The sequence below is a fragment of the Rhinopithecus roxellana genome, chromosome 10 (assembly GCF_007565055.1).
Source record: "Rhinopithecus roxellana isolate Shanxi Qingling chromosome 10, ASM756505v1, whole genome shotgun sequence".
NCBI lineage: Eukaryota > Metazoa > Chordata > Mammalia > Primates > Cercopithecidae > Rhinopithecus > Rhinopithecus roxellana.
This window is the reverse complement of record NC_044558.1, coordinates 45,864,325-46,100,577: the sequence shown is the minus strand read 5'-3', so window position 1 is coordinate 46,100,577 and position 236,253 is coordinate 45,864,325. Positions and strand designations below refer to the sequence as shown.

Here is a 236,253-nt window from a genome sequence, read left to right as displayed (position 1 = left end):
ATTGTAAAATTGTTTCTTTTCTTTTCTTTTTTTTTTTTTTTCAAGGTTAGATTATAAACTGTTTGAGGCCAGAAATTGTGTAATTAGTTGACCGCTTTGTTCAGGATGCTGCTGTCAGAGGCTATTGAACCAGAGCAATTCCATCTTGAATAGGGGCTGGGTAAAATAAAGTTGAGGCCTGCTGTGCTGCGTTGCCAGATGGTTATGCATTCTAAGTCACAAGATGAGATATGAGGTCATAAAGATACAAGATACAGGATGCAGGTCATAAAGATCTTACTGATGAAACAGGTAGCAGTAAAGAAGCAGGATAAAACCCACCAAAACCAAGAGGGTGATGAAAGTGACCTCTGGCCATCCTCACTGCTAAACTCCCACCAGCACCATGACAGTTTACAAATGCCATGGGAATGTCAGGATGGTACCCTCTATGGTCTAAAAAGGGGAGGCATGAATAATCCATCCCTTGTTTAGCATATCATCAAGAAATAACCATAAAAATGGGCAACCAGGAGCCTCGGGCTGCTCTGCCTATGGAGTAGGCATTCTTTTATTCCTCTACTTTCTTAATAAACTTGCTTTCACTTTACTCTATGGTCTTGTCCTGAATTCTTCCTTGCCTGAGATCCAAGAGCCCTTTCTTGGTGTCTGGATCAGGACCCCTTTCTGGTAACACTGCTACACTAGTGCCGAAGAGACATTGTCCCTCGTTCATCGAATTTGCAGTCTAATGGCAGAGAGATTGACAATCTAATCTTGTATCTTGTATATGATTACAAATAGACATGCTATGAAGGAAAAGTAAAGGGTGCAGTGAGCATTTAAGGTGATAGGAGGCTCACTTAGTCTAAGGTGCCCTGAGGAAGTGATCTTTGAGTGAAATCTGAAGTTTGAGTAGGAGATAATTTGTTAATGGAGTATTGGGTGGAATGTCTCCTAGGCACAGAGTACAGCATATGCAAAGGTCCTGAGCTGGTGCATTGCAATAACTAGAAGAAGCCAGTGTGGTTAGAGCAGAGGGAGAGAGGTGGTGAGGACCCAGATCCTATTTAAGGACTTGGGTTTTTATAGTAAGGCTAATTGGAAATTACTGAAAGAATATAAGAGAAATATAATCATACATGAACTTTTAGAAGATCCTTTAGACTGTGGCATGAAGAACAGATTGGAAGAGGACAAGTATGGGTAAGGGTAGACCAATTAGGTGGAGAGAAAAGTAGCTAACAGGGGCAGATTCAAATTTTTGGGGGCCTGAAGTTTATGTGCATTTGGCGAGTGGGGCTCCTTAAGAAAAAGAATAATAATTTTAGATACAAAAGTAGGTACACAACTGAATATGTATTTAGACTAAAACAAAATACAATGTTATACATTTTTAAAAATTGAAAAATATTACAAATAATGCAAAAATTTAAAGGAACATATTTTTGTTAAGTATCCGCCAGGCATACTTCTTCATACTTTTTTCCGCTTACATTATATGGCTATGTACTCTTTAATCATCTCTTCATATGATGATAGTTTATCATATTTTCTAAAGAGAATAGAAAGATAATTTAGTTTTTTTGCTAGTGTGTTTGATCAGTATTTGCTTTTTATTAGTGATAATTCAGAAAAGTTATTTTTCACCTGCACAGTTCATTATTGGTTTTATATATATATGTTTAGTATTTTTGTCAAATTTCAGAAAACTCTATCAAATATCCTCTTAACATAGGCATTTCGTGACATTCTGTATTTTATTTTATTTTATTTTATGAGATGGAGTCTTGCTGTGTCTGCACTCTTGGCTCACTGCAACCTCCACCTCCTAGGTTCAAGTGATTCTCCTGCCTCAGCCTCCTGAGTAGCTGGGATTACAGGCATGCGTCCCTATGCCCGTCTAATTTTTGTATTTTTAATAGAGATGGGGTTTCGCCATGTTGGCCAGGCCGGTCTCGAACTCCTGACTTCAGGTGATCCACCAGCCTCAGCCTCCCAAAGTGCTGGGATTATAGGCGTTGAGTCACCACACCTGGCCTTTTCTTACACAGTTATTAATCTTATGTAGTTTTTGAATTGAAGTCACTCATTTGTCATCAATGTACTCATTGTAATCATGTATTGTGAGTTTTATGTCATCTTCCTCAATGCTAGTGTGAGATCAAATCAGAAAGAAATTTGAATATTTTTCAATGAGTTTATATAATTCACAAATTATCAGTTTAATAGCCTATTTATTACTTTAATTTGCAATTTATCTCTTCCTCTTTCCAGCTTTATTGAGATATAATTGACAAAATTATGTATATTTAAGGTGTACATGTTTTCATATATGTATACAGTGTGAAATGATTATTCTCTTCCTCTTAATGAATTACTGTTCTTCATATGATTGAAACTTTTTTTGTTACTCTTTACTTCTCAATGTCAGGATAATTTCTCTTTACTTTCTCATTCATCTTTATCACTTTGGTTTCGTATCCTATTAATTTTTTTTTTTCTTTTTTGAGATAGAGTCTTCCTCTGTCACCAGGCTAGAGTGCAGTGGCACGATCTCAGCTCACTACAACCTCCACCTCCCAGGTTCAAGCGATTCTCCTGCCTCAGCCTCCCAAGTAGCTGGGGTTACAGGTGTGCACCACCACACCCAGCTAATTTTTGTATTTTTAGTAGAGACAGGGTTTTGCCATATTGGTCTGGTCTCAAACTCCTGACCTCAGGTGATCCACCCACCTTGGCCTCCCAAAGTGCTGGGATTATAGGCATGAGCCACCGTGCCCAGTATAGCCAAGTTGTTTTTTAAAGACCATGCAGCCCTTTTTCCTAATCATTATAATAGCTGTGTTAACAGATGACTGATTGTAAATGCTGTTTAACCACAGGTTAAAATAACAATCTTGTTTTACTTTGTTGAATAATGTCTCAGATGTTTTCAGTTGGCTAAAAATGTTTAAAAATTGCCCATAGGGTTTCCTGTTAGAAAGTAGTGCCTAATAATTGCCAACTAATCAGTGGTTGTCGTATCCAGAATAGAATATATAATATTATTTGGTGTTTGGTTATGTGTTTGACTTACCACTTTTTTTTTTTTTGAGACGGAGTTTCACTTTTGTTGCCCAGGCTGGAGTGCAATGGTGCGATCTCGGCTCACTGCAACCTCGCCTCCTAGGTTCAGGCGATTCTCCTGCCTCAGCCTCCTGAGTAGCTGGAATTACTGCACACGCCACCACGCCCAGCTAATTTTGTAGTTTTAGTAGAGACGGGGTTTCTCCATGTCGGTCAGGCTGGTCTCGAACTCCTGACCTCAGGTGATCTGCCTGCCTCGGCCTCCCAAAGTGCTGGGATTACAGGCGTGAGCTACCGTGCCCAGCCATTGACTTACCACTTTTTAAACATATATTTTCATTATTTCAATTTTTTCCATAAATCTTTTCAGTAAAATAAGTAATTTTTTCATTTTGACATGTTTTTCCAAGAGCTTAAGCAAAAATGAATCCAATTCAGCTATTAGTTGGAAAATTCCTGTGGAATTTTCATTATAGGAACAATAGTACTTTTCATCATGACCTCTGAAGTGTAACTTTCACTTAACATTTAATAACCTCAAAACTTCTATCTCTGGCCATGATGGAGTAACAGTGCCAGACTAATTCTCTTGCTAAAAACAACTAGAAAACAGGGCAATATAGATGCTTTTATACAAGGGACAATAGTGAAGGACTGTGATCCATGTGTAAAGAGAAGCAAACAATTACTCCAACTTTTTGCCTGATGGAGGGACATTCTGAACCAGAGAGCAGGAAAGAGTATCTCATGCCTGACAAAGTTGACTTGCTAACTTTGGGTGGAGAGAGATCAAGGTTGAGGGAGATCGAAGCAGCTGGAAGTTTGCAGGAAAGAATTCCAAAGAGAAGGATGCTGTATAGATTTAAAAGCTCCATAAGTTTACACAGATGTCTTTCTGAAACTTTGCTGAACACTGAGATGTGCATTCACAGGGTGCAACACCACCAGAAGGCAAGGCAAAGAATGACCAAGGAAATGTAAAATAAATAATTCTCAGAGAGGTTGGAATGTTTGAGATCCAACCAGCCATAGGGGAAAGTCCTCCTTGATCATCAGGAGCATTCCTTAAGAACCTGGAAAGGTCATGCCCTAATAGTGGAGCTAAACTATCATGAGTAAAAAGTACTCTGCACCCACAGAAACAAAGCTTGGGTACAGTCCTCAAAAGATCAGACTAACCTGCAAGGAAAGTAACTTGCCTTCCAGAATAAGGCTCAACGCTCTTCAAGGGAAGACTACGAAACCTAGATATTCAACAGTATGAAATTCACAATGTCCTGCGTCCAGTAAGAAAATTACTACACAGGGCTCGGGCGCGGTGGCTCACGCCTGTAATCCCAGCACTTTGGGGGCTGAGGTGGGCAGATCATAAGGTCAGGAGATCCAGACCATCCTGGCTAATGACGTGAAACCCCGTCTCTACTAAACATACAAAAAATTAGCCGAGCCTGGTGGCAGGCACTTGTAGTCCTAGCTACTCCGGAGGCTGAGGCAGGAGAATGGCGTGAACCCGGGAGGCAGAGCTTACAGTGAGCCGAGATGGTGCCACTGTACTCCAGCCTGGGCAACAGAGCAAGACTCCGTCTCAAAAAAAAAAAAAAAAAAAATTACTATACAGGCTCCCAAATAGGAAAACGTGACCCCATACAGGCTCCCAAATAGGAAAATGTAACCCCCTGACCAGAAGAAAAAATTGTCAATAGAAACATAATAAATGATAGGGATGAAGAAGTTAACATAGATTAGTGCGTTAAAACTCCTATTATAACTTGTTCAAGTGTTTAAAGAAAATCATGAGCCAGTTGAGAAGAGAGGTAGATGATATATAACTGGGCCAGGCTCAGTGGCACACACTTGTAATCCCAGCACTTTGGGAGGCCTAGGTGGGCAGATGGCTTGAGCCCAGGAGTTTGAGACCAGCCTGGGCAACTTGACAAAACCCCACCTCTACAAAACAAACAAGCAAACAAACAAAATACACAAAATTAGCTGGGCTTGGTGGTATGCTTCTCTAGTCCCAGCTAGTTAGGAGGCTGAGATGGGAGGATCACTTGAGCCTGGGAGGTCCAGGCTGCAGTGAGCCATGATCATGCCACTGCACTCCAACCTGGGTGACAGAGGGAGACCCTGTCTTAAAAATAAATAAATACAAATAAAATCTATAACTGTATAGTCCTATATCTGAAAATTCACTACATGGATTAACAGATGATTAAACAATATGCAGTGGAGAGATAAGTCAACTTGAAGATATAGCAAGAGACAAATATCCAAAATAAAGCAAAGAGAGAAAAAAGTGAAAACAAAAATGAGCAGGGCCCCTGTGACCTGTGAAACAAAATCATGGGGTCTACTATTTACGTAATTGGAATTCCAGAAGGAAGAAATAATTTTTTGAAGAAATAATAGTTGCTGTCTACTTATAGAGAAAACTCTGATATCAGATTCAAGAAATTCAATAAACCCCATACAGAAAAAACAAAGAAAATCATACTGGGAAACATCACAATCAAAATTCTGGAAACTAGTAATAAAGGAAAGTAGACTTTATGACAAAAATATGAATAGAGATAAAACAGGGCATTTTGTAATAAAAGGTTTAATCTATCAGGGAGATATAACAATTATATATGAACCTAACAAAGTGCCAAAATTCTTGAAGCAAAAACTGATAGAAATAAAGGAAAAAATGGACAACCCAGTAATAGTTGGAAACTTCAACACCCCACTTTCAATAATGGATAGAGTAGCTAGGCAGAAGATGAACAAGGAAATAGAATACATGAACAACATTATAAAATAGGTAGACCTAACAGAGATCTACAGAACTCTCCACCCAAAAAGAGCAGAATACATACTCTTCTCAAGTGCCTGTGGAATGTTCTCCAGGATAGACCATGTACTAGGCCATAAAACAAACCTCGATAAATCCAAAAGGATAAAAATAATACAAGTATATTCTCTCACCATAATGAAATAAAATTAGAACATGATAAGATTTCTAGAGAAATTTGGGTAGCTCACAAATATTTGGAAATGAAGCAACATACTCCTAAATAATAAGTGGATTAAAACAGAAATCAAAAGGGAAATTAGAAAATACTTTGAGATGAATGAATATGAATACACAACATACTAAAACTTGGGATACAGCTAAGATAGAGCTTGAAGAGTAACTGGCAACTGTAAATGCCTATATTTAAAAAAAAAGAAGAATGATCTCATATCATTAATTTAACCTTCTACCTTAAGACACCAAAGAAAGCAAAATAAACCTAAACTAAGCAGAAGGAAGGAAATAATAAAAAATAGAGCAGAAATTAATGAAACAGAGGATAGAAAAAAATAGAGAAAAATCAATGGAAACAAAAGCTGATCCTTTGGAAAGATTAACAAAATTGCCAAATCTTGGTGGTCCCTATCATATCTCCATTTAAGTAACCAGTCTGGCCCCTGCAGAAAGGATCATGGGAAATGATCATGGCCTGCCACAAGCTCAACCAAGTATTAGTCCTGATGCTGTGGCCATGCTGGATTTGATACCTTTCCTAGACAAGATCAATACGACCACAGGTAAATTGTAAGCAGCCACCAATTTGGTGAATGCGTTCTTTTCTGTCCCAATCGGAAAAGAGGCTCAGAAAAACTTCACATTCATACAGAATGAACAAAAGACAGCTACAGTTTTGCCCGAAGGTTATGTTAACTCATCTCTGTGTCACAATATGTACTATGTGACTATGTGTTATAATACAGCCCTGACAAATCCAGAAACTGCCCGGGCATCCTGCAGAACATCTTATTCATCCAATACATCGATGACATCATGCTGATCAGGCATGATGAAAAAAAGGTGACTAGCATCTGGACACCTTGATAAGATATGCGTGCTCCAGGGGGTGGGAGACAGGCTCTGTGAAAATTTAGAAACTTGGTACTTCAGTAAAGATTTTTAGGGGTCCTGGGGTGTGTCATGGCATTGCCTCCAAAGTAAAAACAAACTGCTGCATTTTGCATTTCTTTTTTTTTTTTTTTTTTTTGAGACAGAGTCTCGCTCTGTTGCCCAGGCTGGAGTGCAGTGGCCGGATCTCAGCTCACTGCAAGCTCCGCCTCCCGGGTTTATGCCATTCTCCTGCCTCAGCCTCCTGAGTAACTGGGACTACAGGCGCCTGCCACCGCGCCCGGCTAGTTTTTTGTATTTTTTAGTAGAGACGGGGTTTCACCATGTTAGCCAGGATGGTCTTGATCTCCCGACCTCGTGATCCACCCGTCTCGGCCTCCCAAAGTGCCGGGATTACAGGCTTGAGCCACCGTGCCCGTCCTGCATTTCTTACTAGTGAGAAAGAAGCACAGTGCCTGGTAGAACTCTTTGGATTCTGGGTGCAATACATTGTATGCTTAGGGACATTGACCCAGCCCATATATGAAAGGCTGCCAGCTTTGATGGGGACTGGAGCATAAAAGTGCTCTGTAACAGGCAAGGCTGACTACATAATCTGTGGGGTCCAGTGTGAAACAAAAATATGGGGTCCTTTGTTCAAAAAGCAGAAAAAATGTGCCACTTAAGTTACTAAAATATAAAACTTTTTCTTTAAAAGTATCTTATTACTTACAAAATATATAGGGGTTATAATAATATATAAGTAACATAATCTTAAATTTATATGATATAAATAATGAGACTTTATTATGTGATATCTTGATTGCAAGTTTCTTCTGACTTGCTTTTCTGCAAATTCAATGGTTTTTTCTTTTAAACAGGGTCCCACTCTGTCACCTAGGCTGGAGTGCAGTGGTGTAATCATAGCTGACCACAGCTTCAACCTCCTGGGCTCAAGTAATCCTCCTGCCTCAGCCTCCTGAGTAGCTGGACTACTGGTGCATGCTACCGCACCCAGCTAATTTTTACATATTTTTGTAGAGATGAGCTCTCCCTACCTTGCCTAAGCTAATCTCAAACTGCTGGCCTCAAGTGATTCTCCCACTTTGGCCTCCACAAAGTGGGATTATAGGTGTGAGCCACTATGCCTGGCCTGCAAATTCATTTCCTAGACCATCATATGTTTTCAGCAAATTCATTTTCAATTGATATAATTGAAAGCAATGTCAGTGACTCTTGCAAATGCAAGACTGCAATTTTTTTTTTTTTTTTTTTTTTTTTTTTTTGAGACAGTCTCACTCTGTCGTCCAGGCTGGAGTGCAGTGGCACAATCTTGGCTCACTGCAAGCTCCGCCTCCCAGGTTCACGCCATTCTCCTGCCTCAGCCTCCCCAGTAGCTGGGACTACAAGCACCCGCCACCACGCCCGGCTAATTTTTTGTATTTTTAGTAGAGACAGGGTTTCACCGTGTTAGCCAGGATGGTCTTCAGCTCCTGAACTCGTGATCTGCTTGCCTCAGCCTCCCAAAGTGCTGAGATTACAGGCGTGAGCCACTGCGCCTGGCCTGCAAATATTTTTTGATAACATTAATTTTGAGAAGGATCTTTCTTCCGATGTAACTGTCACTATTGCTGTTAAGACTATTTTATAGGCTGTATAGCAAAGGAATAAATTTCTGACAACTTATTTCAAAATAGAAATTTTAGCACATGGGCCAATCGTGGTGGCTCATGACTGTAATCCCAGCACTTGGGTAGGCTGAGGTAGGTGGATCGCCTGAGCTCAGGAGTTTGAGACCAGCCTGGGCAACGTGGCAAAATCCCATCACTACACTAAAATACGAAAATTAGTTGGGCGTGGTTATGTGCACCTGTAGTCCCAGCTACTCAGGAGGCTGAGATGAGAGGGTCACTTGTGCCCAGGAGGTTGAGGCTTCAGTGAGCAGTAATTGTACCACTGCACTCCATCCTGGGTGACAAAGCTGGACCCTGTCTCAGAAAACATTAGAAATAAGGAAATTTCAGTACATGTAGAACTGACGATTCCGTAGAATTTTTTTTTTTTTTTTTTTGAGACGGAGTCTCACTCTATTGCCCAGGCTGGAGTGTAATGGCACAGTCTTGGCTCACCGCAACCTCCGCCTCCCAGGTTCAAGTGATTCTCCTGCTTCAGCCTCCTAAGTAGCTGGGATTACAGGCATGCGCCACCACGCTTGGCTAATTTGTGTAATTTTTTTTTTTTTTTGAGACAGGGTCTTGCTTTGTTGCCCAGGCTGGAGTGCAGTAGTGTGATCTCGGCTCACTGCAACCTCCACCTCCCAGATTCAAGCAAGTCTCTGCCTTTGCCTCCCAAGTAGCTGGGATTACAGGCGCGTGCTACCATGCCAGGCTATTTTATTTTATTTTATTTTTTTGTATTTTTAGTAGAGACAGGTTTCACCATCTTGGCCAGGCTGGTCTTGAACTCCTGACCTTGCGATCTGCCTGCCTCAGCCTCCCAAAGTGCTGGGATTACAGGCGTGAGCCACCATGCCACCACGCCTGGACTACTTTTTGTATTTGGGTAGACCCAAATACAAACCCAGAGATGGGGTTTTACCATGTTGGCCAGGCTGGTCTCGAACTCCTGACCTTATGATCCACCTGCCTTGGCCTCCCAAAGTACTGGGATTACAGGTGTGAGTCACTGGACTTGGCTGAAAAATTTTTTTGAAAAGTGTTTAACTCTTCCTATGAATCAGTTTTAAGTTGAATTTAATTTTTAATGTAAAGTATAAATTATTGTAATTTTGCAATTGTAAAATTGTAACTGGCATAACAATTACATTGTAACATTTCCTTTGACATTTCCAGTAACTTTTGAAGGTCATTTGAAAAACTCCATGGCTTCAAACTTTTATACAATTCAAAGTGCTTATTTATACATTCTATCACCGTATCTCTAATTACAAGGAAAAAGTAATTTTAATTAATAATTGGCTCATCCGAAACTTCCTATGAAAATAGCGTTCTTTTTTGTCAAATGCAAACATCTTTAAATTTATATTTCTAAAACTGGGGATATTTGATTTGCCACGTTGCATAAGTTTTCAAAAGTAGAGACTCTAAACTCTGAAGAATTGTAATAGTTCCCTGATATGGTTTATTACAATGTCTGAGTATGCTTTTTTTTTTTAGTAATAATTTAATAACAGTGTGTACTACCTGAACTGGCAATTTCTGTCCCGTCTCTCAAGCCTGAAAATTAAGATTCGTGCAAATGCCACAAAGATGGGATTTGGGAAGTAGCCAGGCAAGCTAGGCTTCCACAGCAGGTCCTAGGGCTGGCTTTATGCAGAATCCCTTTACTTTCCTACTGCTTCCACCACTGCTGCTTCTCAGCTATTGCTGCTGTCAGCCAGCACTGGTTCCTACCTAGCTACTTTGGGGCCCTTAAGTGCCCATGACTGCCCTCAGGTGTGCATGTGTGACAATCGCATGGTGCCTGGTGCTGCCTGCTGGACCTCCTAGCTTGGCATAACTCCACTTCTCATGCACGTGGCTATTGTCCCATATGACTGCACTTATAAAACACCAATTTCTTCCTCCTCTTCTTTCTTCTCTTCTTCCTTCTTGAGGATGTCTTTCTGATGGCGGAGGAGGGGAGGCGCTTCTTCTTTTTTCTCTTCTTCTTCTTCTCTTCTCCCGCTCATCTCCTCCTCTTCGTTCTCCTTCTCCTCCTTTCCTCCTCTTCTCCCCATCACTCCTCCTCTCCTCCCTCTCCTCTTACTCTTCCTCCTCTTTCTTCTTCTTCTTCTTTTCCTTCTTCTTCTTCTTCTTCTTCTTCTTCTTCTTCTTCTTCTTCTTCTTCTTCTTCTTCTTTGAGACGGAGTCTTGCTTTGTCACCAGGCTGGAGTGCAGTGGTGCGATCTCAGCTCACTGCAACCTCGCCTTCTGGGTTCAAGCGACTCCCCTGCCTCAGCCTCCCATGTAGCTGGGACTACAGGCGAATGCCACCATGGCCAGCTAATTTTTTTTGTGTGTGTGTGTTTTAGTGGAGATGGGGTTTCACCATGTTGGCCAAGATGGTCTCAATCTCCTGACCTCGTGATCTGCCCACCTCGGCAGATCCCAAAGTGCTGGGATTACAGCTGTGAGCCACCGTGCCCAGCCAAAACACCAAATTTAAAAACAAAATTATTCACCATTTCAAGATAGTGATAATACAGCACTAAACCAGGAGTGAAGACCTTCTGAGAGTGGGGTTCTGTACAACGTATCCATGAAGCCCATCCTGGTAGCAGGTCCTAGCTGTGGTTTAAGTTGCCCTTCTGCTTGGGCCATATACTCCAGCGGAGCCTAAGGTATTCCATGTGTAAGATGCAATGTGGTGCAAACCCCAGTAGGAAAATCACAAGGCAGGCCCAAGGGTTTTGGGGCAAGGTCATGACATCTATAGCAGGAATTATACACCATTTGAAAAATAGCTCCTAGTGTACTGAGCCCAGATAGAGATGGAACTCTTAACCACGAGGCACCAAATGACCATGCTTTCTGAGTTGGGTTCTCCTGGATCTACCAAGTCATTAAGTTGGTCAGGACCAGCATTAATCCTTTGTAAGCTAAAACACTACATTTGGGAACAAGCACAAACAGGACCAGAGGGCAACAAACAAGTGCATGAATAGGTAGCCCAGACTCCCATATCACTTGTCATAGTTACACCACTGCTCCTCTCTCAGCTTATGCCCAAGTGCCTGTATGACCAGCTGAAGGAGGAGAAAAAAGCCCCAACTTGGTTTATAGACAAAACAGCATGGTGTATAGGTGCAAGGTAGAAATGGATGATAGCTGCAATCACTCAGCATTGGCCTTGAATCACAGTAGTTAACAACAACAACAACCACAACAACATAGTAACAGGAGGAGCTTTGGGTGGTGCACCTGACCATTCAGTTCGTGTGGAAGGAAAAGTGGTCTGAGGTTAGAATATATATGGATTCGGGCCGGGCGCGGTGGCTCAAGCCTGTAATCCCAGCACTTTGGGAGGCTGAGACGGGTGGATCACGAGGTCAGGAGATGGAGACCATCCTGGCTAACACGGTGAAACCCTGTCTCTACTAAAAAATACAAAAAACTAGCCGGGCGAGGTGGCGGGCGCCTGTAGTCCCAGCTACTCCAGAGGCTGAGGCAGGAGAATGGCGTAAACCCGAGAGGAGGAGCTTGCAGTGAGCTGAGATCCGGCCACTGCACTCCAGCCTGGGTGACAGAGCCAGACTCCATCTCAAAAAAAAAAAAAAAGAATATATATGGATTCATTGGCAGTGGTGAATGGTGTCGGCTGGCTGGTCATGAGCCTGGAAGGAAAATCAGAAGACTGGAGAAAGAGAGGTCTGGAGTTGTGGCACGTGGATGAACATGTAGGAATAGGCACAAAATGGCCAGGTGCGGTGGCTCACGCCTGTAATCCCAGCACTTTGGGAGGCTCAGGCGGGCGGATCACCTGAGGTCAAGAGTTCTAGACCAGCCTGACCAACATGGAGAAACCCTGTCTCTACTGAAAATACAAAAATTAGCTGGGAGTGGTGGCACATGCCTGAGGCTGAGGCAGGAGAATCACTTGAACCTGGGAGGCGGAGGTTGCAGTGAGTGGAGATTGTGCCATTGCATTCCAGCCTGGGCAACAAGAGTGAAACTCCACCTCAGAAGAAAAAAAAAAAGGAATAGGCACAAAGTGTGAAGATCTTTGTATCACATGCTTATGCCCAGCAGAAAGCATTCATGATGGAAGAGGCACTAGACAACCAATTAGACAAAATGGCTTAGCCAATTGATATTAACCAGACTTTGCTGGTGGCCACTGAAGTGCTGGTACAATAGGCACATCATTTCCTTTTTTTTTTTTTTTTGAGATGGAGTCTCGCTCTGTCGCCCAGGCTGGAGTGCAATGGCCGGATCTCAGCTCACTGCAAGCTCCGCCTCCCGGGTTTACGCCATTCTCCCGCCTCAGCCTCCCGAGTAACTGGGACTACAGGCGCCCGCCACCTCGCCCGGCTAGTTTTTTGTATTTTTTAGTAGAGACGGGGTTTCACCGTGTTAGCCAGGATGGTCTCGATCTCCTGACCTCGTGATCCGCCCATCTCGGCCTCCCAAAGTGCTGGGATTACAGGCTTGGGCCACTGCACCTGGCCCATTTCCTTTATTTATGCTTTTTGAGACAGAGTCTCACTCTGTTGCCCAGGCTAGAGTACAGTGGCACAATCTTGGCTCACTGCAACCTCTGCCTCCCAGGTTCAAGCAATTCTCCTGCCTCAGCCTCCCGAGTAGCTGGGATTACAGGCGCCTGCCACCATGCCTAGCTCATTTTTGTATTTTTAGTAGAGATGGGGTTTCACCATGTTGGCCAGGCTGGTCTTGAACTCCTGACTTCATGATCCACCCACCTTGGCCTCCCAAAGTGCTGGGATCACAGGCATGAGGCACTGTGCCCAGCCTACATCACTTCTTTTAAAACAATGTCACTTTCCCAGGAGTTTTAGATCAGCCTGGGCAACAGGGCAAGACTCTGTCTCTAGAAAAAGAAAATCACTTTAATACAGGTGATAGACAGAGGCTTAATTTTTAGCTGATATGTATTGAGCTTTCTTTCTACTACTGCAAAGGAAAGGTTATATTCTGTCACTTTGAAATCTTGTGTAATAATAATTAAGTAGGAAATTAGATACCCAAAATTCCTGTAAGCCTCATGACTTGAATATCATTCTGCATTAATAGCTCTTATTTACTCACGGTATACTATGTATTAATATGCATTTCCTAAATTCTGTCTAAGGTTTGATGGCTTTAAAAAATGCTAAAATTGGGGACGCATCTTTGCTGTTTGCAAAACTCAGCCATTCCACCCTGTGGGCTTTCAAGAGTCCAAACCAACTGAGGGTGGAAGGGATCCCCCAGCACACACAGCTGCTCTACCAAAACATGGTCAGACTGCTTCTTTAAATGAGTTGCTGAACTGTTCCTCCTCACTGGGCAGGACCTCCCAACTGGGGCCTCCAGCCACCCTGCCAGTGTTCTCTGGCTAACAGAGATTTGAAAACTTCCTAAGACAAAGCTCCTAAAGGGAGGGGTGAGTTACCATCTTTGCTATTTGGGAGACCTAACCATTCCAGCCTCTAGGCGTTGAAGAGCCCAAGCCAACTGGGAGTGGAAGTATATCCCAGCATGGCTGCTCTACAAAAGCGTGGCCAGACTGCTTCTTTAAGTGGGTCCCTGATCCCCTTCCTTCTGACTGAGTGAGATCTACCCAACCGGGGTCTTCATCCACCTTCTACAGGTGTGTTTGAGCCGGCAACAGGTGTGCACCTCCATGGGATGGAGTTCTTAGAGGAAGGGACAGGCTGCCCTCTTTGCTGTTTCACAGCCTTCACTGGTGATACTTCCAGGTACTGGGAAACCCAAGGTGACTAGGACCAGCCTGCCAGCAAACCACAGCAGCCCTACAGAAAAGTTGTCAGGTTGTTAAAAGAAAAACAAAAATAAAAACAAAAACCATCCAAAGGTCAGCAACCTCAAAGATTGAAAATAAATAATCCCACAAGGATGAGAAAGAAGCAGCACAAGAATGCTGAAAACTCAAAAAGCCAAAATGCCCTCTTTCCTCCAAATGACCACATCACCTCTCCAGCAAGGGTTCGGAACCAGGCCAAGGCTGTGATGGCTGAAATGACAGAAGTAGAATTCAGAATATGGATAGGAACAAACTTCACTGAATTAAAGGAGGATGTTGTAACCCAATGGAAGGAAGCTAAAAATCATGATAAAACATCACAGGAGCTGACAGACAAAATAGCCAGAATAGAGAAGAATGTAACCAACCTGATAGAGCTGAAAGGCACACTACAAGAATTTCATAATGCAATCACAAGTATTAATAGTATAATAGACCAAGCAGAGAAAAGAATCTCAGAGCTTGAAGACTCTCTTTCTGAAATAAGACAGGCAGTCAAGAATAAAGAAGAAAGAATGAAAATGAATGAACAAAACCTCTGAGAAATATGAGATTACGTAAAGAGACTGAATCTTTGATTGGTAAAGAGATGGGGAGAATGGAACTAATTTGGAAAACACACTTCAGGATATCATCCATGAGAACTTCCCCAACCTAGCTAGACAGGCCAACATTTAAATTCAGGAAATGCAGAGAACCCCAGGAAGATACTTCATGGGAAGATCATCCCCAAGACACATAATTATCACATTCCCCAAGGTCAAAATGAAAGAAAAAATGTTAAAGGGACCTAGAGAGAAAAGCCAGGTCACTTACAAAGGGAAGCCCATCAGACTAACAATAGACCTCTCAGAGGAAAACCTATAAGCCAGAAGAGATTGGGGACCAATACTCAACATTATTAAAGAAAATAATTTTCAACCCAGAATTTCATATCTGGCCAACTAAGCTTCATAAGCAAAGGAGAAATAAGATCCTTTTCAGACAAGCAAATGCTAAGGGAATTCATTACTACCAGACCTGACTTACAAGAGCTCCTGAAGGAAGCACTAAATATGGAAAGAAGGCCGCGTGTGGTGGCTCACGTCTGTAATCCCAGCACTTTGGGAGGCCAAGGTGGGCACATTACTTGAGACCAAGAGTTTGAAACCAGTCTGGGCAACATGGTGAAACCCCGTCTCTACTGAAAGTACAAAAATTAGCTGGGTGTTATGTTGCACACCTGTAATCCCAACTACCTCAGAGGCTGAGGCATGAGAATTGGTTGAACCCAGGAGGCAGAGGTTGCAGTGAGCTGAGATTGCGCCACTGCACTCCAGCCTGGGCAACAGAGTGAGACTCTGTCTCAAAAAAAAATGATATATATATATGGAAGGAGAAGACCGTTACTAGCTACTGCAAAACACACTGTAGTACACAAAGCAGTGACACTATAAAACAACCACATAAACAAGCCTGCAAAATAACCAGTTAACAACATCATCATGACAGGATCAAATTTATACATATCAATAATAACCTTAAATGTAAATGGGCTAAATGACCAATTAAAAGACACAGAATGGCAAGCTGGATAAAGAACCATGACCTATTGGTATGCTGTCTTCAAGAGACCCATCTCACATGCAATGACGCACATAGGCTCAAAATAAAGGAATGGAAGAAAATTTACCAAGCAAATGGAAAACAGAAAAAAGCAGGGGTTGCAATCCTAGTTTCTAACAAAACAAACTTTAAGCCAACAAAGATAAAAAAAGACAAAGGGGGCATTATATAATGGTAAAGAGTTCAATTCAACAAGAAGACCTAACTATTCCAAATGTATATGCACCCAACACAGGAACACATAGATTCATAAAGCACATTCTTAGAGACCGTCAAAGAGACTTAGAGTTTCACACAATAATAGTGAGAGACTTTAACACCCTGCTGACAATATTAGACAGATCATCAAGAAAGAAAATTAACAAAGATATTCATGACCTGAACTCAGCACTGGATCAAATGGGTGTGATTGATATCTACAGAACTCTCCACACAAAAACAACAGAAAATACATTCTTCTCATTGCCACATGCCACTTACTATAAAATCAATGACATAATCAGAAGTAAAACACCTCTCAGCAAATACAAAAGAACTGAAATCATAACAATCTTTCAGACCACAGTGCAATCACATTAGAACTCAAGACTAGGAAATTCATTCAAAACTGTACAATTACATGGAAATTGAATAACCTGCTCCTGAATGATTTGAGTAAATAAATGAAATTAAGGCAGAACTCAAGAAGCTCTTCGAAATTAAAGAGAAAAAAGATACAACATACCAGAATCTCTGGGACACAGCTAAACACCCTCATCAGAAAGTTAGAAAGATCTCAAGTTAACAACCTAACATCACAGTTAAAAGAAATAGAGAAGCGGCCGGGCGCGGTGGCTCAAGCCTGTAATCCCAGCACTTTGGGAGGCCGAGACGGGCAGATCACGAGGTCAGGAGATCGAGACCATCCTGGCGAACACGGTGAAACCCCGTCTCTACTAAAAAAATACAAAAAACTAGCCGGGCGAGGTGGCAGGCGCCTGTAATCCCAGCTACTCGGGAGGCTGAGGCAGGAGAATGGCATAAACCCGGGAGGCGGAGCTGGCAGTGAGCTGAGATCCGGCCACTGCACTCCAGCCTGGGCGACAGAGCGAGACTCCGTCTCAAAAAAAAAAAAAAAAAAAAAAAAAGAGAAATAGAGAAGCAAGAGAAAACAAATCCAAAAGCTAGCAGAAGACAATAAATAACCAAAATCAGAGGTGAACGAAGGAGATAGAGACATGAAAAATCATTCAAAAGATAAGTGAATCCAGGAGGTAGTTTTTTTTTTTGAAAAAATTAATAAAATAGACCATTAGACTAACAAGAAAAGAGAGAAGATTCAAATAAACACAATGAGAAATGATAAGGGGAATACTACCACTGAACCCACAGCAATACAAGCAACCATCATAGAACAGTATGAATACATCTACACACATAAACTAGAAAATCTAGAAGAAATGGATAAATTTATGGACACATACACCCTTTTAAGACTGAGCCAGGAAGAAATTCAGTACCTGAACAGACCAATAATGAGTTCTGAAATTGAGGCAGTAATAAATAGCCTAACAACCAAAAAAAACCCAGAACCAGATGGATTTACAGCTGAATTCTAGCAGATGTACAAAGAAGAGCTGATATCATTCCCACTGCAACTATTTCAAAAGATTGAAAAGAAGGGACTCCTTTCTAGCTCATTCTATGAGGCCAGCATCATCCTGAAACCAAAACCTGGCAGAGATACAACAACTACAAAAAAAATTCAGGCCAATATCCTTGATGAAAATTGATGCAAAAATCCTCAACAGAATACTGGCAAACTGTATCCAGTAGTATATCAAAAAACTCATTCACCAGGATCAAGCAGGCTTCATCCCTGGGATGCAAGGTTAATTCAACAGACACAAATCAATAAATGTGATTCATCACATAAACAGAACTAAAGGCAAAAACCACATGATTATCTCAACAGATGCAGAAAAAGCTTTCGATAAAATTCAACATCCATTCATGTTAAAAACTCTCAATAAACTAGGTATTGAAGTGACATACCTCAAAAAAGTAAAAGCCATATATGACAAACCCACTGCTAACATCATACTGAAAGGGCAAAAGTTGGAAGCATTCCCCTTGAAAGCAGGCACAATACAAGGATGCCCTCTCCCACTGCTCCTATTCAACGTAGTATTGGAAGTTCTGGCCAGGGCAATCAGGCAAGAGAAAGAAATAAAGGGCATTCAAATAGGAAGAGAGGAAGTCAAACAATCCATGTTTGCAGATGACATGGATCCTATAGCTAGAAAACCCCATCATCTCAGCCCAAAAGCTTCTTAAGCTGATAAACAACTTTAGCAAAGTCTCAAGATACAAAATCAATGTGCAAAAATCACTAGCATTCCTAAACACCAACAACAGTCATGCCAAGGGCCAAATCAGGAATGAGCTCCCATTCACAATTGCCAGAAAAAGAATAAAATACCCAATAATACAGCTAACTAGGGAGGTAAAAGATCTCTACAAGGAAAATTACAAACCACTGCTCAAAGAAATCAGAGATGACACAAACAAATGGAAAAACATTCCATGCTCATGGAAGAATCAATATCATTAAATTGGCTATACTGCCCAAAGCAATTTATAAATTCAGTGCTATTCCCACTTAACTATCATTGATATTCTCCACATAACTAGAAAAAACTATTTTAAAATTCATGTGGTACCAGAAAAGAGTCTTGCTCTGTTGCCCAGGCTGGAGTGCAGTAATGCAGTCTCAGCTCTCTGCAACCTCTGCCTCCCAGGTTCAAGTGATTCTCACGCCTCATCCTTTCAAGTTGCTGGGATTACAGGTGTGTGCCACCACATCCGGCTAATTTTTGTACTTTTAAAGTAGAGATGGGGTTTCACCATGTTGGCCAGGCTGTTCTGAAACTTCTGGTCTTGAGAGATCTGCCTGCCTTGGCCTCCCGAAGTGCTGGTATTACATGTGTGAGCCACTGCACCCAGCCATCAGTGGTTCTCTCTTATATCCAGAGCTTCAGGGAACTTGCGTGGGGCCTGCCAGTCTGCTGGTGGCCGTAATGTAGGGTGAGAAAAGCAGCTGTCCTTTGCCAATACCACTTCTAGGATTATATTTACTAAAGTTAACTTTTCTTAGGAAAGTAGGTAATTGGTTGTTTTTTCCCTCTGGTTTTCATGGTATTCATTCAATTAGTTAATTAAACAAATATTTATTGAGCAGTTACAATGTGCCAGGGATTGTTCTAAGTCATGGGCATATATCAATGAACAAAATAGACAAAATTCCTGCGCTCAGAAGCTTACATTTTAGTGGCAAAAGACAGATAACAGAATAAATCAGTAGATTATACACTGTAGTATGTTGGAAGAGGGTATTATGGAAAAAAAGAACAAAGAAGAGAACTAAGGAAAAGCTGGGGGATGGGGAGCTGCAATGTCAAATAGGGTGGTCATGGAGGGATTCACAGAGAAGCCTTTTTTTTTTTTTTTTTTTTTTTTTTAGACAGAGTCTCACTCTGTCACCCAGGCTGGAGTGCAGTGGTGTGATCTCGGCTCACTGCAACCTCTGCCTCCTGGGTTCAAGTGATTCTCAGGTGCGGGCCATCACGTCCAGCTAATTTTTGTATTTTTAGTAGAGTCAAGGTTCCACCATGTTGGCCAGGATGGTCTCGATCTCTTGACCTCGTGATCTGCCCACCTTAGCCTCCCAAAGTGCTGGGATTACAGGCATGAGCCACCATGCCTGGCTCACAGAGAAAACATTTAAGCAGAGACGAGACTCTGGTGAGAGAAAAGTCGTGCCAATATCTAGGGGAAGATCATTCCAATAAGTACAATGATCTTAAGTGTGCTTTCCTTGTTAGTTTTTAGTTTGCCATTTTCCTCTCTTTAGATTTGGTAATGATGGGGAATGGGAAATAATTTTGAAGTACTTATTAATTTAGAAATGTTGAATGTCAATAACCTATTGTTTTCTTGGTCTCTTTTTTCCCTTCAGCTCACTTTGAGTTTCTTTATCTGTAATTCCTGATAGAGATTCCCTAAATGAGAATGGTGCTGAAGACTAATAGTTAATCACATCTCTTCTTAGGGGGCAGAGATAAAAAGGGCTGGGAAGCCAACTAAAAAAAGAGATCCAATTTCAGTGTTTACTCCTCTGAAAATCCTGCTTGTTGCAAAGTTTGGCATATGAAGAAGGACTCAGAACTCATTGAATGCCAGGGACAATAGGGAAAAAGACCTCAAAAAACAAAACAACAGCAATATAATAATAAATTCTACTCTCATTTCATACATTTAAACATTAAATGGTAACAGTAGTCATTAATATAGTTATAAACTCATAAAATAATATTTCCAGTATAATTTAAAATTCTGAATACCTAAGTGAAAAATACAACTTCTGCTTATCTCATGTTAACTCCAGTTTCAAAAAGGGCCCTTTTATTGCTGTGCTGGTGTCAAGGTACACCAGATTTCTACCTGTAGGGTCAGGCTCTGTTATGAAAGTGCCTTGGAAAACAAAACTGTGCTAAACAAACACAAAACACCGCTGTTGTTCACCAGGTGTGTTGTTACTCCTTTTGGAAGTGTGGTCAAGTATTTAATAGCGTTTCACTAATATATATTCATCCATAATGAAAGCCAGACACTTTATGAAAAGTTCACTTTATTCTTTGTGAATGGACACGTTATTTAGCCTCTCCGTGCCTCAGCTTCCTCAGCTGAAAAGTGAGAATAACGCCACACTTATCTGCTTTATTGCGTTAAAGTGAGGATTAAGTGGGATAATTCATGCAAATCTCTAAGAACAGTGCCTGACATACTAAAAGCGCTAAAACATGTTGCCAATTATTAACTTTACAAAAATATCTACAGTGGAGCGGCAGCTCCAAGTTCTATTGAGGTCTGGTGTAAGATACATCTCTCACGGTCTCTTGTAAATTTTTGATTCTACCATCATCAAAACTAGCTCAATTAACGTATTAGTTCGGTCATCTCAAGAACATTTATTAAACACTCATTCTGGTTACATCTTGTATCAGAGAACTCGTTGATTTTGATCCAGTGCTTTGTTTTTCACTGGAGGAAAGAAGTTCACAGCGTTATTAAGTCCTAAATATTTGCCAGGTGTTGAGAGTTTTAGAAAGCTTATTGTCAGAGACTAAACTAAGAAGGCTTTTGAAGGCGCTCAGATCAGGTGGGAAAGTGAGAAGGGCTGGTATTGTGTTCCAAGTATGTCAAGAAGGAGAGCTCCTGGCCTGGGCCTATTGATGGGCATTTAGAACCCTCCCGGGCATTATTTCTAGCTGGCGGCTGAATAAGAGGCAAGAGTCACCCTCTTTTTGAGTTAAATCACGTGCTTAATTAAAAGTGAAGGTGGCGGCGGCCGCAGCGCCCTCCCCCTTCAGGCTGCTGGCTTCTTCTCGACGGTGTACTGGCCACGTCCTGCGCCTTCTCGCGCACCGGAGAGCGCTCTGGGTAGAGGCCGGGCCCCGGCAGCAGGTGGCTCCAGGTAGCGCAGTGGCGTGGCCGTCTCCTCGCCGGGTCCGGAGCGGAGGGGAGGGGTTCAGGTGCAGGCTCGGGGGACGCCCGGGCACCTCGGGGATCCAGAGCCCGCTGGCGCCGCGCCCGGGAGGACACCCCTGGCGAGGACGAGGCCGCGCCTCCTCCCGGAACTGGCCGGCGCCGCGAGGCGGGAGGAGCAGCGGGAGCCGGGTGGCCGCGCCTCGGGGACCATGGACGTCCTTCCCACCGGCGGGGGCCGCCCGGGGCTCCGGACGGAGCTGGAATTCCACGGCGGCGGTGGCGAGGCGAGGCTGGAGAGCCAGGAGGAAGAAGCGATTCCTGCAGCACCCCCAGCCCCGCCCCTCCAGGGAGCGGCGGAGCGGCTGCTGGGCTCCCGGGACTCGTGGGACGGCGACGAGGACACAGAGCCCGGTGAGGCGCGCGGCGTCCGTACTAGCCGCACGGCGTCCCTGGTGAGCGGGCTGCTCAACGAGCTGTACAGCTGCACAGAGGAGGAGGAGGCGGCGGGCGGGGGCCGCGGGGCTGAGGGCCGTCGGCGGCGCCGCGACAGCCTCGACAGCTCCACCGAGGCCTCGGGCTCAGACGTGGTCCTGGGCGGCCGCAGCGGCGCCGGCGACTCCCGCGTGCTACAGGAGCTGCAGGAGCGACCTAGCCAGCGGCATCAGATGCTGTACCTGCGGCAGAAAGGTGAGGGCCGGGCGCAGCGGGGTCTGGGGGGCTTCCTGTAGCCGGACTGTCCTCGCCCTCTCTGCCCGCGCTCCAGCACGCACCTGGGCTGCTCGGCGGAGCGCTCAGATACTGTCTCTTTGGATCTGACGCTGGTACCCACCGTGGCACAGATTTATGTCCACATTTAGTTCTTAAGTTCTCCGGAGTAATTGAATCAAGCATCAGTTGATGGAGTGGGCAGTTTCCCCCCTTTTCCCTTCTCCCATCTCCCCTCTCCCCGTGTGTTCGCGGAGGCCCCAGGGGAGAGGCAGCCCAGATTCTAATTTCACCTGAACAGCTGTTAGGACAGAGTTGGAGGTTCTGATACGTATACCCGACCTACCTAGAGGGCGCTGCCAGAATCTAGCCGAGTCCTGGGGGTGTTCTTGTCCTTTTCTTTTTTTTTAAGTCCGCCTTCCCTGGTCACACCACTTAGATAGTGTTTAACTAGTGAGGCAGAATAATTCGATAATGCGGGTTCGAAGCAGAGCATGTGAATTCTTTTTCTGCCAGAACGTACGGTTCCAGGCACTCACTAGGATTTTTGTTTGTTTGTTTTCTTTTTTTCCTTCTCGGTGGCAGGTTAGTGGAGGGCCCTAGAGTGTTGAGGTTTATTACAGAATTTAACTGCTGGTAACCTTCAGTTGGCATGGAGAGGTCAGCCTGAGAAAATGGCCTTGGCTTTCAGGGAGAGAGGCTAATTTGGTGTTTCTTTTGTTATGAGACTCTGATGCTCCTGCCTTCGTGTCGAGTCACACTTTTTTTTTTTTTCGTCTGGTCATAATAGCTTGCCTTTCAGGCAGTAACACAGTTATTACAGGTGTCTTTTTTTGTATAGAATATCAACACCTCCATTTACAAAATGAGGTGAGGTATGGAAAACAGATGTCGAGCCACCATAACATTTCTTGACAGTAACGTCCTTGTGCTAGGTTACCAGGGGAGGAAGGCAAGAGAGTCTCCCAGCTCCCACTGTAAAATTAAAAAAAAAAAAAAAAAAAAAAAAAAAAAACTAGGAAAAGAATAAATCTGTCTGCTTTCTCAGACCTACGTAAACAGCTTTTAGCTTCCCCTTTTGACTTCCTAGTGAAGATTTTTTTTTTCCCCAGCTGATTGTTACAAATGGCTTCCAGGTTCCTCCCCCTGCCTGGGACTTTAGCTGTAGCTGTGCCGTTTCATTTTATAGAATTATTTGGTTGTTCTCAGAGTGTCTGTGTATGCCACAAGTCCCATAGGGCAATAGTTCTTTCAGACTCCAACAGAATCAGTTTTGAAGAATTATGATTTATCTTTTTACAAGATTTTACATTTTTCATCACCGAGGGAATTCTGGGAATTAGTAATTTCCTTTTTGAAGAGGAAAATTGGCAAGCTAAAGTTTAAAGAAGTAGTAACGGTACAGCTAACCATGCAAGTGGATTTCGTATGAGTGGCCACACAACACTAATCATCCACAAGCCCTATAATAGTTCGTTTTGCCTGTTTCAGTCTTATTGCATGGCTAGCTGCCTGTTAAACCTTTCTTCCCTTGTAGTCAACCCTATTAAGATAAACAAAATGCCATATCATAATAGTCCTATATACACATACGCGTGCTTACGTGTGCACATACACACACACACTACCTCTCCCCTTTATTGATAACATCATTCGTGTGCTAAGATTAAAGTATCAGGTGATGATACAGCTGTCTGCGTAAAGAATGCTGCTTTTTAGGTTATTTGATCTTTTTCTCAGGCTCAAAAAATGTTCCCCTCAATATAACTACTCTGCATTCAGTAAGAATCTCATACAATACTAATAGCCTGTGTATTGTCTCCTGTCACTGCTAGGGATTTTGCTGTAGCACTTATTTAGCTATATATTTAACATGTGTAGGTCCTTTAGGTGAGGCACCAGAATGGTTTCTCAGGACATCTGGAATCTCTTCAGTATTTCCATGGTTAAGGGAATGAATTTTGGAGTCAGACTCCTGGGTTGATATCCGGCCACGGTTGCTTACCAGCTGTGTGACCTTGGACAAGCTATTTAACCTCTCTGTGTCTCATTTTTCTTATAAATAGGGATAATAATAATATCTCAGAGGGCTGTGGTGAGAATTACATAAGTCAGAATGTGTGACGTGCTCAACAGATGTTAGATACAACTTTTTATCATATACCCTGGAATTCCTTAGGACACTGAGCACAGGTTGGGAGTTGACAATGTCTTTATTTTTCCTGTTATTTAACACCGTGTAAGAGGCTGTGGCTGATGCCATGGAGCATTTGAAGATGAAAGAGACCTGTTTTCATCCCCAGGAGGCTTCTATATCAGCAGATATTGCTATAAAAGACATTTTCACCCTCATCTCTGAAAAAATTTTCCCATATTGAACAATAAATGTAATTCAGAGAATTGGAGTTGTAGGCACCTTAGGGATCACTGGAAATGAGATAATGTAAGAACCCTTTTTTAGAGGAAAAGTATAATTTAAATGTTTTGTGATTATATTCCTACCACTTTTATTTCTAGAAGGAAAATATGGATTTGGTTCTTTGTTTTTTGGTTTTGTTTTGTTTTTGTTTTGACAGAGTTTTGCTCTTGTTGCCCAGGCTGGAGTGCAATGGCAAGATCTTGGCTCACTGCAACTTTCTCCTAGTTTCAAGCGATGCTCGTGCCTCAGCCTCCCAAGTACCTGGGATTACAGGCATGTGCCACCACGCCTGGCTAATTTTGTATTTTTAGTAGAGACGGGGTTTCACCATATTTGTGAGGCTGGTCTCAAACTCCTGACCTCAGGGGTTCTGTCTGCCTCGGCCCTCCGAAGTGCTGGGATTATAGGCGTGAGCCACTGTGCCTGACCCAAAATATTGAAATATTCAAAGAAAGATATTTCTTCTATCTGAAGGCATCTAGGAATGAAGAGCCTCTGGTCGCCTCCTGTAGGCTTTTTCTCATATTTAGTCATATTTTCATTTAAATGTTCTCTTTTTATTATTTCCTACTATGTTTAAAATTATGGGGAGAGGAAGAACTAGCCTTTGCCTTTTTCTTCATGGTAATTCCTTATTCTTACTTAAAGCGTTATTTATATTAGTGTTTATAAAGACCATTCCCATTTGTTTCTCAGCATAATCTTTATGCTAGGCGTAATTTGAGACTTGGAGCACACTTCCTTGCCTAAAATCACTCAGAGAGTTGGCTGATCCAAAAGCAATCCTTTTTAACTCAAGGCCAAATGCATTTTCCATGGTGAGGTCAGGTTTGAGAGCCCTGCATTTCTTTGTTACAGACCCCAAAAGTTGACTTTGACTTCTAGAGTACATTTCTACTTTTGAGCATTTCTTTTCTTCCCTTCTGATTCTCTTTAGTTTCTCCAAATCCCTTTAAAAACGAGTAGATCCAAACCCCACAGAGAACCTCTAATGAGGGGCTAGCTAAGGTTAAGTTGAGTGGAAGGCTTCACCTGCCTACCAGATCTTGCTCTAGTGACTAATGATATCAAATGTGACCAAAAGAAACCTCCTCCCACATTGTAATGATCATTATATAAAGACAGTAGACAATTCTGGTTCCCAAATTTGTTTTTACCTGTAGAAAAACTGCTGTTAAGGGGAGGGAGAGCATTAGGACAAATACCTAATGCATGCAGGGCTTAAAACCTAGATGATGGGTTGATGGGTGCAGCAAACCACCATGGCACACGTATACCTATGTAACAAACCTGCACACTCTGCACATGTATCCTGGAACTTAAAGTAAAATAAAGTAAAAAACCCCTGCTGTTGTGAATATTAATTTTATGAATGTAGAATTATTATAATTTATCTGTTTAAAGGAAATTTATTTTCTACCGTATTTGAAAAATTGCTGAGGCTCTAAGATGAAATATTGTACCTCTAAGACGAAATGTTTTTAGGCTATTGGAAGACTGGATATTTAAAACGAAACCAGTATTGCCACATTCATCTACTTTACAAAATGTGGTAAAATTATTTACTTTTAGCTCATCATTTATAAACATAGATGAGTACTTTAAAGACTTTTTTTTTTTTGAGATGGAGGTTCACTCTTGTTGCTGAGGCTGGAGTGCAATGGCGTGATCTCGGCTCACTGCAACCTCCTCCTCCTGGGTTCAAGCAATTCTCCTGCCTCAGCCTCCCGAGTAGCTGGTGTCATGCGCGTCTGTGTGAAGAGACCACCAAACAGGCTTTGTGTGAGCAACATGGCTGTTTATTTCACCTGGGTGCAGGCGGGCTGAGTCCTAAAAGAGAGTCAGCGAAGGGAGATAAGGGTGGGGCCATTTTATAGGATTTGGGTAAGTAAAGGAAAATTACAGTCAAAGGGGGGTTGTTCTCTGGCAGGCAGGAGTGGAGGTCACAAGGTGCTCAGTGAGGGAGCTTTATGAGCCAGGATGAGCCAGGAAAAGGAATTTCACAAGATAATATCATCATTTAAGCCAAGGACCGGCCATTTTCACTTCTTTTGTGGTGGAATGTCATCGGTTAAGGCGAGGCAGGGCATTTGCACTTCTTTTGTGATTCTTCAGTTACTTCAGGTCATCTGGGCGGATACGTGCAAGTCACAGGGGATGCAATGGCTTGGCGTGGGCTCAGAGGCCTGACATTCCTGCCTTGTTATATTAATAAGAAAAATAAAACAAAATAGCGTGAAATGTTGGGGCGGTGAAAATTTTTGGGGGGTGGTATGGAGAGAGAATAGGCGATGTTTCTCAGGGCTGCTTCAAGTGGGATTAGGGGTGGCGTGGGAACCTAGAGTAGGAGAGATTAAGCTGAAGGAAGATTTTGTGGTAAGGGGTGATATTGTGGGGTTGTTAGAAGAAGCATTTGTCGTATAGAATGATTGGTGATGGTCTGGGTGCGGTTTTGTACGAATTGAAAAACTAAATGGAAGACACAAGGTCTGAATAAGAGGAGGAGAGAAAACAGGTATTAAAGGACTAAGAATTGGGAGGACCTAGGACATCTAATTAGAGAGTGCTTAAGGAGGCTCAGCATAGCCTTGCTAGCAAAGATCATTTATTTACTTTAAGAGGGAATTTAGAGTGGCGGTTTGGGATAGCACTAGGAGATATCAGCTGTGATGGCTGTCTTAATTTAATTTAATGTAACTTAATTTAGGAGAGCTAAGTAATTAAACATGAGGCCAAAGTACATAAGAAAGCGGCAGCCCTTTATTGCAAATATGCACACACTCTCGGGCGAGGTTCTCTGGTCCTCAGGTGTGGGGCCAGGGAAGTCGCGCCTGCGCTCTCGGGTGAGGTTCTCTGGTCCATGAATGCGGGGGCCGAAGAAGTCACCCCGACTCCTGCCCATGGTGGACTTTTATGCATTGGTACTGGAAGGGGGAGGTTAGTGGGCGGGATAAGGGCATGATAGGGGCGTCTCCATAGGCGTGGCTGGGTAAGTTTCAATCTCTTCAGATTGACATCACCTGGCCCATGCTCCGTTGCTCTGCATCTTCACAGGTGCGGGCTGCATTTTCCCACGCATGGGAAAGTTGGTGAGGAAGAACCCAGAAGCAACATGGATTGTGCCTTCTTGTTCACCTTCCTCCATCTTGTCCTTTCTCCCTCACCCAAACAATGGCTTGGAGAAACAGTGTAAACTACCAGTGTAAACACGAGCAGGACATTTATGAGTAGTTGAGAACGGTGAATAGGAGTATGATTAGACAGACGACAGTAGGGATGACAAGTTTTTTGGGGTGCAGTCCAAGTTGGTCTGGTGTCTGGAATGAGACTGGGACTTAATAAAAAGGAGTGTCCACACAGGAACTCAAATGGGCTGGAACCTGCAGCATTCCGAGGACAGGCCTGAATTCTGAGAAAGGAAAGTGGTAAAAGTATTGTCTAGTCCTTTTTAAGTTGGTGATTGAGCTTGGTGAAGTGTGTTTTTAAAAGACCGTTAGTCCATTCTACCTTTCCTGAAGATTGAGGACGGTAAAGGATATAAAGGTTTCACTGAATAACCAAGAGCCTGAGAAACTTCTTGGGTGATTTGACTGGTAAAGGCTGGTCTGTTACCAGACTGTATAGAGTTAGGAAGGCCAAACCGAGGAATTATGTCTGACAGAAGGGAAGAAATGACTACAGTGGCCTTCTCAGACCCCGTGGGAAAGGTCTCTACCCATCCAGTGAAAGTAGCTATCCAGACTAAGAGATATTTTAGTTTTCTAACTAGGGGCATGTGAGTAAAGTCAATTTGCCAGTCCTGGGCAGGGGCAAATCCCCGAGCTTGATGTTTAGGAAAGGGAAGGGGCCTGCACAATCCCTGAGGGGCAGTAGAATAGCAGATGGAACACTGAGAAGTGATCTCCTTGAGGACAGATTTCCATGATGGAAAGGAAATGAGAGGTTCTAAGAGACGGGCTACCGGCTTGTAACCTACATGGAAGAGGTTATGAAATGATGACACTAGAACGGGCCTGTGAGGCTAGAAGGAGATAATTTCCTTGGTCTAAGAACCATTTGCCTTGTGTGGGAAGAGATTGATAGGTGGAAGTTTCAACGGGGGGGTAGGTGGGAGTGGCCGATGTGAAGGAGGAAAACTGCCATGAGTGATAGAAGTTGGAAGCTAGCCGCTTTTTTAGCTAACTTATCAGTGTAAGCATTGTCCTGAGAGATGGGATCTGATGCCTTTTGATGGCTGCTTTTTTAGGTACCTTATCAGCATAAGCGTTGTCTTGAGCAAAGGTTGGGGGAAGAAAATAGATTTTGGAAGTTATGAGAACTGTAGAGAGTCAAGCAGTTTGTGATTTTTAGGGCCTTTAACAGTATTAAAGCGGTGGCAGCCGCTGCACGCAGGCATGAAGGCTAGGCTAAAACAGCAAGTTTGTTTGGACAGAAAGGCTATAGGATGCGGTCCTCGCTCTTGTGTAAGAATTCTGACTGCATTAACCATGCCTAGGAAGGAAAGGAGTTGTTGTTTTGTAGAAGGGATTGGGGTTTGGGAGATTAGCCGGACACGATCAGCAGGGAGAGTGTGTATTTATGATAATTATGTCGAGATAGGTAACAGATGAGGAAAAAATTTGGGCTTGACTGAAGTAATGGGGGCTGTCCGTGAGGCCTTGCAGCAGTACAGCCTAGGTAATTTGCTGAGCCTGATGGGTGTCAGGGTCAGTCCAAGTGAAAGCGAAGAGAGGCTGGGATGAAGGGTGTAAAGGAATAGTAAAGAAAGTACGTTTGAGATCCAGAACAGAATAATGGGTTATGGAGAGAGGTATTGAGGATAGGAGAGGATATGGGTTTGGCACCACGGAGTGGATAGGCAAAACAATTTGGATGATAAGGCGCAGATCCTGAACTAACCTATAAGCCTTGCCTGGTTTTAGGACAGGTAAAATGGGGGAATTGTAAGGGGAGTTTACAGGCTTTAAAAGGCCATGCTATAACACGCGAGTGATAACAGGCTTTAATCCTTTTAAAGCGTGCTGTGGGATGGGATATTGGCATTGAGCGGGGTAAGGGTGATTAGGTTTTAATGAGATGGTAAGGGGTGCATGATCAGTCACCAAGGAGGGAGTAGAGGTATCCTATACTTGTGGGTTAAGGTGGGGAGATACAAGGGGAGGATGTGAAGGAGGCTTTGAACTGGGGGAAAAGGCAGCAATGAGGTGTGGCTGTAGCCTAGGAATAGTCAGGGAAGCAGATAATTTAGTTAAAATGTCTCAACCTAATAAGGGAGCTGGGCAGGTGGGGATAACTAAAAAGGAATGCATAAAAGAATGTTGTCCAAATTGGCACCAGAGTTGGGGAATTTTAAGAGGTTTAGAAGCCTGGCCGTCAATACCCACAACAGTTATGGAGGCAAGGGGCACAGGCCCTTGAAAAGAAGGTAATGTGGAGTGAGTAGCCTCTGTATTGACTAAGAAGGGGACGGACTTACCCTCCACTGTAAGAGTTACCCAAAGCGTCTGTGATGGTCCAGGAGGCTTCCGAGGCGATGGGGCAGTGTCAGTGTTCAGCCACTAAGCCGAGAAGATCTGGGAAAGAGTCAGTCGGAGAGGCTTGGGCCAGAGCTCCAGGGGCTCTGGGAGTGGCTGCCGGGCGAGTTGAACAGTCCGATTTCCAGTGGGGTCCCGCACAGATGGGACACGGCTTAGGAGGAATCCCGGGCTGTGGGCATTCCTTGGCCCAGTGGCCAGATTTCCAGCACTTGTAGCAAGCTCCTTGGGGGAGGAGGTTCTGGAGGAACCCCTGGCAGCTGCCGTGCAGGTGTTTGGAGTTGTGTGCTGGAGATGTGGCTGGGGTTTGTCTCATAGTGGAGGCAAGGAATTGCAACTCAGAAGTAAGTTGCTACTTGGCTGCCTTTATTCTATTATTGTACACCTTGAAGGCGACATTCATTAAGTCCTGTTGTGGGATTTGAGGGCCGGAATTTAATTTTTGGAGCTTTATTTAATGTCGGGAGCAGATTGGGTAATAAAATAAAATGCATATTAAGAATAAGACAGGCTTCTGACCTTTCAGGGTCTAGGGCTGAAAAGCGTCTCGGGGTTGCTGCTAAACAGGCCATGAACTGGGCTAAGTTTTTCATATTTGATGAAAAATAGCCTGAATGCTAACTGATTTGGGAGAGGTTGGATAAAGAGAAAGGAACGTTAACCTTGACTATGCCTTTAGCTCTAGCCACTTTTTAAAGAGGAAATTGCTGGGCAGGTGGCAGAGGGCTAGTCGAGGAACGAAACTGTAAGCTGGACTGGGTGTGAGGAGGGGAGGTGATAAAAGGATTATAGAGTGGGGGAGCAGAGACTGAGGAAAGTTGGGACCTAGCTAGGCCTGGCAACGAGGGGAGAGGTCAGGCATGTGCTACCACGGCCAGCTCATTTTGTATTTTTAGTAGAGATGGGGTTTCTCCATGTTGGACAGGCTGGTCTCCAACTCCTGACCTCAAGTAATCTGTCCACCTTGGCCTCCCAAAGTGCTGGGATTACAGGTGTGAGCCACTGCGCCTAGCCTCTAAAGACATTTAAAAAAAAAAAAAAATCAGCTGTTAGGTTTATTATTAATGTTACAGACTAAATAAGATTCTTTTCTAACAAGCTTACCATCTGAACACTTCAGTGGTACAAAATATACATGCCAGTTTTCAGGCAATGAAAGGTAAATTTGCAGCCAGAGCTAGATATGGTAAAAGCAGGAGTCTTTGCTTACATGTTACAGATAGGCTTAAGGATAAATTTACCTTACAGTATCTGTCTCATGGACAGGGCAGATAAATGAGTGACTTATTTGATCAGAATGTCCTAGCTGAATACATACATGCAGTCTTGAGTGAAAACCTAGAATTAGTTGGTTTAAATGGGTGTTCTATTTATTTTTGGACTAATATCACATTGGAATTTGTATTCCTCTCAAGGTATTAATCATTATTCTTATTTTTCTTTACTGATAGACACTAATGAACTGAAGACGATCCTTCGAGAGCTAAAGTACAGAATTGGCATCCAGTCGGCCAAGTTACTTCGGCATCTGAAGCAGAAAGATAGGCTTCTGCACAAAGTACAGAGGAACTGTGATATTGTGACTGCCTGCTTGCAGGCTGTGTCACAGAAGAGAAGTAAGTATTGGAATAGGGTTACTTCTTTGGCCACATGCGACTAGAATGTTAGGAAAGCTGAGCCAACAGTCTGTGTTTTTTAATATATTGAAAACTTTTAAATGCGAGCTTATGCCCTCAGAACTAAGAACAAGGAACAACTCAGACAGCTTCCTGTTTTTCAGTTAAAATGTATACTTCATGTCTAATGTTACAACCTTAGATTTAGTATTCTAGATTTGAGGTAGTACTTTACTTTGACAATATTTTTACCTCATGCTGAATAATGATTAAAATTTTATTTTATTTATTTATTTTTTGAGACGGAGTCTCGCTCCGTTGCCCAGGCTGGAGTGCAGTGGCGTGATCTTGGCTCACTGCAAACTCTGCCTCCCGGGTTCAAACAATTCTCCTGTCTAAGCTTCCCGAGTAGCTGGAACTACAGGTGCCCACCACCAGGCCTGGCTAATTTTTGTATTTTTAGTAGAGACGGGGTTTCACCTTGTTGGTCAGGCTGGTCAGGCTGGTCTCGAACTCCTGACCTCAGGTGATTTACCCTTGGCCTCCCAAAGTGCTAGGATTACAGGCATGAGCCCCTGTGCCCAGATAAATTTTTATTTTTAAAACAGCATCACTGGCTGGGTGCGGTGGCTCACACCTATAATCCCAGGACTTTGGGAGGCTGAGGCTGGTGGATCACCTGAGATCAGGTGTTTGAGACCAGCCTGGCTAACATGGTGAAACCCCATCTCTACTAAAAATTAGCTGGGCATGGTGGCTGGCACCTGTAGTCCCAGCTACTCAGGAGATTGAGGCAGGAGAATCCCTTTAACCCGGGAAGCAGAGGTTGCAGTGAACCGAGATCACACCATTGTACTCCAGCCTGGTGACAAGAGTGAAACTCCATCTCAAAATAAAAATAAAAATAAATAAATAAAACAGCATCACACAGACATAGCCTAAAAGGCATGTCCTTGTTCTCTTATTCTGTGTGTTGCTACAGTAAGTGAATTAAATAATTGATTTAAATAAATAGATTCTTGTAACAGGACCTTAACAACTTGCTCTGAAATCTGAAGATGGCAAAATATTTTAGCAAATGTAACCTATTTCTTGCATAATCATAACTAAGAGCTGTGTGGGAGCTGTGTGGTTTGTTAATCAATTAAAAATAAATTGCTAAATTGCTGATCCATATTAAACACTAGGTATAAAACCTCGTGAATTAATTTTAAAATTCTCCATGCAATAGCCTTATGTTTTATTCTGCTAACATTTACCTATTTTTGTTTTGCATTCTTTATTAACATGCAGCATGGCAGAACAGTATGCTAAGGTATGGTAAATATAGGCACAATGATGTTTTTGATAAAATGCCTGTGACAGCTTTTCAGGCGATTGTGGAAGTTGCCTTTTGTTGCTCTTTTACTCTGTCACATTTTATATGTAAATTGACACCTCCTAGAGTGCTTTTTTTCAGAATTGCAAATTAAGATGTGTTTGTTTTCATGAAACAATTTTTGGGGTTTGATTAGTTTCTGGTAATGAAATTAATCACTTAAATTTCATTCTTATGTTTATTATTAAAAATCCTGTATTTTCTTCTATTACATTTCTGTTTGTTATCGCTAAAGTATTATTTATGCTGTTTATTAAAGAAGGTTTTACCTAATGGATATTAACAGATTGCTGCAGGCCAGGCATGTTGGCTCACGCCTATAATCCCAGCACTTTGGGAAGCTGAGGCGGGCAGATAACCTGAGGTTAGGAGTTCAAGACCAGCCTCGCCAACACGGTGAAATCCCATCTCTACTAAAAATATAAAAATTAGCTGGGTGTGGTGACACATCTGTAATCCCAGCTACTCAGGAGCCTGAGGCAGGAGAATCATTTGAATCCCGGAGGCGGGGGTTGCAGCAAGCCAAGATTGCGCCACTGTACTCCAGCCTGGGCAACAGAGTGAGGCTCTGTCTCAAAAAAAAAAAAAAAAAGAGTGCTGCTTGATTATCATAATATCACTATAGTCCATACCAAACAGGAATGCGATTGAGTAGACTGACTTTGAATAGGCTTTTCTCCAGAGTCAAGCACTTGTCTGCCATAGCTAGAGAAGGAAGAAGGGTGTGTGTGTGTGTGTGATTTGTGTGTAGCTATTGAAAGTTGGCATGTGTTATAAGTATTTGATAGTTTTCCATTAATTCTGATTGATTTACACGTCAAGTTAAAAAATGTTTTCCCCTTCTATTATGAGATACCTTGGTTTTGATTTTTCTCCTTTCAACTATGTTTATATCCTACTCATTGTTATTGTTTGTAGCAGCAGCTAAAAGCACAGAATGGTAAATGCATGGGTTTTTGATGTGTGGGAAAGTATAAGGGAGGGTGGAGCAAGTTCAGGAGACAGAGAGGAATGTCAGGCTAGTGCAGGGCCATAGATTGGTGGATTCTATTGGTAGTTACTAGGGACTGATTATCATTTGGAATTTAAATTTACTTGATTTATAAAAGGGCTGGCATTTGTGTTATTTTAGAAAAATGTGCCCACAAGCTCTCAGCGTAATTCACGAATTTGTCAATGCATCCTTCCTATGTATTTTAGAGTTTGTCTCTTTAATTCCAGCCAGGGTTTTGCATTTCAGAGAATACAGGGCTGTCTGGCATGTTTCCCTGAGAGTTCAATTCTCTCTTTGCTAATAAGACGCTATTCAATGGAACAGAAGGTTTTTTGTTAAGAAATAACTGCATTAGAATTATTACTCTCATCATAGGATACTGTATTTTGATATAGACACTGTCAAAAATTTGACTACATGGTTATTTACCCATCTTAAAACGCCAGAGTTTAGATGTTTCATGACTAAATCCCTGATTCCAGTAGTTGCATGTTTTGCCTCTTTCCTCAAAGTCAACTAATTCTAAAGAATTGAGATTTTTAAAAAATCGAGATTTCACTATCACACTGAATAACATATTGGCTTTCTTGTATTTAGTATGCAGAAGTTCAGATAATCCCCATTTTGGCCTCCACATAGATTTGATGTTTATGATTCTTTGCATAAGTGACTTTTCCCCTTCTTCTTTTTCTTCTTCTTCTTTTTTTTTTTTTTTTGGAAATAGAGTATCATTCTGTCGCCCAGGCCCAGGAGTGCAGTGCTGCAGTCTTGGCTTACTGCAACCTCTGCTTCCCGGGTTCAAGCGATCCTCTTACCTCATCCTCCCGAGTAGCTGGGACTTAGGTGGGTGCCACCATGCCCGGCTAATTTTTGTATTTTTTGTAGAGACACAGTTTCACCATGTTACCTAGGCTGGTCTTGAACTCTTGGGCTCAAGCAGTCTGCCCTCCATGGCCTCCCAAAATGCTGGGATTACAGGTATGAGCCACCTCACCTGACAGGTTTTTCTCCTCCTATAACATGCTGTAGAATAAAAGCTATTTTATTATTTTATTAAATTGGGTTATTTCTTGTTAATACACAAAAGGGAATATAGTAATCTTGAAATGAGTCAAAAGTAAATATAAATTATGAACCAAAATGGCTAGATCATTTTTATTTCTAACACAAATGATATAGCTACTTACATTTTATAGTTTCCTACACCAAGCCTTACAGTATCTCCTTGTTTTAAAACTGGACTGGGAATAAGAAAAACAAGATCAATATTGTGTTATAGAAGAGCATACTTTCTTTTCTCCCTATTGTCATGCATGTCCATGTGAAGAGACCACCAAACAGGCTTTGTGTGAGCAACATGGCTATTTATTTCACCTGGGTGCAAGCGGGCTGAGTCCGAAAAGAGAGTCAGCAAAGGGAGATAAGGGTGGGGCCATTTTATAGGATTTGGGTAGGTAAAGGAAAATTACAGTCAAAGGGGGTTTGTTCTCTGGTGGGCAGGAGTGGAGGTCACAAGGTGCTCAGTGAGGGAGCTTTTTGAGCCAGGAAAAGGAATTTCACAAGATAATATCATCACTTAAGGCAAGGACCGGCCATTTTCACTTCTTTTGTGGTGGAATGTCATCGGTTAAGGCGAGGCAGGGCATTTGCACTTCTTTTGTGATTCTTCAGTTACTTCAGGCCATCTGGGCGTATATGTGCAAGTCACAGGGGATGCGATGGCTTGACTTGGGCTCAGAGGCCTGACACCTATATTTAACCATTTATCTAAGGATAACCATGGTGTAAGCAATTTAATACTAAAAATTGATAATAAGAGTAGCAGCAGCTGTTACCATTCATTGAGTACATGCTTTTTGCCAAACTTGCTTTTATTTCTCATAGCAACTCCAAAATGGTATGTAGCTCTAGGCATATTTTATTAGGAAACTGATTCAGAAAGGTTAAGTAATTTGGCAAACATCACACAGCTGATAAGTATTTGAGATGGGATCTGAAGATAGGTGTCTCAAAAGTCCACACTTTCCATTATAAACTGTGACATAAGAGGGTTCTACTTTTTCTTAGCAATTAGATAGATAACTGTAATGTTATTGGAATACAATTGAGCAAGAAAAAATTTATAACATGAGTTATACATACAGAGTTTCTGGTTTATTAGAATGTGCGGCTTTAGCATAGTTTTCCTATGAAATCAGTACTTTATCTTTCCTGGGCCAAACAGATTATTGAACAAATGTAGCTTGGTGTGCAGGAAAATACACCTAAAAGCTTCAAGGCACAATTAGAAGAATAAAAAGAGTATTTGGTCAGGATTTCTACCCAAGAGAATTGAAGACATATGTCCCCACAAAAACTTGTTGATTCTGATGTTAGGATTTTTAAGTGGTTTGCTTAACCTGTTTCTCATGAAAGCAGAAGGAAGGTCATATTAATTATTAACATTGTATAGTTTTGCTATTTCCTGCATTGGTATAGTAAACGTTTAAGTTATGCTGGTTGAATTTGTGAAGTAGTTTTACAGATCAAGTGATAAAATCTAGCTGTCACTTGAAAACTGAAAAAAAAAACCATGAACAAAATGTGAATATATGCAGAAATATTATCTTTATTTTAGCTTTGCTGATAAATATAAAAATTTTAGCTTGTAGTCCAATTTTGTTAATGTGGCCACTCTCACATCCTGATAATAATGTGATTAAATCTTACTATGATAAATACCTAAAATGCCTGGTAGAGACTGATGATTTGTGAAATAGGTGAGTAATCTATCATATTTTATATAATTCACATGCCATAAAATTGTACAACCATCACCACTATCTAATTCCAGAACATTTTCACCACACCAATAAGAAACCCATTCCATTAGTAGTCATTGCCCATTCTCCCACCCCCAGCCTCTAGCAACCACTAATCTACTTTTTGTCTCTACATATTTGCCAAATGGAATCATACAATATGGTAATTTTTGTGTCTGGCTTCTTTCACTTAGAATAATGTTTTCAAGGTTTATGATGTATCATGAGTCAATACTTCATTCTTTTATGGCTGAATAATATTCAATTATATGAATAATAATCACATTTGATATATCCATTCATCCATTGATAAACATTTGAATTGTTTCTACTTTTTGGCTATAATGAACAATGCTGCTATGAACATTTTTGTACAAGTTTTTGTGGGGACACATGTCTTCAATTCTCTTGCGTAGAAATCTAGGACTGAAAATGCTGGTTGGGTAGATTATTTTTATAATTTTACAAAGAGAATTGTTTTTTAGTGGAAAATGTTGAGTTTCAGTGCCACCAAACTCGGGACCACACAAATTCTTTTCCTGCCACAGAGGACAAGGTATTAATGAAGAGAAGACACTCATTATGAAAAGAAAAAGATTACTCAAATAAAGTGTTAAAAATGTAATACACCCATGGAAACTTTGGAAAATACAGAAATGTAAAAGGAAGAGAAAAAATTATTTTTTAAAGACAGTCCCTTAGAATATTGAAGTGGTGGTTTTTTTTGTTATTGTTGTTTTTGTTTTTTTAAGACAGGGTCTTGCTGTGTCACCCAGGCTGGAATGCAATGGTGTGATCACAGTTCATTGCAACCTGTGCCTCCTGGGCTCAAGTGATCCTCCCACAGCCTCCTGAGTAGTTGGGACTACAGGTGTGTGCCACCACACCTGGCTAATTTGTGTGTGTGTGTATTATATATATATTTTTTATTTTTTATTTTTTATAGATATGGAGGCATGGAGCGGGTGATGGGGGAAGGTCTCACGATGCTGCTCAGGCTGGTTTCAGTTTCCTGGGCTCAAGGGATCCTCCTGCCTTGGCCTCCCAAAGTGCTGGGATTACAAGGCGTAAGCTAACATACTTGGCCTGTAGGAAGGTTTTAAATTATCAATCCAGCTTTTAAAATAACTACAGGATTATTTGTATCTTCTGTTTCTTCTTGCATCATCCCTGGTGTATTATATATAACTTGCCATAACTTTTCATATTTGCAGGCATAAAATTATTAAGAATAGTTTGGGTGATCCTTTAGTTTTCAAGATGTTAAAACAATTTCAATGATTTTAAACAGGAATTCACTTACTCCTTAAAATATCTTTTATTATAGAATGTATCATAAACAAGAGAATGTAGTGCATATATGTATTTTTTAAAGAATAAGTGAACAAAGGTGTATACATGTGGATATTCACCTGTCAAGGTTGAGTAACAAGTATCACTGGCATGTTGAAAGCTCCCTGTGTGCTCCTTCCTGGTTGAAATCTCCTCTCTCCCCCACATTTGTGTTAACCATTACCTTGCTTTTCTTTATACTTTCTCCACTTCCTGTATAGGTTCCTAAGCAATATATGGTTCTGAAAAACAGAGTAGCAAGCCCAAGCCTTGTGTATGGGGAAAGGGTAATGTTGCTGTCTTAGATAAAACCTTTCAGAAGATAACCTGTGCTGTCTCTGGGTCCCAGCCTGGTTTTAGGTTCCCTTCTGGGGAAGTCAAAAGGCAAGGTTATAAATGAGCCATGTGACTTCTGCCAGGCTGTGCTTTAGGCTGGTATTTATTTATTTATGCATTTATGAGATGGAATATTGCTCTGTTGCCCGGGCTGGAGTGCAGTGGTGCGATCTTGGTTCACTGCAACCTCTGTCTCCCGGGTTCAAGCGATTCTTCTGCTTCAGCCTCCCCAAGTAGCAGGGATTACAGGTGTGCGCCACCATGCCCAGCTAATTTTTTTTTGTATTTTTAGTAGAGATGGGTTTCACCATGCTGACCAGGCTGGTCTTGAACGCCTGACCTCAAATGATGCGCTTTCCTTGGCCTCCCAAAGTGCTGGGATTACAGGTATGAGGTACTGTGCCCAGCCTAGGCTAGTTATTGAATAATCAACTAGGTTGGGGGAGAGGCTTGCTTTTTATTTTTTATTCAAAGCTCACCATGGCCTTTCCTTGCTCTCCTCTCCGTGCCCACACAAGTATTGTGCTTTGGCCTACTTCTAGGAGCAGGAGCAAGGCCATGGGGAGCTTTAAATAAAAAATAAAGAGCAAGCCTGCTGGGTGTGGGGTCTCACACCTGTAATCCTATTACTTTGGGAGGCTAAAGCAGGAGGATCACTTGAGCTTGCGAGTGGAAGACCAGCCTAGGCAACATAGTAAGATCTCATCACTACAAAAAATAAACAAAAATACACTGGGTGTTGTGGCATGCATCTGTAGTCCCAGCTACTCGGGAGGCTGAGGCATGATAATTGCATGAGCCTGGGAAGCAGAGGTTGCAGCGAGCTGAGATTGTGCCGCTACCCTCCAGCCTGGGTGACAGAGTAAGACCCTGACTCAGTAAAATAAAAAATAAAAATAGGCCGGGTGCAGTGGCTCACATCTGTAATCCCAGCACTTTGGGAGGCTGAGGCAGAAGGATCATGAAGTCAGGAGTTTGAGACCATCCTGGCCAACATGGTGAAACCGCAGCTCTACCAAAAATAAAAAAATAAAAAAATAGCTGGGAGTGGTGGCATGCACCTGTAATCCCAGCTACTCTGGAGGCTGAGGCAGGAGAATTGCTTAAAATCTGGGAGGCGGAGGTTGCAGTAAGCCAAGATTGCACCACTGTACTCCAGCCTGGGTGACAGCAAGACTCCATCTCTAAAAAACAAAAACACAAACAAAAACCACAAGTACAGATAAAAATATGGGTGAGTTCTCCTGGGCATTCTGTCCTTAAGTTAGAAAGATGGTCCAGCAGCAGGAAGCCTCTTTTGTTGACTTCCCTCACACGACTGTTGATTGAGCCAGGCGGCTCCACTCCCGACTGGCTGGCTCCATCTGTATGCATTGCCATCCTGGGAGCCTCATTGTGGAGGCTTTCTTTGTCTCTCTCCTGTGTTGGATCTCTTGTATCCTGGATCTTATATTTCTTTCTTGATTATTATTTTTATTTTGTTTCCCATATCCCCTTGAGAGAGAGGGCTTGTGAAGTAAATTTTTGGTAACTGTGCATGGGTGAAAATGTCAAATGTCTTGATTCTGTATGTAGGCGCTTTGATCGACTATTCCATACTTGCTTTATTGCCTTCTCACTTGTCTTGTTGCTCTTGAGAAGGCTGAAGCTTTTCTGATGCCTGATCCTTTATCCTAGACTGTTTATTTTTTTTCCCTTTGGCTTGTGGAATATTCTCCTTGTTCTTGGTGTTCCTGAAATACAGTGATCATGTTGCTTGGAGTGGGTCTGTTTTCACTCAGGTCATTGTCACTGGGCCTAGACAAGCTCTTTCAATCAGGCAACTTTTGTCATTCAGTTCTGGACATTTTCTCTGAATTATTTATTTGTTGTTTTTCTCCCTCCTTTTTCTTTTTTCTTTTTCCTCTTTCTGGGGTTCTATTGTTTGGCTGTTGGAACTTATAGACTAGTTCTGTAATGTTCTTTCTTTCTTTTTTTTTTTTTGAGACAGGGTCTCATCTGTTGCCCATGTTGGAGTGCAGTGGCACAATCATGGCTCACTGCAGCCTTGACCTCCTGGGGCTCAGGTGATCCTCCCACGTCAGCCTCCTGAGTAGCTGGGACCACAGGTGCATGCTACCACACCTGGCTACTTTTTGATTTTTTGTAGAGATGGGGTTTCAACCATGTTGACCAGGTTGGTCTCAAACTCCTTGTCTCAATCAAGTGATCTCCCTATCTCGGCCTCCCAAAGTGCCAGGAGTACAGGTGTGAGCCACTGCACCTGGCTGTAATGTTTTCCTGCTTCCTCGCTTCCCAACTCCTTGTTCTTTTCAATTTTTTTTCTTGGAGATTACCTCAACTTTATTTTCCAGTCCTGTTATTGAGAAATCTTTTTGGGTTGCTGTTTGAATGTTTCTTTTATATGGTATCCTGTTCTTGTTTCATAGATGCAATATACTTTCTTATTGCTCTAAGGATATTATGATAGAGACTAAAATGGACAAACAGAAAACAATTTGGAAGAGATAAGATTATACAAGGAGGAAAGAAACTTTCAAAACTGTATTATATTTAGAAGCTTTCCTTAGATATCTGGTATTCCTTGGCTGTCTGCTCATAATTAGGTGTGGGAGTGTAAATGCTGACTTGAACTCTGGGCTCCCTGGCAGGGCTTATTGACTTTGAGCTTCACTGAAGTGCCATCTGGATGGTCCCTTTGCTCTGGAACCCCTCAGGTCAGTATCTTCAAGTCTTTCTTCTGGGCTGGTCAGATTCTTCAAGGAAGAGTCTTCTGATCTCCTGCTTGAAGAGTGAAGGTCTGGCTGCTGGTATTTTGGGAGCCCAGTTGGGTGAAGAGAACTGGGAGTCTCTGCATTCAGTATGCATATGGCCATTGAGTCCCTGTTTTAGGTAAGGTACTCACCCTCCAAGGACTCTGTTACCACTGTCTTCAAAAATAAGACTCTTAAACTTTTGCAGGGTGGGAAAGGTGTAGTTGCCAACCTTATGAAGAGAGGAACGAGGGATCCAACCACTTCTCAACAACCTTCTCCCCATATTCCTTGTCAAGCCTCCTGGGGAACTGGTTGCCAATCCCCGAGTCTCTTGTGGACTATGTGGTATAAACATAAATTGGATTTCAGCTTTCCTGTTAGTTTGGGATTTGGCTTTCTAGGATCCTCTGTCAATTTATGTTTGTTTGCTTTTCCAGCTTCAGAAATTCATTGCTATTCTCCATGCTCCTTTTTTTGCCCCTCACTCTGGTCCTTGTGGGTTATGATTTAAAAATTATCTTTACAACCGAGTGCGGTGGCTCACGCCTATAATCCTAGCACTTTGGGAGGCTGAGGCGGGCGGATCACGAGGTCAGGAGATCGAGACCATCCTGGCTAACACGGTGAAACCCCGTCTCTACTAAAAATATAAAAAATTAGCCAGGCGTGGTGGCGGGCACCTGTAGTCCCAGCTTCTCTGGAGGCTGAGGCAGGAGAATGGTGTGAACCTGGGAGGCAGAGCTTGCAGTGAGCCGAGATCACGCCACTGCACTCCAGCCTGGGCGACAGAGCAAGCCTCCCTCTCAAAAAAGAAAAAAAAAATTATCTTTACAATATTTTTAGTGTGGTTTTGATGGGAACCAAAATTAGATGCAGTTTTTTTTCAATCTTCTGCCTTACCTGAGATGTGCTTTTTCCTTTTTCATAAGCTCATTTCTTTTGAGAGATGAAAAGAAGTTATTCAGATTAGGGTAGGTTTGCCTTAAATTTGGAATTTGCCTGCAAAATTGTGAATTTAACTACAAATTTGTTAATATTGATAACCGTGTTAGGTATGTTTTAGATATATGATTAGCAGCCTGGTCTACCCTGAAATAACTTAGAACATGACTAGATGAAAGAAACTGATTGAGCTTGCATACAGCATATTTTAACAACAATTTCCCCTGATTTTCTTTAAGCTCTTTAGCATCTTAAAGTTAAGAGTTGTTGTTTTTTTTCGTTTTGTCATAATTTACTTGTGTTTCTTATGACCTCATTATAAAGGGGTTGATTTGTAGGAAAAAAATCTGAATCTTAGTCATGGTAATTGAGAGCTACTAGAAATTTTTAAAAAATGGTCTCCATTTACCCACAGGCTTGGGTTGAGCAAAGGGAAACTTGGAAAAGGTGAACTTTGCTGAAACTCACTCAGCTGGTTAGTGACTCAGGAGTTTTTTGTTTGTTTTCTCTTGTCAGTTATGGCAAGAGAAAACTATATATATATATATAGCCAGCAGGGGGAGCTCTTTCTCCTAAGCTTTCGTGAGAGACGTATACTATTTATGTTCTCTGTATTGCTACAAGGATAAGACGGCCTATAAGACTAAAAGTGATACAACATAAGATAAACACCATATGAAATAAATACAGGGAACCTTTGTTGGAACTACTATATATATGTATTGTGACCACTTTTGTATTTAGTTATGAGAGAATACTTCTAGAAGTGGGGATATTTTGTCATTTATAGTTTAAAAAGGGGCATTTACATTAAACCATTTTTTATAGGCTATATTTTTCAAGAGTATTATTCATTTAACAGATATTCTGTGTTTACTATTTCCCACACATGATTGTAGGTGCTGGGAATACAGTAACAAGCAACATATCAAGATTAAGACCTCACAATTTGAAGTTCTTTGATATGAAGTGTAATACAAGCCTAAAAGAAATACTTTTCCCCCGAAAGAATTGATTCTTTAATTTGCTGGGACAATCAACTGCGTTTTTCCTATGTCAGATCTTTAATCAACAGCAAAACATAAGATGATAATATAACTTATACTGAATGCTTACTTTTAGGAATTTCACACAAATCTTCAAATACCATTGTCTTCTGCAAAAAAATAGACTATTCCAGTTTTCTTAAGCTTTGCTGCATATTGGAATCACTTGAAAAATTAAAAAAGGCTATTAATGCATGGCTCCCCAGCCCAGACATTCTGATTTAACTGGCATGGAGTGTGGTCTGAACATTGTGATTTTTAAGCTCCCTGGGCTATTCTAATGTACAGAAAAGTTTGGGAACTGTTGGACTGTTTCCTAATATGACAGCTTCCTGAAGACAAGCTCCTTTGAATCCCTGTTCTTCCTGTTCTGTCACCTTGCACAGCATATTTGACCTAGCAGTGATCAATAAACATCCAGTGCTTGGTTTCCTACTAACTCTGCTTCGAGTTTATGGTCAGCATAATGACTCACTTGTGTACATATGTAACTTATTTATTCCACTCTTTGTCATTTTCACCTTGCAAAACCCCAAGCCTGATTAAACTCAAGTCTCTGCACATTCTGTCTCTGCACCTACCTAGCTGACTGCAGCTGCAGAAAGGCATATCATGGGGACGACTCTTTTTTTTTTTTTTTTTTTTTTTTGAGACGGAGTCTCGCTCTGTCGCCCAGGCTGGAGTGCAGTGGCCGGATCTCAGCTCACTGCAAGCTCCGCTTCCCGGGTTTACGGCATTCTCCTGCCTCAGCCTCCAGAGTAGCTGGGACTACAGGCGCCCGCCATCTCGCCCGGCTAGTTTTTTTTGTATTTTTTAGTAGAGACGGGGTTTCACCATGTTAGCCAGGATGGTCTCGATCTCCTGACCTCGTGATCCGCCCGTCTCAGCCTCCCAAAGTGCTGGGATTACAGGCTTGAGCCACCGCGCCCGGCCGGGGACGACTCTTTAAATATGTGACCACCAGCCTCACAGACACCCTTAGTGCCACCAGCAATCCTATTGTATTTCTTTAGTCTGTTCATACCCCTCTCTCTCTCTCTCTCTTCCTTTTTACATCCTCTTTTCTCCCCTCATTCTCAGCTGGTGATTTTTTTTTCTCTTTTTTTTTGATACGGAGTCGCGCTCTGTCGCCCAGGCTGGAGTGCAGTGGCGCGATCTCAGTTTACTGCAAGCTCCGCCTCCCGGGTTCACGCCATTCTCCTGCTTCAGCCTCCTGAGTGGCTGGGACTACAGGCGCCCGCCACCACGCCCGGCTAATTTTTTGTATTTTTGGTAGAGACGAGGTTTCACCGTGGTCTCGATCTCCTGACCTTGTGATCCGCCTGCCTCGGCCTCCCGAAGTGCTGGGATTACAGGCGTGAGCCACTGCGTCCGGCTCAGCTGGTGATTTTTGCTGTGTATTTTAACAGAGAAAATGTAAGCAATCAAAAGCGAATGTCCTCATACTCCCACCTGTATAGGTGGCATTCCCCCATAACTCGAGATGAACTGTTCAGCTTTTCTGGGGTAGCCTGCATCCGTCTTTTCTTCCCAACTCAAGGAATCACCCTTCTTGTCTCTCTTTCTTCATCAGGTTTTCCATCTCTGTTGGATTATTTCAACCAGGATAGAAGCATGCCATTTTATCCTTAATCTAAAACCAAACATTAAAGTCTTGTCTCCACACCTCTATTCAGCCATCATTCTGGTTTTCTGTGCCTCTGCTTTTCACCTGTAAAATGGACAATAATATTGGTCCTACTTATCTCTTAGGAATGTTTTGAAGACAGAATTGACAGTACTTTGAAATGTTAAATGTGTACATGTATATATGTATTTGTTTGTAAATTCAAAATTCTGTGTTGAGTACCTGCTGGGTGCTAAGGTACAAAGAAGAAGAAAAATATACAGTATCCTCAGTGAGCTTTCAGAAGAATAAAGTCAGAGAAGCAAATAAAAAATTACAGTATAATAGTTCTAATGGAGGTTGTGGTATATTGAAATAGATTTTTTGACAACTCCCATTTTTACACATCATGTGTTGACATTTTGAAGTATTCTGAATCCATCTTTCCCATATGATCAGCTAACGAATGGTGGTTTTAACTGTACCAGGTTTCAGCTTGACATTCCAATAAGTCTTCTACTATTTCAGGATAGAATTATGTATTTTTATGAAATTGGAGGAGAATGCTTAGGAGAAGGTGTTGCTGACACAGGAGAATTTCAGGCAAGTCAAGGCTGATTTGATGTTCTCAAGACAAGAACTTGTTTGAGTGGTATTAGACTACCAGAAAGACCTCCTATTGTAAAATTTAAAAACCTTGACGTTTGCTCAGTTACGCAACAGAGTTATTCGGGGGATGAGTGGTAGAAAGATGGAATGGGAGCTCAGAGTGTTCTCTGTGTGTACAGATCCCCTTCTCTTCTTGCTCCTCGTTCCTTGGACCATTTCTTCAGGGTACAGACTGGGCCCCAGCATCTGCCAGGTGGAGTCTGGCTTCAGGCACCTTTCTTAAAAGCGGGAATGGAGAAAGGTGAGAGAAGCCTGGGCTTCTGAGGATGTGCCTCTGGAGAGCTGATGGGATGTGAGACGGGCGCATTGGTTGAGAACATGGACTCTGGAGCCATGTCCCCTGGGCTCAAATTCCAGTTTTGCCACTTACTAGTTCTACAGTCTCATGCAAGTTCCCTAACCCCTCTGTGTTTCAGTTTTCTTATCAGTAAAATGGGAACGATGATGATTTCACTTCATAGGATGGTTGTGTGAATTAAGTGAGTTAAAGTATGTAAAATGTTTGGAACACTGTCTGGCTGTAGTATTTACTGCCATTGCAATAATTCCCACTGTGGGAGGTTTAGAGGTTGCCTTTGCCATCAACATTTGCATCCTAGCCTGTGTAAGGCAATTATAAAGGTTGCTGGGCTTCTCGCTTACAAAAAAATTGATGAGATGGGTTATTTGAGGAGCAGATGTTGAATAATCAGTTAGGGATTATATAAGTTTTTAACTCTTCGGGAAAGGATTGCTTCCTCTTTTCCAGTAACATGCAAGAAGAGTGCTCTTCCTTTACGTGTTTCCATTGAGAATGTGATACATAAATGTGTCTTGGGGATACATGTTATATCTGATGGTCAGCCTTGTGTGCACAAAGGGCAATAGGAGCAAAAGTGGGAACCACCCAAATCTTCAAAGCACTAGGGAACATGGGGAAGTGAGATTAGAAAAGGCTGACAGAGGCCGGGCGCGGTGGCTCATGCCTGTAATCCCAGCACTTTGGGAGGCCGAGGTGGGTGAATCACGAGGTCAGGAGGAGTTCATGACTAGCCTGGCCAGCATGGTGAAACCCTTTGTCTACTAAAAATACGAAAAATTAGCTGGGCGTAGTGGCAGGTGCCTGTAATCTCAGCTACTTGGGAGGCTGAGGCAGGAGAATCATTTGAACCTGGGAGGCGGAGGCTGCAGTGAGCCGAGATCGCATCATTGCACTCCAGCCTGGGTGACAGAGTGAGATTCCGTCTCAAAAAAAAAAAAAAAAAAAAAAAAGCTGATAGAAATGTGCCTTGTGGACAGGGTTAGGAGGGGTGGCAGACATTCCAGGCAGAGATAAGGGCACAGAGGCTGAGGGTGCATCAGGTATTTAGGATACTCTTGGTAATCAACAGTTGCTAGATACAAAACTGGAGGCTGGAGGCAAGTGGCAGAAGTTGAGACTGGAGTTTAGATTGTGTGTTCTGTGGCAATGTCTCCCTGAGCACAAGAGTGACGTGACTGGATTTTCATGTTTCAGAGGTCATTTTGGCACCAGTGAGGACAGGCTGGATAGGGTGAGTGGATGTGAGGAGTATTGGGAGAGGTGAATGGAATCAGCGCAGAGTCGATGGGCCCTGGGAAACGGGCTCCTGGAAATGGAGGAAAGGCAATTAGATATAAAGGAGGGAGATTCAGTGGGACTGGAGAGTGTGATATGGGAAGAGGAGGAATCTGAGTTGATGTGAGGGCTTGAGTAAGGTGTGGGAGGCTGCAGCAGAGATCCCTCAGGTACCACAGGTAGATTGCAAGGAAAGGGAGTGACCTGTTAGAGAGGGCAGAACCCCAGGAGAGAGAAGAGCCAACAAGGAGAGAAGCATGGAAGATGCTGTGGGAGGCTAGAGGCCTTCATTTAAGAAGAGTTTCTGTTTCACGCAATGGTGGGGACAGAAGCCACATTACACTTGATTTCTCAGCAAGGGTGTTAGAGTCATTCCGGAGTTCTTTGGAGATGAGATGGATGAGAACTAGGCTTGTTCTGTGCTTCTCGTGCAGAGCTGTTTCTGTCCCTCTCCTCTTGTTAGAATTGATGAATTTTTCCTCCTCTGAACCTCACCATTCCCTATACTTACTTCTATTAGAGCGCTAATTACATTTCATATTTGTTTCTTTATGCATCTGTCTTCTCTCTCCCTGCCCATTAGACATAGATTTTCTGGAGGAGGGGCTGTATCATTCATCTTCTTTTTCTCAGCATCTGTTACACAGCTTCATTACAGTGGGACTCATTGAACATGTGTGAGATGAATGGATAGATGGCTGGGTGGATAAGTTAAGAGGTTGGATCAAGGTTACTGTGTGTGCGTGTGCATGTGTGTGCACTCGTGAAGCAGGTGATTTGGCTATGAAAGGAAGAGAGGCAGGCGGGGTAGGCTCAGCACTTATGAACAACAGTACGTATTTATAATCATCACTTTGACAAACAGGAAAGGGACTGATTAGGAAGGAGCACCAACAAGGTCCTGTTGAGATCGGAGCTTCTTAGTTCATAAACATGCTGGAATTTTATGGAATTGTAACAACTCAGGATTTTGGAGCTAGAGGGAGCCGTAGGGTTAATCTAGTGCCACCTCCTGTTGAACACAGGGCACTAGTGTATGTGGGCTGCCTTCTTAGCTAGATTAAAAGCATTTTGAGAGTATGGTCATTATCCAGTAAACATTTATTAATTGACAATGTTAATACAGTCTTTACATGAGGAGGGAATGCAGAAAATTACGCTTATCATTTACTTAGAAAGAAAGACTGAAAAAGAGTTCAAAACCTATGTATCAGGCAGCAGGAGAATAGCAAAGACAGGTAAATTCAAATGTGTTCTGAGGGCCTCCTTATCAGCACTGTGAAATGTTATTTACCCAGTCTTAAATGTGCATCTAACCTTATCCCCTTCCCAAACTGCAGGAGGTTTTCTCCTACCTGCTTCTTGGCGTTTTTGCCGTGAATTTTTACTTTCAGTGGATTGTATACTATGGAACAATAATGTAACATCATTTTTTTTTTCTGGTGCTGGCACGAACAAGTACTTGTTTGTAATGGACTCTGTATAGAAATATATTTTGACATGTGTGTTGGAAAATAATTGCTGCTAATGAATGCACATTCTATGCCATGCCTAGCCCATTAGAGCTCTTTTTTGGTTCTGTACAGTATTGCCTCCCCGACACCATTTGCAGAAAGGGATGTGCCAGGACATGGCCATTAAGGAAGCATTAAAGCTTGCCATTTGGCCTGTGATCTTTCCCAAAAAGCCTTGGTCATGTATGAGTGTTGCTGTCGGCTGGGCACTTTGTTTTGTTTTTGGCATATCTGGGTCCTCCAGCTCTGGGTGGAGACGAAAAGAGTCTCCCACATTTTGCTGCTGTCACCAGAGATGACCAGCAGAGGGCAGGCTGGCTCCTTTCCCTGATCCAGTACCTGGGACTCTTCTTCCTGCCCTGTTTGTCTCTGATCCCCACCAATTTTCTTTTTTTCCTTTTTCTTTTTTTTATTATTATACTTTAAGTTCTAAGGTACATGTGCACAACGTGGAGGTTCGTTACATATGTATACATGTGCCATGTTGGTGTGCTGCACCCATTAACTCGTCATTTACATTAGGTGTATCTCCTAATGCTACCCCTCCCCCCTCCCCCCACCCCACAACAGGCCCCGGTGTGTGATGTTCCCCATCCTGTGTCCAAGTGATCTCATTGTTCAATTCCCACCTATGAGTGAGAACATGCGGTGTTTGGTTTTCTGTCCTTGTGACAGTTTACTCAGAATGATGGTTTCCAGCTTCATCCATGTCCCTACAAAGGACATGAACTCATCCTTTTTTATGGCTGCATAGTATTCCATGGTATATATGTGCCACATTTTCTTAATCCAGTCTATCATTGATGGGCATTTGGGTTGGTTCCAAGTCTTTGCTATTGTGAATAGTGCCGCAATAAACATACGTGTGCATGTGTCTTTATAGCAGCATGATTTATAATCCTCTGGGTATATCCCCAGTAATGGGATGGCTGGGTCAAATGGTATTTCTAGTTCTAGATCCTTGAGGAATCACCACACTGTCTTCCACAAAGGTTGAACTAGTTTACAGTCCCACCAACAGTGTAAAAGCATTCCTATTTCTCCACATCCTCTCCAGCACCTGTTGTTTCCTGACTTTTTAATGATCGCCATTCTAACTGGTGTGAGACGGTATCTCATTGTGGCTTTGATTTGCATTTCTCTGATGGCCAGTGATGATGAGCATTTTTTCATGTGTCTGTTGGCTGCATAAATATCTTCTTTTGAAAAGTGTCTGTTCATATCCTTCACCCACTTTTTGGTGGGGTTGTTTGATTTTTTCTTGTAAATTTGTTTGAGTTCTTTTTGGATTCTGGATATTAGCCCTTTGTCAGATAGGTAGATTGCAAAATTTTTCTCCTATTCTGTAGGTTGCCTGTTCACTCTGATGGTAGTTTCTTTTGCTGTGCAGAAGCTCTTTAGTTTAATTAGATCCCATTTGTTAATTTTGGCTTTTGTTGTCATTGCTTTTGGTGTTTTTGACATTAAGTCCTTGCCTATGCCTATGTCCTGAATGGTATTGTCTAGGTTTTCTTCTAGGGTTTTTATGGTTTTAGGTCTAACATTTAAGTCTTAATCCATCTTGAATTAATTTTTGTATAAGGTATAAGGAAGGGATTCAGTTTCAGCTAGCCAGTTTTCCCAGCACCATTTATTAAATAGGGAATCCTTTCCCCATTTCTTGTTTTTGTCAGGTTTGTCAAAGATCGGATGGTTGTAGATGTATGGTATCATTTCTGAGGGCTCTGTTCTGTTCCATTGGTCTATATCTATGTTTTCGTACCAGTACCACGCTGTTTTGATTACTGTGGCCTTGTAGTGTAGTTTGAAGTCAGGTAGCATGATGCCTCCAGCTTTGTTCTTTTGGCTTAGGATTGTCTTGGCAATGTGGGCTCTTTTTTGGTTCCATATGAACATTAGTTTTTTCCAATTCTGTGAAGAAAGTCATTGGCAGCTTGATGGGGATGGCACTGAATCTATAGATTACCTTGGGCAGTCTGACCATTTTCACGATATTGATTCTTCCTATCCATGAGCATGGAATGTTCTTCCATTTGTTTGTGTCCTCTTATTTTGTTGAGCAGTGGTTTGTAGTTCTCCTTGAAGAGGTCTTCACGTCCCTTGTAAGTTGTATTCCTAGGTATTTTATTCTCTTTGAAGCAATTGTGAATGGGAGTTCACTCATGATTTGGCTCTCTGTTTGTTATTGGTATATAGGAATGCTTGTGATTTTTGCACATTGATTTTGTATCCTGAGACTTTGCTGAAGTTGCTTATCAGCTTAAGGAGATTTTGTGTTGAGATGATGGGGTTTTCTAAATATAGAATCGTGTCATCTGCAAACAGGGACAATTTGACTTCCTCTTTTCCTAATTGAATACCCTTTATTTCCCTCTTCTGCCCGATTGCCCTGGCCAGAACTTCCAATATTATGTTGAATAGAAGTGGTGAGAGAGGGCATCCCTGTCTTGTGCCAGTTTTCAAAGGGAATGCTTCCAGTTTTTGCCCATTCAGTATGATATTGGCTGATCCCCACCAATTTTCTGATGTGTCAGATCGCACAGACTCTGGAGTCAGTTATGTAATGAAAAAACTAGTGGGAAAGGGGCACAGAATTCATTTTTTTCCTCTAAACAACTTGAGGTTTTTGGGGCAGATCTCTTTTAGCCCACATTGGTGGCCTTCTCTGAGCATTTTCTGCCCTAATTCTCCTAAAATCACCCACAAAACGTTTATGGGGCTCAACCCTCAACCCTGTGATGTGGGAAAGTTTGTAGTCTTCAGGTGTTGGATGATGATTCTTAGTAGAACTGTTAAAGAGGCTTCTCTTGGCCAGATACGTGGCTCACACCTGTAATTCCAGCACTTTGGGAGGCTGAGGCAGGTGGATCACCTGAGGTCAGAAGTTCAAGACCAGCCTGGCCAACATGGTAAATCCCTGTCTCTACTAAAAATACAAAAATCAGTTGGGCTTGGTGGCGGGGCCTGTACTCAGGAGGCTGAGATTGGAGAATCGCTTGAAACTGGGAGGCAGAGGTTGCAGTGAGCCGAGATCACGCCATTGCACTCCAGCCTGGGCAACAGAGAAATTGGGTCTTCATTCTGAAGACTTTAAAATGAAATAGAAAAGAGACTTCTTGTGTTTGAGGTCCCACATTAAGGTCTGCAGCGCACTGCACTCCTATAAAAAGACACGGCCTTTATGGAGCTAAACAGTCTTTATATATCCATGTTAATAGATTGTTGTTGCTGTTGTTCTTGGAAAAATGTGATAGTAATAGTCATCCCTTTTAGAGGAAGAGCTAAATTTGTGAACAGTATTGGGCTGTGGGTTCTGGAGTCCTGAATCCTGTTTTTGATGCTACTGGTTTTTTCTGCACATCATCCTGTTTGTCTTTGTTGACTTACTGGTGATTCCTCTTCAGTGTGTCTCATTGAGAAAATACATTTCTTGGCTAGGCGTGGTGGCTCATGCCTGTAATTCCAGCACTTTGGGAGGCCAAGACAGGCTGATCACTTGAGGCCAGGAGTTCAAGACCAGCCTGGTCAACATGGTGAAACCCCGTCTCTACTAAAAATATAAAAATTAGTTGGGCATGGTGGTGGGCACCTGTAGTCTCAGCTACTTGGGAGGTGGAGGCAGGAGAATTGCTTGAACCCAGGAGGTGGAGGTTGCAGTGAACCGAGATCTTGTCATTGCACTCTAGCCTGGGTGACAAAGTGAGACTCCGTCTCCAAAAAAAAAAAAAAAAAAAAAAAAGAGAAATATATCTCTTCTTTTAAGATTCAGTTGCCATAGTAAGGAGGATTAATCCTATATCAGAAAACATAACTGCTTTCTTGGGGGTAATGAGCATTTCTCTCTGCCATCCCAGTCTGTCCACTGAAAAAAATTATTTGCAGTTTATTTCTGTATTAAGAGTGAATGTTGAACAGTGAGCAGAAGGTGTGTCTGTTGTTGTCATTGTTCATTCAACCCCACCAGTGGGAAGACCAGTGGAATGTAAAATTGCTCCAGCTATGTATACTGTTCAATTTCAGCATCCATTGACATCTGTGTCTTCTCCATGGAAGGCTGGGGCTGGACTTTCTTCAACTTTTCCATTAAGTTAATGCTTCTTGCACTTGAATTTCAATCTGTGTTTTACTTGAAACCATATCCAAAGTATGTGTCAGTGCTTTGAATATAGTTAGGAAATGAGAGCCTCAGGAAATGACATGACTGAGCTTTCCTGGAAAATGAACCTAATCCTTCTCTCAGTTCATAGAATAATGAAATTTGAGATCCTTGGGGGATCATCTAGTCCAATTTGCTTATTTTACAGATGAGGAGATTGAAGGCTCAGAGAGTTGAATAAGATGCATACAACCAGCTCACATCCATTAGAAACTCTGTTATCATTTTAAAAAATCAGAAAATGACAAATGTTGCCAAGAATGTAGAAAAACATTGAAACCCTTGTGCGCGGTTGATGAGAATGTAAAATGGGGGAGCTGCTGTGGAAAACAGTATGGTGGTTCCTCAAAAAATAAAAGTAGAATTAGCATGTGATCCAGCAAGTCTATTTCTGGGTGTATACTGAAAAGAATGGGAAGCAGGGTCTCAAAGAGATATTTGTACATCCACGTTCATAGCAGCATTAGTCACAATAGCCAAAAGGTGGAAGCAGTCCAATTGTACATCAGCGGATGAATGGATAAACAAAATATGGTATAGCATCTACATACAGTGGAACACTATTCAGCTTTAGAAATGAAGGAGACTGACACATGCTATGACATGGATTAACTTTGAGAACACTATGCTGAGTGAGATAAGCCAGTCACGAAAGGACAAATACTGTATGATTCCACTCATAAGAGGTACCTAGAGTAGTCAGATAGACACAGAAAGTTTAATGGTGGTTTCCAGGGGCTGGGAAAGAGAGAGTGAGATGGTTTGGCTGTGTCCCCACCCAAAGCTCATCTTGAATTGTAGTTCCCAGAATCCCCACTTGTGGAGGGAGGGACCCAGTGGGAGGTGACTGGATCATGGGAGTGGTTCCCCCCATGCTGTTCTTATGATAGTGAGTTCTCACAAGATCCGATGGCTTGATAAGGGGTTTTCCCCTTTTGCTCGGTGCTTCTTCCTGCCATCATGTGAAGAAGGACATGTTTGCTTCCCCTTCCACCATGATTGTAAGTTTCCTGAGGCCCCCACAGCCATGCTGAACTGTGAGTCATTTAAACCTCTTTCCTTTATAAATTACCCCGTCTCGGGCAGTTCTTTATAGCAGTGTGAGAATGGACTAATACAGAGAGGAATGGAAAGTTGTTGTTTAAGGTGTATAAAGTTTCACTTTTGCAAGATGAAAAGAGTTCTGGAGATTGGGTATACAACAGTGTGAGTAGTGCCTAACACTACTGAAGTGTACATACAAAAGGAGTAAGATGGTAAACTTTGTATATGTTTTACAACAGTGAAAAAAAGATGCTCTCAAGTCACATGGGTAGTTGGTGCTGTATTTGCTCTCAACTCCCTGTCCTGTGGTTTTCCTAATATGCCATTTGTGGCATTCTTTCTACCAAACTAATCATGGATCAAAAGCTAAAGCATCCTTCCCCCAACTGGTTTATTTACCACCCAGAAAAATAATTTAATTTCTTAATTTTTTAGAGACAGGGTCTTTCTCTGTTGCCTAGGTTGGAATGCAGTGGCATAATCATAGCTCACTGTAACCTTGAACTCCTGAGCTCAAGGAAGGCATCTTCCTTCCCAGCCTCCTGAGTAGCTGGAACTACAGGCCCATGCCACCCTAATTTTACATTTTTTTTTTTTTGTAGAACTGGGGTCTTCCTGTATCTTCCAGGCTAGTCTCAAACTGCTGGCCTCAAGTGATCCCCTCACCTCAGTCTTGGAAAGTGCTATGATTTAACAGCATGAGCCACCATGCCCAGCCAGAAAAATAAATTTCATTGTTTGAACTTGGCTGCTGTTTGACTCTCCACCTTCGTCTCCTTCAGATGGCTCCTTCCCACTCTGTGCTCCAAGCAGAATGAGTTACATGCAGTACTTACAATTTATCACATTCTCTCTTGCCACATGCTATTTCCTCTGCCTGGTACTCTTTTGCACTACGTCTATATAGTACTTCTATTTTTAGGATTCAGCTGAAGCACCATCCCTTTTGAAAGTTCTTTTGACCACATAGTCTGAATTAGGTGCTTACTACTTCCAGGGTCATCTTGGCCACATGGCATTGCAATACTCTGTTTCCTGGTCTATGTCTCCCACTGGACTGTGCTGTGCCTATCTCAGTGCTCTGTGTCTAGCACATTGCTTGCACAGGGGAGGTGCTCGAAAATCTTTGCCATAAGATGAACTATACCTTGGAAGATACTGCTATAAGAGAGACATACTCAAAATTGTCAACTGATTTGCATCTCTCTGGCTTTCCTAAGGGTATCTCTTATTTTTATTGTGGTAAAATGTATATAACAGAAATTTTACTACCTTAACCATTTTAAGTGTGCAATTCAGTGACATTAGGTACAGTCACGCTGTGTATTTATCATCACCAGAACTCTTTTCATCTTGCAAAATTGAAACTCTGTACCTATTAAACAGTAATTCCCCATTCCCTCCCTCCCCAGCCCCTGGCAACCCCCATTCAGTATTTGTCCTTTTGTGATGGGTTTGTTTCACTTAATATAATATCAAGGTTCATCCATGCTGTTGCATGGATTATATAATATAGTAGTATATCCATGCTACAACATGGATATTTAAGGCTGAATAATATCCCATTGTATGTATTACCACATTTTGTTCATCCATTCATCCATCCATTCATTCATCTGTGGGCATTTGGGTTGCTTCCACCTATTTGGCTGCTATGAACATGGTATAGCTCTGTGTTTTAAAACATGGCAAATCTGTCTTTGTGTTATCCATTCAATACCACACAAAACTATACTTCTAATAACCGGAATTCTTGTTGTGAATTTTATTTAAATAGTTTTTGGGGAATAGGTGGTTTTGGTTACATGGATAAGTTCTTTAGTGGTGATTTTTGAGATTTTGATGTACTGTCACCCAAACAGTGTACACTGTACCCAGTGTGTAGTCTTTTATCCTTTGCCCCCTGCTAGTCTTCCCCCCGAGTCCCCAAAGTCCGTTATATCATTCTTATGCCTTTGCGTCCTCATAGCTTAGCTCCCACTTTATAAGGAAGAACATATGATATTTGGTTTTCCATTACTGAGTTACTTCACTTAGAATAATGGCCTCCAGCTCCATCCAGGTTGCTGCAAATGTTATTATTTCATTCCTTTTATGGCTGAATAAAAAACATTCCATGGTGGAATGTTACTTTTGTTTATCTACTTGTTGGTTGATGGGCATTTAGGTTGGTTCCATATTTTTGCAATTGTAAATTGTGCTGCTATAAGCATGTGTGTGCAAGTGTCCTTTTCATATAATGACCTCTTTTCCTCTGGGTAGACACCCAGTAGTTAATAACCTGAATTCTTTACAGCTTGCATTCTGAAACATTTTTCTCGAGCTATCTGCCTTCTGGCCTGTTCCACTCATTCTGGCTTTCATCTTGATTTGTTTTTCTTAAAACTTTCTCCAGCTTCCCTCTGCATCTGTGATTCATGCCCTGCCTCTTTGTGGCTTTGGATCAATAATGCTACAGATCCAGTCTAATTAATCATGGATCAAAAGCTAAAGCATCCTTCCCCCAGATGGTTTATTATTAATACCATCCAGAAAAATAATTTATAATTTAATTATCTACCTCATAGAGTTTGGGATCTTTGGCAGAATGTGTTCCCTTCCCCCTTTCTTCTTCGCTATTTCCTCCTCTTCCTCTGCATCAAAAGTGGCTTTATCTCCACTTTAGCAGCTGACAGCAACCCGCCCATGCTCAGTTGATGAAGCCCTCCTTTCTTACCCCTCGTCCGTATGGCTCTCCCTCCACCCCGCTCCATCTCCTGTGATCTCAAGGCCTTGAAGAAATGATCTCAAGGCCTCAGAGAAATGAAAAGTGACCTTTGGTATTTGAGACAACCAGTAGCAAAATATAGCTCCCACTTCCAACAGCCCATATTGATGGGGGAGAGATTTGCTTCATATGTGGTCTATGTTAGGCCATTCTCCTTCTCCATGTTTTCTCTGTTCTTACAGCATCATCTTTTTGCCTCATTTCTTTGCTCTACTCTGTTCCTCCCCCATCATCTTCTCATGACTCACACTGTAATCCTAGCACTTTGGGAGGATCACCTAAGGTCAAGAATTTGAGGCCATCCTGGCCAACATGGCAAAACTCCGTCTCTACTAAAATACAAAAATTAGCCGGGCATGGTGATGGGCACCTGTAATCCCCGCTACTCAGGAGGTTGAGGCGGGATAATCACATGAACCTGGGAGCCAAAGGCTGCAGTGAGCCAAGATGGTACCACTGCACTCCAGCCTGGGCAACAGAGCGAGACTCTGTCTCAAACAACAAAACAAAACCAAACCCCAAAGTACTACTGACCTAATGCTATGTAACAGTTTACAGAAGGCTTCAGTGTAACATGGAGAGAAGCTGTAACGTGAAAGAAAATAGGCAATGGCTAACTACTGAATCAAATCCTAGACAATTATTGTTCTTAAATGGTCTTTGACTTTCTTCTCCTGGGAATTCCTCCTGATAATCTTTTCCTCTAGGCTCTACTAATCTATTCTGTTGCTCAACCATCCTTAGTGTTAGGAAGCCAGAAGCCCCAGAGCCTAGAAGGTAAACTCACATCACTGGCCTAATCCAAGTTTTCCCTCATGGAGGAGTCAGCCATAGATAAATTTGCTGCCTAGTAGCTTCACTCTGTGTCATTCTAACTCACCTGGATGGCATCAGGCAGGATAGAGGAGGCATTCTAAACATTTCTCTTTGAACAAAGTTCATTTGGAATCAAGTTGTATACCAAATTTTGTAATGCAAGTCTTAGACATATGGCAAGGGAACATCTGAAATGTTGACTCACTCTATCAAAATGTCAACATCAGTAAGTAATGAGATTTTTATGAGATTTAATGAGTAAGTGTAATATAGTGCAAGATTTTTAAAGCATTTTAAAAAAATCTTCAGACAATTTTGTTAGAATCATCTCAAAAGTTATCTTAACACAGATAGTGATTATGACAGCTGCTCCCTGCATGGGAGGGAACACAACAATGGCACAAAAATTATTCAAGGCCAATTATACTGAGTCTGCATCATTGAACATTTTCTCTCTATGAAGAGGGTCTTCAGTTTGTTGCTTTTTCAGCTAACTAACCAGCTTCCTGTTTCCTTTCTCACATTTGGCAAATTAATTTTCGGGACAAATCATGTCTGCAGTTTCTAAGGAAACATCAAAGGGCTCAGATTTCTCCCATGTGGGTTACAGGGTGGGTTGATGCAGAAAGGAGTGCTCTGTGAGGTGCTCACCAAGCCCCATCCCACTGTGTGCCCTAATTGACTCCTGTATGTCCAACCATGGCGTCGTATAAGATAGAGCCAGTATTTGTAGTCCTCACCTGAGAACTTCACTTGTTTGTTCTGTTATCATGAGGTTTTTTTGTTAACTGGCAGTGCTAGGCTGACCTTGTTGTTGCTGCTTCTTTGATATTTCTACCAGTACCTTGTTTGTACCAGTAGTTAAATAATGGAAGAGGAGTTTTTGGAAATGGTGGACATTTCGTTCAGTTGGTGACATAAATGGGGGCTGTGAACAAGTCTACTTTCGGAACTTCCAAAATGTTTTGATCCTGCTAAGATACAAAATACCTGATTATATTTTATTAACTTAGTAGAGTATGGCTTTCAAGTGAGAGAGACCTGGGTTCAAATCTCAACTTCACCACTTAGTAATTGCACGACCTTGGGAAAGTTATTTAACCTCCTGGTCAGTTTGTTCATTCATTTGTTCATTCTTTTTCCTTTCCTTCCAGAATAAAAAAATTAGAAAAGTACAAGGAAAAATAGAATAATTTCCCATATTCTTACTACCCAGAATTATCTACTTATATTTACATGACTATATTTTCCTTTAGTTGTTTTTTTCCTATGCCTAGCAAAAAATTACCCTGTTGATATATGCATAGACTCCCCTTTTGCTTCTTGTTTCTTGGGAAATAATATATACTTTGTTGGGCTAAACAAGATAAAATAAAGCATCCTTCTCAGTGTCTGATCCACAGTAAACAATTGGTACATGGCAGTAGTTGTTATTATTGTTAATCATCCTTCTATATTTGTGCATTTCCATTGGAAAATATAGTCCTGGTAAATCAACAAACTTATAAAAACAATTGTTTTTGGACAAGCTATTTCTCCTTCTACTGATATATTTGTAAGCCACAACTGGAAGAATTGGTGTTAATATATGTAGGAATGTAGAATACCTTGTAAAACCTATTTATATTGCAAATAATGAGAATGTATTCAAGACCAGACCTTTTTCATAAATGATGGACTGCACTTGGTAAATTTTAAAAAAATGGTTGAACCAAATTTTAGAAAATTGTATGCATTATTTAAAAAGCTATGATGTTGGAGGAATAGAGCAATTGAGAAGAAAATTGCTTACTTAAACTCTGCTCTGAGAGATGGATTTTTCTTTTTGGCTTGCAGTGATCTTGCAAAGCCAGTGGCTACTGAGTAATTAATGCTGGGGCTTTATTAATTTATGAAGAGCAGGGAAGGGTTGGCTTGTCTGCATTATAGCTCATTCTTCTCAAGTAACATGTTTAAAAAAATCAAGATGATGAAATATGGGAGCAATTTGTCAATTTAAACAAACATTCTTTTTGTGGGCTTTCTGGAGTGATCTTGCATTAAATTTCTAGGTCAAATTGGGTGGTAACAAAATTAAAGAGCAAAGAAGCTTGGGTGACCTGGTGGCACTGTTGGTAATCTGTGACAAATGTTGTAAGGTAGGTTTAAATGTCCTTAAAAATTGTAGGGTTGGACATGGTGGTTCAGGTCTGTAATCCCAGCACTTTGGGAGGCCGAAGTGGGCAGATCACTTGAGCCCAGGAATTTGAGACTAGCCTGGCCAACATGGTGAAACCCCGTCTCTACTAAAAATACAAAAACTAGCTGGGAGTGGTGGTGCATGCCTGTAGTTCCAGCTACTTGGGAGGCTGAGGCAGGAGAACTGCTTGAACCTGGGAGGTAGAGGTTGCAGTGAGCCGAGATCGCGCCACTGCACTCCAGCCTGAGTGACAGAGCAAGAGTCCATCTCAAAAACAACAACAAGAACAACAACAACAACAACAACAGAAAACCCCTATGAATTAGGCACTTTTACTGTCCCATTTTCTGGGTGAGCAAACTGAGACAATGAACTTACCCAAGTTTTCATAGCCACTGACTGTGGGAGCCAGGTTTCAAATCCAGGCAGCTGTACATTTTAGCTACTATTCTATGCTGCCATTATATTCTGCCATTATATCTAGAATTTCAAGAGCATTTTCACCTGATGAGTAGAGCAAACATGTGACATTTGAGCATCACATATTTTGGAAACTTGTCAGGGAGACTAAGAATAGTGTTGGAATGTTTTATTATGTAGTGTAAATCTTAGTCAAAATAACCATTTGTAAATACATCTACTAATTTCTCTTGTAGTTGGATAAAAAGTCCTTTTCTAATGAGTGGGATGGTATGGCTTCCTTCTTGACATGATGAGCTCATGACTTTCTGTCTTTTTAAAGTTCATGCTGACTGTCAAATGTGTACAGAGCCCCATGCTAGCTGCAGGCAGGGGAGGAGAGAGATACAACAATGAGTAAGACTTAGTTCCTGTGTTCACAGGAGTTTATGATGTATTGAGAGGAAAGAGACTGCCTATGAATAATACAAGGGCGTGGATGAATCAGGTGTGGGAGTGTGGAGAAGTGTACCATCTGGAATACAGGTGTTAAAGAAGGTACTTTTTTTTTTTTTTTTTGAGATAGGGTCTGGCTCTGTCACCCAGGCTGGAGTGAGGTGGTGTGATCTTGGCCCACTGCAACTTCCACCTCCTGGATTCAAGTGATAGTCCTGCCTCAGCCACCTGAGTGCCTGGGATTACAGGCGAGTGCTACCACGCCTGGCTAACTTTAGTATTTCTAGTAGAGACGGGGTTGTGCCATGTTGGCTAGGCTGATCTTAAACTCCTGGTCTCAAGTGATCTACCTGCCTTAGCCCCCCAAAGTACTGAGATTACAGGTATGAGCCACCATGCCTGGCCAGGAGGGTACCATTTCTAAATGTCAAATCAGCAGGATCCCAATCTGATGTTCTTCATGTGCCATAGATAAAATTTAAAAAAATATTTACTGAGAGCCTAGTTTGTGTCAGTTCATGTGCTAAAAAACTACTTTGAATTTTTAAAAAACACACCATGAGTACTTAGTTTTCAAGTATCAGGAAGGTTTAAAATGTAGTGAAACTAGAGGTAATTTTTTAAAAAGATAGAATGTGGCCTCCTGAGGAGCTTGCATATCTGATTGATGCTGGCACTGGGCCATACTGATGCACTGCCAAGTGACACTCTGTTGTAAGCACGGACTAAAGATGGTGGTAATTAACAGTGCTGGCGCTGCTATATTAAGTACGTGAGTATAATAGGCCACACTTATGCTGTTTCTAAAAGAGAAGGAGAACATAGAAAGTGTATTTATTAAGAGCTGTCTGCTTCCTTAGGAGTTTTTCTCTACTACCAAAACTTGAGATTGACTTTCAAAAACAAGACATAAATTTGACCATTACCAGGGCCCACTATTACTGGTGGATTCTTATATATTTATGATGGTGAAGATTAAAGTGAATGTAAATCACCATATATGCTGCCTTTTGAAATGCTGAGGCCTATAGTGACTGACATACCGTTAAATTCCTCTTATCCTCAAATATCTGTCACCTGTGTAATTCAGGAGACATGTGCATTCCTTTTCATGGAGATGCTGATGTGATTTGAAATCCCTTTACGTTCACTCCTCTATAATTCAACCACAGCTGAATGTTCTGTTAACCTTTATCTTTAGAACACAGTAAGGGAAAACATTTGATTAATTCTGTTAAATGTTTCTTTTGAGTAAATTTTTTAGTATTGACTTTTGAAATATCATGCCAATTCTCTTTACACAGATCTTAGTTTTACTCGTGGGAGTTAACCTGCTTAGTATGACTTGTTGGCTCACATTTTTTTCTTTCTGGTTCTCTGAACTGCCTTGAACATACGTTTCATTTGAAGAAATAAAATTCCCAGCTACTTTATGGTGTTTCTAGAAAAAGCAATTAACAGAAAAGCATATGTGAAAGCAGGAATTAGGAAGTTTAGCTATTAAAAAAGATGTTTTCAAAGGGAGGTTCTGTGAAGAATCCTGAGTCTCTGCTTTCATTTTTAAAATTAAACATTAAATTTATCGCAAAGTAAGACTACTGTAGCAGCACCTCGTTGCATTGGAATATGACAAATGTATCAATAGAGAAATCGTAAGGAAATAAATTCATGAAAAAACTCATAAAGCATTTAGTATTATATGCATATATACAATCATGCGTAAATATATTTTTTAAACTTTCATATTTCAGATGATGACTTGGGTTCAGCTTTATTACATGAACTTCTAATACTTGTCCTGGACTCTTAAACAATGAGAGTAATGATGTAAAGATAATGTAAGATTCTTTTTTTTTTTTCTTTTTTGAGACAGAGTCTTACTCTGTCACCAAGGCTGCAGTATGGTGACCTGATCACGGCTCACTGCAGCCTTGACCTCCTGGGCTCAGGTGATCCTCCCAAGTAGGTGGTACTGTAGCCATGTGCCACCATGCCTGGCCAATTTTTTTTGGTAGATTTTGTAGAGACAGCGTTTTGTCATGTTGCTGAGGTTAAGATTAGTAATAAATACATGAAAATTTGATTTGTTCAGAATACTCTTTTTTTTTTTTTTTTTTTTTTTGAGATGAAGTCTCGCTCTCATGCCCAGGCTGGAGTGCAGCAGTGCTGTCTTGGCTCGCTGCAACCTCCGTCTCCCGGTTCAAGTGATTCCTGTGCCTCAGCCTCCCAAGTAGTAGGGATTATAGGCATGCACCACCACGCCTGGCTAATTTTTGTATTTTTAGTAGAGATGGGGGTTCACTATGTTGGCCAGGCTGGTCGCGAACTGCTGACCTCAGGTGATCTGCCTGCCTTGGCCTCCCAAAGTGCTGGGATTACAGGCATGAGCCCCGGCGTCTGGGCCCAGAAGACTCTTTTTAAGTCAAGAGAGTGTAATACCTTGTAGAAATATTCTTAATGAGGACTGACAGCAAAAGGATTTCTTTGTTTAAATTTCAGTTTATCTGAAAACACAGCAACTCAAACTGTATTGTCCAAGCATTGCCATCGGCCAACATTTATACTGGATTGAGGAATTCTAATAGAGTAATAAGACTGTCTGAATATCAGTTAAATTGGTCTCAGAGAAATCTAGGGTTGGAAGCTGCTCTACTTGTATTGCTAGTCCGGCCTCACCTCATTTTAAATGTCCTTTCACAGCATCCCTGACTGCTGGGCTTGCAGCCTTTGCCTGAGAACTCCAAAGGAGAGGACATTTATGATCTCCTGAGGCTGGATGTTATATTACAGTCACAGCATTCTTTTTTTCCTTTCTTTTCTCTTTCTCTTTCTCTTCTCTCCTCTTCTCTCCTCTCCTCTTTTCTTTTCTTTTTTCTTTTTCCCTCCCTCCCTCCCTCCCTCCCTCCCTCCCTCCCTCCCTCCCTCCCTCCCTTCCTTCCTTCCTTCCTTCCTTCCTTCCTTCCTTCCTTCCTTCCTTCCTTCCTTCGTTTCTTCTTTCTTTCTTTTCTCAGGGTGTTGGTCTGTACCAAGGCTGGAGTACAGTAGTGTGATCAGGGCACACTGCAACCTTGAAATCATAGGCTCTCAAGTGATCCTCCTGCCTCAGCCCCCCGAGTAGCTGGGACTACAGGTGTAAGCCACCATGCCCAACACAGCATTCTGAAATTTTGCTGACATCTGCCTCACTACAGCTCCCACTTAGCAGTTCTAACTTAGCCCTTTGGAGCAAACACAAAACTAATTTCACAATTTCTACCAAGTGAGTGAGGGCACCAGAGGAGTATGAGGCGAGGACCTCAGTGGGGTATCCTGGCCAGTCGGACTCACCCTGTGGGTCAGGTCTGGGTCCTGTGCTGGACAGACCTCTGGGATGACTGCTCACAGCACCATTTTGGCCTCTAGTACAGCAACAACAAACACTAATCAAAGGACAGTATTGAGCTCCTGCTTTGTGCTGTGACTTGCATTATGTCATTTAATTCTCACCGTTAACTCAAATATCATTCATTCTAAAGATGAGGAAACTGAAACCCAGACATTAAATAACTTGCCCAAGGACATAGAGGGAGCAAGTACTGGCATGAGAATTCTAACCTTTGTCTGCCGCATTGCCTCCTGGAGGGTCTCACCTGTGTCCCTTCACACGTCTCCTCATTGGCCCACACATTCTACATTGTTTCTTCTGAATGAACTCAGCCTGGAGAGCGAAGGCTTCCAGATCTGTCAAGCCAGCATTATTGTTAATTCTAATCTCTCTCCTGTTCCCGGTACTTCTCTATTCTCATCACCAAAATTAAGCATATTACATTCAAGGGCATCACCCTTCTCCTGTCTAGGGATACATTTCTAAGTCAAACAAATCTACCTCAATAGATATGAGAAACTTCTCCTTTCATACCTCTCCTCAGTGGGGTCAAAAGAATCTTAGGGCCTGGCACATGGCTCATGGCTGTAATCTCAGCACTTTGGGAGGTCCAGGTGGGTGCATCATTTGAGGTCAAGAGTTAGAGACCAGCCTGGCTAACATAGTGAAACCCCATCTCTACTAAAAATACAAAAATTAGCCAGGCATGGTGGTGTGCACCTGTAATCCTAGCTACTCAAGAGGGTGAGGCACGAGAATCACTTGAACCCAGGAGGTGGAGGTTGCAGTAAGCCAAGATCCCACCACTGTACTCCAGCCTGGGCAACAGAGCGAGACTCTGTCAGAAAACAAACAAACAAACAAACAAACAAACAATCTTAGAATGGCTTGGTGTAAGGTTGGGGAATCCCAGATAAATGGTTCATCATGACCAGGTTAAACAGTTATTTCCTCTTCTGCAGTGATGAGTGTGAATCTTCCAGTTGTATTCCTGATGTGGAACTAAAGAACTGAATACCACGACTGTAAGAACAGCATACATGAACTTTGTCCTTGGCCTGTTTTCAGGTGAAATTTAATAGCTCAATGAAATGGAGCTCTGGGAAAACATTGCAACATATTTAATACTTAAGATATAGCAAGAATGGTATCTCTCCAGTTATTCATATAGTATTTTAAAGGACCTTTCACATAGGCCTTGTGTCCTTGTCACTCTTTTTTTTTTTTTTTTTTTTGAGACAGAGTCTCGCGCTGTCATCAGGCTGGAATGTAGTGGCGCAATTCTGGCTTGCTGCAACCTCTGCCTCCCTGGTTCAAGCAATTCTCCTGCTTCAGACTTCCAAGTAGCTGAGATTACAGGCATGTGCGACCACCCCAGGCTAATATTTGTATTTTTAGTAGAGACGGGGTTTCACCATGTTGGCCAGGATGATCTTGATCTCCTGACCTCGTGATCTGCCTGCCTCGGCCTCCCAAAGTGCTGGGATTACAGACGTAAGCCACCACGCTCTGCCAACTGTAAACTCTTTGAGGGTAGAGTACGTACTGTGTTCATAATTGTGTCTCATAGTTCTTAGTACAGTGCCTTTCCCACAGCATCTGATTAGTGATTTTTTCATGAATAAATGAATGAATAAAAGAAATAAAAGGATGTCTTTATGTGGTCAATATCAATCTAGCTCAAGTAGTAGTGAGTCAGTTTCAGTCATTTTGAAGCAAGAAAATACTTAACAGGAAATACCAGGACAAGAAGAATAATATGATGATTTCTAAAATCTTTGGTTAGTTATGCATCTGAGGTTACATGGATCTGGCAGCAGAGTTTTAAGTACATTTCCATATGACATTCTGAGTGTGATTTGATGTTGGAATTTTAAATCCTCTCTGTTCCATGCTTGACAGAGTCCTTTCTCTAAAATTAACAAAATACAAAAGCTACACCTGATTGTCTTAAAGGATGCCTGTATTTAAATAGAGAAATTATTTTTATGACTGAGATAAGAAAATCATATAAATAGAAAATGTCCCATGTAGGTAATGTGATCTGTCAAATAATTTTACAGTTTTTTTCTTCCTCCTCAGTTTCCTCCTGTCCTGCCCCTGCATCTCTGTCATGAGGGAGAAACTGTTACAGTCCACAGTGTGTGGACTCTGTCTTGGATAATGAGTTCAAGGAACTACATTTTTTTTTTTTTTTTGAGATGGAGTCTCGCTCTGTCACCCAGGCTGCAGTGCAATGGCATGATCTCAGCTCACTGCAAGCTGTGCCTCCCAGGTTCAAGCAATTCTCCTGCCTCAGCCTCCCAAGGAGCTGGGATTACAGGTGTGTGCCACCACACCCAGCTAATTTTTGAATTTTTAGTAGAGACGGTGTTTCACCATGTTGGCCAGGCTGGTCAGCCTCCTGAAGTGCTGAGATTATAGGCGTGAGCCACTGCACTTGGCCTTGAAGGAACTACTTGTTAAGTCCCTACTTTTAGTAGGTCTGAGGAAAGTGTTAACTTCTTATGGAAGTGGTCGCAGATCTTGTCTGTTTAGGAGACGCCACTTTCACTATTCAGGAGCCGTTCACACATGTTCAAAAATTGTGGGATGAGGGGAGAGGAGGAAGAGTGACTTTTATGCCACCAGACCCCCACTCTTTTTATTATCACAGGTGCAAAATGTCCCCATCTCCTGCCCAATGGGAGACACCACTAGATCTGGTGGTCTGATGAGATCTCCTCTGACGCTCAGCTTGTGTGCTCATCAGCACCTGCCAGGGAACTCCACAGCTGTACAGATGAGTTCCAGGCTCACTTCCCCAGAGCAGGCTGGCTCCCTGTGGTCTCTCTCCTCACAGCAGGCTTCCAGGGCCTTTTCTCTTGGTAATTGTCAGTTCCTGAAGATGAGCACGTAGACCCTTTTTACTTTTAGACTTTACTGTTAAACAAAAAATAGCAGCATTAGGAAATCACAAGCCTCAGACCCACTTCCCATTCTGGAAGCCCCTTGAGATGTAGTTTTTAATTCCTTGTGTTGGGCTTTCTTTCCTTACTGACTTCTTCCCCCTTCTCCCATTAAAGGAAAAATTCGCTCTCAAGGAAACCTCATTCCAAGCACGTAGGCCTGAAGATGCAGGTATGGCGAATGGTCCATACTTTTTTGTTTCAGCCTGGGAGCTCACATCTATGGGGGATGTCCTCAGGTTATTAGCTCTGAGACATTTGGGGGCATTTCCTCAAAGCTTTCATTTTCTTTAGCAATCCAAATAACATTATCTCATCCAGTGTGAAGTGTTCATTGAGCCTTCCTTCCCCTAAATTCAGCATAAGTCATAACCATTCTAGACTGTGACAGTGTATAATTTGCCCAAATGTGAATTCACTATTATTTGATTGGTAAAAATCGCTTGATTAGTAAAGAATGATGGTAAATTGGCCTGGCTCCTGAGATTCTCTGGCAAAGTCCATGCTGGCTTGAGTTCTCTGTAAGTTGACTTTAGATGACATCCTTCACGTTTGGAAAACTATTCCGGACATGAAATAAGAAACTGTGAGTCACACAATCAACATAATACTAGGCTTGGGCCATGGCTGCTTTTAGAGTATTGTGTTTTAGTGCTCATTTAATTACCTGTTTGCTATGAAAGTTGGCAGTCCTGACTTTCCTCTTCAATGTAAACAAAATAATATTGTCTAATTCCTTTGCTACTTATTGCCATCATAGCAGAAACTCATAAATTTTATTTTAAAAACAGATTTTCCTCGTAATAGATCTAAAAGGAGGTGAAATTGAATGTTCCTTTTGCAAGCAAACAAGCTTCTGTCACTACTAGTAAGAAAAGTATTATAACTAAAGAAGAATCTAAAGAGAAGTCTTTTTATCAGTCATGAGACTTGGGTGAGTTGACAGCCTAGAGTCTAGATATCAGCTTTGGCAGTCTGGAAATTTGGTATCTTCAGGTTACTGACTGCTGAGTGAACTCAGGGGTATTAACTGCTATTAACTGGTCAGTATATTCTCTGTAGTGCAGCAGAGTCTATATGGGAAATCAAATGACAATCCAAAGTTTGCTTGGTGAGCATGATGTCACAGCCAAAGGGAGCTGGATGGTCTGAGTGGCATGTATCACAGCCCCAGGGGCAGAATGTCCTCCTCTCCACTCCAGAGACAGTGTTGTAGAGCAGAGCTGATTGCTTGTCCTCTTGGCTTGCCTAGTGATAGAAACTGAGCATGAATAGCCTCTCTTATTAAAATTGAACACAAAACCCTCTAAGGTTTGAGCATGTGAGAGGTCTGGAAGACGAGACTGTGCATACAGTTACCAACTTGTCCTCCTGGATTTTCCCTCTCCTGCCAGTTCCTTCTGTTTGACTTTGGGTATTGATCACCATCTTCAGCCCCAGGATATATTGTACCCTCTAAAAAACTGGTCAAAGGGAAGCATCAGACCTCTTCCAATGGTTTTCAGTACAGCTGAGATAGGCTGCAACAACCAATGAGTGTCTTATTAAAATTAATAGAAAGCTGAAGGATACAAACATGTACCAAAACTGCAAAAAGTTGATGGTTGATGGAGAATAAATTTCTGTACTGGAGCTCGCAGCAAAAGGTTGGGAAATCTAAGCCAAGCAATTAGTCATGACCAGGTTAAACATGACTTCATTTTCTAAAGTGATGCCTTTTCAAAGAGTACTGCCCTTTTGAAAGCATCTTTACCTCTGCCAGGCAGCTACAACTGAATACTTTGCATGTCCTTTATTAGCCTGCTTTACTTTTGCAGATGGCTCATCTCATTTTTAACAGATTCTTATATAGCTCATTCTTAGGGTTACACCATTTCTCACATTGTTCTCAAATTCTGAGAAGAGTCATAAGAATGCCTTCTTTTTCTGGCTTGTTTAGGCTATCTTTATGAAGGCGTTTAAAGATATTCAATATTGTTTACAATCAATAGTAGCATTTTTTTTTCTTTTGATACAGGGTATTGCTCTGTCACCCAGGCTGGAGTGCAGTGGCCCATCATAGCTAACTGTAACCTTGAATTCCTGGGTTCAAGCGATCCTCCTGCCTCAGCCTCTTAAGTAGCTAGGACTACAGGCACACACTACCACACCTGGCTAAATTATTTTATTTTTGCAGAAACAGGGTCTTGCTGTTTTGCCCAGACTTGTCTTGAACTACTGGCCTCAAGTGATTGTCCCACCTTGGCCTCCCAAATCACTGGGATTACAGACCTTAGCCTAACCCAGCAATTGTTTTTTGTTTTTGTTTTTATTTCTGAGGCAGGGTCTCACTGTCACCCAGGCTGGAGTGCAGTGGTACGATAATGGCTCATTGCAGCCTTGACCTCCCTGGCCTCAGGTGATCCTCCCACTTCAGCCCCCTGAGTAGCTGGGACTACAGTTGTGTGCCATCATGCCCAGCTAATTTTTGTAGCTTTTTTTTTTTGGTAGAGATGGGGTTTCACTATGTTGTCCAGGCTAAGCCATTGTTTTTCAAGTTCAAATTGTTTCATTTTTGGCCAATAGGAAGAAGCCTGTTTATGTGAGTCTTGTGTCCTTTTGACTTGATCCCATTAATTGTGAAACATTTCCTGTCTTTTTGAGGTCATCAAAATGTTTCAGGGTCATCTTGTACTTTTTCTGACCCAAACCTGGAATCAGTCACTCCTCAAAGGAGCCTTAGTTCCTTTGAGTGGGGAATGGTTTTTAGAGACCATAACCAGGGTGCTGGGAGTGTTCATTGCTGCTGAGTTGCCCTTACTTCTAAACCTAGTCAATGGCTGTATATATTTTTTTGAAAAGAAAAAAAATGAGTTCATACTAGTGTTTCCCATGTAAATATATTATTGTAATATTTTAAAGAAAACTTAATTACTTTGGTTGTACACTTATATTTTCTGTCACACTGAAAATATCTTGGCTCCATTTGATATTAGCATAATTATTTATTTGCTTTATCCTGTCGTTGATTTAAGAATTTAAGAAATATGAATATTATTAATAAGAATACTACTGAATGAAATGTAAAATTTCTTTGCAGTTTTATTTGCTGTAGGAATATGTACCACTGTTGATGTACAGTCATAGTATTGTGTTCTATGTCAACTTAAGAGAGAGAATTATTTTTTTCTGTGTTCTTATGCTATCAGTGGGATAGTCCATTAGATTGATTTGTTTCCATTAATTTTCAATTGTTAGAGTTTTCTTTTACAATTTAAAAATACTTTATTCATTTATAGTCAGGGACTAGGTCTGTTGCTCAGGCTAGAATGCAGGGGTGCAATCATAGCTCACTGCAGCTTTGAACTCCTGGTTTCAAGCCATCCTCCTGCCTTGACCTCCCAAAGTGCTAGGATTACAGGTGTGAGCCACTGTAACTGGACTATTTTATGTATTTTCAAAATTTATTTTTCTTTTTATGTTTTTTTAAGAGATGGGGGTCTTGCTGTATTGCCCAAGCTGGCCTTAAACTCTTGGGCCTAAGCAATTTTCCCACCTCAGCCTGCCAAGTAGCTGGGACTATAGGCATGCTGCTCCATCATCTTGGTTTTTTTAAAAAAAATTTAATTTGTTAATATTATTCCAGAGCCAAAACTACAGAAGGCACATCAAGAGAGGACTCAGTTTTCTGTTCTTGTCTCCTCCAGGATGTTCCTTCTCCCATACAAGTTTTCTAATTTGTTTTTTGGTTTATCCATCTAATGTTTCTTTTTATAAATATTAGCAAACACAAATACCTTTATATCTCCCCCCCACACCCTTTCTTTCATCCATTTTAATGGTAAATATTCCATTGGTGAATATTACCATTTGAGAATGACCTTTTTTTTTTTTTTTTTTTTTTTTTTTTTTTTTTTTTTTTTTTAAACCATAACGATGGGCAGTAGTTCAGAACTACTGAAGTCTGGCTGGAGAGATGAGGAACTATTACTTTTTAATACTGCTTGAAATGGGAACACTTTTTTTCTGGAAGCCCATTTTTCTAAAAGAAACAATCATGTTTTTTCTTCATTTTCTCCGCGCCTCTAATCTGCCAGGAAATAATTCAGCGCATTTCGGGCTGAAGCCTGTGCCTCGCCGCCTGTGGTTGGGTCACCGTCCCTTCTGAGGCTGCTCGGAGGAGGGAGAGGACGCTTGCCCTCGCGGGTGTTCTACACCTGAGACTGACGCTCCTTGGTGCTCTCTCTGTTCCCTCCCAGATCTTGGGAGAAGCACGGACATCTCTGTTTCTGCTTTTGGTCCCCGAATGCAGTTGCTCGCCCACCGGCCCCCTGCCTCTGGCGCTCCTGGGCGCGGGGGATCTGGGGCCGCCCCGCCTGCGCACGGCGGTGCCGGGATTGGGGGCGGGCGCGCCGCCTCCGTCTCCCGCGTGCTCGCTCTCTCGCTCACTCGCTCCCGCCCTCCCCGCCTTGAGCGATCTCCTGCCTCAGCCTTGCAGGCTCCGCACTGCAGATGCCCGCGGCTTCCCTGTGCTCTCGGCGGCTCCCGCGGTGCCCCGCAAGTCCCAGTGACCCTCCAGCCGTGCCCTCCCTGCTCCCAAGGGTCTGTTAGCCGCGGACACTCACCCAGCTCGGCGAGCGCAGCTGCTCAGCCGGTGAGGCAGCGGGGACCGAGAGGGACGGTGGCCGCGCCAGAGCCTGGGGCGCTCCCGGATGCGGCAGGACAAGCTGACCGGGTCTCTGAGGCGCGGGGGGAGATGCCTGAAGCGGCAGGGCGGCGGCGTGGGCACCATACTGAGCAATGTGCTCAAGAAGCGCAGCTGCATTTCCCGGACCGCGCCCCGGCTGCTCTGCACCCTGGAGCCGGGTGAGGACCCAGGGCTACAGATGGGGCGCTGGAAAGTAGCGCTGGGGCTGCCCGCGCTTCTGTCTTAGCCTGACTCCGTCTAGGCCGGGGAGCGCCGGGGAGAGTCCGCTTGCCACCCGGTGCTGGGCACAGTGTTGGCACCTGCAGGGCGCAATCGGTCTGGAAGGGCAGAGGGCAGATGGGGGCCTGGGCGGGGCAGCGGCCTCCCCAGGCACGGAGAACCCGCTGTTTCCACCCACTGCCCGCGGACCCCCACCCTGCGGCCTATGCGCTTGGCCTTCTCCCCGTGGCGGGGAAGTGCGGGTGGCTGCCCGGGCCATCAGAGGCCGCACCACCTATTGTGTTCCAGGCTCGCAGGAAGCCAGACCTTGCGAGAGGTGGGGGCGGAGAGACGCACAGGTTTGACACTGGAGGTCGGCAGGGAAGGCAGTGACTGCAAAGGCAAAATTGGGTGTTATTTTCCCAAGCGTCCCTTCAGCGTGAGTGCCGGGGTCAGCTTGAACCGGAGCCTGTAATTTGTGAGTGAGGGTAGGGAGCAGCAGGAGATCCTTTTCATAGGTGAGGTCCGGGAACGAGCCTGGCCGTGCTAGGCAAGGCCCTTCCTGCCATCAGCCTGTGTTTACCCATCCCTGCTTCTCCAGGCTGAATAACTCTGCGTCTGCTCTATCACCAGGCATCCCTCCCCGGGATTTTAAGAGCCCAGCCCTAGCGCGGGCTCCTGGGCACGGAGGTTTCTGGCAAGGAGTGGCCGCAGAGGGAGTTGGCTGTACTCTCACTGGTGCTTGGCGTTCACCTGTTCCCTGGAGTGGCACCAGCTGGGCTCCAGACGGGTTCGCGGTCTCTGGTCCCCACCCCCAGCGCCTTGGGGACCTGCTGTAGTGCCGCAGGAGAATCGAGGCGCCGAGTCCCAAAGGGTGGGATGCGGCTCTGCCTTTCCCAACCTCGTGGTTTCTTTGTTTTTCTCCCCTAGGAAGTGTCTAGTTGCAGAGGCTGTAGTCTTTCTTCACCATCTTCCTTTACCTCTTTTTTTTTTTTTTTTTAATCTCCTTCCCACGTTAAAAGTAAATGTTTTGTATTTCTGAATCCGGAATAGCCGTGATTATCAGATGAAACATAAACCTTTTCTCTGCCCGTATTCTGTTAGAAGAAAAGGGGGGTGAAAGTGACCTGGTTTAAGCTTTTGCATGCAGGCGGCGAATCAATTTCAGTTAAATCCTCTTGCTCATTTTTGATCATGAGAGGATAGTTGTGGTTTTGGCCAACTAACCCCTGCTGGGTTTCACTATGGGAAGGCAATCGGCATGATGCCCAGCAGGTGCCCCGGAAAAGTTAGAAGAGCACATTGGTCAGACATACAGGGAATCCTTGTAGTGCGGCAAGAATAAGTCAGCGCGGGACCGAATTTCCTGGTCTTTGTTATCAAGCCAACGTCAGGAATATACGCTCCTCCATTCAGCACCTCGCGTCTGGACAGCACCCTCACTTCTAGGTCTTGTTTCAACGTGCCTTAAAGTGTGCGCTGGGCTGGAAACACTCCTGTGGCCATTATATCACCGTTCTACGTTTGGGCAGGACTTCGTTTAAACCGCCTCAGAGAGAGGCGGATCCATGGGGTACTTAATATTCCTTCGGAGAAAAAAAACACTTATCTTTCCAGGCAGAGTATGGTTATGGCCCTGAAGCTTTAAAAAGAAATATCAAGGCATAGATTGGATGCCTGGGATTCTCTGTCACAGCTTACTTTGGAAACCTAGGACCCGACTTATGCATTTACAGTGCTCTTCCAGGGTTCCAAGAAGAACACCTACATACTGTCATGGGCTTGCGAAAATCAGCTACATCTCTTTCCAGCTTCTTGACTTCACGTATACATATTTTTTAAAAGACCAGTCTGCTTGATTACTAACTATTATTTCATAAATTCCGAAGATTGTTCCTATTCATACCAACCTCTAAGAAGTGGAAGTTGTGGAGAAGTTTTCAGTACACCTAATCTGCTATCAGCAATCTTAGAAACAAAAATGCCATCATTTGATTTTTGCAATTTGTAAAATTTAATGTTATTGATAATATTTGGCATTTCTTGTGCCTTGAACTTTTGAGCAATAATTCCTTTAAAAAGTGGGGCTGGGTGCAGTGGCTCATGCCTGTAATCCTAGCACTTTAGGAGGCAGAGGCAGGTGGATCACTTGAGGTCAGGAGTTTCAGACCACCCTGACCAACATGACGAAACCCTCTTCTACAAAAAATACAAAAATAAGCTGTGCGGGGTGGCACGTGCCTATAATCCCAGCTATTAGGGATGCTGAGATGGGAGGATTGCTTGAGTCCAGGAGTCCAAGGCTGCATTGTGCTATGACTGTGCCTATGAATAGCCACTATACTTCAGCCTGGGTGATACATTGAGACTCTGTCTCTTAAAAAGAAGAAAAGGAATTGAGACTGAGATAAATTAGATAAGTTAGATAAATTGTTTCAGTCTAGGAACCAAGTCGAATGGAGGACTGTGTGACTCCAAGCTTGCCGTAACATTTTTTTGTTTTTGTTTTTGTGGTACTCCAGGCATCTGTGTAAACCACCATCATATGTAGTAAGGCACATTCTATTGCTGTAGGGTATTTTCCTATTTTAAGAATCAATATGCTTACCTTTTAGCAAAATTGACTAAAATTTAGTAAAGATACATACTTTAAAAAAATTTGTGATGATTCAGCAGAATCAAGCTTTTACTTGTATTTTTGATATAACTTGTTATAGTCTCCAAAAATAACATCTATTATGTATTTCTCTTTCAGGAGTTGATACTAAGTTGAAATTCACTCTTGAGCCATCTTTAGGTCAAAATGGTTTTCAGCAGGTAACTTTGGTTTTGAAAAGACTCTTCTTTTGGGGGTACCAACAGGGCAGGCACATTGAGATATATTCTCAAAGTGGAAATAATGTATTCTTTGATATGAATATGAAGACTAGTCACTTCAAAAATATTTTGGGTAAAGTAGCCTTTGAGCTACAAGTGACCTGGGTTTATATTTGCAATGACAAATTTTGCACTTTCTATTAATGGTACATGTGTGAAAAAAATTTAGAGTGAATAAATTTCACACCTGTACCATAATGTCTATTATTCTGAACCCCATAACATATATTTTGGCTATTAACCAGAGCTTCCCAGCCATTCTGTGTGTACTGCAAAGGGGTTACAGATGTGTTAAGGGTGCCCAAGGGATGGGACGTGGCACAGTGATAGCCATGGACTGATCAATTCTGTCTGAAAGAAGCTTTGACTGTTTACCCCATTGTGCTGTGCAAATTTCAATGCATTCTATGAATGTCAACATGGGAAAAAGATTGAAAAGTGCTTGTCTAGGTCACTGTGATCACCTCCTGGGATTTCTTCTTTGTTCCTAGTGGTACGATGCTCTCAAGGCAGTTGCCAGGCTATCCACAGGAATACCAAAGGAATGGAGGAGAAAGGTAAGGGGGGCTCATAGGGCTAGAATACAGAAGGATCATCTCTGTCCTTCTTTAAAGCCTCTGGAATGTCAAAAAATATATTCTAGGTTTAGTTACTTGAAAACCTGTCTTGATTATTCATTCATGCAATAAATAATTATTGATTATTTTGTGCCAAGTAATGTTCTAGGTACTAGGGATAGAGCAGTGGAAAAAAACAGACCAAAGTTTTTTGTCCTCATGGAGCTTACACTGAATAAAATATAAAGTATGTCAGATGGTAATAAGTGCCATGGATAAAAATGTAGAGAGAAATAAAGAGCGTTTAGGAGAAAAGGGGTAAGGAGGTGGAATTTTAAATAGCAAGGTGACATTCGAATAGGCCCCTGAAGGAGGTGAGAAGCCAGCCATGCAACTACCTGGGAGGAGATACTCCAGGCAGAGGGAACAGCCAACGCAAGCACCCTCAGCCCTCAGGTGGGAGCATCTCGCATCTGGGTTGTATTCAAGCAAAGATGGGATGGGGCGGGGTGGGGTGGGGTGGGGCTGGGGCACAGTGAACAAAGGGGGAAGAAATAGGAGAGGGGGTCATAGAGGTAATGTGGTGGGTTGAGGGGGTGGCAGATCATGGAGAATCTGGGAGGCTACCACAGGTCTTGGGCTTTTGTTCCATGTGAGCTAGGAAGCACTGGGAAGTTTTGAGCAGGGGAGTGACATGATCTGACTTTTATTATGAATGGACTACTCTGGGTACTGACTTAAGAATATGAGAGACAAGGGCTGAAATAGGGAGACCAGTAGGAGACTTGCAGTAGCTCAGGCAACAGATACATCAGGGTTGTGGTAGTGGAAATGGAGATCCTAGATATATTTCGAAGACTGAGCTCACATGAATTCCTGTTGGATTGAATATAAGGTATAAAAGGGATGTCAAAGATGACTTCAAGATTTTGGCCTGAGTGATTGGGAGGTAGAATTACTGTTTACTCAGATGGGAGGAGCAGGTGTGTGTATGTCTGTAGGGTGGATGCTGGAGTAAGTGATTGGTTTTGGATCTGTTAAGGTTGAGATGCCTATTAGATATCTAATTTGAAGGTATCAAGTGAGCATTTGGATATATGCTTCTGAAAGGTTAGGAGAGAAGTCTGGCCAGATATATGAATCAATGTTTATTACCAAAACTTGAAATACATGCTTAGGATATTGATTTGTAAGCCTAATCTTTATATTTCTAGAATTTGAAAATGGAGGGTTCCTCAAAATATTCGTAAAAATGACATTATGAAATACAACTTTCAGAAACAGATTTTCTGGATAAAATAATCAAAGGAGTAAAAATATCCAGTGGCTCTTTTTAAAAACTTATTCATTATGGGAGCCCATCTGTCAGTTTTGTGTATGTGTGTGAGAGGGATGGTTTAAAGGCAGAAGCCACTCCATGGTGAAAAAAAGCCCCATTCACCATGAGTGACCAGATGGCTCTTGCTCAAGTATGGAGAGCAATTGAGAGTCAAGTAAAACAAGCTTATGAGATTACACAGGTTATTCAATGAACAGAAATAAAATTTGAAAATCTTCTTAGTTTGTCTTCCTAACAGTATCCCTAATGCCTGGATTGCTGCTTGACACATAGTAGGAACTCAACAAATATTTATTGAAAGAGTAAATGAAAGGCTCTAAATGGTACAAATCAGTACAGCAAAAATTTCCATGAAGCTCTTGTAGATTTCTACTTATGAGCAAAAGCTGGTCTAGGGACACTTCCCATTTTCTTGTTGCATGCAATAACTACTTTCTAATAAAGGTGAAATTATATATTCTACTTTGGCATTCTCCTTTGTCTATGTAATATTTTAGGTTTGGTTGACCTTGGCAGATCATTATTTGCACAGTATAGCCATTGACTGGGACAAAACCATGCGCTTCACTTTCAATGAAAGGAGTAATCCTGATGATGACTCCATGGGAATTCAGATAGTCAAGGTAATGCCCCTGAACTTGGCCTGTCATCCTAATACAGAAGAAAGACTCTAAGAACCAGTTGCTTTTTGGACAGAGGATCGAATGATCTCTACCTTCTGGTTTGAATGAATGTATATTTTCTGCCTTCTCATTTCATTGGCTTTTTCATGGGGAACCTTGACAATAAATTTAAATGTTACCAGTAAGAAGAAAATGTTTGCAAATGAACTTTCATTCATATTCAACTTATTAATTTTCCTCCACTATAGGAGGGACCCTTTATCATGGGTCAATAATGCTGACTGGATTTTTATATAAAAGTCACTGATTGAAAAAGTTAGTTAAGTATATTTCATATGAGAATCATTTGGTTCTTATTAGGGTCTTTCATAGTTTCTTAACTGCCCATTTCTAAAGACAGGTTCAGAGGTGGGGTCTACTTCCAACCAAATACTTGTGGGTTCAAGCCAGCTGTGTAGGCAGTGGCTTGCTTACCTGGATTATTACAGTTGAACAGAGCCTGGTGCTAAAAGCCAAGGATACTGATTCTGTTTGATCCCAGTATTATCCTCTTACATAAGGCTCTAGAACATGGTTTTTGATTTTATATGAGTACATTACAGTGTGATACTAAGCTGGGGTTTTAAAAGGAAAGTTGTTTCATCCAAATTTTGGCCACCTCAAGATGGCTAATGTTTTGGCATATTTGGAGATTTTTTTAAAGGAGGAAGTACTAACTAAAATCAGCTACTTTCTGTTCTAACTTGGTCTGTTTCAGACAAATGCTAAAAAAGTTATGCAATTTTACATTGTGTACTAAAAAGCCTTTGCATTATTCACATTTAAGCTATATATTTGGAATTTTAGAATATGTTTCACAGAGATGAAGTATCTCATATTTGAAATGTTTCCTTTTTGTCTAACTGGTGAATTAAGGCAATGCACTTTTTGTAACAATCATCTTATTAAGAGAATCTTTTGTTATCTCATTGAAGTGAATCTTATGTCAGTTAATGACTTCAACTCTTGAAAATTATAGTCCCTGCTTAGTAATTAAATTATAGATACTGCCTTCGTTAAAGCATAGCAAATATTTCTGTCTTTCTTATATAAATTCATAAAATAATTTGAATAGAATGATTTTTCTCTTTATAATCACATTTTTTGCTATTTTGATTTCACTCCTTTATGTTATTTAGAGTTTTGATAGCTAAATATTATACTTTATTTATAGAAAGGAAGAATGTTACCCTCAATCATACATGTATTGTGATGGCTATTGTTTTATCTGAGAAATATTATTAAAACAAATTATCAATTTATATGAAATTATAATGTAATTATTGTTAATTCTGAGCTACTTTTTGTGGTAATCCTGGAAACATTTTGAGTTGAAAATTTGCCTGACTGAAATTCCCTTTGCAAATCTCTCTTAAACAACATATTATAAAATATTATGAAAAAGAAAGCTAAAAATGCATTTTGGCTCATATGTATAAAAACATACACATTTTTGAATAAAATTTATGATGATAATTTGATTCTGTTTATTGAGTCAAAAAATAAGGTTTTTTTGGGAAATAATATTAGGAGTTGTTTTTGAAAATATTGTTTCCCTTCCATTTTAGGACCTTCACCGCACAGGCTGTAGTTCTTACTGCGGCCAGGAGGCTGAGCAGGACAGGGTTGTGTTGAAGCGGGTGCTACTGGCCTATGCCCGATGGAACAAAACTGTTGGGTACTGCCAAGGCTTTAACATCCTGGCTGCACTAATTCTGGAAGTGATGGAAGGCAATGAAGGGGACGCCCTGAAAGTGAGTAGCAGGCTCTAACAAAGGCAATGGACATTCTTCTGAGAGTGAGAAATTGGAACTCTAATCTCTCTTCCTTGATGTCTCATCCTTTTCCAAGGTGTTTGTCACTCCTTTGTAATGACCTATGATAGCATTTCCTCCAGGTTAGAGTAATGTCAAGTGACAGACTTATGTGGCTGCCAACTGTGAGGCAAATGATTGTGTGTTTAGTATCATTTATAAGACAACATATTTTAAAGCAAGTTAAATATTAATTGTATTGGTTATTCATTGCTATTCAACAAATTAGCTGCTTAAAACAGCAAGCATGTATTATCTTACAGTTTCTTTGCGTCAGAAATCTAGGCATAGCCTAACTGCCTCAAGGACACATCGCTGTGGCGGTTAAACTGTTGGTTGGCATTGTGGTCTCATCTAAAGTCTCACTTGGGGGTGGGCATTGGCTTTCAAGTTTGTTTATGTAGTTGTTGGCAAGATTTAATTCCTCACAGGCTGTTGGACTGAGGCCCCAGTTCCTTGCTGGCTGTTGACTGGAGGCCTTTTATAGTTCCTTGCCATGTGGGCCTCTCCATCTCCCAACCCAGTGGCTGGCACCCCCAAAGTGAGCAAGAGAGTAAAAGATAGTGAGCAAGGCAAAAGAGTTTAAGTTCCAGATTTGTAGCCAAATATCAGAAGTGTCATCCCACTATATTTCCATGTTCTGTTCTTTAGAAGCCAGTCACCAGGTTTAGCTCATACTCAAGGGGAAGGGCTCATATAAGGGTGTGACTGTGTTGTGTTAGAACTGCCTCCCACACCAGTTACGCTTCATTCTGATTGGATTGCATTATTGGGCTGCTTTACTCTTTCATATTTGGAGCAAGATATGGAGGAGTTGGACTGAGAGTGAGTGTCTATGGAAGGTGTTTGCATGGAGAAGCATTATGGAATTGACTTACATTAATATCTTTTAATCTTTGATGCCTGGGACCTTTATTAAATTTTAAAAATGTATTGAGATGGGGCACTAGTGATTTAAGCTCATTGGTTTGCATGTGAGTCACTGAGTCACCAGAAATAGAGTGCTTATGAGAAACGAAACATTTTAAATGTGGAGGCTAATGCCTATTTGCTTAAGGCAAAGTGGGGTTACTAATTCATATTTGAACCTTTGAACTGCTCTTGATTGCAATGCTTTGTGATGTATGAGATAGATACTTAGTTTTTGTGTTCAAGAACCGCCCCCGCCGCAACCCTACTCCCAACAACTTGTGTTTGACTATGGTGAATACCTTATTGATGCTGTCAATCACTGATTAATGTGATGTGGAAAAATAAACAAATGTTCCTCTTGGTTTTATACATATCATGGTGGACTAGTTATAAATCCAGCTTGACATCTAAATCTGTGTTCAACCTCTCACTTTTTCCATTGATGTATTTAGCAGCTTTGAAGTCACTTGTTCATCACAAAGGCGGGGGTAGGAGAGGGAGGAAGGCAGTGACAAATACATGACTTTAAGATGTTTTTTATTAAGAAGGAATTTTGTTTGCTCAGTCTGTCAGCTTTCATCAGTTTTTTTCCAGATGTAATTGGTATGACTATAAAATGAGAATTTTCTTTAGAGCAACTGGAATACGTGAATCAAGTTAGGGGATGGGATAGAGATGTCCAGGGAAGGAAGTGTACATCCCAATCAAATTATAAAAGGGCTCAGTAATACTTGAGGAACTAGAAATTAAAAACTCACTTACAAATATGGATTAAAGATGAGAAACTGAATATTTCAGCCCCCACGAAAAAGAGCTCCATGCAATGAGATGATGTCATCATCCTTTAAGAGTGTGTAGATCTTGTGTTTAGACATTTAATATGCAGAGGAAGGTTGGCTTCATGAAGAAACACTTCTGATGTCGAGGAAAATATTGTCTGTCTGTTTTTCCAGCATAGACTCTACAAGTCATAATTACTAGGGAAATATATAGTTTATTAGAAATAGGTGAACCATTTTTCCTGCTATTAGCACTTAAGTTTTTACTTAGCAAATCTTTTATTTTTGTTAAAAATTCAGAGCTCTCCCATTATTTAGCCAAATCTTTTTTTTTTTTTTTTTTTTTTGAAGACAGAGTCTTGCTCTGTCACCCAGGCTGGAGTGCAGTGGCCTGATCTTGGCTCACTGCAACCTCCGCCTTCCAGGTTCAAGCAATTCTCCTGCCTCAGCCTCCCGAGTAGCTGGGATTACAGGTACACGCCACCACACCGAGCGAATTTTTGTGTTTTTAGTAGAGATGGGGTTTCACCATGTTGGCCAGGCTGGTCTCAAACTCCTGACCTCAGGTGATCCTTCTGCCTCAGCTTCCCAAAGTGCTGGGGTTACAGGTGTGAGCCACTGTGCCTGGCTTTTTTTTTTTTTTTTTGGATCTAAGATTTGACCTTGGAAATACAGTGGTGGGTGCTTTGAGTGAGCTAGCTCTATGTCTTCACTTCAGACATTGAGATGCCTTCAGATAGAGAATTTCACTGTCACAGGAATTAGTATGATAATTGAAGAATTTTTTTTTTGCTTGTTTTCACGTAATTTTGAGGAATCATAATTTCTCAATAAAAACCAAATATCTTTCTCGGCACTACATATCTTATCCTTAGATGAAAAATACAATAATTGTCAGTGTATGCCCTTTACATCTGCATTCATGATCCTGTAAATTCCTCTAATTCTGATCCATAGAGTGCTAGGTTCCTGCAAGGGTACTCCGCCATGCTGAAACTTGCTCTCCTCATCAGCTGCTGCCTCCCAGAACCTCCTCTCCCTGCAAAGACAGAATTTACTCCTTTTCTTGTTGCTGAGCTCCTATTTCCAAGATGATGTTACATTTACCTGGTAAATTTTATCCTAACATAAGAAGGCTAAGGCCCAGTGGGTCTGGCCACCTTATAACAAAGGAGAAGGTCCTCCTCGAGAGCATGCCCCTGCCCTACTGACTCGTTCAAAACTATGAGCCTGAAAAGTAGAAATTATAAGCTGAGGAGGAGGGAAAAATGGGCCCTTGGCAGGGCAGGGAGATTTTTTTTGGGCGGGGGTGGGGGGTGGAAATAGAGTTTTACAGTATCCTGAATGTCAAAATGTGAGATAGCTACTTTTCTATCAACATAGAACCCGTTATGTATATAGAACCAGTTATGATTTTGTTCTTAATTTTGTTTTCCTGGTGTTTTGGGGAAGAAGCTGGTCTTTTAGGGAGTAGGTCAGGTACAGCATGCCAGACCTTTTAAGAATGAAGCCAGCTGAATTAGCACCTGGATACTCTTCAGAGAACTGCAAACAAAGAAAGTGGAGGTAGTGGTTCAATGCTATTATAACTCTGAAAATATCTGACTTCTTCAATTCCACTCTACAAATGAGCCTAAACATTGAATGGAAATACATGGTTCCCGGTATTTTTGTTGGTAAGAGTTTGGTGGGAAAGAACCAGGGATTGACTTACAGACCTCATGTGTGTTTGGCTGGGTCATTCTAGAGGTTCTTGACATTTTAGGAAAGGTAATACACGTAGAAAAATCAAAATGAAAATAGCAATTTGTAGAACCTCTATAACAACCTTATGAAAGAAATACAGATTTTGAAAAGTACTATTTGTTAAAACAAAGCATAGTTGCATTTTCCCAGGAAGTGGACAAAAAACCAACATGAGTTGCTCTAATAGCCCAGGTTGATGGTGAGTAAGTCTTGAGAGCTGCTTCAGTGGGGGTGTTTTATGATAGGCCTGCTCTTAGTTTTCATATTGAGGTTGTAAAACTGTGCTGACATCAAGGAGCCAATACTGAGGCTCTGCTGGCTGCTGCACAAGCTTGGGCTTTGTCATTTCTCAGAATGACGCTAAGGGTTGCATAATCACAGCTACTTATGGGCCGAACTCAGGTCTAGCAGCCCATCTAGAAATTTCAGACAGCAGCAGACTTGAGGTCTGAGTTGCTTAGATGATTATGCCACATGCTCCCTAGCAGGCTATAGGAGAGCCTTGTAAATCTGGAACATTTGGTACTGATGCATTTAAGGATAGTGTGCTTTGGCTAACAGTGTTTTATCTATTTGAATACTTATTTTCTGTTTAGGACATGTTGGGATCCCAGTTTTTACAAAGCAGTCTTAAGCTTTATCTTTTTTTTCTTTAGATTATGATTTATCTTATTGATAAGGTACTTCCCGAAAGCTATTTTGTCAATAATCTCCGGGCATTGTCTGTGGATATGGCTGTCTTCAGAGACCTTTTAAGAATGAAGCTGCCGGAATTATCTCAGCACCTGGATACTCTTCAGAGAACTGCAAACAAAGAAAGTGGAGGTAGAATTCAATGCTATTGTAACTGAAAATATTTGTCTTCTCTGATTCCACTGTGCAAATGAGTCTAAACATTGAATGGAAATATATATTTCCAGGTATTATAAGAGCTTGGTGTAATGAAACAGATTTTTAGAGAATGAAAACAAAACTGAAAATAACAAAAGGCCACATGTTGAACCTCTAACTGGTCATAGTTAGGAAGTCAGTCAAGAGTCTAATACTAGTACCAGATCAACAACTGAAATGATATACTCTGGATGGAGTACCACGTACACATCTTACTATCCAGTTAAACTGCTCTAAGCTGGCACCAAACTTGCAGGAGTCTTTAAAACTGAGCTACAGGTACAATTTAGTACAAACTGGTTTTACCTGAACCATTGAGATTATGAAAGAGTAGCTAAGAGCCACTGCTATCTAGTGGGCATTATCCAGTTTTTAGAAGTATCTGAGCTCATAGCTGTCATTATACTCACTGCTTGTACTTCCCTGGCTGTGCGTACAGAATAGTCAGGAGTTTGTTGTGTTTCCTCCAAACCAGTGGTCCCCAACCTTTTTGGCACCAGGGACCAGTTTCAGGGAAGACAGTTTTTCCACAGACCAGGGCTTGGGGGATGGTTTCAGGATAATTCAAGCACATTACATTTATTGTGTACTTTATATATATTATTATTACATTGTAATACATAATGAAATAATTACACAACTCACCATAATGTGGGATCAGTGGGAGCCCTGAGCTTGTTTTCTTGCAACTAGATGGTCCCAACTGGGAGTAATGGGAGACAGTGATGGATCATCAGGCATTAGATTCTCATAAGGAGCGTGAAACCTAGATCCCTCACATGCACAGTTCACAACAGGCCTTGTGTTCCTATGAGAATCTAATGGTGCTGCTGATCTGACAGGAGGCAGAGCTCAGGTAGTGAGCAATGGGGAGTGGCTGTAAATACAGATGAAGTTTTGCTTGCTGCTCACCTCCTGCTGTGTGACCTGGTTCCTAGCAGGCCACAGACCCAGAGACACCTGAGTGTCTCTAGGCATTTCCTTCTAAGCCATTTGAATAATCTCATTTAACTTGGCTCTGCAGTATAACTGTGTGGATTTTATAATGCTTCCGGATAGGCCAATCTTCCCTTTCCCCTAGTCAGACACACTTTAGTGAGCTACATGATTTTACCCAAGTGACTTGCACTTGGCTGTGAGGAACAACCTCAGATTCTAGTCTCTGAACAAAGATACTCCCATTGTTCATAGGAAGGAGGAAGAAAATGAGTATAGGAAAACAGACATCTTTTTGTTTACACGTAGGTAATTGTACATATTGGCTATAATTTGGAGGGAGGATCACTCTAAATATTTGAATTTTTATGTTTCATAAAAATACATACTGATCACATAAAGTAAGAGAGAGTACTATGTTTTTAATAAATTCAGAAATTTCAAAATTGGCTGGACCCCAGATCTTTAGTTGGAAATATTTTTAAATGTAATGTTTATTCTCTATTTTGGGATTTGCCAACTATATATCTGTTAATGATTTCTAGTTTAACTCCACTGTGGTCTGAGAACTATGTATAACTTAAGAAGCTGATAGATAATTTATAGTGAGCAGTTTTATTCTTATCAAAGCAGCATTTGAATATAAGTGGGCATTATATGATTTCGAAAATCGGATGGCTTTTGCTTTTGAGAGACTGAAATCCTTTCTTTTTCTTCTATTTTTGGTGAGGAAAACTTTCTCCTTAATTTTCAGCTCACTACAATAGGTAGAGCCAAAGTAAGTTTTAGGTTAAGATTTCTGAAGTATTGTAAATATTTTGTGAAGTTCATATTTATGAAGCATACCTGTGTTTTTCCAGAAACATGGCAGGAAAAGTAGGAAGAAAGAACAAGAGTTTAGAAATATGAAGAAATCAGTCAGGAAATACAACAAATTTGAGTGGACATGGAAGACTAGAAAAGAGTTTCTGCATATGTGGCCAATCATCCATTCTGAAGGAGTTGACTGTGTTTGTTGTGTTTCAGGTGGATATGAGCCCCCACTTACAAATGTCTTCACGATGCAGTGGTTTCTGACTCTCTTTGCCACGTGCCTCCCTAATCAGACGGTTTTAAAGATCTGGGATTCAGTCTTCTTTGAAGGTTCAGAAATCATCCTAAGGGTGTCGCTGGCTATCTGGGCAAAATTAGGAGAGTAAGTGAGTTCCACATTCTGCTCTGTTCTGTGATGTTGAAGGTCTTAAGCAGTTTTTGTGCTCTAATATGTAAAACATCGATATTTAAGTGAAAACAGAAAGTTGTGAACTTTTAAAATTGCTTTAGCCTCCTGAAATCTCAGCAGGCTCATTGCTGGCACATGCAGTCTATTTTGGAGAAGGGGGCAGGCTCCTTTAGGCCTGCAGATTCTCCCACTCCTCCTCAAGTGCTTGTGTCCTGACTGGTTCACTCCTTGTCAGCATCTCTTTGGACACTAGTTGGGAAGAGGGAAAGGAACTTAGGTGGCAGGGAAACTGAAAGATCTGGTTAGGAGTAGGTGAATTTGTTAGTTAATATCACAATTTAGATTATTGATGAATCTTTATTTTGTTCTGCCTTTCAACGCTGTGATAAAATTAAATGAGATAACAAGGTATCTAGCCTGGTAGAACACATAGAACTTCTTTCCTTTCATTAAGAATTAATACTCCGTTGGAATCTGTCACTGCCAAAACATACTACCAAATAGATTTTGCTTATGTTTTTTACTGGTAGCAGGGCTGAAAAAGTTAGGGTGTTTTTCATTCATCTTTGATATATTATGAGTACTACATAAATTTCGTACCTTCTGGGTAATGGAAGAAGCATTAAGTGGTGAAGTTTTTACCGTTTCTATTCTGGAGCTATAAATGACGAGTGGGTTCTCATAGACAACATGTCACAAAACTAGTAAATCACTGACACTGTTTTGTTTCGAAAACCTTTTAACTAGCCTTTGTATTTATGGTAAGTTGTTTCCTGGGAGACTTCTGGCATTTTTAACAATTTTGTGAAGAAAGATCCACCAACTATCAATTCAGGGACTTAAAAAATTATTCTTGTGTGTATTTTTAAACATCACCTGGCTATCTCCTTTGCCTTGGTTTTGTTGTACATTGCTTTTCAGCTGGGTAAATAAATTCATCTGTATGGGATTTGGTGTGCTATTTACTTATTTCTCATTACCTCCCAGTAACTACCTCTTGCTGCAGCCATGTATTTCCAACTTACTCTATACATTGTAAACCCTTTGAGCTTTGATAGTTTCTTTGGGTGTGATAGTCCAGTTGCTGCATGGCTGGTTTATAACATTAAAATAGTAAAGCGCTTTACTGTATGATGAGCCAGTTATAATTGCCTTTGTGTTGGTTCTTCATGAGGGAGCAGGAAGAAAAGAGGTGATCCTGGTTTTACTCCTCTCTATCCATTAATCTATAGGATCAGAATTGATTCCTGTGATCATCCCAGGGATGTCACACTGTTGAAATAATAATAGCTTCAACAAAAGCCAATATTCATTGAGTGCTTGCAATGAACAGGAACTGTTCTAATTACTCTGGATGTATAAACTCATGTATTCTTCATCATCCTGTAAAGTACGCACTGTCATCTCCATTTTATAGATGTGAGAATTGAGGCACAGAGAAGTTCAGTTAATTGTCTAAAGTCATCCAATTGCTAAGTGGAATGGCCTGAATTTGAACCCAGGCATTCCTGGCTCTAGAGTCTGTGCTTTTAATAATGTGAATCTACTGATAATAAATGGCTAGTCTTTTTGAAGTGTAGGGGATATATGGATCAGAATGATAGAATTTTAACTGTCAGTTTTTGCTTATTATAATTCTGTATGTTTTGAGCATGCGGCTTGTTAAGGGAAAGGAAAGGCAATTGACATACGTCATAAATGTCTGCAGTGCCTGCCATTGTGTTAGGCAGTTTAAACACATAATCTCATTCAGTTCTCCCAATAACCTTGTGAAGTAGGTAGGGTTGTTCTCCCTGTCTTTTCTGTAAGAAAATTTCCCTATGAAGGGTAATTAGCTAGTTCATAGTCACACAGCCAGTGAATAGCAGAACTGGGACTTAAATTTGGATCTCTCTGATTCTAATGCCTATAATCTTCCCCACAAACTTTCTGTTGGAAAAACCATAAAAGCATATAGGTTATCTCCAGTTTATATACACCTGAGTAACATGTGCTTTATATATGGTTATCTAGGACCTTTCCTTTCACCTGGCTTCTGCAACTTGGAATTTCTGCCTTTCACTTCACCAAGGGTACTTTGGAATATGTAAATTGTAGACCATTAGCACACTATCACTAGCATCTCTTTATGTGTCCTTTCTCCTCTGCCCCTGCTATTTTAGTTTCCTCCCTCATCACCCATGCCTGGCCCACTGTGGTATGTCCTCCTTGGTTTCCCCATGGTAACCCACATTTGCCGTGCCACCTCCAGGCAGACCTTGCCAAGGGCACAGCTGTTCCTTCACTCCCTACTTAAAGCCTTTTCACGACTCATGCTCTGTAGAGGCTCAGCTGCCAGGTGAGGCCTTTGCTCTCTGCTCTCAGTCTCTGTCTTCCCTCAGCTTCCTCTGGTCCTGCAACCACCTCCCCCATGCTGGTCTCACTGGTCGTGTGGAGCTACTTGCAGTTCCCCAGATAAGGCCGGCTGTCTCCTGCGTCTGTGTCTTTGGGATGCTTATTCTTCCTTGTCAGCCTGAAAAACAATTTCATCTCAGCATTATTTCTCTTCCTTACCTCCCAGGGTAAACTTAAGCACCTTTCATTCATGCCCACAGGCTGCTCTATACTTTTATAGTAATACTTCAGCAGTTTATTCCATTCATTTATTTACATGATTGTGGCAATGGGATTAGAACAACACTCCAGAACTATGGTTTTTCCGTAATCATATTATTTTGGATGGCTTTACAGAAATCCCCCAGCATTAGTATATATCAATGTGTAGGTCTTCTGGTTGGTGGGAAACTAGAGTTATCCTACAATAAAAAGAATGTTATCATATAAAATGGAAATACCTAGGCTGGGTGCTGTGGCTCATGTCTGTAATTCCAGCACTTTGAGAGGCCGAGGCAGGTGGATCACTTGAGGCCAGGAGTTTGAGACCAGCCTGGCCAACATGGTGAAGCCCCATCTCTACTAAAAATACCAAAAATCAGCAGGGCGTTGTGGTGGACGCCTGTAGTCTCAACTACTCGGGAGGCTGAGGCAGGAAGATTGATTGAACCCAACAGGTGGAGGTTGCAGTAGGCTAAGATCACACCACTGTGCTCCAGCCTGGGCGACAGAGGGAGACTTCGTCACAATAAATAAATAAATTGGAAATACCTGGTACTCTTTGCTTTGGGCTCTTCTGTTTTCCCCTTTCTAGAAGAAAGATTGAAGTCCAGCCTGGCTCACAGGTAGCCAAGTGAGTGTCAGATTCTTTATTTACATGTAGAACTGAATGCAAGAAAAGGTGTAATCTCCAACTAGCAGCAGCACGCTGAGAAGAACTCAGAAAATTCTGCCTGTGAAAACTCCCCATGGACTGATGAAATATGCAGATGCAGTTCTTGTAATTTTCATCGTTTATTCCTACTGTGGTTTGGTTTTAAATCTATTATATTAATGATATCACTGTTTGCAGATTAAGACCAATAGACTCTCTCAAAGGAGATAATTGTTCTTTAGTACCCAATTTCATGGTTATGATTTCTAACCAGTGGTGGGAATTCTGATGTGTAGATTGTGTCCCATGGAAACAATAAAGATGCCACAGCTGGGATTGTGAGGCTGGGGGAGCCAAGTAGGAATGACAGAAGTTATCCAAAATGAGTACCTTAAAGTTGCTTTTAGTATTTTTAAATGTTTCACCCACAGTGGGCTTTAGGAATATCAGGATTTTGATATTCATTGATTGATAACTTGAGTTATTTGATGGCAAAAGGCTACTGTCCCCCCCCCCCTTTTTTGAGGCAGGGTCTCACTCTGTCATCCAGGCTGGGTTGCAGTGGTGCTATCATGGCTCACTGCAGCCTTGGCCTCCCAGGCTCAGGTGATCCTCCTGCTTTAGCCTTCTAAGTAGCTGGGACCACAGGTGTGTACCACGATACCCAGCTGATTTTTAAAATTATTTGGAGAGATGGGGTCTTGCTGCATTGAGGCTCCTGGCCTCAAGCAATCCTCCTGCCCCAGCCTCCCAAAGTGCTGGGATTATAGGCATGAGCCACCATGCCCAGCCCAACATATCTTATACCTGCAGCATGCACTGTTACACAGCATGGATGCCCTAAACAAGTTCTATTTTCTGTCCTTTCTTTAGGCAGATAGAATGTTGTGAAACAGCAGATGAATTCTACAGCACCATGGGGCGCCTTACCCAGGAGATGCTAGAGAATGATCTTCTGCAAAGCCATGAACTCATGCAGGTGAGTGGTCAACATGGAGCAGCTTGGCTCAGGGAACCCCAGGCACGGTGGGAACAACCAGTGCCAGAGCAGCGGTCTTGAGAAATGTGCTTGGTTAGCTGTCAGACTTAGTTTCTTAAATTGACCAAGAGTCTGTTTATAATTTGATAAGAATCTATGTCATAAAAGGAAGTAAGAAATGAATGCTGGATATTCGTTGTATCTTTCCTTCAGACTGTGTTGCTTAGAAATCATTAGCAGCAATATAAACTGGAAAAATACACTGGAAAAACAAAATCACCAAGTGCTTATTCTGAATTTTATTCTTAGCCTTTCTTTCCTTTTTTGAGACTGGCTCATTCTGGCACCCCGGCTGGAGTGCAGTGGCACAATTGTTGCTCACTGTAGCCTCTGTCTCCTGGGCTTAAGCGATCCTCCCATCTCAGTCTCTTGAGTAACTGGGACTACGGGCTTATGCAGCCATACAGCTAATTTTTTATTTTTATTTTTGTATAGATGGAGTCTTGCTATGTTGCCTAGGCTAGTCGGGAACTCCTAGACTCAAGTGATCCTCCCATCGCGGCCTACCTAAGTGCTGGGATTACAGGCATGAACCACTGTGCCCAGCCTACTTAGACTTGTGGGGGGAAACAGTTACTGTGGGGAAGAAATTATTGAGGATAAAAAAGATTATTCTCATCAGCATTTTGTTTCATTTGTTTTGCCCACATTTTCAACTCAGGTAATTATATATTAATCATAAATTTTAAAGTGAAAGACTTGAAGGGTTTGGTTTTTTTTATGGCATGTTACTGTACCTCAATATCATATTCATCAAGTCTTTGAAATTGACAGCAAGTATAGAAAAAATAGCTGACTTATTAACACTCACTCTTCCATTAGATTCTTTTTTTAATTTTTGTGGGCACATAGTAGGTGCATATATTTATGGGGTACATGAGACACTTTGATATAGGCATGCAATGCATAATAATCATATCATGGTAAATGGGGTATTCATCTCCCCAAGTGTTTATCCTTTGTGTTAGAAACAATCCAATTATACTTTTAAAGTTATTTCTAAATGTGCAATTAAATTACTATTGACTCTAGTCATCCTGTTGTGCTATCAAATACTAGGTCTTATTCATTGTTTCTAACTACTTTTTGTACCCACTATCTCTACTTCCCTATCAACTACTCTTCCCAGCCTCTGGAAACCATCCTGCTACTGTCTATCTCCATCAGTTCAATTGTTTTAATTTTCAGCTCCCACAAATAAGTGAGAACATTCAAAGTTTGTCTTTCCATGCCTGGCTTATTTCACTTAACATAATGACCTCCATTTCCATCCACAAATAAGCTCCCACAAATAAGTGAGGACATTCAAAGTTTGTCTTTCCGTGCCTGGCTTATTTCACTTAACATAATGATCTCCATTTCCATCCACGTTGTTGCAAATGACAGAATCTCATTCTTTTTATTATGGCTGAATAGTGCTCCATATTGTATATATACCACATTTTCTTTATCCATTCATTGGCTGATACACACTTAGGTTGCTTCCAAATCTTGGCTATTGTGAACAGTGCTGCGAGAAACATGGGAGTGCAGATACCGTTTTGATATACTGATTTCCTTTCCTTTGGGCGTGTACCCAGCAGGGAATTTTTGGATCATTTGGTAGCTCCAATTTTAGTGTTTTTTTGAGGAACCTCCAACCTCTTCTCCACAGCGATTGTACTAGTTTACATTCCTACCAACAGTGTACAAGGATTCCCTTTTCTCCACATCCTTGCCAACATTTGTTACTGCCTGTCTTGATTAAAAGCCATTTTCACTGGGGTGAGATAATATTTCATTGTCATTCTGATTTGCATTTTTCTGATGATCAGTGATTTTGAGCATCTTTTCTTTGTTGTTGTCGGGTTTTTTTTTTTTGTAGAGGCAGAGTGTCACTGTGTCCCCAGGTTGGAGTACAGTGGCACCATCTCAGCTCACCAAATTGCAGTTCAATAATCACTCCTGGGCGCCCGGCACGGTGGCTCACACCTGTAATCCCAGCACTTTCGGAGGCTGTGGCCAGCAGATCACGAGGTCAGGAGATTCAGACCATCCTGACTAAAACAGTGAAACCCCGTCTCTACTAAAAGTACAAAAAATTAGCCGGGCATGGTGGCGGGCGCCTGTAGTCCCGGCTACTCCGGAGGCTGAGGCAGGAGAATGGCGTGAACCCGGAAGGCGGAGCTTGCAGTGAGCCAAGATCGCACCACTGCACTTCAGCCTGGGCAACAGAGCGAGACTCCGTCTCAAGAAAAAATCGCTCCTGGGTTCAAGCGATTCTCGTGCCTCAGCCTCCCAAGTAGCTGAAACTACAGGTGTTCGCCACCACGCCAGGCTCATTTTTGTATTTTTAGTAGAGATGGGGTTTCACCATGTTGGCCAGGCTGGTCTCAAACTCCTGACATCAAGTGATTCTCCCGCCGAGCTTGGCCTCCCAAAATGCTGGGATTATAGGCGTGAGCCATGGCACCTGGCCTTGAGCACCTTTTCATAAGCCTGTTTGTCATTTGTATATCTTCTTTTGAGAAATGGCTATTCAGATCTTTTGCTCATTTTTAATCAAATTATAAGTTTATAAGAGTTATTTGAACTCCTTGTATATTCTGGTTATTAATCCCTTTTCAGATGAGTAGTTTACGAATATTTTCTTCCACTCTCTGAGTTGTCTCTTCATGTTGATTGTTTTCTTTGCTGTGCAGGAGCTTTTTAACTTGATATGATCCCATTTGTCCATTTTGCTTGGGTGTTTGTGCTCATGGGGTATTACTCAAGAAATTTTTGCCCACTACAATGTTTTGGAGAGTTTTTCCAATGTTTTATTGCATTAGTTTCAAGTTTGAGGTCTTAGATTTGAGTTTTTAATCCATTTTGATTTGATTTTTGTATATGGCAAGAGATGGGGTCTAGTTTTGTTCTTCTATATATGGATATCTCGTTTTCCTGGCACTATTTATTGAAGAGATTGTCTTTTCCCCAATGTGTGTTCTTGGCACCTTTGCTGACAATGAGTTCACTGTAGGTATGTGGATTTGTTTCTGGGTTCTCTGTTCTGTTCCTTAGGTCTGTGTGTCTGTTTTTATGCCAGTACCATGCTGTCTGGGTTACTATAATGTAGTATAATTTGAAGTAAAATAACATGATTCCTTCAGTTTTGTTCTTTTTGCTCAGAATAGCTGTGACTATTCTGGGTCTTTTGTGGTTCCATATAAATTTTAGGATCGCTTTTCTGTTTCTGTAAAGAATATCGTTGGTGTTTTGATAGAGATTTTATCAAATCTGTAGATTGCCTTAGGTAGTGTGGACATTTTAACAATACTGATTCTTGCAATCCATGAACGTGTTGTATCTTCACATTTTTTTGTGTCCTCTTTGATTTCTTTCATTAGTGTTTTACGGTTGTCATTGTAGCGCTCTTTCATTTCTTTGGTTAACTTAATTCCTAGGTAGTTAATTTTGTTTGTTGCTAATATAAATGGGATTTTAAAATTTCTTTTTCAGATTGTTCACTGTTTGCATATAGAGATGCTACTGATTTTTCTTTACTGGGAGACTTTTTATTATGGCTTCAGTCTTGTTACTTGTTATTGGTATGTTCAGGTTTTGGATTCCTTCATTGTTCAATCTTGGTAGGTTGTATGTCTAGGAATTTATCCATTTTCTCTAGATTTTCTGATTTATTGGTATACAGTTGCTCATAGCAGTCACTAATGATCCTTTGATTTTCTGTAGTTTCAGTTGTAATGTCTCCTTTTTCATTTCTGAGTTGGTTTATTTGGATCTTCTGTCTTTTTTTCTTAGTCTGGCTACAGGTGTGTCAATTTTATTTATCTTTTCAAGAAAACCAACTTTTCATTCTTTAATCTTTTATATTGTTTTTTCATTCAGTTTTATTTATTTCTGCTTTGATCTTTATTGTTTCTTCTACTAATTTTGGGTTTGGTTTGCTCTTGTTTTTCTAGTGCTTTAATATATATCGTTACATTATTTATTTGATGTTTTTCTTCTTTTTTGATGTAGACATTTATAACTATAAATTTCCCTCTTTGTACTGCTTTCACTGTGACCCCATAGGTTTTAGTATGTTGTATTTTCATTATCATTTGTTTCAAAAACATTTTCAGTTTCCTTTTTAGTTTCTTCATTGACCCACTGGTCACCCAATAGCATACTGTTAAATTTTTATGTGTTTGCACAGTTTGCAAAATTCCTCTTGTTATTGATTGTAGTTTTACTCCATTGTGGTCAGAGAAGATCCTTGATATTATTTCAATTTTTTGAATATTTTAAGACTTGTTTTGTGACCTAATATATGATCTATTCTTGAGAATGATCCATGTGCTGAAGAGAAAAATGTGTATTCTACAGGTGTTGCATGAAATGTTCTGTAAACATCTACTAGGTCCATTTGTTCTATAGTACAGATTAAGTTGGATGATTTTTTGTTGTTGTTGATTTTCTGTCTGGGTGATCTGTCCAATGCTGAAAATAGGGTGTTGAAATCTCTAGCCATTACTATGCTTGGGTCTATCTCTGTCTTTAGCTCTAACAATATTTGCTTTATTAACTGGGTCCTCCAGTGTTGGGTGCATATATATTTGTAATCATATCCTCTTGCTGAATTGACCGCCTTTATCATTACATAATGACCTTCTTCATCTCTTATTTTTTGTTTTGAAATCTATTTTTTTTCTGATAGAAGTATAGCTACCCCTGCTCCTTTTTTGCTTTCCATTGGCGTGGAATAACTTTTTCCATACCTTCATTTTCAGTCTATGTGTATCTTTTTTTTTCTTTATTATACTTTAAGTTCTGGGATACATGTGCAGAATGTGCAGATTTGTTACATAGGTATATACGTGCCATGGTGGTTTGTTGCCCCCATCAACCTCTCATCGACATTAGGTATTTCTCTTAATACTATCCCTCCCCTAGCCCCATACCCCGTGACAGGCCCCAGTAGGTGATGTTCCCCTCCCTGTGTCCATGTGTTCTCATTGTTCAGCTCCCACTTTTAAGTGAGAACTTGTGGGGTGTGGTTTTCTGTTCCTGTGTTAGTTTGCTGAGAATGATGGTTTCCAGCTTCATCCATGTCCCTGCAAAGGACATGAGCTTATCCTTTTTTTATGGCTGCATAGTATTTCAGGGTGTATATGTGCCACATTTTCTTTATCAAGTCTGTCATTGATGGGCATTTGGGTTGGTTCCAAGTCTTTGCTCTTGTGAATAGTGCTGCAGTAAACATATGTGTGCGTGTGTCTTTATGGTAGAATAATTTATAATCCTTTGGGTATATACCCAGTAATGGGATTGCTGGGTCAAATTGTATTTCTAGTTCTAGATCTTTGAGGAATCGCCACACTGTCTTCCCACAATGGTTGAACTAATTTACACTCCCACCAACAATGTAAAAGTGTTCCTATTTCTCCACATCCTCTCCAGTATCTGTTGTTTCCTGACTTTTTAATGATTGCCATTCTAACTGGTGTGAGATGGTATCTCACTGTGGTTTTGATTTGCATTTCTCTAATGACCAGTGATAATGAGCTTTCTTTCATATGTTTGTTGGCTGCATAAATGTCTTCTTTTGAGAAGTGTCTGTTCATATCCTTTGTCTACTTTTTGATGGGGTTGTTTGTGTTTTTCTTGTAAATTTGTATAAGTTCCTTGTAGATTCTGGATATTAGCCCTTTGTGAGATGGAAAAAAGTTTTCTCTTATTCTGTAGGTTGCCTGTTCACTCTAATGATAGGTTCTTTTGCTGTGCAGAAGTTCTTTAGTTTAATTAGATCCCATTTGTCTATTTTGGCTTTTGTGGCCATGGCTTTTGGTGTTTTAGTCATGAAGTCTTTGCCCATGTCTATGTCATGAATGGTATCACCTAGGTTTTCTTCTAGGGTTTTTATGGTTTTAGGTCTTATGTTTAAGTCTTTAATCCATCTTGAGTTAATTTTTGTGTAAGGTGTAAGGAAGGAATCCAGTTTCAGTTTTCTGCATATGACTAGCCAGTTTCCCCAACACCATTTATAGATAGGGAATCCTTTCCTCATTGCTTGTTTGTGTCAGGTTTGTCAAAGATCAGATGGTTGTAGATGTGCAGCATTATTTCTGAGGCCTCTGCTCTGTTCCATTGGTTTATATATTTGTTTTGGTACCAATACCATGCTGTTTTGGTTACTGTGGCCTTATAGTATAGTTTGAAGTTAGGTAGTGTGATGTCTCAAGCTTGTTCTTTTTTTGGGGGATTGTCTTGGCTATATAGGCTCTTTTTTGGTTCCATATGAAATTTAAAGTAGTTTTTCCTAATTCTGTGAAGAAAGTCAATGGTAACTTGATGGGGATAGCATTGAATAAATTACTTTGGGCAGTATGGCCATTTTCACGATATTGATTCTTCCTATCCATGAGCATGGAGTGTTTTTCCATTTGTTTATGTCCTGTCTTATTTCTTTGAGCAGTGATTTGTAGTTCTCCTTGAAGAGGTCCTTCACATCCCTTGTAAGTTGTATTCTCTTTGTAGCAATTGTGAATGGGAGTTCGCTCATGATTTGACTCTCTGTTTGTCTATTATTGGTGTATAGAAATGCTTGTGATTTTTGCACATTGATTTTGTATCCTGAGACTTTGCTGAAGTTGCTTATCAGCTTAAGGAGATTTTGGGCTGAGACGATGGGGTTTTCTAAATATGCAATCATGTCATCTGCAAACAGAGACAATTTGACTTCCTCTCTTCCAACTTGAATACCCTTAGTTCTTTCTCCTGTCTGATTGCCCTGGCCAGAACTTCCAATACTATGTTGAATAGGAGTGGTGAGAGAGGGCATCCTTATCTTGTGCCAGTTTTCAAAGGGAATGCTGCTCCCAGATTTTGCCCATTCAGTATGATATTGGCTGTGGGTTTGTCATAAATAGCTATTATTATTTTGAGATATGTTCCATCAATACTAGTTTATTGAGTGTTTTTAGCATGAAAGGGTGTTGAATTTTATCGAAGGCCTTTTCTGCATCTGTTGAGATAATCATGTGGTTTTTGTCATTGGTTCTGTTTATGTGATGGATTACGTTTATTGATTTGTGTATGTTGAACCAGCCTTGCATCCCAGGGATGAAACCAACTTGATCGTGGTGGGTAAGCTTTTTGATGTGCTGCTGGATTTGGTTTGCCAGTATTTTATTGAGGATTTTTGCATTGATGTTCATCAGGGATATTGGCCTGAATTTTTTTTTTTCTTGTGTCTCTGCCAGGTTTTGGTATGAGGATGATACTGGCCTTATAAAATGAGTTAGGGAGGAGTCCCTCTTTTTCTATTATTTGGAATAGTTTCAGAAGGAATGGTACCAGCTCTTCTTTGTACCTTTGGTAGAATTCAGCTGTTAATCCGTCTGGTACTGGACTTTTTTTGGTTGGTAGGCTATTACTGCCTCAATTTTGGAACTTGTTATTGGTCTATTCAGGGATTTGACATCTTCCTGGTTTATACTTAGGAGGGTGTATGTGTCTAGGAATTTATCCATTTCTTCTAGATTTTCTAGTTTATTTGCATAGAGGTGTTTATAATATTCCCTGATGGTTGTTTGTATTTCTGTGGGATCAGTGGTGATACCCCCTTTATCATTTTTTATTGTGTCTATTTGATTCTTCTCTCTTTTCTTCCTTATTAATCTGGCTAGCAGTCTATTTTGTTAATCTTTTCAAAAAACCACCTCCTGGTTTCATTGATTTTTTTGAAGGGTTTTTCATGTCTCTGTCTCCTTCAGTTCCACTCTGATCCTCATTTTATGAGGCCAGCATCATCCTCATACCAAAACCTGGCAGAGACACAACAAAAAAAGAAAATTTCCGGCCAGTGTCCCATTTGCTTGGTAAATCTTCCTCCATCCCTTTATTTTGAGCCTATATGACTCTTTGCACGTGAGATGGGTCTTCTGAATACAGCACACCAATGGGTCTTGACTCTTATCCAGTTTGTCAGTCTGTGTCTTTTAATTGGGGCATTCAGCCCATTTACATTTTTTTTTTTTTTTTTTTGAGACGCAGTCTCGCTGTATCGCCCAGTCTGGAGTGCAGTGGCATAATTTTGGCTCACTGCAACCTTTGCCTCCTGGGTTCAAGCAGTTCTCCTGCCTCAGCCTCCTGAGTAGCTGGGACTACAGGTGTGCGCCGCCATGCCCGGTTAATTTTTATATTTTTAGTAGAAATGGGGTTTCACCATGTTGGTCAGGCCAGTCTCGAACTCCTGACCTCGTGATCTGCCTGCCTCGGCCTCCCAAAGTGCTGGGATTACAGCCATGAGCCACTAGGCCCAGCCTAGCCCATTTATATTTAAGGTTAATATTGTTATGTGTGAATTTGATCATTATGATGCTAGCTGGTTATTTTGATCGTTAGATGATGCAGTTTATTCATAGTGTTGATGGTCTTTACAATTTGGTATGTTTTTGCAGTGGCTGGTACCAGTTTTTCCTTTTCATATTTAGTGCTTCCTTAAGGAGCTCTTATAAGGCGGGCCTGGTAGTAACAAAATCACTCAGCATTTGCTTGTCTAGGATTTTATTTCTCGTTTGCTTATGAAACTTAGTTTGGCTGGATATGAGATTCTGGGTTGAATATTCTTTTCTTTAAGAATATTGAGGGCCGGGTACGGTGGCTCAAGCCTGTAATCCCAGCACTTTGGGAGGCTGAGACAGGCGGATCACGAGGTCAGGAGAGCCAGACCATCCTGGCTAACACCGTGAAACCCCGTCTCTACTAAAAAAAATACAAAAAACTAGCCGGGTGAGGTGGCGGGCACCTGTAGTCCCAGCTACTTGGGAGGCTGAGGCAGGAGAATGGCGTGAACCTGGGAGGCAGAGCTTGCAGTGAGCTGAGATCCAGCTACTGCACTCCAGCCTGGGCAACAGAGTGAGACTCCGTCTCAAAAAAAAAAAAAAAAGAATATTGAATATTGGCCCTCACTCTCTTCTGGCTTGTAGGGTTTCTGCAGAGAGATCCACTGTTAGTCTGATGGGCTTCCCTTTGTGGTAACCCAACCTTTCTTTGGCTGCCCTTAACATTTTTTCCTTCATTTCAACCTTGGTGAATCTGACGATTATGTGTCTTGGGGTTGCTCTTCTTGAGGAGTATCTTTGTGGTGTTCTCTGATTTCCTGAATTTGAATGTTGGCCTGTCTTGCTAGATTGGGGAAGTTCTCTTGGATAATATCCTGAAGAGTGTTTTCCAACTCACTTCCATTCTTCCCGTCACTTTCATGTACACCAATCAAATGTAGGTTTGGTCTTTTCACATAGTCCCATATTTCTTGGAGGCTTTGTTTGTTCCTTTTCATTCTTTTTTCTCTAATCTTATCTTCACGTTTTATTTAATCTCTGATATCCTTTCTTCCACTTGATCAGTTTGGCTATTGACACTTGTGTATGCTTCACAAAGTTCTTGTGCTGTGTTTTTCAACTCCATCAGGTCATTTATGTTCTTCTCTAAACTGGTTATTCTAGTTAGCAGTTCCTCCAACCTTTCTTCAAGGTTCTTAGCTTCATGGTTCTTTAACTCGATGGAGTTTGTTATTACACACCTTCTGAAGCCTACTTCTGTCAATTCGTCAAACTCATTCTCTGTCTAGTTTTGTTCCCTTGCTGGTGAGGAGTTGTGATCCTTTGGAGGAAAAGAGGTGTTCTGGTTTTTGGTATTTTCAATCTTTTTGCACTGGTTTTTCCTCATTTTCATGGATTTATCTACCTTTGGTCTTTGATGTCGGTGACCTTCGGCTGGCGTTTTTGTGTGGGCATCCTTTTTGTTGATGTTGATGCTATTGTTTTCTAACAGTTGGTTGTTAGTTTTCTAACAGTCAGGCGTCTCTGCTGCAGGTCTGCTGGAATTTGTTGAAGGTCCACTCCAGACCCTGTTTTCCTGGGTATCACCAGTGAAGGCTGCAGAACAGCAAAGATTGCTGCCTGTTCCTTCCTCTGGAAGCTTCCTCTGGAAGGTGTCCCAGAGGGGCACCTGCCAGATGCCAGCCGGAGCTCTCCTCTATGAGGTGTCTGTCGACCCCTGCTGGGAGGTGTCTCCCAGTCAGGAGGCACGGGAGTCAGGGACCCACCTGAGGAGGCAGTCTGTCCCTAAGCAGAGCTCCATCCAGCGCTGTGCTGGGAGATCCACTGCTCTCTTCAGAGCCAACAGGCAGGAACATTTAAGTCTGCTGAAGTTGCGCCCACAGCTGCCCCTTCCCCCAGGTGCTCTGTCCCAGGGAGATGGGAGTTTTATCTACAAGCCGCTGACTGGGGCTGCTGCCTTTCTTTCAGAGATATGCTGCCCAGAGAGAAGGAATGTAGAGAGGCAGGCTGGCTAAGGCGGCTTTGCCGAGCGGTGGTGGGCTCCTCCCAGTTCGAACTTCCTGGCTGCTTTGTTTACACTGTGAGGGGAAAACCACCTACTCAAGCCTCAGTAATGGTGGACATCCCTACCCCCACCAAGCTTGAGCATCCCAGGTCGACTTCAGCCTGCTATGCTGGCAGCGAGAATTTCAAGCCAGTGGATCTTAGCTTGCTGGGCTCCATGGGGGTGGGATCCGCTGAGCTAGACCACTTGGCTCCCTGGCTTCAGCCCCCTTTCCAGAGGAGCGAATGGTTCTGTCTTGCTGATGTTCCAGGCACCACTGGGGTATGAAAAAAAAAACTCCTGCAGCTAGCTTGGTGTCTGCCCAAATGGCCACCCAGTTTTGTGGTTGAAACCCAGGGCCCTGGTGGTGTAGGCACCTGAGGGAATCTCCTGGTCTGTGGTTTGCAAAGACCATGGGAAAAGCATGGTATCTGGGCCTGAGTGCATCATTCCTGATGGCACAGTCCCTCAAGGCTTCCCTTTGCTAGGGGAGGAAGTTTCCCGACCCCTTGCACTTCCTGGTGAGGCGATGCCCCACCCTGCTTCAACTCACCCTCTGTGTGCTGTACCCATTGTCTAACCAGTCTCAGTGAGATGAACTAGGTATCTCAGTTGGAAATGCAGAAATCACCAACCTTCTTCATTGATCTCACTGGGAGATGCAGACCGGAGCTGTTTCTATTCAGCCATCTTGCCAGCTACCCGAGTCTGTGTGTGTCTTTACAGGTGAAGTATGTTTCTTGTGGGAAACAGATCATTGGGTCCTGTTTTTTCATCCGTTCAGCCACTCTGTGTCTTTTGATTAGAGAGTATAGTGCATTTACATTCAGTGTTATTGAGAAGTAAAGCCTTACTCCTGCCATTTTGTTATTTGTTTTCTGGTTGTTTTGTGGGCTTCTCTTTCTTCTTTCCTTCCTTCCTGTTCCTTTTTTGTGAAGATGATTTTTCTCTGGTGGTGTGCTTTAATTTCTTGCTTTTTATTTTTTGTGTATTGTATGTTTTTTGATTTGAGGTTACCATGACACTGGCACATACTATCTTAAACCTATTATTTTAAACTGATGACAACGTAACACTGGTTGCATAAACAAATGTGCAAAAAGAAAACTAATAAAAACTCCATACTTTAACTTTGACCCTCTGCTTTTTAACTCTTTGTTGTTTCTCTTTATGTACTATGTCTTAAAAAGTTGTTCTAGTTATTATTTATTGGTTCATTATTTAGTCTTTCTTTCTTTTTTTTTTTTTTTGAGACCGAGTCTTGCTTTGTTGCCCAGGCTGGAGTGCAGTGGCGTGATCTTGGTGCACTGCAAGCTCCATCTCCCAGGTTCAAGCCATTCTCCTGCCTCAGCCTCCCGAGTAGCTGGGACTACAGGCGCCTGCCACCATGCCTGACTAATTTTTTTGTATTTTTAGTAGAGATGGGGTTTCACCATGTTAGCCAGGATGGTCTCACTCTCCTGACCTTGTGATCCGCCTGCCTTGGCCTCCCAAAGTCCTGGGATTACAGGCGTGAGCCACCGTGCCTGGCCATCATTTAGTCTTTGTACTTAAGTCAAGAGAAGTTTATACATCACAATTACAGTGTTATCCTAAATTTGTATTTTTCTGTGTGCTTACTATTATCAGTGAGTTTTTTACCCTCACATGCTTTCTTCTTGCTCATTAACATCCTTTTCTTTCAGATTGAAGAACTCTCTTTAGCATTTCTTATAGGACAGGTCTAGTGTTGATGAAATCCCTCAGCTTTTGTTTGTCTAGGAAGGTCTCTATTCTTCCCTTATGGTTAAAGGATATTTTTGCTGGATATACTTACTAATCTAGGGTAGAAGTTTTTTTTTTTCTTTTGGCAGTTTAAATGTGTCATGCCACTCTCTCCTGGTTATGCCACTCTCTGCTGGCCTGTAAGGTTTCCACTGAGAAGTCTGTTGCAAGACATATTGGAGCTTCATTGTATGTTACTCATTTTTTTTTTTTTCGCTTGCTGCTTTTAGGATCATTTCCTTACCCTTGACCTTTGAGAGTTTGATTGTAAAATGCCTTGAGGGAGACTTCTTTGGGTTAAATCTGTTCTATAACCTTGTACTTGACTATTGATGTACTCCTCTTGGTTTGGGAAGTTCTTTGATATTATCTCTTTGAATAAGCTTCCTATCCCTGTCTCTTTCTCTGTCTCCACTTTAAGGCCAATAGCTCTTAGATTTGCCCTTTTGAGGCCCTTTTGAGGCTATTTTCTAGATTCTGTAGGCATGCTTCATTGTTTTTTATTCTTTTTTCTTTTGTCTCCTCTGTGTATTTTCATATAGCCTGTCTTCAAGCTCACTAATTATTTTACTTGATCAATTCTGCTATTAAGAGACTCTGATGCATTGTTCAGCGTGTTGATTGCATTTTTCAAGTCCATAATTTCTGCTTAACTATTTCACTCTTTTTATTAAATTTTTATGGTAGAATTCTGAATTCCTTCTCTGTGTTATCTTTAATTTCTTTTGAATTCTGTGTCTGAAAGGTCCCATATCTCTGTTACTCCAGGATTGGTCCCTGGTGCTTTATTTAGTTCATTTGGTGAGGTCATGTTTTCCTGGATGGTATTGATGCTTGTAGATGTTCTCTTGTGTCTGGATATTGAAGAGTTAGGTGTTATGGTCTTCACAATCTGAGCTTGTTTGTGCCTATCCTTCTTGGGAAGGCTTTCCAGGTGTTAGGACAGTCTTGTATTGCTACAAAGAAATACTTGAGCCGCTTTGCAGACGCTGCCGCCGAGGAAATTCTTGTAGTACTAGCCATGGTCAACCCTACCGTGTTCTTCGACATTGCCGTCGACGGCGAGCCCTTGGGCCGCGTCTCCTTCGAGCTGTTTGCAGACAAGGTTCCAAAGACAGCAGAAAATTTTCGTGCTCTGAGCACTGGAGAGAAAGGATTTGGTTATAAGGGTTCCTGCTTTCACAGAATTATTCCAGGGTTTATGTGTCAGGGTGGTGACTTCACACGCCATAATGGCACTGGTGGCAAGTCCATCTATGGGGAGAAATTTGAAGATGAGAACTTCATCCTAAAGCATACAGGTCCTGGCATCTTGTCCATGGCAAATGCTGGACCCAACACAAATGGTTCCCAGTGTTTCATCTGCACTGCCAAGACTGAGTGGTTGGATGGCAAGCATGTGGTCTTTGGCAAAGTGAAAGAAGGCATGAATATTGTGGAGGCCATGGAGCGCTTTGGGTCCAGGAATGGCAAGACCAGCAAGAAGATCACCATTGCTGACTGTGGACAACTCGAATAAGTTTGACTTATGTTTTATCTTAACCACCAGACCATTCCTTCTGTAGCTCAGGAGAGCACCCCTCCACCCCATTTGCTCGCAGTATCCTAGAATCTTTGTGCTCTCGCTGCAGTTCCCTTTGGGTTCTGTGTTTTCCTTGTTCTCTCCCATGCCTAGTTGGATTGCAGAGTTAAGTTTATGATTATGAAATAAAAACTAAATAACAATTGTCAAAAAAAAAAAAAAAAGAAATACTTGAGAATGGATAATTTATAAAGAAAAGAGGTTTAATTGGTTCATGCAGGCTGTATAAGCAGCATGACCCTGGCATCTGCTTGGCTTCTGCGGAGTCACAGGGAGCTTTTAATCATGGCAAAGGTAAAGAGGGAACAAACATGTCACATGGCCAGAGCAGGAGAAAGAGAGAGAGTTAGATGGTGGGTGGTGCCACACACTTTTAAATAACCAGGTCTTATGTGAACTCAGAGCAAGAGCTCACTTATCACCAAGGGAATGGCCCAAGCCATTCATGAGGGATGCAGACACCTCCTACCAGGCCCCACCTCCAACATTGGAGATTACAATTCAACATGATATTTGGGTGAGAAAAATATCCAAATTATCACTAGGTATTAGAAGGGACTTGGGCCGCAAGCCCAGTAATGCTGTGGTTTTTGCAGACTTGTAGAGGTACCACCTTGGTGGTCTTTGAGAAGATCTGGAAGAATTCTCTGGATTACCAGGCAGAGATTCTTATTCTTTTCCTTTAATTTCTCTGAAACATGTGGAGTTTCTCTTTCTGTGATGAGCCCTCTGGAACGGGGGGTGTGGTGATGCAAACACCCTGGTGGCCACTACCACTGGGACTGTGCTGGGTCAGACCTGAAGTTAGCTCAGCATTGGGCCTTGCCCAAGGCCCTGCCCTTCAAGATAGTGAGTTCCCCCTAGGCCCACGTGTATCTAGAGTTTTTTTCTGGGAGCCAGGGATTGGAGTTAAAAACCTTAGCAATTTACCTGATATTCTATTCTACTGCAGCTAAGCTGACACTGAAACTACAATGCAAAGTCCTTCCTGCTCTTCCCTCCCCATACCACAGGCAGAAGAGTTTCTACCTGTGGCCACCACCACCACTGGTCCATAAGGAGTTCTGCTGGGCCACCACCAATGTTTGCTTAAAGCCCAAGGGCTCTTCCATCAGCTTATGGTGAATGCCATCAGGCCCGGGATTCACCCTTCAGGGCAGTGGGCGCCTCCTGCCCCAGGGCAGGTCCAGAAATTCTGTCCAAGAGCCTGGGCCTGGACTCAGACCCCAAGGGCCTGCTTGTTGCTCTACCCCACTGTGGCTGAGCTGGTATGTAGGGTGCAAGAAAAAGTCCCCTTTACTTTTCCCTCTGCTTTTCTCAAACAGAATGAGTTTTTCACCATAGCCACCACAGCTGGGAATATCTGGGTCTCCCCTGAAACCAGCATGTCTCAGAGCTCAGGGCCCATGGCATACTCCCTGGATATGGCTGGTTGTTATTCAGGATCCAAGGACTCTTTAGTCAGCAGATGATGAATCCTGCAAGTGTTGAGTCCTTCCCTTTAAGGCAATGGGTTCTCTTTTGGCCCAGGGTGTGGCTAGAAATGTCATCTGGGAGCTAGGGCCTGAAATAGGGGCCTCATGACTCTGCCTGGTACCCTATCCTGCTGTGTCTGAGCTGCTATCCAAGATACAAGACAAAGTCCTCTTTACTCTTTATTCTCCTCTCCTTAAGCAGAAGGAAGGAGTCACTTTCATTGCTATGAGCTGCACTGCCTGGCATTGGGGGAGGGATGGCGCAAGTCCTCCCGTAGCCACACCAGCTTGTGTCTCCCTAGGTCATGTGCCACCCTAGTTCACTGGCTCTAAGGCCAGCCTAGCACTAGGAGTTGCCTAGGAATTGCAGTCCTTGTGTCCCAGACTGCTGTTCAGGTTTACCTAGGATCCCAGAGCACTTTGGCCTGCGATGGCGAGGCTTGCTGAGGAACTCAAGTTCAACAGCTGAAATGGGCGATTCCCTGCTGGCTAGGTCTGGTTCAGATGCTCCCTCTCAGTGTAAATGCTGGCTGAGCCCAGCACAACTTTGCTCTCCACTGTGACAGAGCAGCACTGAGTTCAATGTAAAGTCCTCCAGTCACTACACTCTCTCATCCCCAAGTGCACAGACTCTTTCTCCATGTCTTATGGCCACTGCCACGGGGATTGGGGAGGGGTGGCGTCCATGATTCAAGACTGTCTTTCCTCCCCTCCTCAGTGCCTGTTTCCACGATATGGAGTTCAAATCAGATATTGTGATTATTCACCTAATTTTTGATTCTTGTTATGGTGCTTCTCTGTGTACAGACAGTTGTTAAAATTTGGTGTTGCAGCAGGGGGCGTGAATGGTGTATGATTCCATTCTGCCATCTTGCCTGCCCCTCCATTTCCATCAAACTTATTAATTCATTAAGCAAACATTTATTGAGAATCCATGATTAGTTTTCTGCCTTTTCTTTTTCAATCAATGTTGAATCAAACCCAACTTGTAGAAGATGGCTGTCTTTCTAGATTCCCTCTGCTCTAATACGGAATGAATCTTTTACCATAGCCACTACAGCTGAGAATATGCTGGATCTCCCCTGAAGCCAGCATGTCTCAGAGCTCAGGGCCCATAGCATATTCCCTGGATATTGCTGGTTGTTACTCAGGGTCTTTAGTCAGCAGGTGATGAATCCTACCAGTGCTGGGTCCTTCCCTTTAAGGCAGCGGGTTCCATTTTGGCCTAGGGTGTGGCTAGAAATGTCATCTGGGAGCTAAGGCCTGGAATAGGGGCCCAGCATTTTGCTACCAGAGTAATGTCCATGCTTACTGCTTTGGTCATTTCCTTGCTCTACACTAAGTCCTTCAGCACTTCCTTATTACTAACTACAGTAAATAAAATGCTTCAGCCTGATTTTCTATGCTCTGTACTAACTTCTCCAAATATTTATCAAGAACCTCTAAATGTCAGGTAATGTGCCAGGTGCAGGGACACAGAAGAAAGCATGAGCTATGTCTTCGGGAGCCTATAGTCTCCTAGAACACAGTGTAGGGAGTGCACCGAGGGAGGTGTGCAGAGGGGCTGGGGGCTAAGGAAGAGAGAAGACCTCATCTAGCCTGGGGGGCAGGGATGGAGTGAGTTGGAGGAGAGGAAGTTAGGAAAACCTTTCTTGAGGGAATTCATGTCTGGTTTTACCTTTACAGAAGAATAGGAGTTGACTAGGCTGTGTGTGTGTGTGGGTGTGTGTGTGTGTGTGTGTGTGTGTGTGTAGGGGTGCACATATATGCAAGGGTGGTTGTGTGTGTGTGTGTTGAAGGCTCTTGTGCAGAGTGGAGAGTCAATTCGTGTTTGAGAGAGAAGCATGTGTCAAGGACTATTGATAACATACTGCATAAGTGTGAGGGGGACTGTCAGAAGGCTGGAATTCAGGTACTGGCTCATGGAAGACCACAATGCCTGGTAAGGCACTTGGACTTGACGTTTCAGGTCAGTGATTGAGAGATTGTACTTGCTGGAGTTCTAGGGCTTCTGTGGACCCTTTGGAAAGGGGAATAGAAGAGCTGTGGACTTGAAAGATTTTAAGGAGAGGAGGAAAATGTTTGAGTTTTGTTTTAAGTCAACTCCACGGGCAGCTCTGTGAAGGATGGATTTCAAAGGGACAAGTCTGACAGCAGGAAGGCCTGTGAGGAGGCAGTGAAGAGTGGAAACAGACTGGAACAGAAACAGCACTTACAAGGTGAAATTGACTGGACTTGGCCATGGAAAAGGGATACAGGGGTGAAAGAAAAAGTAATGGGGGAGAAAGGGCAACCCATAATCTTCTGGCTTAGAAGGAAGAGGGCAAGTTTCTGAGGGGAGGAGGATGGGCTCGTTTTCAGATAGGTTGCTTTAGAAGTGTACTTGGACTGCCCCGTCCCCAACCTATCCAAAGGTGTTCCTGCTATTTCACAGACAGATTCTATGGCACTGGTCATAGCTCTGTTCCCACCCAGGCCTCTGTAGGCCCTTGCTCCTTCCTGTGACAGGGCTTGTGGTCCCTCTGATGCTGCATCTGTGAAAATCCTATTTGCCCACCTGGATCCTGGATGCTGCATGCCACTCAATCTCTTCTCTCTCCCACTCCCCCGACCTCTGTTATCTCAGGACTCATGGATGATGGCTCTTCTGTACTCCTCCAGTACTGAAGATTCTTGTTTTTTTTTTTTTCAAGCATGGTCTCACTTTGTCACACAGACTAGAGTGCAGTGGCATGAGCATGGCTCACCGTAGTCTTGACTTCCTGGGCTCAAGCGATTCTCCCACCTCAGCCCCCCAAGTAACTGGGTCTACAGGCATGTGCCATCAGGCTGGGCTAATTTTTAAATTTTTTGTAGAGATGGGGTTTCACCATGTTGCCCAAGCTGGTTTTGAACTCTTGGGCTCAAGCAGTCCTCACTCCTCAGCCCTGCAAGTAGCTGGGACTACAGGTGCATGCCACCATGCTTGGCTAATTTTTTAAAATGTATTTTAGAGATGGAGTTTTGCCATGTTTCCCAGGCTGGTCTTGAACTCCTGGGCCTCAGGCGAGGCCTGCCTTGGCCTCCCAAAGTGTTGGGATTACAGGCATGAACTACTGCACCTGCTCTATTTTTCAAGTATATTAATTTTTTTTTTTTCTGTAAGTAGCAAGTTCCTTAATGTTAGGGGCTTCAGCAACATCTAGCTTAGTGCAAAGAATACAACTGGTTACTCAGTGAATACACAGAATCATGGAATGTTAGATCTTGAGGCTGTGGTTTTCAAACTGGACTGTGTAAGAAACATCCCAGAAGTGTATGAAAATTTGGCCCATGGGTGGTTCTGATACAGGTGGTTTTCAGAAAACACTTAGAGAAACACTGGCTTAAAAGAAACTTAAAGATCAATTAAACTAATTCTGTCACGTTGGAGAGAGGAAACCATGAGTTGGAGTGTCAGCAGCTTGTCGGTTTCTCAGGTTGTCTAGTGTCAGACCCAAGACTGCCCCCAGTTCCCCGACTCCTAGCCGAATGCTTTTCCTCACCACCCAACACACTGCTTCCGCCTATTCAAAAGATGTCTTTCTAAAAGCTGAAATCCTCTTTAGAAGAATAAGGCGACATCTCATTTCACTTACAGTTTAAACGTTGCCAGAAGGAATGAGATGTGTCGGAGGCCATCTTTGTCCTCTAGGAATTTCTAATCTTAGGTATTAGGAGAAGGAACCACTTCTTGACGCTGCTTAAAGTGGAAGAATCCTAGAGGGAGAATTGTAGGCTGTGGATTGATTGATGGGATTCCATTTCAGTAGCATCCCTCCTGTCGAGGAAAACATCTGCGTGAAGATGAACTAAGCCTAATTTTGTGCAACTCATGTTTTCATATTTCTTGTAAAGCATATCAATAATTACAAAATATAATGTCTTTTCAGTGCCTAAATATAAATATCTATTTAAGTGTATGTTGGTAGTTCAGATAGTAAATAGACTTGTTAGTTTTCCCTGACATCATAGAATGTTCAGGAGAGAAATGGTGAATGTCATTTCAAGCCATTCTCTTTCCTATATTCATTTTTTAAAATGTAGTACTGTCAGCAAACCCGAAATAGCACCAGATGAAAAATGTGGGCTGAATGTAAGGTCTTTATTTTTGAGCTGAAGAGATGACAGCATTCGCCCCTTTCAGTCTTTTCCCTTTCTTTCAGTTCTAAGTGCCATACTGAAAATCATATGCTGGGTTTTCCCCCTTGTAGATCACTGTTTTCTTATTAGCAATGGTCATTTTCATGTTTGTTTGGTTTTTTTAAATTGATAGGGTTAAAGAAACTGGAGGAATGCTGATTAAATAATGTACCTGGATATCAGTAGGATTTTTGACGATGCCTGTTGTAAATTCCTTGAGGGCATTGTGGAGAAAAGTTAGTTAAGATGCTATTATTAGGGTTTGTAGGTGCTTGGGAAGCCTAACTCAAAGTGTTTGTGACTGATTTCCTGTTGTCTGGTGGGAGATCTTATGTACTGAGAGGCAGGACTTTCCTTTGCACCCACTCTGTTCACTTTTTTCCATCAGTGATGGGGTGGAAATTACAAGGGTGTGGATGCTTGTTCAATACAAGGATCATGTGTGATTAATTAAATTGAAATCATCTGTCCTGCAAAACTGCGTGTGCCCATAACTGAAAGTGCTAAAGCTGTGCCTTTGTGACCATCTGTTGGAGATGCTCTGGAAGGGACTCCTGCTTGGGAGGGAGGTGGAACTAATATATTTGAATTCCTTTCTAACCCTGTGATTCTATTACTGTACCATATTTTGGCTCTAAGATGATTAGTCAAATCTCTTTCTTGGAATCTGTTGTAAATTTCCGACTTACCAAGGTGGAAGCCTAAAGGTTTTGGACACCCTGAATGCTATGTCAGTGTGCCAGGGATGCTTATGCTCCTGGGATAAAATGCCTTCAGACGTGAGACCTTCAAGTAAGTGAGTGAATATTTGGGAAGAACTACTATAAACAACTTTGTTTCAGGGATACTGATTTCTTCTTTGAAGGACTAAAAGTCAATGACAGAGAAAGGAAGACCAGAAGTGGAGGATGAAAGTGCAGTGGAGCTAGTTTTCTTTTTGGTCAGGTGTCTTTAGCTGAGTGGCCCCTGAGGGATCTTGCTCAGAGCCTAGACCATCAGCCCTGGCGCAGGGCAGGGTACAGTACGGGGAGGATGTACTTCCCTGTTCCTCTTATGAACTTCCTTCACAAGGCTGGATGAGGGAATTTACTGATAGCTTGTTACAAAACTGGCAAAATGAAACACAGGTGAACCTTTAGCTCATCATCCTACTTACTGTCTTTAATAAGATATGTTATTACACTTGTAAGGAATTTTGAAATTCTTAACATCAAAAATCTCACCTTTTAAAGTTGAATCCAAAGGACATGGGTTTCTTAAATGTCTGAACACATTTCTAAACTGTTAGAGAGGAAAAATAAGTTACATGAATGAGAGTTGATTCTTGGCCCAACTGTGGGATCACAGTTGGTGTGTGATGGTCAGACAGTTAGGGCAGTGCAGCTCCTACCCAGTCCCTAGGGAAGATGCTGTGCTCTGGGTCGGCTGCTGAGGAGAGGATTTCACATCTCTCGTGTTCCCTCAAAAGGGTATGTGGAGCTAAGACATGATCATACAAGCAAGCGGGGAAGAATTCTGCAGTGGCAGTGAGGTAGCTGTTGGATACCTTTGTGGGATCAAAGAACATGAGAGTGCTTCTGACTACATTATTAATAAAATTATATGAAGTGTTTTGGGCGTACAGATGTATTAAGAATAGTACAATAAAATCTACATACCCCCCACCCAATTTAAGAAATAAAAATTAACAACCATAGGAAAACACCCTCATATACTTCTCCCTGATCTTATCCCCATCTCCTCTCAGAGGTAACCACCATCCTGAGTTTCACACCCTTTATTTTTTAAATGAGGAAAAGGAGGCCCAGTGAGGTGGGGAACTGGTTTAATTTCACACTTAAGGCTAGTGAGAGCCACGAGATGCCTTCTGCTTCTTTTCTTGGGGCACAGTTTATTGTTAGTAAACCTGTACTCCTCAGACTTTTGGGTATAATCAAGTCTGGAGTGTCTGTGATAAGACAGCTTAGAGATTATGTTTGCAGTCCCTATAAGCTTGTAGCTTTGCACAGTAAGCATGGAGAATTGAAGAGAAGGAATTTCAGCCAACACCTATTTGTTTGGAATCTTGGGCTGGTACAGTAAAGTATAAAGGGATACCAAGACATCTGGGGACAGTAAGATGTACAGGTTATTAGAATAAAATTGCAGGGGACTGTCACAGTGGTGGCACTGAGCTATAAAATGAAAAAGCATCACAATCAAACCCCTTTCACAGCCTTCCTTTTGCTATATGCCAAATTAGACATCTTCTAAGCCTTCCTAAAAACAGTCCTGCTAACATAAAAAATACCATTTTAAAATATTTTCCTAGGAAAACATTATCAGGCTATTTCTTTGGCTTCTAGGAGAAATGAACATGTGATTAATATATATTTTCTGGTGAATAAGTACCAGGATTGAAGAAACATGTTTGGAGCTATTAAATTTTAATAAAAATAAGAAAGCGAACAATATTACTTTTCTATTGCTGATAGAATGATACATAATTTTGAAATTCTGGTGGAAGCCTGGGTGCTTTTCTGCATTTTTATTTATAGAGTTTTAACAGCCTAAGCTTTACACCCTGTCACTTTTTTCTTGTCTTTTTTTTTTTTCCTTTCAAATAACACCTAGCAATTTTCACCTAGAACTCATCCACAGACATTTAAAAAGGTGGTATCTTTGGAGAAAACTTGTAGTCGATCACAAGATCATCCACTAGACTTAATTTTATCCAGAAGGCTGACCTGACGTTAAATTTCTAAAAATCATCTAACAGAGCTGTGAAAAGTAAGACTACGTAGGAAGAACATTTTTGAGTTCTTTGATACAGAAGACATAGGGAGCTGTGGATTTCTGCATTAATCCATTTATCGAACAACAGGAGGAAATCAGACTGCCCGTGATTGCCCACTCTTGTTTACCAGTTGAATACCCAGCTGCAGCTGGATTGATTTGAGAGCTCACTGGGTCGTGTTTAATCATCTTCTTTTGTCTGTCTTGAAAGCAGATGTTGAAGTGTAATCTCTCCACTTGCTGTGTAAGGAGTAGTATCTGCCTCTTCACACTCGACTTCATAAAACTTTAATGTCTTTCCAGGATTGATAAGAGTTGGTGAAGGCTACTGTTTCAGACTTGGCATTTTTGCTTTTGTTTTTCAGACTGTTTATTCCATGGCTCCATTCCCTTTCCCACAATTGGCAGAGTTGAGGGAAAAATACACCTACAACATTACACCGTTCCCAGCCACAGTTAAACCCACCTCAGTTTCTGGGTAAGGTTTTTAAATTCCTCATTGTTTTCATGATGGAAGACTTAATATCTTAATTTGTTACTGTAAATTAATATTTATGAAGCCCCAGAGATATGTTAATTTGACACTTAGAATCTGAATGTCCCTTTCCAAATGGTTTTGATTTAAACTCAAGAGAGATTTTTAAAAGTGTACTTTCCAGAGAAATTTGGAACATAAACTGAAGAGATATTTAGCAACCCCAAAACTTACCTAATGATATCAAGTATTAAAAATCTCAATAGTTAAAATAGTGTGGAACCTGTACACAAGTACACAGATGAGCTGATTTAAAAACTGTGAAGACCAAAAATTGACAGTTGATAAAGAGTTTATCATATGAAAAATAAGCATATTGAATCAATGGTGAAAAGTTATACTATTTAGTAAATGATGATGGACTAATGGGAACTAATTTGGAAAGAAAATGAGAGTCAGAACTCATACTAGATGCCAGGATAAATTCCATATAGATGAATGTGTTAAATAGAAACAATGAAATAATAAAATTAGCATAAGAAAATGTGGAAGAATTCCTTTAGTTCTTTGAAATTGGGAAGGCCTTAATAACTGACTCAAAATAAAAAAAAAAAAAGAAAAAAATAAGTACTTTAAATATAATTTTCTGGATGATCCAAATGGAACAAAACCAAACCTCTACAAGTAGACTCAAAACTATCTGTGGAAGGATATTTTTAACTTACTATACAAAATAGGGACGGATATTGCTAATATATAAAATTCCTGGAAATTGATAAGAAAATGGCCACCCAAGCTGGGTGTGTGTCTCAGCACTTTGGGAAGCTGAAGCAGGAGGATCACTTAAGGCCAGGAATTCGAGACCAGCCTGGGCAACATAGCAAGACTCTGTCTCTACAAAAATTACAAAAATTAGCTGGGTGTAGTAGTGTGTACCTGTAGTCCTAGCTACTTGGGAGGCTGAGGCAGGAGGATTGCTTGCGCCCAGGACTTTGTAATAACATATTATTGGTAACACTCAAGTGTATACCATTAGCAGCCTGGTTCCACACTATGGGGTGTGTACATCCAGTAGAACTGTAAGAAAGCATAAGGAAGCTCTGTGTATGAATATGGAAAGGTTTCTTTTCTTTCTTTCTTTTTTCTAAACCTCACTTTGTCACCCAGGCTAGAGTGCAGTGGTACAATCATGGCATACTGTGCGGCCTTAACTTTCAGGCTCAAGTGATTTTCCCATATCAGTCTCCTAAGTAACTGGGACCATAGGCACGTACCTCCATGCCTGGATAATTTTTAATTTCTTGCAGAGACAGCATCTCGCTATGTTACCCAGTCTGGTTTTGAACTCTTGGGCTCAAGCAGTCCTCCTGCCTTAGCCTCCCAAAGTGCTGAGATTACAGGTGTGAGCCACTGTGCCCAGCCCGTAAAGATTTCTTATATGAATAAAGGCAAGATGCAGAAGAGCATATATAGTAAGCTAATAGTTATCCAAAAAGAAGAGAAAAATAAAAGCATGTAGTCATATTTGCTTATGTGTGCTCAGAGAAACTGAAGAATATGTAAGAACAAGTAACGATGATCACCTGTGGGAATTAGGTAGGAGATTCTCACAAGTGACCATGGTTACTAGTTTCAATGGGCAGAAGTTGGACAGAGATGGGAGGGAAACTTTTTATAAATCATGTAATTACATAAAATTCTTTTCTTTTTTTTTTTTTTTTTTGAGACAGAGTCTTGTTCTGTCATTGCCCAGGCTGGAATGCAGTGGCGTGATCTTGGCTCACTGCAACCTCTGCCTCCCGGGTTCAAGCAATTCTCTAGCCTCAGCCTGTCAAGTAGCTGGAATTACAGATGCACGGCACCACACCAGGCTAATTTCTATATATTTTTAGTAGAGATGGGGTTTCACCATGTTAATTATATGTAGTTCTATGTTAATTATATATGGCATTTAAACCATGTAACTGTATTATGTTTTGAAATACCTCTGGTTTTCTATTTCTTTTTTGTCTTTTATGTTTTTCAAGACGACATAGTAAGGCCAGAGACAGTGATGAAGAGAATGACCCAGACGATGAGGATGCTGTCGTTAATGCAGTGGGGTGTCTTGGACCTTTTAGTGGGTTCCTGGCTCCTGAACTGCAGAAGTACCAAAAACAAATTAAAGGTAAAGAGGTGGCTCTTGATTTAGATTATCAAGATGTATTGGTTTACTACAATAAGAGTAACACTGTGTCCTATAGATGCCTCAGTAATTTTCTGAACTGGTTACAACTATTAAAAGTCTTTATTAGGCTAGGCATGGTGGGTCATGCCTGTAAGCCCAGCACTTTGAGACAGGATGATCATTTGAAGCCAGGTGTTCTAGCCTGAGCAACATAGGGAGACCCTGTCTCTACCAAAACACAACAACAACAACAACATTAAAAAGTCGTTACTAGGCTGGATGTGGTGGCTCACGCTTGTAATCCCAGCACTTTGGGAGGCTGAGGCAGGTGGATCATGAGGTCAGGAGTTCGAGAGCAGCCTGGCCAATATGGTGAAACCCTGTCTCTGCTAAAAATGCAAAAATTAGCTGGGTGTGGTGGTGTGTGCCTGTAGTCCCAGCTACTCAGGAGGCTGAGGCAGGAGAACTGCTTGAACCCGGGAGGCGGAGGTTGCAGTGAGCTGAGATCATGCCATGCAGTCCAGCCTGGGCAACAGAGCGAGACTCCATCTTAAAAAAAAATTGTTACTAAAAGCATCTTTTCTGTTACTTTATCTTTTTATTATGTAATAGTTTCTCTCTGTATTATGTGTTACATGCATAATACACATTTCTTTTTCTCTATGGTGACTTTTGCTCCCATTCACTGGATTCAACTTTGTATGCTAAGTTCCTTAGCACAGAACCTGGCATATAGTAGATGCTTAATATACTCCATCTGAGTTTAATTTATTCCATACTGGCTTCTCTTACAATAGGATTACCCTTTAAATCAAAACATTATGGTGACCTCTACTTGAATTTCTTGAGTGACAAGAAACTCATTATTTTACAAGACACTTTGCTAGATTCTTCCCCTTAGTCCATGGTTTCTAGTTACAAAGAGATAACTTCCACCGACCCATTCTACTAATAGTTCTTCTCTTTGCTTTTTTTTTTTCTATTTGAAGGCATCACTGTTTATTAACTGACCAGATTACAAAAATAATCATGGTAGACCCCTTAGTTCATCCTTCTAATAAGCCTGTAGCTCTCCTCTTCCCTATTGCCAGCATTTCTACCTTCCACAAAATAGGAGGTCTTTTCCTTCATTCCACCTTGGGGAGAGGATAATTTAAGGGTCACAGGAAGTTACTGGCTTTTTTGAAGCCTTTTCCAACAGTATAGATCTCATGAATCAGATCCTCCATGCAGATGATGTCGTATTTACCAAGAGATTGAGCAAAGTGTTATCTGTCATGGCAATTTGCTTCTTATCAATTTTGCTATAATGACACTTGTAGATTAGTTCATTTACTTACTTTAGGTTTGGGTACGCTCATGCAATGTGTGGTTCTCCAATCCTTACCATGTTCATTGAAGCCTTGCTGAGCTTAACAAAGGTTCCATTGAAGATCTGACAAAGGCGAAGAAACTCTAACACCTTTCAGACCTTTGGGCTCACACCATTGATACCTCTGATCCTTAGGGAAAGTGACAGTTTGGGTTCTGCAAGAACATAGAAGTTGCCAGCTTTTCTTGCCCTCCTAGCCATTTGAACCTCAGTTCTGTCCATCTGCCTGTATTCCTTGTGGCTGTGTTTAGCTTTTTCATAGATAAGCTTCCTCCTTGCCCTTTGAAGCATCTTTTCAGCAAACTTCTTTCTCAGGTGCTTGATCTTCAGCTCTGGCAAAATCCCTTTGCTTTTTCTTAAGGGTTTCTGGCACAGCAGGCACCTTCTTTTTCTTCTCTTCGACACCATCCATGGTTCCAGCTGGAAAGGAGGATTCTTCCCTTTGGAAAAAAACAGAACAAGAATGCTTACTCCCTCTTCTACCTGATATCCCTTCAAATCTTTGAGGACAGCTATCATGTCCTCCAAAGCTTTCTCAAAGGCCCAAGTTCAGAATTTCTTTAAGCATGTCTCTTAAGTTTTTGACTTCTGGACCTCCTAATAGTCTATTAATTTACCTCTAGATATCCTATAATTTGGTAATGTTCCTCTTAAAATGTGGTGCTCTGAATCACATGCCATGTTTTATTTCATTTTTTTTTCTATGCAGAATAGACTTCTGTGGTCTGGACATTATCAATGGTATGCACTGTTTTAAAGTTTGTGGTTCTGTACGTCCTTTCTTGTCTTGGGTGGCAGCTTTTCTTTTAGGATATTTATTCTACCTCTTCTAGTTTGAAGACCTTCTCCTTGTTCAGAGAAGTTAGAAATATGCTGAAAGAGGACAGAAACAGAATAGATGTCAGGCACCTCTGTGTTATCTTTGTCATCTGCCAACTTTATACCACCTTCTTGAAGTCATGGGGCTATCTTCTCACTTTTTCGGTTCTTGTTTGGAAGGTAGGAGCAGTGGCAGCAACTGCTGCTGTTTCTAACCTTTGGTTGTGATCTTTTGGAATATTTCCTGCAAGCCTCAGCTTCTTTTGAGTTTTAACCTTTTTAATGGCTGGGCTCATGCTGTTTTATAAGTATGTCCTTGGTATGTGCTCTCCTCTCCTTTTAAATGGCTTTTAAAAATCTGAACCCAACAAGAGTCTTCTTGATTTCTGCAATGCCTTCTACCCCCTTTCTTATTGCTTGATTTTCAGCTTTTGATTTCTAGCCATAGGATCAATATGTATTTTAATGGTAAAGTTTTTGAATCTGGGTTTCTGTAGCCTGGGTCTATGTTTCATTTTTTTCTCTGTTTTTCTTTCTGGGCATTTTTGTGCTCTAGGATGACATGATTTCATCATTAGTCTTTCTTGTTGATTTTGCTCTGATTAGCAGTTTCTCTTTTAATTTCCTTCTCCTTACAGAAATGATTACAGTAAAAAAATGAAGTAAATTTCTGAGATGTTTAGCCTTTGTCTGAATAACACTGTCAGCAGATGTTAGGATAGTTGGAATCTCTCCATCTTTTTTTACTCTGGCTCCCATGTCAGTTTTACAAATTGTGCTGGAGAAACTTGCTCTCTCCCGCTTTGGCCTGTGCAGTCTGTGGGTTACTCCCACCCAGTATTGTTTCTCTTTCTTGGAGGTCATCTCAATTTTATTTAAGAGACAAATCTGCTAGTTGTAGCTATCACAGGAGCAGACACCACATCAGACATAACGATAGAGTGGACAAGAAATGTTTGTTAAATGAACAAAGCGTTCATTTTAGTGATACAGTGGTCTGAAGTCTTGATAATGTTATAAATTGTTACTATTTTTAATGTAAGAATAATGCACTTTTAATGACTGTCTAAATTCTACAAACCATCAATCCTGTATAAATCCTCATGCAGTTGTGTGGAAATCTGTACAATGATTTTAGAAATTAGGAGTTATATCTTTCTAAGGGAATCTTAGAAAATGGCAGTGATTTTTATCTGGAAGCAGTTGATGTTATGTCTATATAGCTAACAAACTGGTAACAAAATCAAACACTGAACCCACATAGCTCATGTCAGACCCACAGTTAGGTTAATAAGAAAATGCAGAAATATTTTCAGGAGCACATCAAAATAAGCACTAGACAAACTCTAGTATGCATTTTTTTCTGTGATTTAGAATTTAATGGAGGTTAAGATACTGCACTGGGTTGTAGTGTAATCAATTTCCATTTACTCCTGTTCCCCTCCGCTGACCATCTCCTTATGTCTCATCCTTCGAGTGCAGAGCCAAATGAGGAGCAGAGTCTGAGATCTAATAACATTGCAGAGCTGAGTCCAGGAGCAATCAATTCCTGTCGAAGTGAATACCATGCAGCTTTTAACAGTATGATGATGGAACGCATGACCACAGATATCAATGCACTGAAGCGGCAGTACTCTCGAATTAAAAAGAAGCAACAGCAGCAGGTTCATCAGGTGTACATCAGGGCAGGTAATGCGATTCTTCATCTGAATCAATTTCAACTGTATCTCAACTTGTGAAATGAAGAACAAATAATCCTAGGAAGGCCTTGGAATTACTAACTGTAGCTCAGTATCTGTCAACACAGCTGGCTTGAGATAATAGCATATTTAGCATCTCATTTTAAATTTTATTTTATCAGGCTCTAAAGAAGAAAAAGACTGCAGGTTCTTTTTAGGCCCCAAGGACCAGGCAGTTGATGGTATCAAACACGTCTCTACTATGTGTGCTGTGGAGAAGGGTTTACAAATGATTAAAGTGTTGCAAAGCCATGCAGTCCTTGGACTTGAGAAATTTTGGAGCTTTTGCCCCATAAATTTTATGCATCTGAGTATGGAATTTAGCCATCTGCACACTAGTAAATTAAGCTATATACTAGTCATTTAGGTGATATTATAACAGATGTTGTGATCAGAGAAAATGGAAAAAAAAAAAAAACATTAAAAAGCCTGTGCTTTGCTGACGGCAAGTATCTTGGGAGTATACTAAAAAGAACACAATTATAATGCAATTGGAAATGCTCTTTTCCAAGGATTGCCAAGCTTTTTTCTTTTTAATTCCAAAAGTCCCAGTGAACAATCTGCTTTATTGTTTAATGTATGCTGATTTGGGAGTTGTTTATTCTTGCTTGAAATGAATATCCTAATGAAAATGATGCCTGTCCAGAATTAACCAAAATATAAATTTGACGTGTTTTTAAAGTGGCATGTGAGCATGTGACTGATCTTGCACAAAAACTGAATTTACCTTCCATTTATCAGAGAAGAATAGTTGACTTCTTGACGATTCTCACTTTATCCTGAATCTTTAAGAAACCAGTCACAAAATAAATGAACAATTTCACTTTAAGTTTCAAAAACATTGGCACATACATTTCCTAATTTTGTCCTTAAAACAAATCTATGAGGAAGGCAAGGACAGATAATCTCATCTTCTTCCAAATGGTGTGGAAATGGTGATTCAGGAAGGCTTAGCAATTGTCCAGGGTTATATAGCTATAGTGAGTGGTCAGGCCAGGGCTAGAACACAGGTGTTCTGAATCTTTGTACAGTCCCTTTTTAACTACACTGTACAAGTCTTTGGATGTGATGGTAAACAATTGCCCAGGGTGCTAAATTGACCCAGTGGCTTGTACCCTCATCAGGGATCAGCAAACTGTGATCTGTAGGCCAAATCCTGTTCACTACCTGTTTTTGTAAGTACAATTTTTTTGTTTGTTTGTTTGTTTTGAGATGGAGTCTTACTCTGTCATTCAGGTTGGAGTGCAGTAGTGCAATCTCAGCTCACTGTAACCTCCACTTCCCGGGTTCAAGCAATTCTTGTGCCTCAGCCTCCCAAGTAGCTGGGATTACAGGCATGCACCACCACGCCCGGCTAATTTTTGTATTTTTAGTGGAGTCAGGGTTTCACCATGTTGGCCAGGCTGATCTTGAACTTCTGACCTCAGGTGATCTGCCCACCTTGGCCTCCCAAAGTGCTGGGATTACAGGAGTGGGCCACTGCACCCAGCCTGTAAATACAGTTTTATTGGAACACAGGCATGCCCGTTTTTTTACAGGTTGTCTAAGGCTCCTTTCACACTACAGTAGCTAAAATATTTACAGTCTGGTCCTTTACAGGAAAAGTTTGCTGACCCTTTCTCTAGATCATGGTTGATGTGGTTATCTTGAAGGGAAAGATTGCCACTCAAAGGCAAATCTCTAGAGCATTGATTCTCGAAATTTAGTGTGCATACAGATCATTTGGGGATCTGCTAAAATATAGACTCTGTTTCAGTAGGTTTGGAATGGAGCTGAAATTATATGTTTCTAACAAGCCCATAGGCACTGCTGGTGCTGCTGCTTGGGGACTGTATTAGTCTGTTTTCACATTGCAAAGAGACATACTTGAGACTGGGCAATTTATAAGAGGCTTAATGAACTTACAGTTTCACATGGCTGGGGCGGCCTCACAATCATGGTGGAAGGTAAGGAGGAACAAGTCACATCTTACGTGGATGGCAGCAGGCAAAGAGAACTTGTGCAGGGAAACTCCTATTTTTGAAATCATCAGATCTTGTGAGACTTAGTCACTATCATGAGAACAGCATGGAAAAACCCACCCCCATGATTCAGTTATCTCTTACTGGGTCCCTCCTACAACACGTGGGAATTATGGGAGCTACAAGATGAGATTTGGGTGGGGACACAGCCAAACCATATCAGGGACCATGGTTTGAGCAGCATGGTTTTAGATGAGATGGTATACGATAGGATTAGCAGCACAGGGGGAGAGACTGAACTTAAACTAGAGGCAAAAAGACCTTAGCTTCTGAGACTTAATGGAAGGTGGTGAGGATGGCGGTTGAGGTATCAGCTTCTGAGGTTAGGGAGGATGGGAAATAGAGGCCTTTCAGACTTGATAGCTTTTGTTTTCATGGAGAAATTGGGGGAAAGTTGTTTGGTGGGAATAAGGTGGGGGTTGGGAGTAAATGAGAGGTTAAAGAAAGTAATGAAGATTTAGTTAAGTCATTGAAAGGAGTGAGACAGGGAAATGAAAAGATTGTTTGGCATTAAGGACCCAGTGAAATGAGAGGTCATGAATTTGAAGGGCTCAGTTTCAGAAAAGAGAATGTGGATTATGGATCCCAGGTTGGGGCTTTACTAGCAATGTGTGACAAAGAGACAGGGATGCCTATGAAGCAGTGATCTAAGCGGTCGGCCACGCATCTGGCAGGGTAGGGGTGTCAGTGAGCCGAAGGCACATGAGGGGTTATGAGGAGCCTGAGGAACAAGGAGCCAGAAGTCTCTATGGTTCATTACCACATATAGTTAGACTGAGAGCCTGAGAGCTGGAAGAGCCAAAGTGAGGAGTATTAGAATTAAATATTTTCACATAAGGTGGAGCTGGGTGATAAGGTTTAGGATGGAACTGGGGAGGCTGAGGAACTATGAGAATGTAATGGAGGGCCAGTCACAGTGACAGTCAAATAATTGGTGAGGTGGCAGGAATGTGGTGAAGAGGAGACAGTTATCAACATTTTCAGTTGATACTGGGGTATGACCAGTGGTAAATGACAACAGTAGAGAAGGGTGGAAGTTAGTTCAGCCAGATGACCTGGACATCAAGGAGGAAGGAAACTCACACACAGAGGGAGAGGCCTTCTCCCTACAACTTCTGTCTGCAGCTGCCATCCTGGGACCATGTGTGTTGAATGCTGCATTGGAAATAGGAGCCTGGTCATAGCCACAGGAGGTCAACAATAATGCCATTGACAGTGCCTTCTAGGAGAACAAAGCTTTTTTGTTTGTTTGTTTGTTTTGAGAAGGAGTCTTGCTGTATTGCCCGGCTGGAATGCAGTGGCACAATGTCGGCTCACTGCAACCTTCACCTCCTGGGTTCAAGCAGTCTACCGCCTCAGCCTCCCAAGTAGCTGGGCCTTCAGGTGCGCACCACCGCACCTGGCTAATTTTTGTATTTTTAGTAGAGACACGGTTTCACCATGTTGGCCAGGCTGGTCTTGAACTCCTGGCCTAAAGTGATCCTTCTGCCTTGGCCTCCCAAAGTGCTGGGAATTACAGGCATGAACCACGGCACCTAGCTGAGGACAAAGCTTTTGGTGCTTTTCAGTGTTCAATTGGCTTTCAAAGTCCATTGAGGACACAGGAGTGGTTTTTCATCTCTAGGGCTAGATGCTGGATAGCTGTGATTTCACTGCATTCTCACTACCTTTTTATTACTTCTGTCATTCTGCTGGATCTCACTTCATAATATGCAGTGTGTTCTTTTCCTACCTCTCAGAGGCTGACAGATGATAATCCATACGGTCATAGTGTTTGTTGTATTATTATTTTTTTAAATCTGCAAAGATTTTTCTAGGTACAGTACCTCTGAAGTTGCTACTCAGAGACAAGAGCTCTCTGTAAAAAAAACATTAGGGGGTCCAGGCCCTAATTAGGAATGAGGGGTCAGATGTTCCTTTTTGTATCATCACCCTGTGGTCCCTTCTTCTTTAAAGAAGAGAACATTGGTATTCCAGGCTCTTGGGTTGAATTCGGTTTCTGCTGTCTTCAGTCACATGCCTGTGCCCCTCCCTGGGGAATACGTGGGAAGGGATGTGGTGGGCCAGGCTGGGAGGACCTCCATGTGATTTCTGTTCCATGATGGATGTGTTTCTCTGTGATGCACTTCATACTACCTTTCAACATTTCTTTCAGACAAAGGGCCAGTGACCAGCATTCTCCCGTCTCAGGTAAACAGTTCTCCAGTTATAAACCACCTTCTTTTAGGAAAGAAGATGAAAATGACTAACAGAGCTGCCAAGAATGCTGTCATCCACATTCCTGGTCACACAGGAGGGAAAGTGTCTCCTGTCCCCTACGAAGACCTTAAGACAAAGCTCAACTCCCCGTGGCGAACTCACATCCGAGTCCACAAAAAGAACATGCCAAGGACCAAGAGTCATCCAGGCTGTGGGGACACCGTAGGGCTGATAGACGAGCAGAACGAGGCCAGCAAGACCAATGGGCTGGGGGCAGCAGAGGCGTTCCCCTCTAGTTGTACAGCGACAGTTGGAAGAGAAGGCAGCAGCCCCGAAGGCAGTACCGGGAGGACGATCGAGGGGCAGTCTCCGGAGCCGGTGTTCGGAGATGCTGATGTGGATGTGTCTGCGGTTCAGGTGAAGTTGGGGGCCCTGGAACTGAACCAGAGGGATGCCGCAGCTGAAACTGAACCCAGGGTGCGCCCACCCTGCCAGCGGCACTGCCCAGAGCCACCGAGTGCACCTGAAGAAAACAAAGCCACCAGCAAACCTCCCCAAGGCAGCAACTCAAAAACCCCCATCTTTAGCCCTTTCCCCAGCGTCAAGCCCCTACGGAAATCTGCTACTGCCAGGAACTTGGGATTATATGGCCCTACAGAAAGAACCCCGACTGTGCACTTTCCTCAAATGAGCAGGAGCTTCAGCAAACCCGGCATTGGAAACAGTGGCACTAAGAAACGATGATGTCTCCCCGAAACGTTGTATCTGGACTCACCTTTTCACAGTAGTATAAGGGCTGCAGCTGAATGGCTCTAAAAGAGTTTTATTTGTCCAGTGAAAATGAGTAGGTTCAGGGATGAGCAACAGCCCATAAAAAATGGGAACTGGAAGTTTTATAATAGGAGTTAGAAACAGGGCTGTTTTCCCATCTACTTGCTAACTGATGAAGTGGATTCTTGTGGCAAAATAAATATTGTGGTTTTATAGTGTGAAATTTTCCCAATTTTTCATTGTGAGCTATTTAAAAAAGACTATATATCTAGACTGTTAACTCTTGTCCATCCTTCTGTTCTGGGGGCCTTCAGAGTCCCTGTGACAGTGCCCCTAAACCTTCTAGTTCTCTGGGTATTACTAATATTCAAGCATGCACATACCAGCTTGCTAGGACAGAAACTGTAAAAAGTAAGTTTCTTCGTTACAAAAAACTTCCTGATTTTCCTTTTCATGGTTTATGGAGGGGATTGTGTCCTGTGAGATTTCCTACAGTACCAGTCTCAATTTTTTTTAAAAATTCTTATGCTAAATCATAGGAGAAAAATCTAGACAGCCTTTCTTTAACTGTCTATTTCTACCTGCAAAATGAAGAAAACCTTTCATCTCTTGAAATTTCGGTCGATAACCCAGCTGAAGATCTTATGCACAGGACACACTTGGCATATGCTTTAAGCAGTTGCTCCGGACAGCTTGCTCGCGCCACTGAGCTTTTCCTGAGGTCTGTGTTCTCCTCTCGAGGAGAGCTTTCATCCTCAGTGGTACGGATGACTTGATGGGCTCCACACAGAGCCTGGCCTGCATCCCCTACCACACAGCTCACTTACCCACCAGCTCTCGACTGCAGACGCACAAGGCCTCTGTTCAGAAGCCAGAACACAGCACCCGTGACTCTGTTACTTGAATTTTGTGCTTTTTGATTGGAGTCCTTTGTTGAGTACTTTGTTACTTGAACACTGCCTTTCTCTGGAGAAGGCCCCAGTGCTTTCTAGCTCCCTCTCACTCCTGCCCTTTCTAGCTCTCTCTAACCCAGCGGGTCAGGGATAGCACCTCTTGTCTCCACTATGCAGATGGGAACTCTGAGCCACACAGAGGTGAAGTAGCACTTCAGTTACTCAAGGTCAGTACTCCCGGTATTCCAAGTGACTTAGCCACATTTCCTTCAGTGCAATAGGCGGGTTTAATGCTCTTTGTACACAGATGCATTGGCTACATAACTTGTAAAAACCAAGACTGGGAAGCCATTCACTAAAATCCCTCCTGACTCAAAGGACCTGTCTCCAGATGGTACAGAGTCCCTTGATGGCGTTTTACAAAACCAGCTCTGACTTCCTTATCCTGAACAGGGAGTTTATCTTAAGAATGCTTCATGTACCTGTTATTTGGCTGAGCAAAAGGCTCACTCCTCAATCCCTTCTCCCCGCCGTCATTAGAGGAATAGACTCAGCCTTCATGTTTGTCTCTGGAAGACTATTGGCAATACTTTCAGGAATATTGTTGATGCAGCCAATATTGATTTGAGCAAATGGATTGTTAATTCTGAAACGAAAACTGTAATTGTAGAGCAGGCTTTTACTATGAGAGGTACTAATTTTTATAATAGAGAATGTGGTTGTGTGAACTTTTTTTGAACAGAAAACACACAATGACCTATACCGTGAGAAAAGCTATTTTATCCTCTTCGTGGTATTTTTACCCCCAAAGGAACTGAAGATGGAAAATATGACTAAGAAGTTATTACAGTTTTGGTCTTGAATTCTGTGCCATCTGAAGTTAGCATCCAGCTTCTTAAAAAGCAGCCACGCCCACAGCCTGCTTTTTGGGAAGGGTGTAGGTGGAGAGATGGGCTTATTTTGCATACCACCCTCAGGGCCCAGAGACCCACTGCATTTTCCAGAGTTAAGCAAATGACACCATTTTCTTCCATCAGCTAAACTTTACAGATAAGAATGATTCCACCTCATATCCTTTTCTTTGCCCCTTCCCAAATGAGTCAGAATAGTTGTGTTCCCCTTGAGGGATGTCTCACTTGAATGGAGAATTGTTCTTTCCTCTCTTGAATCAGCTCACTAGCTCCCTGATGGTCTGGGTTCAAGGAGTTGGTTAATGAGGTAGAGGCCACTTATTCAAGTCCTTGGGATTGCACCATTGCTGTCCACAAACAGTATCAACAACACATGCTGTGCCCTGTGAACACTCTCCTCTCACCTGTTTCCAGGGTTAGTCTTCCTGAGAAGGGGATGGATGAGATAACACACAGTTTGGGATACGTATCTGTTGAATGAATGAATAACTGAAAGGATAATAATAGTCCTCTGAGACAAAAATGGTCTTGTCAGATTTTTGAAAATCCAGCAGATTCCTGTTAAAGCACTCTGTGTACCAATAACATGCATGCATTGTACCAAGTAATCACAATGTGAATTGGTCAATTAATGAGCCTTGCCTACTTTAGAAAATCAAGAAACCTGCAGTAGCCTCTACCACACAGCATGTACAAAGACCAGTATGGACTTGCTCTCTTCCCTATGTATTGGACACTGTATGCAAACACCAGAAGTACTTAACAAGTAGTGGTTTCTTGATTTTTAGATATGTCTGTAGCCTTTTAGCACTTTTGCCGGGAATCAACTCATTTTGATGCCTCTGCACCTCAGTTCCTCTTACAAAAGCCTCCAGATGATCTAAATCTAGTTAGCAATGTCAGCCTATGGACTGCAACAGTTTGGGACATTGTATTCCTTTGTTTGTCTCTTGTTCTGAAGGATTGTATTGATCACAAAGTTATATGCATAAAGATTTTCATTGTTGTAACTTGTGCCATTGTCTGAGTGCATGCATGGAACACTGTTGTGACCGCCCCTTCTCCCTTCTTCCTTCAACCCCAACCCCAGACCCCACTTGGTCACATGAACCAGGGAAACAGCCCGATAAGCTCCATCTTCCCCAGTCTAATCACTGGGTTGCAGAGTGGCCTGTGACCTGCTCAGAATTTGCAGAATAGCTGGTTCCTGAATATGAGTAAGCACAGAGTTTACCTAAGAGAGTTTACCTAAAATTAACCTTTAGATCTACCATTTATTTTTGTCTTAATAAAATGAACAATAAGAATACAGTTTAGCTGCATGGCATTAAGGATTCTGTATGAACAGATGTATAGTTGCTACCATCTCCCCATATAAAATCTCTCTTTACAGCGTTTCTGAGCCACTTTCTTTGCTGCCTACAGCATTTGAGGCAGCATTTAAAATATATTGTTTTTCCTAATTAGAAAAGTAGCAGGTTTTAGAAAATTGGGAAAACAAAGAGCATAAGGAATCATCAATATTCTGTATAGATCTTTCCAGTACGTTTGTGTATGTGTGTACACGCCATTATCTACAAAAAAAGGTATTTTGAACGTGGTAGTTTAAGCTGTCTTTCTGGCAAATGCTCTTATACAATATGATTTTTAGTGACTAATATTCCTGCATGTGTTCATGCTGGAATTCACATAAGCAGTACCTTGTCAAATAGGAGGTTTCTGACTAGAGAGTAGTAGAGACAGTAACCTGTTACATGTATGTACATAGCCCGAATTATTTTCTTAGGATATGCGTATAGAAGTGGAGTTGAAGGGTCAGGAAATATGTCCATTTTTAAGACACATATATCTCCAAATTGCCATTCTTAAAGGTTGAAGTTATACAAGCAGTGAATTAGAATGCCTGCTTCTCTACATCCTGGAAGAGGCAGCAATCTCTTTCCTTTTTTTTTTCTTTTCTATGACTTCTAGTGTTGAAGTGCCAACAGAAGTGTTTTAGAAGCAGTGATAATGGACACTCATAACACCCATATCTCATTCCTGACTTTTAAAAGAAGCATTCGGTAAGATGTTGGCTGAGGTTTCTGGTAGGTGCCTATTATTAGGTTCAGAAAATTCCCTTTCATTGTTTGCTTGCTAAGAGTTTTTTTTCCATCAACAGGTACTGAATTTCATAAAAAGAACTTTAATTGTATCTTTTGAGAAGGGAATAGTGTTTGAGACTTCGTATCCTGAACTCAAAGAAATAGCCATTACTAGGTTTTGTCAAAGAATACCAGATATTTTAGAGTTAGAAGTTATGCAGTAAAAGCTTTATGTGCAACATGTTCATTGAAGTATTAAATGTACTAACGGAAACCTGAAAACAATGTAAACATCTGGGAATAGGGGAGATGTTTGGGTGAATTCTGATTCATCCCCAGGATGGAAATGTGAAGGCCAGTGAGTATTTGGGCCATTGAAGTGGGAGTTATCTGTTATCCACATCAGGCAGCTCAGAGTAAAGTCAGCAAGTCTACAGTCATAGAGCCATCAGGATACAGCGATGGATGGGAGGCCTTCTGGCTGAAGGCAGAACTGTGGGAGTGGTTCTTCCACAAAGGCAGCCAGTGCTCACCTGAATTGGGGCTGGTACTGTAGGTGTTGGGTCAGCTTCCATGCAGTTCCCTGCTGGCCATCTCCCAATGCTGAATGTCTGACTCAGTTCAGGCTGCTGTAACAAAGTACCATAGACTGAGGTAGCTTAAACAATGACATTTCTTTTTCACCGTTCTGGAGCTGCGAAGTCAAAGATCAAGATGTCTGCAAATTTGGTATCTGGTGAGGAAGGGGCCTCTTCCTGGTTTGCAGATGACTACCTTCTTGCTATGTCCTCACACGATGGAGAAAGGGAGTATGTTCTGATCTCTTCCTCTTCTGATAAGGGTGCTAACCTCATCATGAGGGTCCCATCCTCATGATGTCATCTAAACCTAATTACCTCCCAATGGCCCCACCTTCAAATACCATCACCTCGAAGGTTGCTTCCTTCCTGGTGGTTTGCTCTGGTCAGACCAAATGACCTCCTGCAAAGTGTCACTCGATCCCATTCTCTCCATCCCTTCCATCCCAGGCAATCTTTATCTGACTATGCCAACCTGTGCCCCAGGGGCTTCAAGAGTTGTTGTTTTAACATTAAAAAACCAGAAAGTTGACTGTTTCTTAGTGTTTACATTCTTGCTATAACAATTCTAGTTTGCCTTTAGGCAATGCTGATCACTGGGAAGGAGGTGGATCGATTCACCTATGGTACCAACAGTTTTTCTGGGAGGAAACTTCCTGATACCCCAACCTGGGAATCTCCCTATCCCTGGAGAGTCCAGGAATCTGTATTAAAACATGAAACAAAGCAAAAAATAAAAGAAAAAACCTCCCTTAGTAATTGTTTTCTTTTTGAGACAGGGTGGAGTGTACATAGCCCGAATTATTTTCTTAGGATATGCGTATAGAAGTGGAGTTGAAGGGTCAGGAAATATGTCCATTTTTAAGACACATATATCTCCAGGCTGGAGTGCAGTGGCACAATCTTGGCTCACTGCAACCTCCACCTCCTGTGTTCAAGCAATTCTCCTGCCTCAGTCTCCCAAGTAGCTGGGACTGCAAGTGTGTGCCACCATGCCTGGCTAATTTTTCTGTTTTTAGTCGAGATGGGGTTTCATCATGTCCACCAGGCTGGTCTTGAACTCCTGGCCTCAAGTAATCTGCCCGCCTTGGCCTCCCAAAGTGCTAGGATTACAGACGTGAGCCACTGTGCCTGGCCTTTCTTAGTAATTTTAACGTTGAACTAAGTTTAGCAACCACCAAACAAGTTGATTAGCCATATGTCACCTGATGACAGGGGTAACGATGGGGAAATATCACGGAGTGTGCTCACACAAACCTAGATGGTATAGCTTACTACACACCTGGGCTATATATGATGTGGCCTATTGCTCCTAGGCTACAAACCTGTGTAGCAAGTTACTGTGCTGAACACTGCAGTCAGTTGTAACACAATGGTAATTGTGTATCTAAACATATTAGAAAAGGCACAGTAAAAATACAGTATTCCAATCACCCAGGACCACCATAGCATATGAGGTCCATCGTTGACTGAAACGTGATGTGGCACATGACTGTATTAAAATAGTCTCCTAACTGGTCTCACTGCCATCCATTTTGGACCCTCCCCCTGCCCACCCCACCTCTCTGCTGCTCGGCTATACACTGCTGCCAGAATGATCTTTCTAAAATGAAAAACTCATTGGGCCATCCCTCTGGTCAAAATCCTTCTTCATTTTGTGGAGGGTAAAAGCTAAAATCCTTATCTTAGCGTGATTTGACCCATGGTTAATTTTCCGTCTTATTTTCCCACACCTTCCCCATTCATTACTTCGTGCGACCTATCCTCACCAGTACCATAACATTGACCATCTGTGGAGCTCCTTGAGCTCAGCACTATACCAGCTCCTTTGTGCTATCTCACTCATTCCTCTCAAGAGCTCTGTGAAGCTTACTGGCACTATATTACAGGTGATGAAGGTGAAGTGAGTAGTTACATCCTTGGCCACTTGGAAGGAGGTGGATGAATTCCCCTATATGACCAACACTTTTCTGGGAGGAAATTTCCTGATACCTCAACCTAGGAATCTCCCTATCCCTGGAGAGTTCAGGAATCTATATCAAAATGTGAAACAAAGCAAAAAACAAACAAACCTCCGTTAGTAATTTTTTTGTTTGTTTGTTTTTGTTTTTGACACAGGGTCTTGCTCTGTTGCCCAGGCTGCAGTGCAGTAGCACAATCTCAGCTCACTGCAAGCTGCTCACTGCAACCTATTGAACTGGTAAATAACTTCTGGATCCATCTGACACCAGAGCCTGAGCTCTTCTTTGCTACACTGTCTTATAACTTTGCCCATAACTCCAAGTTCCCTGAAGGCCCCCCACTCCCCTAATGCCCTCATACTGCTGTGTATTCATAAATCCTCGCTTCGAGCACCCTCCTTGCTCAAGTCTGCCTGGCAGATACCTACCTATCCTTTTAGTCTCATTGCACACATTAATGGGGTAAAATCCAATCTATACCATTATATGATTTGGGGCAAGAGTCTTAACATCTGAGACCTTCAATTTCCACATCTGTACAATGAGAATAATTTCAATCTCATAGGGTTTGTTGTGGACAACTGCTATCTTTGCTGCCTAGAATTTACTATGCTTTGGCAACACTGCCCTACTTTTGCTTGGGGAGCCAGCCCTCCTCCACCTCTGCCCAAGTACTTCCGGTGACAGGTGATGGCCCTGGAGGGAGCATAGGGCCTGAGCTCAGACATTCAGGACTCTTCCTCCCCCTTGCCATGGTATCTGACCCATGGATGAGCCACAGGCAAAGAAACTCAATTCCTAGGCTCTTGTTTTGAACTCTCAGGGAAGCAGACTCACTCGTTTCTACTGGATTTGGTCCTAAGCTGCTAAGGTTTGGGGAAAATTGGGTTACATATAGCTTATGTGATAAACTCCATAAATGGATACACAACAGAATTTAACCTGGAAGGAAAAAGCCCAGGAGCTGTTGCTGGCAGCCATCTTGTAACCATGAGGGGAGAGCTTGTTGGAGAAGAGTTAACACTGAGCAAGCAGAGCTGAGGAACAGAGAAACTAGGCTGCCTTCAGGGCCTGTGAGCTCTGGATCAGGCCATGCCTGAAGCCAATTTGTCTCATTCTATTTACTATATCAGCTAACATTCCAATTTTGGGGTTTAGCTAGTTTGGTCAGATTTTCTACCATTCATGTTGAAAATTAATTGGAACAGAGGTGTTGTGAAGATTACAGATGATAAGGGCAAAATGGTGGCTATATCAGTGCAGTAGTCAGGATTATTTTTGCTTTCCAGTGACTCAAACCTCTCCTAAACTGCTCTCTCAGTTTTGGCTCCGTCTTCCCGTCATAATAACAGATGGTGTAGAGAGGTGTAGAGAGGTGACAGAGTCAAGGAACATGGTTCTTATTTTCTGAAGATGGTTCTTTCCTCACGCCCTTTGAGTTCTTCTTTGGTCTTATATTCTCATCACAGAAGGAGAGGTGATTTTGAGTAAAAACTGTCTTTCACCAGTTTTGTCTACCATTCCGATTCCATCTGCGTTCCCGGAGGAGTCCTGTTGAGGACAGAGTGACTGTGAGCAAAACATGAAGAGCTGTGTCACCAAGTTCCACAAAATTTGGGAGTCCAAGCAGCATATTTGTGGGATTTGTCTGACAGAACACAGTGGAAACAGAGCATGGCATTCACTCCACCTCCCCCAGGTGACCGGCAGCTTTCTCACAGAGGAGGGGCTCTAGTGTATCCCTCATGGCATCTGCGGGGAAGCAGCAGGGCTGGGTGAGAAAGTGGGTCTCAAGGGACCTGCGGTGTTCAGCAGAGCCGTGGGAGGACCTGCTGGGAGCACACTTGTTTAGGACACATGAGAGTCGCCCCATGAAGATTTCAAGAAAACCTTGCCCAGTTAAGGGGATGGGAGGACTTTATAGGTCCTGTTTCAAAATATGTCTGTGAGAACAGTGTTGAGTCATTGTTGCTACAGGAACCCTATCTGAACCAAGAGGTTGCTAAGGTCTGGGGAAGGTTGAGCTACATATAACTTACGTGATGAACTCCACAAATGTCTATGCAACAGAATTTAACAGATGGTGAAAAGCATAAAGATTTTTGTTGCATGTACAGCTATGGAGCAGAATTTCTAGTACATTAAAAAGTGCTTCTATCACAATAATAAACATTACTCAGTGGCAATCCTAGGCATCATGTAGCTCAAGGATATTCAAAGGTTTTTAAGAAGCCAAACATTATAAAATTATTGTTTAGACTTTCATTTTAATTAGATAATATTTGCACATGGTGAAAATTTAAGATGTGCAAAAGCACATAGGAAAACTAGGTCTCCCTCTACTTGTTGACCCTGTCCACCCAAAGCCTCTACCCACAGGAAACTATTGTTACTCCTTTCTTTTGTATCCTTTCAGAGATGTTTTATGCATATTCAAGCACATTCTCACACACACACTTTTGTAAGCAGTAGCACAATAACCTTCTGAACTTTCCTTTTTCACTATGTACCATGGAGATCGTTCCAGAACAGTGCAAGTAGAGCCACCTCGTTCTTTTTTACTGCTGCATAGATTTCCATCTCAGGTCTGTGCACAATACATTTATTCTCTAATCTATTATTAGATTATTTGTTTGCTTCCAATTTCATATCTATGGAATATGTATATCCTAGTACATATGATGTAATACTACAAATGAGCAAGTTAGCTAAGGAATAAATTCTAAGATATGGAATTACTTGTCAACATTGCTCATTTAAAATTTTGATACATGTTGCCAAATTGCTCTCCATAGATGTTCCATAAGTTTCTACTGCCATCAGCAATGTATGGAAGTGCCCAGTTCCTCCTACCCCCCACATCACTATCTTATCAAACTTTTTGATCTTTTCTGATTGGGTGAGTACTTAATGTATATTTGAAAAATATGCATAAGGTTGACATATATTTAAAAGTTATTTATATGTCCTTTGTTCATAGCCTTTGCTCATTTTTGCTCTTTTTTTCTTACTGATTTTTTTTTTTTTTTTTTTTTGAGATGGAGTCTCACTCTGTCGCCCAGGCTGAAGTGCAGTAGCGTGATCTCGGCTCACCACAACCTCTGCCTCCTAGGTTCAAGCGATTCTCCTGCCTCAGCCTCCTGAGTAGCTGGGATTACAGGCATGCGCCACCACCCCAGCTAATTTTGTATTTTTAGTAGAGACGGGGTTTCTCCATGTTGGTCAGGCTGGTCTTGAACTCCCGACCTCAGGTGATCCACCTGCCTTGGCCTCCCAAAGTGCTGGGATTACAGGTGTGGGCCACTGCACCCGGTGCAAAGTGTTTCCAATAAATGAGGATACTCCACCCCTTGCTCTCCAAAAGCTTCTCTTCAATTTGGGTTTTGGTGCCCGCAATTTAGTCTTGACTGATACAATAACGTTTCAAATTTCTAGAAATAGTTGGGGGAGGGGAAGACTAGCCTGTGTTGTAGAGCTTTGAGGAGAGAAAAACAGCTTTGCACCTGATGCCTCTCCCTGAGAAAGTAGTCAGCCCCAGAGAGTCCCAGTTCCACCTTCTTTTGAAATTATTTTAGAGGTAATCTCTGGATCCCCTCCAGGAGGGACTGTCCATCCCCAGCAGGTGCAGAGAATGAACCACTGCTTAAGTTTGCCTGGTAAATGGTTTAAAGTGTCACTGCTAGACATGGTGGCTGTGATGTCACTACCGTGTGTATCTTGAAAAGTCAGTAAAGAATAAGTAAAACATTTGAAGAGGTTCTTATTCAGCAACAATATTTGTTTAAAGGTTTGCCAAAAACACAAAACAAAGTCTTAAACCCCAAACCTTTAATAGTATAAAAATAACAAGGCTTAAGTCATAAACACTGGATTTCCAGAATTTAAAAAGATAATTTTTGAAAAAGGAATTACATCAAGAAAAGATTTTATTTTTTTGAATTGACTCTCTTCTAAAACAAATAAAAAAAAACAAGAAAAGCAATAACAAAAAATAGTTGCTAATCATCAATCCAGAGAAATGGATGGATTCCAATATTTTATTCACAAACAAGCTTCATTCCAAACGGCAGAACAACAGGGGTCTGGCCTTCTGCATGGCTCAGGCCTGAGTTTCTGAACCAGAGGTTATATGGCGAGGCTGAGATTAAGGGTTTTCCTGTCTCATTTAATCAGGGCATAGTCACAGTTGCACCAGCAGTTGTTTTCATGTTCAATTCTGTTGGCTTTGTAGTCTAGGAAAATTCTCCCACCTCTAACAATGAGCTGACTTGGTACTTGAGACTCTGCCGTGCTGATATATTGACACCAGAAAATCTGGACACTGCTCTGGGGTTCTTTCATAAAGTCCAAGAGGTCATACTATTTTCACAGCAACACCAGGGCGTGATTTGCCTTTTTCACTCACATTTTCTCACAAATATACAAGGAGGTTTTCAGAGGCTGCATAATGTGTGATATCACAACAGATTGAATGCAGGAGTAGATAGGAGAACCCAGCTGTCTTCTATTAAACCAGACATGAAAGAGATTTGCAAAAATGTAAAGCAATGCTGCCCTTTGGCCAAATATTTTTGTTTTGGAAAATGTGGTTATTTTTCATAGAATCTTATTTATGATAAAGTATTTATTGTATTTTTAAAATAATTAAAATATTTTGACTTGACTTATAATACACTAAATAAAAGATATCATGTATAAGCTCTTTAGGGTCCTCATAATTTTTAAGAGCTTATGTGAAATTTAAAGTTTGTCTAAAGAGGTTCAGAGACCACAAATTTTGAGAATTATGGGTCTATGGGATAGTGAAGGAAGATAAACACAAAATAACAATTAATATTTATTGAGTGCTTCCTGTTTGACAGGCACTGTGCTAACAGCCTTACATGGATTGCCTCCTTTAATTCTTGTAACCTCCCCTCAGAGTAAGTACCAGTATTTCTTCTTTTATTTTTAAGAGACAGGGTCTCACTTTGTCACCCAGGCTGAAGTGCAGTGGCACAATCATAGCTCATAACTCAATCATAGCTCAACGTAATCTTGAACTCCTAGGCCTGCCTCGGCCTCCCAAAATGCTGGGAATACAGGCGCATGCCGCCATGCCCGGCTTTAGTGTTCCTTCTTCTGCAATAGATGAGGAAACTGGAACTTGGAGAGGATGTCACTTTCTCAAGATCATAGAGCCAGAGAGTGGCAGAGGATGGAATTGAACCTGGGAGTGCGGCTGTAGCTCCCTTATTTTTTTTTTTTTTTTTTTTTTTTTGAGACAGAGTCTCACTCTGCCGCCCAGACAGGAGTGCAGTGGCGCGATCTCGGCTCACTGCAACCTCCGCCTCCTGGGTTCATGCCATTCTCCTGTCTCAGCCTCCTGAGTAGCTGGGACTACAGGCGCCCGCCACCACGCCTGGCTAATTTTTTGTATTCTTTGGTAGAGGCGGGGTTTCACTGTGTTAGCCAGGATGGTCTCGATCTCCTGACCTCGTAATCCGCCCGCCTCGGCTTCCCAAAGTGCTGGGATTACAGGCGTGAGCCACCGTGCCCGGCCAGCTCCCTTATTCTTAACCACTTGGTGGTAGTCCCTCTAAAAGCGTGTCCCCCCACCCCTTAACCCGCTGTACTAATGTGATGTAATGGAAGATTGTGATCTGGGAGGCAACGGGAGAGGATATTGTACTACAGGCACTCAGAAGATCTTTCCCTTTCAGAGTCGGGGTTGGACTGGAGCAACTGCTTGGCCTCTCATGGTATGTGGACACCACATGGGCAACTAGATCCTAAAATACAGTGACCCACGCTGGTGTCCCTCCTCTTTTAAGTTGCTTTGGGAACAAAAAGGCCATGATTATTAAAAAGTCATAGTTTTGCAGGAAATGAAAGCCAACACCCATTAACAGGGGTACAGCTAATGGGCATGGTGTGTGAAAGAGGCAAGGGCTGCTTGGCATTGTTTTTCACTCTTAGAAAAGCTGAAAAGGACCTCAGAACAATGGTATGTTTTAGCCTAAAGAGAAAAAAAAGTGTGCTTCTAATCTGAGGGGAAAATGATGGTGTGTTAAAGAATATGAATTAGTGGATGCTAAAGAGGTCTGTTATTACTCACAAGGACTAATATTCACACAGAATTGAATTTGACTAGGCCAGCAGAAAAACTTCCAAATATTCCTTTCTGTCCAATGCAGGGATCAGGCATTATTGCCCCAAGGCAGATTAGCCTTAATTGGTCATACATTTGCAAAAATCAGCATAATGCCTTTCCATTTCTTCTATTATCTTAACTAATTGCTTTACATTGGCTCTCCTATTGTCTTATCTTTCTTGCCAATAGCACTTGATGGCCCAATGAAAGGCACTTGACTTCCCTAACAGTATGCAAACTTCATTAGCCTTGGTTCTTTAAAGCTGTTAGGCTACGTTTTCGGGTCAAAAGTCTGGGATAGTGTCAAGGGATGGATGGACTGTCAGAGACACCATGGGTTTGCTCCTTGGCTTCCTTAGTTAACACACTGTGTTTTGCCACGTGAGGAGAGAACTGACAAGGTATTTGGGAACTGAAAAATCGTAGTTACAACTGAGTTCACAAAACTCTGCACTGGAGTTGGACACGACCTTACTGGCTTCTCCTGGTAGACGACCTGTGCTCCCCAAGGTCTCCCAAAGGCATGACGAACTACTCAACTCGGTGTCATCCCAATTCTCCAGTGAGCCATGACATCATTTTATTGACACTAAGAGCAACGTTCTCAGGCCAGGACAGCACTCTGGAGTTTCACAGACCAGAAAAGTCACATTCCTTCCCTCACAGGAGTTTAAAGTCCCGCAGGGAAAGGTAGATGGGTGAAGGAAAGGCAAACACCAAATGGTAAGTGCACACTTGGGAGCTTCCTTTTCTTTGAGATAAGAAGGAAGGCTGAAGAAACAGAAATGTTGAGAAGCTGGTGTGGGGAAGTACAGCAGGTAGAAGTGGGAGAGAGTGAAGGAATCTCTACTCCAGTTGAACAGGAGATGGGAGTTTGGGCTGTAAGTGAAGGAGGTAGGGGGAAATTGCGCTGCAGGAAAGTGAAAGAGAGGTGAAATGAAATAAACGCGGTGGGCGTTGGAAATTTAAATCGGATCTTAAAAAAATACTCCTGCCCCCTGGCTTACGAAAAAAATGAACATAGGTAAGCCTTATCTAAATAACCATCTTCCTTCCATTTCATTTGTTCCAGTTTATGTTTGGAGGATTTGTATGTGATCAGATAGTTAATAAACAGGTGAAATATGAGTACAAAGAGAAAGAGATGCAGTTCCTGTAAAATCTAAGATAAAAGCTTTGGAAAGCCTCGATAAAACTGAGTTATCAAAAAAGCGTCATTGAATAAAAGGTGAGAGAGACAACTGTAAGAAAAAAAAATCATAAAAATCAGTGGAGGCAATTTTGTTTCAAAAGTGTCTTTAAGGTTCTCACCATATCGTAAGTAAATGCTGGACACTGTAATGATGTACAATGGTTTGATTTGTGCAACAGAGACTAGCAGCAACTTGGTGAATCTGCATTCAGGAAAGAGACCCTGGCCCTGCATCGCATGATTGGTGAATAAACGCATAGTTAGATGTGTGTTTTAGGTTAAAGTCTTTAGTGAACTCTGCATGTATCATTTTAATGATTCTCTGTTCTGGCTTTTCTGGTTTTTCAACCAGTTCCCTGTCAGGTGTGGTTGGATAAGAGGTATAAAGGGAGAGTAAAAAGGCTTGGGGTTTTATTGTTTTCTTCCCCTTCACTTGAAGTGAGCAGGCATGTGATTATTTCATCTGACCACTAGATGCCACTATTGCTTCATGGAAATATTTTCCAGCCGCTTTGGCTCTAGTAATTTACGCTGGACATTTTACTCTTAACTGAGTGCTTGCCTGAGGAAGGACGGAATGGATCCCATTGTTACCTCCTTCACCTGTGCTCAAATCTAGCAAAGTTTAAAAAGTATATAGACATGGCATTTGAATAAGGGGCACCAGGTACAGAGTTCCCAGCCAAGGATCATTATTTCCTGAAGAATGACTTTGAAAACGGCTTCTTTTTATTTTATTTTATTTTTTCATTTTTTGAGACGGAGTCTTGCTCTGTCACCCAGGCTGGAGTGCAGTGGCGTGATCTCGGCTCACTGCAACCTCTGCCTCCCGGGTTCAAGCAATTCTCCTGCCTCAGCCTCCCAAGTAGCTGGGATTACAGGCGAGTGCCACCACGCCCAGATAATTTTTGGATTTTTAGTAGAGACAGGGTTTCACTGTGTTGGCCAGTCTGGCCTCAAACTCCTGACCTCAAGTGTTCCGCCCGCCTTGACCTCCCAAAGTGCTGGGATCACAGGTATGAGCCACCTCACCCGGCCCAGCTTCCTTTTAAAGTAAGTAGAGTGACTTATTTTAAGTAAGGGCAAATAAATGTTCTGTCTGATTTAGGGCATACACACTACCTTGTGTCTAGTGCAGGCCACTCTGTCATAACAAGCCCGACCAGGTGGCTATCCCTGGCTGCACAAAGGGTAAATCTGCTACTGAAGCCCAGCACCCCTTTCCAGTGTGAGCCCCTACTCTATATGCTGAGGAATTCCTCAGGTCAGTAAAGTCACCTTCTGAGGAATTCCTCAACATATAGAGCAGGGGCTCACATTGAGGAGGGAGGAGGGCCAGCCCTACAGTGTCCTGAGCTGGCTATGGAGATCCCCTCTATAGACCCTGACATGTTTCAGGGACCTCAGAACTGAAAGAGCTCTTGGAGGTCAGCTGCTTCAGTCTCCCACTTACTGCAAGCAACCCTTTGGTAACATCCTTGGTACAGGAGTGCTCACCTGCTGGAATACTCTCTGTACTAAGATCCCTACTTGGTTGGGCATTTCATTTTCTTGTGGGGCAGCACTGTTAGAAAGCATATTCTATATTAAGCCAAAATCTGCCTCCCTTCAACTTCCCTTAATCATTTCTCATGATTTCCAGACTCCTCATCAATTCAGGAGATAAGAAGAAAGGATGAAGGATTGATTTGGGATAATTCAGTCCTTATTTATTGAACAGCTTTAGGGCCAAGGCCCTGTACTAAGCAATCCAGAGCATCTGCTGGAGACAGTTGGGATTGTCAGTGTTCTTACTGTGTCTTTCCTGGAATGAGACATAACATTCCAGGTGAGGTCCAATTCATGCAGGTATAGGAACCATTACTGCAGTCGATCTGGAAGCTTCCATCGAGTAAGATTATGTTAACTTTTTATACACTATAACAATACTGGTCCATTTGCAGTTGAGGTAGATTTAAATTCTCAAGTCTTTTTTTTTTTTTCCCCTCAGGATCAGTGTCAAGCAATTTTTTTCCCATTGTGTACTGCTTATTTTTATTTTTATTTTTGGAGACAGGGTCTCACTTTGACATCCAGACTGCAGTATAGTGGTGCCAACCTGGCTTACTGCAGTCTCCACCTCCCAGGGTCAAGCAATCCTCCAGCGAAATGTTTCTGAGAATCCACTTATCTGTTGTGAGCTAGAACTATATCACACATCTCTTTTCTTACAAAGACATTGACTGGTTCCAAGTCTGGTTTTGTTTTTGCCTTGCTACAACAACCCATGAATGTCACACTGGCCAGCTAAATACTAACCTATATCACTGGAAGAAATAACCAAGTCAAGTGGCTCCAAGAACTCAGTAAATGTTGGGCAAAACCCTTGAAATTAACTGAATAATTAATATATTGTCTGACAAAATACTAGATTATTAAATATTAGCCATTATGTGTTTAAAAGAGTTTGTTGTGATGAAATTTAGAGTTAGAAATAGCTCCCCCAAGTTTTGGTCCTGAGCTACTCATTTTGGTAAATGATGAGATTAATATCATTAGGCAATGTAATTACTGTATTTCAGATATTAGTCATCTGTGTCAGTTTGATATTTCTACATATATATGCCCTATTCATATTATACCTAAGCTTCCAGTTTATTTAATTAAGTTGTGACCATCATAAGTAGGACAACAGATATTAAATGAAGATGAGAATCTGAACCACAAGAATTGTATGTGATAAATTAATGGGCAATATAGTGCAGTGATGAAAGAGATATTTACATTGCAGGCTGCATTTGGAATGCAAATAGTTTGATTATACATTTCCTGGAAAAGTCTCTAAGAGGAATCTAGAATTTGAGGGAAACTTTTGACTCAGATTTTGTTCATAGAGACTGTTTTTTACTCAGCTTATAGGATATGACACACACTTGGTTTTCCTTCTACCTCACTGATTCCTGCTTTTCAATCTCCTTTGCTGGTATTATATCAAATTTAGCCTAAAGCTGCCTCCTTACATATTTTAAGTTTGGCCTACAGTTTCTCTGTACCTTGTGAACTATAACAAGTGGAGGTGTAAACAGACCCATATCCTACACTTGTGCCAATCACCGAGTCTTGGCCAATAAGATGTAGCCAACTGTTCAAACCATGTTCAAATAAGGAAATGCTGAGCCGTAACCAATCCAGCTGTTTTTGTACATCACTTCCGTTATCTATACGTCACTTTCCTTTTTCTATCCATAAATCTTCTTCCCCTATATGGCTGCGCTGAAATCTCAGAGTCTATTCTGGCTCAGAAGGCTGCCTGGTTCACGAATCATTCATTGCTCAGTTAAACTCCATTACATTTAATTCAGCTGAAGTTTTTATCACTGGTTTCTCCTTTTCTTCCCATCCATTTAATACTGAGGTGCTTCGGGGCTCAGCCCTAGCCCCTCTTTATCTGTATCTACTCCCTTGCTGACCTGTTCCAGGTTCATGTCTTTAAATACCATCTTTATGCCAACAAGTCCCAAATGTGTGCCTTCAGTGCAGAACTCCCTCTGAGTTCCAGACGTAAGAACATTCAAATATGAACTCCTGATCTTCCTTCTAAACCTGCCCCACCCCTCAGCTTTTTCATCTCAGTTGATGATAACTAAGCATAGCAGTTTATTAGGTCAGAAAAGTGACAAGGGACTCGCAGAGACTTGTGTGGAGTTTGAGTTTTCTCTGAACAAGATAAGGAGACAGAGAGTTTTGAGCAAGAAGTGGAATTATCTGGCATATTTTAAAAGGCTCATTCTGGCTGCTTTGCAGAGAGCAGACAGTGGAGGCACAAAGATATATCAAGAGAGACCAGTTAGGAGGCTGCTGCACAACCCAGGTGTGAGATCATGACGACTTGGATCAGGGTAGTAGTAGTGGTAAGAAGTGGTCAGATTCTGGATGTGTTTTCAAGGTAGAGTTAATAGGATTTCTTGGCAGGATGCAGGATGTGAAAGAAAAAGAAGTCAGGGATGATTCCAAGACTTTTAGTTTGAGCAACTAGAAGAGTGGTGGTGTTACCTTCAACTGAGATGGGGAAGATTGCATAGTGAGTTTGGGATGTCCACTATATATTGAAGCAAAATGTTTGAATGGGAATTTGAACATTTTAGTCCATTTGAAGTTCAAAAGAGAGGTCTGGACTGGATATGTAAAATTGGGAATCATTGCCTTATAGATAGTATTTAAAACCTCAGACTGGAAGAGATCACTAAGGTCTTAGACACTTACAGTAAAGAGAATTTCCTATAGACCTAGAGCATTGGTTCTCAACCAGAGGTGCTTCCCCTGGGGATATTTGAAAATGTCTAGAAACATTTTTGGTTGTGGGGAGTCGTTGCTACTGGGACCTACTGGACAGAGAGCAGGGATGCTACTATATATATCTATCCTATAATGCCTAGGACAGCCCCCAACAACAAAGAATTATCTGGCCAAAAAGTCAGTAGTGTCAAAGTTGAGAAACCCTTGTATAGATGGAAAAGACCAAGGACAAAGCCTGGGACACTGCAATATTTAAGAGGTAGAGAGGAAGAGGAGGAACCAGCAAAGGATACAGAAGAGTAATCAGGCAAATAGGAGGAAACTAAAAGTTGTAGATCCTGGAAGGCAAGTAAAGAAGGTTTATCAACAAGTAGGTGTGTCGAATGCTGCTGATTAGGGGCATGGTGTCAGTTGCCTGTAGTTCCAGCTACTGGTGAGGCTGAGGCAGGAGGATCACTTGAGCTCCAGAGTTCAAGGCCAGCCTGGGCACCTAGTGAGATGATGTCTCCAAAAAAAAAAAAAAAAAAAAAAAAAAAAAAAAAAAAAGCTACTAAGTCAAATTGGACGATAACTGAGAATTATTTGTTGTATTTGTCAACATGCATGTCATTTATGATCTTGAGAAAAACAGTTTCAGTGTATGTGTTGGGTGGAAGGAAAGGGAGATTGCAGACAACTAGTACGTAAAAGTTTTGGGAGAGGTTTTGCTGCAAAGGAAAACAAAGAAATGGGGCAGTGGCTGGTCAGAGGTAAGTATCAGAGAGTTGGGCATGAGTTTAGAATGCTGACTGTCAGACCATCAAGGGCCTTTGAATCAAGGACAAGGCAGATCCAGGTTGAAATGATTCTGGACACAGATCTAGAATGAGAAGAAGGTCTAGAAATTAATTATGTTTTTGGGTGACAGCTTCATGGGTCAGAGGCAGGTCTGATGACTGGGGCCAATTGTACCAGACGGTTCTAAGACACACTGTTCTTTATATTCTATTCTTTTCTGTCCAAATAAAGGACTGGAACTGGCATATGAATTCTTCGCAATAACTCAGTACAAGATTCCCTGCTGTCTCTGACTTCTAGGGGTAGGTTTATTCTTATTTCATGTGGCTCCAAGGGTGTAGGTAAGTTTCAGGGCTCTCTCTGTCTGGACGATTGCAGCAGTCACTTATCTGACTGCAGCTTGCTGCCTTTCATTCCCTTCTCTATTTCCAGAGTGATCTTTCTAAATGCAAATCTGAGTCTATCATTCCCCATCTAAAAACTGTGTATAGCTTCCTGTCCTAATCAAGATAAAATTTAGGCTCCCTTGTGTGGCATACAATATTATCTCAGATTTAGTTTTCCCTGTGTTTTCCAGGCTTGTGTCCAGCTTTTTTTTTTTTTTTTTTTTTTGAGGCGGAGTCTCGCTCTGTCGCCCGGACTGGAGTGCAGTGGCCAGATCTCAGCTCACTGCAAGCTCCGCCTCCCGGGTTTACGCCATTCTCCTGCCTCAGCCTCCCGAGTAGCTGGGACTACAGGCGCCCGCCACCTCGCCCGGCTAGTTTTTGTATTTTTAGTAGAGACGGGGTTTCACCGTGTTAGCCAGGATGGTCTCGATCTCCTGACCTCGTGATCTGCCCGTCTCGGCCTCCCAAAGTGCTGGGATTACAGGCTTGAGCCACCGCGCCCGGCCTGTGTACAGCTTTTCTGTGCCTTGCAGTGGATGTTGGACTTCTCCACATTCATGGTTCCATGTACTCACCATGCAGAGGCAGACCTCCAAACCTGTGCTTAACTTGTTTACCCTTCTATAACACCCTATCTACTTTTCTGTGTTTGGTTAACTCCTGCTCATTGTTCAAGACTAATTTCCTTTAGGAAGTGGTATACGTTAGAATTCAATGTGGTTACAAGTGACAAAAAATAACAGTGGCTCTGTTGCTGCCCTGGAGTAAACATGAGAAAGAAAAGGATATTCTGGGGTCCATGGAGAGGAACGTCAGATGCCTCTCTGAATGGGCACCAGGCCCATTTTAACCATTTTTAAGTGCACAGTCCTGTGATGTTAAGTCATTTGCATTGTTGTGCTTTCCTGGTACTTCTTGAGCTCTTTTTATCTGTAGACGTTGGTCCTCCCTGAATTCAAGATAATCATCTTCTAGCATATCTTGACTTTTTTAGGCCACTTTCATTGTATGTGTCAGAGTGTGTGTGTGTGTTTTAACCAGCATATCAAATCGTTAGTCTACCTTCTGAGGAGAGTGCAGCAATGTGGGTTCTAGTGGTTTCTTTCTTCTTATTCTCCTAGGCTGCTTCAGAATTTAAGTGTTTGGTTTAATAAGGTTAAGGAACTGGTTATTATTTATTTATTTTTTTGGAGAGAAGTCAGCAAAATGCTCTGTGGATAAACCAAGAACTTAGTATGCAAAGGGCTTTCGGTAGCCTGGGCACACAACCCGAGCACACATGGTATGAGTGAGTGTCCACATACAAGCATGCCCTTGCTTTCCTAGGTCACCTGTGGACAAAGAAACATCATCTTTCAACAGAGGATCATTCCTCCGTTTGATGATACGTGCATCCTGGCATCTGGAATTCAGTTGACTATTCTGTCTTAGAGCCAAGAATCTAGAAAGTGAGTGGAAACATCAGATGTGAGTCAATATTTCACAATGTCGTTGAAGAGAACATATCAACACTCAGTTAACAAGCAGCAGCCCTGTGCGGACGATGACGAAGGCTGGACACATATGAGGGTGTGAATGTGGAAGAGGGCTGGGGCTAGGGACTTTTATAAGAATGTTTCCATACTTAGCTCAGTGCTGGCCACATGTTTAAGCAGGACATTTCCTTACTGAGAGTCCAGTTGGAATTGATTTTCCATTAACTATTTATTTTGATCTTTGATTTTCTCCATTTTAATAGGTTGTTAGCAAAATCAGCTTAATGCTGGTCATATACATTGATTAACTGTTTCATTGATCATACAAACACAACCACTAAATACTGTGTGTTACAGAGATAATTATTGTAACTATATTCATACTAGAGGGATAGACCAACAATATGCTGGGAAGGAAGTTTTTTTCTTCTTTTTAAAAGAAGTAAATTTGATACTCAAGAGGTAGTGTGGTGGACTTAGAATGCCCCTTCCTACTTTGCTCATCCTTCAAGGTCTGAATGAAACATGACCTCCTTTCCAAAGCCTTGCACAGTCTTCCCAGGCCCCATCATGGTTCCTTCCTCAGCTTGTGCGTGTTCTCATAGCACTGCAAAGAGCTGCATATTTACCCGAGGCAGGAAAGTGACCCTTATTTATCTTTTGCATATAATACAAGTCCAGTATATTCTGACTAGTTTTTTGTTTTTGTTTTTCTTTTGTTTGTTGTTGTTGTTTCTTGAGACAGGGTCTTGCCCAGGCTAGAGTGCAATGGCGTGGTCATAGCTCATTGCAACGTGGAACTCCTGGCTCAAGCAATCCGTCCACTTCAGTGTCCCTAAGGGCTGGGATCATAGGTGTGAGCCACCATGTCTGGCCCTTGATTTGGTTTTAATTTTGATCTTCAAAAAGTAAAAAGAATGTTTATAGTTTTTGCTAATTTTACAAGTAACCAGGATCGCTGGATTGGGATTAGACAATAAAGTAGAACATGCAGTCACCTTCAGCCTATCACTTACAGACAACCATTATGAATATTTTGGGATATTTATCTCCAGATGTCTCTGTCTCATATATGTATGTATATATTTATTTATATTTATAAACTTAGAGGTAGAGATTATTCTTTCTTTTCTTTCTTTTTTTTGACAGAGTCTTGCTCCGTCACTCAGACTGGAGTGCAGCGGTGCAATCTCAGCTTACTGCTCACTGCAATCTCCACCTCTCAAGTTCAAGTGATTCTCCTTCCTCAGACTCCCGAGTAGCTGGGACTGCAGGTGTACACAAGTTTGCCCTTGCTTTGCTAGGTCACCTGTGGAGAAAGAAACATCATCACTGCGCCTGACTAATTTTTGTATTTTTTTAGTAGAGATGGGGTTTCACCATGTCGGCCAGGCAGGTCTCAAACTCCTGATCTCAAGTGATCCACCCACCTTGGCTTCCCAAAGTGTTGGGATTATAGGCATGAGCCACCATGTCTAGCTACCATAGGCATTGTTCTGTTTGAATAAATATGGAGCTAGACCCACTTGTTTAACCAATCACCGTATGTTGAAATTTTAGGTTATTTCCAGTTTTTCATACTACTATAAATAATACTATGCTAAATATCCTTGTATATACATCTTTGTAGCCTATTTCCATTCTATTTACCCAATCACTCTTTAAAAAAATCTTTTAGGATATTGTCAATATTTTCCTACTGCTATAAATAATACTTGGATAAACATTTTGTACATACATCTCTGTCCCCTTTTAAATTTTTTATTTTTTAGGTTAACTTCCTAGAAGTAACCTCATTGATTACCCATTGGTCAAAGGCCAAGTACTTGTAAAACTTTTGGATACATGTTGCCAAATTACCCTGCAAAACGTTGTGCCAATTTGCAGTTATTACCTGTATGTAAGAATTCCTCTTTCACCCTACTCTTGGCCACAATGGGATTTGTGAATATTTTTAAAACTTTGTTAAGTATATTTTGTGAACTAGGTGTTAAACTTAACCACAAACAGCACAGTTTCTCTAGGGAAGTGTGTCCCATCTAAACGGACAATTTAGAAACAGCCTTCCTCCATCAGCTTGTGGTTACCTGTGAAAAATACCCTGAAATCTTTCTTTAACATCACTCATTAAAAAATGTACCAAGGTGTGAGGTGGGTCCCTCCAAACTGGTTAATTACTGTGTACCAGAGGATATGAAAAAACAAAACAAAACAAAAAACCAACAACAGTCTCTTCTTTAAGGGAGTGTTGGGCCATGAAATCTCATGACAACATTATCAGGTTGTTCTAGGGGATATTTATTATTAATTAATGGAGTAAACAGGTCAGTGGTATTTAGAACTATACCCAAGACCCCTTGAAAAGATTCAGGGCAAGAGATAAATTGATGAGGTCCCTCCAAATATGGCTTTTCGTCCAGTAAATTATGTTTAGACACCCAGCACTAGAAATATGTAGACAAATTGGAGAGAATTCAGAGAAAGGCAATAAAAAGATGAAGGGAATGGAGGGACTGATTTATGAGGAAAGATTAAAGAAACCAAAAACACAGAGCCAGGACCCAGAAATGACTTCAGGGAGCATGAAAACAAACAGCAAATACGTTTCCGTGTAAACCACCAAAGTGGGGACTTGTTTAGCTTGGTACCAAGAACGTAAGTAGTGGCAGTGAGGTGAAATGAAAGAGAAGAATCCGACTTACTAATTTATTCAGGAGTGTCTCTAGAGAGAGGTTAGAAGTTCTCTGGCTGGAAACGTTTAGCACCAGACAGCTCTCAGCTCCCCCAAGGAGAGGATTCTAGACCGGAAAACAAGAAAATAGACTTGCAGGTTAGATCATGCCAAGCCTTGGAACCCTTCCACATTGTTACCTCATGGCGACTGTATAAATATACTATCTCGGGTCCCAAAGGTAAACTAATACAGCTCATCTCTTTTTCATTTCCTGACTTTAATGCCTCTTTAAGTTAGCAAGTTCAATCAGGTTTGAACATATGCCTTTTCAATCAAGTTTCTCTGCACAGTGTCTTTGTGACAGAGGTGGTCGCCGAAGCTGGGGTTCAGATGACCGCTGGAGATATCTCTGGGCTCCTTTAGTGCCTGTATGAAATAGCCAAGGAAGAGAGGAAAGAGCCAAGCAGCCGGGAATACAGCCCACCTGCCCCAAGTCAGAGAGAATGTCCCGCATCAGTTAGGCCTCATAATTTTTGCCCTAAATCTCATCCCCATAACAGAAATGTAAGAGCTTTGTCCTTTTCAAAAATCCACCAGGTTCCAGAGGAGATGGAGAAGGCATGTGGGAGCCTACTTGAGGAATAGGATCTTCATTTTGGTTTCCTTCTGTCAATAACAGAAAGTTAACTTGCTTGGATTTGCTCCAGCCAGTGTTTGGTGATCCATAAAAAGGGGAATGGAATAATAAGAAAAATGGAAACAAACAACACTACACACACACCACACTCATCTATTGTTTAAAGCATTTTACTCCTTCACAACAAGCCAAGTGTTTCCTAAGCCACTGTCGTGGGCCTGACGCTGAGTTGGTGCTGTGGGGAGTGCCCGTGCAGGCTTTTTGTGTGATGCCCAGAATCAGTGCTGGTGCAACCAGAGGTGGTAAAAACAAAGTGAGGAGAACCAAGGTTGACTGACTGTGCTGACATTCCTCATTAGGGTTGCACGTGGGAGAGAGAGAGAACTAGTGTTCAGTTAGCAGCTTGAGCTTTGACCATAGACAAGGGTTTCTCCACTAACTGTGTGACCCTGCTCAAATTATTTAATCTCTCTAGGTCTTGATTTGCTCATCAGTAAAAGCAGAGATAAGAGTACCTAGCTCATAGCAGATTGCTGTGATGATAACCCTCATAGGAGGGTTAAATAAATACAACATATAATGTGCTTAACCAGTCTTGCACAAAGTAAGCACTCAATAAATGTTAGCTGTAAGAGTCCCTCCTCTTCCTGCATGCACACACAGAAACTCCTATCTCAAAGTCCAGGGGGCCTCCGGCACCCACCTGTGAGAAAAGGAAGGTGATCTTCCCCTCTGTTGCTTAATTTGCTGGCCATGGATTCCCAGGGAATCCACAGCTTAAACTTTCCTTTACACTGAGCTGTGGGCCCGTATCTTTCTATATTTCTTAAGTTTGAGGAAAACTGAGCAATGACAAACACCATGGAAAGTAGGAGTGGGGAATGTGGGAGGCCATGTCTAGGGATGTTCCAGGAGTATCTCCAAAATGGAGAAAGTTCCAGAAATAGGAGGCAGCATTGGGTAGTGATGAGCTGTGAGCCAGGCTAATTTGGGTTCAAAGGTCAGCTCAGCCATCTGAGCTGTGACCTTGGAGCTTAGAGGCCATCACAGCTAGGTAAGAATTAGAGACTCATTTATGTGAAATCCCTTGCTTCATCCACCTGCATATATGGATTCATCCCCCCTGAACATCAACATCCCCTCACTGGTATAGCACAACATATGGACAGAAGGGGCGGATTTTCAATGGTGGAAGACTAGGCAGCAGGGACCCTTCTGGTGTTATATGGCTATGGCTGTGATTATGTCACCCCCAATCTGCCACCACAAAGCAAAGATACCGTGAAGAGGACAATTTCTGTAAAATGCACAGAAGGTCAACAGGGGCCAATCAGTCACCTGGTAAGAGGTGTGGCAAGAAGAGATTTTCCAGGGAAGAGGACACAATGCTCCTCCTGAGACTGTCATAGGAAGGAGGGAAATTGATTGCACAAAATATAGAATGTTGGGACTTAGAGGAAAAATTTTGTAGATTTGGGGCACCCAGTTGTAATATTCTGACTGTGGCTGGCCATCCTGACGTTTAGTAATGTGTGTCTTGAGTCCAAGAGCTTAGGTACAGTTCCTCCAACTCCTGGGGGCAGAAAGCACATCAGTATTTTTGGCTTGGCTTCTGGAACTGGTCTTCTTTTGGGGTCCTCACAGTTGCCACTCCACTTTTAGAACAGAGAAGAGCCAACTCCTGGTTGACCAGAACATGGCCAGGAAGGCAGCAGCAGGTTTTGGAGGGAGACCAGTGGGTTCGCCTAACTGAGTCTCAGTTTTCCCATTGGACAGATAGGGGTAATTGTGAGGACAAAAGAAAATCACTTAGTCCAGGACCTGGCACCCAATCAACTGTAGCACAATTTCATAGTTTACAACCGGCAGTGGCTAGAACAGAGTGGGCAGGCCCAGCTTTCAGCCCAGAGAGTATAGAGAGAAAACTTTAGTTGCTCTGTCATCGAGGCCTTTTAGCCTTAGCTGGCTGCCCTCAGGAATCTCTGGGAAACAGAGATAGTTGCACATGTATGTGACAGAGAATTTTGCTTGCAGGCATGAAAGTGTCGGGGAGAAAGGGCCACACAGTTTCCAGGGACCAGCAATGCCAATTACTTTTTTCCAACTTATTTCTGGGGTTTTGGACATTAACATATCTTTGGTTGACCAAAGCATCCCTGTTCATTTTCAGTCTGTAGCTGATTAAAGTGAACTTAAACTCTGTAGAAAGTAGATTTTAAGTATGTATGCATGTGTGCAGGGAGCAATATCTGGGTATAGTGAAAAGTAAGAAGAATCAGGACATTGCGTTTCTGTTTTCTCCTGACTCTGATGTAGGCCTGCCTGGTTTCTCCACTGTTTTGGGCCACAATTTCTTCATTGACAAAATCTTCAGGAGTCTAGATCAAATGATCTCTAAGAAAGGACCCTTCCTGCATTTCCAGTTGATCTATGAATGTATTCCTGAGGTGCTGGGTGGTTTCTGATTTTCTTAGAAGTTTTGGAGCCAACTGCCATATTCTTAGATAGGCTCAGGGGAATTCTATTCTGAGAACCCTCACCTAGAGAGAATAAGTCTTTAATTTGAGGATCAGCTCAACCTTTAAATTCTCATTTTCTCCTTCACTCTCTATCTTTGGGCTTACTCTGCATTGTTAATTCTATGATAGAATGAAAAGAGACCTGTGAACAGTTGTGAGGAAAATTTTTGTTGTCCTAGGCTAAATTTCAGTTACAGTGCAGGAGAGGTTTGATGGAATTTAAGCCCACTTAGTTATGTTCAAAGAGGAAACTACAGTGACTTGGAGAAGCAAGTAGAAGATATGGAACATGTGACTAGAGAATCCATCTTTACAGAACTGCTTCCTCAAAGGCTCATGGGCTTTGGGGTAATGTTGTGTACCTTGAGAAAAACAGAAACATATTCAGAGTCAAGTCCACCAGCACTGCAGACATCTAGGTATTGCTGCTACTATTGCCAGAAGGACCTACTCCTCTCCTCCACCTCCTCTTCCTCAACTCCACTAAATTAAATTCAGGATAGGGGAAAAGCAAGCCCAGGAGAGATGTTGGAGTTTGCTCCTTATAATAGTGCCACCTTAGGTCCAATAAGCATGAATGGAATTTCATGTGTTCACAGCTGGCTCTGAATTCTGTGTCAGAAAGGCAGGAGCTTTGTCTGTAACCTGAGTTCTTCTACCAATTGTTTTTGTAAAATTAGAGGGATTTGAAAAGCATGAGGTTAATGTGCTTAGTGATCTTATTAGCTCCTTTATGGAAGCAGACAAGCACATTTCCAGGATTGATCCAGAGTAGAGAGATAAGGAAAGGAAGGGAATGGGAACACTCTATACTTTCCAATAAATTTTTCTGTAAACCTAAAACTCCTTTTATAAAAATAAATTATATTAGTTTATTTTTTTTAAAAAAGAAAAAACTGCAATTGATGCTGAGTAGTTCACTTTTAAAACTACAGATTTGCCATGACAGGGATAAAAAACAAACAAACAAAAAAACTACTGATAATTTATCTCTATGTGACCCCCTTTTCATTACTACTGGGCCAAAAATCATCTTATAACTAAAAAAAAAAAAAAAAAAAAATGCTGTGTGTCAAATAAAAGAGTATCGAGATGGATCATTGTTGGCCTGGCTTGTGGTGGGGCCATTAAGGGCAGAGATGCATTTGGAGCTTGATGCATAGTAGATACTCAATAAATATAAAGTGAATGAATGGACAGAGTGGCAAATAAAAGAGGTAAGCACTCTCTGTTGGGAAGAACAGGACTTTTAATATTATGCCTTGGGGCAACGCTCAGGTGTAGACAGGCTCTGGGGATCAGTCTCAGTCCTGGCCTGTAGTTCAGAATCCACCATCACCTATTCCATCCCTGAACTCCTTACAACACAGTATCACCAGTTTGCCTCTTTCTCATTACTTCTGAAGACAAATCATTAGGCCTTTTTTGACTTAAAGTCTTGCTGTCAATTGTAGGGGAATAGAAGCAAGTGAGAATTTCTTTCCTTAAGTTGCCAGAATACTAAAAAAATTCTTAGTGCCCTGGGCCCTGGCAAATGGCTCTTGCCCTACACCTGCAGTGGCAACTGGATGACCCTTTGGTCTCCAGCGACTGGCTTTCATGTGTTGTCACATCACTCCACTCTTCTTATCTAACATTATTTGTATTCTTCATTATTGTCTACCTTGTTTTCTCAGGATGTTATTCACCACTCTATCTACTGGGCTCAGGAGAGGGTTTCTGCTATAGTAGGTGTTCTGGTTGGAGAGTGAATGAATGGAAACCCAAGAGTCAAAGTAAATTTGGATAAGAAATTTGAACCTGAGATGGGGATGTTACCACAGCTCAGGCACATTCAGCAGGCAGTTGGAAATATGAATATCCAACTTATTCATTCATTCAAAAATTATTACCTAAGCATCTATTATGGCTATTATGTGCCAGCTACCATGTAGATGCTTTAAATACAGACTAGGCTTTCAGCCTTAGATGTCCCAGGAATAGAACCTCCAGATCAAGTTCTCAACTTATTTCTGCTGCCAATTTGCTGTGTGGGTTGGACCAAATCACATAACTTCTCTATGTACAAAGTAGGTCCGCCAATATTCCATCACCTCCCAGGGCAGTTGTAAGGATTAATTGGCATTTATAGAGTGCTTTGAGCTCCAGAGATAAAAGGTCTCCTGCTTCTGCCAAATCGCATGATTACAGTAGTGTGGTGGGATACATGATTTAGAGCTTATGAAGGACTTTGAAGATGAAAAGAGATGAAGTCTTATTATGATTTCTTTCAGCTTCTAGGCAGGACTGACCTTGAGGTTTATGTGCCCCCGAGTCTTTCCGGCACCACTGGGATTCTGGCTCTTTTCTTTGTGGTTCTCAAGAAGTTACACTGGCCCTCAAATTTTTTTTATTTTGCATAGTTTCTAAAAGAAAAATCAAAGGCAGCTTCCTGCATTATAGAAATACAACCTCAATGATCCCAGGGCTAAGGGAGGAGGAAGAAGGCACAGAACAGATTTTTCTCTGACACTCTCATTCCTGGATTTATGTCACTAATTGTTGGAACCAGTGAATTCTATTGAAAGACAAGATTGACTCCCTCAATAAAATAAAGCCAAGTAATATCAAATCCAAAGTGTGTCTTGCGGCATTAATTTGTTTGATGTTAGATTTAGAAAATATGTTCAGAAACAGTCTCTGATGACATCTTAAAATGGTCTCATCTGAGAGACAAAATATTGATCTATATCCTGTGCCTTTCTGGAGTTTCCTTCCCAGTTGAAGGCCCACAAGACCCCATCTCTGGAGGAGGAAAGAGACCTGGTGCTGCAGGGCCTGCCACAACCTCCTTCTGAGTTCTCAGGACTCTGGGAACGGCCACTACTGAAATGTACCTAAAGCAGGGCTATACCTTAAAGCAGGGACTTGGGGTCTGGGACCAGGGTAATAAAACCTGTATGGGACCCACACTAGAAAGTTTCACTTGGAAGGAGTCCACTCTATTCTCATTTTTCAAAGCCCACTTGGGACAGAAAATTGGAGATGGAAGTTAGTGGTATTCAGAAAAGAGGATATGGTGCAGTACCCTAAGGCTTTCCCAATCCTTGCCCCTTAAGTGTAGGGCCCAGAGCCACTGCCCAACTTGTCCTACCTAAGGGATAGGCCTGCACAGGAACATGTAGGGTTTAGGTGGTGGGTGCCATGTGATTTCCACTTGGCTGGAAGGTTTTGCCGCAGACACTCACATGGTGATCCTGAAGCAGAAGATCTGGATCTTGGAGGCAATGTACTCAGATGGGATCTGATCTTGGTTATATTCATAACTCTGTTAAAAATAAACCCAGGCTGGGTGCGGTGGCTCACATAATCCCAGTACTTTGGGAGGCCAAGGCGAGTGGATCACCTGAGGTCAGGAGTTCAAGACCAGCCTGGCTAACATGGCAAAACCCCATCTCTACTAAAAATACAAAAATTAACTGGGCATGGTGGTGGGTGCTTGTAATCCCAGCTACTCAGGAGGCTGAGGCAGGAGCATTGCTTGAACCCGGGAGGCAGAGGTTGCAGTGAGCTAAATCATACCACTTCTCTCTAGCCTGGGTGACAGAGCGAGACTCTGTCTCAATAATTAATTAATTAATTAAAATAAATAAAAAAATAAATCCATAAGACCAGAAGGAGCTTTGAATGTCTTAATGCCAGAAGGGTAGTAAAACTTATCTATATGAACTCTTTCAAAACTTGACTGGTGGACAGAAATAGTTTATTTACTTTATTGACTGGTCTTGAACTTTTCCATATCTCTTTCCACTTAATTTGCTCAAGTCCAAGAGTTTCTTTTTATTGTATTGTTTTAGTGCACGCACTAGTTAGTATCAGCTGGGAGTTGGGGCATTATTTTATTGATACATTGCCCCACTTTCTAGCGTATTTACAGGTGAATAAGGGTTTGGCTTTTGGAAAACACAAAGGGTATGCAATTTAAGTCAACCATGACAGCAACAAAACAGTCTCCCTGAGACCCATTTCTGGGCATTTCTATCGCTGTATAAAACTCACTACGGTGCAAAGTTTTAAGTAAAAGCTGTAATTCTGCTCCTTGCGATAATGCATGAGCATTTCTGGCCAGAACAATTTGCCCTTAAGGACATGTACTGCACGCCAAGTAGAGAAAGCACTCATATCCCAGTGAGAGTGGATCTGAGAAGAAAGTTTTCATCTATTATTTCAAAGTCGTTTAGTAATTCACAAAGGTCATTCTGTAACATAATTGAGTTTCCATTTCTAAACAATGATATAATAACATAGTAGTTTGATCCAAAATTCTGTCCCAGAATGTCCCATTTCTTGGCAGTTATTTTAAATGGCGCAACTGAGCTTTATTGGATTTGGGGAATATTTCCCTTTCTCTATCCAGTGCTTTCTGAAGTTGTAAGATTGCTTGATGAAAGGTGCCTTGTGAAAACACTGCCTTGTTTTATGAAAATATTATTCAACTTCTATGGTATAACTTTTCACAGTATTTGCATTAATATATTAATCTGGATATATCTAGAATTGTGTGATTTTAAAGCACAGTTTCTCTCCTTATTTATTATTTTTGTTATCATCTCTAAAGATTGTTCCCAGTAGTCTTCTATATATCTTGTTTTTGTTATGTCTGATTCTAATTTTATCCAGGGACGGCTGTGGTTTGATGAGTTTAAATCACAGGAAGGACAAGTGCCAAATTAAAGGCTTCTTGGTAATTTTTTTGGGACGATGCTGGGTATTTTTAACCCTCCCCTCTTACCAAGGAGAAATCGGTTTTTATAAGAATGTGTATTTAAACATATTTTTAAGTGCATAACTTCTGAAGAAGTCTGAGAATGCTGCAAAGCAGGAAAGGGCTGGGGGATCACTGGCAAGACAAACATAAAAATGAAATGTTAATATGACCAGGCACTAGCTTCAAGGCATTTGTTCTCCAGAAAACAAATGATGCCACATTTCATTTTTTAAAGCTCACTAACATAGTTGATATCTCCGTCTTCGTTGTTTAATTACAGGCCTAAGGAGTCACTGGAGAGGAAGGGCATCTGGTCTTAAAATTGATTTTATTTATCAGTTGTGGTTGGGCTGGAGACCTCTGGGAAGCAGGCAGCTTCCAAGAATAGCAGATTTTAGATGTTACTTACTTGCTTGACTCAAAGAACCATTATTTCACTAGCATTCAGTAGCTGCCCGACTGTCCACAGGTGTAGCAGACTAAATGTCATTATCCCTATGGGGAGTCTATCAAAAATTATCTGATTACACATAGAAAAAATCCCCCAAATTAGAGTTGGGATGGGAAGTATGATTTGGTTAGCCAGCTGGGCTCCACAGCATATTAGAGCTAGAATCTTAATTTTGAGCAGAATAAGATATAAGGGGTCCAATATCTATTGAAATTATAAGCAACCTTTTGTGTGGCTGTGTACTTCTCTGGGGAAGCATGAATAGGCTTTATGAGATTCCCCCAAACAGCCACAACCTTGAAAAGTTGAGATCTCTTTCCAGGCAGATGAGTCAGTCTTCCCTCACTCTCCCATATAGGATCTCTGCCAGGGAGGAATGCCAGCCCCAATGCGCACTATGTTGATTTATTGAGAGCTTGAATTGGAGAGCAGGAGCCACAATCTGATCCCTAAAGGCCACGGCCAATGGTGTCAGCGGGTGAAGCGAGCCTGGGTGCAGACGGGTGGCCAGAGACATGGATCCCCTTTCCAAAGGGAGCTGTCTTACCTTTTCCAGGGTGAGTTTTTGCCAAGCAGCAGTGCAGCCCACTTGCTGGATGTGTTCATATCTCCCAGGGTTTAAATGTCAGCAACTAATTCAAAATTTTGAAGCATACAGAACATACCCCACAAAAATGGTTATAGGCAGATTTGGCCAAGATCCTTTGGTTTGTCACTTTTCTGCCAGAGTAGCAGGTCCCATTGCTGGCAAACTCAATTTCATAATGTATTTTTGGCCCCATTTTCATAATGTGTATTTGGTAACAGCTTCTTTTCTACTCCAAAATGAAATCTATGCATAATGTAACTAACACATATAATCTTTTTAAAGTAAGAATTTTGCCTTAACTGTAATACAAAAGAGAAGGATCAGGAAAGAAACTTGTAATAAATGTTTGTATTTTAACATGCAAATGCTCTAGTATGACTATATTAGAAGTCACAAAAGCCTGTATAAATTTCCAAAATGTTCCCTATGGGGCAGGATTGTCACCACTGAAAACTGTGATGCTAGAGGCGACTTCCTCATCTTGCGTCCTTAAAACTTTTCACTCATTAGTCTTGGCTCTGCCCTCTAGTGCCACACAGATCACATTTCATTTTGCCCTTATGGGGCAACTTTTCAAAAATAGGAAAAGAGTTTCTATCTCTCCCCTTAAGCCACACACCCTTCTCATGCCCAGGTCGTGTCTTCTCTGGCCAAGCCTTCCCAGTTCCTTTGACTATTCCTGACATAGTTCACCTCCTAACATCCTCTGTCATTCTGTTTTTCCTAAGTCTGGGTCCCTGCCTCAGTCCTGAGTCCATCCTGCATGGTGGAATGTGTTTGAGCTGCCCTGCCCTTTCTTTCCTTACCCCTGACCAGGGGGCATTTATGGTCACCCCTCGGGGGATGCCTTGGATTGTGTGTTCCATGTGGCAGCCTCGGTCATTCTCGATGTCCTGGTGACTTAGGAGATGAAACCCTTGTTCTGAGTGCTGGGGCTGTGCCCTGGACGTTCCATTATATTGAAGTAGCTACAGTTGCCAGGTCTGACTGCATTTGCCCCATCGAATAAGCTCTAAGCTAATATTCTGACTTGTGCAGTTAGCTGCAACCACATCTCCTCATTTGTTGGCTCATTCAGCAGCTTCCTTTATTGCTTCCATCATCTTCTGAGTGCTGTTGTCTATTCAACAGGTTAGCAGTTTTCCTAGTGTCCTGCTTTGCAGGGGAGGCCATTAGAGGAAGCCTGAGAAGCTGATGAAATCATTGTTTTTTGCTCTTTTGTCCTAATGGGCTGTTTCCATCCTGCTCCACATCAACTACAGTGTGAAACTTGGCTGCCACTTTGAATCTACAACATGTTAAAACAACTTAAGAACTCATGGGTTTAGCATAAAAATAGAGAGTAGAATGGTGGTTACCAGGGGCAGGGTGGGGTGGAGTGGGAGAAATGGGGAGATGTGGGTTCAAAGGATACAAACGTGCAGTTCTAAGATGAATAAGTTCCAGGATCTAATGTACAGCACAGTGACTATAGTTAATAATGTATTGTGTACTTTAAGTTACCTAGGAGAGTTGGCCTTAAGTAATCTCCCCACAACAGAAATGCAACTATATGAGGTGATGGATATGTTAATTAGTTTGATCATGGTAATCATTACATAATGTGTACATATATCAAGACATCATATTGTGTGCTTTGAAGTTTGACTGTAACAAGTTTAATTGTTAATTATACCTCAAAAAAGCTAAAAAAGCCCACAAAAATAAACAAAAAAATTCATGCATAATTCATGAGTTTAGTTTTTTCTTTTTTTAAACTGTAGTGTCAATAGGAGTTAACCACATTGCAGGATATGTAGGCTTTCAGCATCTCACTGACTTCTTCTTCCTCATCTGCACACTCCCTCCTGGATTGCCCATGAAACTTCAAAGTGCATTCCTTTTTGGTGCAGAATAACTTCATTCGTATTTCTGGAGCTTTGGTCCTAGCCTCACTATAGGACCTAACCAGGGGAGAGGGGTGAGGTAGAGAGAGAGGGGAGCATCTCACTGAGTGCTCCAGTTTGGGTAAAATAATTTTCAGAACAAAATACTTCCCTTCCTAAGAGAGGTGGTAATGCCAACTGTGAATTGTAAAGGAAATAAGTTTTAAAACTATAATTATAAAGAAAAGCGTAACATTTTGTCTGTTCCAAGTGCATTGCCATGCTTTATTCTATCCACCTATCTGGAATGAGTACACATTTATTGTTTATTTGTGTATTATTCCTACATCGGTTTTTTGAGTGCCTGTTCCGTGCTAGGGAATGGGTTAAGGCCTGCGTATGTGGGATACGCAGGTCTAACTGAAAGGAACTGGCATTTTGGTAGCAGGCAGAAAAGTAAATAGACAAGTCAACCTAGCAAGGTTTGATGGCAGTATCATTGGCTGTTATGGATGCACAAAAGAGGACTATGTGATCTGGTCTTCAGAGATCGGGGGCCCAGGAAGACTGAGCTGATGTTGAAAGATGAGTAGGAGTTAGCCAGGTGAAGGAGGAGGGAAAGGGAGGGCCGTGTAGATTGAGGAGCACACGCAATGGATAGCGTGAGACCTGACAAACATTTCAAAGGGAATCAGCCATAGGCTTTGCTTGGGTGGCCTGCCAGGGATGACGGCAAAGTTTTTTGCATCCTGTGAAAGCCGAGCACTCTTGACTGCACTTCTGCCTTGCAGGTAAAGGCCCATAAAGATTACTTGTGGCATTTCCTCAACAAAGCCTTTACCCTTGGTGTCAAGAGCTTTACTTTTCTCATCTTCCCGTTCAATTGCTATACTTCTGCTTCCTGCTGTCTTGGCAGTACACAAGGAAATGGAAATATACGAATAGGTTCTTGTGAGATCTCATCTCTAAGTTAATAATAACCAGGACTTTGGGTTGTGGGTTTACCCCAGGTGGAGCTCCTCTATCATTCTCTTTTCTGATGACTTGAAGTGGAGTAGATCTAGGTTCCTATCTCAGTTCTACCATTTCCAGCTGTCTGACATTGGGCAAAATATTTAGGTCCTTTGAATATCAGTTTACTTATCAATAAAATGAAGATAGGATAGTACCCATCTTACAGAGTTGTGGTGATGTGAGCTAATGCTGGGTGCAGCAAAAGTATTCAGCAAAGTGGCTTTTGTCCTAGTCTGTATTGAGAACTTAAAATCCCACTCACTGAATAGGGAGATGGTGGCTATAGAATTTTGTGCCTATGTGGGGGAAAAACGGTTGAGAATTGAGTAAATGTGAGAGGGGATGAAGACAATCCCCTGGGAAACACTAGGTTTCACCCTCTCTTTTATCGCTAAAATAAGAAAATAATAAAGGAAGTTGCCAGGCCTGAGTCTTCCGCTGCAAAATAAGAGCTGGATTAAGTGATGTTTTAAGACTGTTTAAATCTTATAGCACTTCATTCATTTCAGGTGTTGGAGTAATTGCTAATCAAGGGCTATAAGTTGTAAAGGTACAGGACTTCTAAATTATGATTATGTATTAGAGTCCATAGGAAGCTTTTAAAAAATCCTGATGTGTGGGTTCTACTCCAGACATATAAAGTCAGAATCACTAGTGGGTGGTCACTGTATGAGGGTGGGCAGCCAGAGTTGAGGGTTACACTAGTGGCTAGAGTAGGAGTTTTGTCTTTGATTTCAGCTTATAGCATCATTTATAATAGTAAGTCACCAAAGGTGGAGAATTAGATGTCAAAAGTTAATATTACAGCTTTTTTTGTTTGTTTAAAAAACTTGTTTTTCTCCTTTAGTGAATAATTAAGCTTTTTAGAGGTGTATATAATTGCTGGCCTTTGAATTGCCTCTACCAAAATATTCATAGCATAAAGACGTATGTTGCCAATTATATTTTTAATTAGAATGGAAATGTGTTTAAAGCTCTTGCACAGAAATGTGCACTAAATCTGTTCTAGAGAAACTTACTTGTAAGGCTTTTTTTTCTTTTTAGCCAATTCCAACTCAGGCTTTGGCCTCTATTCAAGAGAAGCCACTACAATGAAATATTTTCTGACACTATGTGTAAATAGCTGTCCTGGATGTGTGTGTTCTTATTTATGTCAGCGTTCCTAAAAACTGCCGCAAATAAAACCTGTTTTTTTCTTTTTCAATGAAAAACATTCAGAATGGAAGAGGGAGGCATGTCATGTTGACCCCAAAATAGCATGAGCATAATGAGCCCAACATGGGAGAGGCTTTGAAGGCTCAAATCTTAATGCAAAATACTTGTGGATTTTACTTCACTATATATAATTGTAGGACAAAACATAATCGTATTTTATCATGACAAATTCTTAATGTGTACTTATTGAACTTCAGTGTGTGGTCTGTTAAACAGAAAGAGACATTTCATAAATCGTATGTGCATATACATACAATTTTTAGAGAGATAATAGCTATACAACTTGTTTAGTAGCTTGCTTTTTTCACTTATTAACCCATTTATGCCTGAGGTTGCAAATTTTTGAATTTTTGCAATCAGACTTTGGCAATGACCTTGAGCAGTAGGCGATAAGTAACTCCCACATGCTTAGCATTCCAATAATGGAAGACGAGGCATAAATGGCTACCATAAGATAGACATTCATCCTTATCCAAACCTGTAATCTCTGTCATCATTTTAATGACTGCATAATAGTTCTCATTATGGATTTAGCAGAATTTATTTAACCAATCATTTATTTCTAGACATTTAGGTTGTTTCAAACTTCTACTGTACTAAACAATGCTGCAATGAACATCCGTGTTCATATCTGTTCTTGTCTTTGTACAATAATTTTTAAGGATGAATTCATACAAGTGGAATTACTGGGTCAAATAATGGTCATAATTTCAAGGATTTTGATACATATTACCAAATTATATTAAAGGCTGTATCAATTTACACTCCTACTGGAACAGTTATTTCTTTTTAACTTTTTTATTTTTAATTTTTATGAGTGCATAGTGGAACAGTTATTTCTTGTTCAGAAAATTATTTTCAGCAATGCAGTGTTGTCATCTGCAGAGTAATTTAAAATCCAAAATTAAAATCTCCCCATATAACTCAGCAAATAACTTCCAAATGCCCCAAGCTCATTCTGCAAGGTAAAATGCTAGAGAAAGCTAAACGAACGAACATTCAAGCAACAAGAGTAGAGGCCAGGGGATGAAGACGAGAAAGAGGTTGTTGACAATGAACTTAGAAGAAACCAGTATTTTTTCACTTGCTCTTTTTTTTTTTTTTTTTTTTGAGACGGAGTCTCGCTCTGTCACCCAGGCTGGAGTGCAGTGGCCGGATCTCGGCTCACTGCAAGCTCTGCCTCCCAGGTTTACGCCATTCTGCTGCCTCAGCCTCCCGAGTAGCTGGGACTACAAACGCCCGCCACCTCGCCCAGCTAGTTTTCTGTATTTTTTTAGTAGAGACGGGGTTTCACCATGTTAGCCAGGATGGTCTTGATCTCCTGACCTCGTGATCTGCCCGTCTCGGCCTCCCAAAGTGCTGGGATTACAGGCTTGAGCCACCACACCCGGCCCACTTGCTCTTATCTTACCCAACCTCTGGAAAAAATGAGCATCCTCCTTAAAATTCCCAGTGGAATTTTAAGTGGAATTTCTAGTTATCTTTTGTTTTTGACATTTAGTTGGTCAAAAAGAACGGAAAACTAGAAATTTCACTTAAAACTCCACTGGGTCTTATATTTGAGATGGGCAACACTGAGGCATTCCAGATGGCTTTGTCCATTCTTTTGAACCTACCTTTTGATCTTATTTACGTTTCCTCCCCATTTCACCTGTTCTGGGATTATTGCCTGGAAAACAAGCAGGTGAACATATTAGCTCCTCCTTAAGGCACCTCTAGACTACAGGAAATTTATGTTCAGGTCAGGAATCATATAACATGACTACATGCTCCACATTTATGGGCAAGTTAAGCAACAGGGAATTTTATACTAGGATTTATGACACAAACTTGTAGCAGGCACATTGTGAGGTGGGAGGGAAATTCAAACAAGGAAAAACTCTGCCAATAAGAGAGATTCAAATTCTTCAATTGATGGAAAAAACATGTAAGGATTTTATTCTGGAAGTTGCCTATGAATTCACACAGGAGACAGGAAAACATAAATATTACAGTCGATCACTCCTCTTTCCCACATATATTAGTTCTCTTCTTTCAGATGAAGTCATTTCTGTTTTCTGGTCAGTGTACAGACCAGAATTGTCTAAGAACATTTAATTAGATGCTTTAGCAACATTTATCCCCATTAATTCCAGGATACAAGGAAGAAGAAAAGAGAAGCATGTGTTGAGTTGAGAGGGCAAGGCTTCTACATTCCTGAAAAAACTGACCTACACCTTATGTATCCGTCCTTACAGCCCATAAAAGCCAGCACATAAGAGAGCACCAGCTGGAATCATTCAGTGAAGGCAATGGCTTTCAAAGACAGAGCTAGCGGCAGGTGGAATATAGATTAGGAGCCCTTTTATTCTTCAAATAGTACTTGTTTTCAGTGTGAAGCAATGTGGTTCTCATGGTCAATAATGAGCAAATTCAGGGTATTTGCCATTTGGCTAGTGAGGTTGATGACTTGTGATGACTCCAGCATCACACCATCACCCGGGGAGCACAGAGAACACTGAACTAAAATGCTGGAGGATCTGGGTCCTGGCTTGGCAGAGCTGATTCTTCAGACCCATGTTGAGATTCATGGGCACGCAGCATAATGGCCAGGATAATTCGGAATGATTCTTGGGCTGCTGGTACAGCGGGTGCTTGGAAAATGGTTTCTCCAAGCTTGATTGGCTTTTCTCTGATCCTTATCATTTGGTCAGTGTCTTAGTCTGTTCAGGCTGCTATAACAAAATATCATAAACTGGGTAATTTATAAACTTGTTTCCCACAGTTCTGAGGGCTGGGGAGTGGAAGATCAAGGCACTGGCAGATTCATTGTCTAGTGAGGACTCACTTTCCGGTTCATAGAGGGTACCTTTTCGCTGTGTCTTCACGTGGTGGAAGGGGTGAGGGGTCTCTCTGGGGCCTCTTTTATGAGGGCATGAGTCACAATAACCCCCCCCCCAATCCTCACCTCCTAATTACTATCCACTTGGGGGTCAGGGTTTTAACATGTGAATTTTGAGGGGGCACATTCAGACCAGAGGAGTCAGCTATACTACATTGGGTGGACAGGCTGTGTGTGATCCAGGGGAGTTTGAGTAAGTGATCTTAGGAGTTACAGTTACTTGCCTAGAAGTTATAGTTATTCCCACTCTAAATGTAGATAGGTTTGGTAGGGGGAACGATAAAAGAGGAGGGTCTTGGGATTCTAGGAATGACCAACAAGAGTCCCCTGCTGGGAACTGGATCATGTGCTCCTTGAGGGGAGGCTTTGCTGATTTTGTTCTCTACTCTTCTCCCAGTGGCACATAGTAGGAACTTAATACATGTATCATGTTGTCCAAGACTAACAGGAATGGTGGGAAGTGACACCACTAGTTGTGACAACAGCAAAGCTTTAATATCCTCTAAGGAGACTAGCTTACGGGTTTAAGAATATAAAAAATGGCCCCAACATTAATGTCTACTTTTCTTCCACACATGCACTATGGACTGGAATGGGCCAAAGATTTGCTTGTTTAAGATTACTTGACACATTATTGCTGAGGAATTCAAATTCAGAGCCCGGGCTTTGTTTCATAATCCTTGTTAAATACAAAATAAGGAGTCGGATCCTAATTGAAGAGGAAACGCATGGCTAGAGCAGTGGTTCTCAGACTTGACCGTGTGTCAGTCTGAGTGTGAAACACAGAAGGCTGGGCCCCAACCCCAGAGTTTCTGACCCAGTGGGTTTGGGGTAGGGCTGAGAATTTGCATTTCTAATAATTTCCCAGGTGATGCTGATACAGCCCCTTTAAGACCAAACTTTGAGAGCCAACGGAAAAGAGGAAAATGCACTCATATTGGAATGAGATGAAGCTGGACTCCTGTCTTACTTGCTATGTGATTTTGGTCAGGTCAACTTTGCTTAGCTTCAGTTTTTTCATCTGCAAAATGGTGATGATATCTACCTCACGAGGCTATTGTGCGGGTTACATGAAGTAAAGTGAGTAACGGTTGGCTGGTCCATGGTAGTCACTCACTCCAATGATATAAGATCTTCTTCCCTTACTCTTTGTGGGATACTCATACAATGCAGGGCTTGTTTGAAGGGTTAACAACTATGTGAACTGAGCTTCTGCTGTATTAATTTCACATTGCCACTTATATATGTCCTGAGGGTTTTGCTAACTATTATTGAACATTTACTATGTGAATGGCATTGTGTGAAATAATTTTTACATTTTATATAACATTAGATATTATTCCTTTTTAACAGATGAGGATAGTAACTTGCATATGAGCTAGTAAGGGGTACAGCTGAATGAGTATTCAAATCAAGGTCCACTCCACATCAGCACTCTTGACTTTTTTGTTATGATGGTTTCCATGATTCTCTGTGAACAGAAAATGTCAGATTATCATGTTTTTCTTTTTTTTCTTTTTTTTGAGATGGAGCTTCACTTTGTTGCCCAGGCTGGAGTGCAGTGGCGTGATCTCAGCTCACCGCAACCTCCGCCACCCGGGTTTAAGCAATTCTAGTGCCTCAGCCTCCCAAGTAGCTAGGATTACAGGTGCCCGCCACCATGCCTGGCTTTTGTATTTTTAGTAGAGAGGGGGTTTCACCATGTTGGCCAGTCTGGTCTCAAACTCCCGACCTCAGGTGATCCGCCCACCTCGGCCTCCCAAAGTGCTGGGATTCTAGGTGTGAGCCACGGCACTTGGCTTCATGTCTCCTTCTGTAATTATGGCACCTGGTCTCATGTCACTTTCTGTAATTACTAACTCACATTGAGGAAATGACACAATTATCCTGAGAATGTGAACGAAAGGGATGGGGATTTTTATGTATCTTTAAGTCAAGGACTCTGTCTTACTCATCTTACCATGCTGCCTTGTGTGGAGAGGATCTCTACATTTGGGAAATTAACAAAGGAATGAAAAGCTCAGATCAAATGACATCCTCACCTGCCTTAATAAGAGAAGAAAGATCCCTTGGAAGAGATCCAAGTGGGCGCCTGAAAGTCAAAGAGAGAAAAAGAAGGCAAAAAAAAAAAAAAAAAAAAAAAAAAAAAAGCCTTTAATCCTGATCCTATGACTTTATAGGCTCGCCTCTTTCCCATGATTCTTTCCTTAGGGTGGGCTTGCCTGAGCAGTGCTTTCCTTACTCTTTGGAATTGAGTACACACAGCCTGTTTTGGGAGTTATGTACATGCCCATCTAAGGCTTTTTCAGGTGGCCTGCGCCCCTGGAACGTCAGCCTTCGCCATTTTGTCTCTTAACACGCATGTCCAAGAAGCTGGTTTTCCCTGGGGTCTGCATTCGTTTAACACTTTTAGTATTAACAGGTGTGGACCATCAGGAGCTTGTCTCTCCCTGGCTGCCGAATTACCATTTTTAGAGAGGCACTGGGATGATTGCCAAACAATCACCCCACATTTCTAGTGGGTGGGGGGAAGAACCCTCTCCTGCCCTGCTCATGCCTGACTACCTGTAACAGATTCACACTCATAGTTTGATTTACTAGAGTACTTTGGAAAAGCAAACCAAGAACCCCTTCCACATCAGAACCCATTGTGAATACTCGTAGGCAAAGGCACATCAGGACCCGTTTTGAACACTCGCAGGCGAGGTTACTCTCGGATGACCTTGAGCCCTTCCATACTTGAGTCTCGTGCCCCCAGGGAAGTAGTCCTTAACCTCTTTTTTTTCAGTCAGTTGCTTGCCCCATGATCCCTTGCTTCTTGCATAAGAAAGGCCTAGCATTTCTTTTCTTTCAGGAAATAAAACTTCTCTGAGCAAGGAAGGCCACAGAGCTGGCCTGTCAGGGTTGGAAGGGTGCAAACAGAAGGCTTAGGGCAGGGCTCTGATTTGGCGATCATCTGGAAGATACACGTCAAATTGCCCACTCCTGCTCACTGGCATTCCTGAGGCAGAGTGACTGCCCCATGGGATTGACTGAGAATAGCAATAAGGGTATAGTACAGGCAGATGGGTTACAAATGCTGACAAGGTGGTGGCTTTATGCTGTTTTCCTTGTGGGCCCTCTAGGGCTCTGCTTCCTACCTTGGAGCAGACTCAGTTACAATATTTTGTCCATACAAGTGTTCCAAGGACAAATTTTAGTTATGCCACAAGTTTCTGAGAAAATAATGGAAAAAAATTTCCAAAACCCAACATTTCCAATAAGTAACATTTAGTCAGTATGTACCAGTTAATTACTCCACATGTCTGTTCTGAATGGTCAGCACCTGTCAACTTACCTGTTATTAAATATTATGGCTATAATATTTAATATTCAATAAAAATATATAATGTAATATATCAAATATATGTTATATTTAATATATTGTTATATTATTAAATGTAATATATTTAATATATTGTTATATTATTAAATATCATATATTTAATATATTGTTATATTATTAAATTTCATGTTATATTTAATATACTGTTACCATAATATATTATGGTAATAGAAGTTATTAAAGCAATTTTATTTGCACACCTTGCAAGATCAGTGGACCAGTGACATGCGTGATTTCCTCATATTGTGCCTGCATTGTATTGCCTGTGTGGTATTGGGCAGGCAAGAATGGGTTGGATGGTGGTTACTCTGGACTGGACTCAGAAGAATGTCTGATGGTGAGACATAGGACATAAAATGCACAAAAGGAAACTTTTGACTACAATCAGAACATGACCCTCCTTCCTTGCATTCTTCTCCCATTTTTCTCTCCCACCTCCAGGTCACAGCAGCAATGCAAAGAAGGCAGACACAGAATACTCAGCTTATGGAGAAAATCCATTGCTGGGTAACACGTAAGGCAGGCAGCCAGTATTCCAGGGGATATTGGAGAAAAATTACTTTCTATTGAAATCAGTTGGTAAAGATGATACTTAAATTGAACTTTGATTGATGGTATTGCACATGAAGAGACTGAGAATACTTGAAAATAATTGAAAGGACCTAGATTCAAAGACATACCCATCTCAGCACAGACTGGCATAGGACAAGCACACTGTGTGGCATAGTATCAGATCATCAGAAGCTGGAAGAAGAGGAACTCAGGCCACATCTCCCTCAAACTCTAGTGTCATCTTGCTAAGCTGCTTATCTGACCATAACAACAATGCTAGCTCCATGTACTGTGTCACTGAGTACAGCAGAGATGAAATATTGAACATGGTCTTCAGACTAACTGGAGTAAGCAGAGTGACATCCTTTTCTCTTTTTAATAGAAGTCAATGAAAAATGGGAATGAGAACCATTGGCATGTAAATAAAAAGTAAGTACATTTATTTCTCAAAAGCAAGATACATTTCCCTGAGAATACAAGAGAAGAAAATGGCATATCCAAATGTGTACTTTCATACTTAACTATTCACATATATAAGGCAATTAATTGCTCCTGAGTTACAGTCATGTATCACTTAATGATGAGGATATATTCTACATCTGATCTTAGCCAAAAGGCTGAGAAGCGATAATGATGAAGATATATTCTAAGAAATGTGTTATTAGGTGATTTTGTCATTGTGGAAATATCACAGAATGCACTTATACAAACCTAGATGGTACAGGCTACTACACATTCAGGCTACATGGTATAGCCTATTGCTCCCTGGCTACAAACCTGTACAGCATGTTACTGTACTGAATACTGTAGGCAGTTGTAACACATTGGTAAATATTTGTGTGTCTAAACATATCTAAGTATAGAAAAGGTACAGTAAAAATATGGTATTGTAATCTTACAGGACCACTGTTGTATTTGGGGTCCGTCATTGAAACATCATTATGTGGCACATAATAGACATATTTACCTGGGGATTCTGTCAAAGCACATCAAGGCTTCAGGATTTTTTTTGGACAGGGTCTCACTCTGTTGCCCAGGCTGGAGTACAATGGCATAATCACGGTTCACTGCAGCGTCAGCCTCCCCAGGATCAGGTGATCCTCTCACCTCAGCCTCCAGAGTACAGGGACTGCAGGTGCATGGCACCATACCCAGCTAATTTTTATATTTTTTGTAGAGATGAGATTTCACCATGTTGCCCAGGCTTATGGCTTCAATTCTTAATAGACATTTGGAAGCAAAACACAAAAGCATAGTATGTCAAATATTTTTTTCAGTTTAACTCAGCATGTGTTAATTGGACAGTTATATATCTGAAATTATGTCAGATGCTGGGGTATGAAGATGATTGATAGAAACCACATGTCAAGACCCCTTTTCATGATCAAGATAGCTTATTAAGGGGTGTGCGTGTGTATACTTGTGTTTGTGTGTGTGAATAGAAACAGGAGTGGAAGAAAACTTTTTTTTAACAAAGTATTCAGTTCCCTGATTTTAAAAAGATTAAAAAAAAAAAGCAGCTGGGCACAATGGCTCATGTCTGTAATTCCACCACTTTGGGAGGCTGAGGTGGGTGGATCACGAAGTCAAGATATTGAGACCATCCTGGCCAACATGGTGAAATCCCATCTCTACTAAAAATACAAACAAATTAGCTGGGTGTGGTGGCGGGTGCTTGTAGTCCCAGCTACTTAGGAGTCTGAGGCAGGAGAATGGCTTGAACATGGCAGGCAGAGATTGCAGTGAGCCAAGATCACGCCACTGCACTCCAGCCTGGCAACAGAGATGATGTCTTTTGGTGTGCAGAAGCTTTTTAGTTTTAGTAGGTCCCATTTATCCATTTTGGTTTTTGTTGCCTTTGTTTTTGGGTTCTTATTCATGAATTTTTTGCCTAAGCCAATGTCCAGAAGAGTTTGTAATGTTATCTTCTAGATTTTTTATGGTTTCAGGTCTTAGATTTAAATCTTTGATCTATCTTGAGTTAATTTTTGTATAAGATGAAGATGGGTATCCAGTTTCATTCTTCTACATGTGGCTTGCCCTATTTATTGTATAGGGTGTCCTTTCCCCTATTTATGCTTTTGTATGCTATGTTGAAGATCAATTGGTTGTAAGTATTTGGTTTTATTTCTGAGTTCTTTATTCTGTTCCATTGGTCTACATGCCTATTTTTATACCAGTACCATGCTGTTTTGGTAACTAGAGCCGGCCGATAGCCTGGTAGTATAATTTGAAGTTGGGTAATGTGATGCCTCCAGATTCATTCTTTTTGCTTAGAATTACTTTGACTATGCAGGCGCTTTTTTGATTCCATACATATTTTAGGATTGTTTTTTCTAGTTCTGTAAAGAATGGTGATGGTATTTTGATGGGAATTGCATTGAATTTGAAGATTGCTTTAGGCAGTGTAGTCATTTTCACAATATTGATTCTACCCATCCATTAGCATGGGATGTATTTCCATTTGTTTGTGTAATCTGTGATTTATTTCAGCAGTGTTTTGCAGTTTTCCTTGTAGAGGTCTTTCACCTCCTTGGTTAAATATATTCCTAGGTATGTTTTTTTATAGTTGTTGTAAAAGGGATTAAGTTCTTGATTTGATTCTCAGCTTGGTCATTGTTGGTGTATAGCAGTGCTACTGATTTGTGTACCTTGATTTTGTAACCTGAGACTTTACTGAATTTATTTATCAGATCTAGGAGCTTTTCGGATGAGCCTATAGGGCTTTCCAGGTATATGGTTATACCATTGGTGGACAGTGACAGTTTAACTTTCTTTTTTTTTAACCAATTTGGATGCCCTTCATTTATTTCTCTTGCGATTGCTCTGTCTATGATTTCCAGTACTATGTCGAATAGAAGTGGTGAAAGTGGGTATCCTTGTCCTGTTCTAGTTGTTAGGGGGAATGCTTTAAACTTTTCCGCATTCAGTATGATATTGGCTGTGGATATGTCATATATGGCAGAGGTCCCCAAGCCCCAGGCCACAGACTGTACTGGTCCATGGCCTGTTAGTAACTGGGCCTCACGGCAGGAGGTGAGTGGCTGGTGAGCAGGCATTATCACCTGAACTCCACCTCCTGTCAGATCAGTGGCAGCATTAGATTCTCATAGGAGCATGAACCGTATTGTGAACTGCGCATGTGAGGGATCTAGGTTGCGCAACCCTTATGAGAATCTAACTAATGCCTAGTGATCTGAGGTGGAACAGTTTCATCATGAAACTCCCACTCCACCGCACAGTCCATGGAAAAATTGTCTCCCACAAAACCAGTCCTTAGTGCCAAAATGGTTGGGGACTGCTGATATATAGCTTTTATTACTTTGATGTAAGTCGTTTCTATGCCTATTTTGTTGAGGATTTTTTGTTTTCAATTATAAAGCAATACTGGATTTTACCTAATGCTTTTTCTGTGTCTATTGAGATGATCATATGGTTTTTGTTCATAATTCTGTTTATATGATGTATCACATTTATTGACTTGCTTGTGTTAAACCATTCCTGCATCCCTGAGATGAAATCTACTTGATCATGATGTATTATCTGTTTGATGTGTGCTGTTGGATTCAGTTAGCTAGTGTTTTGCTGAGGATTTTTGCATCTATGTTCATCAGGGATATTAGTCTATAGTTTTCTTTATTTGTTATATCATTTCCTGGTTTTGGTATTAGGGTGATACTGGCTTCATAGAATGATTTAGGGAGGATTCCTTTTTTTACTGTCTTTTGGAATAGTTTCAGTAGGATTGGTACCAGTTCTTCTTTGAGTGTCTGGTAGAATTCAGCTTTGAATCCATCTGATCCTGGACTTTTTTGTTGTTGGCAATTTTAAAATGATTTATTCTATCTTGCTGTTTGATATTGGTCAGTTCAGGGTTTCTATTTCTCCCTGATTTAATCTAGGAGAGTTGTATGTTTCCAGGATTTATCCATTTCCTCTGGATTTTCTAGTTTATGTGTGTAAAAGTGTTTTTAGTACCCTTGAATGATCTTTTGTATTTTTGTGGTGTCAGTTGCAATCTTTCCAGTTTTATTTCTTTTTTTTTTTTTTTTTTTTTTTTTTTGAGACGGAGTCTTGCTCTGCCGCCCAGGCTGGAGTGCAGTGGCCGGCTCTCAGCTCACTGCAAGCTCCGCCTCCTGGGTTCACGCCATTCTCCTGTCTCAGCCTCCCGAGTAGCTGGGACTACAGGCGCCCGCCTCGTCGCCCGGCTAGTGTTTTGTATTTTTTAGTAGAGACGGGGTTTCACCGTATTAGCCAGGATGGTCTCGATCTCCTGACCTCATGATCCGCCCGTCTCGGCCTCCCAAAGTGCTAGTTTTATTTCTAATTGAGCTTATTTGGATTTTCTCTCTTCCTTTCTTGATTAATCTTGCTAATGGTCTATCAATTTTGTTGATCGTTTCAAAGAACCAGCTTTTTGTTTTATTCATCTTTTGTATCTTTTTTGGTTTAATTTCATTTAGTTTTGTTCTGATCTTTGTTCTTTCTTTTCTTCTGCTATGTTTGGGTTTAGTTTGTTTTCGTTTCTCTAGTTCTTTGAGATGTGACATTAGGTTGTCAATTTGTGCTCTTTCAGACTTTCTGATGTAGGCATTTAATGCCATGAACTTTCCTCTTAGCACTGCTTTTGCTGTATCTCAGAGGTTTTGATAAGTTGTATCAGTACTATTCACTTCAAAGAATTTTTAAATTTCCATCTTGATTTCATTGTTGACCCAAAACTCATTCAAGAGCAGATTATTTAATTTCCGTGTCTTTTCATAATTTTGAAGTTCCTTTTGGAGTTGACTCCCAGTTTTATTCCACTGTTGTGTCTGAGAAGATACTTGATATGATTTTGATATTCTTAAATTTATTGAGACTTGTTTTGTGGCCTATCACATGGTCTATCTTGGAGAGTGTTCCATGTGCTGACAAGAAGCACATGAGAATGTATATTCTGCAGTTGTTGGGAAGAGTGTTCTGTAATAACTGTTAAGTCCATTTGTTCTAGGGTATAGTTTAAGTCCATTGTTTCTTTGTTGACTTTCTGTCTTGACCTGTCTAGCACTGTCAGTGGAGTATGAAGTCCCCCACTATTATTGTGTTGCAGTCTATCTCATTTCTTAGGTCTAGTAGTAATTGTTTTGTAAATCTGGGAGCTCCAGTGTTAGGTGCATTTATATTTAGGACTGTGATATTCTCCTGTTGGACTAATCCTTTTATCATGATATAAGGTCCTTGATCTTTTTTGACTCTTGTTTTCTGAAAGTCTGTTTTGTCTGATTGAGGAATAGCTACTCCTGCTTGCTTTTGGTTTCCATTTGTGTGGAATATCTTTTTCCACTCCTTTACCTTAAGTTTATGTGAGTCCTTATGTGTTAGGTGAGTCTCTTCAAAATAACAGATACTTGGTTGGTGGATTTTTTTTTTTTAAACCATTCTGCCATTCTGTATCTTTTAAGTGGAGCATTTAGGCCGTTTATATTCAATGTTAGCATTGAGATATGAGGTACTATTCTATTCATCATGCTAGCTGTTGCCTTAATACCTTGTTTTTTTTCACTGTGTTATTGTTTTATGTGAGATTTACACTTTAAGGATGTTCTATTTTGGTGCATATCAAGCTTTTGTTTCAAGATTTAGAATTCCTTTTAGTATTTCTTATAGTGCTGGTTTGGCAGTGGCAAATTCCCTTAGCATTTGTTTGTCTAAAAAAGACTTTATCTTTCCTTCATTTCTGAAGCTTAGTTTTGATGAATACAAAATTCATGGCTGACAATTATTTTGTTTCAGGAGGCTAAAGATAGGACTCCAATCCCTTCTGGCGGGTAAGGTTTCTGCTGAGAAATCTGTTAGTTTGAAAGGATTTTTTTTATAGGCTACCTGATGCTTTTGTCCCACAGCTCTTAAAATTCTTTCTTTCATGTTGACTTTAGATAGCCTGATGACTGTGTGCCTTGGTGATTATCTTTTTGCAATGAATTTCCCAGGTGTTTTTGAGCTTCTCATATTTGGATATCTAGCAAGGCCAGGGGAAGTTTTCTTCAATTATTTCCTCAGATAAGTTTTCTGAACTTTTAGACTTCTCTTCTCCCTCCAGAACACCACCTAGTTTTAGTTTTGGTCATTTTACAGAATCCCATATTCTTGGAGACTTTGTTCATTTCTTTTGATTCTCTCTTCATTATCTTTGTCTGTCTGGGTTAATTAGAAAGCCTTGTCTTTGAGCTCTGAAATTCTTTCCTCTACTTGTTCTAGTCTGTTGTTGAAACTTTCCACTGCATTTTGTGTTTCCCTAAGTGTGTCTTTCATTTCCAGAAGTCCTGATTGGTTTTTCTTTATGATAGCTATCTCTCTGGAAAATTGTTCATTCGTATCCTGAACTTTTTTTCCATTCTTTATGTTGGTTTTCACCTTTCTCTGGTATCTCTTTGAGTAGCTTAATAATCAGCCTTCTGAATTCCTTATCTGGTTTTTAAAGATTTCGTCTTGGTTTGCATCCATTGCTGGGAAGCTAGTGTGATCTTTTAGGGGTGTTATAGAACCCTGTTTTATCATATTACCAGAATTACTTTTATGGTTCCTTCTTATTTGGGTAGACTATTTCTTCAAATTGTTCTTGAATTTAATATTGATTTGACCGTGTGTGTATGTGTATGTGTGTGTGTGTGTGTGTGTGTGTGTGTGTGTGTTTGATGGAGTCTCACCCTGTCGCCCAGGCTGGAGTGCAGTGGCATGATCTCGGCTCACTGCAATATCCATTCGAGGCTGACCTCAGCCTCCCAAATGCTGAGATTACAGATGTGAGCCACCGCACCCAGTTGACTGTTTTTTTTTTGTTTTTTTTTTTTTTTAAATTTCTTTTTTTTCCTTCAGAAGGATATGACTTTAATGTTTATAGTTTATTATAGCCTAATTTGATTCTTGGTGCTTTTAGGGGTGAAGACTCTCTCTGTATGAGTTCCTTAGTTACAGAGAGTCTTTGTGCTCTGACTTTTCCAGATGCTAGTTATAACAGTTATGTACTTGGTGTGTGGGCAAGTTTATTGTCTCCTATGGGGTTGGAATGGCAAAGATCTCTTGAAGCTTATTTTATTCTCTTATGGTGTACACTTTTTTTGTTGTTTTTTGAGACAGAGTCTCGCTCTGTCACTCAGGTTGGAGTGCAGTGGTGCAATCTTGGCTCACTGTAAGCTCCGCCTCCCAGGTTCATGCCATTCTCTTGCCTCAGCCTCTGGAGTAGCTGGAAGTACAGTCTCCTGCCACCACACCTGGCTAATTTTTTGTATTTTTAGTAGAGACAGGGTTTCACTGTGTTAGCCAAGATGGTCTCGATCTCCTAACCTCGTGATCCACCAGCCTCGGCCTCCCAAAGTGGTGGGATTACAGGTATGAGCCACTGTGCCTGCCCATTGTGTACACTTCTTTTATTTATTAAATTTTCCTCCAGTGTTTTATTTTGTGAGTTGGTGATTTAGGCTTCAGGTAAGGGGGAGAGATATCCCTGGGTAGACACTGGTTGCAGCTAAAGCAGGTGGGTAGATGTAATACCCAATGGTGGGAAGAAATTCCAGTCTTGATGAAGTTGGCTAGGGTAGTTCTCAATTTGATGTGCTGAGGTTTTATCAGAGTGACGGGTGGAAGCTACCTCATCTCCCCTGCCAGGCCAGCAGGAAAGCTATCCACTTTCCAGCCTGACTTCTGTCCCAGTGTTCCAGCTATTCAGATGAGACAAGCACCTCTTTTCATCTGTAGAAATGTTTATGTTCCAAGTGGAGAGGAGTTGTGACTGCCTTTCATACAAACCTGAATCTGGAGAGTGCTCCTCCTGTGGAGATGCTGTCACCTGAATTGTTCTAGGAAGGCCATCTATAGGTGCATACATGCTGCATTCCTGTGGGAGAAGCCCCAGCTGTGTCTGCAGTAGTGTACTGGAGGGGACAAGAACTCCTTCTCCAAGACCCTTCATGATCACAGAGGCTGCCTGCCTATTGGGGTAGAAGTGTAGACTTTCCCTACTGTGCCCAGCACTACAATTGTGTCTCTACTGTAAGAAAATCCTCACTAGCAGAAAGATCTGTGACTCCAGGTCTGCTGTTCAGATTTTTTTGTCCCATGGGGTGTTCCCTTGATGTGGTGCTCTCCCTCTCCCCCTAGGAATGGGACTTTATGAGAACCAGACTACAGTGATTATTATTGTTCTTCTAGGTCTAGCCACCCAGTGGGGCTACTGACTCTGGGCTAGTGCTGGGGAATGTCTGCAAGTGATCCAGTGATGTGACCAGACTTCAGGTCTCCCAGCAGTGGATACCAGCACAAGCTCTGATGGAGGTGACAGGGGAGTGATGCAGACTCTGTGAGATTCCTTGGTTGTAGATAGGTTTAGTGTGCTGGCTTTCTTGTATGCTGGTTATAATTTTAGTGAACTTGTTACGTGGACAGACTTAGGCCGTCTGGTAATAACTGAAGTCACGCAGTTGATTTAGCCTTTCTGGGTGCAGTGTTATTCTATCTAGAGGTGCCATAACGGACTGTGTCAGTTGGTCTCTGACCAGGAGGTGGCACTTGCAGAATAGCACCAGCCACAGTAGTAGCAGCGGGATTTGAGCTTGCCCTAAGTTTTCTGGGGGAAGTATTCTGATTTCTCATGCAATGGACAGGGCTATAAAGCTCCCAAAAGTTTATGTCCTTTGTGTTAAGCTACCAGGGCAGGTGGAGGGGCACAACCAGGTGATGGCAGGGTTAGATGGATCGGAGGGTCTAAGCTCTGACTCTCCTTCAGAAGGGCCTTTCCTGTGAGGGTTTGTGGGGTGATTTCGGGCTGCAGAGGTAATGTTCCAGAGGGGAATAGAACTGCCTCTGCTGCACAGAAGAGTTTGCAAAGGGAGTGGGGGTAGCCAGTGGCAGTAAGCCTCACCCAGCTCCCATAGAGTTGGTGAGGCCAATCTAACTCCCACAGTACTCCACTAACAGCAGCAGGTTTAGATTCAGGCAGTCTGCACACAGAACTGAGACCTGCCCTGGGCCATCAGCTTCCCCACAGAGATAGCAACGTCAGCTTTCAGGCCACGCCCCTTCCCACCTGCCCACAAGGCCAGTGCCCAGCTCCTGTGCTCACTGTGTCTGCAGTTTACTTCCTGCTCCCTGCCACTTCCCTCTGCCACCATTCTGGTCAAAGGAGTTTTTCCCCACTTGAGATCATACCACAAAATTTAGTTGGGAACTTCTTTCACCCTGTGACCCCTCCCTGAGCTTGTTGGCTGACTTCCCCAATGGTCCCTGTAAGATATAGCCAGGAATGTCTTCCCTTGTTTCATGCTGGAGACTGGGAATGCCTGCAAGGCACTTTCAGCTGCTGCTTCCACTTTTATAGTTCATGTTGCTCTGTAAATCCATTCCAGTTCAGGTAGGGTTAAGGCCTTCTCCCATGGTCTGGATTTTCAGATTCCTTGGTAGGGATGTGTACTCTGGAGACAGACTCTCTCCCTCTCACACTCTGAGGACCTACAGTTTTTCACCAGTCTGTCATGGAGCAGGCTGCAGCCTGCCACTTCTTTCAAATAATCTGTGGATTCTTTAGGTTTTTCTATTAAGTTCCTGCATTGGTTCTTGGGGGAAAAAAATCACAGTGTGAAATTCTGCACATTATTCTGTCCTTCCAAGTGGGAGAGACATGCTAGTACTGCCTCTAGTCTGCCAGCTTGGAAAAAAAATCCATTTTGGATTAAAAAACTTTTTAAAGGAAAGAGAATGAAATTTACTAAATTCTAGAAAAGAAAGGACTTGAAAAAGAGGAAAAGGAAAGAAGGAAACAGTAGAAATCATACATATCTGAGAAGTACAAACTAAATAGTAACTACATGAGAAAATTGGGGCATTTCCCTGATTCGGTGAGGAACAGCCATGACCACCAAGGTGAGACCATTGGTTATCATATTTGCAGTTGTTTTCTGTCAGTTCAGCCCTATAGTTATAAAAAATACTTGAGTGATTTGGGGGTGAACTGAGTCAACAAAAAGCTATCCTTTCAGTCTGACTGTTGCTTTATATCCAAGTCCCTGTCAGCTCTTTTTTTTTTTTTTTTTTTTTTTGAGGCCGAGTCTTGCTCTGTTGCCTGGACTGGAGTGCAGTGGCCGGATCTCAGCTCACTGCAAGCTCCGCCTCCCGGGTTTACGCCATTCTCCTGCCTCAGCCTCCCGAGTAGCTGGGACTACAGGCGCCCGCCACCTCGCCCGGCTAGTTTTTGTATTTTTAGTAGAGACGGGGTTTCACCGTGTTAGCCAAGATGGTCTCGATCTCCTGACCTCGTGATCCGCCCGTCTCGGCCTCCCAAAGTGCTGGGATTACAGGCTTGAGCCACGGCGCCCGGCCTCTGTCAGCTCTTTAGGGTAGCATGAGAACCCCAGGCCTTAGAATTCAAGTTTCAGCTAGTTTGCCTCCACAAGACTTGAGAGACAACCAAAGTGTTCGGGGAGTGTGTGTGTGTGTGTGTGTGTGTGTGTAACAGTACACATTCTATAATATTTCTCTGTGATGATTTGGGTGGAAATCTCATGCATATTTGCCAATAGCTGTGGTCCCATCACTCCTTGTTGGATATGGAGCATCTTTATATGATCTTGTTCACAGACTTTGGTGGGTCAGATTATGAAATCATAACTCTTCAAAGAAAATCTTTGAGGGCAGGATGTAAAGTCCACTGGAAATTACTAGGAAATATGAGGAGCTCTGAGTTCTGTTCTTAATTTTTCCAAAGCCTCGCCCTGTGACTAGAACAAGAGATTTCAGTGTTTGCTGGTGAACAATCTATCAGTTTGGACACTTAAAAATTTCTATGGAGTAAAAGGAAGTGGTCACATTTACGCATGTCACCACCAGTAACAAAGAATCCCAAGGTCCTGAGCCCTATGGCAACTTCTTCCTGACCTAAACCCCATTTGAGGACATTTGGGAACCCAGGTACTCTAATTTCTTTCATTCATTCAGCAACATTACTGAATTTCAGTCCCCATGGGGGTTTCAAGAATGGCTGGGGATAGCCATTTTCTCCACTTCAAGCAGTGAAGAAAATGTGCTCCTTGCTATAGGCAGGAACAGCAGAAGTCTTAAAAGGTTTTAGATCTCAGTTCTCAGCACATGTTTACTTCACAGAGCAGTGTTTACTTCACAGCAGGCGATCAAATAATGTTAAAGTTGAAAGAGGATCTGACTTTTAGGGTGTACAAAGGTTTGACAATTTTCTTTAGACATCATTAGATTCTCTCTAGTGTATATGCTTAAAAAAAAAAAAACAACCCAAAAAACAATCCTGGAATTCTTAGAATCCCAGAATTCTGGGAAACAAACAGAAAATTATCAGGTTGGAGTGATTCTGCTTCATGGCTCTCCATAGATAATTTAAAAGTGAATGGCTCTGTGGTTGGTCAAGCCACAGATGAGTTCCTTAGAGACCATTGGGAATGCATATTTAAGGCGTGATGGTGATCAGGCCTGTTCTAAAGTGAGTTGTGGTGCTAAACACTGCACCACAAGCTCACATGATGGAAATCTATCTTTGAGCCTAGAGTTAGTCCACCCTCCCTTCTTATGGTGAGCTCTAAACTGCTTTGCAGTGAAGAAAACATTCTTAATAAAGAACCCCACATGAGGAAGGGATGCCCACGGTGCCCTCAGAGAAGGCTGCTGTGACTCCAGAGGCTGTTAACATGCCTGGTTGCACCCTCTTGGAGACCACGTCCTTTTCTCCAGAGCACAGACCTTGCTGTGCAGGGAAACAATTACCCATATCTTCCTGGGCTTCATCAGTGCAGGGACTGGTTGTATTTTTATTCACTACTAGTATAATATCTGGCACAAAGTCAACACTAAGCACATAAATGAAACAGAGCTTCTGTGAATGAACTTGTGCTATCATTCTAGATGTAAGATGAATTATGGACAATTCAGTCCATAACACCGATGTGGAGCTAAGGCAGCAAAGCATTGGTCTAGGGGAAGACAGCAAATCATTTTGAGGAGATTTTGTTACTGCTATGAGAAACCACTCTGAATCTAAGGCAACTTGTTACCTCTTGCCCTAGAAGTGCCCCAGGGAAGGAGGACCTTTCCTTGTGATTTGACAGAAGATCACTGTGGAGAGGGAATGAGGGTCCTTTTATGAGGAATGGGATAAAGATTTTGACCCCTGATTTTTTGATAGTTAACTTTCTAGCAGATTGAGATGATCTCAATGCAGGTCACTAGCAAGAAAAGATCCCGAAGTATCCCAAGAAGAATCTTTCATGAGAGAAGAGGGAGTCTGTTAATCTGGGCCCAATGTGAGGCCGTGTTTATAGCAGCAATTATAAAAACAGTGGCTGATTGCCCCAGGACTCTTTTACCCGAAGTAATTTTGTTGGTCTTGCTCAACGTGTTTGGCTTCAAAGTAGGTGGCATTCAGTGATGGATAGTCCCACCAGGGTGTCATGGGTGCGAGAACATTGGTTCTCTAATGGAAAGATGAATAGTAGTTTGGCAACAAACAGTAGATGTGCATCCTTCTTCCAGCTCAGGTATGAACTCCTTGAAGGCAATGATTGTACTTGGCTGCACAGTTTCAACATTCTTTGAAGATATTCAGTGTAATTAATGATCGGTTTACTGCACTCTTCTCAGCTGAGGCTTGGCCTTAGATGCTCAGTTTCCCTGCCTCCAAATTATTTTCTTGGACTTGTGAGTGGTAAGTCATTGGAATGGAAGAAAGTCTTCATACACAAGTACCTTCTATGTACTGAAAGAGAAAGGTAAGAGGTGCCTCAGCCTTAGTGTTCAGCTTCTGGGACCCTTTGAGCCATGGGGGCAGAGGCTGCTGGCACTCACCCTGGAAGACAGAATTTAATCCAGGTCTCAGCCATCCTTGAAGTCTTTTGCATGCTCTTGGTGAGTCTGTGTGAGCATCACTTCAGATGTGGTGAGAAGCTTACATGGAAACTATTACATCAAAACATTTCATTTAGTTGGGGGACTGTTTGGAAAAGTCCTATATTTTTTTTTTTTGAAGGAACAAAGAGAAGTTGATGAAAAGATTTGAGGTTATAATGACCAAAGTCTCCACTGCCTTCCTTCCCTCCCCTCCCCTTCTTCCAAAATGAGAGAAAAGAAATAAAGCTAGAGAACTATCTAGAATATAATAAGTCTGGCAGGCCAGGCTTTTAGTGAGGATAGCGTGTCATTGTAATACCTTTTAATTACAGCTGTATAATTATAAATAGGAAAGAAATTAAAAGATGAAAATGTGGTTTGTAATGAAATTACCATAAATACCATGGCAAACTTTAAAGTCGTCATGAAAATTCATAATACAAAAACATGAATGTGGAGGTTAATTTCTCCTAAAACTAGAAATTAAAATTTTGTGGACTCGTGGTCTTCCTTGTTAGCTTGGCATTTCCTCCTGAGTATGCATAAGCACTATTAGTCATGCAGACATAAACAGACCTTTAAAGAGTTAGAGTCCTGGTTGGCAACCCTTATGTTCTCCAGGCCACTTGGGCAAGCTGACATATAAATGACTCAGGTTCCAAAGACAAATGGTGGAAACATGAAAAGAAAGCTAGTCCAATTGCCTGGACGTTTTTGATTACTTCTCCATTTGGAAGCAGGCGTGTGTTTTGTTTGTGATACATGAGTTTATCTAGCCTTCTTTATTTAAAAGCCCATTTTACTTCCCATTGAACTGACACATTTTCATGATTGAGGATAGGGGATCATAACTGCAAATAGCTACATTGGTCCTGAGGCCAAAACTCAGGGTAGTAGATTGGAGCACTTAGACAGCTTACATCATCCTTTAGTGCCTTCATGTTTCCCACAAGCTAGCTCCTGTTTGTTGAAATACTGCTATTGGGATTAATATCATGAGGTCAACTTCCTAAGCCTGTTCCTTAGCTGCACACTACTAAGACATCTGAAAAATGTGAAACCTTGATTCAAAGAGAGATCAAATAAGTGAGTCTGGCTCACTCACTATTGCAGACCTTCCTCTGACATTGTGAAAATGCTTAACACATGTCCAAGTGATGGTAAATTGTGCCCTCTTTTTGCATTTGAAAGAGACTGTTTTCTTTTTCTCAACCAAGAATAATTATTTTGCCATTTAAAAAAATACCATTGGCTTATGGGCTAGCACAATCAATTAAGACGTGTAATTTTATGTCTCTGCTATGAATAAGAGGTTATGCTGTGATAGCTACCTGAAGATAGGACAGCAAAGTAAATTTGAGGATGCCAAATAGAAAAAGATATTGAGGAATAAAGGGGGCGTATTGGAGAAGGCCTTGTATGCTGGACATTTTTTTTTTTTTAATTATAGATAAGGAGACCCATGGAAGGTGTTTAGGCAAGGAAGTGATATGACAAAAGTGGTATTTTGGGATAAATTGAAAGAGAATAAGTAGGAAAGTGTTCACTGCCTGCCCTGTAGATTCTGTAGGAGCAGGAATACAGTGGCAACTGCCTGACCTTAGTGTGATTCTGTGGGAGCCCAGCTGTTGGGAAGTGACTACTAGGGCTAGGTAGAAGGTCTGGCTCCTGAGAGTTCTCTCCTCCCTCCTCTCACTGTCTCCACCCAGTGGGCCATGAGATTTCAAGTGAGGAGATATAGACCTCAAGCAGAGCAGTGCCCCAGGTGGAAGAAAAGGGGGTTCTTGGAGGGCAGAGGCACCTGGCTGGGGATGTTTGCAGCTCTGTGTCATAGTGGAGGTGAAGTTTGAAATGGGCTCGAGGGATTGGTCTCATTTCTCCATACCCCTTTTTAAACTCTGAGGAAAGGATCAATCTAAGACCTGGGTGACTTTGATTGGCCCCTCCATCCAGAGTCACTTTGCTAGCCAAGCCAGCAGATGTGCTGAATACATTGTGGGGAAAAATATGGATAAATTAAAAGAGTTTGATTGCTATAAAAGGAAGATAAGCTGAACGACCTATAGCAAAGGAAGTTAGAATTAGTGAACCAGAGACATAAGAATATAAAACAAACATAAATAGCCACAAAGAGGGGAAAAGAGAAAAATATCAGAAATAGCAAAAAGAAGTGAGCATCACAAAGAATATTCAACTAGAGAATTTGGTAATAAGAAAGCAATAGATGAAACGAAGAACTCAATAAAGGGACTGAAGAGCAGAATGCAAACCTTGGATTAACTAATCAATGAGCTGGAAGTCTCAAAACCTTAGGCAGCAGTAAGAAAGGGAAGGACTACAGTGTTTTTGAAAGGACAAAAGGTTAGCACTACCCTTGACAAGGATAGAAGAGGCCCTCATGCCTAAAAATTAAGAAAAAAAATGAGGAATTCATAAAAAAGAGAATTAAACAATATGGAATATAGAAATAGAAATGTCAACATGATAATAATCTCAGAATGAGCCTGGGCAAACATGGTGAAACTATACAAAATAAATTTTTATTCTCTATAAAAAAATAAAAAATTAGCTGGATGTGGTGGTGCGTGCCTGTGGTCACAGCTACTCAGGAGGCTGAGGTAGAAGGATCGCTTGAGCTGGGAAGGTTGAGGCTGCAGTGAGCAGTGATTTCACCACTGTACTCCAGCCTCCAGCCTAGGTCACAGAGCAAAACCCTGTCTCAATTGAAAAAAAAAAAAGTCTCAGAATGAGAGAGAAACAATAAACAGTAGTGGAAAACTATTTTGAATTAACGATAATCTATATAGAAATGCAGATAAAAGCTTTAGATTGAAAGGGCTTCTCCAGTGTTGTACAGTAGAGATAAGAAAAAAAAAAATCATCACGCCTGTAATCCCAGCACTCTGGGAGGCCAAGGCGGGCGGATCACGAGGTCAGGACATTGAGACCATCCTGGCTAACACGGTGAAACCCCGTCTGTACTAAAAATGCAAAAAATTAGCCGGGCGTGGTGGTGGGCGCCTATAGTCCCAGCTACTCGGGAGGCTGAGGCAGGAGAATGGCATAAACCCAGGAGGCGGAGCTTGCAGTGAGCTGAGATCCGGCCACTGCACTCCACCCTGGGCGACAGAGTAAGACTCTGTCTCAAAAAAAAAAAAAAAAAAAAAAAAAAAAAAAAAAAAAGAAAAAAGAAAAATCAACACATTATATTATTGGGAAATTTAAGAACTTAAAAGAAGATTCCTGAGAGCGAGAGCAAATGACCTTGAAAGGAAGAAGAATAAGCTGTCATCACACTTCTCAATAGCAACACCGGATGCAAGGAGACAGTGCAGCCATACTTCCAAAGCATGAGAATGTTGCCCCTGGGTTTCATACCAAGGTACATTATCACTGAAATGCAAGGGGCGAAATGAAGATGTTCTTAGGGATGCAAGGTCTAAGAATGTTTGTCTTGCAAGGACATGCTTTGAAATGCTGCTGTAGGACAAAAGATCATTGTAGGAGGATGTTAAGAATACTGGAAATGTGTTAGTCAGTGCCCAGTTGGGAAGACAGAAATAATTTTAGATCATTCAAACTGAAAGGGATTTAATGTGGGGTGTTGATTCTAAAGATGTTTAGAGGAGCAAAAGGGAAAGGGGGTTCTACCCAGAGCTCAGGGAGCTGCTAACATACCTGGGAGAGAGTGTATGAGCCACCCTCACTGGGGTCACTGCTGGGACCATGGAGCCATTGTCCACCAGTGCCACTGAAACCACAGGGCTGGCACTGAGCAGGAGCCTCCTAACTCTGCTGCTGCAGCTGAGGCACTGTCAGAAACAATGGCCCCAACCTTGTTTCTACTTGCCGGTCAGGTGCAGTTCCCCCAGATTGGCAGAACCAAATTTAACTTTAGCTGTCAAGGAAGTCTGGGGAATGTGGCTTCCTGCTTACCTGTCTTCCAGAGGAGAATATAGGACAGTGAATATGGGATTAGGGCCAACAGACAAATATCTGACCTCGGAGCTAAGGATCTATAAACAAACTAGAAAAGTTAATTCCTGTCCAAGTAAAGGGAACAAAGAAAGAAGACAAGAAAGACACACCCGTTATGATCTATAACAAAAACTGACAATACCAATAGACCAATACCAACATGACCAACTAAAGCAACTGTAAAATACCACTTTATGGACATCAGAATAGCAAATATTATAAAATTGAATGATTCCGGCCGGGCGCGGTGGCTCACGCCTGTAATCCCAGCACTTTGGGAGGCCGAGGTGGGCGGATCACAAGGTCAGGAGATCGAGACCATGGTGAAACCCCATCTCTACTAAAAATACAAAAAATTAGCCGGGTGCGGTGGCGGGCGCCTGTAGTCCCAGCTACTCAGGAGGCTGAGGCAGGAGAATGGCGTGAACCCGGGAGGCGGAGCTTGCGGTGAGACAAGATCGTGCCACTGCACTCCAGCCAGGGGGACAGAGCGAGACTCCGTCTCAAAAAAAAAAAAAAAAAAAAAAAAAAAAAAATGAATGATTCCAAGTGTTGGCAATAATTTAGAGGATAAAAGGAACACTCATGCATGTGAGAACTAACTGGTGCAGGCACAATTTAGCAATACTTGGAGAAACCAAGGGTGTGTTTATATCCTGTATGATCCATCCAGCTGACTCCTGGGAATATATACCAGAGAAACACCTGCAACATATCCATAAAGGGCCGTAATTAATTGTGTCCCCTACTGCCTTTTATGTGATAGGAGACATGTAGATGAGAAATTAGGTGTCTATCACTAGGAAGTTGAATAAACAAAATCTGATGGAGTACATACTATGGAATATACACCAGGTATATAGGAACACTATGGATAGACAAAAACATAGGGATAAGTAAAAATACAGATGATCCTCAACATAGGATGTTTCGACATAGATGTTTTGACTTTGTGATGGATGGACATTGATACACATTTAGTAGAAACCGTACTTCTAGTACTCATACAATCATTGTGTTTTTTGCTTTCAGTACAGTATTCAGTAAAGTATATGAACTGTTCAATACTTTGTTATATAATGGGCTTTGTGATAGATAATTGTGCCCAACTGTGGGCTAATGTAAGTGTTCTAGGCTAAGCTGTGATGTTCAGTAGGTTAGGTATATTAAATGCATTTTCAATTCACAATATTTTCAGCAGTAACAGGTTTATCAGGATGTAGCCCCACCATAAGTCAAGGAACATATGTGATAAAAATTAGAATGAGACTTTTAGCACAATTTACTATAAAAAATAACACACATACACAAAAATCACTACATGGCTTTTAAGAATAGTGCAGTGGGTTGAATGGAATGTCCACATTCCCAAAAGATATGTCCACATTCCCAAATTTGTGAATGTGATTTTTTGGGTAAAAGGAGTATTTGCAGATGTAATTAAGTAAGAATCTTGAGATGAGATCATCCTGGATTGTCTAGACGGACTTGAAAATCCAATGGCAAATGTGCTTATAAGAGACACACAATAGAGGCAGAGTGTGAAGACAGACAGAGATTGGAGTGATTTACAGGTTGAATGTACACAGCAAGTATACAAATGTATACAGAAAGCAGAGCTTTGGCTAAGCTTAGCTTTATGGCACAGATAAACTTATAAACTGTATTATATATAAGCCACAAGCCAAGGAACACATGGGAACACCAGAAGCTGAAAGAGGCGGGGAATGGAATCTCCCCTGGAGCCTCTGGAAGTTATGTGACCCTGCCAGCACCTTGATTTTGAGACTTCTGCCTTCAAGAGCTATGAGAAAATAAATTTCTGTGGCTTTAAATCACCAAGTTTGAGAAAATTTGTTACAGCAGCCACAGGAAGCTAACGCAGATAGCTATCCAAGAACATATATTGGCACACATTAGAGTGTCTATGGTGAGGAAGGTTAGGGGAGTGGAGAGGATGAACATGGGTAAAAATAAAATGAAAAAATGAGTCTTGTACAAATTAATGAGGCATATGACCAACTCCATGTACCTGAGGTTTTAAAAATGTAATTTCCCATTTCAATTTACCATTTCCTTTACATTCTAGAAGGATTATGTAGTTTCTATCTTTGCTAATTGGGGTTTTTTACTTTCAAAGAATAACCTGGTCATGGACTGTATATTTGTCCATAAAGTTTCCTGATTTTCATGATAATTGTTTTCAATAATAATTTCATAATTGGATGAGCTCTTCACATATAAGATTATTAGCTATAAATATATTAGCATATATAAGCTACAAATATATATTATATGTCATATTAGCTACAAATATACAGTATTAAGTCTGTTGCTTAGCTTTTTCCTTCTGGGTGATATATTTTTGACCTACATAAGTCTGGAATTGTTATGTAGTTAAACGTGTAACAGAGCGTTCTTTACAAGTTTACCTGCTCCATAAAGCAAATCTTAGGCAAAAGTCTGCTTTCTGTATACATTTATATACTTGTCTGTGTACATTTAATCTATAAATCACAGTAAAAGCAAATTAGCAGAGAAGGAAGTAATTGGTCTTGATTTGAAATCCTCCCGAATAAAATCTCTGCAACAAATAATAGCCCTAAGAAGCTGTTGGCTGGCATTTACGGTGAAATTTCCTTTTATGTTTCATTCTTCATTCATTTACACCCTTCAATAAAAGGTGAATTTGAGAGCTTCTTTGGGCAAATACTATTGATATAGACAAGATAATAAATAAGGACATAGGCAATGACAGCCCATGGACTTCAGCTTCAACAATGAAGATAATTCAAATGTGGGTTCCCTAGAACATGAATTTTTGTTGGTTTGCAATCCTTATTGCTTACAATTCTGCTTGGCCACAAGAATTGAGACTCCACCTCCATGCTCTTTTCTGACTAGTTCCTGATGGTTCCGAATTGGTTTCCTGTGGCTGCTGTAATAGGTTACCATACACTTCGTGGCTTAAAACAACACAAATTTATTCTATTAGAGTTCTGGAGGTCAGGACCATGAAATCAGTTTCACTGTGCTAAAGTTACACTGTCAGCAGGCCTGGTTCCTTCTGGTGACTCTTGGGAGAAACTGCTTTCTTGCCTTTTCAGCATCTAGCGGCTGCTTGTATTCCTTGGCTTGCGACCCTTTCCTCCATCCTCCGAGTATATCACTCCCATCTCTGTTTCCATCATCACATCTCCTCCTCTGACTCGAAGTCTTCCTGTGCCGCTCTCAAGAGGACCTTGTGATTACATCAGGCCCACCCAGATGATCCAGGATACTCTCCCTGTCTCAGCATCCTTAACTTAATCACACCTTCGTGTCCTTTTTGCTAGATATGACAACATTTACAAGTCTGGGGATCAGGATAGGGACACATTTGGGGGCTGTTATTCATCCAACCATAGTTCCTGACCACAGAGAGGCATACATTCTGAATTTCAATCCCACAACACCGAAGGGCCTAGATTTGTCGTGTTGCAATGAGCATTCCTGTGGTGCGTCTGGGGTGAGTACTAGGGCTGCTGTGAGCCCACCAAACCACAGGCTTCCTCAAGACCTCTCATGTTGGGTCACATTATAGAATTAATATTCTTCCTGGGGTTCTTTTTCCTGTTTATGACCCCAGGTCCATAGCTGGCCTAACCTTGGCAGCCTCCTACTCTGGTGGGCTGTATGGTGTCACCTCATTATCAGCCAAAACGGCCAGGGGACTGGCTATGATTCACAATGATGCCTCTGCTGACTGCAGTGGATGAGACCTCTGGATCTGGGCATCGGCTGTTTTGCAGCCCACATTCTTCTCTTCCCTTGGTCACATTACAGTTGCAGTATTATTACTGCTGGCCATTCCTTCTTGAGGACCAGGGTCACAGCCTTCCCTGTCCTGCTTTGTCCTGGCTCTCCCATCATGAGTGATGACAGCTTGCAACCAAACTGTGAATGCTGTCCTGGGAAACCTCTCTGAAGGTTTCTAGGTCTCTAAAGCTATAGTGTGAGATTACAGTCAGCTCACCTGGGGTCTACAGAGGTTAGATAGCAGTGACAGGAGATTACTTTGGCAAACTGCACGCTGGGGTCTTCTTCTACGCTGTTCCCTCTTTCCCTTTAGGACCTGTCCTCGCTCCAGGTATTAGGTAGCTATTGCTGTGTAAAAATTACCCCCAAACATAGCAGTTTGAAACAAACATTATTTCACCGCTTCAGTGGGTTAGGAATCTACACATTCTGGCTATAACTTCCTGTTCTTCACAAACCTACAGTTAAGGTATTGGCCATGGCTGGAGTCATCTCAATGTTCAACTGGGGTTGGATCTGCTCCAACATTGGCTATTGGTAGGCTCAGGTCCTCACTGGCTGGGAACATTGGGCCTCTCTATAGAGCTATTACAATATGGCAGCTTATCTTCTGCAGAATGAGGGGTGGCAGTGGGGGTGGAGGGACAGAGAGAGAGACAGAGAGAGAGAGAGAGACTAAGACAGACGCCATGATCTTTTTAATTACCTAATCTTGGAAGAGATTTTGCTTCTGCCTATTTCTATTTGCTAGAAGCTAGTCACTAAATCCAGCCCACACTCAAGGGAGATGGGATTACACAGGCAGTAAGTACCAGAAGGCAGGGATCCCTGGAGGCCACCTTAGTGGTTGCCTGAAACATCCCGAGAGGAAGTTAGAGAGAGAGAGAATACCATCTACTAGGAGTGAGCAGAGTCCACTTGAGTTGAGAGGGGCCATAGGGACCCTGAAGATAAGGTGTGTCATGAGCACAGTTTCCTGGGACCTCAGTTGTTGTGAGCATTGACTCACACCTCCATGCACATTGCTCCCTTTTGGCCTGGGCTTCTCTCCGAGCTCTATTTTATTCCTCTGAAACATGTAATCTCAGCTACTTGGAAGGTGGAGGCAGGAGAATCACTTGAGCCTGGGAGGCAGAGGTTGCAGTGAGCTGAGATTGTGTCATTGCACTCCAGTCTGGGCGACAAGAGTGAGGCTCCATTAAAAAAAATAATGCATTGAGTTGATGTTTGAAAATATACTACAACAGATGGGAAAGGGATAAAACTGCCTGGGAATCACTGAGTCAAAACAACTCATCTGGGCATGCATAAAATGTTATTTCATCTTTTTTTCCCCTGGAGTAGAAAGAACATAGACTACAGAGCTTGATGGATCCAATTTAAATTCCAGTTCTACCACTTATCAGCAGAGTGACCTCATGTTTTGTTTCCTCATTTGTAAAAATCTGGTAACAATACATAACTCTCTGGGTTGTACTGGGATTAACCAAAACAATATATAAATGCTCCTCAATTCATGATGGGGTTACATGCTGATAAACTGATCATAAAAGGAAAATATTATATGTTGAAAATGTATTTAATATACTAACCTTCTGAATGTTGCACCTTAGCCTGGACTTACCTTAATCTTGCCCAGAACACTTACTTTAGCCTACAGTTGGGAAAAATCATCTAACACAAAGACTACTATAATAAGGTATTGAATAGCTCATATAATTTATTGAATACTGTACTGAAAGTGAAACAGAATGGTTGCATGGATACTTGAAGTATGGTTTCTACTAAATGTGCATCGCTTTTGCACCATCATAAAGTTAAAAAAAAAAATCGTAAGTTGAACCATCATAAGCCGGGGACCCCCTGCATGTGAAATGCTCATGGTACACTGCATGGTACCCAGGAGGGGTTCTAACTACAGAGCTCTGTACCCTTCCTTTCCCTTCATTATCCAGTTATCTGGTACGTGCATAGTGCTGACGTATCTTGGCATTGGCTAGCCAATTATCCAGAGCATCCCAGCATGCATGCAAAGAAAACTGCTCAGTGAGAATGGCTGTCTTTGTAAGGAGAATGTAGGGCTGGCTCTCTGCCTGGGATGCAGGGGTCAGTGGGGCTGCCGCCAGCTGTCTGCAGTGTTAGCCAGGGAAATCAACTCACAGTCCTCCTGGCACCTACTGCTGGACTTGGGTAAACATAATTACAGCCTTTAAAAAGACAAGAGGGAAAGCAACCAAGATCCCCACTCACCATGTAAACAGGATGTCCACTGAATGGCAGCGTGGAGATGTTTATGTTCTGTTCAGGGGACAATTGACAAAAGGTCTCTGGGAGCCTTTATTGCTGCCTGGGGCAGTGGCCTGCCAGCAGTGGTGGGGCTTGGGTTCTTCTGGGCTTTGTGTGATTGTGAATGCTGAGCTTCAGCTGAGAGCTCTGGGGCTGTGTTGTCTGTAGCTGGGATGCAGTCCTTTGAGACTCTGGGTTGGTTGCCTGCCAAAGGCCTTCATACAGAAAAGGTCATTCTGGTGTCCAGTGCACAGTTTCCAGCAGGCCTCCGGTGACCTATGAAATAATGATCTTAGCAACAGCCACCACTTAGAGCAAGGCAGTGGGCTAAATACTTCACATAGATTATCTGATTTACCTCTCATGATAACCCTTTGTGTAATTTTATCATCCTCATGTTATAGCTGAGGAGGCTTTGCAAATGTAGGCCACTGGATTTGAAGTCAGATCAGCTGGATCCTCAAACCTGAGCTTAATAGTAAGCTAGGTGAAGGCAGGGACTATCTGTCAGTTCAGCACACTATCTCTAGGGTCCAGCATGTGTCTGAGAAAACATTTATTGACTAAACGACTAAAACAAAAAATCTACCAAAACGCTGTCCTCCACTGACTTTCTACAGCACATATTTTTTTTCCCCAGAGTGAGATTGTGTTGTACTATTTGTTCCACACGTCCCTGCTTCCACCAGGCACACGTTGGTCAATACTGGTTGCTGTCGAGTCTTGGATACAGACTGAGGCATAAAGGCTGTGGAGTAATTGGACGTGTCCAACCAAGAAGCCAAATCTTGCTTCAGTCCAGTTTTCTCTGGAATTTTAGGCAAGGAAAGCATCTTTGGGGCCATCAAACCCAGCCTGTTCCTGAAGGAGCAGAAACAGTGAAAGTGGACACTTGTCTCAGCTGGCCTCTGTCTCTAGCATGAAATTCCTGGAGAGTGGTTTTGCAGCCCCTCTTCCAGGACACGGGTGGGTTTGAGTGGAGTTGTGAAGATAGCCTGAGCAGGTTTCTCAGAAATGCCAGGAAGTGGTCCCTCTACCTTTAGAATTCTAAATAGAATTGGCCAAGACTTGAGTGGAAGGGAGGAGGTAAACTTGTTTGTAGAGAGAACTAGGGCACTGACATGCCAGCTCCAGAAAACAGCATGGCTCTTCTCTAAAGTCTGAACTTTTAGATGAGAGGGAGATACAGCCTTCAGCCTTTCCCTTCTCCATTCAGGTCTCCTTGTGGAGAGGCAATGAGTAGTGGTAGGAACTCCCCTGAAATGGATCTGCCTGGAGCTGAGGCCATAATTACCTCAGTGTTGCTAGCATGTCACAATCAAGAGCAGGTGGTTGTTTTTAAATGAAGGAATATTTAAGTTGTAGGAATATCACTGGAAAATAAAAAACATTTCAAAGACTGCCCAAATTGGTGGTGTTTGTGTTGTTTGGGTGATGGTAAGATACTGGAAATGAAGAAGTCTTGTGTGTGTATGTGTGTGTGTGTGTGTGTGTGTGTGTGTATCTTTGTTGTTGGTGAATTTTTTGTCATGGTAACCATTACTTTCTGAGCTATGGACCTCTGTCCCAAGATTCTGGAGCTGTAAGTTGATAAGGTGTCCTGTTGAGACACACGACACCTGCAGATAGGCCTGGGATTTCAGGAAGCAGTCTGCGACCAAAGGTATCCTTCAATATCCTTCTCAATGGCCTCTGTTCCTATGTTCATTCATTCCTGCAATTCCTGCACCTAGCTTGGCCTTCTGTCATCTTGCTGCCTCCTGTCCTGAAGCCCATGGCTGCAGGGGCTAAGCTCCCACTCCAGGAGGTTTTCTCACAGGGCCCAACCCCACACAGCACAGTGGCCTTGTCCAGCCCTCCTGGCATGCTAGTGTGTGACATTCTCTTTATCTTTCTATATGAAGGGAAGTCCTATACTTGTTCATACCACCGTACATTTGGAACAGACCGGAAGGACGTTTCCTGGGCCTCTAACCACTTCTTCTGCCCACATTTCCTATACAACCTGGCTTGGCATTTCTGCTTCCAATCTGCTTGAGTCAGTGCCAGATTTGGGGCTTGATGCTCTGCATGTGTGACCTGCTTCCTAGTCTCAGGCCTGCTTATACAATAGACACACACACACACACACACACACACACACACACACACACACACACTCCCTTACATCCGAACTCTGGCTATGCTTAAGGAATCCTTCATTTGAGGGTATAAAAGTCGAGTATCCTGAGAAAAGGATGGGATGGGTTATTTTCTTTGGGTCAGTTACCTTTTAGTTTAATAAGCAACATCCAAGAGGCATGAAGATAATAGTCCCTGGTTGGAGAAACTCCTTTTTCTCACTCTTAATATTTCCCCTTTGAGTTGCCATTGGATACATACACTCCATCAAGTCTGGAGTCCAACCTCACAGGCATGGGTTTGGAGCTAAGCTTCTGCTGACTGTCACATTGGGCAGGCAGTGGGGACCACAAAAGTTCCAGGTGAGCTGATGGGATTTAAAGAATAGTCTTGGAATTAGGGATGTGGAAAGGATCAACATTTATCTTCGGTATGGGTGGCCTTCCTGCTCTGGAACCAAACATTTTCCCTCAAGAAACTCTTTTTTATTCTCAAGTCACAGCAGCCATAGTCACACATGGGATCAATCCCCTACTGGTTTTTATTATTGTGACTGGGAATTGTGGTCCAATCCACTCCACCAATCCACTACCCTCTAGCCTTATTGGCCTATTGCAACCTCCTCATGTGTGTGGCCAGGGAGGGCTATGCTCCTTCCCTCTGGTTTCTGTTTTCCCAATGGTTTCCATGTGGCTGCTGCTGCTGCTGCTGCTTCCTCTCGGGTCTGCCCCGGCTCCAGCCATCTTCCCTATCACTGGTGATTGCTGCTTCTGCAGGACTCTGATTCTAGGAGTTTCTTCTTACGTGGCACAGCTCCACAAAGCAGAGTAGCCTTGTCCAGCCTCCCTGGCATGCTAATGTGTGACACTGTCTTTATCTTTCTATATGAAGAGAGGTCCTATACTTGTTCCTGCCACTGTACATTTGGAATAGGCTGGAAAGAAATTTCCTGGGACTCTATCCACTTCTGCCTACATTTCCTATACAACCTTGGTTGGCATTTATACTTTCAATCTGCTTGAGCGAGTGCTTGAGCTTGCTGCTCCGTATGTATGTGATCTGCTTCCTAGTCTCATGCCTGCCTATATAGCACAAACACTGGAGGTATACACACTTTAAACCCCATCTATGCTGCCATGGTTCCAGAAAGCACCATCATCCTTCCAAGTTTGGTTCAGGGTTCTTTCCAAATCAAAATGGAAGGACATTTTTTTGCCTCCTTAAGCGACAGGGCTTTCCACCAACCTTCCAGTGGAAATATTCCTATGATAATTCAGTTTCATAACTAGCTTGCTAGAGTTCTAGAGAAGCGCCCCAACTTCTGAATAAGTTCAGGTTCAGGAAATGAGGCAAGATTGTTAAAGTGTTTGAGGCATGAAGCTCTGATCATCAACCCCGAAGTTTTCCTTTTCCCCTCTCTCAGGGAATCTGGACCCCTCAGGAGTTGAAGCTTTCCTTCATGGTTTTCTTGAAAACTGTGAGTGCCCATGCATAACACAAAACTCCCGTTAGCAGCATTTTCTTTCACAAGGAGACCCTTTGGGGCCCGGACAGATTTTTTTCAGGCTAGCCTCAAAATTATATTTTTTGAAAAAGAAAAAAGGCATTTTCTGTAGCTTGAGAGGCAGGAATCGTTTCTTTTTAAAATGCTTTTATGTACTTTCTAAGTTTTCTGCATTTAAAAAGAATAAGATTCAAAGAACGCAGCATATGTTTACTGTTAAACCTGAAAACACTTCTCAGCCCCACTCACTTAAGAATCTGTATAGTGGGAATCATGTTTTCTAATGCCCTTAAGTGTCTTAAAAATTATCTGTTAGTTGTCAGTTAAATAAATACCCAGATGTGCTATTTTATAGATGATACAACATATCAAATTTATCCCTTTTTAGTCTCTGTGTTCTGCATGGCTCCTTGATCCCTAGATTTCAGAGCTGAACTTAAGTTCTTTGTCCAGCCAGGTCGACTATAGCAGACAGAGCTCTCATTCCCTCTCAGCTCAAAGAAGTAAGTGACTGTTGTGGTTCATCTATGGCAGACTGTGCTAGCAGAGCTTTACTTCCCCGGACCTGCTACAGAATGAGATAGAAAGGGAAGGAGCTGTAGCCACAGCATCTGTGAAGGCTGTAGTTCCTGCTGATGCTCTTGGCTCAGTCAATAGGAGAACAAACATGAGGATATAGGAGAACAAACATGAGGATCAAACGGATGCTCATAAGAGTCTTTGTGGAAGTTGTTGAGGGCAAAAAAAGAAGGGGATAGGATCTGAGTAGAAAGAGACTAAAAATGAATTCAAATTCATTAGCATTGCTGGTGGAGACTGTTAATGATTCAAAGTATTTATTTGGATCAGAGAGTCACGGGACTGTTCAACTGAGTGTTTATTTAGAAAAACAGAGCTAACAGACTCTCCAGAAAGTATAAATTGGGCTTTGGCAGGAAACCAGCTTCTTTTTGCCATCAGAGTGTCATGCGAGTCTCAGGAATGGCAAACATCTGTTTGAAGGATATCCTGACCTTGGATCAGCAGAAAACTCAGAAGAAACTGCATCAGGATTTGATGTGTAGTTATCATTTAAGACAGCAAGTGCAGTGGGCATCATTGTGGCCAAGTATTAACAATGGACCAACTATTCAATAAATATTTGCTGAATGTCTACTATGTGCCAGTTACTTCTATGTGCTGGGGATACAACAGTTAGTAGGACATACCTATGGCCCAAATAATTTATTGTTTCACAGAGACACTGGAATGAAAGTTCACAGTGTGTTGTCATAAATATACTGTACATTTACCATGTTCTTTTCTTGTGCAGGTTAGAATTTGGTGGGCAATTACAATGGATATAATATGCATTAGTGGGAGAAGCTAAGCCTAGCTCACTATCTTGTACTGCCTAGTTAGCCATTTTTTTTTCTCTTGACCATTTACTCACTAAAATATTGGCAGGCCCACTGAGGGTGGTTGTGTTAAGATTAAAACTATGAAAATATTCTAAGATTCATGAGCATAAGTTTGCTTTTGCACACTTTGTGCCAGATATTTTTTAGAACTTGTATTTCTTTTTTCTTTTTGTTTTCTTTCTTTTCTTTTTTTTTTTTTTTTTTTGAGATGGAGTCTCACTCTGTCACCCAGGCTAGAGTGCAGTGGCACTTTCTTGGCTCACTGCAACCTCCGCCTCCCGGATTCAAGCAATTCTCCTGCCTCAGCCTCCTGAGTAGCTGGGATTACATGCACTGGCCACCACGCCTGGCTAGTTTTTTTGTATTTTTAGTAGAGATGGGGTTTCGACATGTTGGTCACACTGGTCAGAATTCAGTATTTCCGATTTTATGTAGGTAAAATGATGGATACATTATATATTGTGTAATACCGCTGGTGAGTGCTACAGCAATATCTCTTAATTAAGATATTAATATGTGTGCCATTAGGTGGGTATGAAAATTGACACTAATTGTGATAAAGATGATAAATAGCCCCATTATGCAATATGAAAAATATTTAGTTTTCAAATTTTTAAAAAAATTTCAGAATTGTAGCCTGTAGTCCTAACAACTTGGAAGGCTCAGGTGGGAGGATTGCTTGAGCCCTAGGAGTTCAAGACCAGCCTGGGCAACATAGTGAGATCTTGTCTCAAAATAATTTTTTTCCAGAATTGTAGAGAAGAAATGATGGACTTAGAGTATTAGTGAAGAGTATACACTATAATTCAAATAATTTATTGCTCCACATAGATACTGGAATAATAGTTCATAAAATGTGTTGCCATGAATATACGGTACTTTCACTGTGACTGTATCATCAGGTTTACCTAGAAAACAATAGACTTTTCCTTACAAACAAATTTAACTGGAGGAAAATCACCATCATCTCTTACTGAAGATCTTTTGCCATTCATGTTTGGGTTGTTTCCCATGTTTCAAGGCTGGTATTCCCTTGGGATTGCTCTGCTAGTCGACTTCTTGTGAACTGTAATGTGAAATAGGAAACAGAATACCACCAGAGCCACACTAAAGCTTCTGAATTGGAGCCAGGAAGTAATTTATTTGATGCACTAAACAGCATAAAGCCAACATCCTGGCCTATGACCCCAGTGGTATCAGCATCAATAGCTGGATGAAAGCAGGGGTGGGAGGGATACAAGGATGGGTTGGTGAATACAACCCACTTGCCTCGAGTCTGCATTTGTGCATCCCAAACTTCTACCCAGCTTTGTACTTTCTGTTCCCTCTATCTGGAACACACTTCCTTATGATTTTTGAAGAATAAGTTTCTTCTCATCATTTAAGCATCAGCTTTGATGACACCTCTGAGGGAGGCATTCCTTGACCACCTTATTTACTTATGTATTTATTTGAGACAGAGTCTCACTCTGTTACCCAGGCTGGAGTGCAGTGGCATGATCTCGGCTCACTTGAACCCTCCTGGGTGCAAGCGATTCTCCTGTCCTCAGCCTCCTGAGTAGCTGGGATTACAGGCACCCACCACCGCGCCCAGCTAATTTTTGTATTTTTTTTTTTTAGTAGAGACAGGGTTTCACCATGGTGCTGAGGCTGGTCTTGAACTCCTGACCTCAAGTGATCTGTCCACCTTGGCTTCCCAAAGTGCTGGGATTATAGGCACGAGTCACTGTGCCTGGCCAACCACCCTATTTAATGTTGTCCACCTCCAGTCACTCTTTATAACATTACCTCATTTTATTTTCTTCAAAGCACTTCTATGCAATGATCTTGTCATTTGTTTGCTTATTTACTTGTTTATTATTTTTCTCCTTCACAGAGTAAAGACCCATCTGACTTGTCCATTGGCTCCTTAGTACCTAGAGTAGTACCTGGCACATTAAGGGGCCAAATAAATATTTGTTGGATACATGAATGACCCTTGTGATATCACTAGTTTCCCTACTTTATAATGGCTGAGCCACTCTCATCCCAACATCTCAGTGATCCTTTTGTGAAAGTGTCCCAGAAGAAAAAATATTGCAAGTGATGGAAACACGATGGGTCACAAAGTGTGGTAGAATATTATATCAGCTTCACAAATTGTGAATCATAAATCATGGTTCCATCTGTTCTGTGACAGGGTGAAAACAGCAAAATTTTCCACAAGATAGAAACTAAAAACAAAGACAAGTCACAAGTTTCAACTCATGGAATGCCTGTTACTATTATTTTGGATCATTTCCCCTGTCCTCTGTTCTTCAGCAACCATTTCAGTCATGCTGTGCCTTTCTGGAACAGGCTCAGGAATCTATTCATAGTAGATATTGGTTTCCTCCAATCTAAACATTTTTTGCCCTATAACTTCATGCTTGGCACAAAGAAGCCACTCAACAAATATTTGTTGATTACTAACTGTAAATTCCACTATTATAAGTTTATTCTTCTTTGATTTTTTTAAATAAAAATATCCTTTAGAAAAGGTAACCTGCTTATAAAGAAAGCCCATTTATTCACAATCTAGTATTTATCTCATTGAAAGATTTGATGGAGTATAGAGTACAGAACAGTTTTTTGAACATGGATTATTACTTGGGCAGGAAAACTCTGGGTGTGGCATGAGCTGTCCTGAGGAGTGATAGGATGTTTGGGCATGAAGAAAAATGAAGAAGAGTGTCTAAGACAACTGGTTCACGTTGCAATTTTACTGAAGATCAGCTAAGTGGAGAATGTTGTTCTGGGAGAACTGGATGCCTTCGGATTATGCCAAGTAAAGGCAAGAGGTCACCAGGACATCCTTGGGTCAACCAAACCACTGTCTTAGTATCTAGAAGAAATTAGATTAAAATGAAGAGCAGTACACAGATGACATTTCTGAGAAGCTTCTCAAGAAACTCATAGCAGTGATTGCTCCTGGAGAACAAAAATGAAGGATGATAGGGTGGTGGGTGGGTCAGTAGAATTTTATTTTCCTCCTCATACTTTTTTCTAGAGTTTTAATTTTTCCCATGAGAAAGTATTTATTTCACAATTATAAAATTCCAAAATTGGTAAAAATCATTCCTTTTTAGATTTAGCCATATTAAAATTAATAAAATAATAATGCCAAATAAATAAAAATAAATATCAAAACAAATATAATAAAATAGCACAGTGCTGTGGTTTGAATATTCTCAAACTCACATTGAAATTGAATTACCATTAGGATGGTATTGAGAGATGGGATCTTTGAGAGTGGCTGGGTCATGAGGGCTCTGCTTTCATAAATGGATTAATACTGTTATTGTGAAAATGGGTTCCTGATAAAAGAATTACTTTCAGCCCTCATTTTTCTCTCTGTCTTGTGTGCTCACCTTTTGATGCTTTCCCCCATATTATGACACAGTAAGAAGGCCCTCACAAGATGCAGACCCTTAATCTTGGACTTCCCAACCTCCAGAACCATGTCTCTTCTCTTTTTAAATTTCTTAGTTTCTGTGGAACTCTGTTATAGCAGCAAAAAATAGAACAAGATACAGGAGGATGTCACAGCAAGGTTAAAATTATTATATCATGATAGAAGAAAAAACCTTGCATTTGTAAGACACAGTTATTCATGCAATTTTAAAAATCTCTGTAGAATGTTGTTCAGCCTTCTCAAGACATAATAGCAGCACTGAAAGCAGACCCAGTAGTGGTTCTAGAACACAGATCCTTCAGGCTTAAGCTTCTCTGACATATGGACCCTACTCTACTCATTCCATTTTTCTTGTGACCTCTTTCCTTTTTTCTCTCTCTCATTACCAGTTTAGACTGTTGCCTCTCTGAGTGATTTGAATTCAAATCCCTCAAGAGAAGAATTGATTTGTCACTACATGGTATTCAGGGTAGGAATAATTTCCTGGCTTTCTTTATTCCCCTTGTATCTTTGCCATAAAATGCAATCAGCTAAGGGCATCTGTAAATGCATCTGATTTTTCAACCTCAAAGTTTCTAACACACACCTCCTGCACTTAAAAAATCCAAATACTAATTCCTTACGTTTAGAGCACACTAAATAGATTTTCAAGCCCTCATATGCATTGTCTTAATTCATCTCTGGCAGAGAGGGGCTCTCCTATTGTGATATTGTGATCTCCTTCTATAATGAAAGGGCTGTTTAAATCATAACTGCATGTAGGGAAAGAAGGTTTGCACACAGGTATGAAGGTATTATGATCTATAGCTGTTGGGGAGTAAAAGTTTTATCCAACTACTGTCTGCTTCTGGAACAGTGAACCTTGTTTAGTCTAGAAGTCGCTGAGCAAGCAGGGCACCGTGGTTGTCCCCAAGCAGTCAAACGCTTTCAATAACTGTGGTTTGTGTAAGAGAAGAATTGTGCAGAGTTGGAGTGATATTAGAGCTACATCAAAAAAATTTGAGGGTTTTCTTCATTTTCTGCTCCCACAGTTTAGAAAGGGCAGGAGACTCATGTGGGACAACTATATTAGATGTGCTTTTATTTGGAACAGGGTGGAAGACCACAGAGACTGAGCCATCTTCTGCTCCTGTGCTTTTGTTCAGTGTTTTCACACACTAATGCTTGTCTGACTTCTCCTTAATTGTAATAAGTTACAGCCAGCACCCAAGCCTTTCAGTAGTTTCAGTTTCTGAAAAACTCCTTGCAGGCAAACTTCTTGTAGGTTAAAAAACACAAGGAATTTACATTGAAATTAATAACACATACTTACTTTAAAAATTAACAGTATATATACATGTATGTAATTGAACTTTGGCAGAGAGACCTATCTGTCCACCAAAAATACATTCTTCCCCTCTGTAGGGGAGACCTGAGCTCTGACATACAACAAAGAAGGGAACGTGTCCTTGAGAGTCATTGTGCAGACAAGAGGCTACCTTTTCTAGCCTCTTTGCTCCAAATGTGAGCATGTGACTGCTTCTTGCCACACAAGTGAGATAATATGTATCACTTCTGGGCTGGGAACATCTGCGTTGAACTGAATAACAAGAAAAAAAAAAACCCTTTATTTTGCAAAGGTACTGAAATTTGAGGTTTATTTATTTCTTAAACTGAGGGTCAGGAAACTTTTCTGTAACTAGCCAGATAGTAGATATTTTGGGCTTTGTAGGACACATACAGTCTCTGTCTCATATTCTTTCTTCTTTTTGTAAAAACTACTCTTGACTCACAAGTTATACAAAAACAGCTGCAGGTTTAGCTAATTCAAGTTTTTAATACAATAAAAAACAACAAAAAACTCACACAATGAAAACAATGCAAATGGTGCATGAGATGTCACTACTATTAACTAGCAACCTATGAGAACTCAGGGAGAAGACCCTTAGGCCACCTTGGCCCACCATTCCACCGTGAAAATAACTGCACTGTGGCTCTCCCATTGTGGTGCTTAAGTGCTCCCAAGTCAGTACTATTTAAATTGGTTCTCATAAATACAGGAATGCCTCCAAAGTTAAAGTTGAAGTGAGAGGTGACAACAGTGCTAGCAGCCCGCGTTCTCGGTGCCTCTTCGGGCTCGACGTCCACTCTGGCAGCGCTTGAGGAGAACTTCAGCCCACCACTGCACTGTGGGAGCCCCTCTCTGGGCTGGCCGAGGCCGGAGCCGGCTCCCTCTGCTTGCGGAGAGGTGTGGAGGGAGAGGCGCGGGTGGGAACCAGGCCTGCCCAGGGGGCTCACAGCTCGGTGGCCCCGTACTTGGAGCAGCTGGCCCCTGCCGGCAGTGAGGGGCTCAGCTCCCGGGCCAGCAGCTGCAGAGGATGGGCCAGGTTCCCCAGCACTGCCAGCCCACCGGGGCCGTGCTCAAATTCTCACTGGGCCTCAGCTGCCTCCCTGCAGGGCAGGGCTTGGGACCTGCAGCCTGCCATGCCCTAGCCCCCCCACCCTCCACCGCCCTGGTGGGCTCCCCGTGGGGCCCAAGCCTCCCCAGGGGCACTGCCCCTGCTCTGTGGCGCCCAGTCCCATGACTGCCCAAGGGCTGAGGAGTGCGGGCACAATGGCACGGGACTGACAGGCAGCTCCACCTGCAGCCCTCAGGCACCACCCACTAGGTGAGGCCAGCTGGGCTCCTGAGTCAGGAGGGGACTTGGAGAACTTTTGTGTCTAGCTGGAGGATTGTAAATGCACCAATCAGCACTCTGTGTCTAGCTCAGGGATTGTAATTGCACCAATTAGCCCTCTGTCAAAACGGACCAATCAGCTCTCTGTAAAATGGACCAATCAGCAGGATGTGGGTGGGGTCAGATAAGGGAATAAAAGCAGTCTGCCCGAACCAGCAGTGGCAACCTTTGGGGGTCACCTGACCTGGGGTGGTAGGTTTGTTCTTTTGCTATTAGCAATAAATTTTGGTGCTGCTTACTTTTTGGGTGCATACTGCCTTTATGAGCTGTAATATTCACCACGAAGTTCTGCAGTTTGACTACTGAAGCCAGCAGGACCACAAACCCACCGAAAGGAATGGACAACTCCAGATGCACCGTGGTTAAGAGCTATAACACACCCCACAAAGGTCTGGTGCTTCATTCCTGAAGTCAGCCAGACCATGAACTTACCCAGAAGGAAGAAACTCTGGGCACATCTGAACATCTGAAGGAGCAAACTCTGGACACACCATCTTTAAGAGCTGTAGCACTCACCGTCAGAGTCTGCGGCTTCATTCTTGAAGTCAGTGAGACCAAGAACCCACCAATTCTGGACACAGAATCAGTACATGAAATTAATAGAAAAGTTAAATTCCTACATCCTTAATTGGAGTACCTCAGAGTATGGCTGCTATACTGCTTTCTCTTCCACTTTCTCAGCTTTGTCATCATACAGCATTTCTGATACTATTGCTATACCTAGTTCAGCGCTAGATCTGACTGGAGTCTTCCAACAATGCCTAGACATCCACCAGCAGATCTTGAAGCTCTGTGTGGTAAGACTCCAAGGTAGCATCTACATTTCCTCGGCTCCAACTCTCACACGACTTCTCATGGTTGCCAGACTCCCTATTGGTATGCGGGTGTTGTCAGGCTTGGCACCTTCCATTCCACCCCGGCCCTTGTCTCAGTTGGCACAGAACCCAAGACCACACAAAAGTTCTAGGAAAGTTATTGTCCAACAATAAAATGAATAAATGGTAGATTATTCTGCAGCAACGACAATGGAAATTTGGAAGTACTGAAAATAGTGTGCGAGAAAGCTCATAACAGTATATTACATAAAAACAGTTGCAAATTATATAGTCAAAATGAATTTAACTGTGTAAAAACAAAGACTTGAAGGAAATACACTAAAATGTTAACAGTGGTATTCCTGGGTGGTAGATTACGAGTTTTTTTTTTTTTTTTTTTTTTTTTTTTTTTTTTTTTGTGATGGAGTCTCCATCTGTTGTCAGGCTGGAGTGCAGTGGCGTGATCTCGGCTTACTGCAACCTCTGGCTCCCTGGTTCAAGCTATTCTCCTGCCTCAGCCTCCCTGGTGGCTGGGATAACAGACACGTGCCACCATGCCTTGCTAATTTTTCTATTTTTAGTATACGGGAGTTTCACCATGTTGGCCAGGATGGTCTTGATCTCCTGACCTTGTGATCCACCTGGCTTGGCCTCCCAAAGTGCTGGGATTACAGGTGTGAGCCGCTGCGCCTAGCCTTATGAGTGATTTTTAAAAAATATTATTTTCTGTGTTTTTTGAAAATATGTACAAATGACTGAGTTTTTTTTATGACTAAGAAAATAAAAAGTAGTTCCTCCTACAAAATCTTTGGAGAGCTCTGCTGTTCAGAATGAGTTCCCAGCCCAAGTCCCGCCCTCTGAGGGCTTAGCTGGGAGAGGAACGTAAGTCATCCTCAAATCTATGTTCAGAACAGGAGCAGGACAGGGAAGAGGAGGATAAATGGGAATCCGACTTAACAATAAGGTTTGAACCAGAGGGAATGTGGAGACCCAGAACAACCTTGGTTTGGTGCGATCCATTTCTTCCTGCCTATAATGCAGTGCTGCATTATAGACATTTCAACATACTCAACTTGTTTCAGATGCAGTTTCTTATCTCAGCATATGCCCTGCACACTCTGCTTGTTCTACATGCCCTCTCTTCACTCCTTAAGTCATGGCACTGGAAACGAAGCAAGAGAGGCTTTCAGACTAAAGCTGTGTGCTCATCTCTTGTTCTCACCCTTCCACATTGAGGGTCAGGGCAGAAGCCCCTCTGCACTCTGTTCCTGCACCCCCACACCCACAAAACAGCCCTTTCATGATGCCTCTCATCTTTCTTGAGGGACCACTATGGGGCTATTCTGCATCTGTCCCCATAGCTCATTGTTTCACTTGTTTGTGCACATGTACTTCACATGTATGCAAGTGCTCCTGAAAACATTTATTGGAACACATGCTTAAGCATAGCCTTCATTTATTTTGCCAGTTAACAAATTTCCCCTCTGCTTTGTGTAATTGCTGCACTTGGGGACAAGTATGCAGGCTGAGGGAACAGTAAGTACAAAGGCCCTGAGTCAAAAACAGGTTTGGTTCTTGCCCTCCAGTTGTTCCCATTGTAGTGAAAGAGATCAGTAAACAGGTAAATGCAGTGCTGCATTATAGACATTTATCACTTAGCATTTATAATTAACATTGACATTTAAAAATGTATGTTATTTATCGTCTTGGTCTCCGACAGAAAATAAGCTTCACGAGGGCAAAGGTTTTTGCATTATTTTGTTCATTCAGTGTCTCTAGGACCCCAAAGAGCTATAGGCACATAGTAGATGCTCAGTGTTGTTTGAATGGAAGAAAAAAACCCCACATTTATCCCTCTGCTCCCATTTTCCCTCCCCAGAGGCAACCAGTGTTATTAAGCCCTGGGAAGAGTGTATTATTTCAACAGACCACCACGCTCTCCACCAAACTTTGACTTTGGGACTGCAGGTGAGTCTCTGAGTATCACACAATTTGGGGGATTCTACTTGCCAGCAGGTGTAGGATGCTGTCCACCAGCTGTAATGTTGGCTGCAATTGGCTCTGGTCCTCTGAGTCTCATAAGGACCTGGCTACCCTTTTTGACTGTGGTGCAAAGGAGGAATCAGGCACTGGCTAAACTCTGGAGATCGCATTCAGGCTTTGTTGGGGACTTGGCATTTAGGAAAATACATGCCTGCTGCCACATATCATGAGGCCCTCTCCTTCAGCTCAAGGCCTAATCTTGATAGGCAAGGGACCTGGCAGGAGATAGTCTCTGTATGTGAATGTGTAAAACCTGAGCTGCATGGAGCCCTCAGTGCCACAAATGTCAGGATCCTCTGCTCTTGGAGTGGACTTGATGTATGACCCTTGAGCAGGACCCTGACGAAGGACCAAATTGCAGGGTCAGAGTCCTGGTTTCTATCTCAGAAGAAATATCTTTTTCAATACTCAAGTATCCACAGAGTATCTGAGGAGTCAAAATGAATCTTCTATCATTCCCTTTTTGGATGAAGAAGGCCTGAATTTTATACTTGCAGCAATTTACAATTTATAATTTACAAGTACTAAGGAAATAAATTAATAATTACTAAACATCCATTATCCTTGATGGATTAATTATAAACTATGGTCCAAAAAGTTTCAAAGTGCCCAAGACCACACAGTTGTTAAGACCTCAAAGAGCTACAGGCACATAGTAGTTGCTCAATGTTGTTTGAATGGATGATTTAAAAAAACCCACATCTATTTATCCCTCTGCTCCCATTTTCCCTCCCCAGAGGCAACCAGTGTTGTTAGGCCCTGGGAGGAGTGTGTTATTTAAAGAGACCACCAAGTTTTCCAACAAGCTTTGACTTTGGGACTGCAGATGAGTCTCTGAGTATCCCACAATTTGAGAGCTTCTACTTGCCAGGAGGTATAGGCCACTTAATTAGTTTTAGAAAATTAGAGCAGAATTTCTTGCCTCCAAGCAAATCTCCCAAAAACGTGATTTCAATCTGATGTCTCCAAGTTCCCATTTATGTTTCATTTTGTTTCTGTAAATCCATTGGGTTAAATTACTACATTTTTGGATTCTGAGTATCTTTCATAAAGCTTAACACATCATAGACTCAACAAATCTTTGTTAATAAACATAAGAGGCTGGGCACGGTGGCTCATGCCTGTAATTGCAGCCCTTTGGGAGGCTGAGGTGGGCAAATCACCTGAGGTCAGCAGTTCAAGACCAGCCTGGCCAACATGGCGAAACCCCATCTCTACTAAAAACATACAAAAATTAGCCAGACGTGGTGGTGTGCATCTGCATTCCCAGCAACTTGGGAGGCTGAGGCAGGAGAACTGCTTGAACCTGGGGGACAGAGGTGGCAGTGTGTCAAGATTGTGCCACTGTACTCCAGCCCGGATGACCGAGTGAGGCTCCATCTCAAAAAATAGACAAAAATAAAAATAGAAGAAAAAATGTTAGTCACAAAGACTTTTTTTCTTAAATTTCCAACTTTTAAGTTCAGGAGTACATGTATAGGATGTGCAGGTTTGTTACATAGGCAAGTGTGTGCCATGGTGGCTTGCTGCACAGATCATCTCATCATGTAGGTATTTAAGCCCAACATCCGCTAGCTATTCTTCCTGATCCTTTCCCTCCTCCCACCCCCTGTCCTCTGACAGGCCCCAGTGTGTGTTGTTCCCCCCGTGTGTCCATGTGTTCTCATCATTTAGCTCCCACTTATAAGTTAGGACATGTGGTATTTGGTTTTCTGTTCCTGTATTAGTTTGCTAAAGATAATGGCCTCTAGCTCCATCCATGTCCCTGCAAAGGATGTGATCTTGTTCCTTTTTATGGCTGGATAGTATTCCATGGTGCATAGGTACCACATATTCTTTATCCAGTCTATCATTGTTGGGCATTTAGGTTGAGACCATGTCGTTGCTATTGTGAATAGTGCTGCAATGAACATATGTGTGCACGTGACTTTATAAAAGAACAATCTCTATTCCTTTGGGTATATACCCAGTAATGGGATTGCTAGGTTGGATGCTTTTGTCTCTAGGTCTTTTTGGAATAGCCACACTGTCTTCCACAATTGTTAACTAATTTACACTCCCACCAACAGTGTAAAAGTGTTCCTGTTCCTCCAATACTTTGCCAGCATCTGTTGTTTTTTGACTTCTTGATAATAGCCATTCTGGGCCATGAGCGGTGGCTCACATCTGTAATCCCAGCATTTTGGGAGGCTGAGATGAGCAGATCACATGAGGTCAGGAGTTGGGGACCAGCCTGGACAACATGGCAAAACTCCGTCTCTACTAAAAATACAAAAATTAGCTGAGTGTGGTGGTGCACGTCTGTAATCCCAGCTACTTGGGATGCTGAGGCATGAGAATTGCTTGAATCTGGGAGGTGGAGGTTGCAGTGAGTCAAGATCATGCCACTGCACTCCAGCCTGGGCAACAAAGCAAGACTCTGCCTCAATAATAATAATAGTAATAGCCATTCTGACTGCAGTGACATGATATGTCACTGTGGTTTTGATTTGCATTTTTCTAATGATCAATGATGTTGAGCTCTTATGTTTTTTGGCCTCATGTATGTTTTTTGGGAAGTGTCTGTTCATGTCCTGTGCTCACTTTTTTTTTTTTTAATTATACTTTCACTTTTTTTTTTTTTTTTAAATTATACTTTAAGTTCTAGGGTACATGTGCACAACGTGCAGGTTTGTTACATATGTACACTTGTGCCATATTGGTGTGCTGCACCCATCAACTCATCAGCACCCATCAACTCGTCATTTACATCAGGTATAACTCCCAGTACCATACCTCCGCCCTCTCCCCTACCCATAATAGGCCCCGGTGTATGATGTTCACCTTCCCGAGTTCAAGTGATCTCATCGTTCAATTCCCACCTATGAGTGAGAACATGTGGTGTTTGGTTTTCTGTTCTTGCAATAGTTTGCTGAGAATGATGGTTCCCAGCTGCATCCATGTCCCTACAAAAGACACAAACTCATCCCTTTTTATGGCTGCATAGTATTCCATGGTGTATATGTGCCACATTTTCTTAATCCAATCTGTCACTGATGGACATTTGGGTTGATTCCAAGTCTTTGCTATTGTGAATAGTGCCACAATAAACATACATGTGCATGTGTCGTTATAGCAGCATGATTTATAATCCTTTGGGTATATACCCAGTAATGGGATGGCTGGGTCACATGGTATTTCTAGTTCTAGATCCTTCAGGAATTGCCATACTGTTTTCCACAATGGTTGAACTAGTTTACAATCCCACTAACAGTGTAAAAGTGTTCCTATTTCTCCACATCCTCTCCAGCACCTGTTGTTTCCTGACTTTTTAATGATTGCCATTCTAACTGGTGTGAGATGGTATCTCATTGTGGTTTTGATTTGCATTTCTCTGATGGCCAGTGATGATGAGCATTTTTTCATGTGTCTGTTGGCTGTATGAATGTCTTCTTTTGAGAAATGTCTGTTCATATCCTTTGCCCACTTTTTGATGGGCTTGTTTGTTTTTTTCTTGTAAATTTGTTTGAGTTCTTTGTAGGTTCTGGATATTAGCCCTTTGTCAGATGAGTAGATGGCAAAAATTTTCTCCCATTCTGTAGGTTGCCTGTTCACTCTGATGGTAGTTTCTTTTGCTGTGCAGAAGCTCTTTAGTTTAATTAGATCCCATTTGTCAATTTTGGCTTTTGTTGCCGTTGCTTTTGGTGTTTTAGACATGAAGTCCTTGCCCATGCCTATGTCCTGAATGGTATTACCTACGTTTTCTTCTAGGGTTTTTATGGTATTAGCTCTAACATTTAAGTCTCTAATCCATCTTGAATTAATTTTCATATAAGGAGTAAGGAAAGGATCCAGTTTCAGCTTTCTACTTATGGCTAGCCAATTTTCCCAAAACCATTTATTAAAGAGGGAATCCTTTCCCCATTTCTTGTTTTTGTCAGGTTTGTCAAAGATCAGATGGCTGTAGATGTGTGGTATTATTTCTGAGGGCTCTGTTCTGTTCCATTGGTCTATATCTCTGTTTTGGTACCAGTACCATGCTGTTTTGGTTACTGTAGCCTTGTAGTATAGTTTGAAGTCAGGTAGCATGATGCCTCCAGCTTTGTTCTTTTGACTTAGGATGGTCTTGGCAATGTGGGCTCTTTTTTGGTTCCAGATGAACTTTAAAGCAGTTTTTTCCAATTCCATGAAGAAAGTCATTGGTAGCTTGATGGGGATGGCATTGAATCTATAAATTACCTTGGGCTGTAAGGCCATTTTCACGATATTGATTCTTCCTATACATGAGCATGCTATGTTCTTTCATTTTTTTGTATCCTCTTTTATTTCACTGAGCAGTGGTTTGTAGTTCTCCTTGAAGAGGTCCTTTACATCCCTTGTAAGTTGGACTCCTAGGTATTTTATTCTCTTTGAAGCAATTGTGAATGGAAGTTCATTCCTCATTTGGCTCTCTGTTTGTCTGTTACTGGTGTATAAGAATGCTTGTGATTTTTGCACATTAATTTTGTATCCTGAGACTTTGCTGAAGTTGCTTATCAGCTTAAGGAGATTTTTGGCTGAGACGATGGGGTTTTCTAAATATACTGTCATGTCATCTGCAAACAGGGACAATTTGACTTCTTCTTTTCCTAACTGAATACGCTTGATTTCTTTCTCTTGCCTGATTGCCCTAGCCAGAACTTCCAACACTATGTTGAATAAGAGTGGTGAGAGAGGGCATCCCTGTCTTGTGCCAGTTTTCAAAGGGAATGCTTCCAGTTTTTGCCCATTCAGTATGATATTGGCTGTGGGTTTGTCATAAATAGATCTTATTATTTTGAGATACGTTCCATCAATACCGAATTTATTGAGAGTTTTTAGCATGAAGCGCTGTTGAATTTTGTCAAAGGCCTTTTCTGCATCTTTTGAGATAATCATGTGGTTTTTGTCTTTGATTCTATTTACATGCTGGATTACGTTTATTGATTTGTGTATGTTGAACCAGCCTTGCATCCCAGGGATGAAGCCCACTTGATCATGGTGGATAAGCTTTTTGATGTGCTGCTGGATTCAGTTTGCCAGTATTTAATTGAGGATTTTTGCATCAATGTTCATCAGGGATATTGGTCTAAAATTCTCTTTTCTTGTTGTGTCTGTGCCAGGCTTTGGTATCAGGATGACGTTGGTCTCATAAAATAAGTTAGGGAGGATTCTCTCTTTTTCTATTGATTGGAATAGTTTCAGAAGGAATGGTACCAGCTCCTCCTTGTACCTCTGGTAGAATTCAGCTATGAATCCGTCTGGTCCTGGACTTTTTTTGGTTGGTAGGCTATTAATTATTGCCTCAAATTCAGAGCCTGCTATTGGTCTATTCAGGGATTCAACTTCTTCCTGGTTGGGAAGAGTGTAAGCGTCCAGGAAATTATCCATTTCTTCTAGATTTTCTAGTTTATCACAAATAAACTAGAAAATAAAACACTAGTGGTGTTTATAGTATTCTCTGATGGTAGTTTGTATTTCTGTGAGGTTGGTGGTGATATCCCCTTTTTCATTTTTTATAGCGTCTATTTCATTCTTCTCTCTTTTTTTCTTTATTAGCCTTGCTAGTGGTCTATAAATTTTGTTGATCTTTTCAAAAAGCCAGCTCCTGGATTCATTGATTTTTTGGAGGGTTTTTTGTGTCTCTATCCCCTTCAGTTCTGCTCTGATCTTAGTTATTTCTTGCCTTCTGCTAGCTTTTGAATGTGTTTGCTCTTGCTTCTCTAGTTCTTTTAATTGTGATGTTAGAGTGTCGATTTTAGATCTTTCCAGCTTTCTCTTGTGGACATTTAGTGCTATAAATTTCCCTCTACACACTGCTTTAAATGTGTCCCAGAGATTCTGGTATGTTGTATCTTTGTTCTCATTGGTTTCAAAAACATCTTTATTTCTGCCTTCATTTCGTTCTGTTCCCAGTGGTCATTCAGGAGCAGGTTGTTCAGTTTCCATGTGGTTGAGTGGTTTTGAATGAGTTTCTTAGTCATGAGTTCTAGTTTGATTGCACTGTGTTCTGAGACAGTTTGTTATAATATCTGTTCTTGTACATTTGCTGAGGAGTGCTTTACTTCCAATTATGTGGTCAATTTTGGAATAAGTGTGATGCGGTGCTGAAAAGAATGTATGTTCTGTTGATTTGGGGTGGAGAGTTCTGTAGATGTCTATTAGGTCCGCTTGGTGCAGAGTTGAGTTCAATTCCTGGATATCCCTGCCAGCTTTCTGTCTCTTTGATCTGTCAAATGTTGACAGTGGGGTGTTGAAGTCTCCCATTATTATTGTATGGGAGTCTAAGTCTCTTTGTAGGTCTCTAAGGAATTGGTTTATGCATCTGGGTGCTCCTGTATTGGGTGCATATATATTTAGGATAGTTAGCTCTTCCTGTTGATTTGATCCCTTTACCATTATGTAATGGCCTTCTTTGTTTCTTTTGATCTTTGATGGTTTAAAGTCTGTTTTATCAGAGACTAGGATTGCAACCCCTGCTTTTTTTTGTTCTCCATTTGCTTGGTAGATCTTCCTCCATCCCTTTATTTTGAGCCTATGTGTGTCTCTGCATGTGAGATGGGTCTCTTGAATACAGAAAACTGATGGGTCTTGACTCTTTATCCAATTTGCCAGTCTGTGTCTTTTAATTGGATCATTTAGTCCATTTACAGTTAAGGTTAATATTGTTATGTGTGAACTTGATCCTGTCATTGTGATATTAGCTGGTTATTTTGCTCGTTAGTTGATGCAGTTTCTTCCTAGCATCAATGGTCTTTACATTTTGGCATGTTTTTGCAATGGCTGGTACTGGTTGTCCCTTTCCATGTTTAGTGCTTCCTTCAGGATCTCTTGTAGGGCAGGCCTGGTGGTTTCAAAATCTCTAAGCATTTGCTTGTCTGTAAAAGATTTTATTTCTCCTGCACTTATGAAACTTAGTTTGGCTAGATATGAAATTCTGGGCTTAAAATTCTTTTCTTTAAGAATGTTGAATATTGGCCCCCACTCTCTTCTGGCTTGTAGAGTTTCTGCCGAGAGATCTGCTGTTAGTCTGATGGGCTTCCCTTTGTAGGTAACCTGACCTTTCTCTCTGGCTGCCCTTAACATTTTTTCCTTCATTTCAACTTTGGTGAATCTGACAATTATGTGTCTTGGAGTTGCTCTTCTCGAGGAGTATCTTTGTGGCATTCTCTGTATTTCCTGAATTTGAATGTTGGCCTGCCTTACTAGGTTGGGGAAGTTCTCCTGGATGATATCCTGAAGAGTGTTTTCCAACTTGGTTCCATTTTCCCGCTCACTTTCAGGCACCCCAATCAGACGTAGATTTGGTCTTGTCACATAATCCCATACTTCTTGAAGGCTTGTTCATTTCTTTTTCCTCTTTTTTCTTTGGACTTCTCTTCTCGCTTCATTTCATTCATTTGATCCTCAATCGCTGATACTCTTTCTTCCAGTTGATCGAGTCGGTTACTGAAGCTTGTACATTTGTCACATGTTTCTCGTGTCATGGCTTTTATCTCTGTCAGTTCATTTATGGCCTTCTCTGCATTGATTATTCTAGTTATCCATTCTTCCATTCTTTTTTCAAGATTTTTAGTTTCTTTGTGCTGGGTACGTAATTCCTACTTTAGCTCTGAGAAGTTTAATGGACTGAAGCCTTCTTTTCTCAACTTGTCAAAGTCATTCTCTGTCCAACTTTGATCTGTTGCTGGCGATGAGCTGCATTCCTTTTGAGGGGGAGATGTGCTCTTATTTTTTGAATCTCCAGCTTTTCTGCCCTGCTTTTTCCCCATCTTTGTGGTTTTATCTGCCTTTGGTCTTTGATGATGGTGATGTACTGATGGGGTTTTGGTGTGGGTGTCCTTTCTGTTTGTTAGTTTTCCTTCTAACAGTCAGGACCCTCAGCTGTAGGTCTGTTGGAGATTGCTTGAGGTCCACTCCAGACTCTGTTTGCCTGGGTATCAGCAGTGAAGGCTGCAGAAGATAGAATAATGCTGAACAGTGAGTGTTCCTGTCTGATTCTTGCTCTGGAAGCTTCGTCTCAGGGGTGTACCCTGCCGTGTGAGGTGTGGGATGTCGGTCTGTACCTAGTGGGGGATGTCTCCTAGGTAGGCTACTCAGGGGTCAGGGACCCACTTGAGCAGGCAGTCTGTCCATTCTCAGATCTCAACCTCCTTGTTGGGAGGTCCACTGCTCTCTTCAAAGCTGTCAGACAGGGTCATTTGCATCTGAAGAGGTTTCTGCTGCTTTTTGTTTAGCTATGCCCTGTCCCCAGAGGTGGAGTCTACAGAGACAGGCAGGCCTCCTTGAGCTGCTGTGGGCTCCACCCAGTTTGAGCTTCCCAGCGGCTTTGTTTACCTGCTTAAGCCTCAGCAATGGCAGGCGCCCCTCCCCCAGCCTTGCTGCTGCCTTGCAGTTAGATCGCAGGCTGCTGTGCTAACAATGAGGGAGGTTCCGTGGGCGTGGGACCCTCCCAGCCAGGTGTGGGGTATAATCTCCTGGTGTGCTGTTTGCTAAGACCCTTGGTAAAGCGCAGTATTAGGGTGGGAGTTACCCGATTTTCCAGGTGTTGTGTGTCTCAGTTCCCCTGGCTAGGAAAAGGGATTCCCTTCCTCCTTGCACTTCCCAGGTGAGGTGATGCCTCACCCTGCTTCAGCTCTCGCTGGTCAGGCTGCACCAGCTGACCAGCACTGATTGTCTGGCACTCCCCAGTGGGATGAACCCAGTACCTCAGTTGAAAATGCAGAAATCACCTGTCACGCTAGGAGTCAGAGACTGGAGCTGTTCCTATTCGGCCATCTTGCTCCGGGAGTGTTCTGCTCACTTTTAAATTTTTTTTTTCTTGTAAGTTTGTTCCTTATAGATGCTGGATATTAGACCTTTGTCAGATGCATATATTGCAAAAGTTTTCTCCCATTCTGTAGGATGTCTATTTACCCTGTGGATATGAGTTCTTTAGTTTAATAGATCCCATTTGTCAATTTTTGCTTTAGTTGCAATTTCTTTTAGCATCCTTGTCATGAAATTTTTGCCTGTGCCTATGTCCTGAATAGTGTTGTCTAGATTTTCTCCTAGGGTTTTTATAGTTTTGGGTTTTACATTTAAGTCTTTAATCCCTCTTGAGTTAATTTTTGTATATGGTATAAGGAAGGTCTCTAGTTTCAGTTTTCTGCATATGGCTAGCCAGCTCTCCCAGCACCATTTACTAAATAGGAGGTCCTTTTCCCTTTGCTTGTTTTTGTCAGGTTTGTTGAAGATCCAGTAGTTGAAGGTGTGCAGTCTTATTTCTGAGTTTTTTGTTTGTTTGTTTGTTTGTTTTGACAGAGTCTCGCTCTGTAGCCCAGGCTGGAGTACAGTGGTATGATCTTGGCTCACTGCAACCTCTGCCCACTGGGTTCAAATGATTCTCCTGCCTCAGCCTCCTGAGTCGCTGGGATTATAGGCACCTGCCACCATGCCTGGCTAATTTTTGTATTTTTACTAGAGACAGTATTTTACAATGTTGGCCAGGCTGGTCTCAAACTCCTGACCTCAAGTGATCTGCCCATCTCGGCCTCCCAAAGTGCTGCGATTATAGGCATGAGCCACTGCAGCTCCTATTTCTGAGTTTTTCACTCTGTTCTATTGGTCTATATGTCTGTTCTTGTATGAGTACCATGCTGTTTTGTATCCTTGTAGTATAATTTGAAGTTGGGTAGCACGATGCCTCCAGTTTTGTTATTTTTGCTTAGGATTGTCTTGTCTACTCTGGCTCCTTGTTGGTTCCATATGATTTTTAAAATAGTTTTTCCTAATTCTGTGAAGAATGTCAATGGTGGTTTAATGGGAATAGCATTGAATCTATAAATTACTTTGGGGAGTATGGACATTTTCACAACATTGATTCTTCCTATCCATGAGGATGGAATGTTTCTCCATTTGTGTGTCTCCTCTCTGATTTCTTTGGGTAGTGGTTTGTGGTGCTTGAAGAAGTCCTTCACTTCCCTTGTTAGCTGTATTCCTAGGTATTTTATTCTTTTTGTAGCAATTGTGAATGGGAGTTCATTCATGATTTGACTCTCTGCTTGCTTATTGCTGGTGTATAGGAATGCTAGTGATTTTTGCACACTGATTTTGTATCCTGAGATTTTGCTGAAGTTACTCATCAGATTAAGAAACTTTTGGGCTGAGACAATGGAGTTTTCTAGATATAGGATCATGTCATCAACAAACAGGGATAATTTGAGTTCCTCTCTTTCTATTTGAATGCCATTTATTTCTTTATCTTGCCTGATTGCTCTGGCCGGAACTTCCAATACTGTATTGAATAGGAGTGGTGAGAGTTTCCTTGTCTTGTGCCAGATTTCAAGGGGAATGCTTCCAGCTTTCACCCATTCAGTATGATATTAGCTGTGGGTTTGTCATGTATGGCTCTTAATATTTTGAGGTACAGGTATGTTCCTTCAATACCTTGTTTATTGAGAATTTTTAACATGAATGGATGTTGAATTTTACTGAAAGATTTTTCTGCATCTATTGAGATAATCATGTGGTTTTTGTCTTTAGTTCTGTTTATGTGATGAATAACGTTTATTGATTTGCATGTGTTGGACCAACCTTGTATCCTGGAGATGAAGCCAACTTGATTGTGGTGGGTAAGCTTTTTGATGTGCTGCTGGAATTGTTTTGCCAGTATTTTATTGATGATTTTTGCATTGGTGTTCATCAAGGATATTGGCCTGGAGTTTTGACTTTTTGTTGTATTTCTGCCAGATTTTGGTATCAGGATGATGCTGGCCTCATAGAATGAGTTAAGGAAAAGTCCCTCCTTTTCAATTTTTGGAAATAGTTTCAGCAGAAATGGTACCAGCTCTTCCTTGTACCTCTGGCAGTCAGCTGTGAATCTGTCTGGTCCTGGGCTTTTTTTGGTTGGTAGGCTATTTATTATTGCCAAAATTTCAGAACTCATTATTGGTCTATTCAGTGATTCAATTTCTTCCCGGTTCAGTCTTGGGAGGGTGTATGTGTCCAAGAATGTGTTCATTTTCTTCTAGATTTTCTAGTTTATATGCATAGAGGTGTTTCTAGTATTCTCTGATATTTGTTTGTATTTCTGTGGAGTCAGTGGTGATATCCCCCTTATCATTTCTGATTGTGTTTATTTGATTCTTCTCTCTTTTCTTCTTTTTAGTCTAGCTAGCAGTCTATCTATTTTATTAATGTTTTCAAAAAACAAGCTCCTGGATTTGTTGATTTCTTTGAATGGTTTTTCGTGTCTCTGTCTCTTTCAGTTCAGCTCTGATCTTGGTTATTTCTTGTCTTCTGCTAGCTTTGTGGTTTGTTTGCTTTTGGTTCTCTAGTTCTTTTAATTGTGATGTTAGGGTGTTGATTTTAGATCTTTCTATGTTTTGGATGTGGGCATTTAATGCTATAAATTTCCCTCTTAACAGTGCGCTAGCTGTGTCCCACAGATTCTGGTATGCTGTCTGTTTGTTCTCATTAGTTTCAAAGAACTTCTTGACTTCTGCCTTAATTTCATTATTTACCAGGAGGCATTCAGGAGCAGATTGTTCAATTTCCTATGTAGTTGTGTGCTTTTGAGTGAATTTCTTAATCTTGAGTTCTAATTTGATTGTGCTGTCTGGGACTGTTATGACTTCAGTTCTTTTGCATTTGCTAAGTAGTGTTTTACTTCTGATTATGTGATCAATTATAGAGTAAGTGCCATGAGGCGATGAGAAGAATGTATATTCTGTTGTTCTGAGGTGCAGAGTTCTGTAGATATCTATCAGGTCCACTTGATCTAGAGCTGAGTTTAGGTCCCAAATATCTTTGTTAATTTTCTGTCTTAACGATCTATCTAATATTGGCAGTGGGGTGTTAAAGTTTTCCACTATTATTGTGTGGGAGTCTAAATAATTCTCTTTGTAGGTCTCTAAGAACTTGCTTTATGGATCTGGGTGCTCCTGTATTGGGTATATATGTATTTAGGATAGTTAGCTCTTCTTGTTGAATTGAACCCTTTAGCATTATGTGATGCCTTTCTTTGTCTTTTTTGATCTTTGTTGGTTTAAAGTCTGTTTTGTTAGACACCAGGATTATAACCCTTGCTTTTTTCTGTTTTCCATTTGCTTAGTACATGTTCCTCCATCCCTTTATTTTGAGCCTATGTGTGTCTTTGCACATGTGATGGGTCTCTTAAAGACAGCATATCAATGGGTCTTGACTATCCAGCTTGCCATTCCATGCCTTTTAACTGGGACATTTAGCCCATTTACATTTAAGGTTAGTATCATTATGTGAATTTGATCCTGTAATAATGATGCTAGCTGGTTATTTTTAGGTTATATATGTAGTTGCTTCATAGTGTCACTGGTCTGTGCACTTCAGTGTGTTTTCTGTTAATTCAGCCATCTCAGCCTCAGCCCAGTTTAGTGTCTTTGCTGGCGAGGTGTAGCAGTCATTTGGAAGAGAAGAGGCACTCTGGCTTTTTGAGTTTTCAGTGTTTTTGTGTTGATTCTTTCTCATCTTTTGTTGCAGGAAGTCAGGGACCCTGAAAGCAGGGACCGGCTGAAGCCACAGCAGAATAACATAAATTGTGAAGATTTCATGGACATTTATTAGTTCTGCAAATTAATACTTTTATAATTTCTTATGCCTGTCTTTACTGCAGTCTCTGAACATAAATTGTGAAGATTTCATGGACACTTATCACTTCCCCAATCAATAGTCTTGTGATTTCCTATGCCTGTCTTTACTTTAATCTCTTAATCCCATCATCTTCATAAGCTGAGGAGGATATATGTCACCTCAGGACCCTGTGATGATTGCGTTAACTGCACAAATTGTTTGTACAGCATGTATGTTTGAACAATATGAAATCTGGGCACCTTGAAAAAACAATAGGATAACAGCAATGGTCAGGGAACAAGAGAGATAACTTTAAACTCTGACTGCCGGTGAGCCGGGAAGACAGAGCCATATTTCTCTTCTTTCAAAAGCAAATAGGAGAAATATTGCTGAATTATTCTTCTCAGCAAGGAACATCCCTGAGAAAGAGAATGCGCCCCTGAGGGTAGGCCTCTAATTGGCCCCCTTGGGGGCAGCTGTCTTTTACGGTCTAAGGTGAAGGGTTGAAATAAGCCCTGGTCTTCTGTGGTGCTCTCAGGCTTACTAGGATGAGGAAATTCCCACGTAATAAATTTTGGTCAGACTGGTTGTCTGCTCTCAAACCCTCTCTCCTGATAAGATGTTATCAATGACAACGTGTGCCCGAAACTTCATTAGCAATTTTAATTTCACCCCATCCTGTGGTCCTGTGATCTTGCCCTGCCTCCATTTGCTTTGTGATATTTTATTACCTTGTGAAGCATATGATGTCTGTGACCCATACTCTATTCATACACTCCCTCCCCTTTTGAAAATTGCTAATAAAAACTTGCTGGTTTTATGGCTCAGGGGCATCACGGAACCTGTGACATGTGATGTCTCCCCCGGACACCTAGCTTTGAAATTTCTCTCTTTTGTACTCTTTCCCTTTATTTCTCAAACCAGCCTACACTTAGGGAAATAGAAAAGAACCCACGTTAACTATCGGGGGCGGATTCCCCCGATAATCTTTGTTGGCTTATCTACCTTTGATCTTCGAGATTGCTGACCTTTGAATGAGGGTTTTGTGGGGTCTTTTTTGTTGATGTTGTTGTTTTCTGTTTGTTTTTCTCTTTTAACATGCCACTCTACTGCAGGGCTGCTGCAGTTTGTTGGGGGTCTGCTCCAGACCCTAGTTGCCTTGGATTTTCCCATACCTGGAGGTTTCACCAGTGAAGGCTGCAGAACAGCAAATATGGCAGCCAGCTCCTTCCTCTGGAAGCTCTGTCCCAGGGGGGTACTGATCTGTTGCTGGCCTGAATGCACCTGTAGGAGGTGTCTGGAGACCCCTGTTGGGAGGTCTCACCCAGTTAGGAGGAATAGGATCAGGGATCCACTTAAAGAGTCAGTATTGCTGGGTTTTGGTAGTGCAGGTGTGCTGTGTTGGAGGCGGACCCTTCCTCATCCAGATCATTTGTATTCTCCAAAGCCGGCAGGCTGGAATGGCTGAGTTGACCAAACCAAAGAGTTGGTGGCTGCTCCTCCCTCTGGAGCTCCATCCCAGAGAGAGATCAGAATTCTTTCCATAGACCCTGTCTAGAATGGCTGAAGCCCCTGCAGGGAGGTCCTGCTCAGTGAGGAGAACTGGATTGAGGCCCCACTTAAAGAAGCAGTCTGGCCAGTGATCTGGCAAAGTGGCTGTGCTATGTTGTGGGGGACACTTCTTTCTCTGGACCATCTGTATTCTCCAGAGCCAGTAGGCTGCAATGGCTAAGTCTACTAAACTGCACAGATGGTTGCCACTTATCCCCCTGGGAACTTGGACCTGTCTCAAGGAGATTCCAGCCTGTTGCTGTTGGCTGGCTTTAATTCCAAGCCAGTGGGTCTTAACTTGTGAGGTGCTGTGGAAGTGGTGCCTGCAGAATGATGCTGCTTGCCTCCCTGGATTCAGCCCCACTTCCTAGGGATATGTATGGATGGATTTCCCACCTTGCTGGGTATCCTGGGGCCAGAGTATGTAAAACTCATGGATCTCTCTATGTGCCTGAGCAGATGCTCTGCCAAGACTCCACATAGTTCTGTGTGTGCCTGAGCAGATGCTCTGCTGAGACTCCACACTACTCTGTGTATTGGACCCAAGACCCTGGTGGTATGGGCTCATGGGAGGATCTCCTTATCTGTGGGTTACAAAGAACCATGGGAGAGTGTGGTTTCCCAGGTGGGGCTGCACAATCACTCACTGCTTCCCTTGGCTGGGGGTGAGGGTTTCTTTGGCTCCGTGCCACTCCCAGGTGGGCCATTGCCTGCCCTCCTGATTTTTCTTCATTCTCCATGGGTCAAGTTGTTTGCCTAGTAAGTCCCAATGTAAGAACCTGGATATTGGAGTTGAAGGTGCTGGATTTACTCACTCCCTTTCATTCCTTTCCGTGAGTAAAGATTTATATTAGTTTCAGTTTTATTTTCCTGTTGGATGCTGTTGCTTTGAATTTGCCTAGATCTCATTGAACCCTGAGTCTATAAAGGTTATCCTTCCAATGTGTCATAGCTTTATTTAATTCAGTAGTTCTCAACTCTGACCACACATTAGAATCCCCTGGGGAGCTTTAAAAAGATAGCAACATCTAGATCTCATCTCTAAAAATCCTGAATTTCATATGGAAACAAAAAAGAGCCTGAATAGCCAAAGCAATCCTAGACAAAAAGAACAAATCTGGAGGCATTACATTATTATACTTCAAGCATACTATCAAGCAAAGTTACCAAAATAGCATGGTACTGATATAAAAGTAGACACATAGATCAGTGGAACAGAATAGAGAACCCAGAAATAAGACCAAATACTTACAACCAACCGATCTTCAACAAAATATACAGAAACATAAATTTGGGAGAGGACACCCAATTTAATAAATGGTGCTGGGAAAACCCAATAATCATATGTAAAAGAATAAAACTTTGGGTTCCTATCTCTTACCTTATACAAAAAGTCAACTCAAGATGGATCAAAGACTTAGATGTAAGACCTGAAACCATAAAAATTCTAGAAGATAACCTAGGAAGAACTCTCCCGGACATTGGCCTAAGCAAAGAATTCATGACTAAACTTCTATAAGCAAATGCAACTAAAACCAAAATAAATAAATGAGACCTAATTAAACTAAAGAGCTTCTGCACAGTGAAAGAAACAATCATCAGAGTAAACACACAATCAACAGAATGGGAGAAAATATTTGCAAACTATTCATCCAATAAAGGACTAATATCCAGAATCTACAAGGAACTCAAATCAGCAAGAAAAAAAAAAAAAAAAAAAAAAAAAAAAATCCCAACAAAAAGTGAGCAAATGACATGAATAGACATTTCTTAGAAAAATACATACAAAAGGACCAACAAACATATGAAAAAGTGCTTAACATCACTGATTATCAGAGAAATGCAAATTAAAACTACAATGGGATACTACCTTACCCCTGCAAGAATAGTCATTATTAAAAGGTCAAAAAACAATAGATGTTGGCATGGGGGTGATGAAAAGGGAACATTTAGACACTGCTGGTGGGAATGTAAATTCATACAGCATTTATGGAAAACATTTTGTTATGGGATAAATATTTTTGTCTCCCCAAAATTGTTATTTTGAAGCCCTAACCCTCAGTGAGGCTGAATTTGGAGGTGGAGACTTTAAGGAAGTAATTAAGGTTAAATAAAGTCATAAGGGTGGGTCCTGATCATATAGGATTATTGTCCATTTAAGAAGAGGCACCAGACAGTTTGCTCTCTCTCTGTGCACACATACCAAGGAAACGTCATGTGAGGACACAGTGAGAAGGTGGCTGTCTCCAGGCCAAGAAGAGAGCCCCACGAGAAACCAGATCAGCCAGAACCTTGATCTCGGACTTCTAGCCTCCAGAAATTTGAGGAAATAAATTCGTGTTTAAGCCACTAAGTGTGTGGTGTTTTGTATGGCAGCCCTAGTAAACTTATATACCTTTAGAAGAAGATAGGTGGCTATAAAGATGTAAGAATAGTGATTTTCAGCTGGGCACAGTGGCTCACACCTATAATCCCAGCACTTTGGGAGGCTGAGGCAGGCGGATTCCTTGAGCTCTGGAGTTTGAGACGAGCCTGGGCAACATGGTGAAATCCTGTCTCTACAAAAAAGAGAAAAACTAGCCAGGCATGATGGCATGTACCTGTAGTCCCAGCTATTCAGTGGGCTGAAGTGGGAGGATCGCTGGAGCTCAGGAGGTTGAGGCTGTGTGATCTGTGATTGCACCACTGCATCCTAGCTTGGGCATCAAAGTGAGATCTCATCTCTCTCTCTCTCTCTCTTTTTTTTTTAAGTGACTTTCATGTAAAAATTACCAGTCTCTAATACTATGCCAAAGGCTTTTACTGAAGTTCATTATCAGAATCTCAATTGCAGAAAAATTTAAACCAGTTTGAAATTTAAGCATAAATTTTTTTCTACATAAAAAGCAGATCAGTGTCATGTACAGGTTAACCTACTTAAATGTGGTTAGAATATTGCAGAAAGATAATGACTCTGCAGAGCCATGGAAGGCTGTGGATGGAATTGCTCTGCATGGCAGAATAGACACATGTTAAGTAGGCAAAAGGACATTTAGAATTTTTAAAATAAAATAGTAGTTTTTGTTCATGCTTGAAGTAATATTACCTATAAAAATATATTACATTCCTTTTACTGTCTAGAACACATTTGATTTTCCATTTCTAATTTTTTTTTTCATGTTTGGGAAACATTTCAAAATAATGGTTAAGAACTCAGGCTTTGTGGGGGTTTCTGCTTTTGGGGAGGACAGAGAAGAACACAAAAGACCTTCTTTCTCATAGAAACAGAAAAAAAACCCTCAAAAACAAAAAACTAAGAATAAAAGTATTTTCTATGGGGCTAGCCAGGGGTGGTATTCACACAAGGAAGCCTTGATTAACTGAATTCCAGAGAGAAAGAGCCCTTTATAAGTGAGCAGAGAGCCAAGGCAGCTTTAAGTCTGGGGCAGCTTCCTGGTCTGGTTATGGGTAGGTAGGTCTGATAGAGAAACTTGACAAGGTGAAGGGGAAATAAGCTGGGTTTTGCACCAAGTAGGACTGTCAAGATAAATTAAGAGTCTGGAAAAAAGCCCCCAAAGCCAGACCAGATTCTTGGGTTCAGCATTTCTTTCCTAAACTCTCCCCAACCATGAATTTTGCTAAGAAAGTTACTGTGGAGCAAGGGCTGGTAAGAAGAGAGAATTTGCCTAGTCATATGCATTCCTGTGGTGTTTGAATTCCAGGTCCTTTCCTGGAGATGAATCCAAAGATGAACTAAAAATATACGAGACTGTAACCAAGCTTCTCCCAGTTCAGCTACTGAAAACATAAAAGGGCTATGACTTAGGAAGTCAAGAACTGGGCTAATCACATATAATTTCAATTTAATTAAAACTGAAACAGAGATTCGGATCTACTCGACTCTAAAAGAAATATGAATGATCACTCCTCACCCCAATTACCAGATAGAGAAAAAGATTGCACTCTCTGGGAGGAAATAATTAAAACAAATCTAAATGTTATACTTCAGCCACCACTCTTCTTTTATACACAATATCTGGAATATAATAAAAAATTATGAAGCATGCTAAGAAACAAGAAAATAGGATCTATAATCAAAAGAAAAGGTAGTCAATAGAAACAGACCCATAGAATCCACAGTTACTGAAATTAACAGCTATTGCATGTATGTTTTTAAAAGTTGTGGGGAAATGGAGATAACGGGTGCAAAGATTGGGTATTTCAGAAGAGAAATGACAAACTCCTAAAAAGAACAAAATAGAAATTCTAGAACTGAAAAATAGAATGTCTGAATCAAACGAATATTAGATGGGCTTAACATAGGTTCAGTATTGCAGAAGTAAGGATTTTGAAGTGAACTTAAAGACAGACAACTGATTTGTCTGTATTAATCAGATAAAATAGACTTTCAAGCAAGAAGTATTACCAAGTAAAAGGACATTTTATAAAGATAGAAGGGAAAGTCATCAAGAAGAAAATAGTTTTAAATGTGTAGGAAATTCATAATATATCAAGCAAAAAATGGATAGAAATAGGTCACAGTGGCTCACGCCTGTAATCCCAGCTCTTTGGGAGGCCAAGGCAGGCAGATCACCTGAGGTCAGAAATTAAAGACTAGCCTGGCTAACATGGCGAAATGCTATCTCTACTAAAAATACAAAAATTAGCTGGGCATGGTGGTGGACGCCTGTAATCTCAGCTACTTGGGGGGTTCAGGTGGGAGAATTGCTTTAACCTGGGAGGTGGAGGTTGCAGTGTGCCGAGATCACATCATTGCACTCCAGCCTGGGCAACAAGAGTGAAATTCTGTCTTTAAAACAAACAAACAACAAACCAAACAAACAAACAAACAAAGGATAGAAATAAAGAAATAGAAAAACCCAGAATTATAGTTGGAGATCTTAATAGATTTCTCTCTCAGTAATTGATAGTGTAAATAGAAAACAATTTAGAAAGAATATAGAAAATCTGAATCACCGTATCAATCATCTTAATTTAATTGACATTTATAGACTACTACCCCAAACAACTGCAGAATACTTATTCTTTTCAAATGCACTTAGAATATTTACCAAGATAGAACATGTGCTGAACCATGAAAAGAAGTCTCGATAGAGTTCAAAATACAGAATTTATACAGAGTATGTTCTTGGAACATAATAGAAAACAATAATATAAAGATATCTAGAAAAATTCCCAAATATTTGTACATTTAACAACACAATTCAAAGAAGGAATCACAAGGTAAAAGAGAAAGTATTTTGAACTCAATTATAGTTAAAATACAACATGTCAGAATTTGTGAGATGTAGTAAAGCAGTGCTTAAAGGGAGATTTATAGCTTTAAATGCTTGTATTAGGGTTAAAAATGGTTTAAAATCAATGCTCTCATCTTCTATCTTAAGGAGCTTTTAAAAGAAAAGGCAAATTAAACACAAAATAAGTAGAAGGAAACAAATAATAAAGAGCAGAAATCAATGAAATAGAAAAATGAAGGGAGTCAACAAAACCAAAAGTTGGTTAATTAGAAAAATAAATTTGTTTAAAAATTATAATTGTGAAAAAAGAGAAAACATAAAATCTCAACATCAAAAGTGAAAAAGGCCAAGTGTAGTGGCTCACATCTGTAATCCCAGTACTTTGGGAGGTCTAGGTGGGCGGATCACCTGCGGTCAGGAGTTTGAGACCAGCCTGGTGACATGGTGAAATCCTGTCTCTATTAAAAATACAAAAATTAGGCTGGCCGTGGTGGCTCACACCTGTAATCCTAGCATTCGGGGAGACCTAGGAGGGTGGATTGCCTGAACTCAGGAGTTAGAGCCCAGCCTGGGTGACATGGTGAAACCCTGTCTCTACTAAAAACACAAAAAATTAGCCAGGCGTTGTGGCAGGTGCCTGTAATCCCAGCTACACAGAAGGCTGAGGCAGGAGAATCGCTTGAACCCAGGAGGTGGAGGCTGCAGTGAGCCGAGATAGCACCACTGCGCTCCAGCCTGGACGACAGAGCAAGACTCCATCTCAAAAAAAAAAAAAAAAAAAAAAAAAAAAAAAAAAAAAAAAGTGAAAAAGAGGAATTGCTGGAGATACTATACACATCTCCAGATGTATCTGGATACCTCTGGATAGAGGTATCCAGAGCAGTAGGTACCTCATCACTGACTTGGTTATAAATGCTTAGCACTCATTCTTGCTGTGAGTATTCTTCAGTCAACACTGCCAGTTTTCTGGGGTCTCTGAAAAGTACATCCTCAGTCATTTCAACTCAAAGAAGTTTGGATGCCTCCTGTGTTAGATGTGGCTGGAACTACATCAAACAACAGTGATAGAGCATAGAAAAGGGAATATTGCCATCAATGTTACTCCAATAAATTCAATGACTTTGAACAAACTCCTTGAGAAACACAAATGAACAAATCTGACAAGAAATAGAAAGTTTGAATAGCCTTATGTCTTTTGAGGAAATTATATTAGAATTTGTAAAACCCTCCCCCCCAAAAAATTCCAGGGTCAAATGGCTTCCCTGGTGAATTCTCACAAACATTTAAGGAAGAAATAATGCCAACATTACACAAATTTATAAGCATTAGAAATTGTTATTATCAGTATTGTTTTCATAAGTCTCCTCCCTCAGTTACCAGCTTCCATCTTAAAGCAACAGAACTTTTCATAGTCTTCTAGAAAAACTCTGAATTCAATGGAAGATGACCTTGTAAATCCTATCCTACCTTTCCTATCTGTGTTCCTTTGAATTAGAATGATACATGGTGTTTACAAAACACCCTATATTGCTGTTGCCTCTGACTAATCTTTTCTAATCTTTTTACACAAAATCATTTGTTCCTCTGGGACTTGAGAAGAAGGGTTGCCAAGCCATGTCAAGGTGTCATCAAAAGTTTTTCAGGGTCTTATTACACCTGGTTTTCTGGTAATGTTTAAATAACTAACACTCTGTTTACTTTTTTCTTTAGTATTCTTGTATAAACCCTTTCTGGAGCTGACAAAGAATTGCTCAGATTATGTGTTTCCTGCTTTAATTTGATTTTATATAATAGGCTCACATTAAAATTTGTATAGTAAATGGAAAATCTGTGAGCAATCACAATAATGGCTGTCCTTTCTCAGAAATACTAAGAGCTGGTTAGGCTACATCCTTCTGAAACGTGCTCTATCACTGTTGTTTGATGTGGTTCCAGCCACATCTAACACAGGAGGCATCCAAACTTCTTTGAGTTGAAATGACTGAGGATGTACTTTTCAGAGACCCCAGAAAACTGGCAGTGTTGACTGAAGAATACTCACAGCAAGAATGAGTGCTAAGCATTTATAACCAAGTCAGTGATGAGGCACCTACTGCTCTGGATACCTCTACCATGGTTTCTTTACTCTCTCCCCAGCAGAATAAATCTGAATGTTTTAGACCTCAAGATGTCTGGCCTCAGTAAAAAATAGTTTTTTGATGGACTATGATATTCTACTCTTTAGAGTAAAGACTAAGCTGCTATAACTGAGAAACTCTAAATTAGAATAACTTTTTATTAGTTTGTTCTCAAGCTGCTACTAAAGACATACCTGAGACTGGGTAATTTATAAATGAAAGAGGTTTAATGGACTCACAGTTCAGCATAGCTGGGGAGGCCTCACAATTATGACAGAAGGCAAAATTAGAGCAAAGGCATGTGACAGCAGGCAAGAGAGGGCTTGTGCAGGGGAACTCCCATTTATAAAACCATCATGTCTCATGAGACATATTCACTACCACAAGGACAGTATGGGGGTAATCACCCCCATGATTCAATTGTCTCCACCTGGCCCCACCCTTGACATGTGGGAATTATTACAATTCAAGGTGAAAGTTGGAGCGGGGGGAGGTGGGGGGGGGGGTGGACACAGCCAAACCATATCAACTTTAATAAGATAAAAGTTTATTTTTCTCTCTCTGGTTGTGGAAGTCCTTTGTATAAAGTTAAAAGTTTTATTTAAGTTCTGGGTTTTCTTTTTTTCATATTTTTGAGTAAATATATATTGAGTATCTACTCTGTTCCAGGTGAAATGCTGGGGACTGGGCACACTCAAATTAATAAGGGTTCTTGTCCTCAAGAAGCTCAGGATCACTTTTTGTGTGGGTGTGCATGCATGCATGTTTTTGGGGGGCAGGTGTACAAATAAATAGCCTTTAAGTGTGATAATATTATATTGTTTACTGCATGCAGATTTTAATATCACCACACACACACACACACACACACACACACACATACACACAAATGGTTGTGTCAGTTAATGTAACTGGTAATCAGTACACAAGGTATATCAAACCATGATGTTGCACAACTTGAATAATATATAATTTTTATTCATCAATGAAATATTTTAAAATAAAAAAGAGAATAAAGGTGTAGTGGAGGTAGAAGGAAATGAAGGCCAAGTAGGGAATTAAAGATAGATCTTCAAAGAGATGTCAAAGAGATTAAAGTATTATTTTTATTATAATACATGTAATAATAAGTCATCTGGTCCTGAGAAGTATCTCTGTTTTCACCCTGTTTTGACTTGAAAGCAGGTATCAACAATTCTTTGCAATCGTCTTAAAGAATGTTTCTTACTATCCAGACAATAAGCCAGGCATGGTGGCTCACACCTATGAGCACTTTGGGAGGCCGAGGTGGGTGGATCATGAGGCCAGGAGTTTGAGACCAGCCTGACCAACATGGTGAACCCCATCTCTACTAAAAATACAAAAATTAGCCGGGTGTGGTGGAATGCGCCTGTAATCCCAGCTACTCCGGGGCTGAGGCAGTAGAATTGCTTGAACTCGGAAGGCGGAGGTTGCAGTGAGCCGAGATCGTGCCACTGTACTCCAACCTGGGCAACAGAGTGAGACTCCGTCTCCAAAAACAAAAACAAACAAACAAAAACTATAGCCAGCAATATTCATTTTACTGAGTATTTTGTAAGGGATGAGGGCAATTGGTATTGCATGGCTCATTCCACTATTATTCCTCTTTTTCAGCTCTCCAGTCCTGAAGTCAAAATGGAATGCATCTCTGCTCTTTCTCTGGGCATCAGCTAATTTTTTTGTTCTAGTTTTCCTTGTACTGAAATCTACAACACCCTCTCCCAGCCCCTCAACCAGCCTTTCTTCTGCAGAGCAACTTAGTTCTACTTAGCAACTGCAAACCTATTCACCTACATCTAAGAGTTTAGCAGTGTCTTTAAAGTATGGAATGGGCCATTATTTTACATTTTATTGAGATGACTACTTTTAAAAAATTGGTTGCTACCCAGAACTGTTTAGAACATTGCTTGCTTTAGTTGAGTGAGTGAAGCAAGATGTGATAACATAGGGCTGGGAGGCTAGGGTTGGGCAGTGTAGTAGCACATGATTTTGTTACTTGAGATTGCCTATAATTGTATACATTAGTGACCAGAGTGATATGAATCTCACAGGGGCTCTTGAAGTTCTGCTTCTTCCCTATTCCTTAATGCAATACAATATTTGGGTTCATCTTTTCAATTTTCCTGGAGAAATTAAATACTGTGCCATAATATAAAAATGAATAATTTGAAAGTAAAGGAAGGGGATGAATGGAGAGGAGGCAGGAAAACATTCTAGGTTAGAAAAAATGGCAGAAGCAATGTTGTGACATTGGAGTGATGGTGGAGCTGAGAATAGAATCGAGGATCTCTTCATACCATACTATGCATCTATCTTCACGAAATTAGTATGGCCAAATATTATATCAGCTCATTTCTGGTCGGGAAAAGCAGGATGAATGTGCCTTTCTAGCTGTCCTTGAGATGTAAATCTCCTGTAACATAGCTTCCCTAGTGGTCACCTCAAAGGCTTTGTTCTCTCCAAGATAGATGCTACAGAGTGGGACAGTACTTGGTGTGTGTGTGTGTGTGTGTCTGTCTCAATTTTTTTTTTTTATATATGACAAATTGAACTAGGGGCAAGAGAAGGATGGACAGAGGAGCCGATGATGGGGTGGCAGGTACTAAATATTTTCCAGGTGTAAGGAGCAGAGGAGGAAAGGGGAGAGTGGGTAACCCTTTTTCAGACCAATATTTAGTCCATTTTATGTTGCAAATATTAGCAAACCTACTCTAGCGTTCTTAAACAGTAGGGTTTTCATTACAATATAGTTGAGAGAGTAGGCTTAGGAGTAAGATTGCTTGATCCTGAGTAAGTTACTTATCTTGGTGTCTCAGTGTCTTCATTCCAGTTAAGTAAACATGTTTAAATTAAATTATATTAGTTAGTAAACATAAAGCACATAGAAAAGTGTTTGGCTTCTGGTTAGCTTTCAATAAGTGTTAACTATTATTTGTTATTATAATTTTAGCAAAACCAACCTCCAAAACCTGTGAAGTCAGTTTACAGAAAACCACCAGGAAAGGGGAAATAAGAAGATTCTTTACTTTGCTGTCATTTGATACACTTAGCATTTTAAATGACTATATGTACAGTACTAACTATGCCTTTCTACAAAACTATGTGTGTGCATATGAATTACAGGGCTTTCATTTGAAACTGAACTATCTGTGTGTGTAGTTACTTTAATCATACAACAAACCTACAAAATATTTAAGCATAAATTATCATGATGACTAAATACAGAAAAGCTGCTGTTACCAAAACCTGCACCCAAAATGACTGCACAGGATGGGTAATTGGATGGTGGTGTAAAGAATGCTCATGAGGACTAGGCTGCTGCTAATTAGACCTTCTGTGCCATTTAGACGTTATCCAAGCTTCAGAGAGTGCCCTGAAGGCAGTTGGACATTAGCCTTGTGGTTTTTGAGGGTAACCTACAGTTTGTCAGCACAGGGGTGGAGGTGAGCACCATGGGACTTTTCCCAGGCTGCTCTTTAACATACTGTAGTTTCAATCTTTAAGCCAATAAATGGAGGAGAGAGAAAGAAGGCAGACCGAAATTAGAGGAAAAAAGGGAAAGAAAGGGAAAGTGGAAGTCAGAATAATATTCATTAAATGTCTTCTTTGGGCCAGATATTTTTTAGGAACTTTCACATATTGTGCTTGCATCAACTCTGTGGGAAACGTATGATTATTGATTATACTATCCTCATTTGTAACAGACATTGTTGGGTGCCTATATAACAGCTATTTTTCTTCATTATTTTTCTTGCTGATAGTGCATTTTTTTTTTTTTAGTGTTTATTTCCCGGATAGAACTTATGTCTCTATCCTTCAGCAATAGGGGTAATTCTAAAAATTCATTATTTTGCAATTGCCCTTGAAAGGACATTTTTGGACATAACAACAGGTAAGATTCTAGCCAATGAAAGGTGATGAGAAGGTTGCTGAGAAGTTTCTGAGAAAAGTTTCTTTGTTCTTTAACAAATACCCGAGAAAGAGACAGGCCTTCTGCTGCTGTTCATGGTTGTACCTGCACAGGATGCCTGAAAAGGAGTAACCTTGGGTTCAGAAGAGGAGCCAGCATGAGGACAAAGCAGACACACTGAAGTACCACCTATCATTGAATTTTTGTGCAAGAGCATAAACATTCTCGTTGTTTAATCTTTCCATGGGAGACACTTTACTATGTGTAGCAAAGTAGTTCTAACTGATATACCATTTTCCATTTTATGAGAAAACTGATGTACAGAAAGGTTAAGAAACTTGCCTGCATTTACATGCATAATGAGGAGTAGAGAGAACAGGTTGTGCCTTCTAATATACAGACAAGATATGTCTCTTTTAAACAGCACATACATACACACTCCAATATGACAATTTCCATCATTTTTAAAAAAATAAGTGAAACAAAGACTCTAAAACTCTTTATTTAAATAATACATACATTACTGTCTTGGGATTTATTTTTATTTTTTTCAGCTATATTGAGATATAGTTGACAAATAAAATGGCATGAATTTAAGGTGTTCATTGTGATGATTTGATGTATCTATATATTGTGAAAAGACCACAATAAAGTCAGTTAACATATCTATTACTTCACCTTGTTACCATTTTTTTTTGTGGTGAGAACATTTAATATCTGTTCTCTTAGCAAATTTCACATATACAATACAGTATTGTTAATTATAGTCTGTGTTCCCTTTGACCCAACGTCTCCACATTTCCCCGACTTCCTAGGCCCTGCTAACCACCATTATATTTTGTTTCCATAAGTTTGACTTTTTCGGGTTCCACATATATGTGAGATTATACAGCATTTGTCTTTTTCTGTTCGACTTTTTTTATTTGTTGGATTTTTTTTTATTATTATACTTTAAGTTCTAGGGTACATGTGCACAACGTGCAGGTTTGTTACATAGGTACACATGTGCTGTGTTGGGTTGCTGCACCCATTAACTCATCATTTACATTAGGTATTTCTCCTAATGCTATCCCTCCCCTAGTCCCCTCCCCCCGACAAGCCCTGGTGTGTGATGTTTCCAGCCCTGTGTCCATGTGTTTTCATTGTTCAACTCCCACCTATGAGTGAGAACATGCGGTGTTTGGTTTTCTGTCCTTGTGATAGTTTCCTGAGAATGATGGCTTCCAGCTTCATCCATGTCCCTGCAAAGGACATGAACTCATCCTTTTTTATGGCTGCATATATTCCATGGTGTATATGCCACATTTTCTTAATCCAGTCTATCATTGATGGACATTTGGGTTAGTTCCAAGTCTTTGCTATTGTGAATAGTGCCACAGTAAACATACGTGTGCATGCGTCTTTACAGTACCATGATTTATAATCCTTCGGGTATATACCCAGTAATGGGATGGCTGAGTCAAATGGTATTTCTAGTTCTAGATTCTTGAGGAATTGCCACACTGTCTTCCACAATGGTTGAACTAATTTACACTCCCACCAACAGTGTAAAGCATTCCTATTTCTCCACATCTTCTCCAGCATCTGTTGTTTCCTGACTTTCTAATGATTGCCATTCTAACTGGTGTGAGATGGTATCTCATTGTGGTTTTGATTTGCATTTCTCTGATGACCAGTGATGATGAGCATTTTTTCATGTGTCTGTTGGCTGCATAAATGTCTTCTTTTGAGAAGTGTCTGTTCATATCCTTTGCCCACTTTTTGATGGTTTTTTTTTTTTTTTTTTTCTTGTAAATTGGTTTAAGTTCTTTGTAGATTCTGGATATTAGCCCTTTGTCAGATAGGTAGATTGCAAAAATTTTCTCCCATTCTGTAGGTTGCCTGTTCACTCTGATGGTATTTTCTTTTGCTGTGCAGAAGCTCTTTAGTTTAATTAGATCCCATTTGTCTATTTTGGCTTTTGTTGCCATTGCTTTTGGTGTTTTAGTCATAAAGTCTTTGCCCATGCCTATGTCCTGAATGGCATTGCCTAGGGTTTTTTCTAGGGTTTTTATGGTTTTAGGTCTTACATTTAAATCTTTAATCCATCTTGAATTAATTTTTCTATAAGGTGTAAGGAAGGATTCCAGTTTCAGCTTTCTATATATGACTAGCCAGGTTTCCCAGCACCGTTTATTAAATAGGGAATCCTTTCCTCATTGCTTGTTTGTGTCAGGTTTGTCAAATATCAGATGGTTGTAGATGTGTGGTGTTATTTCTGAGGGCTCTGTTCTGTTCCATTGGGCTATACATCTGTTTTGGTACCAGTACCATGCTGTTTTGGTTACTGTAGCCTTGTAGTATAGTTTGAAGTTAGGTAGCATGATGCCTCCAGCTTTGTTCTTTTTGCTTAGGATGGTCTTGGCAATGCGGGCTCTTTTTTGGTTCCATATGAACTTTAAATATAGTTTTTTCCAATTCTGTGAAGAAAGTCATTGGTAGCTTGATGGGGATCGCACTGAATCTATAAATTACCTTGGGCAGTATGACCATTTTCATGATATTGATTCTTCCTATCCATGAGCATGGAATGTTCTTTCATTTGTTTGTGTCCTCCTTTATGTCGTTGAACAGTGGTTTGTAGTTCTTGAAGAGGTCCTTCACATCCCTTGTGAGTTGGATTCCTAGATATTTTATTCTCTTTGTAGCAATTGTGAATGGGAGTTCACTCATGATTTGGCTCTCTGTTTGTCTGTTATTGGTGTATAGGAATGCTTGTGATTTTTGCACACTGATTTTGTATCCTGAGACTTTACTGAAGTTGCTTATCAGCTTATGGAGATTTTGGGCTGAGACAATGGGGGTTTCTAAATATAGAATCATGTCATCTGCAAACAGGGACAATTTGACTTCCTCTTTTCCTAATTGAATATCCTTTATTTCTTTCTCTTGCCTGATTGCCTTGGCCAGAACTTCCAACACTGTGTTGAATAGGAGTGGTAAGAGAGGGCATGCTTGTCTTGTGCCAGTTTTCAAAGGGAATGCTTCCAGTTTTTGCCCATTCAGTATGATATTGGCTGTGGATTTGTCATAAATAGCGCTTATTATTTTGAGATACGTTCCATCAATACCTAGTTTATTGAGAGTTTTTAGCATGAAGGGCTGCTGAATTTTGTTGAAGGCCTTTCCTGCATCTATTGAGATAATCATGTGGTTTTTGTCATTGGTTCTGTTTATATGATAGATTACATTTATTGATTTGTGCATGTTGAACCAGCCTTGCATCCCAGGGATGAAGCCCACTTGATCATGGTGGATAAGCTTTTTGATGTGCTGCTGGATTCGGTTTGCCAGTATTTTACTGAGGATTTTCGCATTGATGTTCATCAGGGATATTGGTCTAAAATTCTCTTTTTTTGTTGTGTCTCTGCCAGGCTTTGGTATCAGGATGATGCTGGCCTCACAAAATGAGTTAGGGAGGATTCCTTCTTTTTCTATTGATAGGAATAGTTTCAGAAGGAATGGTACCAGTTCCTCTTTGTACCTCTGGTAGAATTCAGCTGTGATTCTGTCTAGTCCTGGACTTTTTTTGGTTGGTAGGCTATTACTGATTGCCTCAATTTCAGGACCCGTTATTAGTCTATTCAGAGATTCAACTTCTTCCTGGTTTAGTCTTGGGAGGATGTATGTGTCCAGGAATTTATCCATTTCTTCTAGATTTTCTAATTTATTTGCCTAGAGGTGTTTATAGTATTCTCTGATGGTAGTTTGTATTTCTGTGGAATTGGTGGTGATATCCCCTTTATCATTTCTTATTGTGTCTATTTTATTCTCCTCTCTTTTCTTCTTTATTAGTCTTGCTAGCGATCTATCTATTTTGTTGATCTCTTCAAAAAAGTAGCTCCTGGATTCATTGATTTTTTGAAGAGTTTTTTTTGTCTCTATCTCCTTCAGTTCTGCTCTGATCTTAGTTATTTCTTGCCTTCTGCTAGCTTTGAATGTGTTTGCTCTTGCTTCTCTAGTTCTTTTAATTGTGATGTTAGGGTGTTGATTTTAGATCTTTCCTGCTTTCTCTTGTGGGCATTTAGTGCTATAAATTTTCCTCTATACACTGCTAAATATGTCCCAGAAATTCTGGTACATTGTGTCTTTGTTCCATTGGTTTCAAAGAACATCTTTATTTCCGCCTTCATTTTATTATTTACCCAGTACTCATTCAGGAGCAGGTTTTTCAGTTTTTATGTAGTTGTGTGGTTTTGAGTGAGTTTCTTAATCCTGAGTTTCAATTTGATTGCACTGTGGTCTGAGAGACAGTTTTTTGTAACTTCTGTTCTTTGAAACACTGAGGAGTGTTTTACTTCCAATTTTGTGGTCAATTTTAGAATAAGTGTGATGTGTTGCTGAGAAGAATGTATAATCTGTTGATTTGGGGTGGAGAGTTCTATAGATGTCTATTAAGTCTGCTTGGTGCAGAGCTGAGTTCAATTCCTGGATATCCCTGCCAACTTTCTGTCTGGTTGATCTGTCTAATGTTGACAGTGGGGTGTTAAAGTCTCCCGTTATTATTGTATGGGAGTCTAAGTCTCTTTGTAGGTCTCTAAGGAATTGCTTTATGAATCTGAGTGCTCCTGTATTGGGTGCATATATATTTAGGATAGTTAGCTCTTCTTGTTGAATCCCCGTACCATTATGTAAGGCCTTCTTTGTCTCTTTTGATCTTTGTTGGCTTAAAGTCTGTTTTATCAGAGACTAGGATTGTAACCCCTGCTTTTTTTCGTTTTCCATTTGCTTGGTAGCTCTTCCTCCATCCCTTTATTTTGAGCCTATGTATGTCTCTGCACATGGGATGGGTCTCCTGAATACAGCACACTGATGGGTCTTGTCTCTATCCAATTTGCCAGTCTGTGTCTTTTAACTGGGGGCAATTAGCCATTTACATTAAGGTTAATATTGTTATGTGTGAATTTGATCCTGCAATTATGATGCTAGCTGGTTATTTAGACTGTTAATTGATGCAGTTTCTTCATAGCATCGATGGTCTTTACAATTTGGCATGTTTTTGCAGTGGCTGGTACCGGTTGTTCCTTTCCATGTTTAGTGCTTCCTTCGGGAGCTCTTGTAAAGCAGGCCTGGTGGTGACATAATCTCTCAGCATTTGCTTGTCTGTAAAGGATTTTATTTCTCCTTCACTTAAAAAGCTTAGTTTGACTGGATATGAAATTCTGGGTTGAAAATTCTTTTCTTTAAGGATGTTGAATATTGGCCCCCACTTTCTTCTGGCTTGTAGGGTTTCTGCTGAGAGATCTGCTGTTAGTCTGATTGGTTTCCCTTTATGGGTAACCCGACCTTTCTCTCTGGCTGCCATTAACATTTTTTCCTTCATTTCAACCTTGGTGAATCTGATAATTATGTGTCTTGGGATTGCTCTTCTCGAGGAATATCTTTGTGGTGTTCTCTGTATTTTCTGAATTTGAATGTTGGCCTGTCTTGCTAGGTTGGGGAAATTCTCCTGGATAATATCCTAAAGAGTGTTTTCTAACTTGGTTCCATTCTCGCTGTCACTTTTGGGTACACCAGTTAAACGCAGATTTGGTCTTTTCACATAGTCCCATATTTGTTGGAGGCTTCGTTTGTTTCTTTTTACTGTGTTTTCTCTAATCTTGTCTTCTTGCTTTATTTTATTAATTTGATCTTTAATCACTGATATCCTTTTTTTCACATGATTGAATTGGCTATTGAAGCTTGTGCATGCATCATGACGTTCTCGTGCTGTGGTTTTCAGCTCCATCAGGTCATTTAAGGTCTTCTCTACACTGTTTATTCTACTTAGCCATTCGTCTAATCTTTTTTCAAGGTTTTTAGCTTCCTTGCAATGGGTTAGAACATGCTCATTTAGCTTGGAGAAGTTTGTTATTACTGACCTTCTGACTTGTCAAACTCATTCTCCATCCAGTTTTGTTCTGTTGCTGGAGAGGAGCTGCAATCTTTGAGGGAGAAGAGGTGCTCTGGTTTTTGGAATTTTCAGCTTTTCTGCTCTGGTTTCTCCCCATCTTTGTGGTTTTATCTACCTTTGGTCTTTGATGTTGGTGACCTACAAATGGGGTTTTGGTGTGGATGTCCTTTTTTTGTTGTTGTTGATGTTGATGCTATTCCTTTCTGTTTGTTAGTTTTCCTTCTAACAGTCAGGTCCCTCAGCTGCAGGTCTATTGGAGTTTGCTAGAGGTCTATTCCAGACCCTGTTTGACTGGTTATCACCAGCAGAGGCTGCAGAACAGCAAATATTGCAGAACAGTAAACACTGCTGCCTGATCCTTCCTCTGGAAGGTTAGTCCAAGAAGGGCCTGTGTGAGGTGTCTGTCGGCCCCTAATGGGAGGTATCTCTTAGGCCACACAGGGGTCAGGGACCCACTTGAAGAGGCAGTCTGTCCATTCTCAGAGCTCGAATGCCATGCTGGGATAATCAATGCTGTCTTCAGACCTGTCAGACAGGGACATTTAAGTCTGCAGAAGTTGTCTGCTGCCCTTTGTTCTGCTAAGCCCTGCCCACAGAGGTGGAGTCTAGAGAGGCAGTGGGCCTCGCTGAGCTGCGGTGGGCTCCGCCCAGTCTGAGCTTCCTGAAAGCTTTGTTTACTACTCAAGTCTCAGCAATGGGGGATGCCTCTCCCCCTGCCAGGCTGCAACATTGCCTGTTGATCTCAGACTGCTGTGCTAGCAGTGAGCTAGGCTCTGTAGGTGTGGGACCCACTGAGCCAGGCACAGGAGGGAAACCTCTGGTCTGCCGGTTGCTAAGACTGTGGGACAAGAGCAGTGTTTTGGCAGGAGTGTACCATTCCTCCTGGTACAGTCTGTCATGGCTTCCCTTGGCTAGGAAAGGGAAATCCTCTGACCCCTTGTGCTTCCCTGGTGAGGCGTGATGCCCTGCCCTGCTTCAGCTTGCCCTCTGTGGGCTGCACCCACTGTCCAGTGAGTCCCAATGAGATGAACCAGGTACCTCAGTTGGAAATGCAGAAATCACCCGTCTTCTGTGTCAATTTTGCTGGGAGCTGTGGACCAGAGCTGTTCTTATTTGGCCATCTTGGAGGCCTCTGACAATTTTCATCTTTGAACTGGAAATTTAATCCATTTATACTTATTGTAATTACTGATATATCTGTTTTTGTTGTTTTGGTCATTATTTCACTTTGTTCCAATTTTTGTGTTTTTTAA

The 236,253-nt window shown here is 41.5% G+C and overlaps 2 protein-coding genes, 1 long non-coding RNA gene and 1 pseudogene across 10 annotated transcripts; all 4 read left to right on the top strand.

Moving 5' to 3' along the window:
* Positions 1-21,474: 21,474 nt before the first annotated feature.
* Positions 21,475-126,290, top strand: TBC1D30 (TBC1 domain family member 30). 8 transcript variants are annotated; one of them, XM_030939275.1, is made up of 14 exons: positions 21,475-22,234; positions 31,657-31,821; positions 74,541-74,602; positions 75,154-75,219; positions 77,056-77,181; positions 78,789-78,974; positions 83,128-83,296; positions 85,325-85,493; positions 89,641-89,746; positions 112,279-112,391; positions 114,416-114,555; positions 118,229-118,435; positions 118,608-118,667; positions 122,734-126,290. In XM_030939275.1, the coding sequence occupies exons 1-14, from the start codon at positions 21,757-21,759 to the stop codon at positions 123,447-123,449; spliced, it is 2,763 nt and encodes a 920-aa protein (XP_030795135.1). In that variant the 5' UTR covers positions 21,475-21,756; the 3' UTR covers positions 123,450-126,290. The 8 variants fall into 8 exon arrangements, with proteins under 8 accessions (XP_030795135.1, XP_030795134.1, XP_030795136.1 ...); XM_030939274.1 differs by having other exon boundaries at positions 122,662-126,290; XM_030939278.1 differs by lacking the exon at positions 118,608-118,667 and adding an exon at positions 33,115-33,136 and having other exon boundaries at positions 21,703-22,234; positions 122,662-126,290.
* On the top strand, positions 102,896-103,588 carry LOC104680824 (peptidyl-prolyl cis-trans isomerase A). The gene has a single exon (XM_010386911.2). The coding sequence runs from the start codon at positions 102,942-102,944 to the stop codon at positions 103,437-103,439; it is 498 nt and encodes a 165-aa protein (XP_010385213.2). The 5' UTR covers positions 102,896-102,941; the 3' UTR covers positions 103,440-103,588.
* Positions 126,291-131,512: 5,222 nt separating the features above from the next.
* Positions 131,513-229,740, top strand: LOC104680823. Its single transcript, XR_750512.2, has 3 exons — positions 131,513-131,602; positions 143,993-144,114; positions 226,773-229,740. It is a non-coding gene; the product is annotated as an uncharacterized LOC104680823 (long non-coding RNA).
* LOC115900204 lies at positions 181,893-181,986 on the top strand (annotated as a pseudogene).
* Positions 229,741-236,253: the final 6,513 nt, after the last annotated feature.

Bases quoted from the DNA above. Each gene is read 5' to 3' on its own strand.
- TBC1D30 (XM_030939274.1), top strand. From the start codon at position 21,757: ATGGACGTCCTTCCCACCGGCGGGGGCCGCCCGGGGCTCCGGACGGAG. The intron at 78,975-83,127 runs GTGAGTAGCAGG...TTTTTTCTTTAG, and splicing joins ATGAAGGGGACGCCCTGAAA to ATTATGATTTATCTTATTGA. The intron at 112,392-114,415 runs GTAAGGTTTTTA...ATGTTTTTCAAG, and splicing joins AAACCCACCTCAGTTTCTGG to ACGACATAGTAAGGCCAGAG.
- LOC104680824 (XM_010386911.2), top strand. From the start codon at position 102,942: ATGGTCAACCCTACCGTGTTCTTCGACATTGCCGTCGACGGCGAGCCC.